The 272670-nt window shown below is 42.5% G+C and overlaps 3 protein-coding genes across 6 annotated transcripts; 1 reads left to right on the forward strand and 2 right to left on the reverse strand.

Annotated features, from left to right (window-relative positions):
- The first annotated feature begins 11105 nt into the window (after positions 1-11105).
- Positions 11106-41760, forward strand: CFAP91 (cilia and flagella associated protein 91). The gene is made up of 16 exons (XM_013958063.2): positions 11106-11239; positions 14039-14122; positions 15844-15900; positions 16818-16999; positions 17714-17891; positions 18239-18396; positions 18648-18830; positions 18931-19073; positions 24866-24982; positions 27795-27866; positions 29537-29683; positions 32750-32971; positions 34232-34380; positions 35610-35701; positions 38916-39235; positions 41591-41760. The coding sequence occupies exons 1-15, from the start codon at positions 11106-11108 to the stop codon at positions 39215-39217; spliced, it is 2220 nt and encodes a 739-aa protein (XP_013813517.2). The 3' UTR covers positions 39218-39235; positions 41591-41760.
- An 8676-nt stretch (positions 41761-50436) lies between these two features.
- GSK3B (glycogen synthase kinase 3 beta) lies at positions 50437-207008 on the reverse strand. Of its 2 annotated transcripts, XM_067302233.1 has the most exons (12): positions 206767-207008; positions 150306-150499; positions 124339-124422; positions 112384-112494; positions 108840-108970; positions 106834-106940; positions 94573-94670; positions 82446-82541; positions 72241-72279; positions 69660-69846; positions 63392-63490; positions 50437-55576 (listed from the first exon to the last, which is right to left on the reverse strand). In XM_067302233.1, exons 1-12 carry the CDS (start codon positions 206852-206854, stop codon positions 55509-55511), a joined length of 1302 nt encoding a protein of 433 aa, XP_067158334.1. In that variant the 5' UTR covers positions 206855-207008; the 3' UTR covers positions 50437-55508. The 2 variants fall into 2 exon arrangements, with proteins under 2 accessions (XP_067158334.1, XP_067158335.1); XM_067302234.1 differs by lacking the exon at positions 72241-72279.
- A 19254-nt stretch (positions 207009-226262) lies between these two features.
- On the reverse strand, positions 226263-255150 carry GPR156 (G protein-coupled receptor 156). Of its 3 annotated transcripts, XM_067302235.1 has the most exons (11): positions 254952-255150; positions 251684-251781; positions 244287-244557; positions 240436-240572; positions 237167-237302; positions 236105-236215; positions 235032-235157; positions 234466-234561; positions 231280-231516; positions 228793-228951; positions 226263-228602 (listed from the first exon to the last, which is right to left on the reverse strand). In XM_067302235.1, the coding sequence occupies exons 3-11, from the start codon at positions 244389-244391 to the stop codon at positions 227226-227228; spliced, it is 2484 nt and encodes an 827-aa protein (XP_067158336.1). In that variant the 5' UTR covers positions 244392-244557; positions 251684-251781; positions 254952-255150; the 3' UTR covers positions 226263-227225. The 3 variants fall into 3 exon arrangements, with proteins under 3 accessions (XP_067158336.1, XP_067158337.1, XP_067158338.1); XM_067302236.1 differs by lacking the exon at positions 231280-231516; XM_067302237.1 differs by lacking the exons at positions 231280-231516; positions 234466-234561.
- Positions 255151-272670: the final 17520 nt, after the last annotated feature.

The following is a 272670-nucleotide window of genomic DNA, read 5'->3' on the forward strand; positions in this document are numbered from 1 at the left end:
CTCTCACCTGCTCCTCTCACCCCCTCTCGCCTGACCCCCTCTCTCCCCCCTAGCCTGTGCCTCTCTCTCTCTCTCTCGCCTGCGCCTCTCTCTCTCTGTCTCTCGCCTGCGCCTCTCTCTCTCTCTCGCCTGTGCCTCTCTCTCTCTCACCTTTGCCTCTCTCTCTCTCTCGCCTGTGCCTCTCTCTCTCTCTGTCTCTCGCCTGCGCCTCTCTCTCTCTCTCCCCTGCGCCTCTCTCTCTTCCCCTGCGCCTCTCTCTCCCTCACCTGTGCCTCTCTCTCTCACCTGCGCCTCTCTCTCTCTCACCTGCACCTCTCTCTCTCTCACCTGCACCTCTCTCTCTCTCTCGCCTGCACCTCTCTCTCTCGCCTGCGCCTCTGTCTCTCTCTCGCCTGCGCCTCTCTCTCTCTCTCCTGTGCCTCTCTCTCTCTCTCCCCTGCGCCTCTCTCTCTCTCGCCCATGCCTCTCTCTCTCTCGCCCACGCCTCTCTCTCTCTCGCCTGCCCCTCTCTCTCTCTCTCTCCCCTGCGCCTCTCTCTCCCTCACCTGTGCCTCTCTCTCTCTCTCGCCTGCGCCTCTCTCTCTCTCTCCCCTGCGCCTCTCTGTCTCGCCTGCATCTCTCTCTCTCTCCCCTGCGCCTCTCTCTCTCACCTGCTCCTCTCTCTCTCTCCTGCGCCTCTCTCTCTCTCTCCCCTGCGCCTCTCTCTGTCTCTCGCCTGCGCCTCTCTCTCTCCCCTGCGCCTCTCTCTCCCTCACCTGTGCCTCTCTCTCTCTCTCTCTCCCCTGCGCCTCTCTCTCTCGCCTGCACCTCTCTCTCTCTCTCGCCTGCGCCTCTGTCTCTCTCCCTCGCCTGCCCGTCTCTGTCTTTCTTTCCCCAGTGCCTCTCTCTCTCGCATGCGCCTCTCTCTCTCTCTCTCTCGTCTGCGCCTCTCTCTCTCTCTCTCGCCTGCACCTCTCTTTCTCTCTCTCGCCTGCGCCTCTCTCTCTCTCTCTCTCCCCTGCGCCTCTCTCTCTCGCCTGCACCTCTCTCTCTCTCTCGCCTGCGCCTCTGTCTCTCTCCCTCGCCTGCCCGTCTCTGTCTTTCTTTCCCCAGTGCCTCTCTCTCTCGCATGCGCCTCTCTCTCTCTCTCTCGTCTGCGCCTCTCTCTCTCTCTCTCGCCTGCACCTCTCTTTCTCTCTCTCGCCTGTGCCTCTCTCTCTCTCGCCTGTGCCTCTTTCTCTCTCTCACCTGTGCCTCTCCCTCTCGCCTGCGCCTCTCTCTCTCTCTCTCTCGCCTGTGCCTCTCTCTCTCTCTCTCCCCTGCGCCTCTCTCTCTCGCCTGCATCTCTCTCTCTCTCACCTGCATCTCTCTCTCTCTCGCCTCTGCCCCTCTCTCTCTCTCTCCCCTGTGCCTCTCTCTCTCGCCTGCACCTCTCTCTCTCTCTCGCCTGCGCCTCTGTCTCTCTCCCTCGCCTGCCCGTCTGTCTTTCTTTCCCCAGTGCCTCTCTCTCTCACCTGCGCCTCTCTCTCTCTCGTCTGCGCCTCTCTCTCTCTCTCTCGCCTGCACCTCTCTTTCTCTCTCTCGCCTGTGCCTCTCTCTCTCTCGCCTGTGCCTCTCTCTCTCTCTCGCCTGTGCCTCTCGCTCTCGCCTGCGCCTCTCTCTCTCTCTGTCTCTCGCCTGTGCCTCTCTCTCTCTCTCGCCTGCGCCTCTCTCTCTCTCACCTGTGCCTCTCTCTCTCCCCTGCACCTCTCTCTCTCCCCTGCACCTCTCTCTCTCTCTCTCCCCTGCGCCTCTCTCTCTCGCCTGCATCTCTCTCTCTCACCTGCATCTCTCTCTCTCTCGCCTGTGCCCCTCTCTCTCTCTCTCGCCTGTGCCTCTCTCTCTCTCTCTCCCCTGTGCCTCTCTCTCTCTCTCCCCTGCGCCTCTCTCTCTCTTGCCTGCGCCTCTCTCTCTCTCTCACCTGCTCCTCTCACCCCCTCTCGCCTGACCCCCTCTCTCCCCCCTAGCCTGTGCCTCTCTCTCTCTCTCTCGCCTGCGCCTCTCTCTCTCTGTCTCTCGCCTGCGCCTCTCTCTCTCTCTCGCCTGTGCCTCTCTCTCTCTCACCTTTGCCTCTCTCTCTCTCTCGCCTGTGCCTCTCTCTCTCTCTGTCTCTCGCCTGCGCCTCTCTCTCTCTCTCCCCTGCGCCTCTCTCTCTTCCCCTGCGCCTCTCTCTCCCTCACCTGTGCCTCTCTCTCTCTCACCTGCGCCTCTCTCTCTCACCTGCACCTCTCCCTCTCTCACCTGCCCCTCTCTCTCTCTCTCCCCTGTGCCTCTCTCTCTCGCCTGCACCTCTCTCTCTCTCTCGCCTGCGCCTCTCTCTCTCTCTCTCGCCTGCGCCTCTCTCTCTCGCCTGCACCTCTCTCTCTCTCTCGCCTGTGCCTCTCTCTCTCTCTCTCCCCTGCGCCTCTCTCTCTCGCCTGCATCTCTCTCTCTCTCACCTGCATCTCTCTCTCTCTCGCCTGTGCCCCTCTCTCTCTCTCTCCCCTGTGCCTCTCTCTCTCGCCTGCACCTCTCTCTCTCTCTCGCCTGCGCCTCTCTCTCTCTCTCGCCTGCGCCTCTCTCGCTCTCTCGCCTGCGCCTCGCTCTCGCCTGCGCCTTGCTCTCTCGCCTGCACCTCTCTCTCGCCTGCACCTCTCTCTCTCTCGCCTGCGCCTCTCTCTCTCTCTCTCTCGCCTGCGCCTCTCTCTCTCTCGCCTGCGCCTCTCTCTCTCTCTCGCCTGCGCCTCTCTCTCTCTCTCGCCTGCGCCTCTCTCTCTCTCGCCTGTGCCTCTCTCTCTCTCTCTCGCCTGCGCCTCTCTCGCCTGCGCCTCTCTCTCTCTCGCCTGTGCCTCTCTCTCTCTGCCTGCGCCTCTCTCTCTCTCTCCCCTGCGCCTCTCTCTCGCCTGCGCCTCTCTCTCTCTGTCTCTCGCCTGTTCCTCTCTCTCTCGCCTGCTCCTCTCTCTCTCTCTCTCTCCCCTGCGCCTCTCTCACACCTGCGCCTCTCTCTCTCTCTCGCCTGCGCCTCTCTCTCTCCTGCGCCTCTCTCTCGCTCTCTCGCCTGCGCCTCTCTCGCTCTCTCGCCTGCGCCTCTCTCGCTCTCTCGCCTGCGCCTCTCTCGCTCTCTCGCCTGCGCCTCGCTCTCTCTCTCGCCTGCGCCTCGCTCTCTCTCTCGCCTGCGCCTCTCTCTCTCTCTCGCCTGCGCCTCTCTCTCTCTCTCTCTCTCTTGCCTGCTCCTCTCTCTCTCTGTCTCTCTCGCCTTTTTTTTTTTTTAAGTGCTATAAGTGCTAATCAAAACCATTATTGGAATCTTTCAGCAGGCTTTGGAGTAAATCCTTTAACTGTGATCACGAAGTACTGCTGCTTTGTTTTCTTTGAGCTTTGACTTTTGAGGCTGTCTTCATTTGCACGCTGTTTTTAGCATAGGAAACCTGCCAACAGTCACGCTAAGAAAAGAAGAGCAAGAGAACAGAAGGTCTCCTATAAAGAGTTTCACCTCTCTCTTTTCCACTTCAGTAGTTCTGTCTTAAGATGCCTGCCTTAATAGAGTTCTTCGTAAAAACAGCACAAAGAAACCAAAGATCCCACCTGGCAAAGCTACATTTACCACAATTTGTACCCTAAGGCCATTTTTACAAAAGATGTCACAAGTGAAGGGTTCCACAATGCCTTACTATAGCCAAAAGCAAGCGCAGAGACAAGGCGTAGATCCACAAAACAACACATATTTCACAATATCTAGTTTATTTAAGTAGATGCCCATGTATTCACAGACTCACCTCCTGTGTATTTGGATGGGAAGCGCACATATAAACACATCACAGCACGTGTTACTACGCTTCCAGCAGAAGACAAAAGACAGATCAGATTACCAGTATCTACTTCTCACATCTTTCTGAGAACTACCTCCGTTGACCGCCTGGAACAGTGACCACGTCTTCCTCATCCTCTTTTCCTCATTCTCTTTCACCATCTCTTCTGACAGGTTGGGATGAAGGCCCGCTTCTCCTGGATAAAAACCTAGCAACCATACTGACTGCAACCCTGTGCTGCTGCTTTTCTGCTCTTTCTGAATCGCACATCTAGAAAGAGATGTTTTCTATATGCAGTTAGTATGCCATGTGGAGATCAGACTGGGAATGGAAATTAGTGTTTACATTGGAGGGGTCCAAGGGCCAAATTCACTTCATATAATTTCACATTTAACAGAAGGGCTGAACTGGTGCCACCCAGATTAAAGACTATGAGGGACCATGCATGGAGAAACTGTGACATCCTGTGGCAAGACTGGGAAACAGCAGTCCAGTATAACGGCTAATGATTTTAAATGGATGACTTGAATTCTGGGCATTTCCTGACATCAAAACTTCAATAGTGCTTTTAATGGCACAACTCTGTTGCTTGTAACTTACCTTTGTTTTTTTTTTAAATAGACTAGAAAAAAGCACCCCTAAGCATCACATGCACACAGCACCACACACCATGCTGTCATTTGGCAAGTGATAACAAACTCATAGCAGAAGAGGACAGTCTACATAATAAGCTTAAGACCAGATGGATGACATGTTGCCAGGCATTTCACAGATGCTTGTGGACTGCTGGGGAATAGTCACATTCAAGAAAGCTGGTTTCATCCCAAGCTTTGGAGGGAAGAAGGAACTCAGACTAAACAGACTCATCATCTGTTCAACTTGACTTCTTTGCCTCCTCTCCCCCATCCTGATTTTCCACAGCTTTCACCACTTTTTCAGCTCATCTCAGTCTCCCATTTTCTTGTCCAGTCAATTCCAGTTCCTCCATACTGGCTCTTCACTCTGCCTCTCCTTCCCTCTCCTGCACACTGGTTCCCTACCATCCCACTCTCCTCCTCACCTACTCATTTTTCATTATTCAGCCAGCCTATTCTCACCTCTAAAACCACAATTTCTTGTCCAATCCATTTTCTCTCTGTCCAGCTACTATTCTGCTCTCAGCTAATGCCTAATCCTACTCTCCTTGTCTAAATTTTCTGCTTCTCTGTCTGATTTTACAGTTCAAACATCAGCAAATTATCACAATGTAAGAAGTCCATCAACAGAGCAGCAGTAATTCATCTTGCAGCAAATTACACTGCCTTATCTCAAGGTTAACATTAGGTAAAATGAATTTAACCCAGCCCCTTTCATGGGCAGCAAAATCAGTGCACTTTCCCACACATTTGCAACATGCTAAGCACTGGTGCAGAGTTAGTCCCTGCAATCAGCCAGTACAGAGTAACTCACAAAGCTGTAGACACTCATTTATCTGAACTCCTCATGTTCCCTCACAGCCAAATGGCTCTAAGAAACTATCTGATTGATAGAGAAGATCCCAACTCAGCTACACAGTCTTGCTCTGGAAAAGGTATTACTAGAAGAAAAAAAAATTCATGCTTAGGCCACCAGCCCTAAGGAGGAAGAGGTGATCCTATCAGTGAGGTTGTCTGGAAATTTTAGCTAAGAAACAAAAGAATCTTCTTTGATTGCTTACAACTTGGTCACTTTCAACTCATTTTCACCAGAGGGACAGGATGTGTCCTTGACATAGACACAGACCTGCCATATAAGCTTTGAGCCCCTTTTCCAAAGAGCCGTTCACAGACAAGATTGCCAGAGTTTACTGTCTGGCATCAAACATCTTCTCCCAGCCTTTCATTGTTTTGGGATCTTTTGTCTGGAAATGGCTGATCTGCATTAAAAAAAAAAAAAAGAAAGAAAGAAAGAAAGAAAAAAGAAAGAAGGAAAGGGAGAGGGACTGATACAGACTAAACATCACTGCTTTGCCATTCCAGTGTATCCCATAGCACATGACAGCTTTCCAGGGACCTCAGCCAGATTTCACCCTAGTTGCAGGTCTGCAAGAAAAGGAAGACTTTAAGCAAAGATACTCAAGATATTCAAAAAGATACTAATAATCAGCACAGCTTTGAATACTCTCAGACTGTTCACTTTCCACATCTGTAATTCATAGATAATTCTCAGAAATGTTAGTTAAAAATAAACCAGTATTTTCCCCACCTCTCCTGTAATCTAATCTAAGCAAGTTCCATGAACCTGAACCTTGAGCTTTTTATCTCAGCCACATATAACTGCCACCTCCTTTGAGCTGCCACTAGTGTTCAGGCAGCTATGCATTGATCTCAAAACTAATCTTTTACTTTCTGACAGGTTAGTTTTCAGCCACATCAGTCTCCTGACCCAGATCGCCACGCAGTCTTCCAGCTGCCAGCACCAAAAGGACAGAGGCAGTGGGGCAAGGCAGCTCACGGAGAATGAAGAGGAAGGTGGAGCCATCTCTTTTGGCAGTATCTTGCACTTAGATCAATTGAAAGTGGTTAAAGGTAACAGAGGAACTGTACCTTTTTGATCTTCCACAGAACACTCATCTATTAGGCCATGTCCCGGGATTTTGCACTCCTTTATCAAGTACTCCTGTAACTGTTCTATCATTCTTCTTCTGCCTGGTTTCCATTCAGTCCTCCCCTCATTAGAAAAACAGAAGTCCAGGCCACCTGTATTGAGTCTTCCCTGAAAATCTCAAAGGGGAAAAAATGTGAGAAGGCAGAGCTGACAGAGAATCCTTTTTTGGGAGCCAACCAACATATAGTTTATACACCTCATCACATTGAGGCATGTGTCCAGCATGGAAAATTTCAGCCTGGAAATATAAAGTTATAATTGAATGAGATACAAAAACAGAATTTGATCATAGGGAATGTCAGGTAACTCTATGAAAAAGTGGAATTCCCAAACAATAACGGCAATAAGGTATCACTTGGTTAAGTTCTTTATTAAAATGAGCGCCACTACAGCCACCACAGCTCTAAAGCGTATCTTTAGAGCATAGAACTGTTGTGAAAAGTAGTATCCAATAGAGGTCAGCCAGCAACAGAGCTGTGATGGCATTTCTTGTTTAAGACTATCATATCTGAGACTTCAGTTGACACATTTTGATCAACTACCCTGAGAAATACCTACTTGCTCCAAACAAGTGTCAGGCCTTTAATAAGAAATGTAAACCAGTATTCAAAGTTGAATTAAATATCTACATGTAAATTCTCTGAGTCAAAGAATTTGGAACCATAGTCCTAATGTTTCTCTCCTGCGATGAAGCACTGAGGGCCCAAAATTTTACTTCAGACATACCAAGCTTTAAATAATTCTTCAGAATAAAGTTTCATACACCAACTAACAAATTCAAGGGACCTACTTTAAGATCACAGGCAAAGGAGACAGCCCATTTGCAACTCTACTGCTTTTTTTGTCCTAATACAGTAGTCTCAGCAACATTGCTGCCATGTCACCTTACACTGACAAGAGCAGCCCTTCCCATTACACAGCAAGGCGAATTTTTCCAGGTTTGCTCCTCAGAGAAGATGACAGCCTGCTTTTTTAAAAACAGTGACATACCTTAGTAACAGTGTTATGTTTGCAATCCTTTGTGCAGGTCTCTTCAGATACTTTATAAATGCAAAAATGCCTGTAGCCTCTCTGTGAGGCAGACACCAAACCTAGTTGCACCATTTTACGGCAGCGGAAGTCTAAGTAGGAACCAGCAGAACCAGAAATAAGAACATCCAGCCTTTAGTCCAGCATTTCCCCCACACACACGTACCCAAGCGTAATCACCAAACCACTGCTTCTTAAGCATTGGGCCAGGCTCCAGGGGAATGGGAGAGCATAGTTAACAACAACTTGAGCAAAATCTGTTGAAAATCAAAAAAAAAAAGGGTCTAGCCCCCCTCACCCCTCTTCTCAGATGAGCAGGCCCTATCCTTCTTAAAACACGTACAAATCACCTATATGCCTGTTCCGTTACACAGCCCACTGCATGGGTTTTTCTTGTTTTTTGAGCCTCAGCCTTCAGGCAAGGGAGAGAAGGGCGACGCGCACGACCGCCCCACCGCCTCACAAGATGACGGAAAGCCGCCGAGGCGACACCGCAGCCTGGGGGAGGGGCGCCCCAAAGGCCCTTCGTGGGGGCGTGGCCTTCAGAGTCCCCGCCCCTCTGTCCCTCCCCGCGGCGCGGGCCGGCCCGTCGCCATGGGAACGGTAAAGCGGCGCGGCGGCGCCGGGCGGTGCCATGAGCCGCGCGGTGCCCGGGGCGATGCAGGCTCCGCTCCTCGGGGGCGCCGGCAGCCGCGGCCAAATGGCTCCCGGCCGGATCTTCGACTGCCTCTACGGTACCAGGCCCGGACGGGAGGGGCTGAGTCCTCCGCACCCCCCTCCCCCATGGGCCCCCGGTGGGGGGAGGCCGCGTATTTCGGCGCGGCTGCGCTCGCCCGTTGAGGGGAGCTCGTTGCCGAGGGTGGGGCTGGGTGCTGTCGGAGGGGCCGCAGGAGGGGGCAGATCCGGAGGTAAAGCGTTAAGGTTGGCGGCAGTAACGAAGTGTCAGCGGTGAGGCGAGGCTTGGGGCGGTTAAACATCTGCAAGCGGGAGGAAAGCCAGCGCTAGCTCTTTATCCCTGAGGGTAGCATCCACTTCCACTGGTTACCGTTGCACTGTGCCTCCTTTTTCTCTCTTTCTTTTCTTCTCCGTTTTCTTTTTAATTTGGCACCGATTTCAAAGAAAGCAGGTTTTCTTCTCACATGTGCGTGTCTCCCAGAGCAGCATCATTTCAGCTCTGAGGCTCATTTGCGTGACAGTAGAGTTTCTTTAATATGGAGACATGTAATTCATTTTTTCCCCTTCCTGGTTTGGTTTATACTCTCTCATGGAAAGACTTTCAAAAGAGGGAAGTGAGGCCTGACTGATGTTCCATGCCAGTTTCTCCAATATGTAACTAATTACATTTCTTCACTTATATTTCAGACCCTCTGTACTCATTATCAAGTGAGAAGGACCATTCAAAAGCAAATGTCTGTGCTCAACTTGTCTGGGATAAAGTGGTAGGTGTCAGCCAAAGACAGCTCACACATGCTCCTTACATTTCTGTGTATGCATGCATGCATGCACTTGGCTTAGAAACTTTGTTACAATCTCATCTCTAAGCTGCTCTCTTAAAACAGCACAAATATAAAGCAAGGGAAGCAGTTATACGTAATACAAGACTTAACACAGTGAGCAGTAGTGATTACTGGCCTAGGATGACTCTGTAGCAGCAGCCTAGAAATGACCAGTTTCATGCCCATTTGCGGTTCCCTAAGTTGTCTATCACTGTCTTTAATAAAATATCTCTGGATACTGTTAAAAATAGCTGTTGTATGTTACTAAGATAAAATAGAAGACCTGGACGATTGTTGGGCTGTTGTTCAAGTAGAACTGTTAAAATGTATTTTATGCAGTGCCCCCTCACTTGCTTTACACTGCAGCTCAAGGTAGCATACTAAAACAGTTGGAATGAACAAAGTGCTAACAGCCAAGCAGCCTGTAGCAGATTGCAAACCCATCCTAACTCTTCAGACCAGGTTAGCACAGCTTAGCTTCCTAGCTAAGCCCTTAGCTGGTTGGCCCATACATAGCTTCCTACTGCTTTGACCCCACTGCTCAGTATCTGTCCTAGCTAGTTTTAAACTAGCTAGGACATGTCTGTGAGAGTTGCAGTCACACCTTTTGACTGCAGTGATTGATGTCTGGATGGGATGCATTTAGGTAAAATGCCAAAGAAAAGCAGACCTGGTACAACTGCACAGTGAACTGGATTTTAAACAAAGAGTCTTCCTGAAACTATGCACTTGATCGAGCCTGCAAGGCAGGTGTTCTGAACTCTGAAAATCCATTCCTGTACAGCAGGGAGAAATTTCTCAAGCAGCTTTCCAACAACAGAATCAAGAAACATTTCTTCAAAGGATGTTTCTGGATTTCTCTTACTCAGTTATCCCGGACTCTTTTGTATATAAGTATATATTATATATATGAAAGAAATGTGTGGTTGTCTGTCTGTACAGACACATACACACAGAGCTGGTAACTTGCCTGTCATCACAGAGATCCTTGCAACATGTCTGTGTAACAGTTCAGGCCAGAAAAAGTAGACCTACTGTCTCTAAGTTTGTGTATGTCATAGGTGTAATGTTGCAGGCAGGTATGATGACAGACTCTCACTTACATAAAAAATGTTTTAAATATGTGAATCAGCAAGTGTATAATGTACAATACAAAAGAGCCTGACATTGAATTCTTGGTCTATAGGATTATGAGGGTGGATAGGGGTTAGAATAACTTTTAGTTGACAAGTTTTTCCAAACTCTTGAAAGTTGAATCCCCTTTCCAGAGAAATAAAACAAGAATGTGGTCTCATCTACAGCAAGCAGTTACTCATGATAGGTTGTACAGATCTTCATAATATGACACTTTCTTACACTCTGATGAGATAGTGTGCTTGAAATGTCACTGTTACCCTATGTCCATCTGAGCTGATGAGTTCCACCGAAATGAAAGGAGCAATTCACAATTCAATTCTGATTTCAGACTTTTCAGGAACTCAAGCCAATCTAGCTACATCATTTACAGTTGAGTTACAGTTCTGAAGATTTATTGGCAACCATAAATTTAGAGGTTTAAGGCATATCTGCCGAGGGAAATTAGTGCTCAGATAGAAGGGTGTGGATTTTTAATGTGATAGCTTTGTATGCTAACTCCCATGGAAACACTTTTAGCACTTGCTAGAATTGCTGTAGCATAAAATAGCATATTTTACTCTGTAAGTGGAATATGTTACTTCACTTTTAGAGTGCACAAAATGAGAGGGAGTTTACATAGGATAGCATGCTGGAAATTCACATCTTAGATTACTGCGCACTAACTTCCTCCTGTAACAAAGTGTTAGGCCTTTCGATTTTAAGTAAAAGTTTAGACTCTGGAAAACAGCCAGAAGATATATCTGTGCATCTGCTGCTAGTCTGGTATGCTCCACATCTTGAGAAGTACCATCTAACTAGCTGATATCATTTGTGTATGCCGCCTTCTTTCCCTATCCTGAATGTGCAGTCCTATAATTCACAGTAAGCTGTTCTATATAGTGATCATATGCATACACTTGTTAGCACCAGCTGAAATTCTGATCTTTTTAACGCCATTTGAAATCACTAAATCAGTGCCTCTTTTCTTTTGTGTCCACATGAACATTAGGTAAAGGTACCAATTTTCAGAAGCATGTTTAGTAGTCTCATCCATTTCCCTGGCTACAATCTGTGCTTGGAAGGCAAAGATCCAGTGCCTCCATTTATTGACCGAAGATGGAGAGGGAGGGCTCAGCAGCGCCTGGAAGCTCTTCAGCTGCTTGCTGTGTAAGTGTTCTATGGTTGGATAATTTAAAACAAACATACAAACAAAACCAACAAAAACCCATACACACTGAAGTGGAGATGACTGCAATTTGCTCCTACTTATATTTCCCTTGAAATTAAGAGATTGCAGCTGTTGTGGAGTACAGTTGCCCATCTGTTTCTTAGAAGGTGGATGTTACACATTCCTTAATCCCTGTGCTATCTGCTCTGCATCAGTTGCCAGAAAAGTGGACAGAGTTATTTCAATCTCTCATAGATAAGTTTTAAAGACTTTAGTTGACCCATGTGTGTTACTTCAGTGGTAGCTGCTTCCTTTCAGTGCCCTGAAGCTGCAGCTGGTTAGATTGCTGTTGCTGTTCATTCAAGTGTGCGTGGGGCCTGAACTAGGGCACCACATTTTTAGTCCATGGACTTCTTAGTTAAACTTTCTCCTGGCACCACAATTAGTGTTTCTGATTCAGCAAGTATTTAAGCACCTATTTACATGTTTTGCTGCACCATGGGTTTTTGAAGTTCCCCTATAGCTGTATTGAAGACTGCAGGCATCGGCCTTACTAGTTGTTGTCAGAGTTTTTTTCTGCATTAACAAGCTAACTTTAGACCCTGGTCTTTTCTTATGATGTATTGCCCTGGGATTGGGATTGCTGGTAACTGAGTTGTACCATGTGCTTGACAGTAATCAAAGATGTTGAAGAGTGATACAGAGGATTTCTCACCTATTCTTGTTGAGTTTCTAAAGCATATTCTTATCATTTCTACAATCAAAAAGTTTTGGAAGGTTTTTTTCTTCTACTTTTCAGCACTTCAGATTGCCCCCACCACATGAAAACCTGAGTGGCTTGTTATATTGTGCCTATAGCTCTGTAACAGGAACTCATTTGACATCTGAGCTGCTTAAAAATACATTAACATTTCAACATGTATTTGCAAAATATCTTGCAATTAACAAAAAATGAGAAATACTTCTCCTCTATTTCAACCTGCGCTGTTTAACAATGTTGCCAATATAGAAGATAATATTCTGCAGCTGTCTTCTTAGTAGTTGTGTTGCTTCTGCAAGGTTACCAGGAATAAATGCTCATTTGTATCAGCAAAGTCAGCAGATATAACTCAAGGACGTGCAAGAGACAGGATCTGTGGAATAAAAAGGGGCTATTTCACTGGGTTCCCATTGTGCTTATACCTATACCATAACAGGATGATGCTAATAAAGTTAGATCATAAGAGTAAGTGCCCACCTGTGCTTAATGAAACACAAATCCATCTGGATGGAGCAATGCTCTGATATGCAAAGAGTCAGCTAGTGGAACTAGCCATCGGCTCGATTAACTCATCTGAATTACAAACACGACTTTACAATAATAGGTTGGTTAGAGCTGAGCAAGTATCTCAGGTTACAGTGGTGCATCTTGAACCCTTCTCCTCTCTTTTGTTACACGATATGAGTGAAAGTGCTGGGAAGAGATGACTTTAAACTTACCTTGGCAGGAAACTGTATGTCACAGGAGGTTAATGAAGCATCTTGCTGTACAGTATTTTCTGTAGTGGATAGTCATACTGTGGCTCCCTGAGGTCCACAGCACAGCTCACAGGGCCATGCAGTGAGGTCTTTGAAGACAACTGATCTCAGTGTGCTATTCTCTGTTTTGATCCCAGCTGTAAAGCAACATTATGCATTGTTAACTATATCTCTGTAAATATGCCTCTGTGTTTAAAATTAGGCAGCAGCAACCAACTTATTACACAGAATCCCATACATTTAAGGTCAGGATTCTTATAAGTTGCCAAAAGCAGTCTTGTGAAAAACATGATGTACAGGATTTGCCATATGTGCAGCTTAAGGGAATGACTTACCTTATGCCCTGACATGGGATTTTTTTTTCTTTTTTTAAGAACTTCTGTCTCTTGTCTTTAACTACCTTACAGACTGATAAGATTAAGACTGGAGTATAAAGTAGCTGTGAAAACAAATAGCAATCCTGATGCATAGCTTTCAATGAACTCAGTTCTACCCATTTTCTCACTGAATGCCTTAGTAGGCTTCATGGTCTTCCAAATCTTTAAAATAAAGAAAACCCTCCAGGATGTTGTAGTGAAAAAGCCTTTAAAATAAAGAAAACCCTCCTGGATGTTGTAGTGAAAAATTTAAATTACTTTAAATTCAAGGTGGGAAAAAATGAAGAAAAACTCTTGGAAAAGATGTGCTTGTTCCAGCATAATTTTTAAAGCATTCACATGGTCAGCCTAAATTTTTTTGCTCTACTGGAGAATTCAAATTGAAGTTGCTGGTTCTAAAATTTTCCACATTTGCTCAAAATCCCTTTAGCTATTTTTGAAAGGTAGCAAGTGGTAGTCTTCCCCGTGGTCACTACTCTCCTTCCCATGTATTTTCTGTTGTGGAAAGTTTTTCACACTCTTGTGAAAATGAACTTAATCCTCCCTACTCACAATAAAAGCAGTTGACTTTACAAGGTCCAGCATTTACAAGTGGTTCTTTTCATGACAAGCTCATAAAAAGTTTTATTAAAGACAGCAGATGACCAATTTTGCCCATGTACAGTGTGGAATATCCATAAAGTATAAAACTGTCTTGCTATATATAAAAGTATGAAAAAATGGAAAATACAGTTGTAGAGCTGCTTGTATACATATGGGAATTGTGGAATTTGTAATATGTATGTTTTGATTGTGCAAGTAGAGAGAGAAAAAACAAATAATAAAGCATAAGGAAAAAAAGTCAGAACTGCTCTGAACTTACTTCTTAAATAATAGTAAGGAATTCTGTGTTTTGGCTTTTAGAGCTCAAACTTCTCTTCAGATACCTCAAATTGTGTATGAAGATCCTGAAGTTCATGGAAGGAATCGCTACAAATACTTTGGACGGTAAGGAATGAACTGATTTGACACAGTTTAGAATCTTGCTTTTGCGCAGTTTAAAGAGCACCTAAATAAATGCCAACTCCCCCTTTTTTTTTTTTCCAGTTCCTCAATCGCTGGTATAGAAAATCTTAGTAGTAAGCAAATCTTATATCACAAGGTCTTTTTACATTTACAGTATCTCAGAATTTTCAGGTAATGATTTACTGAATAATAAAAAGTAGCGGAGTTGTAGATCCTCCTACGCAAAGGCAGATGCTCACCAAAGCCATTGTAGTTCTCCAGACTCCTGAAAATGTGCCTTCCTAAGATGTAACCTCTAACTCTTGGTTTCTGCCATGGACAGAATGCAAAGCGAATCCTAGATTAACCTTTCATCAATGTCCTCTACTGCAGAACTGCTCCTCCCAGAATTCACTGCAGTTCAGCACTGGACTCAAGACCCGAACCAACAGCTAAGATACAAACATTCTCAACTTAGTCACATGTAGTTTGAGTTACACTCACTAGTAGAGTCAGCAGACACAACTTTATTTAAGAGCAGGTGCATTATGCTGTTGTTCAACATGTCCACTTCTAAATCTAAAAAAAATAAATTTTGCAAATTTTAATAAAATTGAATTAGTGTTCTTTATGGCAATTTTAACAAAAGAATGACAAAGATTATTTTATCTTCTTCTGCAATTTGAAATTCATCTTTAAAGTCCCTCAGAAACTAAGGAAAATTGATAGTGAATTGCAATGTGCAGACTATAATAATTCCTAAGAAGGAATTATTAATATGAATACTTTGTCTTTGAGCCCATATCATTTTCAAGGTACTTCAGAAATTACTACAGAGAAGGAAAGAATCAAATTAGGTAAGTCCAAAATGGCTTACCTTATAAGCTGAATGTAAGAATTCATTTCAGGATTTCAAGAAGTTATAAAAAAAACTCTCCTAAATCTCAAGCCAAAAAAAAAAAAAAAAGTCAACTAATTAGTGAAACCCATGCATATATAAAATTCTGTGAGCATGCTCAAAACTAACCTCTTTTAATTATTGCCTTGTTTTTCAATTCCAATTTTAAGTAGAACAGGATTTTAGCAACTGCTTTGTTGTGAGTGTCAGGCACTCAAGACATTTCTCTGTCTCCTACAAGCAGCATGGAATTCCACTTCCAAACACATTAAATTATTGGTCTCTGACTGTAGCCTCTTCTGCAGCATTAGCTGTTAAACTCAGGCCAATAAACTCATCAAGCAGTAATTCTGAAAGAGTGAGACAATATAGTCTTGAGAAGTTTCCCATCTTTAATTTATGTAGTAATTTATTAAGTCTTTAAAATAAAGAGTACACATGCAGGACTGAATGCTGCACTAGAGCAGGCACAACTATATAACTCTAATAGGGTCCATCCCTTTTGATGGCAGCTTGCTGTTAGGTTGGCTTCATTGTAACATTGAATTGCACCCTTTGGAGGAGGACATGAGAAACACTGGACTAGGTCATTTGCAAAAGGTCTCATGCACACCTTTTGTGTGAAGTGACCCCTCCCCCCCCACTGCTCCTTAGCTATGAAAGAATTATTTCGTATACAGACACAATACTACACATGCAGGTACAGAACCTCAGTTGTGGTAAATCAGCATAACTCCACTGAAGTTAGTGGACTGCAGTTTTCCTGAACCATAACAGTATTTTATGCTCATGGCTGTTGTCTTACATCTGTGTTCTCTCTTTTCAGACCTCTCATCCCTTTTAATAAGCCATTTCCACTAAACGTTGCTTATGCAATGCCGAAGTAAGTAGTGAGTTCTGGAGCAACACTGTTGTAATGGGTCACATCTAGCCAAAAAATGATTGGTTAGCTGTTTAGTTAGTGAGCAATATTTTTCATAATGAACCAATGGGAAGAACTTTTTAAGAGATAAGGAGGACTTTGTTAACCATTGTGAATCCCTGAGGAAACGAGGGACTGCCTGGTTCAGAGTTTGCTTGCAGTAAAGTAGTGCCTTGTGGGTAAGGACGGATCAGTGTATGCCTCAAGAATGTTACAGTTATGAGGCTTGAAAGAGACTGCCAAGTGTCTCTCAATCCTAGAAGAGATACTGATACAAAGAAGATTCTCCAATACAGCAATACTGTTGGAAATTCTTCTGATATTTTATTACAATCTCTACAATAGTTGCAATACTGTTCAATGGTAGAGAGCATCCATGAAGTAGTCTAATGTGGTTTTCAGTGGGGATCAAGTTTTGAGGGGACATAAGCAGATTCAGTTTCCAGTAGAGTCAATGGAAACTGTATGTGCTTACACAAGAATGGAACTTTGTTCTGGAGATGTGGGAAAGAAAAACATGAAAGTTAAACTAAAGCAGTCCTACTTCATCTTACATTCAGTCATTAGTTGCTTTTCCTGCCTCAATATTAAAAGCAATGCTTTAGAATGTATACATAGGGAAGATTTGCATGTAACAATTTAAGAGAGTTGAGACCAGAAGAGTTCTGGATTGCTTACCTAGGGAGGGAGGGAGTCAAAGGGCTCGGTGTGGCCTCAGTCTGCTTTTACTAAAGATAATGGAGTTAACATCAATGGGAGCAATGTTAAAGTAAAAGAAAACACATTTGAATATCCTACCTTTGACTTAGTGTTTTTTTTGTTGTTTTTTTTTTTAACGAATGTGACAAATGTTCTTCCATCTTGCATCTGTTTTTTAGGACAGAGCCCAATGTTTATTCAGCTAACAGAAATGGCAGGGTCTTTGGTCCCCAGTTACAAACTCTGAGTACACAGACAGATTACAGGGATGGTGAAGCCCAGACTGACCCCTATTCCCCTGAATATGTAGTTCTCTCTGGCTCAGTCCCTGAACTTCTGACACTTGCTACTCTCACTTGGGGTGAGTTATGATATCAAGATACATTATTATAATAATGGTAATGCTACCTTCTTTAGCAGGAAGTTCTCTTTTTTTCAGTGTCAGGTTTCAAGTCTATTGCCAGCTTTGACAATCCTCTGTTTTCTTATTTTGGGGTACATTATTTTTCTATTCTTAAACTAGATATTTGCCCACTTAATAGCACTATTCTGGGGCCTTTCATAAGGAGTTTTGAGATCTTTCAATATAAAAAGGTCATATGTTTTACCAATACCAACTAGTAGAGGTTTTCCATTTACCTACTGTTCTTCAGCTATTCTGAGTCAGACATTAATAAGGAAATAGTAAGAATACTGCTGTCCCAGAACACACCTGTGATCCTCCTGTCCCAGTGTCCTGCCTTCAATAGTGATGGATACTGGACATGCCAAAGAAAGTGCTGATTCTCAGAATGTGTCTACTTGGAAAAGTTTTTTGTCCCTTCCATCCTGCAATAGAAGAATGAACAGCCAGTGTTAATGTCAACTAAACAATAGCAACTGCAGGTCCTACCATCACTCATATTTTAAAATTTTACTGGCCTTGGAAGTATTTACTTTTGTCTATTGTCAATTCTGCTTGTGTTTAACATATGGGCTTATGCCCATCCAACCCTCTAGTACCTTTTGCCCTGGTGGTAGATATTGGCTGGATTTATCATTCTTCTAAAGAGCTGCTGTTTCTTGTCCCTGTAAGGTCGGGGGCTACCAGCCAGACTAGCTGAGGTGGAGATGATTGAACGTGCCCGGGAAAAACGAGCCTGGGAAGCAACTCTTCCACCCCTGGACAATGCCTCACAAATCGCAAAGAGGAGGAAAATGATGGACGATATGGAGAAGAAGGAGTGGGCCTTTAGAGAACAGGAAATAGAAAAGTAGGAGTCCAGTTATACACCTTACTCCTTTTAATTATCAGCTGAATAGAGAAGAAACAAGAAGGTTTGGGGGCTGGCTGGAGGGTACAAGCCTTTTATTTTTATGAAAATTTTTTAAATGGAAATCCACTGATTTTGGGAAGGGATATTTTTGTTGAATTTATTATAAGAGACACAATACTTTTCACTAGTGATAAGCTCACTTCTAAAAATGAAAGATTAAATGTGATATGCAGCATGAACCATTTGTAAAGTATTCAGCTGGGATGTAGGATCTGATGATGACAGCATTGTACAGAACACTGGAGAGTACTGTAGTTCATGCCTGACCTTTCCTTCCCTTGAAGGTTGCAGGAGGTTCAACTGGAAGTCTTAAAGAAGCTGCTGTGGAGGAGAGAGGAGAAGCAGAATGAGCTGGATGTCAATCACTTGGATGCCCACTGGCAAAATCATCAGAAGGCTAAAGAAGAGAAAGTAAAAAAAATTCAGCACAACTGTGCACTGAGTAAGTTGGAGAACCAGGAAGGCAGAAGTATGAGTCTTAGGTTTCAGACAAGCCATTTCTGTTTCCACAAGGCTGCAACTTTGATTCAAGATGAAACAGCTAGCATCCACAGTATAGCTATGCATAACCAGCATTTGTTCTGATCAAACAGGTCAGGTTTTACAACAAAAGCCTTTGTGTATTTCCTAAGATGAGGCTTTTTTAGAATTACTTGTTTGAAGAACCTTCTCACATTTGTGTTTGCTTTTCAGTGATCAGAAAACTGATAGCTAAGAGGAAGAATGTGGGAGGGAAGCTGGAGAGGCGAGATATCATCAAAGACTATGCTGACTTTGCATCACAAACATATGCTCCTTTGTCTAGAATTGGTTGTTTCCCAGACAACCGTTCTGAACGCTACCTGGTAAAAAACTACTATCTTAACACCTTTGCAGGTAAAGCATTTTGAAAGACTTAATTTGTATGAGATAGTTATGTTAACAAAACTCTGAATTTCTCTCTCTACCACTCCATTACATACTCTGTGTTTCTTAGGATTGTGTCAACTGGAAGCATCTCTCCCAGATTCTGTCACCCAGGTCCAGATTAAAGCTCCAAAACCTAAATGCACTACCACTAAGACTGGATTTATTAAAAGATCAGCAAGGCTAGAGGCAGAGTTGGCACAAGTTCACCAGGTATGGAGCTGCAGCCAGCAGCACATCAGTTCCTCTTAGCTTTGAACTGCTCAGAAATGCTATTGAGAAAACATACATGTGAACTTTCTTCCAGTTTTCTATGCTAAATTCATATTTTCTATATGACAACTTCAAGCAGAGAATGTATCAGACATTCAAAGTGTTGTAGGCATGACTAGTACTGCTCTGGAGCTCAGTCTGTCAGTATTCTCTCTCCCTAACATCTGCGTTCTGCTCCAGCCCTATGGAAAACAAGGATAGCTGCTTGTCTCCCTATGAATCAGATGCTTGGATTGTAACATACTATATCAGTTAGAAATTCTCTCCTTCCCTTTGCTCACTGTCTCTTCTCCCTTCCTTATGTAATGCATGTGTGACAAGCTGAATGGCTACACTGTCAAATTACTAATAATTAAATAAACCAAATCTGGATCCATTCTAAAAATGAATGAATAAATTCTAAAAATTCTGTACATTTTTAAAATGTACATTCTAAGAACATATTGTAAAAATACTTACAGCAAAGCATGATTAAAATGACAACACTCATCAAAATGGATCAGAATAGTGGATGCACATCATTGTTGTTCTCTAACAGCAGCATCTGATTTGCAAACAGGATAATGATTTTTGTGTACCTTAATTTATCACAACTGTTCATACAGATGAAGTGTCCATACATGCAGTTAACCACTGAAAAAAGTAGTGCCATCTACAATCACAGTATTTGTAAATTACATGTACTTTTAAGCATGCTACTTGTGATGCTGTTGATGGTTGCCTTTTTTAAAATCAGGCCTATTGTTGCTGGCTGAAGTATCGCTAAAAATATTTCATTTGTAAAGCTTGGCAGCTTTCACTTATGCTTTCTTTAGTGAAGAAATATTTCATAATTGGAAATTATGTGTATAGCTTTCTTGTTTTAGTGTAATTTAATAATACTCTCTCTATTCACACACTAACTTTCTACTAATTAATTTTAAATTGAAATCTTGTCCTGAAAGAACAATCATATCATCTCAAATTTAAATTCCACTGGATTCTGTAAAAGGTGAAGTGTTGCATCTGATTGTTATTCAGAAGGAAAATTTTCAAAGAAAAAACTTCAGTGCTACAGGAAGTGTTCAAGAACTATTGACATTAGTTCACTACAGACTTGGAGAAGAAGACACAGCACTATTGAAGGGCTTTGAGTTTTGGTGTTTTTTGTATAAAATCAAAGTAGTGACCGTACATAATCATGATCAGAACACTTGTGGCAGTTCTCATATAGGCAGCAGAACGTTAGCCTGAGCTTTCAGGGCTGAATTACCATTACAACAATTGCATTCTGCCTGTTCAAAATACTTGCCATGGTTTGCAAGACTACAGTAGAGCGTCTAAACTGTAGCCACTGATAAGAAGTAGGCCCTAGTGCTGATTGCTCACATAATAATGTTTCCTCCAAGAGAAACTGATAGCCAAAGGGGAGATGGAATGCAGAACAAAAGCAGACAATACTGCGTATTTTCTTCTATAATAGATCACCAGAGCTACACTGATTTATACCGACAAAGGGCCTCATATAATTAAGCCTCCTTTACCCTCCACATAAAGTCAAAATGTGTATTCTTTTGAAATCACAAAACATTTCCTTTGCAGGGATTATTGATAAATCTGTTATGCCAAGTTTAATTGCTATTTTTAGATACGGAGATGTAGGATCATCAGTCCAGATAAGCTGAAAGTTGCGACACTTGTAAAGACCCAGATTGCCTCAGCTACAGTAAGGCTTTAATAAACCTTCTGTTCAGAGCAACAAGAGAAAAAAAATCAGTTTTATCCTAACAATAGAAGAGAATCCTAGAAATAAAGCAGAACCCTAGAAAATTCAGAGCGTACACTGATCTAGCTCTGGAATGAGTTTCTTTCATTTCCTGCTGTTAATCTGAGGTAGCTGGAGGTGGCAAAGAGAAGAGAAATGCTAGATTTGGGCTTCAGAAGTAATTACTTTTAATCAAGGAAATTTCCAAGGCTTGCTTTTCTGGCCAAACAAGTGGCAAGATGGATTGGTCCTCCTCATTATGTTCCTCTTGTTTTGCCATACCGCAGGTTTTCCTAAGGTTAGGACTGCAAAGAGAGACAAGAGAATGTGCAGGGAACTACAGAAAGCATCATTGTCCTATTAAGAATAAAATCATCTTCCTCTATACTTGAAACTAATCCCCAAAGAAGTGATTTTAGAAGCAGGCTTTTTGAGGAGTATCGTGAAACCTTTTGCAAGAATATTATGTATACCCAGTGTTCTTCAAATAATTCTCTAAAACAGGAGAACATGAGAGAAACAGGAGTGACCCAGGATTTACAGCAAAAACAATGAGCTATATCTTAAACCAGGTCTGTAAAAGGACAAGAAAAGCCAGTTCCTAGACAGAGGAGATGCTGGTGCTTTAGGGAATGTATAAGTGAGCCATTATATAAACAGCCTTGCATGAAACACCAAGGAATTCATTTAGTTCAAAAAGAGCTAGCACACTGATACAACTAATTACTATAGGAGACAAATGCAGCTAGATACCTGACTACACCAAGGAACAGAGGAGATACTAGAGGAAATCCCACTGTAAAACAACTCATGACTTCAGGCTGACCCTGTACACTCTGGTGACCCAAAAGGTGTTAAGTGTCAGGCAGTTTCAAAGTGCTGGATCAGGATAATGCCAGAACAATGAATCTTTCACCTCAGAATTAAGTGCAACTCTCCTCATGTCTGTTTTCCTTTGTCTTGTTGCTGAAAGGAGGTGGAGACGTAAGAGGGCCAAGAATATCTGTGGAGAAAATCTGTGCCGACTTCAAAGAGCAGGAAAAACCTGTTCAAGCAGTAATTTCATCAAGAACAGATCGCCAATGCACTGTTAGTTGGCTCATGCTCAGACAAGCTTTAAGACCTGTTATGTCACTCCTAATCAGCCAAGATACAGCAGCCCTGCTGCATTGCTAAGTAGGTATCAGGCTGTCCTTGAAGATCTCACCTTCTTTATTCATGGGCAAAAAGGAAGAAAGAGAAACATGACTGTATACTCAAGTGCTACACATGAAAATGTGCATGGTGTCTTGGGAAAAAGAGAAAACTAAAGAGTAGATAAGGAAGAAATGAAAGCATGATTTCTCTGCATGGAGAGTTGGTTCCCAAGCCACTATCCCATCAAGACTTCTGCTTCTATCAGAAGCCAGCAAAGAAGCTAAAGGGTATGGCCAAAAGCAAGAATGTCATTTGCTGTTCACAGCATTCGCCAGGAAAATGAAAAAGAGATGAAAGATCTAGATAGTCCTTCACTGTCCAGTCCAATCAGATTATGCCATGACTCAAAACCGACTACATGAAAAAAGTAAAATTATGTAGCCTATCCCAGAAAAATTAGTGTGCAATATGTAGGTGGTGCCATTTAGAGTATGTTCAGAAATTTAGTACATATTTATTTTTCTATCATCTCTTTATTTTTTTTAAGTTTTAAGAAAGTATTGCACAGAGATTCTTCAGTGCTGGTCTCTATTTGGAAAAATGGTAACTTACTAAGTTAGGCAGAACCAGTTAATGCAAGAACTGTACTTCCTTTAGTTGAGCTGTTACATTAAAGCCTTAAAATAACCTAAAACTTCAGACTGGACAAAGCAACAGTAACCACTCCTGACTTAGTAAAGATAGTAAAGCAGGCACTAGATTGTGCTGATGTGCAAACATAAAACCACTTTCAGGAACTGCAGTATTTCTCAGAGCTACATTAGTAAGAATTCCTTCTTGTCAGAAGTGCTCATGGATTCTTCTGTCTTTAAAAGTTGTCATTCTGGTTGCATTTTGTTATTTTGGTTATCAAGAAATATTTTTGGAGCCTAATGTTTTATCAGGGAAACTCTTATGAATGCAACATTGTACTAATAAACATAGGAATCATTGTTTTCAAAATAAACACAATTACAAGGGCTTTTTTCTTTCAAAGTTTTCCCCCATCATGCAGAACACCTTACAAATCATATCAAGCACTGTTATAATCTTCATGCCAGAGAACTCTAAGATGATCAAATACAAGAAGCAGTTGAGAAAATCTCTAACTTTGTTGAGCTATAAGCATTTCACGTGGTTTGTAAGCACTTTATAGGCTTTGATTTTTGTATTACTAACCCAGTCCATTTCAGAAGTTTTCAACAATAAAGTGTTTTCCCCCCCCTCCACCTAAAACTCTCTCTCTCCTTTTTCAGAACCATTAATTATCCTGGCCTGAAAGATCAGATCCAACATGCAAGAAGAGTTTTATACAATGGCCATAGGAGTTTCAAAACTTCATTAATTTTACAGTTAAATTTTGTGCAAGTCCTTTCCTTGGTACTGGAAAGAGAAATTCAACATGGGATTTTTTTTCTTAATTTCTCTCTTATTTCCCTCCCTGGTGACATACTCTTTTTGAACATCTCTTTCTAACAGTGCTGCACACCTTCCCTGTAAAAAAATAAAAATAAATAAGGTACACCTTACCTTCCTGAAATACATCTGTTCTTCCAGTACTAAAGACTACAGATCCAACCCATGCAGCAGCAGGATTATACTTTTGAAGGAGATTTAAACTGATATACTCTACTCCCTTTTCTTTGTAAGCTGTGTAGAGATGTCCTACAGTAGGCAGACATTGCTGTGCACTAGAAATTGATTATTTGAATATCTTTTTCTAACTAGCTTGCAATAGGAAGTTGGCAGGATGTTGGCTTTCTAAAAGCTGGCTGAAGCATTGGTGGCATTGTCACTCCTAGCCTGCTTTTATTGACAAATTTGGTGGCTGCCATCAAACAGTTGCAAGGAGGAAAAAAAAAAAACACTTTAATGGACTTGTAGATTTTCTTGATAGAAGGAAGTTCTCAGGCAAGTTAGTTTCCCCTTAATCCACATGTACAGTTGATGTCGGTGACATTGGTGTGTCAGGCAGTTGCAAATGAGAAGGGAAGAGTTTCAAAACGTTTTCTGCAATGAAGGGGTCCTGGACCATTCAGTTCAATCCTGCGCTGCAACAGTGTATCATACGAAGACGCTTCACTGAAAAAGGGCTACAGAACAGTGAGGATACACTCTCCAAGTGACCCCCCCCTTCTTAAAATCTCCTGACTGCAAAACATTTCCGAACCTCAATAACAAGTATGATACCTATAGTAAAAGGCAAAGATTATAACCATGCTGTAGTGATACGTAAACCATGATTAAATTGTGATATTCCTTCCTGTTTTTCCAGTTTTGAAAGAATCTTACCTCTATCTTATAGGAAAATGATTACTGTTTTTATCATTGCTTAAGCTGAGAAAGCAGCACACAGAACTACCTCTGCTTGCAGACAGCTCTCCGTTTAATTTGTTCAATCAGATTCCCATTTTAAAATGAAAAAAAAAATCATCTGAAATATGCTTTCATTTAAGAATATATTATATTAGAAATTAAGCTCATACCAATTCTGGATTAATTTTAAGTGACTTGGCCTACACAATTGCTTATGAGTTACTTATAAATACAGTAAAACAGCTCTCACTTCCTCCTCCATGTTATTTTGAAACTCCCATCAGTATCTTCTGACCAGTCAACAGCCTCGTCTGCTGACCATATCCAGTTTTTCAACTGAGGTGAGGTAAGAAATGAAAGCCACAAGCCTGAAAAGTGCAGAATACTTTCAACTCCCTATAGTCAGTGTGATCAGGAGCAGACAGTAGCCAGAGGACCGATCTTAATGTGGTGTTCTATCTAGCCCAGTTCTGATTAAATTTTTTGGCTATTCCAGGCACTACTGGACAAGAAGAATAAAGTCAAGGAGCCAAAGAAGCCCCTTCGTTTCCTTGAAAAAGTAGAAAAACCTGTTCCTCAGCCTCTGACTCCAACCCTGGAAAAACCATCAGTCGTAAGTGGGATTTTTTTAGTACTTTTTTTTTTTCTGTTGATCCTTGATTGTTCCCTATCTGGTTATTAAATAAATGTCCAGAGAAGTAAAGAAGTCTTCTATCCTGATCTGACAACACTATCGTAATCCAGTGAAGCGATTAAGTTCAGTCCCACCGAAGTCAGTGAGACTTCGGGTGCTTAGCACTGAGCATGCGCTTCATTAATTTGCTGGAGTGATGCTCCTGCCATCATGCAGGATTCAGTCTTTGGCGAGCATGCTCCATTTAATTGACAGTTCACAGAAAATGGTTCTTCTGTAGAGGTCAGAATAGCAGTAATGTGTCATGGGGTTGTGATATACTCTAGGGAAAAAAACAACTTGTTAGGGAAGCTGCAACTTCTTTTCCTTTCTTGAAGTAATGTATTTCAGAGGTGATGCACCAGTGGATTGCTTTGTCTGCTTATTAACACCACTTTCATGGTGCAGTAAGAATCAAACACAATTATCATTTAAACTTGTGAATTTAAGAAAGTCAAGCAACCATAAAAGTAAGGGAGAGAAAGGCTCATTAGATTATCCATACTATCTTCCTTTGTGCAGTATGATTTATTGTGGTCTACACAGTCCATTTTAAGATCACTGAAATAAGAATGTCTACTACTGCCCTTGGGAAGAGCTTTCCACAGTTTCACTGACTACTGTGTATTAGTTATTGTATTGCAGCGGTCCCAATTTAGCAGATTTTTAAGCATTTCCAGGTTACATGGTATTTTCTATATCAGAAAGATTTTTTCCCCACCAGCTGTAGTCATGCTTGAGTCTATTTACAGTTTATAGCTTTTTTAGAACAGTTCCAATACAACAGAACTTTAGCTAAATTAATTCTATCAGCATTTGGTTTCTCCTCAAGTGTTCTTACGTGCAGATGCATACGAGAGTGGAGCTCTCTAGTGAAACTCCATCTGTAGAATCAGGCCATTTCAGCCACTGAAGGGCTGCCCTAAAATGTTCTGTCTTGCAGAATCCGAACAAGGTTTCTCCTACTGTACATCCTTCCAGCTGGCTGCTAGGAGCACTGAAAGCAAGGCTCTTCTCTGTTAATGCTCTCCGTTTGCCCTATAGAGATACTAGAACCAACTGCTAACCAGCTTCTGGTGGAAATCATCATCTGGAGATGAGGATCTCAAAGGGAAAGTGTGCTGGAGTGGTGGGCTGCTGACATGGACCACAAGGGATATAAAAGAAAGTGGAGAGACTGGAGACACTACTGCAGGCTTCTTCAGCTCCTCCCCTTCTCCGCCAGTCATTTCTTATGCACTTATCAGCTCCAAGAAGCTTACAGAGCACCTCTCAATTCCTTCACCTTACTCTCTCCCAGCCTCCTCTTGTTCTTAGCCAGATCCTAGATCCTTCTAGACCCTAGATCCTCTTTTTTTCCTGTAGGACGTGATAGACTTTCTGTCTCCCCTCTCTCTTTCCTGCTGTTTTGCAGCAGGTGGATGGAGAAACTGGTGATTATCCTTGCTAAGGAACCATTTGCAACACTGAACAATACAACTACAAGTACCGAGAATTGCATCCCACAAGAATTTACACTAAACCTTGCGGCAGTTTGGCTTACCTGTCCAGTACATGTGCTGGCTGTCTCCATTTCCAAAAACTCTGTCCTGAAGGGGTTTGGGGCCTCACTTCCCTCTGCAGCCAGGTGATGTGGTACAGTTTAGCTCTCTAACTGGGCTGGAAATTCAACCCTTCTTTCTGGAGATAAAGAACAGGCCAAATCGTAAAACAGTCCTTTGCCTATTCTGCTTTGCTCCTCTTGGGTGGTGTTGTGGAAAGGAAGGAATGCTTCCTTTTGCTTTTGGAATACTTAATCTGCAACACCTAAGAAAAAGCAGACACTAAAATTCAAGCTCACACCCCTTCTCTCATCCCACGCTCTTCCCTCTTCTTCTAGCACTTCTAAAATACCACATTTCAATTCAGACCTCATCATTGTCTTGGCTTTATTAAAAAACTTCCTTCTTGCAATATTCAGATTCCCTTTAATCTTTTTTTGGGTACCTCATGGACTTTTTCCTCCTGCTAGTGTCTAAGACCCCCTCAGCAAGAAAAAATGCTGCCCATCATGCTTCCTATATTTAAAATAAGCCAACATTTTATCTCCTGTAGTCATATTCCCTTACCCACTAAACCTCATCCTTCTTCCAGGTTGGTATCACTCACACAATGCTAGGCCAGTAACCCTCTCAAAGAGACAAACTGCAATATGAGGTAATTCATTTTACTTACTTCCAAATAGTCACTCTCTGAGTCTTAAATTTACTGAGTTACTCCAGTAACAGTCACCATATCAGAAGGAAAATCTTATATGTTCCCTTTTAATTTAATCCCTTTATTTATGGTTAACAGCTCTTTTGCATCTCCTAAAACAATTCTTCTCCCTCCTTAGTGTCTTGACCTGTAAATTCATGTCACTGATGATCGTTCTGCCAGCTCAGTCAAGCTACAAATAGTACTTTTAATACATAAAGTAATTTTCTCTATCAACACCTCCTTATCATTAGGTACTCCTCTTTAAAGACCCTCTAAAAACTTCAGCAGAGTCTTTCTCCTCCATCTCTTGTAAAACAGGGAAGTATGTATTATTCTGACTCATCTCCCTTTCCCCAGGAATCAGAAGCGTGGTGTTCAGAAGCAACTGGGAAAAAAGCTGGATATGAATTAGATTTTTTTGATAGTTAGATGGATGATATATAGAAATCTTCACCTGTATTTTCACCAAAAGAAATGATTAATTATGGTGTGGATATTTGTTATGTTTTGGCAGGAGGAAGAGGAAACAGAAATGGCAGTGATTTGTTTGCAGAAGTTGCTCCGAGGAAGGGCTATTCAGAACATGGTATTCTGTGCCTGTTTGTTTATGTCTGTCTTCAGAATGATGGTGGGGATGACTGAAGGTGTGTTTGCAATCTTTCTTTGACAGAACTAATCAAGGGCAATGAATCTTCTGCAGCATATCCTCTTGTATGTTATCTCAAGTCCTTCAAGGCTTTGCTCTCCAGCCCAAACTTCTTACAGGAACTTCTAGGTTCCTACATATGTTTGTGGGTGTCTCCCTGTGCCAGCCATCCCCTGCAATGAGCTGTTTAATTAGATGCTCAATAGCAGAATTACTCAAATGGCAAATTCTAGATTAGATCTGGACCATGAGTACATTTTGCCTTGATTATTCCAAGATCCCAGACATATGAAACCTCCCACATACCCTCCAGTAGGGCAGCTTTTATTTCTTACCATCCTCACAGTTTCCTGGGATGGTGAGCTGAACCTTCCTAAATGTTGAAACACACTACCATGATTTCCAGCAATGAAAGCAGTGTGCAGGCCTCATCATTCTGCTTCCAGTGGAGTAGAAGTAGGCCTAGGTTTAAATTAATTGAGTAGCCCTGGTTTGGACTTTATATTAAGCAAGTCTCTCACTTTGATCAGACCAGTTCAGATGGTTGGTTTTCATGCCTGTTGCTTCTTTCTGTGTCATTGTGTGTGAAGTGTTCCCATGTGGGACACTGGCCTGAGCTTTAGTTAACAATGCAATTCTGGGAATGGCTTAAGGTGAAGCCTAGACTTCCCAAGTCTTCCCCGGTTCTGTGGTGATCTGTGAGAATGAGGTTTGACTCCGTTGCAGGGCTGTTGATTTTCACGAGATTTTTTGAGCGCCATGAAATGTCCCATCATTTTTAGGAACCTCCTTCCAGCTGCTACTGGCTCAGAAATACCTGACTCAGTTGTGAGAATGCTGTGAACAGGGTTGACTGATCCTTTTTTGCTCACCTTCTACCAGCAAGCCTTACCTCCCCATGCTGCATGCTTAAGTCCTGTTAGCAGCGAGGGAGAATGGAAAGAAGAGTGTGTCAGGCAAGTGCTAGGCTACAGAACCCCATAATAGGGACAGCAGCAGTTTCAATAATCTCCCCACCAACTTGTTGCTTTGCACTGTTGCTGGATTCCCTCAAAAGGAATATCCTTCAAAGAATAGTGAATGCTGAAACAGGAGACATTTAACTCAGAACTGAGAAAAAGGTGCAATGCTCATACTGGGAAACTTTGACAATTAGGCCAGTATAACAGGATATCAAGAAGGATATTGCCCTATTAGGTAAGGACAAACTTGACCCTGGCTTTGCTGTTTTCCATTCAGGTAGTTTGAATTCTGGGTGAGTCCTAGCAGAACCAAACAATAATTCTCTTGTAATAAAGTAGCAGTGGGTCATCTATACTCCATAGCAGAAGGTGTCAACTTACGTCTTCCATACAGGAAGTTTTAGGCAAGGTTTAGCTGACAGACGTAGTGTTTGCCTTGAATGTGGCCACACATTTGTTACAGAGTTTTTCATTTCTCATTGGGCATATGAGGGAAATTCCCCAAATCTTCAAATGCTAACAACAAAGAACTAGATCTTGGGAACAGCTGACCCTATAGCTTGAAAGAAAAGGGTGATCTTTGCTGGCAAAATACTTTGATCTATATCCTCTATTTAATTTGCCTCATTGTTTAATTTTATTTATAAGATGTTTGAAGGGAAGGAGAAGCGTCTGGAACTGATTCGAGAGCTGCGCACCACTCATGCACTTCAGGAGGACGTTCAGCTGCTTATGAAAGCAGAGAAGCAAGCGACACTGGCCTTACAGCAACAGCATGACTTGCAAATGCACAAGGTTTGCCTATAAACATGGAGCGGCTGATTTGTCACACTCCTGACTGCAGCACCACCAACACTTACATTTAATTTCTTTATGTTTTCTATTATCCAAAGTGCAGAAACCATCCCAACTTACTTAAGTGCCCTCCTAGCAGAGGCCAAGGATTGAATGCCTGAGGGGCTAAATTGCTCTCACTGCTGTGGGGCTCTAGGGATCTCAGAAACAGACCGAGGCACCCCAACCACAGCTGCTACCCAGGCTGTACTTGCTTTCTGCCCAAACAGAGCACTTATATTTCCAGATCTCTGAATAAACTACACTGTCAGATGAACCTGAGTTTACCCATATTTCAGTCCATTTGACTGGTGCTGAGACTTGACATCACAACGTCGCCCCTGGCAGCTGTTTTCCTGAATGTGGGTTACTGCTATGTCATTGCCCTGTCCTCTTTCTAGCTTGGCACCCTCTCAGGCTTCCACTCAGGCAGAAATCACAAAAGAAGCCAAAGTGGATTTATTTTGTAAATCTTGCTGGGCTTGAGACATCTAGCATCTCAGCAATGGAGTCACTTTGCTGTACTTGCCACTTTTCTGGAGAGCAGAGAAATACTGGGATCCATCCAGTACCAAGAATCTAGTGAGAGCTGAGGATAAAAAATCTGACCCTATTTCCTTGCAGGGCCACAACCTTCCAGAGCAAAGTGAATCAAATGGCAGATTCTGGTCTGAAATGGATCGTAAATAAATTTTGTCCAGACCATATCCCAAGATATATAGTGTCTCCCACATTCCTGCAGGTTATCCTGTAATTCTTACCACTCTCATGGTATTACAGAGACCAGCTGTGAGGCAATTCTGCAGGTTTCAGATTATGATAACAGCATATACTGGCTGGCTGGCCTGGCAGAGATGGAGCCAGCCCACTGCCTACTGCTTGGTGGGCAGCTATAAAATTTCATCTCAGAGCTCAGTAAAAATTGAACTGAGAGATTGCGTTTTAGTGTTTTTCATTTCTAGATGCTCCCTTATATACAGGGAGCTTAGGTGTGGAACTCAGGAATACAGAACACCAGAAGATTATAGAAAAACAATTTCTTCTACTGAATTAAGAAAAATAAAACATAAAAGCCTTAGGCATTAGGATCTTGAAATGGTTCTTCTTTTCTGGAAACCCAGGTAAGAGTGAAGGAGAGACCAGACATCATAATGACATTCAGAAAGGAGGAAAGAGCAAAGAATAAAGATGCTCACCTCTGATCTCAGAATCTCCTTTTAGGAGAGACACTATCCCCCTCTGCTGGTATCTACCCCTTCTACCTCTTGCTTTTGCTTTTCTGAGTCCCTAAAGGCACACAGTCCAAGGCTCAGGTCTTAACATTTTGAACTTTAAATCTCTCTGGAATGCAAGACCAGTAGTTTTCTATGTGTGTGGATATTTTAGAAAGTCACTGATGATTCACGGTTCTTTAGTTCTTGGTGGTCACAACTTTTTTTAGATTTTTGAACTTTCTGGTCTAAAAGAGACATCTTTCAAGAAATGCTTTCTGCAGAAGGAAGACTGAAATGCCAAGTAAAATGGTCAAAGGTGAGGGTTAGAAATCTCTAACCTGATGTAAAACAGAATTTTAAGAGTGTTCCTGGGTTGTTTTCCTGTGTTTCACACTGGTTTTAGACACAGCACCTCGAGCAATAAGGAGGAAAAAAGTACATTAGTCCCATGTTATCCCTCTCTCTAGGACAGTGCAGTTACTGCATTACCTTCCTCCATCACCCACAGGCCAAGCAGTGTCACTTCTAGATGTGTGTGACATCACTGACAATCCTGCTTTCCTTGAAACACTGCACAACAGTATGAGAAAGCTGATTTATTGCCACTTGTCTGGGATATTTCAGTTCCATTTAGTTTTGTGTGAGTTTTACATTCCAGCCTATTCTGTTATTGCCTGTTTATTGCAACAGAGATGCACATCCCAGCCAGCTACACACATTCCCTCCTGCCAAGGATCATGGCTTCATAGTCTGAACTGGAAATAACTAACTTACCAAAGATCTCGTCCCTTTCCAAAGTGGGATTGCAGAGACAGAACCCATAAAACATGATGTGCTTGGAGCAAGGAGGAAATGGCACAGCAGCACCAAACACCTTGGCTCTATTCTCAACTTTGTCACAGACTTTCTGACCTGATTTTCCATTACCTGGAATTTTGAGTTCTCATTTGCACTTCTGCAAACTCAGTATAATTACCGTTGATTTGAATTTGTTAGCAGCTACTGCTTAACTTGTATAGTTTTAGGTAACAACTTAATACCTAAAGCTGTAGAGACTCATGACTCCTGTTTGACCTCAGCAAGTTATATCACTTTGGCTGCATCACCAGTGTCCACCCAAAGATGTACCATTTCGCTGAGGTGGCTTTGAACTTTAACAAACATTTTTGAATCCTCAGGATAGGATAGAAATGTGGCTATATGCACAATTGCACAGATCCCTAAACCTCTAGTCAAGATCCCTGCCCATAAAGAGAGAGATTTTGTTTTCTGAATGCTAGATAGATGCTGCATTTGCAACTTTTGATCCTATTTTTCTATCCTAGTCCAGCTAAGCTTAGCACAGAAAGATGGAGGATATGCAGTTGAAGTCAGTTCATCGTCACTTTTATACCTCCCATTTCTTGATTTGGGAAGTAGAGCAGTTCCCAGTAACAGACAGGCTCAGTAACTGTTCTGATTATACTCTCAGCCACAACAGCAGTTCATAATAGCTGGAATACAATGCAGCTAGTATTTTATCTCCTCCCATCTACCCAAGCATAGGGGCTGCCTGTCCTAGTGCAACAGGATTGGGACTATTCCCAGATTGACTAGTTTTGTCATCCTTTAGCCTCTTTATGCCATCAGAGCCAGTATACAGGAGCCTTACATTATACAGAATCCAGGCCAGCGTATATAAAACAAAAGAATGCAAAACTCCTAGGTTTGCCCCATGGCTGGGTTGAGTGGATACTGCAGAGCTGTTTCACATGCCTGTGGTCAGAGGAACATTCCTGTGGTTTGTAACACAATTCTGCATTTTTTTTTAAAGCTATCACAAATGGAAAACCACTTGGCCTGGGCAGAAGGAAGGACATTGGCGAACATGTTTGATTTCCTCTCTAAAGAGCTGTTGAGGCTGCAAGAAGAGCGGAAGATCCACGCTTTTGTTATGCTAGCTGAGAGGCAGCGGCGAATGAGGGAAGCAGAGGAGAGTGGATGCCGCCAGGTGGAAGAGATGCAACGGCAGGAAGAGGATGAGATTTTCAGACAGGTAAGAGAGGGAGAGTGTTGGGACTGTGGGCAGCTTCAGGGAACTGCCTCCCTGCAGGAAGATCCAGCTGGAAGGGAAATGCTTCAAGCACTGACTTAGGTGATGGCTAGTTTTAAAATGGAGGGGGAAGTCTTAGTGAAGAGAGGGTGATTCCCTCCTCAGAGAGTCATCTCCATTAAATAAAGGATGATCTGAATGCCCCAACAGACAGTGCTGCTATTTATTCTGTCACGTCATGAATAGATGTAGGTTTCCAAACTTCCACAAAAAACACCTATGGAGAGCATATGTACATAAATAATCTTTAGGACTAATGTTTAGTCATAACTTGGTCTGTCCAGCAGAACTATTAGGTTTTCTCCTACAGAGAATGCCTTCAAGCAAATTTTGGAGAGAATTTGCCCCCCAAAAGTGGACTGCCTCTAACAAGGAGTGCCATAACAAGAGTTATTTTGAAGCGATGATAATGGATAACATAACCTTGAAATACAAAAACAGAGATCCTGAGATTACCCTATTCCATAACTACTCTATGGTTCTACTCCTATTCCCTCATTCCTGTCTGCATGAAGCGTATTTCTCCCAGTTGAAAGGAATGAGTGGGAGCCTAATTGACTAAACCAATAATTTTCAAACTTTGTGGGAGGAGGTTAATACAAAGAGAGTCTGAAATCACTTTTTTTTTTTTAATTTTATCTTGTTTTTTAAATCTCTTTTCTGCTTCTCTGAGTGGGAGGCAGGGAGGGTCAAAGTGCAAGAAGCTTATGCCCTTCAGACTAGCAGAAGAGACAGGCTCATTTCTAGAATCTCTGCCCTACAACCCTTATGAGGCAACCAATATGTTTCTCTTATTCATGTTACTTTGACTGTCTTGATGGAACCTTTTCCTTCAGGATTTGCATGAATGAAACCTGATTAATTTACTGAAGCCAATACTGAGGATGATTATTTGGCAGTTGTTCAGGGGACCATGAGAACTGAGGAAGCAACTGCCATTGCATTCACAGAACTAACCTGCTGCAGAGGAATTGGAGAGTAGATCTGCCAATAAAAGTTTTACTTCTAGTACTGGCTCTTTCCTGCACTTATTTGTATTCAGTTAGTTCTCAAAAAGAGTTATCAGAGAAGAAATTTTTACACAAGTTGTCCTCAGAAAGCGCTGCTGAAAACAATCCGTGGCCCTTGCTTCGCTGGAAATCTGATTCCAGCCACCTGTCATAGCAATAACCAGTAAAAACAATATCTTGGCGTTTTTTCCAGGTGGTCAAAGTGCACCAGAGCACTGTTGACTCCTACTTGGAAGACATTATCTTGAGCAGTATGGAGAATACAGCTGAAGAACATGCCAGGGAAGAGATTCAGAGAATGGCTGTAGAAATCAATGACATTGCTTACGAAATGGAAAATCGGTATGCTGTTAAAATGCACAGTAGAGGCTGTTTGCAGCAGTTAGAACGTGCCTAACCATCTGCATCTGTACTTACATCTCTAATCTAAGACATAGGAAGGGTAGAGCAATACCGTTCATGGCCACTTCATTAGTGTGAAGGTTGTATGGGAACCACACTGTTACTACCTGGTATACACATATAAATTCGTCAGAGCTTTATTTCCATACAGCATGTGCCAGATTCCCTTTGCAAATCACTTCTGGGATCTGTGAATCACCCTTTTTAGACTTCTCCATGCCAATGAGATGCTGTGACAGAGCTTTAAGTGAATCTGGGAACTGCCTAAAGCAATACCCATTCACATTGGTCTTTTCATTTATTTACAGTACTACGGAAAATTGGTTTGAAAGAGATGCTAAAGATACAGCTATACAGCAATCTTTCACTCTGGGGTGGCTGTTCTTTAGGAAACTGCCAATTTCCAGGGGCGGTCAGTCATACTGATGGCTGCCTGACAAGGCACTCTGAGTATAGTAAGTTGTTGGGAACACCACCAGCTTGTGTTTGGCTGGGGCATCAGCAGTGAATACTTTTTAGGACCTGCCAAACCTCCAGTTCAGTTTCTATGTGCTTTTTTGGAATTGAGCCATGAAAATGCCAATGACACAGTGACTCTCCTATGGTACAGCAGCTGTGTATTTTGTAACCAGATGAATATGAATGTTGAAATCCTTGGGGAGATTTAACCACAGATAATGCATGCAGACCCTGGGCCAATTGGGAACCCACCAAATATTGGCATGGAAAAGAGCTTGGGGACCAGCCAAATGCAAAGTCACAAAAGGGAAGAATTTAGCAAACTCAGCAACAGACCACAGACTAAATTGACAAAGACCCAAATCCTCAGAGGTAACTGTGTGTCTAGCTCAGTTTGACATCAGTGATAGCTGGATTCCTAAATACCTCTGAGGATCAGGAATCTGGGGGGGATCTTCTCTCCTGAAATATTGCTTTTCCAATACAATATTGAACACACTGGCAGCGCTGTGCAGAGGGGAATAATCAGTCACACTGTCAGTGCTGTACACTATTTTATGAGATAAACAGATACCCAGCTGACAATTACTGTCATGAGAATACATTCACTTGAAAATAGTGAGAATATTTATAAGGGAATTGTGTGTTTTCAGGGGTGATCTGGAAAGAAGAGTAAAACGCTAATATCACACCCTGTGTCTGTTCTATAGTCGAACTCGCCTACAGTCAGAAGAGATTGTAGCAGAGCTGGTTTATAGTTTCCTGATTCCAGAGGTTGAGAAAATCTCTGTCAAAGAGAAAGGTAAGGAGTCCAATAGCTTTATTCTCTTCTTGAATTGTTTCACCCTCCTCGTTTCAGCTCAGCGAAAGAAAGGCACGCTCCCAAAAGCTGTCTCAGTTCTCTGAGATTCCTCTTTTGCACTCTGCAGGTAGAAAGTTAGCCCTCTGACCCCTTTTCACAGATTTCTCATGAGCCTTAGTCTTTTAAAATGGTAGCCCAAATTCAGACCTAAAGTAATTTGGTGCAACTTTAACAGTAAAACTACAGGAGATGAAAAAGCCCATTGTGCCTTCAAAAATAAACTGGAAAAAGTCATTAAGTAGCATAGCTGTGAATAATCTATTATATGGCAATTTGTAAAAACTGTAGAAGTCTTTAACAGGCAGATTACTTAAATATATGTGAAAGGAAGATTACATGTTTCCCCTTGCCTTTCTTCCAATTGGTCAAGAAGTAAACGCAAAGATAAGGTTTTAGGGTTGACTATAGTGGCATCATGTTTTAAGTGGATAATTTTGCAGTTTTAAAGGATGTTTCTGTTTAGTCAAAATGGAATAGTATCCTTCAAAATACAGAGGCGAAGACCCTGGAAACCCATGTATTACACTGAGGATCCAAAATAAATGGCTGTTCTTAACTGGAAGGTTTCCACTAACCAGCACACTGTGACTAAACCAGTCATCCATATAAAGTGAATATAACCTATCAAAAGCAATTGTATCGAGATAGAGTCTGAGGTGGCCTTTGCTTTATTGTCTTTCGCTGACTTGAGAACAAAAACACTTAGTTTATTGCTTTTTTGCTTTGTTAATGAAAATACAAACCCTGCAAACACCTTTTGTGATCTGTAAATTGTGCAAAGTTCTTTCTTCCTGGTTTGTATTTATCACCAACAACAGTAACTATTCAGCAGCAGGCAATACTTTCTAAGCTTAATCAGCTCCCTTCTTCTTAGTCTTGCTGGATCTGCAAGCCTACCAAAGCAAGGCAAAGTAATTTTGGTCAGTGAAGTCTGTAGCTCAGGCACTAATGCACACAGGTTAGCTCATCTCAGAAAGAGAAGACGTAGAGGTGGCCTAGGATTCTGGACATAAGGAGGCACTGTCAAGCAGAGGAAGCAAGAAAATACTTATTGGGTTTAAATGCAACAATAGCTGATGAGCTAAGCACCTCAGAAGCGCTTCCAAGCAACAGAGGAAAAGATCTCCAAAATTTGGGCTAGCTACAAGGGATCTGTCTGGAAAGCAGAGCTAGACCTATGCAAAATTAAAGTGGAGGCTGGAAGAAGAGCTAGAGAAATAGGTGATAAAGTACAAGAGCTCCTTCAAACATGGTCAGGTGAAACTTGCCACAATAGTCTTGTGGCAGCAAGGGTCACATGTCCCAAAGAGACCTTGCTCATACTCTCTTCTGCTATTGCTGCCTTGAGTGGGATAGACCCCCTGCTTTTAAGAGCTAGCTGAGTTCTATCAAACATATGCTCTGGAGAACAGGCCCTGCCATGAGCCTCCTGCACAGTGATATCTTCAGAGAAGCAGAATCATTGTGTAAGTAACTTTTCCATGTAAATCCAAAGAAATAGTATCAAAAAAATGCCATTTGAACTCGTGAGCAGGTCAGTGTGTTGCATTTCTATTGCAGCTTTTAAAGCTTTCTCTAGAGCAAGCCAGATTAGTCGTTATGAAACTCTATTTGTTTTATCCATCTGGTGCATGCTTGAGCACATAACTTCCTTGAAATTAGCAGAAAGGGATCTGAGGTCAGCAACTGACTGGCCTGCCAGAGGAGCAAATCCATTTGTATAATAAAAAGCTGAGGACCTGCACATTCCACCTTTGCCTATGCTTTAGCTTCCCCTTATACAGATCTCTTTCTTTTGCCATTACTTAGCCTTCTTTTCCTTTGTTTTTTCTCTTGAGCATCTCTCCCATTCTTCTGCACAAAAGCAGGCATTATCCAATACTGGCCCATCCTGAGACACCCCTCACTTCTGAACTCTCTTTCGCTGGAGCTAGAAGGCAATGTGTTGATAAGAAAAAAAATTGCTTTTAAAAGGACAAAACTCACCCAGCAATTTAAGCCATCTTTCTTTTAGAATTCACTGTGGATGAAGGAAGGGACTGCAGCAATACCAGGAGAGGTAATAGTTGATGCAGTGGTACATGAACAGTTGAAGTCAAAATGCTTTGGATGGAGGATGTTATCCTGGGAATTGAGAGCTGGCTGGTGAAGGGCAGTTTATCAAATGCAAGTTAGATCCAGTTGTCTTCATTGTCAACTGAATGGACCTGGGAGATGGACAAAATATAAAAAGGATAGATTAGTAAAGTTCAGCGAGTGAGGTCTATCTGAACTGCTCCAGTGACAGTATGCAGGACCGTATGACACATGCAAGACACCAGTGATTCAGAGTTCACAGTTAAAATACAGCTCAGCCTTACAGTGTAAACAGACCAAAATCACAAGGAAGTCTTGGACTTTTGCAGGGAAGTGATGTGAGCAGAACCACAGTTTATTCCTGCAATGCTCCCCATCCCTTCCTTACATGCACACAGTATTTAAATCCTGATGTTTCTTTACCAACATCTTAAGCCTCATAAGGAAAAGAGGGAATGAAGAACAGTGAGGAGAAATGAAGAGAAGAGAACTGTAGGGTGAATGGTTTAGCTTGGATAATTAGCTCCCAAGAGGTGGGCTGGAAATATATACAAACTAGATTGGATGAAAACTGTAAAACACAGCAAAGAACAATCCTTTAGTAGCAACAGGGAGATGATAAAGTAGGTAATTTAATGAGTCTATACTGTCTCCAGGTCTGTCTATCAACTCCATAAGGGTTTCTCTGTGCAGGCAGAATTTTGACACAGGAGAGGGCAGATTTCAGCTTCAGTCTTCCAGAGACCTGCTGCAGTTAACAAATACTGAAGGAGAAGTTATTTTAAAGCCTGAATACATAGTGGGCAATTCTGCCCTAAGCTGGAAAGGAAAACACTTTGCCTGTGCTTCCCACTGTGGGAGGTTGTCTTCAAAGGGAAGTGCAAAGTTGGTTGCTGCTATTAGGTGTCAGTAGAACCCTATCGGCCAGAGTCAGAAGGATGTCTTTTTTTTTTTTTTTCCTCCTGAAATTGGCTTTTCCACAGCTGGAGAAAGCTAAAAGCTCTCCCTCCCTTCTCCCCTACAGAGAACACTTTGCTGTACCTTTCCAAGTAAAAGTCTTTCCTCTTTTTATGCACAGTGAGGCAGTCCCAAAGAAAACATATCAATGCTGCTCATCAGATCATCTACAGGGACACAGAGAGAGTAGTGGCCCATCTGACTTTGCATCAGGGGACATCTGCCAGCGAGATAAAGGGAGATTCTCCTGCTGTGACAGCTAGCACTACTTCAAGCAGGACAACTGCTGGACTGAGTGCAACAGATAGCACTTACTCCATTCCAGTCACACACGAACTATCTAAACTTCTGGGTGATGAAAGCACAGGAGAGACAGCAGAGACCCATTCGGATGTATCAGACATGGATGCCACAGCCTCCTAGAGACAGATGATGAGCAAGGTGAGTTTCCCTTCCCCTCTATGGTTTAAACTCAGATCATGGAGAAGGAGAGGGAAGCACATTATATGTACTTTTTCAGGGCATCCAGGATGGAAAAACATCTCTCTCCTTTGGGCTATCCCTCCTTCCAGCAATGTTGTCCTGGAGCCACTCTGTGTACATTTCAATATGGCCTCCTCCATCCAAAACGCCATATCTAGCTTTGGACTATCACCCAGAAAGAGTGCTTTACTGGCTGACACACAAAGGGGCATTTTAAACTTTGCTTTGCTAACTTACCTCTTCTAATTACTAAAAGAAGTTAGAGTGAGAGATTCAGTGTTAGCATCCCTTGTTTGTCCTCCTGGCACAGACCTGTAGAGTTCTGCACCTGGGCTTTTGATGGTGTTTCCTCGCATCAAGAGCGTTAAATGAAAAAATGTTCCAGCCGTGGGAAATTTTGAGTTGAGACCATACATAACATCTTTTCTCAAACATATCCCACTGACTTCCTTAGTTGAGTAAAGCGGATTCCTGCATTAGTTCTACCATTAATAAGCACTGAAGCTGAATAAAAACCATCTTAGACAGGCTGCTAGTAAGGGTCAGATCTTGCATCATCTTTTCACATAATTAGCCCTTGCTTAGCTCAGCAGAGTGGTTCCTGCCAGGCCGGCAGTGTCTGGCGCTAATAACTAAAGGTAGGTGATAGCAGAATGATGTGGGGCTGATGTAACTTGTGCAAAGAAACCATTAACCAGTGCTCATGGCTTTTCCAGAAATGTTACTCTTTGGGCTGACCTCTTCTAGCTCCTTCTCATCGCAAAGGAGAACATTTCTGGCAAGAATCCTATTTCTTAGAACAGGGAGCACACTGTTAGTCACTCTGGCTTTCTGGCTCCATGAGGCTATGCAAAAAGGATGCTGATTTTGCCTTGTTTGCAAGCATGGGGGTGCTCCAACTCAGAGTGTGAGAAGTTGGCAGGCTGCAGACAGGCGCAATGCATCTGATCAGAGAGCTGTCAGGGATTTGCACATCTCTTGAGCATTCACCTGTCAGAATTCTTGAGATCTGTGGGTTTTGCATCTCAAACCTACATTTACACCAGTACCAACATCAAATGCACCAGTTTTTGGAGGAAAAGGCACAGCCACACCTAAACACCCAAAATGCTTACTCATTGATGCTCTAGCTACTAGTTATGCAGCAAATAGCAGTATTAGCTCTCAATGATAATGTAATAATGGACTGATACCTGTGCACTTCCATCATTTATCTCTGTAACTGATAGCCCATTCTTTGTGCTATCCAGGTATCCAGGTTCCAGGCATTTTGTCTGTAGAGCCTATAGTCCAGCTAACTAATTCCAAACATAGCTGTGTCCCTTCAAAACACAAACCAGCAGCTCTTTAAGAATTCAGGCTTACTAGTGCATTCCTAGAAAAATTTTGCATCAGGTCTCCTTTCTGTGGATTTTTGGGGGGATGGGGAGAAAGAGAGAGAGAAAACAACAAAGAAAGAGACTGAATACCCCAGTATTCCACTGAGCTGTAAATAAGAATGAGAAAGAGAAAACTAAGAGAGCTGCACCAAGAAACATTTGCTGGGCTCTAGGTCACTGATTCAGGGGCACCAGGCAGCTGGTGGGGGCAGGCAGCCCATGTAAGTATTGCGGAAGCAGGCAGGAGTCCAAGATGGGTGATGAGATCCTGTTAGGATTCTGTGATGATCCTTTTAGGGATTAGGAAAAATTCTCATAGCGTGAGTAGCTAGTCAGTAAAAGTGAAAGTAGCAAATGCAAAACACACTGAAAGAAACACTCTTCACACTATGGGAAGAGAGGCTATATTGGGTATGGGCTCTGTTGCCTCAGGCCACCTTGGACAAATTTAGCCAGATTAAAAGAGAGGGGATAACATGAATCACAAGCTCCAATGTAATAAGAGAGACATGGAAAACTTGAGGCAGCAAAACAGTAAAGTAGGAAGACCAATGCAGAGAAGCATTTACTGTGTTTCTAAGATCATATGCTGAAATAAACATTCTCCATGTGGCTTATCATACAATATGATACAGGTTTAAAAAGGCAAGAAGTGCTAACGTGTGGGAATGAACGTAGGTGTTTCTGTGTTCTGGTCTTCTCCAGTGATACAGCCTTTTGCATGACAGCGAGGGGACAGGGGACTCTGGATGCTATGCACAGGCTGAGCTATAAATGCCTTGGCTTCTGTTATGATTTCAGGGACACTGTCAGGGTAAGGCAGTCTTTTCCACATGACGTTGCATAGTGTGTAAACTGAAGGCCATGGCAGGATTCCCGCAGGAATTCTGTTCTAGAAACTGCTTTCAAATGCCATGTGCAATTTTTTTTTCAGGCTTTGCCGAATGTACTTTGAGGAAGAAAACTAGCACAATGAGAGGGAATTGGGATTGTAAATCAACAACAGGAGAACGCACCATTCCCTCTCCTAGCAGGAACCAGAACTATGCTGGGGAAGAGCTCATATCTGAAACAAACACGGCAGATGCCTCCAGGGCTGCACCAATAAAATGGGAACACTGGGGATATTCTGCTTGTCCTGCTTTTCTTTCACCAGCTGCCCCTGGGAGGGAGCCTGGCTGTGCTGCAAAGCCTGCTTCTGTATCCTGACAGGTGTGGGAGACTGGCTGAACCCAAAGAGACTGGATAAAATGCAGTCAGTGCACAGGGGACTGTGGGAATGGTTAATAATTGGTCGCTAGGAGTAAATGAATGAATACAGATTGTCTTAGGTCTTCCTTGCTGATAAGGCACTTGCAGAGTGGAACCAGGAAATCCTTCTGCTATGACCACAGTTCAGACCAGCAAAAAGGACTTTTGACAGAGTAGCTTGAAGCTAACACATCTTTTTCCCTGGACACTTTATCTGAATTTTTGGCAGCATAAAAATGCAACAAACCCATGCTCTACCATCTTTCCTGCCTCCCTCAAAAGCAACATGACCATCACAAAGTTGCTGCTGTAGACCTGGCTTTAGTGCTGTTAAAAGACTTCCTGCCATTTTCTGAGCACTACTGTTTTCTCTGCTCTTCGTCTCACAAGTGCTCAGGGTCTGCTCGCTACTTTATTGGGCTAAAATCAGCCCACACACAGCTGGGAAGTGGAAGGATGCTGGGAGGAGGGAGAGGTGGAGGATAACCCTACAAGTATAGTCCTCACATGCCAAAGGCTTTCAGCAAGGCCTAATTGCACTGATATTAACTCTACCTCCTCCCAGTCTTGTCTTCCCCCATTCAGCCAAAAGCCTGTTCATACAGCTCTTGCTGCACTTCTCTGGATGGTGAGTCAGTATTTTCTCAGCATCCACCAGCTTCCTCAAGTTAATGCCCTCCAGAGTCGTGTCTGGGCTTGGAAGAGGCACTGTTTTTTCATACTGATGTACTGCACCCCACTAGGGATGCAGGAATTGTTTTGAACATTTGTCAGAAATGCTGATTTCCTGAGACATAAAATGTACATGTATATTACTAAACTAAATGTGCTGTGCAGTGAGACCAATGAGCACAGAACAGCCTTAACAGGGTGCTGTTCTCTTACCTTCCAAAACAGAGAGACTGCGCATGAAATGCCAGTTGGAAATGGTCCCTAGTCCATGGTAATTCCCAGACTGTGTCAAGTAATTAGTTGGGAGAGTGGTAGAAGACCCTGTCTGAAAACCATGTCAGGGACAATCTAACATAGACAGTCACATTCCAGTGCCCAGATATGCTCCCTGGCACCATTTCATTTACCGGATGAATGCTGTGAGGTCTCCAGGTGGACAAAGGGACTAGCACCATTTACATGACAGCACGGGGAGGCTGAGGGACTCGCAGTAGCCATGGGGGAATCTGACCCAGGCTTAGGAGAGCTACAAACCTGAGCACTGCTCTAACAGAGCACCTGGGACTGAGGGTCCTTGCCGAGCCCTGACCACAGAACAGACCTGCAGCAGGTACAGAACCCATCCCGCAGTCTTGCAGGCATCAGAGAGAGGCCCAAAGGCCAGTGGGACTGCTCCCATGCAGCAGTACCAGGGCTTTGATGAGGCTGGGGGAGTGCTCTGGACAGAAGCCCCCACCTCTCCTCACAGCCGCTGCTGGGAGAGAAAATGGGTAGGGAAAGCATCTGAACTAGCAAGCAGGCACTGTTTGAATGAGAAAAACCTCAGAATTTTGATGCAAAGGGTGTATGCTGAAACCTAGGCAGGAGAGACAGCTCTGGCTTTCTGCTCTGGTAGTATCATTCCATCTCATTCTTCCTTCTCTCCCACACCTTGTGTCAACCCCACACACCTCTTCCTCCAACTCACATGGCTGGAGTCCAAGCTACTTCTCTTGGCCTGTTCCCACATGCCAAAGCCCTATCCTTTATCTAACACTTGGAAGGGATGTCCCATTTTCTTCTTGGGCCGATCATCTGTGTTTACAGGGATGGTGCCCTCTCTGGCCAGCCTGGCTCAGCACACAGTCCCCACCAGACCTTACAGCTGTGACTGCCCCTGCAAACACTCACCATCGCAGCTGGCTGCTAGTCCACAGCTGGTTGGACCTGTTGCACAGGCCAGCCCATGCCCGACTACCTGAAATTTATCACAGTCTCATTCTTCCCCCAGCAAGAAGTTTTCATAGAAACCTGCCTAGAGCTCTCTGGTCAGTGCTGTGAGCAGGGATGTTAAGCCTCTTCTTCGAGGTGGAAGCTGGAAGCACATGGTGCTACCTGCAATGCAAATTGCACTGAGATAATTAATTACAGCTGTGCAGCAATGCCGTTGCTCATGGTGACAAAATCAGCACCAAGCATGCATGACACCTCTGCTCTGAATACAGATGCAGCAAGAAGCCTGAAATATTTAACAAGTGCTCTTGTGTAGCCTCTAAACTGGGCAAGTACTTAAGTTTCTGCTGTCCTAAATACCCCACTGGACCAGCATCTTCTCACTCACCATTTTACCTCTCTACCATTTAGAAAGCAGCAGCTTTCACTGGCCTTATGGAGACTGAAAAGCTGCATTTACTTCTCTCTCCTTAAGCTGCTGAAGGATTGATCCTAAGAATAAATCTCCCTCTTTTTATGAGTCAGTAATAGCCAGCCCTTATAATTACAGCATCTTACAAACACCATGAGTGCATGGCTTGGCAACCTGGTTCCTTACCTATTGAGTCCTTTCTCCACCTGGCTGCATAATTTCTAATTCCACAGTGCCTCCATCTCTAGCCAAATGCAAACCATATTTCATTGCTGTATGGGCCCCAAATTTGCCATCTCCAGCAGAATTAGCTTTCAGTGACCAACCTATTCCTAATCCTGGTGCCATAGTATAAAAAGCTTAAAAGAGGAATGAAGCGTAACTGAGATGGTCCAAATACTCCCCAGCTCCCTTCATTTCCCAGGACTGCTAACAACTGACAGCCACTCAAATAACGTTAATGATTTCCTGCTGGTCACTAGCAAAAATGCCCTCAAGCAATGTGGGTTTTTCCAACAACCACCATCTGTCTCCTAAGCACTTTTGTCTGGCAAAGAGTTTGGCTATGTGAATGAGCTGCTGAAGGGAGAAGGAAGATATGCCTGCACTTAGCCACAGGAAACATGAGGCAGCCAGCGTGCTGGTGAAAGGAGGATAAATGCTTGTTTCCTCTCAAGTTCACATGCCATTCCCACTGCATATCTGACCCTATCTCACTTCCTGCAGCCCCAACCTTCCTCTGATAAGACCTGTGATGCATTCATCTGTCAGCAGCCCAGACATCTGTACCCTGTGAATGCTGACCACATGGAGATGGCATAAAACACAGGGCATCGAAGCACCAAGCTAAGCTAGAGTCCTGCACTGACTGGTGGATTTCACTGGTTTTTGAAAACTTCACTTAGAAAACAAAACTCTCTATTTAGGAATCCAAAAGTACCCAGACCCTAGGGCCCTGCCACTGTGTGCAGGGCTCACGGCTCCCCCCATCAGGAAAAGGCTATCCTCTGCCAGGCAGCTCTGCCTGGAGACAAGGTTTGCCTTGTCCTCGGTTACATTTACTCACTCTCAGCAGTGGCAAGCAAGGGGGCTTTGCAGGATGCCCTGGGCATAGGCAGGCTTCCTCTGCAGTTCTCCTGCTGTGGCTCACCTGACAGAGCACCTCAAGTATGAATGCTTTACTGCAGCTGTTTGCAGGCTTCCACAAGGGAAGATGTTGTTTGTTCCCCATCCACTTCCTCCAGAGGATCCAGCTTTGCCTCTGAGGAACACAAGCAGAGATGGGTGCTGCAGAGAGCAGGGAATCCCTGAAAGAGGAGGGTTTAATTCCCCTGACTGTGTGGGAGACTGGCCAGGCTGCGTGTGGACCCCAGCAAGCACCTGGTCTGGCCAAAAAGGCAGCAAAGAGGCAGGCATCCTGCAAGGGCTGAACCTTGCAGGTTTAGATGCTGGGTAGCTACTGCCTCCACTTGATGACCCTGTGCCAAGTAAGGAGAGGGAAGTCTGCAGGCTCTCAGAGGGCAGTAGGACATACTAGGAAAAAAAATACTTGTGGAGAAAAAAAATACATCAGGAGTTAGCTGGGGCTGCAACAAGATCCAGGACTGCCCTCCTGCATTGACCAAAGGCAGGAGCTCGCTGTGAAAGGCCCATCTCTCCCTTATGTCTCTGACACATTTGCTGTCTCCTCTGATGGGCATGAGCAAGTCGCCCAGACACTGACAGCCAGTGGTGCCTCCCAGCAGGCTGCAAGCCCAACAGCAGTGCTATGGGCTGTAGAGCCTGCATGGCCCAAGAGACCCCCCCAAGCTCTTCTCAAAGTCAGGCAGTGCTGGGCCATTCCTGCCTGTGCTGGGCAGTCCTCCCTCACTCAAGCAGGTCCTCGGGCAGGAACCAAGGCCCAGGAGATGTCACACAGCACAGATTCCATTTGTCTGGGGGATTGCTTGCTGCTTAAATGCCTCAGCAGTTGTATGATGCTCATGCCAAGACATGAGCCTGGGTTTCCTGCTGTTCTCCGGTGTGGTGTTGCTACCCACACATCTTTATTTCTCATCAGAGCTTGGCTTAGGCAGCAGGACAGATCTGATTCTGCAGCCTTTAGGCATGACTGGTTCAGCAAAGTAAGCACAGCTGGAGCAGCTGTGTCTTTGCCAGCAACGTCACCTCCCCAAGACTAGCCAGAGAAGACAGGACAACGACCCAGCCAGACTCTTTCCAGAGCCAAGGGAGTGAAGTGAGGTTCAAGAATGGCTAATGAGGCTGTGTACCATCTGCTGGGCTTGCTGTCTCCCAGCAACTGGACTCCAAGGTTCAGACACCAAAACTGCAGCACTCTCACTCTCCCCTCCGGATTCTGCAGTTCTTTCTTTCCTCCTCCTTTGTGTCCCTTTTTCTTCTCCCACAAAAAGAGAAAGCAACTTGGACCTTACCAGAAGCAGCCTGAAAGCTGCCACCTTCCAGATAACAAATGGTGTCAGTAGCCTTGACACAGACTTTTAATTTCGACCCAGATGGTGAGAAGTTTGGTTGATAAAGACAAAGCACATCAATGAAACAGTCTTTTGTAACACATTCAGCCTGGTACGACTTTGCATTTAGATTAGCATTTAAAATGATTCAAAGGCATCATGACCAACAAGTAAGTGTATTTGAACCTGGTTAACAGAGAGGTCTCAAAAGGTATTTTCAAACAGGGAATTCTAACAGGATGACTGTTCCCTGGAAAGTTATGTGTGTGTGAGGGGGTGGTTCTTGATGCTAAGATGTTTCATTATTTCTCTTTAAATGGCAAGCTGGAAGAAAACATAAAAGTCCCACTGATAATGATTGCAGGGATTACAAAGGGAGTGATGGATAAACTGGACAGCTGCAGCCCTCCACACAAAAAGGTGACTGCAGTCCTCAGATAAGGATACACAGATGAACTAGATGCAAGATGTTCTCTAGTGTATGTACATGATGCTGGTGAGACTGTAGTAGGTAGTCTCTGGCCAGTATTGAAGGCCACTGCTCAAGAAGGATGTTAAAAACAATTGGAGAGGAGGTGCAATTGGAAAGACTGGAAAGATGCCATGAAGTGAAGGAGCTGAAAGCCCACTGGTAGTCAGCTCAGCAAAATGTTACAAGGTAATTGGGTCCTGGCCAAGGGGCACTAACATTCAGTACAGAAAACTGAGGCTGGAGCAAGAGGTTTGCATGCAAAGACAACACAAAACAAGAGCTAGCAGCCTGCAGTTGAGGTGAGAGGAATTCAGAAGAAACAGGAGGCACCAGTGGGGTGTTTTTGTTTTTGTTTTTTAAAAAGATCTCTGAGGATAATTAACCTCTCTCCCAAATTACTGAGGATTATAGTGAACTCTCCATAAAGGGTAAACTTTAAATAAATAAAAACCTAGTTTATGGAGGTGCTGTAGTTCAAACAGCAATGTATTTGCAGATGCCCTTGGCCACCTTTATGCCAGGGGCCAGACTGGTTGATCAGAGCAACCCACTGGTCTCAGCACATGAATTAAATGCAGACCGTACCTTGGTTAAGGTGAAGCGATGACATGAAGAGACAAGGAAGCCGCCTTTTGCCTGTCCTGCTTCTGAAAAGGATGGGCTTGTGGCAACTCCCTGACCCCGTCATCCTGATACTCAAGTGCCTTCCAGAGCAGCAGAGTTTGTACAAAAAAGACACCAACCCCTCTCAATGAGCTGGGGTGGAGGGGATCAGCTGCTTCAAGGGCTGCAGATTCAGAGGAAGAAGAGGAAGGTTTACACCAACAGGGTCCAGGAGTATTGGGGCTACCATAGCACTGTGTCTCTCAGGCCCAGAAGAGGGCTCAGCCTTGCCTCTCAGCTGCAGAAAAGGCACAGCTTTACAGGCAGCTGGGGCACAGAAGGGGACCCACAGACCCTTGCCGCAGTGATGCCTGTGCACATGAGCTCTGCTGGCTGCCTCCTGCTCTCCCTCCCAGCACCCTTTTTGCCTGTGCCCAGTGGGACATGCAAAGGGCTGCAACCCCCAAAGAACAGCCGCAGAGGCCCTGATGAGGCTGAGGGGTCCCTGCAGCAGGGTGGTTTTGTACTCAGATACGGCTCACCTCTTGCAAACAGCTGGCAAAACTCCTCAGCATCTTCTTTTGGCTGGCGCCACTCAGCATTTCCAGAGTGGCTGCTTCGCTTTCCACCATCTTTCTCCCAGCAATGTCACCCAGAAGGCAGGGGCTGTGTCATGGCCAGAAATCGCTGCTGTATCTTCTGCTTGGTCTGTACGGAAACCAGTTGCTGGTGCTTCCCTCCAACGCATGGGCACCTGGCTCAGAGGACAGAGCCACTATTGCAGCCCCTTCCTGCAGCGCCCTCCCTTCATGGGGTTGCCATCACCTCCACCCAGACCTGCTTCTCTAGCCCCACTCCCCACCATTGCTGCTGGTACCAATTCAGGCACCCATCAAAGTCACTAAAGCTTTGGACAAACCATGTCAAGTCAGCTGGGACCCACTGAGGAGAGGGAAGCCTGTGGTGTGCATGCAGTGGTGGGGATGGCTCACCAAGTGTCTTCCTTTTGAAGTCCCTAGCCTGTTAGTTAGCCCTGGCCCCTGAAGCTTCATCCTCCTCCTTGGGCTCCAGGTCCACAACTCTGACACTATGTTTGCTCCTGCAGCACATGTGATGGAGCTGCTTCCTCCATCTCCACCCGATGCCAGGAAACAGCCCCTGATCACACACTGTTGGCAGGATGTTGTGGCCACGAGCTTGGGATGGGAACAACCAGCACCAGCCAAAGCGATCCCCCTGTTCTTCCTCCCCCCATTAGTTGTGCTATGGTTCAGGTGCAGAGAAGCAGAGGAACTGCAGGAGAGGAGGTGGAGCCCACCTCCTTCCTCACAAGCCATTCTGTGCAACCATGTCCAAGCCAGAGGAAAACAAGCCATGGGAGAGCACGTGCAGAGCGAGATGGACTGATGCCAGGACACTGCAGCTGATGGACACATCATCAGGAGGCAGGTGGGCAGGGTCCAAAAAGCACTCAAGAAGGATGAGAACCAGCCCCAACAGCTTAACACTTGGGGAGAGGTGGGGATGAGCACATAGTAGCAAGCAAAGGAAGGAGAAGAGGGGAGCCTAAGACAATGCTTATGGCATTGACATGACAAGGATATCAAGGGTCCCATCCCAGTTGACTGCCCAGCTCAGCAAGCAAGGGATGCCTTATTCTGCAGGAACCACCAGGCATCATCACTGTCTTTTAATAGATCATCCAATTGGGTCCCAGCAACCTTTTCTTCGGAGTCCCGGCCAAATTCTGGCACACACAGTCTTTCTACTAAACCAGGTTCTCCTCGTTGAGGAGCTGTCTCAAGGTCCTGTGTGTCTCCCCCTCAAGCACGTGCCAGTACTGAGCACTGCTGAGCCACCTGCACTGTGTCACCCTCCCACCTCTCTTTTGAGATGTACCTGCATCCGAGCAGCTCCAGAGAAGAGGCTCCAGCCGGGACAGCCTGGAGTCAAACCAACAAGATTTCATTCAGACAACTCTAAGAGCAGCTTCTGTCACACGAATAAACCAAGAGGAGCCTCTTTGCAATATAAATTTGTTTTTATTGAAGCAGCAGTCACATGACCTTGCATCTAGCCTTTAGGATAGCGACAGAATGGATTTGGCCAGGTCAGCCAGCCCAAAAATGTTTTTTTTAATTTTTTTTTTTTTTTTTGCACTAATAGACATGTCATGTTTAATACATACATTATCCAGTACCGGAAACCCAACTCAGATAGCTACGTGCTGATTTGCTGGAGGAATGGTCCACTGGACGTGGTCTTGACAAACTTTACAGATCACCACCAAATAACATTACTAATGGGATCAAATAAAAAAAAATACTCAGTACTCAAAGCCAGCAGGTTACACAGGTTCTTAAGTTTGTATCTATAGGTGGACAGTAAAGGAAGATTGGCTGTTTTTGATTTGAAATATAATGTCCCAGGGTTCCTCTCTCCATCAAATCAAAGGATATCATAGACAAGCTGGCATCTCTTGGAAAAATATCATGGAATAACACAGCTCATTTAAGAAAACATGCTTATTTCTTGTGTTTTTTTCTTTTTATTATTATTATTACAAAGATTCATGTCCACCTATTCTTGTGGAGTGGAAAGAGGTGTGAGGGCAAGGAGCAAGGGGTGGAGAAGGAAGACAGGAGGAAGAGAGAAAGGGGCAAGTTTTTGAAATAAAGACCACACACTTTGTATTTTTAAATTTCATTTCCAGGCTAACCTACTTTTTATTTAATGCAAATTACAGTACCAGTTAACTATTTCCGAACCGAGTCACACAGAACAAAATATATTTACAAGGGGAATGGGGCGGGGGAAATAATAAAACATTAAGCATACTTTCCACAAAAAAAGTTTATATTTAAAATGAAAAAAAAAATCAGTCACAGAGGCATTCAAGTAGTAATAATGTTATACAGGTTTTGCTTTTCCTTTAAATCAAGACAGATTTGCACAAGTGTATGCAATAGTTTGTATACAACCCACAGTCCTTAATATATATATATATATATTTTAGATTTCTGTTTTTAGGATGGAAGTGGTCACGCTAATTGGTGTGTACAGGCCCAAGTGATCCATCAGCAACACATTAATGAACGCAAATTTTACAGGCAAGCAAATTATATATATATAAATATATTTTATATATATATATATATAAAAAATAAATTGAGAAAGACCAACACAAGGAAGCTACTTTTCTCAAGCTAACCCCTTAGGTACTGTTTTCCTTTCTTGTCGTTTTGCTGTTATTGCAGTGTTGCAAAACGAAACGAACTATGAACAAAACGGCTAAAAGCCCTGTGGAAATAAACTGGAACCCCAGGGATACCTTTTCATAGTCTCCAAAAAGGTAGGCCCTGGACTGAACACTCTACTGTGCTTTTCATTATTGGCTTTTTCTTTTTAACTGCAGTGGCTGAGATTCATAATACAGGAGAGGTTGACAGACTGCCTTATTTTTGAGTCAGTCCTGAAAACCTGCAAAAATTTTAAGTGATCACTATTTATAAGTTGCAGACACCTGCCAGTACTTCAGATGAAGCTTTGCTTAAAAATAACCGAAAAAGCAATCAGGGATCTTCTATTAGCCAATTTTCTTTTGTAGTTCTTTTTTTTTTTCCTAGTAAGGTAGATAAGTTTAATATTAAAAACACCAGTGTCTTGATTGGATGTCCAATAGGGGACACAGATTGCAATCGATTCCATCTCAGAGACCTATGCAATTGCAGAGTTGACAAAATGACAGATCAAGACCATACTTCATTAAAAACAAGCCCCAAAGAGAGTAAAATAAAAGAGTAACAGTTCTGAGTGGACTGTCAAAAACAGTTTGACATCACTGACCTTCGTGTCACCAGAAAGAAAGTGCAGCCTCTGCTTCACTGGAATGAACACGAGATGCTCCAAAATAAAACAGCAACCTTTGGTTTGGTAAAGAGTTAAGTGTTTTCCCATTCAAGACAATCTTATGTGGAATACTAACAAGGTAGTAAACACAAGCAAACTAGTTTTAGAAACAAGGCCTTCGTGCTGGGCACAAGAAATTAAGAGTAATGTTAAACTTATCGTCTTAAGAAAATAAAAATTACTTTGGGGAGGAGCGTGGGGGAAAAGGGTGAAGAGAAAGAGAAGTCCCCTTGTCGGGAAAAAATGCTCTGGTATTTTACAGTAATGCCCCACTTCCCCTCTTCGTGCCAGCCTACCACAGCCAAAGAGCTTTGAGCACAGCCATCACTGTACAATACGCAGGGTTTCCTCCTAAAAGGGGTCCTTTTTTTCCTTAGTTTTGCGAAGCCCCGTCGGCTCCCTCCAGCATGGCAGGAGGGAGCGGTGAAAAGCCGAGGCTGGTGGAAGCTGCTCTCCAGCAGCCGTCTGGGCGCAGGGACTGGGGACAGACGAGCAAAGTCAAACCTAGCCGCTAGCCACGGGGCTACTCGCTGCGACAGAGGGCAAGTGTAAAACGTGACCAGGCACTGCTAGTAGGGGGATGACAGGGCAGGACGGGCAACTTCGAGACATCCAGAGCAAAGCCACGGCTTGAATGAAATGAGTTATAAACGCGGTTTCCTTTCGTTCCAACTACTGATCATGGTATCACTGAAACCTTACAGCACTCAAAGAGTTAGAAAGCAGGGGAGCAAAGATGCGGTTTCGTGTGGGAGACGTTGTTAATAAAAGAGGAAAAAAAAAGGAAATAAAATCCAAGAAATAATGGAAGCGAAGGCACTCCAAACTATATAGATACACTATACATCGCTAGAGTTATTGTTACAATAATACAGGCCGGTACCTACTGTACAGAGTTAAAACTATATGGCTTTAAAAAGCTCGTCTACATTTTGTCTGATTATTAAACAGAATCACTGCCCTGAACGGTAACTTTTTGCTCATTAATAACAGTTCCTGGGTCCACATATTTACATACAAAACAATAAAACTCAAAATTTAAAAACAACCAAAAATAATAATGTACAAGCTTGAATTTGGTGAGGAGCTTTGTTTTTTTGTGTTTTTTTTTTTCTTATTTACAAAAAAAGGTTATTCAAAGACCTGGATCTAACTTGTATAAAAGAGTTTGTGATCCTGCCATGATCCTTGAAAAAAAAAATAAAATAAAACCACCGGGGCCCCCCCGACCCTCCCCCCCCGCCTAACACACACACAAGACACACAGGCGCCTGCACATCCACAAAATCAGAGAGAAAAAGCTCTTAACTCTCCTCCACCAGTCTTAAATTAAAAGGTAAAGAGAAAAAAGCCACATTTCCTAGAACAAGCAGCATTTTTTTTTCTTTATTGTTATTATCATTATTATTTTTAAAGACTTGGTAATTTACTGCCTCCAGATAAGAACATCTACGGTCAATGCTTCAGCAGTTTCGCCTGTAAAGCAGATCCATACCCCGCCACTGTCCTACTGTTTGAGCCTCCCGCATCTGTTTGGATCACCGGGTCAGTCGAGCCCCGTGACTTACCTGGCAGGACACTAGCTGGCTGAGCTCTCTCCTTAAGGGGCTTCTCAGCCCTTTTTACTGTGTTGAGTATCTGGATTTTGAAAGCCGTCAGTTTTTAAACGTAGGTGTGTGTTTTCCTTTATAATCGGCCAGAACCGAACTACAGTTGCTTTAAAACCTTTCCTTTTGTCCAACAGCAGGTTGGTGAGGGGTATAAGTAAGGGTTTAGGAGTTTCACGCTAGGGGTTCGCTCGCCTCTTGACACAGCTCTTCCCTCCCCAAAATGCACTGTTTATCTGGCAGGATGGAGAGGGCAAGGCTTTTATCCGCTCCAGGGCTGCTAAGAGGCAGTTTCAAAATCCCACACGAACGGGGTAAGCTGTACAAGAGGAAACATACTGAGCTCATGAACAAAACCCCTGCTGCCCTGCAGTGGCTGCGTTTGCTCAAGCTGCTACTGCTGGCTCCTCCTGGGCTGCGCAAAGGCCTGTACATGTCAAAAAAACAACTGATTGCCTTAAAGCTCCACAGGTCAAATAATAGCTCATAAGCACCAAGGCGACTAGAGTTTCTCTGAAAGAGTATAAGGCCCAAGTGGACACTGACCTCAAGTATACGACAAGATCAGGTCTCAAAAGGCTATTTCTCTATCGCAGTCGCATCCTATCCCTCACCTGACCCTTTCCCAAGGAATATTGCTTTAACTTCGGAAACACAGACTTTGATTCTTACACCACTCACCGCTACAGGGAAAAACCTCAAACCCTAAACAGATGGACTAGAACAAGCATTCATCTCATGCTTCAATCAGACTGTTTTGAGATTGTAGACAAAATAAAAATAAAAAAGCAATATTGTATCTATGTTTACAGGTATATATTTATATAATATATATACGCACACACTCATATATAGCCAGCTTTCCTACAAGTCAGCAGGTACAAATTACTGTTGATAGCACTCTGATGTGTATTTTATTAATATTCTACCAATGTAAAAACATAATGGCAACTGTGACACGCATCAATAAATAGAGATCAAAAAAGCAGGAGGTTAAAAAAGATGAAATTAAATACAGATTCTAGCTTTGGATTTAAAATCAGAACTATCATAGACTGTGGCATTCTGCAAGTTAAAACTGCAGTTAAAAAAAATTACAAAAGAAACCAGTAGACTGTTACAGTTCACATTATAAACCCTGGTGTCCTTTTCCTGTATGCATCTTGGGAAAGGGAAGCCTGTTCAAACTGGGAAACTGGAAAAATGCTTTCACAGTGGCCACTTTCCCAAAAGTCCCTCACTGTCCCCAGCTGGGCACCCGCCCCCTCGGAGGATTTTGTTCGTCCGCTCCTCACTGCCGAAGAACAGAGCCGACGGCCACCTCCTCCTGCCATTTTGGGCTCCTCCGCAGGCCCCTGACTTGAGGGGCAGGAGCTCGGGCAAAGCAAACGAGCTGCTCCTGTAACGCTACCACTCGCCTTCATGCATGCGTGTGTATTATATTATATAGAGCCCACTTGATAGACTTTTCCCATAATGAAGCTGCAAGTTTCTTCATTGCTAGCACTGATTTTTTGGAAAATGAAGTCTTCCACTAGCAGTTCAAGCCTTAGACACACAGTAAATCCTCCCTCCCACCCCAGGCAACCTATTTTCCTACCATGTCACCCTCTGCCCTTACTGAGCCAGGACAGTTCTTCAGACATCCTAGGATATGGATTCACTTACAAGGAACGCTGAGCTCTGTCGAATGACCCCTGCTAAGCTCCCGACCAAATTCAAGCTGTGCACTACATCAAAGTCTGAAACTTCACTTAAAAAGAAAATAAAAAAAGAGGTTAAAAAAAAAGAACTTCAGCAGAGAATGAGGTTTGGGGGTGGGGTTTTTTTTTGTTTTGCTTTTTTTTCTTCCTTCTTTCAGTTGTGGAGGGGGCATGAGGCAAGAGTCCTGGTTCTGAAGTACACGACAGCAAACTTCCAACATGAAGAGATTGTCGAGGGGAGAGACATTGGTATGTTGTATTGCTCCGCTTTCCCTCCTCCCCCCACCTAGTCCCCTGCCCCGGACACCCTGCAGAGTGAGAATACAATGAAACTGGTTTGTATTTATAGCTATTTTACAAGGTTAAATAAGAACAACAATAATAATAATAAAAAATTGAACACTAAAATGAACAGGTTGGTTGGTTTGTTGGTTTTTTTTTTCCCTCTTTTTAATTTTCTTTCCAAATGTGACCAGTGTTGCTGAGCAAGACTCAAATTACTGGTGATTTTTCCTGTGCAGCTGGCTGCTTGGTACCGGTTCAGGTGGAGTTGGAGGCTGATGCTGTAGCTACACTATTGGTCTGAACTCGTTCTCCTGCATTAACATCTGCAAATGACAGGCAAGAGGAAGGGAGAAAACCAGTATTACCTCCAAAATACAGACATTTGGAACAACAGCAATGACATTTTCCAGGCAAGGAAACCCACAACCCTCACCAACGTGCTTATTTGGTTACAGTGTTTTCCCGATTTCAAGGGGTGTAGACAGAACGAGTCAGTCTGGGGAGAGGGTGGGAAGATGATCTTTAAGCAGGACCAAGGTGCTGTGAAAAGCCAATTTCAAAGGCTGAGGGCTGCAGGCCAGCACGCTAACACCCAGCTGGAACTGAGCAGATTTTGAACCCAAAATGCGCACATAGCAGTGTGCCAGGGGGAGCCCATTATACATGCCAGTAACTCTAATTTCAGGACAAGGTACAAAAGCATCACTAAAGCTAATACATAAATATCCATGGCCACTACAAGGTTTCACATCGGTGCTGAAGTTTTATACTGTCAGGCCATCATGTAAGAGAGCCATCTGTTAGTTGTGCGAACGGGCAGAGACAAGGAGAGCAACAAGCCTGCTTCCCCAGCAGAAACAGCTTGTGTGTTAATGTGCAATTCATGCACTTGCCTCAGAAAATGTCTTTCAAGGCTACTACTTTATTCTGTGCTGCTCAACCAAAGTTGGATCTGCCACCCCCTGACCTGCTGAAGCAGATTACTGTCGAGGCCTGACGCCAGTAATGAGGTTTACAAAAGCGTACAACATCGCTAGAGGATCAGTTCTCTGTAGCAAATAATCTCAAACACCTTCTCTTTTCCGAGAGAGACAGTGCTCTGCAGAGAAGGAATTCACAGGAGCAAGGGCATGTGTCAAAGCACAGTCCAAGAAAACACACACAGATTTCGCAAAGAGATACCGACAGGAAATTCACTGCCGTGTGTTCTCATATGCCACACAAGGGAAAAGCAGACTTGCTTCAGTTTGTGACAAAGAGTTAATTAACCCAGGAGAGTCTTCATACTAACATGCAAAGGCCCTTCAGAGAGTCTCAGATGTTTAGTTACTAAGTATTCAAGAACACTCCAGCAAAATGAGGCAGGCTTGCAATAAGGCTGGGAGTAAAGTAAGAGCCAAGCTGTTAATGAACATATTAACATACTGAGAAAAATAGAACAATACGATGGCCAATTAACCCTATGCATTTGTTATTTTCCCTAAAAATCTTTCTTTCTTAACATTAGAAGAATTGGTGGGGAAAAAAGGCACTGATTTTATCAGGAACCATCCTATACAGTATCCCATTAACACAATCACAAAAAGGAAAGCGGATGAAAGGTTAAAGATATGAAATACTCAACATAACAAATGCTGGAGTGGGAAAAGACACTATGTGAGGTTTTCTACAAGAGATCATCACACATTTTTCCTGCTCAAGTAAGGTTAACTGCAAAGCTATCAACACTGCAACAGTAAAAGAAAAAAGAAAGAAAAAAGAAAAAAAAAAAGACTATCTCAATAAAAAGAGGGTGGACTGGGCAAACTGCGCTCTAAAGATACAGGAAAAAGGACTCACAGAAAGAAGGAGATTTCCTGACATCAAGCTGAAGGACAGTATGACTAACATAAATAATAGCCTGGACAAATTAAAACTGCATGGTGGTGGGGGTGCAGTAAGACTTCTCCAGCACAGAAGAGCTTGCTAAGCAACGCAGCTGGGCAATGCTCTACATTCACCTGTTAAGGAAACCCCTTTCCTCTCCAGCCATGTTGAACTGACCAACTTTGGAAGCACAGCCAGGAGCAAGAGGCAATGAAATAAATGGAGAAGCTAGAAATAGGCAGCACTGGATGAGCAATAAATTAAGTAACATACACAGAGAACAAAAAAAGCAAACAAACAGAAAAAAGGAAATCAAACAAACAGCAGCATCCAGGACTAAAAGGGACAAGTGGGAAGAGAGGATGATGCCTACTTGAAAAGGAAATGCCACGAGTAGCGTGTGGGAGGAAAGGGAAATTCTCCTGTGCGCAGAGGATGCCAGATGACTATTCTGGGAAAGAGTTTCCCAATCCCTTCCCCCCACCCCCATCCCCAAATAATTTCAACTCTCCCCCCCAACAAATACCACAACAAAAACAGCTCATGCAGTTAAGGCACTAGCAGTACCAATGTGATCTGGAAAGCCAGCCTTGCACAGGAGAGACAGACTCTCCTACATGGGAAGTTGCTCTGAAGGAGCTACTCCCAAATCACACATGCATGCAGACCAAAGATCACAGAAACCCCAAGTGGCACGGCCAGACAGCTAATAGTTTCCACACTTGAAACTCTCACTCTGCCTGTTTCAGATCAATTTTCAGGTAAGGATAAACACTAACTAGTGAATGCAACATCTGCATGCCTGATGCAGATGGTCCAGTCAGAGCCTGTACAGTTGGCAGAGAATTTCTTTGTGCATGTAAGAAAGTGCTTGTATTCCATTTGCTGAAATGAAATGTGCCTTTTCATGATCTATTCTTGAAGACAGCAGAGGCTGAAATCATTATCATCACATTGCTATTACGCAGAGAAAAAACAAAAAAAAAAGGGGGGGGGAGGGAGAAACTACCTCATGTAACCTATGCTCCTTTTCTATTATTGCTCTAATAGGAGAGCTCCTGAGAAATATATACTCCATATGATAAGAAAGGAATTAAACAAGGTGACACAGCCCAAACCCATTTACATGGGGCTTTCACAACAATATATGGAAGTCCACTCAAGCTGGGACAGAGCATGGAGTTTGCTCAAGGCTGTACTGGCTCAGAACCTGCAAGAAAATGCAATTTTTCCCATTCCAGCTTTTTCTCTGCCTCCCCATCTATGGGGCATTTGGGGGAAAAAAAAGCTTGTTCCAATGTTTCTTTGCCTACGTGCTGGAAAAAGAGTGCAACTGGAATACCACAGTCTCTGGACATTCGGTTACTCCTTCCCACCATGAGAAACTGGCACTTGGGCACAAAAGAAGAAAATCTAGGCCTTCAGCAGATGTTGCTAAAACATCTGCTTTGCTAAGCAATTGCCTGTGCTCCTGTGGAAGTGGCGTTTGGGAGTGAAGCCTCCCAGCTGACACGGAGCTGCCTGCTATGGGATAGATGCCTGCAACAGACTGCAGCCCACAGCCTGCGGCTTGAGCTTAATCTGATTCATTGCTGTGAACTGCCCACCTGACACCTCTGCACGCATGGGGAGAGAAACCACATCGGGGTTTAAGCATCAGTCATTGCTAAAACACTTTCAAAGGGAGAGGTAAATCAATGGGAAGTCGTCTCTCCTCGCTGTAGGATCTCCCTCTTTCAGTTCAGCTTCTCCCCTCAAGGAACACCTCTGCCTTCCTGCAGGGTACCTGGCACTCCTTCGAAACCCCCTGGAAATGAAAGAGGCTTTTGTTTGGAGAAAGACAGATGTCAACTCGGCCTAAGAAAGCCTGTTACTGCTAACGAGGGCAACAGTTTCTATTGCCGACGGACTGCACTGCTCATCTTCAAAGAAACATGGAGAACCAAACTACCGGTCTGAGGGTCCTCACAGGACAACTGAGGACACAAGTGGAAGGGGAAAAGCCCACTCTTCCTATCATGTCTCTGGCTGTAGAAATCCAGGCCTCAAGTGCAAAACTGGTAAGCCAGAAATGCCCAAGTTTTATTCCTATGACTGCCACTGACTCATCTCTGTGCTGAGCTTGCAGAAGCACAAGCAAAGTGCTTGCCCCTCTCTCCTGGATAAGGAATTAAAGTCTTTCAAAATTCTTTCAATGGGAATACCATATATACACTAAGCCTTATTTTACAGAGTACTGGTGTCTTTTTATCTGCCACATGTTGGCAGGTAACACTAGCTCTAATCTGAGCTGTTTTGTTGCTGAAAGTTCAGGCACACAACCTCATTTGAGATTTGCAGGGATCAACACAGCAGGACGTGTAAGAAAATGACCCCAGTGTCCCTGCCAGCATGACTCCCCTGCAGATGGCAACTACACTTTTCCCATCCTAACACTGACCAGCAGACAGGTAACTACTGCTGCTGGCTGATCTAGGAAGAAAAACATGTAGTCATACACACAGACAGGCATTCAACACTGTGTGCATGCTCCCACCTCACATGCTGTGGCTGCATGGCGATGAAACCCTTCTCCTCCAGCTAGATCAAGTCAGCATCTGCGTGAATAAAGCTGCACTGGCATTTTTATCAATGGCCAGGATAATTCACAGAATGCTATCACACCATTGCAAGCATGAGCTCATAATTCCCCTCTTGCTTTTCTTTCACTTTGTTTTAAACATGCCACTATGTCACAGAGAATTTCTTGGTTTTGGTCGAATTTACTAACTCTAGTGCAGCAAGGCTTCACACTCCCACTGCAAAGCCAGCTTCCTTTAGTGCAGCGAGTTCCATCTTTATGCCTCAAGAGGCAATTTACAACAAACATTTTTTAACACTCAAAAATTAAATGCAGTAATTCCCCTGCACATAACATCAGGATCCCAGGATGAACATTGCACTGAGCTATTGAAATCACCACTGTACATCTATCAGTTAATAACTATAATCTGTTTTGGATAACTTTTAAACACTGTAATTTTGGCTTGAACGGAGGTATTTCTGTGAGTTTTAAAAGGGAGCCATGTAACCTTGTGCTATTAAAATAACTCCTTGGAAGGAGTGATCAACAGGCAAAGTGCAGGTGAAGCAGTCATACGAAAAATGCAATTTGCAAAGATATCACCATTTAAGTAATGCATGAAACACATTCACAAAAACAAAGAGAATAATCTCCTCTAGTGTAGACTGCGCCAATCCAGAAACTAAGCTGGGTTAAATCAGGATAAAAATTAGATGCTGACTATGATTACAATTATATCCATAATACCATCTCTATATTGGATATATTCATGGACTCAATAAAAGCTGGAAAAACTGGAAAAGAAAAGCTGATTGTGAATCCACAGAACTAAGTTGAACCTGGCACCGATACGCAACCTTTCTGTTTTTTAATGCATTATGCACAGAAGGGGCCAGTATTATTATAGAGGCCTTTTTATAAAGGGAAAGAAAACGAAAAGAAACTCTCTCTTAAAAGGTACAAAGAAAAAAAGCTGTGCAGATCTGCACCATGTTATATGTTCATTAGCATATGGGCTGGTATTGCTGGCTTGATGAAACCTGGTCTGTTTAAGTAGCATGTTGAAAAGCCAGTCTCTCCATCTCAACACTGCTGCTAACTCTCTCAACAAACACTTTTGCTAGACTTAGGACAAACAGATATTATTTTTCTGGTTATTCTCTACTCCTGACCCAGCTTTGTATATAGAAAAAGGTACATGATAAGTAGCAGTGTTTTATACCTTCTCACAAAGCTGAAATCCTGATATTGCTGCGCAGCAATATGACAGCTATGAAAACTGAGTAAATGACCATAGGCAGGTAAAAAAGGCCTAGCTGGACCATCTGCAGTGATGGAGCAGCACGCTTCAGTTCAAGTGCCTGTGCCTCGAGCTTACGGAGCAGGTCGACTGTTTTGAACACAGCAGCAGACACATGAACTTCGGTATCACTTCTATTTGCTAGGGGGAGACAAAAGTAACACGCTACTGAAGTGGATTATAGTTTTGCCCTTTTAATTGCCTTGAGGTCTATATTTTGCTGTGTCATCACCACCAGAAAAGCAATTTCTGAACTTGTACTGCTTATTCACAAGAGCAAACATTTTGCAGAAAAGCATCCTGTCTATCAGCATGCCCTGGGTTAGGTGGCAGTGTTACTCCCATGCTCCTTTAAGAGTTATTTAAGATGTAGGATTTTATTGGGATGGGCAGGGGGTAGGGGAAGACGGGATCCACTCTAAGAAATTCTGTTGCCAAGTGTAGCATCAGCATGCAAAGCAAAACAGATTAACATAATCTCATACAGGATATAATCCTAAAATCGTAACTCTGATGAAATTCCCACTGCCTGCCGTGAGAACCCCAAGCGCCTAAGAAACTACAAAGGAACAGCTCTAAAGTCAGCAAAACAGCTGTGCTGCAGAAACCCAAAGTTGCAAGCTGTCCAACACTGAGCTTAATTTCACAATTGCTTTCCAAGTTGCAAGGATTTTTTTTGTTTTTGAACTAGGAATAAGAGGTCCTATCCCAACTCAGCAATACAGTGGCTGCTAACAGACAGATTAAAAATGTTGACATCAATAAGGCTTTTTTTTAATATTGTTTATATGAAGGATTTAGCCTAATGTGTTTTTCCTTCACGAACTCTTGGAAGGTGCTGGGTGAAAAGAGACTTTCTCTCTTAACCCAATTCATTCCTCAAGACTGTTGCACCTGGGAAAAGAAAACTCCTCAGAAAGACACAAAAAGGACATTAACTGAAACAGTATTTTTCAGAGGACTTAAAAAAATTTCCATGCTTTTATTTTGTAGTTCTTCAATCATTTTTACTACTTTTATCTGTTTTTTCCTCCTCACTCCTGTTGTTGAGCAACAGATGTACATAAAAGGGAAACAGAGAACATGACTATTTGCAAAATGCTGCCAAGCGTTCGAAACAAACACACTAAGTTTTAAAATACCAAATTTGCTTTTCTCCTAAATTCAAAGCACATAAATTGCACAGGCTACATCTTTTATCTGTTGGTACTACTTTTTCAGACAGAAGCTGTTTGTGTCCGTCTGACCCGGACTACCAAAATGTTTCTGCAAACCCAGTGTATAGCAGTGGTTAGAGGCTAGAACGAGCACATCAAAATCCAGGTTACTGTTTGACAGATCAACCTGTAAATGCTTTCCTGCCTGTTTCAAGAATGCCTTTACAACAGGGTTTCTCCTCAGTCAGCTGTCTTACACTGACTAAGCACCCTGCGCCTCCAAAGGGGGTCACAGCCCTTTGCAAACAGGATTGATGTGCGTACAAGATATGGATGCAACCCCACCCATTTTAGTTTGCCTTTGGTTGCCCGAGCCCCGAGACAGCCTGCTGGCGTGCTGACTCAGGGCTGACTCAGAGCAAGAGTGCCACGTACTACCGACCCACCTCTGCCACATCCTGCAGCACCTGGGATTTTCTTTGGGAGTCTCCCAGCTGATATTGCTCAGTTTTTAAGCTCTCATTAGAAACCTAACACAGCCTGGTGTGGCTATTGGCCAACAGTGAGCTTTTAAAAGGTTTCTGACAGAAATGCCAGAGAGAGACAGAAGAAAGTCGCTCAGTGCTGGACAAAAACCAAAAGCATCTACCTCGTGCTCAAAGGTGACACGAGAAAGGCAGTAGGAAGCAACTGCAACTACACAGATGAGGTAGTGAGCACACTAACAGTGAACTCCCTGACAACACTTTTGTAAGTGCTAATGCCTTGCACGCTGGGAAAAAAAAAATCCCTCTGTCCACACTCCACAGAGGCTATGCTTACTGATACAGCTATTTCTTTTCTTCCGAGGCATCACAAACTCACTCAGGCTTAATAAAGTCAGTATTTACCTCAGACTGTCTGAGAGCTTAGAAATTACATGCAAACCAATTCACAAGGATCGCTAAAAAAGAGGCAAGGTTTTTTTTTTTATAGTGGAAGTCTGAGTGAGACAGACTGACAAACGCAACATCAGAACATGTATTCTAAATGACCTGGGCTAGGATTTGCGTTAGTGCAGCGCAAGTGGCCGCAGCTAATCTAACAAGTGTATGAGAAGGCTGGGATGAACCCTTCCTTTCTTGCTTCCCCTTCACCCCAAGGGTCTCCGTGACTCAGAGGCTGGTAAGAGAGGGGACGTGACTGGAAAGGGAGCGAGGGAGAAGAGGGAGGGAGGAGGCAGGCAGGCAGGCAGGCGGGGGCACATTCTCACCTGAGGCTGCTGTAGCGTTTGTAGGGGTGGAAGCGGCTGCTTGATTCCGGGCATGAGCAGGGATGAGGATCGAAGCCAGAGATGGGTTACTTGACAGTTCTGGAGGGGAGGGGGAACAAACAGAGTTAGCTCATCGTTCATCAAGAACCCTGCATGCAGGTTTAACTCCTCGGGTTTCCTCAGTAACTGTAACCTTGGACGAAACACATGCCCGCGGAGCCAAAGGTCACATTACGTTTTCTTTGCCTATAAGCAAGAGGACACCACAGTGATATTTGGCAAGGAAGTCTCCAGAGCAAAACTGTCAAAACTACAAGTAATGATTCATGGGAATTATTTCCTAGGGAAAGAAAGTGGCTTGGGAGCTAGCAAAGAACCGATCGAGCCTGTTCCTTGGAAACAGCCTGAAAAAAAAATGCTATTTCCTTCTGAGAATCAGGATTCCCTTTGCAAACCCATTTGCAATCAGCCTAAAGGAGAAAGCTGATAACGGTGGTGCAACTTCAGATACTGGTTCAGCAAGCAGGCAGCTGCCACAGTTGCTCCAAGAGCTTCAGGGATTCAGTTCTTTGGCCCACTCAAGCTCCACTTTTCAAGGACCCAGGAGCCCAAGCCCAATCTCAGGGTGGTCTTCTTGAGGCCAAGGAGAGATGATATCTCCTTTAAAAGCACAAGGAAAGGCAAAGAGAGCTGGTTTGCTGGGTAATTTAAACAGACAACAAAATAACACAGCCATTCTTTCTGAAGACATTAGCTGAAGAAAAAAAAGTAATGTCTTTTAGGCTCCAAATATAGCTTCAGCATGTATCAGAATGAGAAACAGGCATCTTTACCACAAGCGCGGGAGGATTAAGAACTTGATACATAATGGGGCAAAGCTGGCTAGGCCAACAAATGACAATCTTTTGGCACTTTTTCAAGAGTGCCTAGTGCCTCCCAGCAGGTGGGACAGAGCCATGACAAGCCAGGTCCTGCTCATTGCAGGAACAGGAGCAACTGTCTCTTGAGAAAGCAACATCCAGTGAAAAGGATGTAAATGGCCAACTTGGGGAAGGAGGAGACTGACAACTTTTGGAGCTCCAGAGGTCATCTGGAGGAGACATGAAAACAGACACGTTTTAATATAAGACCTCCAGATAGAAAGGGCTGTGCAGAAACCAATCCAAACCATGTCATGGGTGCAGTAAGGTGGTTTTGTACGTAGTCCTCACTAATTACTTGGATTCATTTTTAAAAGCCTATTGCCTTTCTTTAACACAAGCTTTAAATTTAGGGCCTAAAAGCATCAGTTGTCTATTTGGTGATTTTTTTCTCCTTAAAGTTAACTTTAGAAGTATCAAGAAGAACTGCTGAGAAGGCAAGATGGGGAAGGCTCTCACCTGCTTACAAGTCCCTTATTAATACATATTTTGAGACTGTATTTCAGCACTTATGAATACAAGTTCCACTCTAGAACCAAACAGAAGTTACTACAATACCAGCAACCTATTGAACCGGTCCTGTAACAACACTACATTCACATCTAACCACATTTAGTCCTTCCAGAAAACTTCAATACTCAGCATTTGTACAAATGCTAGTCCTCAAATTTGTAACACAAACAAACACAGACTCCATTTTACAGAAAAATAAACTGAAGTAGTATGTCCCCTCCAGAGTCAAAGCTGAGTACCAGTGATAAACCTGTATTTTAATGCCGGTTCTATCTTGGCTATTAGCTGCTCTGTACCAGAAAATGTTGCTCCTTTAGTATTATCTCCAAAGCTATTTCTCAAATCTGTTACAGGGAATCTGCTGCTTACCTCATTCTTTCCTACAGTTTATTATCCACACACAATCTTTTCTGCTCATCCCTGGCAGTAATATGAGACCGCTGCCCAAAGAAGAGCAGAGCTAGAATGTCGAGGAAAGAAAATAACATTTGCTACCTTTTGGTGCTAAGCTATATACTGACTGCATCACTGTAGCCAGATTCCCAGGGTCAGAGAAGCACCTGCTCTGACAGAACAGTGTTGTTGCAATGATACTTTGATCCCGTTATGAATCTTCCCATACTTTCATACAATATTGTCAGAGTATCTCCTTTCACAGTACCAGTCTGGCATATATACAGGGTTTTTTGTTGTTTTTAAGGCAAGCGCAAGTGTTTCTCTGAAGCTACCATAAAGAACGTGCATAGAGACTAGAAGGCTGACATTGTTCACTTCTTCAGAAAGGTCACACTGTCTTTCTTGGTACGAAGTTCCTTAAATTCAGTAAGCTCTGAATGTCTTGATGCTTCCTTTAGAGGAGCAGATCAATTTGGACAAGAAATAACCAAAACAAATTGAGCTCTTTTGGCTGAAGTTAATAAGAGCTTTGCTTTAAAACTTGTTTCAATTTTTCGTTCTTCGATATCTTTGTGGCTATCACATCTGGGAGGATCACACGCTTCAATACTGAGGAAAAGGCCTGATCTCTGGTATCTGCAGACTGCTTGAAGTATTGGGCACCACTGTTCTCTATGATTTTCAACCCAATATTTGAACAAACTGCTGAGCTGTAGCCTGCTTATCTAAATCAAACTTAAAATTCAGGGTTGTGCTAATACAACCAATATTGCCTTTACCGCAGTATCTTCTTGCAGCATTTCAGACAATGTTTTTAATACTATGATGAGAACACAGCAGTCATCCCAAGTCATTTATTAGAGTCCACTCCCATTCACGTCAGCTGGGAGAACAACTTTGGCTTTCTCCTGACCCAGTCATGACATTTGCAGCCAGTTTACATCTCCAGTAAGGAACAGGAATCAAACACTGCAGTTTTACCAGGACACCAGGTTATCTTCACTTCATTCCCCCAAAGCAATACAATATTTTCTGTTGAGAAAGAGTTCAGTGCTCATTTTCAGTACCATTATGTTAGATATTTCAATAATCCCAGAATCCACTGGAAAAATTAGTTTTGTATCATGTTTGCTTTGGCAAAATAATCAGCTTTCCATGAAACTGAAGTTATTCCAGCAGTTTCTCCTCAAACTAGAAGAGTGCTGGAATCAGCACAAACTTCATACTTTTCATTTCTTGCCCCCCTCCACTTGCTCTAAGCAGAAATATTCTGTTAAAAAGAGCTGGATGGCACTCAAATGGTCACACTAAGGATTTCTGTCAGACTGAAAAAGGTTAGAAATGAAAGTTTTATAATTAAAAAAAAAAACATATATACAAGTCACCCTTATGCTTTACTGATTAAAAAAACACACTAGCTAAAAGGTGTTTGCCACCAAACAGCACAGTATCCAATTCTAAATGCTGAATCACAGAAGAATTTTACAGTCACTAATGGCTAATGTAGTACAACAGTGACATTTTGGGGTCCAGCACAATCACTGACCTGTTATAAGAGGTTTAGTAAATGGCAGTCATTTCACAGATTGTTTGAAAATTTAGCTTCTAAGGGAAAATTGCTTTCTGTTCAGCTGTGCTGCAGCTAAAAGTCACTAAAATGCAGCATTCTGGCTACTAGAGATACCTACTTGGGGGAAAAAAATTTTTTTTTTCAAACCCCAGTCAGCACATAAAGTTGGTTTAAATATTAAGAGAAACTTACAGGCAAGAATAAGAATGACCAGATATAGCTATCTTCAACAAATCTCATCTCTACAATAAAGCAAGCATCTATATGCCCCAGGACTACTACTGGCAGTCAGTCAAAAAAGCATGATCTTTATCTTGTGTATATTCTTGTTGCTTTTTTCTAGGATCTGTCTGAACGGCACCACTGCCCACATCAGCAGGTTTGGCATGACACTTAGGTTATTTTCGAAAACTAGTCCAATACATTAATGACCAGATTTCTGTTGTTGTTTCTAACAGTTTTGCCTTCAAGCCTTCTGCAGCTACCTTGTACTTCATGGGTTTCAGAAAACTGGATATAGCCAAATAAAATACTTCAAATTTTCATATTGCCTGATAAAAACAAATGCCATTCAAAACAGAAGGGCACCTTTCATTACTTCCCAAATTACCACAGATGATGTTATTGCCACATCTGATTTCCAGTGACCTGATCTATTTCCCAGTTGTGATTTCTGCTCTGGACTGGCAAGTTCAACAGGGATCTGTGAAATCAGGCTAAAATGCTAGGGCTTCCCAATAGTCACAGAAGGACAGGAAGGTCCTTGTATATCTTGAGGGCATAATCAGGACTGCTGCCCACACGAGACTTACCACTACACATTTACTGATCACAAAGGTGTTAAAATCATTGAGCTGAGCACTTAATTCTTTTTTTATTTGTTTGTTTTTAAAAACTCTGGTTAGTTTTTTGAGTTTGGCTGCTGACCTGCAACAGAGCTTATTTCAAAATGCGTTAATGACCAGCCTCTGTCCTGCTTTCCCTTTTTAGGTACTAAAACTGACCCCTGCCAATAACAGAAACCTCCTTGAATTTTAAGGAACTTCCTCCACCGGAACCAATTGCTCTTGCCATCCCCATAAATCATTGTGCAAGGGGAGAGCACATCAGCCCTCTAGGTGGATGTGTGAAGACAACACTTCACTGAGGGTTGAAGGATGACAAATTAGGAGCCACAAATTTGCCTGAGGATTAGGGTAGCTTACCCAGCAGCTACCACACTGCCTTGAGAAATCGGAGACGCATTCCTGATAAATACATATCTATTTTCCTCAATAAAGTTTTAAAAGAACTCACTGTAGAGCTTTCAAGCCTTTTTTAAAAAAAACTTGCTTTCATGTAGTAGATGGGCCTCATGCTAACAGAATTAAAAAATAATTAATAATAAATACGTTTAAAAAGAACAGGGAATGAAGCTATATTAACATATTGGGATCAAAACTATCTTTGCTACTGGAGGTGGCCTTAGAATGGGGAAAAAAAGGCAATTCCTGAATATTATAATATGATAGGATCCTTAATCTAACTGCTAAATTCATACCACCAGATGTAGGAACCAGCACAGGGGACAGTAACCTGAAAGCACAGGCTGTTTTCACAATGCTATCAACACCTGTGCAACACTGGGAGACACTGTTGACACTGTTTTGCTGGTCTGTTAAAAACACTAACTGCTCCAATGCTTTCTCCCCTCAAGTGGGAGAAGGCCCCATGTGCGCCTTACTAAAACTACTTGCAACCCCCCCCCCAAAACAAAACAAACAAAAAAGACTTTTCAAGGTGTGTATTCCCTGGAAATGTTAAAACATATATTAATGTATATTTGCTTCCACCAAGACAGTGATTCAAAACAAGTTAAAAAATTCATGCTTGGGCAGTTTAAATACTACTTTGTATAGAAACATCTTAGCTACAGTTACTTCTGCAGTTACTATTATTAAAGAAAAGGGCTCCATACGTTCAAGGACAGTGTTCTGTTTCACGTCTTGGCAGATGGGCAATGCATGTACTAAAGAGTCTGAAAAATTAAACTGAAGCTAACTGAACCAAAAGGTGTTTTAGACTTCCAACAGCAAATGCACATATATCTATCCTCACACAAAAGGTGAGGACTGGGAGCCAATCACTTAAAGTGCTGTAAAACTAATTACTAGCAAATTTGTACACCATACTTCTCGCATCCTCTATCGTGGCAGGCAAAATTGTTCTACGGGGATATCAGCTTTATATTTCTGACTTCTGTGAAAGAATACACGAATGGTTTTAAAATTTGGTACTGGTTTGGCTTCAAATAAAGAAGTTGTTTATTATTTTTACAGTTTCTAAATTACTGAGTCAATATAATGCCAGATGAACTGTGCAGCACATAAAATCTGGACACTGAGGTCTCTGTAATTTATCATACTTTCAGAACGAAAATGGACAGCAACACTACAAACTTCTCTGCCAAAGCCGGTATGCATTTCTCCTTGCTATGGTGTTTCAGCTATGAAGGTGCAGGATCATCTTTAAAATGGTAATCGAATCCCCACGATCCACTGACTGTGGTATTTCACACAAAACCATCAACTGTCTTGCAAACACTAAACTGCAAACATAAACTCTTTGTGCAATCAGACAGTAACAACCTTCAGTAACCTAGACTAAAATCAAATCAAAGGCACTACGTATCTGAAAATCCCATAGCTCATTTCTCCAAGTTGCCCTTCCTGTCTCTTTTTGAACCGGATGGCTGATATCACAACTGTTTAATATCCTTAGTCCTGCTTGGAGATTTTTACTTTTGAGGGAGTGACACCTGCATTACAAGGAACATTCATTATCACAGTGCTTCTTCCCAAAGAAGGGATCCTCAACGCTCACAGACTACCTTGAGTGGTGAAATTGAAGAGTGGAGGTTTGTCTCGCCCATTTGGTAACTTGACGTTTGGGTCCCGTAGTTCATCGAAGAAAGAGTGTGCACACGCCTCCAGGGGAGTCAGGCGGGCAGTGGGGGTGTACTCCAACAGACGGCTACATAGCGCAATTGCTTCTGGTGGAGTGCGGGGCCGGAAGACCTAAAAAACAAGCAAGGAGAAACAGGTTGTCTGGGTACATTTCTATTCTTTGCCGATCAGAAGCAAGTCAGAGCAATTAAACCTCTCACTGCCCAACAAGTTGGAACAACCTGATGTTTGTAATCAAAGGTCTCCAGTGAGGATGGGAAAATCCAGCTCCTGGGGTTGAGAAAGGGTTAATTGCAAAGTCTTGCACTCAAGTGAAAGTGCAATGCCAGCAAAAAGACTTCATGAGAGTGCACTCAGAAAAACAACTTGAAGAACGAAGGGGGAAACTCATTCAAAAATCATAACAAACACACAGGTGCTATCAGCCATGCATATGGGATGGAGTGAGGTAGGGGGAGAAAGGTTCAAATGAGCAGGATTCATCGGATGTAAAAATTGAATAGGGCCCCGCTATATATTTTTTTTGCTAGTGGATGAAGCCTTACTAACACCGACTTTTGCAGGCAGGCAGGTCAGATTGTTGCTATGGAGGCTGCTGCTCAACTTTGGAGAACAACAAGGAAAGCAAGGGTGGGGTGCAGGAAATGTTTGGCTCTAATTCGCAAGTTACTCCTTCCTTGACCTTATTCTGGCAAGTCATTCCCATAAATTTATTGGGATAACTCCTGCACATTTGGTATTTGTAAGGACAGCTGAAAGTTGTGTCAAGAGAACCAACTGTTTCCCTCTCACAGATTTTTTTTCCTTTTTTTACCTTAAGTGATTACAAAATGGAGTTCACAGCAGTTCTTCGCTGAAGCTGTATTTCAAACCTTCAAGAATAGCTTTACACACCCCAAATCACACCCCCAACCTTCCTCTCTCAATAAGTCAAAAGCAAAATGCAAGTTAATCACATACATGACCTAGGTGGCCTCTTCAAGCACTGCACTCTCACTATGTTACAGGTGAAATACAGGCTGGGGAAAAGGGAGCGGGGTGGGTGAGAGTGTTAAATGTCAGCATTTTTGATAAAAATTGAGCTAATCCAAAATGCTTTTGCACCAATGCAGGTGAGCCCAAACCACACAGCACCAAGGAGCAAAATTAGTGCACGACATGCTAACTAATTGCAGACTAGGAACTTGCACAGGCACTGTGTAAGTAGGTTTTAAACCAAAGGACACATATGCTCTCATGAATGAGGATTAAACAGCAAGGCTACTTTTTCTAGAAACTGAAGTTTTCTCCCCTTGGTGTCCAGCTGGCTCAGGAGCCCCTGAGTTAGGTCTAAGGCATTCTGTACTAACTCGTGTGGCAGCGAATCCCGACTCATGGAGTCAACGAATGAAGTACCGAAGGAGCAGCACTTATTTCTCACACTGGCTTGTTGCAAAACAAAACAAAGAAAAGCGTTTTGCCCAAGAGCCATAATCATGAAAGCAAAGGCTTTCGCCTAACGCTGCAGCCACACTGCTGTAAGCACTGCCAGCAGAGAACTCGGGCTGCCATCCATGCCCTGTGCGTGCTTTCACACGGAGGGGCGGCAAAAGCCGCTCTTCTCTTCGGTGTTGAGACCCATCGCCTCCAGAGTCCAGATTACTGACCACAACGCAAGGGGGACCCAAGCATCCAACTCGCAAGTCACAGCCTGACCATAACAAAATGAAAGACTATCTCCCATTCTAAACAAAACAAAACAAAACACCTTGAAATTTTTACCTCTTGGTAACTAGCATAACTGAACGGGTCTTGGGGTAAAAACACAGAAGCGTAGTCGCTTGATTTTTACCCTGAGGTAAAACTATCGAGGTCTTTCCCTTATACCTTTTTCACTGGTGTTTGACCAGGCTTGATTTACCACAGTATGAAATGAAAATGCTTTATTCTTAGCTGTGTTTTTTTCCCCTCAGGACAGCTCACATTTCAGTTACTATGCAGATTAAAAAAAAAAAAAAAGCCTTTTTTTTCCTTCTGAGACGAAGACAACAACTGCTTATCTTAAAGCAGATTATTAGGCAGAGTCACAGATCTGCCACCTGTAAAAGGAGGACCCTTGTTTGTCCCCTCTGTAAAAATCTTCATTTTCAACTCAGTGAAACCCTAACATCTGCTTCTTAAATTCTGCTTGAAAACTGCTCAGCCTGCATTTGGACTCAGAAATTTGTCACCTGAAGTAGGCAATTACTATAGGCTACCCTAACTGTTTCAAAACCAGGGAAGGAAAATAAAAAAAAACCAAAACAAACAAAAGAAACTCTCACACATCCTCCCTCCGCATAAATGGTGATTAAAACATGGAGTTACAGATCTCTGCCTGGCTAATCTTTATCACCTTGTGTTAAAGCAGTCACCTGGCCACTGCCTCAAGGATGCTATCTGAACTCCAACTTTCCACTTCTAGCATTTCTCTCTCCTTTTTTCAAGACTAGGCCTAATAGTTTGAAAAAATGTTTAAGTACATACCCGTACTCCTGAGGTGAAATGTCCTGTTCCTGACGAGTCCTAAAGATGATAATGCAGTGAAATAATCCAAACAGGGGGAGTCAATCCAAAAGAGAATAGTCCAGCAAGGAAAAATATATCCAATATTATAAGAAATCCATGGTGTGGGGGACATAGAAAATGTTTATACAATTAGAAACTTTAAACATCAGTCTCCATAGCAGCAAGTCCAACTTCACCACAGTGTATGCCAAAAAATTGAGTGTGCAATGGTGAGGCATAGTATAGAAACATTTCTATATTAAATTTATGTTCCAATGCCAGTGCATTTACTAAAAAAATAAAAAAAAATTGAAATCAAAACTCTAACTCAAACTAAAAGGGTAATTGAAATCCCCATCATAAAGAATTTTCAGTCCTTGGTCCTGGATATAAATGTCCACAGACATTGGGGCCAAATCAGTTTGTCTCCATAGGTGCATCCCACTTGTCAACCTTTCCCAGAGACACAATGTAAACTTTTTTTTCCAGAAAAAACCAACCCCCTAACAATTTATAATTTGTGCTGAAGAGAAAATAAAAATCTGTATTTTGAATTTGGCTGTTTTTAATTTGTGTGAGCTACAAGTGCATCAGGCCGCCGCGGATTATTCTCCATTCTGGATTGACTTCCCCACCAATGGATTTTGTTGGCTGACATGATCTCTTTAGGATGCTTCAGGAACTGGACAGACCACCTCAGGAGTGCGGGTATGGCCTTAATTTCTCTCTAGCATTTTTCCCCCTCATACCGTCGCACCCTTGACATTTTTTTTTTTAAATTTTTCTCTCAATTTGCCTCCCGCCCCACTTTTGAATAATGCACTTAAAAAAAGAAATCAAAGCAAAAATCCTGTGTCTTTTAGCTCTCCTAATTCAACACAGTTCCACCAGAAATCCTGCCCAATTCGCCCACTGAGAACTACACAAGAGGCTGCAGCACTTAAACATCAAGAGCAAGGGACAGTCACAGCCGCAGGTGAAGGGCACAATAGCTCGCACGCCACCACTGCAGCCCGAGGCGGTGGCACCGCGAAGGCAACCTGCTGTCGGTGCTCGCTTAGGCCCAAGCTGCAGGAGGACAGACGGTAGGACTCACCCTTCGCTGTGAACCCCCCTTGATTTTCTGTTTCAGTGAGAGTTTCATCTGCAGTGTAGTTCTCAGTGAGGGAATCGCTTTTAGTCAATAATCCGCGGATTCTTTTTAGTCTGCGGACTAAAATTTAGTGCACGGACTAAAATCCGGCCCACTGGAGCAAAGTATATCTCAGTCTAAAATACATCTGGGTGAAAGCAAAAGAAAAAAAAAAGAAAAGAAAAAAAGGAGAAAGAAAAAAAAAGGAAAAAAGCTAAGTGCACAAAGTAAAGTATTTGGGCAGACTAACATTTAGTATGCAGACTAAATACGGCTGGGCAAAATGCACAGCAAGTCCACAAACAAAAACAAAAATAAAACACTGACAGGAACTTTTAAAGCAATCAAATACTACCCCACCTGCGCAGCAATTCATTTTTCTAAAATGAAATAAGACCTTTTGTAAGGCTATTTGTCCACACGAGGGACTGAAGGCTCAAGTTTTCATTTTAAAAAATGAACCTGTTTTGGAGATAAACAAATGCAAAATAAAGTCTTTACATCCAATATTCTTCAAGGAAAATTTGCGCTTGCATAACTCAAAAACTCTTGTTTCTGCAAAGCAAATGAATTTCAGGCTGAGACCCAGGTTGCTGTTTTTTGGATGAGTGTCAAAAATCTCTGAATGATCATGTAAAATGGAAATGCTGACTCATCCAAAACCACAACTTCTTCTTCTTCTTTTTTTTTTTAATTATTCTTCCCCCCCCCCCCCCCCCCCGCTCCCAATTAATCTATACCTCACCACAAAGCTGAGGGACAGTGCAAGTCCCTTCTGTGTTCAGGCATGCCGGTGATGCTCGAATGCTAACAGACCGTAGCAGTTAGAGGGCAAAGCCAAACACACAGCCTCTCTCATTTCTAAGCTATGCTGCTATCAGTGTGACTTTTTTTATGCAAGTCCCTCCTTACTTTTCAGGAACCACCACAGTTTTCAACATTTTTTGAAAATAATTGCCAGGTTTAAATGCCTCTGGTATGCCACTCTCTTCCCATCCCCAAATGACCTGAATTTAGATGAAGTCTTGGTACACAAGCAGGGCATTTGCATTTTAACTTCCTAATTTAAAATAGTTTCTATTGGTCTTTCTGAATTTGAAAATTTTTCTGCATCAAAAGATGAAAGAAAAACGATGGAAAGCCCAGGATACTCTTCTTTTGCAATGCTCACATCAGCATTCAGTTCTCAAATAAAAACCACACGGGGTAAGGGCTAAGTATTGTTTTAGCAGAATGGTCGGTCTGACTTTCATTCATTGCCATTCTCAAACCAGACTTTTCATGCACAACACGGAGATCTGTCTTCTTGGTCTAATTAAGCACCAAAGCTTCACAGTGTTGCACCAAGGTGCTCTTCTACCCGGTGTGTATTAAAAGACATTACTTCATGCTATCCACCGCCGTGCGTTTCACATGCAGATTGTGAATGCTGTTAGCATGCTGCACTCCCTAAGAGAGCAGAGGCTTATTAAAATGACATCTGTTGCTAACACATCAAGTTTATGACACCGCAGTTAAAAATTTCCTCACCAGCTTCAGAGACTTGTATTTTGCCAAGAACCACCCACACCACCGATTCAGGCTGACAGTCTGGGCACATTTCCTTTCAGTTTGTAAGCACATTTTTGACGGCACTTGCCCCAGACTGGGAAGGAGGGTGATCAGGTCTCTTAGGAAATACTTCAATATTAGGTAACAGAGAAAGCTCCTGCCTTCAACCAAAAGCTCACACTGTTTACCGGTGATCAAAGTTGTCAGACGTAGGACACGACCCTTAAATCAATTCTTTTTAAATACAATTACACAATACAATTATCACAACTTTAGGACATGAAGCAATATTTCAATCACGTAAGTTTAATATAATAAGCCTTATGGTAAACAAGACACATTCATAAACAAAAAAGGAAAATGAAGAGACACATGCAAGACAGTAATGTTAGTACTGAGCTTCACCTGACACAAGGCAACACGAAGCTAAGGCTGAAGCTCTGCCCTTGGAATAAATCTTGTTTCAAGAGTTTGAGAACTTCAAAACAGGTTTTCTGAAGTACTTTATTTTGCTATTTTGAAGTACATAAAACTCACGTGATACAAATGAAGACTAAAACCAGAGAGACACTGTTACTGGGAATAATTTTAAGACGTATATAAAATCCCCATTTCCTTCTCCGATTAACACCCCCCTCCCCCATTTTTCTAAAAAGCATCACAGAAATAGCAAATGCTTTGCCATTCATAAAAAGCCTTGGCAGGCAGCATTTACTCAGATAGGGAAAATGAAATAAAGACAGAAGGGTTAAGTGGCTCACAAATGAGCCAACACAGAACTGGGAACAGAACCAGAAACCTGTCTCCAAAGCTACGTCTTGTTGAGACCACACACTTGTTACTGGGCTACTTCCATTGAGGACTTGGTGAAAACAGAATGAACTAAAATTTGTTACCCCGTGCATGCTCTGCATCTATGAAGCTCTAAAGGAAGGCAACAAAGCTAAGCAGAACAAAACAACTCTCATTCTTCTCAGAGAGAACCCCCAAAAATCTACCTCTGTAAATGATCTAAGCCTCAACAGGACAGCCACTCTCAACATCTTGGACAGATGTGTTGCAATGTGATGACAAAACAGATGGTATATTACAGAAGACATGTCAAAGTTATCGTTTGATTTCTGTATATGCATTGATGCAAGTCACATCTTAATATTACAGGAATGCTCACTTATTTATTGCAAAGCACTATTTTCTTTACTGCATTCAAATTGGGCAGAGGCAGGCAATTTATCACTTAAAAAACCTGGCTTCTGTTCTCATGCAGTAGGTGGAGATAAGAGATTTACTCTGTCAAAAATCATTGCTCCTAGAGAAGGGGCTGGGAAACTTGAACTTGCCAGATTTTTTTTTTTTTTTTTAAGTTAGTCTCCAGCAGAGCTGTTTTCATTCTTTGCTTGAAAAGTCATTACACACCAAGTGAAAAACAGGACGGCCACACTCTTCAGAAAGAAGTAAGGGTACAGTTTCACAGTCTGCATAAATCACCTGCACCCCATGCTGGGACAGATGGCTCTGCCTTCCTCCTGGCCATGCAGATCTGCTCTGTTCTCTTGCCCAAAGACTTGCAGTTGGGGCCGAATGGTCAGCCAGATAAGAAAGTTGATCCAGATTCTGAATATTAGTGTTTTTCAGGAGACTTTTGCAACAATACAAACGTTAATGCACAAAGGAGACAACATAAACATGCATCTGGGAGTAGGAGGGCAGACCCCACTTCATGATGAAGTTAAGCCAATTATGAAACTGCACCCAAATAAATATCCAGTCTCCATTGTACCTTTGTATCCTTACAAAAGGTCAGGACTCAATCTCAGAAAGAATAGAAGAGTTTGCATTTTTAACTTTAATTCTAATGTAAGTATACTTATTAGATTTCTGATGAAGGAATTTTCATTTTCTTTTGTCATCAGCTATAATTAGAAGTGACAAAATGAGTTTTCTATTTATCCATTTTACTGTTTGGTATTCTTCCTCAAATCTACAGTATGAGCAGTCACTTGGAAGCATTACAAGCCAAACAATCTGCTTAAAACCCAGACAAGAACCTGGAGAGCAGGAGTAGGATGGGATGAAAACACGAAAGTGGTTCTGGAGGGGGCAAAAAAATGCTCATGAGAGAAACCAGACCCTATGTCTCAGTCCCAAAGTGAGGGGAAGAAGGCAAGATTACCTGCCACTAATAGAAAAAATACAACACTTGAGGACCAGCAATCAGTATGATAAAACGTATACAAAGTCTACACACACACACACAAGATACTTAGACTAAAGTATTTGCCAAATATTTTATAATAATTCTCCACTGTATTTCCTGAAAAAATGAATCTCAAAGACAAAATCCAAAGCTACTCTGTAATACATGACTGTATTATCCCCACAACCCTCGACCTGTAACCAGGAGTGGCCAATTGCTTTGGAGAAGTGCCAGAAGGGATATGAGCAAGAGCCTGAAATTTCATCTTCAGCACTGTTTCCCTCTGCTACAATAACTGGGCTTGAAGACACGGACAGAAGAGCACTTACGACTGCACAAATTATGAAAGACAGTAAGCACTTCAGGAAGTCGGAAGGGACCCTGCCCTGTTCTGCTGTGACATTATTGAGATGTAAAAGCTCCATGGAGAGAGGAAGTGTGAACAACCTTGCCAGTATCATCCAGGACACAAGAAGTATGAAGGCCACTAAGCGGTGGTGCACTAAAAGACATACACTGCTCGGTTTTGAGAGCTCTGTGTGGTAGAAATTGCTTCCACACCTACACAACAGACAAGGCAGAGAAGTTAATGATTTGACTAACGGAAACAGCTTTGGCTGACACCACCTGTTGAGCTGTTCTGACATCATGAACCATGGGCATGCCTGTGGCTCAGTAGATAAGCCAGTTTATTACAGTGCCCATTTGTGACAAACAAGTGGAAGGGTAGGGGGGGAAAAAAAAATCCAGGGTCCAAACTAGTCATCTCTGCCATGCAGAAGGGGCCTAAACTACATTACATTTACTGCAATGTTACTCAGATGAGATCCTTTACTAGCCAGGGTGGGGAGGAAGTGGCATGCCATGGACAGGCAGACATCTTTCTGTGCAGACTATCCTGGAAATAATTGTGGCAGGGGCTTTGTTTTTACAGCCCAAAGGATTTGAAATTTGAAGGCAGCATCTGAGTAATGCCAGGATATAGGCCTGCTGTAAAGGGACCATGATAAGCAATGCCAATCTAACACAACCTTATGAAGCATGCTTTTATACCTTCCTTCCCCACTGCCCCAACCCCCTCCAAAAGGGCCAAAAGTTTAAGAGAAAGCTAACCCCCAAAGCTGAACTTCAACAACCCTATGAAGTACAATCTTGCATTTGATCTCAGATTTTCTTTGGCTTTCTATTCTCACGATTATAAAATATAGATGAAGCTTAGTCAGAAGAAGAGAAACAAGTTTAGAGATTAGTAGCAGAGATCAGACTGTGTACTTTCAACAAATAAGAAGGCTCAAGGAGCTGAACTGTCTGAAATGCATAAAAGCAAAGTTATAATCTTGTAAGAACAGCAGCAAACCCTCTAGAAAGGGTAGTAACTTATTTGACCAGCTGATACAGATGGAAAAATTGGGCAGGCTTTCAGACACAAGCTAAGCCTGAAGACAAGATTGTGTGTCCAAAAGCCTGTCCATTTTTTCCAACTGTATCAGTTGGGCCCATAAAAGATACTACCATCCCTTCAAAACCCTGCTACCCTTATAACTTAGTGCTACTCGCAGAACAAGGCAGACAAGCAGCAGGATGCACCTCCATGAGTACAAACTGGCCTATATTCAGTGAAAACAAAATGAAATCTGATCAGAAAGACCAACTAAATTACTGGATTAAACACTCTTGTACTATGAAGAGAGATGCTCAAAAAGAACCCCCCAAAAATCTCCTAATGGGGGTGGGGTGGGGTGTGTCCTGTTTGGAAGAAATATTCCCAGAACGTTTAGGTTTTCTTTTCTTTTGCTAGTGAGGGATGCACTGAATTGCAGTCATCATCTCTATCATGCACATGACTGGTAGGAACACATGCACATGCTTCAACAACACAGGACTATGCTGGAGAGTGAGCCTTCTGTATGTTTTATGCTGACGGATTCAGGCTCTTGAGTTACAATAGTACTTTACTCTCAAACTGCCAATGGATTGAAAAAGCAGACTGAGAATAAAATCAGTCCACAGTGTAATCTCACATTACTGCTGCAGCACAAAAATATTTTTAGTGTTATCTTGAATGCTCTTCCAATCTAAGAAGACAGACCCTTGTTAATTTGAGATATCTTTCATCACGCTACTTCATTGTATTAAATATCAATACTGTATACAGATGACATCAATGAATTTCTTTTGAAAACTCTAAGCTACATCTACGAAGGTAGACCACAACTTTTAACAAACTTTGTACTCAGAATCCCAATTTAAGCCTGAAACTGAAGGAATCTAAGAAATAATATACCTGGATGGACTCATCCTTGTTCATTCTCAAGCAATTTCTCCAAAGCTTTGAAAAAACAAAGGCCTACAGCACTAGCAACCATTCCTCTTCATATAGCAGACAATGGCAAACAGTTCACAATATTACAGGGATATTCAGAAAGAAACAACCTATCCATGCCTCTGAGAAACGCCCAGAGAGCAGAGCAGAACCAGGTATGTCCAACAAAAGTCCACATCCAGAATTTCAGGTGCAACCCACAGGGACTACAGCTTCCAAAGAAAATTCTTGATTGCAATTTACACATACCTTTGCAGATCAAGAAAGTTCCCTGAACACAACAGCTAACCATGGGCCTTACTTCTGTATAGAAAATTACTGGATGCAATTTCTTCCAGATTGCATAAAGCAGGCTAAGCTCCTAGCTAGAAGCTGAACATGCACCTTCACTAGGTATCTTCGCTGTATGAAATTGTTAATTCCAAGCAGCACCTATAAACTTCAATGCTGGAAGACACCCACGCTGCCTTAAACAGCTCAGAAGAGAACAAGGAGAATGTCCTCATGTCAAAGAGCTGACAGCAGGGAGTGACTAATATTTGCAACAATCCCCTTTCAAACATGTTGAGAGCTGGCTGCCTGCAAATTTTTCATGCAAAAACCTACCTTCTCATTGTCTGCTGGGTCCTCTGGTCATAACTAGTCCACCAAAAAAACCCCAGCCTTCTAACTACTGTAATATTCAGTAATTTATTAGCTTACGTGACAAAAAATTGTGCTTTTGAGACTGAAACTTCTAGAGTTCGAGTCCTGCTGGCAACTACCTGTGGCACTCTAGCTGCATGCATTGTTACAACAAAAAACATTTGTACTTTCAACCTTTCAGCCATTCCTTTTCTGCTCATTAGACTGGACCTCTACAACCACAGTTTAAAAGCACTTTGTCTCCCAAGCTTCTAGTCATTCTTTCCAATTCTAAGATACAGAAACTCCAAGATGATGCACATTCCCACCTCTATGCCATCAGACATTATATCAATACAGCTGGGTAAGGAAGACCAGTTCTATATATTACTGTCATTTACTTAAATGTTTCATGGCTTAACACCAAAATGTTGAAAGAAAAGAATTTTAAAAAGAAATATATTGAGAGAATGAGCAACATGACCGAGACCATACTGGATAATCCAATTTGCTAATTTAGCATTTGAACAGTAAGAAAAGTACAAATCTCATAAGTGAAGTATAACATACCCCAAATGGAATAAACTTGACCAGATGCTATTCTACACACAGTTGATATGAGGAAGAATTGGCTGTAGAATAAATTGAGAATGAGAAGCTATGCTGCAACACAGCTCTCAAAAGTCATTATGTGCTAACTGGATCTTCTGGCAAGTTCCTTTCAATTCTTTATGATTGACTTGGTTTCACTTTTGATCTTATGGAATAACCAGGAAAAGCACTCCCTTAGGTATAAAGGGCACAAATAGAAGGAACACACTGTTTCTCCATGAAGCCACATTTGCCAGAAGGGTCTGTTAGGCCACAACAGAGACATTAAGTGCATATAGATGATTCTTAAGACTATTCATGTGGAAGATGAATTGCAGAGCCAGCTTAGATGTTTAACTCTGTATATTACAGAACATCTTGGCACCTCTATACCATCTCATACTGATTTAAACCTACCCAAATCCAGAACACCTTCACTGAAGGAATCCAGACACAATGCTAGAATTCACTGCTGTAATGCTTTGGGCTTATTCTTGTGGCTTCTACCATGATACAATTTGAAACAGAAGAGACCAACTGCCAGGGATTGGCCCTAATTTCCCCCTCCTCCCCCTCTCCTGTTAATGTAAGATATTAAACAGTTTTACTGGATTTACTGACCTCTCAGACTATTACAGATCACTTAATCAACCCATAGTTAGACACTCAGATACAGAAACCAGGGATTATCGGAGCAAAGGAAAATAAAGGGGTACATAGCTCATTGGAGAATCTATCACAAAAGTAGTGACTCCCAGTACCTGGCCTGGCAGCTACCTAGCACATACTTAGGCTGCTATCTCAAAGACCCTGAATTAGCTCTACGCCATGTATCCAGAATTTCTACCACCATAGAGTATTTGGTCCCAAAATGTCTGAACTGGACATGTGCTGGACTAGAAATGCAACACTGCCGTGCATAAACTCTACATTCTTGGCAGAAGAAAACCTGAGCCGTTAAGATACGATAAGAATATACTGTGACTATATCAGACGTTTCTCAAGAAGCAAAACGAAAATATCCACTACCCATGCTTCAATTACTTAAGACTCAATATTTAACTTACTGCACTCCCAGGAGGCTAATTAAACGATCAATTGTTACCCTTTCCCACGTCAAATATCCTTCATTCCTCCACGTGTGGAGGATAGCTTAATTGTGTGGCAATATATTTATTTTAATGCTGACAGTTTCCTCTTCGATCATATTACCATATAGCCAGTATTTGCTGCAATAATGTCTCCTTTTGAAAGGTGGATGACAAGAACAATCTTAAAAGTAACTCCAAGAAAAATGACCCCCCTCAACAGCGCACATATTAGACTGCAAGTAAAATTATATTTATGAGAGAACTAGTTAGCAAAGTGACTGTCAACCATCATTGTCACATTAAGTAACAGTGTTATAGAAGTGTCACGCATATCAATGGAATGCTTTCTAACTTGTAGATGATTTTTGTGCACACCGAGAGTTGTGTCATGACAGGATTTAGGTATATTGCAATTTACTACAAAACAGCATTTGTTTAATAAAAAAACTAAACAAAGCAAAAAGAACTCTAGAAAACATCAAAAAAGTAGACCAACAGTGCACTGCTTCAATACCTTCTTTCTCCTTACCTACATCAAGAGTTATTGGGTCCACAGTTTAGCTAAAGGCACCCAGCTTAGACCGAAAGCCACCAAGAGACTAAACAATCAAACTTAACCTGTGAATTTTTACTTTCAGCCGACATGTCTTTATTATCCAATTCATAAAGACTCACCTTAGTCCATGGATGTGCCTTAATCTGAGGGAATTTGAATTCAGTATAGTTTGGATTCATTTCTCTAATTTGCTCCCTTGTAGGCGTTCCCAGAACCTAGAAAGGAAAAAAAAGAAAAAGAAAAGAAAAAAAAAGGGAAAAAAAGGAAAAAAAGGAAAAAGGGAAAAAAAGGGGAAAAAGGGAAAAAAAGGGAAAAAGGGAAAAAAGGGAAAAAGGGAAAAAAGGGAAAAAGGGAAAAAAGGGAAAAAGGAAAAAAAGGAAAAAAGGAAAAAAGGAAAAAAGAAAAAAAGAAAAAAGAAAAAAAGGAAAAATTGTTTACATATACTTCAAATTTTCAGATTCACATGATAAGCACAGTATAACCTATTACACATTGAGACAACTTAACTGAAGTCAATCTGCACAGCTAATAAATTAATAGAGGGTTGAGAACAGAACATTTAACAAAACTTTACTAGACTCTTGGTGGCAATTCAGTTCATGCTCCAAGCCAAGTGTCAAAAATTTAATTCTCTTAGACTTTTTCAGGAAATTCATGACTCTTTCAAATTTAGCAATGCTTCAATGGGAATGAGATTTTACTCTAATTAGAATGTTATAAAACAGTACTGCTGAACATCTTCATAGATGGTAGCTCACTGCATATGGCTGATTAAAGATCAGACCAATAACACAGACTGCATTTTAATAGCCATTAACAACAGCCCTCTGAAGAGCTTATTATTAGAAATGGATTCTTTTCATACCTCAACATTCAGAAGAGAAAAGTAGTTTAAAGCTAACCTGGAAGCATCTACAACATATACCCGCCTTTTACTGTTATAAATTTGTACTTCTCATTCCCAGAATCTGCATGATGTTATTTGCACATATAAATTAGTGGTCATATAAGAAATAAAACACAGTTACACATCGTTTTGGTGAAGAAGGTTTTGAGAGGATTCTGGAAATCCTTTCATGGAATAAGCAGGACAATATGGCATAAGGGCTTACTGTTCAGTTAGCATTAGTCTCAAGAGCACCATTCAATTCTACCTACATATAAAAACTCCAAAGAAAGTTCAAAAAAATCTCATTGTTATCTGTTTCCATTCAGTTGCTTGGTATTCTTTTGTTCTACGGAGAGTACTGAAAAGGCCAGAGTACAGAGAAGGGGTTCCTCTAATCCAAGCTCAGCTTCATCTTACATATAGGAACCCCGTAGTCATGTTAGTCTCGCACTGCAACAGATCTCTTGCCATATAGATCAGCATGTTGTTAACTCATAATCAAGACTGTGCTGTCACAATTAGAAAGCAATGTAAAACATTATGTTAGCACTCTATCTTACCGCTCAATAAAGAAGTATTTTGTCATATATTCTGGTGTTGGTGAACATTTTCATTCTGTTACATGAAAGCTGCATGAACACTCTAAGGAGTCAGGCAAAGTGCCACTATTCAGTGAATCCATGCAACTAACTATCACGATATTATGAAAGAAACTTGATATCTCTTTCTATGATTTAAAACATGAGCTGCACAACACAAATAAAAAACCAGGCAACCAAGCAACCTTTTAAATAAATGGCAGAGGAAAAAAGAGAAAAAGAGGAAATAACCTCCCAATTTTTCAGACAATTGTTTCTTGGATAACAGACTTGACTGACAAGTTATGTGATCATTCATTTTGTATAACTCCTACCTTCTGATCACTGCCTAGGATTTAAATCCCACCCACTCTAAAAGCTACGGGTTAAAACTCACAGATTTGTTTCCTGTGTCTGAAAACACCAGTTTTGCTCAGCTGGTAGAAAATGGGATGTTTCATAGGATATCATACATTTTGCTAAATTTTTTAGGGGGGAGGGGGGAGGAAGTTGACTGAAAATGTGCCTTCTCCATGCTAGTTCTCCGTCTGGCTGCTCCAGCTGCCATGCTCTGCAGCAGCCTGGCGGGTGGCTGCAGAGGAGCGCAGCCCCAAGCCACCTGGCTGGTTAGCAGTCATTTACAGCGTACTGGCCACCAAGCAGTGAGCCTGCCAGCATGGCAGTGTTTTCAGAGCTTCCCACTTCTAAAATATGATGAACTTCACACCTGCAAATATTATTTCCATCCCACTTCAGGACTAAAGCCATTGTCAAAACCTCAGAAGTTTCTTGGATTAGTTAAATTAACTTCTTGAAAAATTACAAGTAACTTACATTGCTATCCCACCATTTCACATTATATTTTAAGATTTCCTTAGTATAAATAGAACTTGTTTAAAAGGAAGCACATCTTCTTTCCCCTTCTCCCCTTCAAAGTTTTGGAAGTTTGGAAGGAAAGTTTTCTTTAGTAACTTTACTAAGAAGAGACAAGGATTACATTTTTCATAGAGACAAAATTCAGGAAGTTGGCTCAGTTCCTGCAGCTGCTCAGAACAAGAGCATCTACACAGAGAAAATAGCTTTATTTAAAGACTGCTTATAGAATCGGAGAGAATCCAGCTTAGACAGGCAAGGAGGATTTCATGGGAGGACCCACAGACAACCCCTAGCCATATGTTCCACAAAACACACAGCTGTAGCTCCAAATGATGGGAGGGAGCAACTCCTCAGCTGAAGCACAGGAGATGAGGATACTGAGGCATTCAGGCAAAACTAAATTCATTCACCTGAAAAGGTCTTTGCTTGTCTGATGCTGTGCACTGGGTGACAAGAAAGGCAAAAATGTGCATGCCAGTAGCAGCAAGACCAACGAATGGGAACATTTTATGCTCAAATATAAACTCTTCTAGGAAATAAGGATCATATTTCCTAGTGCAATGCTTTTTTGGGTCTTTTTCTTTCCAACATAAATGAAACCAAAAAGGTGTATCTTGATAAGATGCACACATTTCAACACAGTCTCCCAGCTACCAAATGTATACCTCATCTCCCCTTTTCTCAGGAAGCCCCAAACAGGATACTTCAATACAGATCTATCCCTCTAGAGAATATAAACACACACGCTCTTGGTATTTACTATAATAGTGGAGGGTGTGGAAATATTATAGCATAAGACTATCTATCCAGAATCCTACATTTCTTTGTAACCCTGAATTAGTGTTTTCCTTGATTTTTACAGTGCTCTCGAGTTATGTGACGTTCCAAGATACACCAACCTAAACTTGAAAGACTTTTTGGATGAGGCAGACCTTTGAGTGGAACCCACTAATATTTCTCACAATTATCAACAGTCATTTCAAAGAGCAAAACTTCAGATGTGAAAAATGACCTTGCATGTAGCCAGGGCCAATTTGGGGGGCAAAGTCTCACAGATGTGAAGATAGAGGCTTCCCAAACTTTCCGTACAGGGCGATTTTGTTAACATCACAAAGATGTAAGGCTTGCCTGAAGAGTCTGTATAATTAGAATTTAAAAAGACACCTTGCAGCTTTCCTAAAAGGTGACACCACACATGCAAAAGAAGTTAAACTCTATAAACAATTCCAATCTGACATCATAAATATTGCTTAAAAAAAAAATTCACTTACTTGCCTTCTAAGAAGCTGAGTTGCCAGAAGCAGGCAACAGTGCTTAAGCTCTCATGAATGCATAGAAAACAAGGTACGGAAGAGGGATCACGTTAGCTGAAAGAAAGGAAAGCCTGACCCTTAAGTTATATATGCTTTGACACGCATAATAACTGTACAAATGGAAAATTGACCTACATTAGCGACTCAATGTATTTACTTTGTTCTCTCTAGCATGAAAAGCTATGTCATTGCTGTCTAGGTGCTTTCAAATCATACTGAAAGGAAGCAGATTAGGACAAAAATGAGGAGGAAAGGAAAGGACATAGGAAGAAGGAACTTTAAAGAATCTAGGAATTGTGGGATATTTAAAATAGGATAGGAATTTTAGAGAATCTGACAAATTCAAATCACAATCCAGAAAAAAGTGTGGGAGGAGTAAAGTGAAAAGGTATAAAATTGTACAAGTATTCCACACAGCTGGAAGAGGTCCTGTAGTAACCAGTGGAAAAAAAATCCTGAAATGCTGTTTGCTGCATGATTTTTGTTGTACTTCACTGATTTACATTGAGTTTTGTGTATATTAGGAATAAATTCATTTGAGTAACTGTGGTGATTAACGGCTATCATACTATCACAAAAAATCATCTCTTAAGAAAAATCACGTATTTGACTGCTACTTCTGTTTGAAAATCCAAAGAAGCAGTATAAATTACTTTGCACATTTTTGGCAAATTTACTCTATTAAACAACTGCTCCTGTTACACCAAGTCAGAAAAATACTATGGAGCAGATGTTCCTTGGAGAAAGGTTTCTTTTTATCTTGGAAAGGTCAGAGAGCTTTGAAGAAATACAGAATCCAATACTGAATTATTCAGGTCTATGCAGATTAGCACATACTATTTACTTCTTGAGGTGAGCCTTTGAAAAGGTGGTATCTTCAAGGAAAAAAGGTTTTTTTTAATTTTTAAATTTTATTTTTTTTAAATATGAACCAAAACAGAATAAATACTAGAGAAAACGTAGCTGTCTGATGGAATCAATTGTAGCTGGAATGAAGACTCAACCCCTGGATTAACGAAGTGGGACTATATGTGACTCTTGTAAGAAAGGGAACTTCTTGCACTGGAAGACAACAGGCTAGAGGTCTACTAGTCTTGATCTTCCATCTTTGCAGAATCTCAATCATCTCTTAAATAAAAAGCAGCATTATCCAGTAAGATTGAGGAATACACTTGCTGAGAAGACGGATGCTGCTTTGATTCTCTCAGGACAAAAACCTCAATGGAGCAGGTTTCACAAGTCTTTTCAGGAAAGTTTTTCCTTGATCTTAGTCTGTAACAGATGAAGCTCCCCAGATCATTTGTGTTCCAGGGACAAGGTTCATGAAGGTAATGTAACGGTATGTATCTTAAGCAATTAAAGAAAGGCTATAGGCTCCTGGTAATCACTTCTCTAACAAACAGTAAGAGGACATTTCTGAGCCTGGCATAAGCCTTGAATTTGACTACAAACAGCCTGAAGATCTTCATTTTGTGTTCTTGCAACTGAGTTTTCATGGAGGAAAGGAAGAATAATATCCAATTCCAAAAGATTACCTCTCTACACCCCAGGACTGAAGGCAGCTGGCTGCACTGCACAGCCCTGCACAGAAAATTTGAGACCCAAACAACACCGTTTGCAACGAAAGAGGCAGAGGAAACTGCAGGGTTCACACAAATCCTAGTGGAATAAAGCCATCTCTGATAACCATTTTTATTTCTAAAACTTTGTCAAAACATAAAAATTAGTTGTAAGCATAAGGAGACTGAAGATTCAGAAACTCCTGCTGGCGATGACTAAAGTGAACTACAGAGGGAACAGACAGTTATTTAATTCAGAATATTCCAGAAAGCTGTGGCTACATTGGTACGTTGTTTTTTTGTTTTTTTTTCATGGAGAATGCAAAAAAACATACAAGTTTATGAGGAAGTATGCTCCTGAAAAAGTCTTGTGTGCATGGTTTACCAAATGGCAAAACTAACACTTTTGCAAACATGTCTGCATCTCTTCAGAAAGTTGTCAGAGACGTTCCAAATAGTTATTTAAAAATTCCATGGTGCTGGCATCTCAAGCTGTAAACACAGGCCAACTTTGAGGTAATACTTCAAGAGGGCTGTGGTAAAAAAAAATATAGTGAAAATTTACACTCTTTATATACACTTTCTTTCAAAAATACACTCTTGTCAAACAAAATGAAAGCCAACTAAATAAAGAGATGTCTTCTATTCACAAATGCGAAGAGCGCTATATACTAGCAACGTGAAGAAACCCATTGTCACTGCTGACATGAATATAATTGTTCATCAACTTTTTGTACTGCCTGCCAGCAAGCCCTGGAAATGGCAAACTACATTAGGCAGAGGAACAGCCAAGTTGTGACATGCGGTGGGGGGACACAGGAAAAAAATGCCAGAACACTCCTTTTATGAGCAAAGGGAGAGGATCTCCATTAAAGTCCATGTCAGGCATGGGCAGGTGTTCTGCAGCACTCGCAGCCAGTCCCAAAGACACACATCCACTCAGCGCAGGACCACGTCCAATAAAGAGAAACATTCCCTCCTCTTGCTTCTTCTCCAGAAGAGACAGCTCCTCTCTCCCCATTAACTACTCTTACTGAATTTATTTTATTTCAGAAACTGAGCACAAAATAGTACCTTGACATTTGAGTGTGAGCCATATATTATAATTGCAGTCTATACTTAGCATTCAGCTCAGTAAAAATGTCAGAGACCAAAAAGTTACATATGGATAGGACTCCTGATACTACAGAGCTCATGTTTTAACACCTTCCCCCCTGCCTCATTCCTAACCCAGAGAACTATAGGAAGAAGTTTTTTGTACAAAGAATAATCATAAAGTTCAATAAGAACAAACAAAAACCCCCTCCATTTCCTAGTTTTGCAAGGTAGCACATCTCCTACTCTAGATTGTAACATATGGAAAAAATATTTCTGGTAAAGACAATGGAAGGCAGGCTGGCATATGAAGTCCTCCCAATGTCCCAGCGTTGCTCAAATAATTATCTCTGTTTCATTCTTATGATAAACTTTTTCCCCCTGTTTTCAAGGGAAGTAGGGGAAAGATATTAAACAGAACCTTTCAGAAGACAAATATTAGCTTAGAAAGAAAACCATTGTGTTTCAGAGATTCTCTTTTTGCAACAGGGAAAAAGAATAATTACTCTCTACAGGAACCGTGGTTGAAGATGTATTAGTTCGGGGGGATATCATGACGAGTTTTCCATTGATGGTTTCAACGCCCTGCAGAGCTGGGAGGCAGCGCGGGCAGGGTGAGGAGTTCCCCACCTTCAGAGCTTTCCCACAGGGCCTGCAGCCCAGCAGACACCACCACTGTGTTCCAGGTTGGACACATCAGATTGGGGGAATTACACAGGCATCCACGTCAATTATATCTCAAAGAATCATTCCTGTAGGTTAGAGTTCTTCTTTCTAACAGCATTCAGTTATAGTCCACTTGTACAGTGGACTCTAAGCAGGCAACCACAACCCTCCTGGGCTGGTGGAAGGAAAGTTTCCATTGGTGAAGAGCCTGTACTACACTACACTGTAGACATGCCATTTGCTCATATATGTACAATTTATTTATACGACTATTGATGAAGTTTGCACTGCCACTGTGCCTACTTCAGAAACTAGCACACATTTCGGAAGATGTCACTTGAAAGCTAGTAAGTAGTGAATTATAACAAACCAGGAACGCAGCAAGATGTACTGAGTTACCCACTTGAGATATCCCCAGTGATGGGAATATCTAATCTTTGAAGTAGCTAGCAAGAGCTAGAAATAAGCAGGAAGAGTCACAACTCAAGATGAGATTTTGAAAAAGCACAGCATATAATTCTCTTCTGTGATGGTGTAAGTATTCAAGAAGAATGCACTTAAATTATTCCGTCAGACGGAGCTCCAAGTCAGTGTTTCCCCACATCAAATATCATTTTTGAAACGTCAACAGAAAGCAGTCAGAAATCTCTCTCTCCCAGCCAGATTGAGAGGATCTGGAAAGACTGCATTTAAGGAAACACGAACAGGAGATTCTTCAAGAGAAGCTAAAAAGAAGGGGGCCATCTTCTGATTCCCATGAACATGATACTGTGGTCCTAGACGAAGATATGTTTTTCTGACAAGTTGGCAAACATGCAACAGGCCCTGAGAAACTCCAGGTACAATTAGTTGAAGACAACCTAATAAGACAGCGTGAAATGGAAGTGTACCAACACTGTTGAAAGTGAATCGAAGTCTGACAAAAGCCCAACATGTTTTTGATGCAACAAGGGACTGAGGGTGTTCAGCACATAGCTTGCAGAAAGCACAAGCCACACTGGACTGACATATCATGAAAAATCCGGGGGGGGGGGGGTTGTTTGTTTTGTTTGTTTGTTTTTTGGGGGGGGGGGTTGTTTTTACAAACATGGCTTCCTAGTGGTTGTCCTCATGTTCTACATGACAAGGGAGGACTAAGTTTAATATGGTGGCATCTTAAAGAGTCCTCCTCCAGTCTAAGGCAAAAACTTCATATCCAGATATAGATCCAGCTGTTGCGTTGTGAAATGAACTCTGAATAAGCAAAGCTGAATAAGCAACTGAATGGATAGCTGAAAATATATCTTGGCTACAAGACTTTTAATCATCCTGAATTGATAGGAACTAGCAGAAAAGTTTCTAACTTGACCCTTCCTGCAGCAAAATCAAGTACGTTTAAAGGTATGAGAGGTCAGATTCATTTCCAAACTATTAGCTAAATATGTTTGAATATATCCCTTTTGGGTAGTTTAAAATACTCAGTTTCCTCTATTCCTAAATTTCAGACATTATAGTTCTGAGAAAGCTATCTAAAAAGCATGACTCCAAGACAGTCACTGTATAACAGCAGGTCACAGGTCACAATCTGCAATTCCTACAAATTTTGCTGTTATTTGGCCGATCACATACCTCTATTTCTCCTACTGCCAGCTAACATTAACATACATTTGTGCTACAATAAAAGCTTTAAATAGTAATATTCTACAGCAGCAAATGGAAGAGGTGGAGACCATCTGTCAACAAATTTTAAATGAACCCCATTTTAAATGAAATTCTAAATAACCTACTGTTTTATAACATGTTGTACCCAAGACTTATGTTTCTGGTAATTTTTATGCTGCAGAACTGGCTGCGTCTTCAACTGTATTGAGGCTGCAGAATCCAAGCTTCCTCAAGAGAGTTTGCAATTTTTATACTAACCTTTCAAATATGAATGAAATTTAAACACCATGCTGGGGGTAGGGAGAGAATGTTTCATGACTTCTGTACACATTTGAAAAAACAAATATGCTCAATTATTCCTTGATTATAGGTCACTTTTAAAGGATATATAATAGAAGGGACAGGTCCCTGCCAACAGCTGGCATAATGGAAAACTTAGGATCTCAGTTTCTACTTTTCCTCATCCTCAAAGGTGAGAAGAAAAATGACTAGACTTTTGGGGTAAACATGTACTATTTTCCATCTACTCCCAGTTTGGCAATTAGCTGCAGGTGTGACATTAAAAGGGAAGCAACTCATCACCCAGGTCATGCACTTTCTTAAGACGTTTTCTCATGGCCTTTGTTAATCTTGAATGCGCTATCCTCACACAATTACAATTCTCTCTGTATTCTCACTGCCAGTGCTTTTATGTATAGTCAATTCAAAATTTCACAAGATTTGTAGACAGTTGTATTGAAAAACAATCCACTTCTGCAGTTTACCTTCCAGTTTTCCTTCCAGCTGCGGCCCAAGAATCTACGCTGTCTCAGTAACAAGCACATGGGCAGAAAAATATTCATGGCACCTGCCCATTCAAGTTCACATTTTCCATCATACTTCCTTTAAGGATTCAGCAAACATCCTTTCTAGTGATTATTACTTTAAGGTTTGCAACATTTGTTCTCTCAGACTTTCCTAAAACATACTATCTCATTACTGTAACTTTTCAATTGAAGAGACCTGGCTTACTATAAATGGGAGTTATATCTACATTTAAGCTGCCTGTTTCACTTCATTTCTATATATGGAGGGCTACATACCTAACAGAAGATGAAAACCCAGGAACAACACAGGTTTTGATGATCATTCAGAATCCCCCTTTCTACAGTTAAAGAAATGATTCAGAAACCCATTTCTGGTGAGGTGAAAACCATTACCTCAGCTATAATTCACGGAAGTTCAAGCCTTTATACTGGACACTCCTTCGGCTGTCGTGAGACAAAGCATTAGTTTTGCAACAGCACGTATTTGGTGATGAGTCAGTCTGAAGTTATCACACATTCATGATAGTGGCATTTAAAGAAACCGTAGATGGCATACAAGCTATCAACAGCTTTAATAAAGTATTCCTCTGCTTCCTTTATGCTTGCATTAGGTTGTATTGAAACAGAATCATCAGAATTGGAGCACACAGATGCTATATAAAATTAACAGTTCACAGTTGTTTACTTCTACTACTGTAGAGCTGAAAACGTCCAACTAATGAAAACAGCTTCTAGCAAGCTGAGCAAGACCACAATTGCTGCTTGGCAAACACCTCAACAATTAGAGTACATCTATTTTCTAATTTTTATAATTCCACACTGTCAAAGTCAAGTCAACAGTAAGGCAAAATGCTATGAATTTGCTGATAAGGCCTCTATAGCCTCAGATTTCTAACTGAACTATGAAAGGGCTTACAGGACTATCATTGTGATATAAATAATCATATTTATCCAAACTCTTTAAATATAGTTTCTCTGCAGACACTAATCACTTCTCCTTTCATCAGCAAAACATGGCAGCTGCTCGTAACAGCTCCAGACAAAATGAGAAGATGACATCTGTGAAATCCTGTCTTGTTTCAAGAGGTAGAACAGGAGTTTTTGAGAACTTCCAAGGGCAAACACCACAGTTAATTGCATGAATGCTTGGGGAAGTTGAGCAATCAAAATTGTTTCCAGGGACCATTTTACATCTCACAAAAAGGGCACAATGGAAAGCACTGTGCCATTCCAAGATGCTTTTCAAAAGGAAAAAATTATCGCCTGAGTAATCATCAACCTTGCTCCTGACAGTTACAACACTACTGGTTTTCCACTGGTGTTTCCTATGCAAACTGACCCCACCTGAACCTGCTGAGCTTGAAAGATACCAGGCCAAAAGACAATAGAAGAACCCAAGGAAGGCAAAGGAAAGGTAGGTGTAAGACATGGAGCCCCCAGAGGAAAGGAGCTGACTGGAGGACTTCCAGTGAGGCAGACAGCCATCACAGTACTACAAGCTAGGGTTACACAGCTAAAGGCTGCAGGAGACCTGGCAAGAGCCTAGAAAGGTCTGGGCATAGCTCTCATCTTGAGCACGCCCCATCAAGAACATAGAGCAGGCCACACAACTGCCGAGTCCCACCAGCTGGGGAGCTCCACACAAGAGGATGGCAAATTACTACCAGTTGGTGTCAGATGCTGCATTAGTACAGTGACAAAGACACCAGCAACACAAGTTTTACAGCTCTTCTAGGGAATGACAGACATCACTGGGAATTTCTGTTCTTCTACCCATACACTTTTGCTTTTGAGGGAGCTTTTTTCCACACATGGGCAACTCAAACACATGTGCACCACAGTAGCACTTAAGCCACAAGTTCAAGGAATAAATTCTGTTAATACAGGCCCCTTGTGGTGATGAAGTAAATAAAGGCAAACTGTGTGCGCATACATCTTATCCTCCATAATACTCCCATCTTACTTAATGTACAATATAGGCAAATTCAGAGGAAGCACACACAGTTCTCTTTAGACACCTCCTTCATTGCAGAAGTTGAACAAGGAGGGGGAGACTAGGGAAAAGAGAATTTCAATGGTACAGCAGCTGAACCGGAGAGATGCTGGGAAGCCAGAACCCATTTTTTTAAGCTATGAATTACTCTTCCATGTCTCTAATTTGAGAGTCATTGAATATTCACAGCTTACCAAATGAAATCAATCAAGATGTGTTTGAACATAAGTGCTATATAAATGTTATGTATTCTGAAATATTAGGTCTTTCTCACTTTAACAACAAGACTTTTCAGGTGGAAGATATTTTTGCCCAACATTTTTAGGTCTTGATTCTCCATCTGCAAAATAGGGCTGCCATGTTCCACCTTTCACCTCACATAGCTAGCGGGAGGGAAGAAAAAAAGGCTACGTGTGATGTATCTGGCACAAAGAAATTTAATAACTGCTTTCGACGCCAAGTACTAACTGCATGCAACAAAGGAAAAAGAGCCAGATTCTTAAAGAATGAGAATCACGCACATTAATAAATATTGGCTCAATATGTAAGCATTACTTCCAAGTATACTGAAATTGCAACCCTTTAAGAGAATGAAACGCTATACAATTAAAACATAGTATATCATTCATTATGCTTAATTGTAAGAGGGGCAAATGAAGACCACCAGGTTCTCAAAAATGCATGAGAATTGCTTTCAATCACAGTTTACATGCAACACACTCTACAAGGGTGACTGAATATCTGCTTTGCTAAGCTTATAACAATGCACATTTTCATACCGATTCCCAAGGAGTAATTCAGGGATCAAAGAAGCATTTAGAATTCTATACCTTGATTATTTCCACCAACTGATCCACACCACTGTCACCTGGAAAGATTGGTTGTCCTAGTAACAGTTCAGCCAATACACAGCCTGCTGACCACACATCTAAAAAGGGGAAAAAAGTGAGGAACAAGGGATGGTATCAGTAAAATGTATACATTAGTTATTTTCTATAAATAGCATCAATTTTAAACTACTTATTTTATTCCTTGATATACTGCGTACTGTGCATAACAAATAAAAATCAAGACCACTCCCTCTTCCCCCCCAAGATATTACAATCTAGAAAACACAGATTCCTGGCATAAAGCAGTGGTGGGCAGATGTTTTAGAAGTCAAACCATGAGATAATGAGAACTGGAGAAAATGTTGAACATCACCATATGTTGACATTAAAACACAAACTTATGGAAAAGGACTGAAAATATTTGCCACCTGAAAATGAAGAACTTCCCCAAACCAAAAAAGTACATCTAAAGCATCCAAAAAGTGTATTAAAAAACAAAACAACCCCCCCACACACACTGATTACAGACTATGCACAGGCATCACCTACCGAGAACAGGTGGTGTTTTTGCTCTTTTATTTTAAGTTGAATAGACTTATTTTTTTCATCCATTTATTGAAAACATCCATTTGCTAGCAGATGAATCAGTACTGCAAATATTAGTAGTACTCTGAAGCTCAAAATTAAGGGATCTAGGAGACAGCCTACCTCAGTTATATCAAGGCCTAATTTTTATCCCAATTCCATTTGCAAACGTGGCTGGATCATAGCTCTGCTAGGCATAGACCAGAGAACAACTCAACAGCATCCATACTAGAAGTTACCAGCTAACTTTTACATGTATACCAAAAGCCACAACTAGTCATTAGCAGCTACTTTTCTACATGAATAAAAATTTCATCATCTATTACTGATACTTTCCTGCACAGTTACACACCATTTGATCTTTGTACATATAAATAATTCAACACTATGGCAGTAACAATTTAAGAAAACATCTGAGTGTGCTATAGCATACAGCATTTTATTTTCAAAACATACTTAATCCAAGGGAGAATATACCTAAGCAGATGCAGTAAGTATTACACAGAAGTTTGTGAGAATTCGCTGTAATTGTGCACCAAATACTGAAGTTTAAGTTGTTCACCACACTAAAGGCATCGCATCTAGCTGCAGAGAGAACTTTTTCTCCAAAAAAATAGGTTGACTATAAAGTTTTCTAGAAAAGTCATCATTTATTCAATGCAAATCTGAAACCTTACACAAAATCACTCTCAAACACCCAATCAATAACAGGAGATCCAGAAAACCTACAATACTGTAATGTCCTAAAAGAGAAAAAGAACAAAAACAGCCCCCCTCCTCCCAATTTACTTCAAACTCTTGCCTACTCCTATAAGCTAAGTTACCACCAGGAAACAAACAGAAAACTCAAAACCCAGAGAATTTACCTGTTGAGGTCCCTTCCAACCTGAGTTATTCCATGTTATGATAAAAAACATTATTTCCCTAGTGCATTTAAACAATGTCATTGGGAAGCAGGACACACACAACGTGTGTGAAGAGGAAATATGTGACTGTTCTCTAAACAGTCTATTATCACTTTGTCACACCGGCTAGAGACTGACACAAAAATAAAAACAACCTTCAGGAACTCAAGATTGATAATAAAATAATCTGCAAGTTGGAACAGACTTTTTTCCCATTTCTAAATTAAAGAGAGGGGGGTAATGCAAAGAAAATCACGCATCTAAGTCAAATGGATGCATTTTTACTTCATGTCTCAGTACAAATGTCATATTAGGGTTTACCCTGAAAGGTGACCGTTTACAACACAAACGGCAACTAGAACTAGTCCAAAGTTTAAGTCTTGAATTTCAACAAGCAAACAAACCAGATTAAGATTTTGGAAATTTTAGTCATGTTTAATAGAAACTGATACAACCACCAAGGTGCTGAGATCCCAGCAACAAATAAAGAAGTCATCAAGTAAAGAACAATCACACTTTTTTTGTCCAAGTCTGACAGCTATTGCCATCATACATACAACAGAAAGATGATGTAAAGAATCACCTTTTTATGTCATCCCATACATACCAAGAGCCTGTCAAATAAGTAACTGGGTTTACAGGAAATTACAGAACAGCTTGAGAGATGGCATGGATGTCTTCAGAAATATTGAAGAAATGGATTAAATGTATTAAAGTGTCAGAGTATTGTAACTTAACAGCCTACATAAAGGTGCCTTAAAAGATTTTGAAAAAGCTGAGTCCTTTACACCAATTATCAAAAACAAGTGATGTCCAAGAGCTATAATCGTTATTGACAATTTAGATACTTATTTAGGATTGAAAGAGAAACAGTACCTGGGAAGAAAAAAGTATTTGACAGAACATGCACAAAACCAAAGTTGATATTAGAGTGAGCTGGCATTTAGGTGTCTGTTCCTTTAAAAATTCTGTAATTATGCTAGCACTATCTTCTCATCTTAGACTGTGGCTTCGTAAACCCTCTAGTCTGGTTTACCCCATGAAATCAGCTTTGTGCTGTTTTCTCCTTCCCTGGTCTCCCTAAATGCTTTTGCCCTCCACTAGCAAATCTCAAGACAGGTCTGAAAGGCAGAGGTCTAGAAAAGACATTTCAGAGATTTGCAAAAACAGAGGGAGAGCCTGCAGCAGCCTCTCAGCTAAGGAAAGGAAAGCTCAGCCCTGCACAATATGCCTGGTTCATCCAGCACAAACTGCAACTGCAAACCAGCTGCGATACGTGAAGTATCTTGTTCAGGCAAGAAGGACAAAAAAAAAAAAAAAAAAAAAAAGGCAGAGGACATGGGAGAAAGCTGAGGGCACTCTGGTGGGAGAGAGGCTAAGCAGAAAGAATGAGAGTCATGAGGGCCCAGCTGGAGAAGCCTAAGTAACGCTTGCCAAATTACCCCAGCAGGGATACCACAAACACACAATGGACCCACCTGAAACCCAGCTACTTGTTCCCCGTGCAATGAAGTCTTACAGATCAGGTGATTTAATGCCTTATGAAAAGTCAGTTCAACTTGCTTTCATTTTATTTACTAACACTTTAAATTAATCAACACACACACACTGAAATAAGCTAAAGATTTTGGAAATCCACATTTTCTTCCAGGAATGTAATTTCACTGACTTCTAAGTTAGGACTTAGGCAATATTCCCTGCTCAAGGAAATGAACACACCTTCGAAGCATTCTCACTCAATGCCAGAGATCTCCTACCAACTTCAGCAGCTCGAAGCAGGGATAGCAACGGACTATAGATTATATAGGGCACATACATATCGCTAGTGAGTAAAGCACAATAATGAAGACAGCGGGAAACCTCAACTCCGCTCAAACGTAATGGTTTCTTCGAGACTGACTTTTAACAGGACTAAAATTTGACTCCACAATGGTTTGATTTTTTTTCTTTGAATGTATCATTTTGAAATTTATATTCTGAATTCTGGTGGTAATATTTTTCTAAATCCTAAAGTAAACACTGTATTAAATTCTGTATTTAAAGATATGTTACTTCAGAGAAATGACAAGGTAGTTAATACCAGTTTTTGATAGCTCCTTATCAGACCATTTCTCTGCCTTAGTACATCATCACAGCTCACGACTATAGTTTAAATAACCTTCCAGAGCAAATTTGCAGCATATCTACCTACTCCCATGGGAGAAGAAACATTTTCAGTACTGTTCCTTTCTAACATGTGCAATTTAATTAAGGCAAAATATGACTTTTCACTCAAATGCTTTAAACTGGTTAATAAACAAGACAAGACAGGACCTTAACAGAAAACAAGAATCAAATTAACACGTTATCCTTATGCTGAAATAGTTGGGACAATGAGAAATTTAAAGAGAAAATAGTGAGGGCTACTAATTTTATGTAGAAAAAAGTGAGTAAGGTTCATTTCTTCGCAGAATGTAACAATATGGACAGGAAATGCAACTGCCTGCCAAAAACAAACTTCTTACAAAATTATTTAAGAGAGCCTTCACAAATAATAATAGCTGCTAAAGCTGTACCTTTTACAGACTAAAGAAAAAGGAAACATTTAGAGAAATACCTCTATCATGCGAGCTACCTGCACTTATTTAAGCATACAAAAAAATCACAGAGCCTCTCATACTCCAAAAACCAAAAGTTACATTTCTTAATTAATACAAGCTTCTATTACTTTATTGTTCTTCACAGTTGTCAGGTAGGCATTAACTTATCTAACAATCTGATCTGAATAATTCCCTGGCTTTTGAATGCAACTGCAGCATTACAAAAAGAAAAGGAAAGTTTTTTAGTTCAATAACAAGCATCCAGCACGACAACCTACAAAATATACTTCCTAGCTTTAATATATGTGGACAACTGAGGTCTCTGACAAGGGCTGGCTGTGACAGGGTACCCTGTCCACAAGCCTCATTGTTCTGATCTCCAGCTCTTCCTTCTCAAACGTAGAGGCTAGCCCCCTTGCCTCACCTCAGGATCAACATTCATCATTTTATGTCCCAGCTCCCCTAACTCGCTATTTGGAAGACAGGAAAAAAAAATTTTGAGCCTGCTCTCATTCATTTAGGACTACTTAAAAAACTTTCCTTCATTTGACACTTTATGGAGCATATCGACCTTTGTGCATTTTGTTCCTCATCTAGTCATCTCTACCCCACTATGCCTTCATCCCAGGCTGATGGACTTTCTCCATCTTGCGTGTGATTGAAAGTTGCTGTTCTGGAAACAGATTGACTGTATAAACAAGTAGGGAAGAAACAAAGAACAGAGTCAGAAGAGTAGCCTTGGGATGTCATAAAGCCAGCAGCTTTGAGCTGCCAAATGCCACAGCATAAAATGCTTTTCTGTTGCTATTTATTTGGAATGGGTCTTGGGATGTCAAAATGAGATCAAAACCCCAGATCACTGGCACATGTGCTATGTCAATGAGAGTTTTGCACATCAATCTGCCACAGGTTATATGAGACAGAATAAGGCTGAAAACTAAAATGCTTGGAAAGTCATCAGGAACACAAGTTAAACACAGATATCCCTATTTTTCTGCAATGAAGAGATGAAACTACAATGACCGGTGATAGAATTGTTGAATAAATTAACACCTATGCTTATTTTCAGCACCGGACTTCGCCGCTTGAGATATAGAGGCAACTATTACTTCTTGTTTGGCAACAGGTTTGAGGCACACCTGGCAATAGTTTCCCCCCCCCCACCCCAAAATTCTGAGATAGCCTGACTACACATGCGTCCAAACAAAATGCTGTTTTGGACTGCTCAGACAAAATCCTCTCCCTCTCAGTCCGAGCGTTCACTAGGAAAGTGAATGAATAACTTTGTGATACTTATTTTTGGCCAGCCCAGCAGAAGCCTGTGACACTGCCATTCAGATCAATCTTTCCCTGCCCGTGGCTATAAATGTTCCTTCTGGAACGCCCTTGATTCCTGCCAACACAGAGACTGAGAAAATGCGCTGGGCGCCAGAAGACCCTTGTCACCCGGCAGCACCATCATGCTCTGGGGTAAGCAGTCATTGCCCCACCACCTACCCTAGTAAAAACGCATGTTTAGTGGATAAAGCTTAACTGCACAGCTGCTTTTTCCACAACCCAATCACGTGATAACAGAAATGTCTGCATCCACCCCTACCACACTGCCTGTCTATGTTTGTCCTGGTACATCTTGGGGGAATCCGGGCAGCAATCCCATAGTTTTCCAGCAGGCAACAGCAACAAGCGCTAGAGCACAGCCAGCAGCATGCAGGGCAACACGCTCCCCAAGAGCACAACGCACACGGACCTGCAAGGAATCAGCTTCAGCCCAGCCACCGTCAAAGGAAAGCTGGAGGGCTTCATTCGCAAAACTCCTACAAATTAGCTGCAGGAACAAAACTGTGCGCCATCCTTAGCCACACACATGCGCTTTCAGCATTCACAGGCAAAGATACATCCAGGCCCAGGTTCTTCAAGCTATGCAGGCACCCAACTGCTTGTGCCTTACCATTGCAAAAGCCCTTCAAGCTGTACTGCAGGCAGGCAAAAGAGCTATTGCACTGGCCTGGTTTTTTATCTATTTGGCAACAGTGATTATTTAAAAACTCAAAGAGGTTATTTCCCAGGTAATTATTTTAATAGTCCCAGGTCTGTTGGATGACACGCAGAAGCAGTAAATGTGCTTTGAGGCTATTCTTACTATCATATGTATTTATATACACCACCAATACAGTGGTGTACATAAATACTTACAGTCACAAAACTGCAAGAAACACAATGCCAGGCTGTGGCTTATTTTTAAATTACAATCCAGAAGGCTCCTCAAAGTCATGAGCTTTGATAAAATAATGAAAGCAAGCAAGAACCCAGAAATTAAGAGCTGGAGTATAGTTCTGTTGAAACAACCTGAATGAAAAGACTCATCCTGGAACCAATTTTAATTTCTACTACATCTAAGACCACGCCATGTGACAATGAGAAATTCATGTGTTAAAGTACAACCTAGACAAAGCCAGACAGACTAGCACCATTCTTGGTTACAATGCTAAATACATGACTAACCACTGAAGTGGCCATGATGCATCTTGACTGTACTGCTAGTCTCGGGCCACCACAGTGTCACTGTGCATTTGTGTCTGTGTAGTTTTACATGCAAAACCACATAATGGGTTTAAAAGTACTTCTTGCTCAAAAATACTTCTAATGATTACTATAATGTACTGTATTACAATCATAATCCCTGCAGTAATGCTATCAAACAACAAAAATCTCATGAAAATAGCTGGATGCCTTGCAGATAAGCTAAAAAAAGTTCTACTTAAGACACTTTTTGGCTCCATATTCTTCATCTATTTTATTTTTAATGTAGCTTTAAGATAGCACATTTAAACAGAAGAGCTAAGATCCTTACAACATGTTTAAGCTTAGCTTTTGTTACTACCCTCACACACAAGTGGATTTTTATATACAGAACAGAAAAAGACTATATAGCCAGAAAAGACTGTTGTACTACATTTCATCAGAAAGATGGAATTAGAAAAGGCAGGTGTGTCTACATTAAAAAAGGGTAAATAAAATGTGGTATTAGCGTACTGAAGCATTTCCTAGTTTCCTACACCTTGAGTTATGGGTAAATTAATGATAATTAAATTTTCTTTTCTCCCTCCGTCTCTCTCTTTCTCTCTTTTTTTTTTTAAGGAAATCTATTCGTGCTTGTTGGTTGGTATACAAATAATGTCAGTGGTATACAAATAACATTGGTCCAGTTTGGATGATTAAGCTTTTTACGTCAGTGAAATAGGGTAGAGTTCCTACGTGCTGTTGCCACCTATCTAGCAAGAAGTAGGGAATGACGTAACTCTTATTTCCGCCAAGAACAGCACCAAAACAAAACCAACCCCCTAGAATTTGCAACATATTACACAATACTGGTAAACTGCAGAGCAAGTTTGTAAAAGTATTTTATTACTTTTCAACTCCCACATGCACAGTTTCTGTTAGGAAGGGAGAGGAGAGAGGAAAGGGTACCAAGTAATAAACTTAGGGAAGGGGTTTGAGCAGATGGGGGTTTTTTTGTGCATGAAAAAGTTTGAACCCCAGCTGTTTAAAAATCTTGATGTGTTTGGCAAGCAGAAAATGGATTCCTCACTTCATAATGATATTTTTATTATAACTGTTTTAGGGAAAGATAAATAAGAAAACAAAATGGAAAGAGCGACTTATCAAAGTTTCTGCAAAAAGCATGAGCTTAAAGTCATTACACACTTGGAGGAAGAGACATTTCACAGACTCATCTATAAAGCAGTCTCTTCTGGTGACACCAAAAATACTTTTTTCATGGAGCTATCCTCTGAGGCAAGTTGTCTAAGTGCACTCAGATAACACCACTGAGTCAATCTATTGGCTCTCAGCTGGCAAAAAGATGTCAGCTGGGATCAGCCTCCTTCCTCCTGCTACTTTGGTTTTACCTGGGCTCTGGTGCTCATCGGACTGCACAGTACCATCGATTCAACTCCTTAACCTCACAGAAAGTGAACCCAACCAAGATAAAGTCTCTTGGCAACTGAAGCTGCATCAGCATATTGAACAGTAAACTGTCAGAGCTAGTGCAAGGGAGAGAACAGGACCATGAGTACAGGGCAAGAAAGAACAGGGTTGGGACTGACATTTTTGGCAATGGCCAACCATTAAATAAGCCCTGCTTTTTATCTTTATTGTACCATTACTTTCTCCAGACTTCCTATGGTCCTGCCCCTTCTTTCATACCAGGGGAGATATGAGAGTGTTGCCTGTACACCAATGCATGCAGCATGGGGAACAAACAGGAAGAACTAGAGATCTGTGTGCGGTCGCAGGGCCATGATCTCATTGCCATTGCAGAGACATGGTGGGATAGCTCGCATGACTGGAGTGCTGTCATGGATGGCTACGTGCATTTTAGGAAAGACAGGCCAGGAAAGCGAGGTGGTGGAGTTGCTCTTTATGTGAGAGAGCAACTGGAATGTATTGAGCTGTGCCTAGGGGTGGATGAAGAGCGAGTCGAGAGCTTATGGGTAAGGATTAAAGGGCAGGCTAGCATGGGGGACACTGTTGTGGGTGTTTACTACAGGCCACCTGATCAGGAAGAGGAAGTCGATGAGGCCTTCTACAGACAGCTGGAAGTAGCCTCACGATCACAGGCCCTGGCTCTCATGGGGGACTTCAACTACCCTGATATCTGCTGGAAAGACAACACAGCTAGGCACAAACAGTCCTGGAGGTTCCTGCAGAGCATTGGTGACAACTTCTTGACACAGGTGGTGGAGGAGCCAACAAGGAGAGGTGTGCTGCTGGACCTTGTACTAACAAACAAAGAAGGACTGGTGGAAGATGTGAAGGTCGGGGGCAGCCTTGGCTGCAGTGACCATGAGATGGTGGAGTTCAGGATCCTGCGAGGAGGCAGCAGGGCACTAAGTAGGATCGCAACCCTAGACTTCAGGAGAGCAAACTTTGGCCTCTTCAGGGATCTACTTGGAGGAATCCCATGGGTTAGGGCCCTAGAAGAAAGGGGCGTTCAAGAGAGCTGGTTAATATTCAAACACCACCTCCTCCAGGCTCAAGAGCGGTGCATCCCTATGAGTAGGAAGTCAAGCAAAGGAGGCAGGAGACCTGCATGGATGAGCAAGGAGCTCCTGGCAAAACTCAACCAGAAGAAGGAAGTATACAGAAAGTGGAAAGGGGGACAGGCCACTTGGGAGGAATATAGAAACATTGTCAGAGTATGCAGGAATGTGACGAGGAAGGCTAAGGCCCATTTGGAATTAAATCTGGTGAGAGATGTCAAGGACAACAAGAAGGGCTTCTTCAAATATATCAGCAGCAAGAGGAAGACTAGGGAAAATGCGGGGCCTTTGCTGAATGGGGTGGGTGCCCTGGTGACGAAGGATGCAGAGAAGGCAGAGTTACCGAATGCCTTCTTTACTTCAGTCTTTACTGCTCAGGCCAGCCCTCAGGAACCCCAGACCCTGGAGGCAAGAGAGAAAGTCTGCAGAAAGGAAGCCTTCCCCTTGCTTGAGGAGGATGGGGTTAGAGATCATTTAAGCAAACTTGACACCCACAAATCCATGGGACCTGATGGGATGCACCCACGAGTGCTGAGGGAGCTGGCGGACATTATTGCTAAGCCACTCTCCATCATCTTTGAAAGGTCATGGAGAACAGGAGAGGTGCCTGAGGACCGGAAGAAAGCCAGTGTCACCCCAGTCTTCAAAAAGGGCAAAAAGGAGGACCCAGGGAACTACAGGCCAGTCAGCCTCACCTCCATCCCTGGAAAGGTGATGGAGCAGCTCATCCTGGAAACCATCTCCAAGCATGTGGAGGACAAGAAGGTACTCAGAAGTAGTCAGCATGGCTTCACCAAGGGGAAATCATGCCTAACCAATCTGATAGCCTTCTGTGATGGAATGACTGGCTGGGTAGATGAGGGGAGAGCAGTGGATGTTGTCCACCTAGACTTCAGCAAGGCTTTCCACACTGTCTGCCATAACATCCTCATAGGCAAGCTCAGGAAGTGTGGGCTAGATGAGTGGACAGTGAGGTGGATTGAGAACTGGCTGAATGGCAGAGCTCAGAGGGTTGTGCTCCACTGATGTGGAGAGTCTAGTTGGAGGCCTGTAGCTAGCGGTGTCTCCCAGGGGTCAGTACTGGGTCCAGTCTTGTTCAGTGTCTTCCTCAGTGACCTGGCTGAAGGGACAGAGTGCACCCTCAGCAAGTTTGCTGGTGATACAAAACTGGGAGGAGTGGCCGATACCCCAGAAGGCTGTGCTGCCCTTCAGAGAGACCTGGACAGGCTGGAGAGGTGGGCAGAGAGGAACCTCATGAAGTTCAACAGAAGCAAGTGCAGGGTCCTGCACCTAGGGAGGAATAACCCCATGCACCAGTACAGGTTGGGGGTTGACCTGCTGGAAAGCAGCTCTGCTGAGAAGGACCTGGGAGTGCTGGTGGACACCAAGTTAAGAATGAGGCAGCAATGTGCCCTTGTGGCCAAGAAGGCCAATGGTATCCTGGGGTGCATCAGGAAGAGTGTTGCCAGCAGGTCCAGGGAGGTGATTCTCCCCCTCTACTCAGCCCTGCTGAGGCCACATCTGGAGTACTGTGTCCAGTTCTGGGCTCCCCAGTACAAGAGGGATGTGGCACTACTGGAGCAAGTCCAGCAAAGGGCTACAAAGATGATTAGGGGATTGGAGCATGTCTCTTATGAGGAAAGGCTGAGAGAGCTGGGCCTGTTTAGCTGAGAGGAGATCTTATCAATGTGTACAAGTATCTGAAGGGAGGGTGTCAAGAGGATGGGACCAGACTCTTTTCAGTGGTGCCCAGTGACAGGACGCGAGGCAACAGGCACAAACTGAAACACAGACAATTCCATCTGAACATGAGGAAATACTTTTTCACTGTGAGGGTGACAGAGCACTGGAACAGGTTTCCCAGAGAGGTTGTGGAGTCTCCTTCTCTGGAGATATTCAAAACCCACCTGGATGCAATCCTGTGCAATAAGCTCTAGGCGACCCTGCTTGAGCAGGGGTGTTGGACTAGATGATCTCCAGAGGTCCCTTCCAACCTCAGCGATTCTGTGATTCTGTGGTATACTATTTATTGGAAAGAATTATTGTAATAGAATAATTATTGGAAAAGAATAATTATTGGAAAATAACTATTGGAAAAGAATCAACAAGAACAGTTATGTCTTCAGAAACTTCTGTTTTCAAAGAACTGAAGAATCAAAGCAAGTTAGCCAACCAACAAGCTTAATGCTAGTCAGAACACTAATATGCTTAAAGGTATTTAAGCATACTTCAACAGGTTACAAACACACTTGCATTCTTCCAAGACTTGATCATGACCTCCAAATCCTTTTGAACATTTTAAAGCTCGCCTAAGCTACTCCAGTCCATGAGCAACATAAAAGCTTAGTGCTACAGTGGGGCACCTGAGAACCAAATCCCAGTCTCTCTAGCACCGGCCTTCAAAAAGAGCCCTTGGAAACTGCACAAGTTACAACAAACCAACTCACTGCTGTTCATTTGGAGAAAACTTCTACAGCTCCACAGTATCAAAACCCTGCTATTACCTGCCCTCTGCCCAAACCTCCGGCTTTCCTAACAACTCCACGATGCAGCTATGTGCACGTATTAAAAAGAAGTCTTCATCATGTTGAAAACTAATGACAAAAGTTAACAGAATAAGTAAACATCAGAGGACTACTGTAGAGATTATATTAAATTTTTCAAGAGAGTTTAAAGCCAAAAATCAGGCCACATTTTCTCTCCCACTAAAAACACTTACTAAAAGCTGAGTAAACAAGTGACAAAATTACTCAAGTCTAAATGACGGCATATCAAACACAGTGTCAGACTTGATACTTCCACAGTCCTACTTTAGAGTTATTTTAAGTCAACAAAATACTTGGTAGTTTGAGTTCTCATGTCTGCTCTTATGCTAAATAGTAAAATTACCTAGAGAGCTGGAAAAATTATTTGAAACCAGATTTTCCCCCAAACAAACAAAAAAAAGTCTTTCCTAATCTAATTGACACTAAAATCTCATAAGGTACAGAAATCACAGCAGCCGCCTACAAAATGTGTGTATTTTCTGACCATCTGCAGTAAACTTCTGCTCCCAGGGATCATATCCAAGATCTCTGGAAGTATTTACACTTAACTATAGCATAAACATACATATAGCCAGTATACAGTTCAACAAATACACACACATACCTATACTGGAGGTATAATCGGTGGCTCCAAAGATCAACTCTGGTGCCCTGTAGTACCGAGAGCAGATGTACGAGACATTAGGTTCTCCGCGAACCAGCTGTTTTGCACTAAAGAGGAAACAAAGTAATTAACTTTCAGTAAGGGAAAGTTTTATAGTATTTCAGTGCAGGCCAATATTAAGCTTTAGTGCTCTTCACCCACCCCCAGTTCCTAAATGCTTAAAGTATTGTGCTCTTCTAAGCTGATGCAAGCCACAGACTCAATGATTTACAGTGAAACTGGTCCAATCCATCTAGTAGCTTCCTCATATTGGACACAGCAGAGGAAATTTTGACTACAATCTAGGGGATAAACAGGGTCAGGTTTCTGGCTGGCAGTTTCCTATATAAAGTTTTGATAGGTACAAAGATCTGTTTACACAGAAGAGGACAGAATACAGTTCAGTCAAATACAGTTACCTTTTAAGGTTCAAAAGCCCTGGGCAGTCACCAGAACTTCAGAGTACTAACTTCCCCCCGCCCCCCTTCATCAGAAGGTTTTGGCTCTTCACTATTTACGGGAACGTGGCATGAAGCAAGAGGGGTATGAGGAGACAAAGGGAAAAAACAGTTTGCTAGTGCAGGCACACATGAATAATCCAAGATTAACATGAAGGTTTATTTACAGTGCATAAGACCTGCCACAAAGTGCATAATTTAGAGTATTGGCCTAACCACAAGTGCATGCACCTTTTGAAACATCCTTCATCTAAGAAAATAAAAGAACACAAGAGCACATTATTGTTGGAAAATGAGGTTAGGAACGTGTTATATTCTTTTTTTCTATTTACCAAGTGTTTGATGGAAAGGAGCTGCAGGATCAAACTGCCCTTTTGGCATTATGACACACACATCTAAAAAAGCAGCAACAAAGCCAGCGAGTGGCAAGCAAATCAAATCCAATATCCAGCCTTCGAGACGCACCTCTCCACCTGCAGCAAAGAGGGGCTCCCACCACCCATTTAACCTGTTCTAAAATGTCTCAGTTTTCCCTACAGCTTTTCTGTATGGGAACTACAGTCAACATTTCTACATTTTTAACAAGGAAAAAAAAATCACCTATTTATGCATTGTTATTTCAAGTTTTAGCGCAATACTTATTCTGTTGCAACACTTGTAAGGTACAGCGGAGGAGGAGATTCCCGAGGCACTACGCATGACTGTGCACTGCTGGAATAACCCATCTCACATTCCAGCTCACTGCGGACGAGCTAATTTAGCAACAGCCGCTCCGGTGACCTCACGCACAGATGCCCTCCTACCTATTTTAGTCTGCAAAATTATAGTACAATCTGAAGACTGAAATTTACCCCAAAGAAAAAAATGTTTCCTGCTTCAGCACGGATTTCCAGAACCTTTCTATCAGTTATTTTTCTTATATGGAGGGGTGGACTCTATATATGTCTCACTTGAGCAGATACTGGAAAAAATGTACTGCTGGAAGCTGGCATGCAGAAGTCCACTATCTGAGAGCTTCCATTAGAAGCATTGCTTCTGATCCTGAGCCTCTACAGTATTTGAAATATTAGATGAATTGGTGTACATACAAGTAGACTAAAGGATAACATTAGCCTTTTGAGGTTGTTACGCCACTCTGCCTGTCCTCTCTTCCTCATATGTATTTCACTCTATGCAACCACAGGGTGAAACCCATATGTATTTCATCATATTTGACTGCATTTTTTCCATGGCACAGTGTTTTTCCTATGCAATGGCATATTTATTTTTCTGAATATGTGAATAAATTGCAGGCTTAAATTTTCAATTCCCTTCCTTGTGATATCCTTTTTCAGCTATTTATATGAACTAATTTTAAAAGGAAAATAGAAAGAGTATCCGTAATTTCCCTTTCAAAATTATAAATGATTAACTTCTGAGGAACTCAGAGGGCTTCTTTGCAAAATTCCACCATGGCTCACTTTAAAGGAAGTAATTTCACCAGGCTGCAGCCCATAGAGACAAGCTTACCTTCCAAAGTCACAGAGTTTTAGAACAGCTGTATCAGGGTCCAGCAAGAGGTTCTGTGGTTTTATATCCCGGTGGCAGATTCCAAAGGAATGGATATAGGCTAAACTCCGGAACAGCTGATACATGTACAACTGGAACACAAAAATATTGCATAATGTATGCTTTCCCAGGCAAAATACGAGAAAAAAATTAATTTAGCACAAAGCTGTATTAGAAGAAAAAAAAAAAAGACTTATTTCGCAGAAAAAAAGACAACTCTACTCAATTTAAAATAGTACAGTGAAGATGTGAAAGGCCTAGGAATTGACCTCCCTTCCCCCCGCTCCATCTTTGCCACATAACCATATATGCACGTCAAATCAGTTTTCTTGTCCTTTCAAAAATGAACTTTATTCAAAAAAAAAAAGTGTGAGAGCTGTCCAACATTTATAAACAGCCACAGAACAAAATGATAGTAGTTGCAAAAATGCACACAAACTAGAGAAAGGTGTTTCAGTTTGCTTTGTAAATCACTATTAAACTAAAAAAACAATAACAGTGCTACAACTTGATGAATGCAATGTGCAAGGTCCACTGGTAAAAGAGAGTTTGTTCACAGGGAAACAAATAATATCCTATCACCGTAAGAGGATGTAAACAGAAGATGGATCCCAGCCACCAACAAAATATCTCCTTCATCCTTCCAACGAAAGGGAAATGGACCTGGAGCCACAGGAGGCATATGCACATCTTTCTCCCTGTTCACCCAACCAAACGAGGCATCACCCCAAACAGAAAGTCAGAGGATGCAAGGGGCACTCCCCTTGCCCCTTTTCCACATGCATAGAGCACAGCTGCTGTCTTACCTCCTTCCAGCTCCCTAAATTTAGCACCCTTAGAGTACCCAAGCAGCACTACGATACATTGAGAGCTTTTCAGACAAATGATGGAAGAACAAGACACGCTTTCTTCCTTCCCAAATAAATCCTAGCAATCAGCTGCAGCATAAAAATGAAGTACTCCAGGCAACCTTCATCAGCTCAAGTGTTTTATTTCATCTTTTATTAACATCATATTAAAAGTTGCCCACAGAATACAGTAGTCTCTCAGCCAGTCACTTGAGTGAATCTCCCCATTGTTCAGGATAAAGGGACAGATTCAATTTACTTAACTCTGGGCAAAGGGAGAGCAGATAACGACAGCAGCTCAGAATAACTTTATACAAGGCACAGCAAACAAGTATGCTAAGGGAGGGTCTGCTCTGTCCCCCTTTCCACAGCTAGTCAATCCTTTAGTAACTTGGATTACAGGAAGGGGAGATGTTGTGAAGCCAAGAACTTTGCACAGCAAAATTACAGGGCAAGCAAGCATGCTCAGATATTGGAGCTACATGCTTTCGCCTATGGAGAATAAAGAGCTGTTGGGAATAAACAGGGCTGTATAGCATCCAAAGTCATGAAGGCATGGGAAATCCCTATTTCAAGGTTGACACCAGGCAACCAGGTTATTTTTATCCTGTGTCCCATGGTTCCATTCAAAACCAAGCTATAGACGGGACATTGTACTGGAGCTGCACCTTCACATTTCCCTTGTCTAAGTGCATTCGCCACAGTTCACCTTTAATGGTCTGTAAAACTGGGTGCAATTGCTAGATACTGGTATCAGGTCACGTTCGCCTTACTTGCACCACTGTCTTTGCCTTTCCGCTCTCTCTCTCCTCCCCCGCCTTTTTTTGGGGGGTGGGGAAGGTGTGAGGGGGAGGAAACCTGTCTGAACGCTGCCTTGAAGTTTTTAGTTTTTATATTTGTTTCTCAAAACAAAAACTCTGAACAAGGAAGAGCAAACAAATATATATAGGTGTTTTCTGAACTGCCTGTTATAGACACGTTAAAAGTCTAGTGTGTGCACGCGCGTGTCTGTGTGCTGCAAAATAATCCAAAAGATTGCTCTAACTTAAGGAGTCAAGTCAATATGTGGAATTTATAAAATTTGTCTTTCATCTCAATGCAGCAACCTAAAAATTTCTAACAGAATGTTAGAAGTTACAAACTAGTATTAACAAAAAGATGACTAGAAAAGCTTCCTTGCCATTCCACAACAGCTTTTGTTATCCAGGAAGAGGTATGATGACCTTTATGTAGCCATGAGGTCGGGAAAATTGCAAAAGCTTTAATAACATCAAGGTTATGGGATCTCTTTTTAAATAGAAGATAAGGAAAAAGGCTTGCCTTGTCAGAAAAACAATATAAAAACAGCCTTTCAGGCTACCTGGAATGGGAAGTTACAAGTATCCAACAAGATGAAAGAATTGAAGCAGAATTTTCTTGCAAAGGATGGACAATTTTTCCAAAGCCCCAAAATGGACAGCAATTAGACCAACAGTACTGAGAAGAGATTTATAAATAATTTATCAAATGCTAAGCTAACAAGCAAATTGTGGGGAGAATATAATCTGAAGACGTGCTGTTCCACTGACAGGCCAAATAGAGCAATCTTGCAGTAGAAATTCTTATTGCTAGATGAGAAGACCCTATGCTTTCTTAAAAACAAGCAATAGTTCTAGGCATTGCTGAGACATGCAATTTACAATTTATGCAGATATAGTTATGGTACAATGCTTTGTTATTGGAACAGTCGCTTTTTGTAACTTTCTTCTTCTTTAAATCAGATAAAAGCTTTCTCTTAAACCTACCCTAATGTTAAGCATTGCATATTTAAAGATGAGTCTGGGGAAATCAATACAAATCAGAAATGTTTGTTGCGAATGTCCATTTAACGTTATTTGGCTACAGAGACAAAATGTCTGCAGATCAGCTTTTTATTGCTATCAAGTTAATGCCACGTTAAGAACATGATCACTCACTAGTATGTGGACTGTGTTCACCACAATATGCAAAATGAAACTACAAGACACAGCTGAGATGAATGCTTGACAACCAAAATTTTGCAAGTTTTAACCACTTTGTAAAAGAAGATAAAAGCTGACGACAGCTGTAAAGTGAGGTCTTGAGACTACATGTGCAAACTTCTTACCCCATGTAGCTCTTCAAGAAAAGAGTGGTAAAGCCAATGAGCTCCAAGTGCAGGGAAGGAGACACTGATATGGCTTTCACGCCCTCACAGAAGCACATGAACTCTTATTCATATGCCAGGAAAGGGGGAAGATAACATAGAAGAGAACAGTATTCTTTCCGACATCCTCTTCCAATTCTTGACCTCCGCGCTACTGTGTCTTCATCAACTCAGGAGGCTGAAGCTGCTGATGGGGCTGGTGGCAGTTTCTATCTCAACTGCTTAAAAACAACCCCTCTCCACCACCACCACCCTCCCCCCACCTTCTGGAGATTTTTGTAAAGGGAGAAATCAGGAGTGCTGAAATTTAAGTCTCTCACCTCCATTCTTCCTCCAGCCTAACAAACAACCATTCCAACCTTTATTCTTGCCTCAAGGCACAGGAGCTCCTAAGAATTTCAGAAAACTAATTATGTGCCTCAGAAAAGAGGTATCCAGAAAGTCCATTCCTATAATTTCCTTCTTCATCCAACCACATCTATCAGTTACTTACCTTGACATAAATCATAGGGAGTGTCTGTTTGGCCCGACTATAATGTCTGGCAACTCTGTATACTGTTTCAGGAACATAGTCCAGCACCAAGTTGAGGTACACCTCATCTTTCTGAAAGAGAATAAAGGAGAAGAAAAAAATATTAACAGAAAGATTTGAAGCATGAAGCACAACAAAAGCATCCAGAGAACCTGATAGCTTGAGACAGCTGTGGACTTGGCACTGTTAGGATTTTTTTTTTTAATTTGTTTAAAGTATACATCTTTAGTGGGACTGCGAACTATTACCAACCTTTTTTTCCTTTAAGCTTAGCACTTGTGGACAAATATCTAAGTCAAACTTGTGTATAAGGTCACTTTAATTAACATACTCTCTAACTTGAGATATTTTCTCATTATAAATACAGACAAGGATACAGCTGCTCTGCTCATTTGATATTCTCATTAGGACACACTTCACAGTGATATCTTCATCATTAAGCTATCTATTAACCTGTTACCTCCTTCCCCACCAAAACTCAAGAAGTGCAAACTTAAAATTCCCAGATTCACTCACACAACTGCACAACAAAAGAATGTTTAAACACCCTGCATCTTTTAGAAAGGTTACTTTGATCTTACTGAATTCCTAACTCTCTTAAGAGACTAATAATATGTATTAATCATTCACAGATAGAAACTCAGTGTTAATATTTGTAACCATTCTGCTTACAAGCATTTTGACATCCAGGTTCGCTCAACTTAAACATATGAGCTTATTCAAGGCAAAAAAGTACAAGATAAAATCAAAAATTCGAGTATGATTTTTAATATTTGGAATCAGGTTAGAGGTCTGTGAGACAGAAACAACATGAGTAGCTTTCTAATAAGGTACTTTGTTCCCCCTTTCCCTTTGCTAAAATATTCTGTAACAAAAAGGAATTAAGTGACATGGTACTATAATCACATAGTGCCTAATTATGGAACTGATAATTTTCAGCAGTAAAACAGGTCTTGAAAAAGACTTCTGATATTTTAATGCATTCTTTAGTGCTAAGTGTCAGAATTGCAAATACATTTAATTATACCCCCCCCAATATTAATTATACTAACCTGAAAGTTCATTTTTGAAAGCAAGGAGAATTAAACAGAAGTAATCTCTTCTGTGCTTGCTGTATTAAAACCTACATCTTTCTACACAGAAAGATGATACACAGAGACTTTATATAGGTGGAAGCCGTACGGAACTCCCAAGTCTTCAATGAAGTCTCTTGTTAGCAAGTCTGTTGACTACATATCTTAATACCTCTCAACTTGAACACAAACCTCATTTAGCTACAGTGATTTAATGATAACATACTGTGACCTAATTAGCCAGCTAGAACAGAGTCTGGTGCGTTGCTCTCTCGGCTTTCTGTATTACTTAAACTGTCCCTGCATTGTCTGAGCAAACAGCAGCAACTTCCAATGCATAAAGAAGTGATTAACACACACACACCTCAAATATGCAACATGCGAAGAACCTCTGTTTTTTATGTTGTTGTCTCAGAAGTTCAAGATTTATATTCATCATTATTGTACTTCCTGGACATTTTAATAGCTCTTACCAATACCTCCTGGTAGGCCAAGTCACCTTACAATGCACTGTCTACATCAAGTGCCAATGGTCCATTAGCTGCTATCTGCTCTGATTGCAATTTTGCCACATAGACATAAAGACTAACAGCCTCAGACAGTCCCACCGGTATCCCAAAAACTGGGCTAGTGGTAACAAAATCGAGAAATCCAGGGACAAGGATGCAGAAGAGGCTTCCAGAAATGCGTGAGGAAAGACAAATACCAGAAGCACAGAAAGCATATCAAAAGGCTTCAGAATGTCATGTATGTGCAAATGTATAGAAGACAGTTGTATACATGTATTTTACCACCCTCCCTTCTGCAACAACATAAGTTCTTGTCTCTCTAACTCTCATGGCAAGACAAATAAAAATCCACCACCACCTCTACTTAGGTCAGTTATTTTATATATTTTTTTATAATTAATACCATGAAAATTATGTCCCAAAAATTCAAAGTTAACTTATGCCTGATAAGGCAACCTGTACACCAAGACAGAAAACATTCCCATGAATAGGAATTCCACTCAATTTGGTATAGATACAGCCTGAGGAATATGCTGCTGTATTGAATGCTGGCCTCTTGGAGAATAAAAAAAGTCATATTGGTAGCAAGTCACAGTACAAAGTACACTATTACTGAGATTGATTACTTTCACTCAGAGGATTCATGTTCCAAGTGACAAAGGAGATTTACATGGGAGATTACAGAAACAGCGAAAAATGAGTGAAAATGGGATTATATTGCCTTCATTATCCTCTCATAGTACAAGTAAAAGGAGACATGTAAAACAGTTATACATACAATCATTAAGCCCTTTCTACACTACTCCACAACATTGACATTCAAGAATTCAAGAACTCTATTTAGTTCATACCACATTTGATTTACTTTCCCCTCCTCCACTTTGATTTTTATTTTCTGCTCTGTTGGAATTAGGACTGATTCAATGGCATAAAATGACACAGACATAAGAAAATCAAGGCATCTGAATCCTGAGATGGAGCTCTGCACCCACCAATCCTTAGGAGTTTCAGTGCTGTCCGCACTGCCCCAACCGTGTGGTGTTGCTCCTACATAAGTGTGTATCACCCATTATCACCTAGGACCAGGGAAGGCACATGAGCACCTCTCCCCAGCCAGCTCTTGCTGTCACCTGACGCAAACCTGATAAACACTCAGACTATTGTTTTAAAGAGACCTCACCCTTCCCTGTGAGCATGATCTGGTTACAGAATAACCTCTGTAAATTACCTGGATTCCCCTCACAGAGATTCAGCGCAAGCTAGAAAGCAGTCCCGTCTGACAAGCTCTAAGGATGATGTGACCCAGTTTATCCACCTCGTGCAGTCTTCCTGAACACATACTTTTCCAGTGACCCAAATGTATTACACCAAGGAACAGGGCTGGCTCAAAGAGCTTGCCAAATGAGGACAACTGCTTGAGGATCAGGAGAGAAGATCAAAGCTCATCTTTCCATTACAGGAAGCCTTTTTCAACCCTCACCACATATTCCACATGTGACTTATTTCCACACTACTATTTCAAAATTTCTGGGCTGGGAACCAACCAAGGTAACCTATCAGTCAGGACAGAGTCTGAAACAGTTTTATAGAGATCCAGCAAGGTCCACAGGAAACTGTATCATAAAAATGGAAGAAAGCAAACACAAAATGGCATTAAATAATGCACTCTTCCTTACAGGCATTGGGACTGAATAAGTTATTAGTCATTCTCCTCAGGTCAAATGTTTAAGTGCATCCATGTTTTCCTGTACTTGCCACTCTGGCTATGACCATCTACTCTTTAAGAATAAAAAGGCAGAGGGCAGTAAGTCAGAACTGAAATACCAAATCAATGTACTTCATTAGGGCTCTGATTTTAGCAATGCAACTCATTTACCTGCAATTGCCTCAGATGTTAGAAGTTGCATTTTGTCAGTTGGTGGATAAATCCTCAGTTGACACAAACTGCTTCTGAACATCTAAATGAGCCATAGCAAAATAACCATGGCCTTGTTACTGAACCAGTTGGTAGCACTCAGGAACTCTCAGGAACCACCAATTCAGGCACCATCGCAGTTTGTTGGTAGCTTATGGGTTTTTTTTTTTTTTTTGCTTTGTATCAGAAATCAGAGATTAAACAGGCTGCAAAATTAATGCACAGTGGTTTCTATATAATCTTGTTTTATGCACAGGCTTTTTTTTTTTTCATATATCTCACATACACACACTACACATAATGTGCATATAGAAAAGTGCAATCAACATTAGCCAGTCACAGCACAACTCTTTCCCTTATCTATTTGTCACAAACACAACAACAGAAGCCAGTGAGTTCATAAATGTCAACTAACAGATTCAATGCAAAGGGAAAGAGGATCTGAAGAATATGTCAGCATCTAATAAGATGTTAAAAGTTCTCATGAACTGTCAATTCTATCCCGATTCTAAGACTAGTGACTGAATATAGTGGTCAGCATTCTGGAAAGAGTGATGAACACGCTTATTGTGGTTTTCTTTTTCCTGGCAGGTCAGTAATAGTGTGGTGGTAGCAGTGGGTTTTGCAGTTTTTTGTTTGTTTTTTTTTAACCTTTAAACCCAGATCATTCCACTGAATCAGTTTGAGATAGACTCCACGTGAGCAGCTGCATGAGCACAACTAAGAGATTAACTACACAAGAGTTTCTTAAAATAACTTTGCATTCAAAGAATTCATGAGTGTAGAACTGCACCCTGAAGTTACTCATTTCATCAGCTTATTCAAGCTAAGAGCACTCAGATCAGAGATAAATCTAGAATTAAGGAATATTCCTAAAGAATGCACTTCCCCTTATAGAAATTATCCAACAGCATCAGTATTAGGGCTATACGAGGTAAATAAACCAGTCAGTTTATTCAAGTGGATTACATTTTCTTTACTGTATAAAAAGATTCCTTGGATTTTTCAAAGCTATGTGTACCCATGGACACATTATTGACAGACTACTAGTATGTCAGGCTTGTTTCAAAAAGTGCTAAAGGATTTAACTTGGATTTGGAAAGCCAGACAACGCCAGAATACCAATTTTAGTATTTCACGTGGATTATGCCTTCTTTCAAATGGTGATACTTAAATACCATAGTGCTGGCTTTTAGGAAGATGTGCTTCTCACACTGCTTAGCCATCTAGATTTAGACAACATATAAGGTTCAAACTCATAGTTTTTGCTCTAGAATCAAGAAGAAGGTTGTTTCACTTTCTCTGCTTCAAGCGACTACCAGCATGTATTTCATACCTTCTTATCAAGCACAGTAAGAGACCCACCTTCCTTCTTTTATCTTGAAGGCTGACATAGTACTTTAAAGATACAAAGACTTTGGAACTGCTTTCAACACAAAGCAAGAATTTGCAGTCTTCCTACTCAAACTACTTAGCAGTCATGATATACTAGAAATTTTTGAAAATGCAAAAAAAGGCTGTAGCTGACCTTATTTGCATGAAGGAATGGTGACATCCAGTGGCCACACATGCATGTTTTTACTTGCATTTTACAGCCATAGCTGTTTCAAAACAGAAGTGGGGCTACCACCAAAAGAAAGGCTGGGTAAGGGATGTACAGCTAAAATTTTGCACAGAGCTTACGGGTGTAAGAGAAGTTGAAGAATCAACTTTAGTAACATTTAAATGTTCAGGAAAGATAGAAATATATTCTATCAGTACTGCAAATATTGGGTAGAAGTCGTTTCCCTCAGTGCCCCAAGGCTGAATTCCAGAAATTCCAGCTGTCCCAAGTCTTCTATTCTTCTGCTTACCAGTCAAAAGTTTCCAAACTGTTGTGTAATACCCATTGCTCTTCAACATGATACAGTCTGATGTATGAACTGCCTACTGGTTCAGCTGTGAGGGCACCATAAGGATGGGAGTCAAGCCTACCAATATAACTCAGATTGAAGATCTTTCCTGTGTCTTAGTCTAAAATGGTTGTTCACATTGCATATCTTTGTTCATGTCTGTGAAAGAGCCTGCATTATTAGGCGATGCATTAAGCCATGTGTTCTAATGCAACCCTTTTTCTTAATCTTAAAAAAAAATTCATTAATGTTTACCTCCCCTCCTCCACTTTCCATAAGACTACAGTGAAGAAAATGGCCATGCACCAAGAGAAGCTGGGAAGTCCTGCCTATCTTGTCTATTTTATGCCCTTAAAGTTCCTAAGCTTTTAGCTGTATTTCCAAGTTGAAGGATTTTGTTACAGAAAGTCAGACATAGCCTCCCAACATCTAAAAGGTTCGATTGATTTGTGATCTTTGAGACAGGTGACCTGTGGATTGTTGAACCACAGCTCTCAAGCGAAGACAACATCATAAGATGGCAATAAATCTGTAGGAAAATGAAAACTAATAATGGATATTGAGATCACTGAGTTGTCCTACATGCCCAGTTGTATAAACAAGAAACAGTCTTTTTGAAATCCATTATTTTCTTGCCCGTGCACTACTTCCACACTCCGTGGAAATCTCTGTATCAGGATATATCCACGACAGCAAACTAGGCAAGGTTATATACACTAATTGTCCAAATTCTACCTGTCTCAGGACAAACAATACAAGCTACTTTTCTAAGGACTACTCAACATGGAAGAAATGGCGAGAGCTGGTGGAAGAATGACTTGAGAAGATAAAAGCAACTAATCTGACATACTGGACAGTTCATAGACCTGGACAGAAATCACAGAGCTTCCCGTTTCCACTGCATGTATCTACCACACTGAGGATCTCTCCCACTTCTAGTCATTGCTGCCCACTACGTTCTTGCAAAGCCCTACTGCAAGCAGACAAAACTGCCATTTCTATTAACGCAACCTATTCAAAACCAGAGACTGCTCACACCTACAACTGAGGAAATTCCCAGCATGTTGCTAGCCGTAACAACAGTCACTGATAATCACTACCTGATGACTGGTGTCCTTTTTGACATGAGCTTGGCAGGCCTCAGGCAAGGTCTAAAGAGATACCGACATCACAAACCTCATCATAATTGGCATTAATTGCTCCTTTGTTGACAGTACAGCAGATCTGGCAAGGATGAAATGAATTGTAGTGACTAAATTCATCTGCAGTGGTGGCCCTTCCTTCAGCATATTTCTAGGCTGGTGCAAAACATTCACATGGGCTCTATCCTTTCAGAATTGAGCTCAAGGCTCTGTCAACTGTGCACTTTGTATGAGCTTTTTTTTTTTTTTTTAAACAAGTTCATTAAAGAAACCAAATAGTTCTACCGTAAGTATTCCATTTACCAAGGAACAGAACTGATTATCCTTACATGAGGACTCATCTGGCCGCCCTTGCAAAAAGGATGGTAACGTTCATGCCTCTTTGAAGATGGAGGACATGTGTCTTCCTAACAGGGATAAGGAACCTGGAGAAACACCAACTATTCAGCAAGGCCCAAACTTGCAAACAAACCAGTCATTCCCTTCTTTCATCTCTCTTCACTGCAGTTTAATACACCACTGCCAAAGCGCAAATGAGCTACACAGAGCTGCATCTATAACCCGCTGTGCACTATCACCTGCATATTTATTTTAAACTTCAGCCTAAGTATATGGGAGTAAATTTCCATCCCGAGTCTGCATGGAATTTGGCTGCCTGCCCTTATGGACAAGGCTAAATAGGATTAAAAATCAATTACAACATGCAGAAGGGCCAGCTCTGCCTCCATAAAAGTCAGCATGTTGCCTCTTTGTGATCTGTTTGTGCTTCCATATATGCTTTCTTTGACTACTCTGGATACCAAACCACCTTAAAGAGAGAAAAACGTTATATAAGCAGAGACACGATTACTCAACAAAAACAGTGTTTACTTTACTTTTATATGATTTGATGCAGGAACAAATCTCTCCAGTGACCTCTCTTACTCCTTCAGGCATGGATATGGATCGATCAGACTATTAAACACAAAAACATCCACACAAGAAGATCCAACAGTTACGAAATACCACGAAGAAATATATATACTTGAAATAGAAAAAAATGGGGATTATGAACTCTTATGTCAGGTTTTGCACAGCTGAATAATTTTATTCAGCAGCCACTGACTAAAAAAAGTTAACCAGTTCTATAAAATATCAGAATATTCTCAGCAGAGGAATCAAAGAAAATATTCAGTTTATGCACATCTACTCTCACTTGGAGTATAGTTCAAACGGTTCTCAAAACAGTTAGACTAAAAAGGACAGGTAATAAGACCATCCCCTCCATGCACACATGCTTAAAAAAATAAATAAATAAACAAAAATCAACATTTACATCTATATTTCCTGTTCAATGCAAGGTAGTTTCTGAAATCAGAAAAAGTAACAAAAAAGTGAAATCAGAAAAATATGCTTTCCTCACATGGTCTGATCTTCCAGAGGCAAGCTGACAGGCAAACAAGGCATCTTGTTCAAGACCTTAACACAAAGCAGAACACCAAAACTATCACTGAACACAGAAAAGTTGGCTAGCCCCACGAACCTGCCCATTTTCTCAAGGATTACTTAGAAAACCACAGACCACAGAAATATGACTTGTCACTACTTCCATCAAGAGAATTTTCCATAAGCTAATCAATCTATTATTTAGTTGTTCTTTCCTTTCCATTTCGTTCCACTAGTCATAATTAGGTTTTGAACTACTGAAAAGCACATTAGAGCTATAAAAATCGGTGCCCTGCTATCAGATATCTCATAAAACCTCAGAAAAAAAGAAACTGGAATCTACCTTGGCAAATTCATTAAGGAAGAGTCTTTTGAAAGACTTGAGTTATCCAACAGGTCTGACAAATGTCTGTAAACTTGCAAAAAGAATGAACTGACAAGGAAATGATTCATAGAAGCAATCTGAATGCCAAATCTGTCAACTGTCATGTTAATCTATATTACATGCTCCCTGTGAACTCTCTTAAACTGGACACAGTTTGTGTATCAAGACACAATTTATAAAATATATTTTGGGGATTGTCAGCAAGCAGCAAGATAGCTATTTAAGTGAGAAGGACTGAATTAAGAAATACAAAGGAATCTAAATTCAGAGATGCTCAGGAAAGGGGGAGTCACCCAATCACAGAAAACAATGGAGAAGAAATCAGTCGAGCCATGTTTGATTCAAGACTTCCGTGTTACTAAAATCGGACCGTTTTTCCCTAAAGCAGGAAGGAAGTTTAAGAGAAGAGGAGAGATAAAGAGGAGAAGGAGTTCATGGCAAGAAGAAAAAACAGGGAGCTCAAACCCTTGAAGCAATTCCAGGGAGAGCCCCCAGAAAGGGGACCAGAGCAGCTCCAACCTCTACAAACTAGCTATGGCTTTGAAGCAACTAAGGAATACTCTCACTACAAAGTGTTAGCATTACTTAGAATCGTTTTTCTCAATGTTATGCTCTTCTCTGCTATTTCCAGTCTTGTAATCAAGAATTTAACCCCTGGTTTGCTAGAATAAAGGCAGTTTTAAGGTTGCCTAGTACCCAAAATTGCCTACTGATTAAAAATGAACTAAGTGATTTTCAGGCACATAGTTTTCAAACAGAGGCAATTTAAATAAATTGGATTTGGAGAAACCCTTTGGGGAACGTGGAAATCAAGACAAATTTAAGCTTCTCAGGTATTAGCCAAAAAAAAAAAAAATCTCTGGGCTTAGAGACACTGGTATCAAGTACCAGGTAAGGGGGGAGAAGTCCACGGAACTCTCTAGCTGGGACAAACACAATAGCGGCTTCATGAAAACCTTCATGCAGGCGAATTTTTAACATCTAAATATCAAAATTAAACTCAAAGACAGAAAACAAAGGCAAGCTCCACTCATTGCTATGCTGCTAGCATCCTCTACTTTTTCTTCCTAGAATCTTTATACTGTTTTTCTCACTGGACTTGGCTTCAGGAATCACTTTACACAAAACTTTTGATAGCTAGTATCTGAATTTGAAACTGCTTCCTGCATGTCCTTTCTGGTTATCAGAAGGGACCCAAACGAGACTACTGTATACTCTTCTTCTTCTCCCCCGTTCCCCATAGAGTCAGCTGGATTATGAGGGTAACAGAGACAAAACAATGTTATTGCTTTCCAAACTGACCAAAAAGTTAGAAGAGAGCTCATTCTTCTTTTCCAGAAGATGAGCTTCAGAGCTTCAACTTGCTGCTACTTAGGGCTTTCCCCAAACAGCAGCAGACAAACTAATATGCAGTTATCTTCACACATGGCCAGCTACATGGAAATACTGGCAAGCCAAATCAATATCATTTTGTACAGACTTGCAAAGAGACCTTTCAACCTGAACAGTTACGCTGCTAAAGTTGTGCTGGGTGCACTTTTGCCCTAGGGACTAGTTCGCATTTTTCCCATTTTGCAACAAGGTACAAATGGAAATCTTAAAGGCAGAGAGCAGAGGCTGCAGTATGTGAACAGAGAAGAGCAGATATTTTATTATTTACCCTGAAAATTAAGATGAAGTATCACAAGTTAAAATCAAACTACTTCCTGAAGCATCAAGATCCACCTGTCTTGGATAAAGACTGCATTTTTCAACAGAAGTAGCATTGACAAGAATTAGCCATGTGGAAAATCCTGTCTCTAGCTCAACCCCAAGTTAAAGATTTCAGAAATAATTTTACTTAAGCTATTGTTATTGAAGATTCCTGCAACAGTGTTCTGAGAAGCTTTAAGACAGCCATTGTTTGCAGAAATTTCTGAAACTATTGAAAAGCCCTAAGACGTTTATCTTCTGCCTTGGCGTTGCATGAAATTCTACTTCACTCTGGCCAAGTTATAAACTAGCTTTTTTAAAAAAAAAAAAGTTTGCTTGATCCCTGAAACCTGGTTTTGTAAAATTTCCATCTGGGGCAAGGCATAGGGCCAAGGCCTCCTAAGGGCCTCTCGGAGAGGTACCAGCTGGGCTCCAAACACCTGCTGTGACCTGCTCCCTGATGCTCCATCTCAAAGATGTCAGCTTCTTACCTACCTCCTGGAGACACAGGGCAGAGACCATGAATTGGACTGCTTTTCCCATTCTGTGGATCTACTACCTGGCAACAGCAGTTAATATCCTCCCCATTGCTGTCAGCTCATATACTTAGTCCTTAGAGTACTGTGCACACAGGTACACCCACATGTGAAGGCAATTCAAGATTCTATCTGTTTATAAAAATTGTAAAGTTTATATAAAAGTTCTAATAATTAATTTACATAAATATCTATAATTATAAATTTAAAATACCAGAAGGAATTTCAGAAGGTCACCTAGCTCATTTCCCCACCCCACAGCATAAACTAACTCCCATAGGCCAGAAATATCTTCTCTGATTTCATGGATGACCCTGCTTTGAGCACGAGTTTGCACTAGATGACACCTTGAGGACTCTTCCATCCTGAATTCACCTGCGACTCCTAAAATGCTGATGCATAAATCGACAAGGCAGCTGTTATAGCTTCACATTAACACACAAGTTTGTAATGCTCTTAAAAAAAATATATATATATATACAAATAAATTTAGAGTCCTTAACTCTGAATCATAGGAAATATATTTGCACTCAGAAATTTCACTCCCTCTCTCTCTCTCTCTCTATATATATATGTATTTTTTTTTAATAAAACAATATGCATTCACATTTTTAATTCATATTCCCAGCATCACCATCTTTGTTCCCAGTTAGCGGTCCTAGCTGCTTATTACGAGTGGAGGGAAGAAATATCAATACTTTTCATTTTAGCAACAGTCTTCATGAAGAAAAATGAGCTAGCTAGAGCCTGACTTTTATATAATGAATTATTCCAAGTCTGATAGCAGCTAGGGATAATACTGACCTGAGAATGGGATGCAGAGAGCATAACAGCAGAGGATCATACAAGCTGCACTTTATATATGTTTGAGTAACACCTACGGACTAGAACTTCAGCACTGAATAGTTAGAGATATTTACAAGAAAAGTTCCTTTTTCTGTAATTATGGGGAATTTTGAGATGCAATCTGCAAGTCCTACTTGAGCCCCAGTTAATATATTCCTGACCAGATTCTACAGCAAGTAGCTGGCGGCTGTCTTAACCTTACTCAGTAAAGGTAGCGCTAGGATGTGCAAATGAAGATCTGCATGCGTCACTAAATTTAAAAAGAGGCTGTGTGTACCCAAACCTGTTGTAGACTTGTTACATTATACTAGTAACCGCACACTTCCACACTGAAAAAGATCTGCTCCAACATGATCTGTTGGGCACCATTACATCATTTTCCCAATATTATGATGTCTATTGTTTTCACACTTTGTTGTCTCTGAAAGTTCAAACAGGTTCAGTATACCCCAGATGGTTACTGAGAGGCATTTTCCTGTTTTTCATTTATTTCTAACTTACCTTCTCTCCACTGGAGTAGAAGAAGTAACGCAATCGGACAATGTTACAATGATCCAACTTTCTCATGATCTGGAGCTCTCGGTTCTGAAACAAAGAGAAAAGCAAACAATTAGGAAAACTCTTTTCTCAAGAAGAGGGCTGTAATGGACACTTTAATATACAGATACCGGATTTGGCAAAACTAGGGAATCAAAGAACAATTGGAAGCTGAAGAGGAAGGGGCAACAGCTTTCTTACTGAAAGAATCACTTGTGTATTAGCCTCTCTTCCAATTTCTTCACCATTGAGAGCATCTACACCTTTGAGTGCATTTCTCCCCAGAATAAAGGACCACAAATCCATTGCAGAAAATCCAAAAATTACCTAATTATATTACCAAGTTTCAGAAACAAGAGGCAAGACGTTAGCTTTCCATTTTTACTTTCTGATCTTGCAATAATACAAGACATCTGTCAAAAGAGCTAGCATTCTTTCCATCTGAATAATGTAAAAATAATGTAAATAATGTAAAAGCAAACCTATGGAGAGTTTAATTCTCATAGGTGTTTTAAACCTTTATTTTAAAAATGTGTCTGAAATCACAAAAGCAATATAGACCATCATGTTTGGATTTTTCGGGTTGATTTGGTGCAAGCTGAACAAGAGGATACAAAAGTAGTTTTTAAAAAGTGTTTTCTTTCATCTTTTTTGACAAAAATCTCTAAAAGCTCCAAAAATATCTGTTTTCTGCTTTAAATTGCTGTAAATACTTCAAAGTGACACCATTTCCGCCTACACACCTTGCCCCCCACCTCGCAAAGCAGGCTTGTGATGGAAGGTTGTTTCCTGTATCGTTCTCATTGCAATGCCAACAAAGAACTCCCAAAATGGAGAAGAAGGGATCTTGATTCTTATTTCTGTTCAACCAAAGCTTAACTAGATTTAGACAGGCAGAATAACAGTGCTGCTTTCCTGTTTTGCATCAATCTGAAAAAGCTGTTAAAACCAAGCGACTTTATTAAATGCATAATGAAGTGGGGGCTTTCCTGGGATCCCCACTGTAACTAAGCCCTAAACAAATTAGGGAGCTTATGGCCTAACAGATAAAAAAAATGAGTGAAGCACTGAATTGCAGCTATGAATAAAAACAAGTAAAATCAGCACTGCTGTTTGTTATACTTTATTCCACAACCGCCACTAGGAAACTCCCCTTCTCCTACAGTTACATTTACACCTCGCTATCCTTCATTGCTCAATCACTATACAATCTGCAGCTTTAAAAATGAAAGGTATTCCAACTTTTACTTGGCTCACAGGGTTGCTAGCTATACGTCCCAACCAGCTAGGACCAGCAATACACCAGTTCCGCTAGCATCATTAACTCTGACTAACTTCAAGAAAGTTTGGAAAAGTGTTTAGCTACCACACATTTTCATACTTAAACACACCAAGATAGCACCTCCTGTGTGAGGTGCTGCTGTTGAAATGTGGATTTCATATTCTGTGTATCAGGGTTCATATACAGTGCCTATCACTACTATTAAAGCTTAAGGAACTCTGCAAGAACCGCACCGAGCTTCTAATGCAGACATGATCACAAACTCTGCTTTTGATTCTTCTAAGCCATGTAGCCTTAAATAAGAGGTGCTAGATAGGATGCTGTATCATTAATCCTATCATCCTTGCCACCAGCTGACCAAAAAAAACCAAACTTTAGCATTATCCAGCTCTTTACAAACATGAGTGACATCTCACACAATTATCAGTTGGCAGTTATCCAGCCTGTAGCTAAAGAGAGTAAAACTCCTTCCTGGAGGCTGCCTGGCTCCCAAGCTGATCAAAGCCCACGTCTGTTGGGTGCACACCGAGAGAAGCCCATTCTGTCCTTGCGGTTTGAGTCTATTTTTTTAATGTATATTTGGAGAGGGGGGGTAAAACACTGCTAATTGCCTGAAGGATGAAGAGAGAAAGTAAAGGAAATCATGGAGAGATCTTTTAGGCTTTCATTCATCTCCCAAAATACAGTGGGGTGAATTTGTGAAAGAGGACTACAGGCTTCATCACAATCTCATCAACACATCTGATTTCCAATGAGGAAAAGTGATCAGATCAAAAAGGGAGTTTACATATTCTTCACTTATCCATTCTTTATTAAACACCATCAAAAAGGAGTCTGTTTTGAGAGCTGTGGTTGGGCTTCTTGTGATGCATGGCACAATTTGTGGTACAATACAGATTTTTACTAGTGAGCTGCATTATGGATGCCTATCAGCCACTGAATTGCTTATCATGACAGGAGACTAATTTCTGCAATTGCCTTTTATAGTACTTAACACTATTACTACAAGACCAAAAGTAATACAGGAAGTTCCACTACCTAAATCCAAATCTACCAGCAATTCATTGTACCACCAAGGGCAAATAATTTCTTCCTCCCTTCTTCCCGCTAGCTGTAAAATGGGAATAATACCTTTTATCTCAGGTAATTACTGAAAGAAACGTGAACGTACTGAGCATGAATGTGTAAATATTATTTTAGCAATATCTCTACTAGCTCTTTAAAATACACATATACGCTGTAACTCAAGTTATCACTTCATGTTCTTAAGATAGTATGTATACCCTGATTGGATATGCTGGAAAAAAAAGTCAGCAGAAGTTATTCTAACGCCAGGCTGAAGTTATATTTATACTCTGGTATCTCATTCTAGCATAAGCACAATCTGTGCCCACTTTGATGCTTTCCACTCTGATCCATCTCCTTAGGCTCTTACCCTGACCATCTGCTGCAGCTTCAGAAACACTGCTTCAATGGGAGGTAATATCAGGGGGAGCTCATCAACTAGTTACACAGTAACCTACATGTTACATCCTAGAACGATACAGAATGAAATAAATTAAAATTGTCATCTTAGTCAAGTTAAAACCAGGCTGATATTTAATCACCGCTTCCTGGGGGAGTTCCTATTGGAAATACCCAAACAGTAGCAGAGCTAGAGTTGAATGTTGTGGCAGGAAGAACAGCTACTGAAGTTAAATATAACAGGCTGATGGTTTTAAAAACTCACTTTTCTCAAATTAATACTTCCAACTATCCTCACTTTACTACATATTTCCCTGAGCACAGCTTAAATAGATAACAGCCATTTCATGTTATAATGTGGGCTATTACTTACTAGTGCACAAATGCATTGCGGGGGGGGGAATCAGAATATAAACTGGGAGCCCAACTAACGAGAACAGTGACAGATGTCCTACATTGAGTACAACAGATAAAATGCATGTCTAAATATAATGCAAACTAAAACCATTTCAAAACATGCTGATTAGAAAGGCTGACAGTGCATGATCAAAATACAGGGTGGATGAAAACACAAAGCTTTTGCTTATCCTTAACTCATCATTTCTGTCTTCCCAGAGCAGAGTGACATGGGTGAAAAGTCAGATTCAAAGGGGAAATTACTCTTCTCCTTCCCCCATCCATTCACAGGAAGGGAAAGGTTTAGTTTTCATACCAAAGGAGAATTTTGGGGCCAGTAAGCACTGAAGAAAGCATTACCCGTCGCCACCAGTCTTGCCACAAGAGTCAATCCAGCAGACTTCAGTTTATATTGAAAGAGCTCCTAAAGCACACGTTCTTTAGGGATGAGCAAAGCCAAAAGGACTACGAACAGATAGGTTACCCCAACTCTTCACAACTGTGCTCAAGCTGCAGTTGAAACAAGCAAGCAGTATCTGTCTTACCATCATAACCTGCCATTGCAGACTAGGAGAACCACCTTACAGATGGACAGCAGCAGCGCAAGTGCAGCCAAATTTCTCTGCATACACAGTCATCCTCCTCTTGTACATGGCATGTTCACAGTTACTTCTTCTCTTCTGCTTCTATCATCATTTTCTCCATTCTACCATGTTTCATCTTCCTCAGTACAGCTCTCCCTCAGGGACAAGCTGGGACAGGGGGGAAGGAACTGGTTTCCACCAGAAAGCAGGGGGGCAAAGATGAAGCAAGCAGTTTGTTCTGTTTTTTTTTCCTACTTCCATTAGAAAAGCCTGAATGACTACTCACTTCCACTCACCCACATTCACCCTCTGCAATGCCGAGCCAAGGGAACCAGTTCAGACTGAGACCTTGAGAGATTTAAAGCAGTTCCTGACCATTTCCCAGCACAAGGAAAAGGCCGGACTCCAAGCACAAGGCAGCAGTCCTGTGCTGACAGAGGACTTTCAGGACGATCTCCGGCAGCCATGCTTAAGCCTGGCAGAGGTGGTTCATTACACAACACTTAAGGCACATCTCCTAGGCTCAACTTTGAGAGATACACTAAGACAAAATGCTCCGGACCACAGTAGAAGCTGTCATACTCCACATAAACTGCCTGTGGTACAGAAATAGCACCAGACAGGTTACCAAGACATAGTCGAATCATCAAGATCAGCCTATTTTCCACTAATATCATTAGTAAAGCTCCAATCCTAATGTCTGGTTTATCATAAGCTTAGCAGGACAGACTATAAAAAGAAAAGCTGCACCATATCTTCTCTAAAAATCCCTGAAGTTGCCTGAACTATACCTCCAAATATGTATTTCAAACACAGCTAATCACAAGGCTAATTTTAACATTGCCTTGTTCTCTGACACCAAAAGAATTATAGCAACTATTCTCTGGCTCACAAACCCAGCCTCCTTCCACAGATACAAGATAATTCAGTAATTTTACAGAGTAAAGCCTAATTCCTACGTTTTTATGTATTTGCCCCAAGCTATCACTGAAATAAACCAGTGTTTGGGGGAAAAAGAAATGCAAAAGTAGGTCTTAACTACAGAGGCCTGATCTGGGAACCTGCCCATACCAGTCATCAATGGCTAGCCACCCATGAAAAGCCCATTTTGTAGGCAAGCAATTTCAAGCAGACATAAATGTCAACACTGATCACAGTTCTCCTCTTTTACATTTGAGGCTTGGATCTAGTCAAATTACTAATTCCCCTCTTCCCCCCAGTCATGGCATATTTCCAACACCAGCCGATTGCTAAGCTAGAAAAGTTTCCGTTTTCAGCAGAGACTCGTAAATCCCACTAAGTGAGAAGACCTCAAAAATCAAACACGTTAGCGAGCCCAAACCAGTTAGTCTCAAACTCATACAATCATAATCTTCAATCCAGAAATACAGGACAATACCAACAAAAGAACACTATTTATTAAATATCAGTATTTATGATACACTAAGAGCTATAATGCCACAATGGCCGTCATCCAAGTTAGTGCCAGTCCATTTATGACTGTTAAATACTGGCAGCCCAGCAGGCCTAAAACACAGGTCAGAGTCCAGACACTTGTGTCCTGCTCCAACTTCTGCAATGAATGTACACAGAAGCAGCTTTGGGGATTAGTGTTTGTAAAAGCATGATGACATTCATCATCAAAAAGGTTCAAGACACAGATATGATACTAATTAGTACAGTGTTTATGTTCAGGGCTTCCCTAAGGGAAAAAAAAGAGAAAACAATGACAGTTATCAGCAGTTTACAGCATAAACTTGCTGCTTTAAATACCCCCACGCCCCCAAAACACATGCACACACATTACTTCCACCTCTTCCAGGAAGCCCAAATCTTCATAAAAGGGAAAACCCAAACGTTAAGTACTTGCATGAAATTAAAATGATGAATTCACATGTGTCATGCAAGCGTGACCAGCAGAGAAAGCGGAGCAGAGATCCAGCAGAAAGGACGGTACTGAATGTTTATGCATGCGTCTCCATGAAACTCAGTGACGCGCAGGTTTACATCACACTCCATACTACTACATAACTAAAAGCAATGCAAAGGCTCCAAAAGCCACTTCTTTTCACTACCGAATTCCACAACAAGGCCAAACTTTCCAGTATTTGTTCTCATGAAAAAGATCTGTTAATTAAGACCCTAGAAGCAACAAAAGATTGAGAGATATGGCAGGGCTGCAGAGGAAAACGTTATTCGAAACGTTGGCCTGAAAACTGTTAATGCCAAACGCCCCAAAAGAGTTAGATGCACAAACTATGTGTGTCAGCTATATTCCAGTCAAAAATTTATTACTGCGCACAGCGACCTTCAGCCCTGGCATGGGCACAGATCAGAGAAATAAGCCTCGGCTCAGACTGAGGCGGCAGCGATGGTCTGCCTTTCGAGGTCAGTGGGCGCAGCACAGTTGGCCAGATCCCTGGCCAGGCCAAGGCACAGGCTTCAGGCAAGCGTAGGTGGAGGCAGCAGTGAGCTGCCAACACACAAAACAGTGATTTATGATGGCTCAGCTGAAATTAAAGAGAGGAAAGGGGCAGTGAGAGGAAGCACATGCTCAAAACTAAATTCTAGAAGAGTGAGCGAAGCAAAAAGTTAAAGGGTTACCTTAAATATGGCTAGTTTTTATTAACCCCTTAAGAGTTAGATTTAAACCCCAACCACACAGTGACATGAGAGCTGTCAGAAAGGCATGCTGGATGAAAAACTGCCGCATGAACACACACCTTTTTGTCACTCTGTAAATTCATTTTTTGTATTACCGCCCTCCAGTAACCTCAGACATTACATTTTTTTTCACAAGGGGGACCACCTGCTGGGAACTTACTACTATTCCCCAATATACCTCCTCCCACTGCCAACAGTCAGAGATAGAAAGCACCGTGTTATGTCACCTCCAGTCTGCTCTTGCCAATGCACGACACAGTCCCTAGTGAGAAAACTTCAGCTTAATATGGAACTTACACACAATCTTTCCTATAACCGGAAAAAGAAGCGGCTTATTTTTGTTCCTAAAAGGACACAGAGTAAGCCCCAATCCTTCAGGGGAACAGAGGAAAAACTCTGACTCTGCTTTCATTTCCTCCCTATATCTCAAGAGTTAATTGAAGGGTCGAAGCCAAATTCTTAGTTTGCTCATTGCAGCCTCTTTGAATGGAAATGGAGTTTGAGAGCCTCTCAGAGACTTAATACCATGTCTAAATTCCTGCCAGCTCAGGAAGCAGGAGACTAAACTTGGAACACAAATTGATTTACAGCATCATGTCACTTTTAGACCACAACCTGAAATTCAATTAATCATTTTCAAGTGGTTGTTTCAAATACTGTGACTTGACAAACAGCTCAGTTCTAAATTCCAGTTCTGTAGCTTCTATTGTGCTGTGCCAAAGGTGATTCCAGATGCAGCAGGAATTACAGTGTACCCAAGACAAAAACTAGAGAAACAGAACTACATCTGAAACCCAGAAGGATGATTCAAGTCCAACATAACACTGGAAAAAGAAAGTGTAGAAAGGAGAATAATTGAAAGAAAAAGTCTTCTCTAAAAGGCAATCCTATGCTTTCAGAGATAACAGCCATTCTTCTTCAGAGGCAGCACAGAGGATCTCTGGCAAAAAATCCTTACAGTAAAAATCAGTTTTCTTTTGCAGAAGCAGCATATGGATTTTTCTCATATTTTGATTTTTAACTCTTCAACTGGCAGGAAGGAAGAAAGTATAAGTATGCCTATAATATCAGTCCTCAGGGAGTCTGCAACATCCACAGAAACTTACACCTGCAATCACAACAGGAACAGGTTGCAATTAATCTATTAATCAAATAAGTTCCAATCTCCCACGGGCATAAGTCATTTGCCGAGTTGCTAATCACTATGTTATTAAACATTAATGAAATGCTTTATTACTCTTGGCCTTCTCTTCTTACATACGATGCAGCAGATATTTCATGCAGAAAGATTTCAAAGGAGTTGCAAACAAGAATTCTCCTTGCACTCAAAAAAATTTGTTTTTAGAGAGCAGATAAGTGTTTCCTCCTATGTTTATTCATTCATCAGTCTCAGGAATATTTCTGCATGACACAAAGATGTCAGATACTAGAAGTCATTAGGGGTTTTAATTTCAATCCAGATGAAAACTTCTACCTCCCTAAGAGCTCTGAGGAAGCATTCAAGTATAAAGACACAAGAAGGGAAGCAGTGGGTGAAGTCTCTGACCAGGGCACAATGAGGAAGTGTAACTGGCAAGTGGAATTACGATACACTGCCTGCACATGATTATTTGCCAAGCAAAATTAAATCTTTCATAAGAAGGAGTCTTTATAATGAGCTCCCAAATGACCTAGCTTTTAAAAGGTTAAACATTTCCTGCTGAATTCAAAGGGACACTGGCTACACTGCTCCTCTGAGGATTCAGAGCTGGGGTGGGGGAAATCAGGTCACAACTCCAGCAGGGAAGTTTAAATATGGACTTAGATTCCTTACCTTAGGCCCATATACAAAAAGCTCTTCTCCCCAAATTCCTGGAGGGTTCCCCACCCCCAGTTTATGTAAGTTGGTCATAAGCAGGTATCACTATGTTTTAAAACCACCATGTGTGAATCCCAGGCCTGAGATAAGCCTGTATGAGACGGTAAATACCCTGCCAAATTTTAGATAGTAGCGACATGTGTTTATAAAAACATGTCAAAATTAAGTCTTCATGGTTTTATATATAAAAGCAATCTAAGCTTCCCCAAAGAGGTATTTTCATATTAAAAGGCAGCAGCACATTCCTCCTGTAACTGTAAAATAATTTCACCAGTTGACCTTTTGCTAGATGCAAGAAATTTATCACAAGACTTAAAAGGAAAAGCCAGCTATGTCAAAGTACAAATCCACTATAAGCTACTAGAAGAATCAGTGTTCACTTTTAGTAAAACGGGTTATCAGACTTGCTGCTCTGAAGTTTTTTTCCTCGGTCAGCATTGGCACCTTTTGAACACTGTCACATTTTCAAGAACTGTTTTCCTCAGGCTAAAGGCTGTCGCAGCACTGAAATAAAAAGATTAGGAAATCTTCACATTCACTTCTAGCCTAAATTCCCCCCAAAGAAACAGTAAGGACAAGCAGAGTAAGTTTTAGTAACTATTTGCACAGTAAAGTCTGGCTTTTATGACAAGAATTTCACAAGAGCCAGCTCCACAAGCTAGAACAGCACAGACCAGTGACTATCTAATCCCAGTGAAGCTCAGCCCTTCTGCCTCTAATATCTGCAAACATCTAAGAATGTTATTGACTCCATTGCTCCCTTTTCTAACTATGACAGGACAAATTTAAGCCTACCCCAGGGTAAATGTCACAACCAGCATCTTAGGAACGTGTTGCAACGAGAGTCAGCCTACAGGCCCCGATTCCTGACCATCAGCAGCTCGAATTCACAGGGTAACAGCCGTTCTCCACACCTAGCTGCCCACCCTTCCATTCCAGCTTATGCCCCTGCAGCTAGGACATCTGAGCGGCTCATGAGACACCACCTGATTTTCCAGCTTACAGCCCAAAGCACAGGGTTGAGTTCACCGCATACCCGGGGCTGCACCCTGTGACAGTTCAAGAGCTGCACCAGCTGTGCAGGAGTTTCCATGGCAGGGACAGTGTGACAGCTGCTCCACCTGCCACTGCCTTCATTCTCAGGAGAAAGACATCACTTGTGCTAGGGTTGTGCCTTTCCCATCTCTATGAGAGTTATTTTTACCCAATTTATTAGAAGGCTCCAAACAAACTCTTGAGAAAGAGTTTAATATAATGGCTACTTTTCCAAAGGCTGCAACTGCCAAAACCGTGTTGTTGCTCCCTCCCGATAACCCAGCTATCCACCAAGGCCTCTCCAGAGTCGCTCAGCTTCCCAAAGATACACTGGGGCTCTTCCTTCAACACCTTGTTGTTGTTTGCTGCTGCACCAAGGACAAAGAACTGAAAGACGGGGCCTTTCCTCTTCAGTCTTGCCAAAACTCCCACTCCTTATTCTACAACAGAAGTTGAGAGGAACAAAGTAGTCAGAGAGGATGGGGGAGATTAAGAGCACCAGCTGGGACTGCAGGGACTGGAAGCCAAGCAAGAACATGGAAAAAATGCCATGAGGCAAGAGAAAAACCTGTGCAGGGACTGTTGACAAAGAGAGGCTATAGAAGAAAAAAAAAATCACAGAAATAAAAATCTGAGGAGAGAGGCAAGACAGGAAAGTCGGTAACACTATTCCCAGCTTTTGATACTGCATTTCCTGTGCAACCTCAACCCAACCTTTGCACACATACACATGATGTAGTCCTGACTAGAGGACGACCTGCAGGACTCCCAGTGCATACAACACGCAACAGATGCCATGGGGATCAGCTGGAGCTGTGTAGTGGCAGGACGCTTGTCTTGGGACCGTTGCCTTATTTGTTACATAGGGGAAATAAGGTGAGGAACAGTAAACAAGGTGAGGAACTGCAGAAACAGACTGAATGGTCTTCTCTCACAGTCAGAGCACTTTATAATGCTGTCCTGTTGAAAGGCAGTTGCATCTACTTCTGTCACACAGAACAAGCCACATAAACCACTGTTTTTCTAGGAAGTTATTACATTTGTTCTCCTCTGCCCAATTCAGTATTCTGAAATACTGAGTAATCATAAATATACATGAGAGAGATCAATGGGACCATAAATGTTCACACATACCAAAAACAAAACTGAGCTCTTCTGTCCTGCATCCTTTATATAAACAGATGTAAAACCCCCATTGTCTGTATTTTAGAAATCACACCAGGAAATGGAATGTGAGATAACCGAGGCAGACAGAACACCTGCCCCAGCCCAAGGTATCGCACAAACCTGACAGGTAAGCACATTAGACAGTCTTGCCTAGACAAGCCAAGAATCCCCTGCGTGCTAGCAAATTTCTCACCACCGGGCCTGCTTGATCTCCCAAAGCATGAAATGTATTTGCGCCAAATTCACAGTATGCACAATTAGGCAGAACACATATAGCTCTGGCTAGATGGAAGAAATGGTAAAGTATTTCTGCTCTGGGTTCAAAAAGCTACATATATTCAGAAGTATTAGAAACACAGGAAACTGGTGACATCCCAGCAGCAAAACAAGCTAGAACCATTTTAACCCACAAATTAAGTTTCTGAAGAAGGACCCTGACTAATCTCCCTGAAAAAGCTAGAAAGCATCTCCTGAACACTTGATAGCTTCCAGTGACATCAGAAGCCTTTCAAGGACTGCTAAACCAGTGCTCCACAAGGAAGGAACTTGCCTTTCACTCTACAGGTAAATCCTACCCGTTTTAGCAACGCCAAGATATGCCTTTGAAAGACAAAAATCTATTCAGAAAGAGGAAGACTTGAAAGACTAAAAGAGATTTTAAACCACCAGTCTGCTATTAGCTAAAGCAATCAAGATGATCACAAATAACAGTTTCCAGATCCGAATGCAACAGTGTATCTCTATGCTTTTTTCCTCGAGCCTTTAACACTCTGCTGGATACATTAACCTTCAATATCAGAGCAGGAGAGAGACGAAAAAACTGTAGAGCAACCTCCTTCTCTTCCCACCATTTTCTTGGTTTTTGAGAAATAATACATAAGAACAAGCAAGGTGGTAATATTTAGATTAGTAACAACAAAATTTAGTTTATGGCCTCTTGAAACTGATAAAATCTACCTCTCATCTTTATCAAATGCAACACCCCTTGTTGGCCTAGATGTTAGGGGCTACCTTGTTCTGCAGCACCTCTGAAAAGATGGCTTAGGCATTATTTAACAAATCCATGAGACACCACAAAGGCACTGAATTCAGTCTGGATTGGCACCTCCCACAGGTTTTTTCTCTATGGCAAGTCTTTACCAGATACAGAAAACATTGTATGATCTTCCTAAGAGGTACAGCAGCAAAGAGGATGCACCCACATTTGAACATTTTTCTAAAAATCAACTGCCTTCAAAAGCAGCATGAAATGACTATCTAGGTCAAGTAACAGAGTCTGCATTAGGGAACCATGTTACCTACACAGCCTTTGCATCTGCTTAAGCCCAGTTTCTCCTCTGCAACACAAGCAGGATCACCACAATTATTACAGGAACTAATGAAAATGATATCTGATCTCAGGGAAGTATTGCCCTTGTTCAAAAATTCTGTCAATAAATGGACATTCTTTCATGTCTCTCCCTTCCTTCCTCTAGACGATATCTAGGACTATTTTCACTGAGTGCACACCAGCCTAACTGAGGTTGAAACAGGGATTTGTCATTATTCCCCTTCAGTCCTGCGGCCACAGTCCACTTCTCATTACCTTCTGGTTGGGCTCAGGGCCATTACAGCTTTATTCTACGGTCAGAGCTGTTGCACATGAGGGCAAATACATTGAGACAAAGCATACATGTGTCAAGATGGATTCTGGCTGTTACTGAGAGGCAAAAAAATTTCTTTCATTAGTTTCAGTACACAAGAAAACAGCTATTTTATACTGACACAAGTTAAATACAAGAATGGACCCCCCCCCCCCCCAACAACTACAAGCCAATGTAAATGTAACCAGTCTCAAAGTCCCTTAAGGTTTTATTTTATTTCAGGGATAACTTAAAATTGTGTATTTTAGAAGTGGGGAAGCAGGATATGAAACCTGTTTACCCAGTTGGCAATAATTTAATACAATTCTAAGCAACAGAAGCTCTATTTTACGGTAGCTTATGACATAAGAGCTATGGCTGCTAAAGACTAGTGCTTGAGAATGAGCATGCTATATAGGAGTCCAATACCAGAGGTGAAGAGACCACAGATTGAATGTTAGCAGCTTCATTTCTTTATCTAACCAGAGTTGGTCTTTTCAGATTAGAATCAGTCACTGGAACGTGAACAGGTTTGCAGCGTTGCTCTTTACAGCCAGAAAAGACAGAGCTTCTAGCAGAGAAGCTCTCAGGATAGCTCCCACCGACAGCAGCACTGAGCACCAACATGTTCACTAAAACCCCACAGAAGTACAATCTGCTGCATCATATTCCAACAGGACTATGTCTTCAGAGTTGAATTCATTTTTTCCGCCAGACCAGTGAATGATGGTTTTACACATTTTGTTAAAATTGAGTTCCATGCATCAAAGTCTTAAGACTCTTCATCATTCAAAATTCAGTCAGCACAAAATATTGAAAAATGACTTCCTGCTGAGGACACGATGCTCTCTGCTTAAGTAGGAAAGATGGTATTGCTCCCCACACTGCTTAGTGTTTACAGCACACAAGCTTAGATTAAGTCAGAGCCACAATATCTTAAGCTATATTTACATCCAGAAAAATTTAATTCAAATAAATTTTGAAGATGAATCAGTTAAACTTCCAATGGAGTTTGGGTGGACAACTGAATTCAGAAGGACCTCAATTTAACACAGTTCCCTTTGAAAGCACTTAACGTACTCAAGAAGTCACCTACAGATTCATTATCCATACGTAGATCCATGTAGACAAGCCAGTAGGACTGGATGCCACAGCTCAGGGCTCCAACAGGAAGGGACTTTTTCCTACCACCTGCACATGGAGCTGTGCAGTCGCACTGGGTACAGGATGTTCCCACTAGCAAGGCTGACCCTTTCCAAGAGATACACATCAGGTGGGCTCAAAACAAGTGTCCTTGCACTATTTATCCTTCCAGTTAATTGATGGCCTTCATGCTGCCACTGAAATTGCTCAATGAGTACACAGACTCTGTTATGCCTCCAACCCTCCACGCAATCCTCAACTTGCCCTAGTTTTCCTCTGTCTCATGCTACTTATTGGTCCTACTCGATTTGTTAGCCCTATCCAAGCACTATGAATGTGGATAACCTTTATGTCTGATGCGCACAGTTACAGAAGCAAAGTCATTGCCTACCAGGAAATCAATTGCATTATCTGCAAAGTATATGCTTTTCTGCCCTTTCCCAAGTTATGCTGACTTTTTTTTTTTTTTTTTTTTGGGGGGGGGGTATGCCTTATATCTAGTTCTTGACTATTTGCTCTGGCTCTTCAAATGCTGACTCCAAACACTTACTGTGGTTTTCAGCACACTGGAGAAAGAATTTCAATTTCACATTCTCTTATGCTTCTGCTTTTTGCAGACATCTCATGACAACTGAATGGTGCTAATAACTCTAGTGTAATCAAGGAAGCTCCAGGTCTCTCTCACACACAATTCTAGTCCAGCTTACCATGATGTTGCACTTGCAGAAGAGCCCAGCCTAGAAAGAAAACATTTTTTTTCCCACTCTCCCGTCTATGGAATTTTTAGTGTCATTGTCTCAAAGAGGAATCATCAACTCTTACCATCTTCCAATTTTATAACTCAAAATTGCCTACTACTTATAAAGCATGTCCAGCACAATACCAGAAAGAAAAAGATTAAATATTCACCCTTATCTGGGGGAATTCTTGAAAAATCAGATTTCCTGCCCTCCTTCCTGTTGCTCACTGTCCGACTTAATTTGAAATGTGTGAGCACATTGGCCACGAACAGAAAGCAGATGGAAGTCCATCCACATAAGACACTGCCTCTAGCCCATGCACCATGTTGGAAACAGCAAGCTCCAGAGTGCCAACTTCCACACTTGCACATTAACTGTTCACTCCCATTCTAAAAAGAGTCATCAACACATCTTTTTTAAGTTTCCTCCATTATTAACCAGTAAAGCCAAACTTTTCCACCAAGGTGCCTTGCTGGGTTCAAACAGGCAACAAGAATATCCACTATGAAATTCTACATTCAAAATGTAAAGAAAAAAAAAAAATCTCCTCTGTACACTTACCCTGAGAGCAACAGAACTGGTAACCAGCAAAGCTTAAGAGCTCAGGAAGCATTCCTGTGTCACCAAAACACCCTGAAAAGTTACACTGCCCCATTTCAGGGACCAGTCCACAACAGATGATTTCATTCACATTCAGCCAACATCTTTGCACTGTTACAGTCAGCTGGTATAAATGGGATGTCTGTTTTCAAGTCCCCAAAACTTGGTACAATATTTATGACTCATTTGTCCGGTGACATTAAACCAAGATGAATGCACAAGAGCCTGCAAACTCAGTCCGATAAACAGCACTAAGAAATCTTCAAATGAATAACAGAAGTAGATGGATCTCTAAAAGGCATCAAGTTAGATATTCTGTCTTCATTCTCATTTGATAAACTCTAGAGGGAAAAAAGAAGGGAAGTAGACTCTAGCTATCTATGGCATCAGAGAGCCACTTGAATAAAAATCAAAATTAGACCCAGCTGTTCTTTTACATATGTATTATTATGCTTCAATGACTCAGACTGGATGTTTGTATTTTGACTAGTTAGTTCAGGGCTAAGCACTCTAATCATAATGGCTAGGCTTTCAAAGGAGCAGCACTAATAGAGGTGAAATGAACACCTTTGTTGGGTCTGTAACAATTAGACTGGGCTTCAAATTTTAGAAGAACTATGGAATATGGATATATATTGTTCAGTTATTTGCATCATGACACACACAGGAGCCTTGATTACTCATCCCAGTTCACTATACCAGGCACTACATAAACAAAAACCCACTCTGAAAAAAGACAACTGCATTCTATTGAGTTAAAAGTCCATAACGTATTTAAAAACACAATAAACAACACGCCTCATATCTCAGTCCAGAGAAGCAGAACTGGATTTTAAGTGGATCCCTTCCTTACTCCTCTCCAAAAAACAGTAAGAATGCATAACCACCTCATTATTGAAATTGCTCCCTATATTTTTAGGCAAGTATCAACATAGTACCAAAGCATCAACCACAAGCAGAATTTTCATCAGCAGAAGGAAGTTTCTCAGCACCTTTCCTCAAAATTTCTTTTTTTTGGGTCATTACACGAGACAATTCTTACAAAGCCACTTAAAATTGAGATCCAGTTTTACTTCTGGTAGTAGATTGTGCAGGAGTCAAGGTCATCCAACAAAACAGCATCATCTCCATCAGCCTTAAATTTAGTCTTGGACACCGTATGTCAAATTTCACTGCACAATGCAGTCAGACAATGTGAGGGAATGACCTCTGGAGAACAAAAAACACAAGAAGCATCTCTCAAAGAAGTGCAATGTAAGCTGGAAAAAAAGTAATTCATTTTCTTGTGCAGCCTTCAAAAGAGTTGTTTGTTACTCGGGTCTCACTTTCCCAGCTGTTGCAAGGAGAGGAAGTAGCCAAGGCACAGGGAAGATAGAAGTGTTGCTAATTCTGGAATATACCCTGCAGACACTGAAGGGCCTCTGTCTCTGCACGATAGATGCTTGGCAAAACACTTAAAATAGCTTTCTTCCAGTATTTTGTCATCTCTCGCCACTGCTTTTCAGAGCAGAACTGGGTAGTGCATATTATTTTTCGTACCAAAGAAAACAACCAGCAATTATATGGTTGTTTTCTTACAGCTTTGAAAACCCACGAGGAGCATGGCAGTTGGGTCTAAAATGCCAGGGGCACCTCAGACAACAAAGTGACAATCAAAATTGTTCCAATTTTCACATTTCCTTAAACTCTCCTCATTTTGTTTGCTGAACATCTTATCCCTCTTCAAGGAAGGATCCAGGAATAAAGGACAGCATGTACAAGGGGTTTTTTTTTGTTTTTTTTTGTTTTTTTTTTTAAAGCCAAGAGCTGAACTACAAGTAGTTATACAAGATAGTGAAGTGAAGGAGGAGACCTTTCCCCTCTCTCTACTTAAGGAAGTTTCCATTTAGCAGCCGGTGGAATCTCTTCTGTCCTCCTTGTGCCTCACGTTTCATCAGTTACTCCCTTTTTTCCCTTAAAGGGCATAGCTACCACAGTAAAATATTTGAATAAATAACAAATATTGACTTTGAAAGGGACACAAGATTTGCTACAGCCCAATTTAGCAGCTGAGTATTTTGAAGATAAAAATCTGTGTTCACAGACAAAAATTGAAGGCAAATTGTTAAACACCATGTTCCATACTCTAAGAAAAGCGAGTTGAACCAAAGGTAATTTAACCAAGTAAGAATGAAAGAAAGCAAGTGAGAGCCACAGGTAAATAACATCACTAGATGTAAAAAGTGTTCATGCTACATCTTCTGTAGCCAGATAATCTCATCCTGCGGGACTTCTAAAAGAGAATACACAATGGTAACAAAAAGCCTTGAAGTGATTGGATGTGCCAAACATCTAAGCAGTCTCAAAAGCATCATTTTTTATCTAAACAAGGATCAGCTAGTTTTCTATTTACATACTGCTAAATAGTTTTGTCCCCAATTGGGAGACAGGTAAAAGCTGCCCATTGGGATGTCATTTCCACCCAACAGCCACTTTCATACCCCAGTTCTACACAACAGCAACATTATCCAGCTCTGAAGAGCATCAGACATAGCTTTCTGCCACTTTGTGTTAGCTGGAACTACGAGATGGAAAAAAAAAATAAAATCCAGCTTCAAATTTGTATATGAACTCATGCAGCCATATGTCACTTAATCACTAAGCTTCAAAATTACTTCAGGAATTTTAGTGTGACATGAAGCTTTTTTTCCTCTTTTTTTCTAAATAACGATGCTCAGACAGCGCTCAGAACGCAAGGAGCAGCTCCCAGTTCTCCACTGCTGCCAGGCAGTGCACATCCAAAAACTACTTCATTTCCATGCTAAGAGGATACAGTGGTAGCCATTAAACACTTTATTCTTAAATCAAAGAGACGGAAGCAAATCCCCCTCCAGCAGCCTGTAATGAACCAATATCAGAGATATATATCCAATGTGAGGATATATTCTCAGGAAAGCAAAGATACATACTATTTGCAATAACATTCCTGAAAGGCTATCACAGATCTTTCTATAAAAATAGAAAACAAAACACATGCTTTTCACAAAAGCTTTTGGGCACCAGCACTCCAAAAAAACTAAGAATTTTAAAGTCACCTCTCATGTTGGTAACACAGGATCAAGAACGTGTGCCATGGATATCGCTGCTTCTACACAGAAGGTGCAATCAGAAAGCAAAACTTTGGGATTTACAAATGCGAGAAATAAAGAGGAGGTTTGCCCTATTTCTTGCAGAACTTTCATTTTTCTTATACATTCTTAAATAGGAAACTCAGAAAGGGTGAAGGAAAGGAAAGTGTCTTTTTAAAACTAAACTTCATGTAACCAAGGATCAGAAATTCTGAAAAATCTCCAACTATGCTCACATAGCTATAGTATGCTGTCAGTATGGGGCAGAGTTGCAGCTATTTATGTGCTTTAAACTATACATTTTCCACACCTTAACATATCTGGAATCCTTTTAAACTGTAACCTTCACTCTGAATGTCACAATTTAAGAATAGCATCCCTACCGTGTTATTCTTGCTTAACCTCTGTGTCCCAGAGAAGTCTCAAGCTTAATTCTAGGAATAGGTGTATTAATATATTTCATGAACAACCACCATACGAACTCATTTCCTTTGGTACATGTGAGATACAACAGGAAAAAAAAACAATCATTACTACAACAGTTATATAAACGATCCAGACTGGTGGGGCAAAAGGCTTTTTATAAAAAGCCAATTTTTCTTAAGGTTTTTTTTTTCAGTTGTCAGACACACATAGGACCAACAGGTTTACTTTCAGTCTCAAGTCACGCACCAAAAGCAGAGGAGGGGAGAGAAAGCTGACCACAAATGGCTATCTTGTTTTAAAATCATCTCTTTAATCATAGTCTAGGGAGCGGTACCACACAAAAACTTGTGAAAATAGAAAAGCTCAAAATCCAAAATAACTGCGGTGCTTGAATGGCAGCATGATACGGAAACCTCATTCGAGCATCCACAGAGTGGAGAGGAAAATCCTCAAGGGTTCTTTTGACTCCTCCCTTTTCAGGCAACACATTCTTACAGCAGATATTTCCCTATTAACATGTGGCTTTCCACACAGAAACATGTGGAAACTCACCTCAGCATGCATGCACAGACACATGTGCAGGTGAAGAGTACTTCCACCGCTTCCCCCAGGACGATCGCAGCTGGATAATGCTGCATTTGCAGTGCAACGGTTTCCAGCCAAACTCCCCAGATTTCAGAAAACTGAACTCAATGCCATTAATACAAACTCCATCTCTACTTGCCAAACTGAAGACCTGTTTCATGTTAACATCCATTATGCATCCATTTCACTTGGCAGATTTGAAAATATCTGCAGAAACAGTCACAATATAACTGCAAATAATTTTATTATATAAACTTGAACATAGCACAAACTGAAGAAGATGCTATTTTTAGACCTCTTGGATCTCTTCTAGGCTACACCTGTAGGGTCAAGGAGGTTTCAGCTGATACAACGAGCAGTATGCTGACCGCTCCAAAATCTGCCAAAAGCAAAGGTACAAACAGATTTTTAGTTTTGCCAGTAATACTTAGTGTTTGCAAGAAGTAGAAAATAGAGCGAAACATAAGGTTGTAAATGAGAATTCAGATACCTCTCTGACCTCATTGGTATGTCAGGGACAGGCACCTGAAACCACAGTTACAGCCAAATGACAGAATCGGCTCAGATCAGCTAGCCTTCAAGAAACGCACAGATCAAGTACTGCTACAAGAAACACTATTATCTTGGTAAATCTCTCCGGTAATCTGGCTAAGCCAAGCTCAATTCAAGCTACAGATTTGGCCTACATACAAGAGTTAAAGCCTATACTTTAAGAAACCATCTGGAACTGAAAACAAGCCTTCCAGCTCTTGAAAATATGGAAAAATATCCCAAACACTTGCTGAGATCTCTCTGATTCTGCAAGTCAGACCTGATAGGCCCAGTCTATAAGAGGGGCTGCAACCCTTCAGTTGGGGATAGGAAGGGTTAGAGGGATAGTTTTGAAAAGTCTTTGAGACAAGCTAGTTCCTTCTGCTAGTTTTACAGTCTGTAATATTAGTTTATGTTAAGGAAAATATTTTCAGCCATCCTTCCCCACTTGTGATACAAGCACAAGCCATCAAATTAAAGTAGTTAGAAGACAGAACTGGAGCTCAGGATGCTCTTTCTTGCTGTTTAACAATAACATTAACGCATCCTTTTAAAAGTGCCACTTCCATAGTGGTCTTACAAACAGTGATTCGTTATTTCTCAGACCTCAAAAGTAGCTGAGATGTGCAAATCCTCAAAGACTGGGAAGAAAGGTGCTTTAATGTTAGTCCCATGGGTGCTTCCAACTCAGTCGTAAAGTCCTTGAAAATCAGATATGGTTGGCCTTGAGAATATTCAACAATTCTCAGATGGATATATGAGAAATCTCAGCTAGCTCACACACAAATACTAAATAAATGCAGAAGCACAGTCCTTAATTCAGTGGAAACCTGTGTAGATGATGAGAGGTCACCATAAAAGATGATCTAGAATACAGCAGAGTAGGTACAACCTTCACATTGCATTTCAATCTAATTTAAGACTTAAAGCACTGGCTTAAGATGATAACAGTGTTCATTCTAAATCTTTGTGATAATGTCCAACTCCCTCTCTAGAAACAGGTGAAGTACTTCACTTGGGCACTGTATATTTGAAAGGGTCTACAGCTCAGATACATACAGGCAAAATAAGTCTTTTAAGTGGGACCTGAAGATTCAACAATAAGGATGGCTTCTCTTCAGTTATACGTTTAATCATCTCAGGGTAAAGCTACAAAGTGTAGGAATAGGGGTCTGGAAGATGTTTCCTAAAATATTAAAGAGGTGAAATGCTTCTTGCAGCCTGTCTGAAGCTGGGAGACCCAACCCGCACTGAAGAGACAAAGATCCCTTTTCCCTTATGGCTTTCCAGCTGGGTTCCCAACAAGTGTCAGGAGGCCAGGTGCCAAACTCTTGCATACCATCTGTAGGCAGGACTATCTACAGTCCAGGTTCAACGGCTGTAGAAGAGACTTGGTTTAATTCTCCTATTTTTATCAGATTACAAGGTATATCCCTTGCCAAAACAGATGAACTACCTAATGGTGACTTCAGCACAGACTGAAACCCTCTGGAAATGCAGCATTTTTTCCAATATAATGCTGCTATTTGCCATATCTTGAGCAGTCCAGAATAATGGACAAACAAAATAAGCCAGGGAGGGTCTGCCAGGAGTGAAACCAATTAAACCTGCTTTGAAGTCAGACTATAATGGTGTCTGTTAACCACTGAGATTCTGACAGCAAAAGACACAAATCGCATTAGTCAGCAGGTCCCTGTTTTGCATGTGCACGTGCACAGAATGACACCTACAACCACAAGCAGAGACACAGAACATATTAAAAAAAGAAACTGGGTCAACTTTTCTAATTGTTTAAAACATTTAAAAATATGAAGTCTCTTGAAGAGCTAACAGAGCTTATAATCCTAAACACCCAGTCTTTTCTTAACGGAGAATTTTTCCCTATGGTTTTACATTTTTCATGTGAGCTGCTATGATCAAAATTGCTGTAATTAAGTTAACACAAACAGCGGATACATAGTACTTTGAAAAATGATCTTTTTATACTTAGCAGCTTGATATATTTGAAGCAAGAACTGAAGTAAAGCTGTTTTTCTTTCAGAAGCATTTCAAAAGGCTCGCAAAAGCACACCCAGCAGAGAAAGAGAAACCAAAACCTCAACACAAATTTGTTTTCTATCCTGCTGCTTTATTGGGTTGTAAGGTTCAGATTAACACTGAAATTTTATTTAGTTAAAAAAAACACATGCAAATGCAGACCACATTTATTCCTAGTGAAAAATAGGAAACAGCACTGCCTACTCTTCAATGGCCTCAGCTGTATCAATGTCTGGCTTCATGTTTATGGTGTGTCAGGGACATAGTTTGCCATTCGCTCAGACTCTAGAAGACCTGCCTATTTGAATAATTCTGCAGTTTCTTTCAATTAAGCCATGGGTACACACAATTTTAGTGATGAACCTAAGCAGTCACTGAATGATGTGAGAGACTGTATAGTATGAGTGGTTCACATTATGGAAGTTGGCTTTCTTTTGCTGCGCACTTGCAGGCCGTATGAGCTATTAACAAGACCAGTAATGTCCAATCTAGATTGTCTGAAAAGGTGCAGAATTATTAAGAACTCTCTTCATCATTCAGATGGTGACAACCTAGCAAAAAAGGGGAAACATTAAGTATTGTAATCCAGATATGAACTGTTCATAAGTATTTACACTCTCTCAACTAGGAAGTACTTCTAGCAGTTCATGTATTCATTCCAACAGGATTTCTTAAGAATGGGCCAAGAATCACAGAAGTAATACAAAAATTAGACTAAGAATGTTCCTATTTGTGCTAATTTACCTGCTTACTTATTATTACATTTTGCAGATTAGAGAGCAACAAGACTGATTTTTTATCTAAAGAATATTCCAAGGAATATGCCAACAAAAGTAATGCAAGAAAAAAATTATGCTACGTGTGTTTTTTTTTTCCTCCAAAACTTTACAAGTAGACCGTGTCAGTTAAGGGTCTGCATAGAAGCATGGATGAAAATACCCAAAGAGATAAATAATTTAAGGGCAACAATATGCATCAAGAATGTTTTGCAGGAGGACCTATTCTTATGCATCTGTGGTACAGAAGCAGAAATACAGTATTGATCTATGACAGCCATGACAGTACCTAGGAAATTTTGCCATTTGAATAGTTTTGGCCCCAAAAGGTTGTAACTCCCTGTTGTATGCCATTTGTCGAACAGAAGTGTCTATCACTCATCCTCAAACTTGTAACTGAAGAGACTGAAGAAAATCTGATTCCCCATACTGATTATAGACAATTTCAATGGTCTCACAGATGAGCAATGACCAGCACGTGATGTGTGAACCACTTGCATAAGTAACATGTAGATTGTCCAAAACAACATTACTTAAGTTCTCATGCTTAATATGGAGACCAGTTCCAACATTTAGCTTAATGAGGTCAGAAGAACTGCAAACCAAAATTAAGCTTAAAACTCTATTCAAGCTATTCTCCCCAGCCATTTGTCCCTATGCCTAGGGTAACAATACCATTGCTCTAGCAGGTTACACTGAACTACACACATACGAATTTTAAAATCATCTTTAAAAGATGTAAAAATTGTCACCTGGGGTGCATTTTCCTGTCTTCACAATAAACTCCCTCCCCATCCATGACATGCAGAAGGAGCGCCAAGAGATTATATTCTCTTGGGACTTGCTAGAGCTTCTGAATCACGTCCCTTAAGTTTCAGGGACTTCCTGCTGGCTTCTCGAAACTTTTTTTTTTTTTTAAATAAGAGTTAGAACACAAAGGAATTATGCAGCATGTACCAAGATAAACCTGTCGGGTATAAAAGGTAAGCAGGCACCAGCTTGAAGCACACAGCTGAAAATTTCACTGATGGTCCACACTTCCATACATTACTCTCTCTCTGATGCATTTCCACTACTGGGACTAGCGCAGACATGTTTCTAAAGTGTTATTCCCTCTATTCCCTCAGAAGTTGACAACATTGATCAAAAAAAACAAAAAAACAACAACAAAACCCACAACCCACACCCACACATTACTGTCACTTCCCACTGTCTGTGATAGGGTTTTCCTCATTATTTTCATGGGCAGGAAGCAAGTGGCCGATTCCTGCAGGAACTCTAGTCACTCAGGCTGCCACGCTGGGGTGGCAACAGCCCAACCCAGTGACACATTCCAACAGAGCTCTTTGAACAGGAGAGATGGTCCATTTCTAAGCTACAGTCTAATTGTATGGCCAACACACATTCAGAAGTCCCTGTTTAATGGATAAAACATTTGATCCTCCACTTACAACCTTTATCAGATGTTCCCAAAGAGTAGCATACTCTGAAATAATTGTAAGCTACTCTAGATAGCAAGATACGGGTCTCCAGTTTCCAAATCTGCCCAAGCAGAGGCTTTCATCTAACCTCAAGGGTAACTAGCTCCATACAGGAATTTACACCTTCAGCCAGGAGAACATGCACTTCCAGATCAGAATATGAAAAAGAAAGGCTGAGAAAGGGAGCACTACACTGATGAAGGCTGGGAAAAACCAGGGAGCTGAGGACAAAGGTGGATGAGATCATACAGCTGGGATACAAGTTTGGCATAAGAACATGAGAAAATGCATAACTTGGCTGCTACTGCAGATATGACCCAAGCAAATTAAGATTTTTTTTTTAAATATATATTTTTAATTAATCCTATTTACCTGTAAATCTACACATGCATCTATTATTACTTCCATCTAGATGTATTAAAGCCTCCGCATCGGCGACATTCTGAGTTTATATCCATCATGCATGAGTAATTAGTTCAGAGTCCACGGAGGAAACACCCTGTGTTTAGATTTTATGACTTTTTTTTAAATAGTGGAAAGAGGACTACTGTTCAAAGATACCATGTTTTTTCTAATCGCTTAAAGAAATGCTCCAAATTAAAATGATATTTAGTCAAAGTATCACTGAATCAATTACTGAAAGAAAGATAATCAAAGCGAGTCATTTTATGCTAGGTGTCCATTATTGATTCACGAATAACTTTTAAGACACCACAGACTATTAGTGTTGATAGTATGCAATGAGCAGAAACTAAGATGCTGGGCCAAATTTTCATTTCCACATCGTGCGCAACCTCAAAGTCATGAGACTACAGAAGCTGTAAAATCAAAGATTTTGGTCTAAAGCACTAACTGACATCAAAGCAGCAGGACACTGGTAAGAGAAATGAACTGGTCTTCCACCTAAAACTATACAATGAGAAGAGATCAAATAGCTCCTTTAAGCATGAGCAGTTTAGAGCTTCAACCATTTCTCTATCTCTTCCATTCTTATAATATAATCTGTTCTTGAACTATACTGCATGCTTCTCCAATACCAATTACTACCTTTAACATGTACACAATCCAGGAATTAATAGATGTAATAACAATACAAAAAGTTAACATGCCTTTCTGAAGTACAAGTTAAAAAAAGCTGCACGTGTTAGGTTAACTTAAAAATACCTTCCCACTTCCATTCTTTATTTAATGTCTCTGATATGCTGATGCCTATGGTGATGGCAGCAACAATTTCAAGGCCTAAGGAAAAGGTATACGCAAGTTTCTTCAAAACACTTTAAAAGAATGATCTTGGTACCAGAACAGGATACAAATTACAACTATCATCAGTGAAGTTAACTGTGCATGAAGTATTACTGAAAAAATATGAGAAAACTGAGAAGATGGTAAAAATGTCATCCACTAGCCTTCAGATGTATTTCTGCAACTAACGATAGGTAACAAATTGCAAATGAGAGTTTCAAATTGCCAACTTTCTTTAAATATGTTTAGATTTTCTATTTTTAAGCTCTGAAGTTTCCGTGTCAGGACCGTGCCAACAAAATTACTGGTGGCACCTTCTCTACCTACTGTCTTTACACTTCTGTGCAGAAGCTCTGACCTCCAGATGCTAAAACCCATGCTTTTGATTTCAGATGCTAAAACCAAAAGTTTTTTTGCCATTCACAGCTTGCACAAGTTTATCTGCAGGCCACTTGACTACAAAGGAAAGCAATAAAACATTTTATGTTCACCTAGCACAAGAGGTAACGGCAGTGATTAGTTTGCTGATGGTCCTTAACTTTTATTTGTTTTGAATATCACCCAGATATAAGTGTAATTTTTTTTTTTGAAAGGCTACTTGTTATTTAGAAGAAAAGATTCACTAGTCTAGTAAAACTGCCAGAATAGATCACATTTATAAATCAAGTCACCAAGGGAAGCAACTCTCCTTCAGTCCAAACTGCCCTGGGCTCAGTATTTGTTACCTTCTTGCTTTGCCTGGAGCCTTTCTGATTTACTCAAAACCAGCCTTCTACTTTGTAGGTACAACAACCAAGAAAAAAGCCCAAAGGCTCTGTACCTTCCAGTGGCTTAATTAATAATGACTGGGGAAGAATCTATGGAAGAAGAAAGGAAGTTTAAGGAAAGCTTTTCCTTTGTTTTCCCATTTCATTGTCTCAGGAATCTAGTCTGGGACCAGGACCAGCACCACAACATCAAACCAAGACTTTTAGCTTCCTCTTTTGCAGTAACCCAAATAAACATAACAGCAGTGACTCACTGATTTTCAAGTTAAACTAACTCCATTTATCACAAACCATCTGTTTAATCTTTGGTCTTGAAAGTTTTGCTTGCATTTATGTGCTCCAATAAGAAAAAAGTCTGCCATCAAAGAAATTGAAAATGAGAAAACATTCATGAAGAATATTCTGAAGTTATGCACAGTCTCACCTTAAATCTTTTATCCTGCAGGACTTTCTTAATGGCCACAAGCTCTCCTGAATCACAGAGTTTGGCTTGATACACAACACCAAAAGATCCATTTCCAATCACCTTGGTGTCTGTGTAGCTAACTTCTTGTGGTCGGTCTGGACCTTGTCCAGGAGTTGCCACTACTGTAGTCACTTTGCTGCCATCTTTGTCTCCTGGGAACCAAAAGATATGGAGATAATCAAAATACATCCATAAGCAAGACCACCAACCAACAAGACTAAAACAGGAGAGAGTAAAGCAAAAATTTAAATCAGCATGTACATTTCAATATAATAGAGGAAGAAAAAAAGCCTCAAAACACAAATAAAACACTGAGCCTATTTTTTACTGAAATATATTTAGTAGAGACAATTTTTCATTTAGATCATTGTAACAAAAATATTCCCTTTTCCAGATGCAACAGCTCAGCATACAAAATGCAATGCATGGCCAAGACGAGTACTAATTTTTACATCTGATTAACATAAGCAGCATTAAATACAGTGTTGCTTATATTACCAAAAGCAAGCATCAAACCATTTCCCCATATTCTCCTCTAACTGAAGCAATCAAACTGCCAGCAGAGCCTGCAGAGCAGCACTCTTTCCTTTACAGGCATATGTCCGGCAATACAAAACAGCAGCACTGACAAAGCTTGCTACAAACCCACCCACACGTAAAGCTTCAACGTGCACGTGGGAGGAAGTGAAAGCTTTGTCGAGGCTGGCTGCGGGGACCTGCTGGGAAACACAGGCTTGGTGTCACACAGCACCATCCTGCTCCCAGCTGATTCAGTTGCAGAGCCTGCTGGAGTACAGTCCGTTTCTGCTCTTCTTCCACACCTGAGCTTCCTTGCAAAGGGAGGCGCTGGCAGCGAGAGGGGAGCATGAGGACGACGGCACACACTTAGCTCACATCTTGACGTGAATGAGAGCAGATAGGAGCATGCACTTGGGATCCAGGACACTGACGGACGCCACACAGTGCACATACTTTGGTGCAGACACAGCGACTGTGGACCGACTTCAACTGCCAGTAGCCAGCCACACATTCGCTTGTACTGATGCAACCACCTCCCCGTAGAAAGACAAAGCCACCATTGCCTACTGTAAGCACCACTGTTATCACCAGTGGTGCTTCTGCTTGTTCGAAGTCTGACTGTTCATAAGACGACAATTCAAGGTTTTAGACATTTTGCAAGCACATGCTGGGCATTTACAGTCCTTCAGTTCTGATGGTTCAGGTTAGAGAATCAAAAAGGGCTGCAAAAAAAACTAGAAGTAACTCACTGTTCCACAGCAACCACTCTCCAACTGCACATAACCTGCACTCAAGAAATGTCTGTCACCTCTGTTTATTAAGAAAGCTTCCTTCCGCATTTTCCCCTGGGAGTCCCTTCCGGCACGCCACTACTCATGCACTCACAAAGATTTTTCTAATACATAACTCAAATCACCTTCACTGCGGTTCAGGCAAATCACTCCTTGTTTTACTTCCAGAAGGCATAGAAAATAGTTTAGTCTCTTCTCCCCCACCCCTTGAATACACAAAGGGCTGTTGCAAAGGAAGCTACCACACTGGAGATGCTATTTCTCTTTGGGGACCTGTCCCCTCACAGCTAAGATCTCTCAGGTATGGTACCCAAAAATGAGACACTGCAGATGAAGCTTACTTCTGCTCTGCCCAGAGACCTGGTGACTTCTTTTGTCTAACTTACACCATACTTGTTTGCACATCCCAGCACAATGTTTGCTAGTTTTGCAACACTATAATCTGGCTGACATGTTCAGTTTGTGAACCCATAAGCTTTTCTGCAAAACTGCTGCCTGGCCAATCATTTTCCACTTTCTACTTACACACCTGATTATTCTCATCAAAACCTATTATTCTACATTTGCCCCAACTGAACTGCAGCCAACATTACTTAACACTATTTTGCCAGCTTGTCATATCCTTCAAAACACTTGGAGTCACCACAAAAGGAAATGCATTTCATGCTGGAATACAGAGTATTCCTAAGAAATTAGTGAAAAATAGTGAAGCCTGTGAGACTGCTGAAAGACTTTGCATAACCCCATTAAATATACCATCCTAACTTTATCTTGAACCACTCAGTTATGCTTAAACAAAATCACCAGTGAACCGTGCATCCTCTTCCAGGGCTTTTAAATAGTCCATCACTTTTCTCGGCTACTCATGAGAACATTAGTTTGAACACTGTAAAGTCAAGATACACACATCTACTACTACTCCTGGACCCATAAGGTCAGAAGAAAAGTAGGTTGGTTTGACATGATTTGCTCTTGAAAAATCCACATTAACTATTACTCATCTCTTAAGTTAGCTTTTTGGTCCTTAAAACTGTTTGCTTTCATGCATCCAACTACTCCATGAAACAAACAATTTTAAAAATAAAGCACATTACTGCAAATGGTGCCAGTTACTTGGCAAGCAATACACAGCAGATATATCCCTTCCCCAAAACATTCACAAGAAGGAGAGAAGCAGATTTACAGATTTTAAGAGAAAAAAGGAAAAACAAAAGAAAGAAAGGAAAAGATTAATTCCTGCTCAGAGAGAGGGGGGGGGGAATAAAGGGAAGCAGAATAAAACTGCATGGAAGAGTTACCTCCCGGTTATGATAAGTAGTAAGTGGAAGGAAGCAAGGAAGAGAAAAAACATTAAAATCCTTTTTTGGTAAACAAGTTGAAAGCATAATTGTGATGGCACTCTCTACTTTGTTTGCCTGGCTATTCTATGATTAGCTTTCCAACTCACTATATATAAATAGGTGACAACTGTTTTACTGCAACAATCCTTGTCTTTTAAAAGGTAACCCCCCTACGTGTACATGTACATGTACGTGTCTTCACTACAAGGCCAGAGTATTGAGATTACTGTAAATCAGGTACTCCCCTCACTCCCCCAGTATAACTACTGAAGTCTTAGAGGTAGAAGAAAACTCATTTCTGGCAATGCTGGCTGAGATTTGAAGCACTTGGTATCAAGAAACCTGCTCAAAGAACACTGTTCAGAGCTGGAAGCCACTGAAGGACCTCTCCTACCACAAAAGCAAACCCTGAATTTCTGGCCACCGCAGGCAGCTCCTTCCAGTAGGGCACTGCAGCAAGCTCTGTGGCCAATTTCTCCACAGCTCGGAGAGGCCCAGATGGGAGCCCAGTCAGCTTTTCGCTGTTTCCTTGAATCCTTGGAAAAACAGCTCTTAAACTTGTTAAAATCTATAGTGCTTAAAAATGGAGGCACTGACACTTCAAAGTTAGCTAAATCAAGAATTCCTTTGTTTCTCTACCAGAATGAAACAGATCACAAGTGTCCTACATGTTTCTCCCTTCTCCTGCTTTCAGCAAACAACACTTCTGTAAAGCCATCAGCAAAAGTCACCATAAGGACTCCAAAACTCCAAACTACAAGCCTGTATTCCACTACAGAACAGCTGAAACTGAGGGATTGTAGGGGTAAAAATTCACCTTGCACCTTTCATAGCTTTGATTTTGAACAATAAAACATCCCACTACCTTTCAAAGTATACAAATAATACATATTTGTATCACAGCAGCACCCAGCGGCTGGCTATTCAGCCCTGTTCAGCCACTCACTGCACCACATACATGCATGTACTGTTCAGAAGTCCATAAATACTTTAATAGAGCTATCTCAGTTTTTATTGTTTGGACAGCAAGAGTTGACTTGCCAGCTGAACAACATAGAAATGAGCGCACTTAAATAGTTCTGAGAAATACTGGTTTTAGTGTCAGCACGATGAGAGCTAGTGAAAAGGAAACACCCTTTTCCAGCAATTTGCAGTATCTTCAAGTCAAGACTCCGATAGCAAATACCAAGAAGGGTTACACCACAAGCAGGCCTTAATGACCAGCCAAAACAGTTTTCATCTCATCTGCTTTACTCCTTACTTTGTTTCAAAGCACCAGACTTACCGGCCCCACTGGATAGGTGGGCATTGTCAAGCTCACAATGCTTTTAACACCTTTGATTGTAAAATGTCTACAATAGAACTAAAACATTAAATTGAAGAACTAAGGAAGGAAGGGAGGACCAAACACCAAAATATTAAACAGCTTTTAAAGTACAGCTCACATCAGAACAGTCACTCCTATTTGCCCAGAAGAAGCTGACTTCTGGTGCTGACTGCAATATGACCTAGCTTTACTATAACAAAAAAGCAAACTCATGTGACTGCACAGCCATCATCTAGGCAAAAAGCCTTGTTAACATCCACGACAGAAGCACGGAAAATAAATAGCTATCACATTATAATGCACTTGTATTTGCACTTGGTACATTTCATCCAACTCCCTCAAAGCATTTCCCCATGTCGGTTTGATGTTTAACATCAGTGAAGAGGTATTTGCGGGTGCTTCTAAAGAAGAGGTTATTCCAGAAGTCAGATGTGCACCTGAAACAAAATCCAGACATCCTAATTCCCAAATGCTCAGATCTTCCCAGCTCACTTCCCATCTTGCAGCACATGATTATTATAAGGGACAAATCACTAGCATGAGGTAAAGTTAGTGGTTTGAAAGTGGAGAATACTAATCACTTTCTGGGAAGAAAGAACATACGCCATTTACAAGATTATAGTTCATTAAAACACCAGTGCAAGCTCTAACTCCATTTTTCAGTATGTTTGTAAAATTTTAGCATGGCTCATGTTAGCATTTTATCTAACGCCTATGATCACCTACCATTTCAAGCTGAGTATTAATTCCATTTCATGCACTCAAAAAAAGCTGGATATATTCAATTGTGCGTTCTGCTGTACAATTCACCAAATGATTAAACAAAAATTAATTGGATCAATGTTATTCTTAATGAAAGATTCCTACAGTTGTGAAGAGATGCTTCCGAAAAAAAGATTCTGGTAGATGTTTACCCAGGTGAGGCAGTAGATTCTACTGCTGGACAAGTATTTCCTCACAGAAATGTCACACCAGCTGCACATTCCTACTGCTAGCTCCAAGTGAGCCTTTTTGCAAGTATACTGCACGTATACATTTTGTTAGTGCCTAAATGTAGCTGTCGGTCAATAAAATTCACTTCAGCCTGAAGACACGATGAAAGACTTCCTTCACAATTGATCCAAACTCCCCTCATACATGCTAATGAATGGTCTTGGAGAAAGTCCAAAATTATGTCTGTCCTACATCCCTCCCAGCTGTTTAGTTCCTGACTAAGCAGTATAAATGCACACTAATGCACACATAGTCAGACGTCTATGATTCTTCACTGCTTTCAACTACATATAAACCCTCTTCCTCCTTCCTCTTCTCATGTATGTTTTGAAGAGGAGAAACAAAGAATTAGTAGGATGTTTACAGCTGCTTTCCTCCTACTTCAAATGCAACCTCATAAGCCTTTGTACTGTCTACAAACTCCTCCATTTGTTCTTTCTTTTGAATTTACCTAAGTCCTCTTGCATCCCTCCTCCAGTTGCTATACTCCTCCTTTGCTAGCGCGCACACACACACAGCTCCTTCCACTAAATATTAATTACGTTGCTTTAAGTCTTAAAAGAAAATCTCACAGGACTACAATGTGCTTTCTACAGTGTCTGAAGTCATGTAGGTGTCTGTCTCCACTTAATTCAAATGTCCTCTTTGATGCATTTTAATTCTCTGTGCCACCTCCCTATTAAGGTGTGGCATCATATAAGTCAATACTGACCACTTCTCCCCTTGCCAACTCTAAAGCTTCTCTGCACTTTCATCTTAATTTGCTGGATATTCAACACAGTCAACAAGTCACTTCCCTTGAAACCTTACACTGCTGGCTCTAGCCTCTGCCAATTTAAATAGGTTACAACCAGCAGCTGTCATAACTATCTATAGAAAAATGAGTGACCAAAAGGGGATGGAAGTCTATCAAAACTGCATTTTTTTCAGTCATTGATAATTTAGGTCAAAAGATCTGAATACCTTGTGAAACAAATATCTTAATAGCACACAAAAAGTTATCTGCTAGCGTTTGATGAAGACCATCAGACAACACTATGGAACACACCACCTGGCTTCTTAGGCATCTGGTTTTGGCAAGGAAAAGAAGGAGGAGGTTTGATGTCATCACCTGCTAGAATAATCTTCAATGTGAGCAACGCATGCAAAGAAACATGCTGTCAGCAGCAGAAATAACAATTCTAAATTACAGTTTTCTAACCACCTTCCTGCACGCAATAAGGGCGATTTTGTGGCACTTCATTGATAAAAAGCAGCCGATAGTCTCAGTGGCAGTGTAAGTGCAAGCAATGACATCATGATTATATTGTGCATATAGTTCATTTATTGTTCATACTGCTTATGTATATAAATCGGTAAGTTTGAAATGGTAACGTGCATACCTCGTACATTTTTTAAAAGGCTAATTTCACAAAAGGCCAGTAATTACAAGCCAATACTGGGGAGAATGTACAAAAATGGTATTTATGGACTGTTTTACTAGACATCTTCCTTTCTTCATCAGCAAACTGCATGAATGTTACCTAATGGGAGACAGAGTAAAAGATAGAAATAAATGTACAAGGATAGAAACAGGAACTCTGGGAATCAAAGCCAGAAATCTAACAAAATAAAATGAAAATTTTTTAAATTTACACCAAACAAAAGGAATCCTTGGAATTTCAAAAATAACTCAGGTCAAAGCTTGAACAAAAATCAGAAGTGTGTCAATCATCACTCATGGAAGACAGAAGTATTCAATATATATGCTGTTTTTGGCACAGGAAATGTCATCTGACTTCTCGACTGTAACTGAATGCCATAATAAAGAGCAGCCATCAGACATTACTTAAGATCAGAAGAATCTCACAATTTGTATCCAAGGATTTTAGACGAGCTAGCTAAGAAGTCCGAGTAGGGAGGATGTTTTTTAATAAGTATCAGAACCCAGAGATTTTCAAAGGTGAATGGGATGACCCAGGTAATTATGATCCTACAAGTTAAGGATAGCCCCAGGTTAAATACCATGCTAGCTACTTTGATAATTAACACAAACAACAATGTGGTTTATAGTGTCTATATGGTCAGGCTCCACATTTTTGAAGAGATTAGAGGCTCATTTGGAAAAAAGAAAAAAAATAGCATCGATGCAAAAGCACTACGACTTCTGCAAGGCTTCTGACTTATCACATCCTGAATTAATGAAGAAACAAGTATACAGAATAAAAGATGATTATTAATCAAATTAGAATACACTAGCCTATAAATTTCAATATAACTATGATTTAAGAACAATAGGAGGCCCCACTGACATTAATTCTTGGTCCTAAACTATTTACTATTTCTATCAACAGAACCCGAAAGAAAAGCAATGAAGTTGTGAGACACAAGATTGGGATAGCTACATACAGTGGAGAGATCAATGAAAAAACAAGTGGCCTCCCTCAGGGACCTGGGCACAAAGCAAAAGGAGGGATGTAGGAACTAAGATCATAGGCCATACTCTCAAATCAAGTAATTCCACCCAAAGAAGCATCAACTCTGACTTGAAATGCATCCTGACAGATGGTCAGGGGAACGGACAGGAGTGCCAAAACAATACTGCTGCTAAGAGCTAAAGCAACCCACGGACATATAAGCAGGGGAACAATAGCTAGGAAACAAAAGGAAAAGTCTTCCCCCCCACTTGGCATCCATGCAACAGCTACTGGAATAGCATGCTCACTTCTGGTATCTAAAATTCAGAAGTGACAATTCAAAACACTAGAGAGATTCATAAAGAAACCACAAACATTACAAAAAAGGTCAGAAAATGCATTACTTTGAGACTTTAAGAGCTCAATCCATTTAAGTCTAAGAGAAAAAGCTGGATGATGGCTTGATTATATCTAAAAGCTATCTATTTAGGGAACAGAATTTCAGAGAGGACTCTGATCTTTAGGTAAAGATACTGCACATAATGACTAGAAATAGAAATTGCCCGAGTTTGGGACAGAATTGGGTGGGAGGAGTCTAGCAATGAGGAAAATGTTTTTGAAAAATTCTGAAAGTTGTGGTGATTTCTGCAAAATGGATTTTCATTTTAGACTGGAATCTTTTCTAAAGCATACAATACAGCTTAACCACAACTGTTAGACTTGAAATAAGAAAGCCTGCACTAGCTGAACACAATGATCTCTTTGGGTCTTAAGGTCAGAAAGGTTCAATATTTACATAAATCAGCTCTCTTTCCACACAGCAGTAATGCAATGGTATCATAGCACAATACTGAACTTGCTGCTTTCCACAACAGCCAAAATCTTCATTCAGTTTAAACAAAAACAGAATAAGGTGATAAGTGATGCAAAAGTGAAACAGTTTTTCACTGGCTTTATTGGTAATGATCAAGTTACAGTTGTGACTAATTATAATGTGGCAATTCACTTCTGTTCAATACAGAGACAAACAATCAGGATGAATTTCAGCAGCAATGCCATGCCATTCAACCACCACTAAGCAAAAGGCTTTTAAAATACTCTGTCCTGAATTCAAAGGTTCCTTTGCCTCTGTCTGGAAACACAGGAAGGGAGGGAAAAAAAGCAAATATTCATTCCACTTGCACCAAATGTTGGTAATGCTTTTAGATATCAATCAATTTCAAAACATTCCAGGTAGCAAAAGCTGTAACCCAGAAGAACTGTTGCTTCCTCTGTGTTTTCTTCAACAGCTTCTAAAATAATAATACAAATTCAAAGAACTAAGTGTTAAGAACGTGTAGGAGACGCTTGGAAACTGCAGAACTAAGAAGTAAAGTTGCCAGTATCATAAAACAAACTGTACCACCACTGTAAAATAAGCAGTAATAGCTCAGAAAGCAAACATAACTTTATTATAAAAATGAACGAGCATGTAATTCAACTGACCTTTGTGCTCATGCTTTTTTGATGTCAGCATGTCACAGGAAACAGAAAGAGAAACTGAACAGACTTTCCAGAAACTGTGATAGGTAATGACTTGCCTCATATCCCTATATTAGATGTAACATGAGTATAAAATAACATCAAGATGCAGGGACAGCTTTGCCGTATTATTGATCTGTTGATAAAAACCTAACATTCACTTAAAGGGACAGCACCTAGATATACTGCATCTCAGTTCAGTCGCTCCAAATGTCACTGAAGTTTAAGTCTCTCATTAGAGAAGGTAATACAATATTTGGAGGGGCCATACAGTTTACTTAAAGCTTAGTATTGAGATCGTAATAAAAAATGAACAAGATATTACTCAGGTCTAAGAACGTTCGCATGATAGGCTTGTTAAACAGTCACTCAGGGGTCACGTTAAGCTCCAAGGCATTTACTTTCTACAGGCTTTTAGATCTTCACTGAAGGAGCAAAGGCAAAAACAGCAGAACATTCACAACGCAGGTGGGCTAGTCTTCCCCAGCATCAACTTTACTTGGAACAATTTCTCAAAAAACAAATACTACAAGAGGGAAAAGGAAGGAAAGGACTCTGTCAAGCTTGCTCAGACATCTATCACTTTGGCCGTCATGTGACCTCTTCTGGATCCAACTGCGGCAGAAGAGATTATAACAGCTGGCTGCTTAAATTGGCCACCACCAAACCCCAACAGGTTATCAGCCCATTGACTTATGAAACAAGCAGCTGAAGCCAAAAAGGATGTTCACTTGCAATGTTTGAAGAAAATATTCATTTTGCTAAAGCCTTCCTTCCTACCGCTGTCTAAGCTGGTGCCCAAACCTTTCTGAGGCACGTCTAAGGCTTGCGTTAACCTCTCTCAGTAACCAGTTTACTTTGAGTACTCGCCTGGGGCAGGGAGGGGACTCCTAAAATTAAAGACATCCTGATACTTCTGTCATGGCAGACACAGAACACCACAGTAAGTTTCTAAGCAGAGAGAGAGAAAAACAAACAAACAAACAAACAAAAAAAACTTTGCCAAGCTGCAGTTAACACTGGGGTTGGGAGGAAAAAGAAATATCCTATTACTTTAGGGAGCAGCATTAAAGGAAACCTTTTCCTACTTACACAAAACATCCACCTGAATGCTTATATTTAAATTTCTGCTTTGGAAAAAAAAAATACAGATACATACAGTTAAGTTAATCTAAACACTGGCTGCTGCTGACATTTCATAAGCAGTCTCATACTTGCTAACAAGTTATTTTTAGTAGGTGCTCTTGCTGTTCTCTTCTCTCCACATACACACCCCACCCCACACTCCACAAAAGTTATCCAGCTTTATAGATCAACTTCAAGTTTAGATAAGGTGATTCCACAGATTATAAAGTGAGTATTGATGTGATCGTAACAGCATTCCTTTTTAGAATCACAGATCAGTCATTCCTGCCCTAAACAGCTTACAGATTACAGGCAGAACGACGGTCACAAGGAGAGCGGGAGTAAGCGGAACAGCATGACAACACTGTTTTAGTATGAGTCGGTGGCTATACAGCCCCTTTGCTACACAGCTTTCTTGAGCTAATTGCTAGCTGAGAAATTCAGACTCAGCCCAAGAAGCATACAGCACTAGGATTTCTTATTGGAAGTTTCCTTTAGCTGTTCCTCCCCCTTACATTATCAGGGAACGTGATTTAGCAAACATTTGCCAAAGACAACTATAGCAGCTCAGCTGACGCACAATTACTTATAAAACCCCTGTAACTGAGCCCTGACAGGGGACCAGAGAACCCCAAGTTACAAATATATCCTATTTACCCACTTGTTCATGCCATTCAACAACTGGCCCTTGACAAGACTATAAGTGCCTTCTAGCAATGTTAATACAGAAAATCCATCACTGGACACCTACTAATGCACTCGCTTTCAGAGGACTGTCAGGGACTCCAAAACCTTTTTCTCCACAAACAACTGATAAATAGCACACATCTGGGAATTCCTACAGCACCTACAATCATGCCATCTAAATACTTGGTATGAACTATAAACTTTTTCACAAAAGTAGTTTCTAATAAACCACTTAGGTAGAAGACCCTTTACTTGCTGTAGGCTGCCCTGGCCCAGTTTGACTGCATTTATTACAGCTTTTGAACCCAACTAAAACACATGTAAGTCACCTAGTCAAATACTTCTCTGATCCCCGAGAGCAGCAATCATCAATGTTTCTTCATTTTTATTATCTCTCTGCATTCATTAAGAGGTTTCTATTGTACAAGTCTGTACAGTTAAGCCAAACCCACAGAACAGCAGTCTGCAATAGCTGTGAGTTACCATGACTCTCCCTACTACACACTTGCATAAATTAAGATCATCTTAATACATCTTAGGGGGAGTCTCCATTCTTCCTTGGGATTTAAATAATAAAGCTTTCAATCACGCTTGTTACAGCAATGCTTAAGTATGAACCGTCAATAGGACCCCACTGTGCTAGGCACAGTGCAGGGAGTAAGAGACAGCTCCTGCCCTGAAGTGCCCCAGTCTAGCCTGAAGAGCAGACAGACAGACGCAGGCTGAGACAGTAGATCCCACAGAGGAAAGGACATAATGGGCAGTTGTTCCAGGCAAGTGCCACAGTTATTTGAGAAGGAAGGAAAGGAGAAGGAAAAAGACCTTAAAGGAAATGGGCTAAAAAAAAAAAAAAAAAAGAAGAAGAAGAAAAAAGTGAAGGTAAGGAACAGCAAAGAGGAAAAAAACAAAACAAAACAAGAACAGGAACAACGTCAGAACCATACTAAAAAGAGCAAAAGTAGAGAAGCAGGAACAGAGATTCAAAGAGAGAGAAGATCCTGGAGCAAGACTGCTTCGTCAGCATAGGGCAGCAAGCCCTCAAACCAAAGGAGCTCTCCAAGTGTGTGAAGCACTTGCTTTTACCATTACCACAGGCAGCCCAGCCAGAGCCTGTGGGAACTTCTCCCTAGTCTCTGCAACCGCTGCCAGACGTTGGAATTGTGGGGGAAGGAGCAGGGCAAAGCATGTCCTTCCACAGCTGTGGGAGTCTCCTCAGCAGAGTCCCATTTCTTACACAGCTGTGGTATCTGACAGAGCATCCAATCCTCGTTACAAACACTGCAAGCCAGGACCTTCAGCTTTTGTGTTAAAAAGCAATTTATATATATATAGATAAAGTAGGTGGCCTTGAAAAACCAGCCACAAGGAGAAGCAGCATCTGCTTGAACCTGCAGACGGTGGAAGACCAAAGCTATTTCCTCTATCCCAGCAAGAGGCCAGGGGTTTGCATATATTTTTCTTCTCCTCAAGCTGTCAGAGTTCTTTTTGCTTTGTGATTTCTCTATTTTGCTACTGTCAAGTACCCCACAATTTGTTTTCTGCCCTGCTAGGACCTCATATGTTTTCTTGCTCTCCAACTTTACTGAAACAGGACAGCATTACAGTACATACTTGTCATGCTATTCCTCAGAATTAGAGAACCAGAGTCCAACTTAGAGAGAGAATTAGAGTCTGCATGAAAGCACAGCAAGAAACAGAGATTGCTCAGAATTTGATATAGCAGCCAAGATCCAGAGAGACAGACAGATGAAACTAGTTATGAAAGGCTTCCATTTGATACTGGAGAAGGAGGAGGAGGAGGAGTAATAAAATGACCAACAGCTCAGAATCACCATCTGCCTCCTTTGGGAAGTACAGTGGAAAAAAAAAGTCAAGAAGTGAAGGGAGCAGAAGGTGAACAAGTAGCTAATTTGAAATCCCCATGTTGAACTGTGACTTGTAGTTGTATGCTATTCTATGAGTCAAACGGGCACTCCAGCAATTTCTGTAGAAACCAAATTCAAATTGTCCAGCTTTGTCCAGCTCATGCTGCAGAATGCAGTTCAGCTGTAAGAGACTATGCAACCTTAGAGGCAAACAGTCACCAGTCCTGCTTTAGATTACACTGTAGAACAGCACAAAAATGAAACAAGTCAGTTTAGGCTAAGGATGGATTTGAATTCAAGGAGAACATTTTCCTCAATTAACACTGAGAAACTGTAGGCATGCAAATCAACATAATGCAGATCTTCTGCATAGCAGGAATAGCTATCTTAATGAAGGAGCTCTTACTGCAGATGAGGTAGCATTTTAGAAACTAGATACATAAGCTTTTCATCACTGGTAAGTCTTTATTTATTTTTTCTTCTTAAGTAATAAAAATAGTAGGACAAGAAGAGCAGGAGAACCAAATGCTGGACAAGGTTTCCAAAATCATCTGTGGTAATTAGGGAAACTACAGCTCATTTTAACATTATACATAGTCTGATCAAAGTAGGGGCTACTGCCAGAAGTGATGGTCATTTTTCCCCACCTTCATGCTCCTTCCATAGTAGATCTGGCAATCTTGTAGCCTCAGGATGAGTCAGTTTAGCTTACTGATCTGACAAATGAATGCATCTCCAAAATAAACAAGTCTCAAATCAGCAAGTTGAGCCAATTCATCTTGAGGACATGCAGTGGTTCAATCTGACATGGGGAAGAAGGGAGAGCAAGACTGTTCTTTCTTGCCTATACTCCCAGATAAATCATATCAAGCATAACATGAAACTACATCCTTGACTCAAGCCATCATGGTGCTGCAACCAGCAAAAGGCTGCCTTTTTGAAGGCATTCTTGGCCCTCCCATTCCTCTTGTACCCCAGATACTACTTTGTGCTGGTACTAGATCTCAAAATCAGATTTTGGACACAAAATTCCCTGCTCTGATGGCCCTCACAGCAATATGAGGGCTAGGGCTGGCACAGGAAGGGGATGAAAGTAGACAGTAAGGACTGAACCATCCTTCTTCATGATGGCCTGCATTAAGGGTGAGGTTGAAGTAACCATGAAACTGCAGACTTGGGCTAACTCAGTTACAGCAGCTGGGCACCTACATTGCTTCCTTGAAGTGAAACGCAAGCTCAGACTCTGTCAAACACCTGATTAATTCAACTATGGCATAAAGGAGTTGCATTATACCAGTACAGACATTTATTCTGGACAGTAACTACGTTGCTTTAAAATGCGTACCTCAGCTAATAAAAAGGATTATTTTCTCCTAAGGCTTCTTAAATCTATTAATGAATTCATTTATTTTTCTCCTCTTCAACAGTGCATCTACTTGAGCATGACTTCTTTCCCAGTTTAAGGACAGTAATGTAATTCAAACTACACAACATGCTTCCAAATATTTTATTACAATATACAGATTTTACTAAACCAAAATCCTATACAGTGGGAATCAGTTTTCTCTACAAAGAAAAATATGTAGAAAAAGAATATGTATCGCATCATGAGGATGGGCCCACACTTCTCAAGATTCAATTCCCTTCTACCAGCACATGAGGCAGCATATTAAGGCTTTTAATGACAATGTCTGCACATATGGTTGAAGTTTCCAAAACTGTTCATGTAACTGTTTATTGAGGAAGACTGCTGGAGTTTGAAATCCTAAAACAGAGACCGGTATTTGGAAGCAGGGAGAAGAGAGTAGCACTGTTTTACCAAAATCTCCTCTTAATTATCAAAGGCACCAAGAAAAATTAGCAGAAACAGACCTTTCGCCCATTCTCTGAGTTTCCATGACAGAAAAAAAACAGCATCACTTCTGAAGACCTTACAAAATAGAAGACAAGTGATATCAGGCAGAAAATAAGCCTAGAAATTCGTAAGACCAAATTTTGAGAAATTATACATAGGCCTGTCTGCAATAGTTACATACTTATCCAGAAGTGACATACATTAAGAGTTTTTAAAGTGTTGCTGTGCCAAATCTATATGAAAGTACCTGAGGCTTTCTTGCCAGCAGCACAAGTTTTCTTGATTAGAAGCTTGATTCTCTTTCAGGGAAGAGAAAATAGACTTTGAGGTCTCAGCACTGCTTCTTCTTCCTTTTCTTCTTACATACATGCCTCATATTCTGGGAATCTTAAGCAAGATAAAACAGGCCAAGATTCCAGGTACATGCAAAAGATATCCGTTCTAGGAGATAATGGAGCCTATTATTTCTTCACTGCTGTTCGCACGGGAGAATGACAATGCTTTATCTTGGTCCAGGTAAGGAGGTTACTTTCAACAAAAAGTGCAAGCACTATCTCATTTAAGAGGAGAGCAAAGCAGAGAAGCTGTCTAATGTTCTTCTGCAGACCACAGTTTATCCACCTAGCTCAGCAGACAGCAAACAACAAATGAGTAAAGCACTTTGAAGGATACAGTTCCTTTATTAGAAAGATTCAGATAAAGGAAAGATACTCACATATCATACCAATTAAGATGTAGGAAGCACAAGAAGAGCCAAAGCATAGCTTCATCTATTCCATTTTCCCAGTCTCTTACAGCAGCCAATGGTGAGCGCTTAAGGAAGAATATAAAACAGGACAAGCTTGTAGTACCAGTTAAACTCTGAATATTCTTCCAGCCCCCAGCTATGTGTGTTTTGGGAACTTCCCAAGCCAGAGGCAGTATCTCCAGATTTTTCTTTGCAACTCTGCACACCCAGCCCAAGATCTGAAGATGTGATGTGCAATAAACCTATCAGCCATTTCAGGCCTAAATAGTGACATCTCTAAAGCATGTCAGCGTCAGGAGAGGTGGAAAGATGAAACTTTATCTAAACATCTTCAGTAGCAAATAGTGACAAATCTGTTCAGAAGGTTCAGGAAAGCAAAGGCATGAGCATGCTAGGAGACTAGCAGGCATCCAGACATCCTTCATTACATAGAATTAGTCTTCACCGTATTCAGAAAGTCAGCTTTCACTTTGGGGTTGGACAGGAACAACAGCATTTAAAACTGGCAGACACCTTCAAAAAAAGGCTAAATGAAGTAAGGTCAGAAACCTTACATGAGTTTGGGAACAGGAGAAGACCACAGTGATGTAAATAAAGTCAAGTAGTGTTCCTCTTAAGAAGTTGAGAAGAAAGTAATTCTCACTAAAAGAAGATTGGAAAGAAGTATACAGAATACGCTCAGATGTTTGCGTTTTGGCTGAGGAAGGAAGCAAAGTCTTGAATAGAAGTTATTCTATTCAAGTAGCAGTCACTTGCACATAAGCCCACAGTGAGTTTATATTGAGCAAGACACTACAGCCTGGCACTGTAGCTAAGACAATGAATTGCAAACTCCTAGGTTTATCATAGAAGGATTTCAGTGAAGCCAAGCTGAGACCAATAATCTCTAAAAAGCTATGGAAAAAAAAAAAAAAGTGTACTCTTGTGTTTCAGTTCAGAAACAAAGTTATTCCAAAATAGACTTCTTCCTTAGTAAGAACATTCTTCTGAATAGACAGCTTTTTCTAAAAATCAAATGACTAATTGTCCTTTATCTACTAAGTACTGAATCCAGGATTCTGTTTTCTTTACACTCACATATAAGGAGACATCTAATATTTCACTTTAGATACTTGATAAATCAAACAGAACTGCAATTCAGCACGCAAATAAGGAGAAATAACTATTTTTCAAGTATTTTCTTTTAAACAGTGAAATGCAACTGAATTGGAACACACTTCCGGAATTAGTGATAATTTTTTCAAAAGTTTTGTTTCCTCTGTAAGGTCACATGAAAATGCAATATACTTTTTAATCCAATTAGATATGACAAACTGAAAGAGCTATAAAGAGTCTGAAAGTTGATGTTGCAGATACATACTACTGAAAGTAATATATGGTGCCTGAAGAAGATGCCTGCATCACAAATGAAGGAACAGAGAAAAAGCTTTGGACATTTTTACACATATTACTCATCACCAGAGGGGGTAAAGCGTGGGTTCATCAAAATTAGATGGTTGGGAAACATTCACATCTTAAGTCAAACTCATCTTCTTTCCAATGCCAAAGATTATGGCAATACTAAAATTACACAAAGGCAGGTCTTTTAATTTAATGACTGATCCTCATCTATCCCAATGATGTATCATCACCTCTCTTTACCCCTAGTTCATTTGCCACTGCAGCAAAATTATTCCCCAGAAAGTTAGATTTAAATGATCACATAGACAGAATCATAGTTATATAGTATGAATATAGATTGGTTAATTCCATAATTCCTAGTACTTTAGAATGCCCCTTCATCACTAAAGAATCTAGGCATGAAATTATGCCTCGAGAGTGGAAACCCAAGGCATTTTATTACAGCATCAGAAATAGTAGCCTGAGGAGAAAGAACTGCCTGTCATTTCAGGGGCCTGGGGCCTTAGAAACAGCAAGTCGCTTGTGCAACAATCAAAAGAGCACCCTCAAATTAACTGTATGGCCATTTCTTAAAACCTCAAAGTTAATTATTTCCTTGATATATCAAGATAGCATACCTATGGCTGAGATAAGAATACACTCTCCAATTACAGCATTTGCAAACTGATTATAAACAAAGCGTCTAGCTCTTCACACTAATCTAAGAAACATTACTAGTAGAACATCTGTTACCAGAATTAGTTTGACATTAGGAGGTTTTCACACAATTAAAAAAAAAAGCATCCTGCGAATACCACTTTGTTGGTTTTAAACATAAGAAATAAATTAAGTATATACTGGCTTTCAATAGGTGTAAATTACTCCTTTCAATTTCACAACTCATCCTCCTACCATTTGCCCTTTCAGATACAGAAGTCACCAGAGAAACAACACATTTGGGACAGATCAATGCAACATCATCTGCAAAATATACTCAGTTTAAGAGAAGAATCCATAGCCACATTCAATACAAAATACTAACCCAGACAATCAAACTTCCAAAAAGCACCTTGCAGTATCATGTCACATCCTAAACCAGTCCGATTATGAGAAATAAAGCAGTTAACAAGATTTCTCCCCTTACAACAAGAATTGTTTAGTATACAGATGCTTATTGCCGGTAAGCTTCCAACTGCCAAGCTAAGCTCCAAGGTTTCGTAAGCATCACCACCATTGCCCATATGATGGATCTGCTTCCGCACTAGATCATCCCTTGCAAGCATGGAGTCACAAGCTGGTTGAATGTGTGCTTGTGAAGTAAAATACATTCTCTGCTGCCCGTTATATCAGTTTTAGCATCCACAGGGACAACCTGAATGTAACATAAGTCATTTCAAGCATATACGCAATCTTCTATCTTCTATACTTCCTATCACAGCAGGATAGTGACTCACTGTCACAAACAAGTCTTTCCAGAAGAACAAAATAATGCTACAGGAGCTCGATATTCTATTACTATACTCTTATCGCAACAAGTCAGCATATACTGTTTATTCCATATTTGCACCATAAACAATGATAAGGTACCAAAAAAAGGCAGTAGTGAGCTTCATGAATGCAGCATAACCATCTCCTGCTGCTGTCACAGCAACCACAGTTGCAAATCATTTTGTATGAAAAATGCTACATGGCTAGGGTTCCTAACTTACGCATTCTACATACAGTTGATTGTGCAGTTGCATGTTGCTTTTCTCTGGTAGCAAAGTCAGATTAAGAAGTCTCCCACACACCCCAGCAGCTTGTTCCTGTCCCTACTACCATAATTCATCACTTACTAAATCATGCTGATGAAACTGTTTGTGTGGCTATGCTATAAACATGAATGAAGTAATCTGGGAAAGAAACCCAGCTATGTTTTTTATTAAAAAACAACCACACACTTTCAAGTCTGGATCATCTCACTGATTTGGTTCACCGCACAGCTGCTGAAGAAACCAGTGCAGAGGACTGAAAAGATCAGGGTCAAGCAGGAAAATGGACCTGGCTTTGCCATGAGGTAAACTAATGTAAAACTCCACTTAAAAGACAAACAAAAAACCCACAGAAAGGAATGAGAGGTTTGTCACCCAAAAGGTAGGGAACTGCCATTATTCAGAACAAAGGTACCTTTAAGCCAGGTCCTAGGAACAGATCAGGTTCCTCCCCCCCCCCAGCCCCACCCCCCCAAAAAAAAGGTTTATGTAATATTAACTTGGTAGAACTTTAAATCATACATGCAACTACATGAAGCCATGTGCCTAATTTGGGTCTAATATGCTATATAAAGTAGCATAGTGTATAGAAATCAAGTTGCCTTGGGAATGTAGGAAAGGTCCATTTATGGACTGAAAGTTAGCTAGAGACTAGGAAGCAAAGGGCAAGACTTAATAGTCAGCTTTTCAGTAAGCAGGAGAGTCAGTAACAGAGTTGCCCAGGGAGTGTTGCTGGGACTCATTTTATTCAACATCTCCAGTGACCTGGAGAGAAGAGCAGAGTGAAACTACCCAAGTCTGCAGATAAAATTAAGCTCTTTCAGGTAAGCCAAATGCAATGCCAATGACTACGAAGGACCTCAAAAAAACGAATGAATAGGCAAAATTGGCAGATAAGCTTCAGTGTAGACAGATAAAAGGCAACACACACAGGGAAAAATAATCTAAACTGTGCTTACATGATGCTGAATTTGTAACTGGCAGTGACAATTCAAAAAAGCAATCTTGGAGTAATTGTTGACAGTCCTCTGAAATTACTGGCTCAATGCGCAACATTTGCCAAAAATGATATCTAGATGTTGGACATCAACAGGAAGGAATTGAGAAAAAGGCAGAAAGTCATTTTGCTGCTAAAGACTCAGTGCACCAAGATCGTAAGTCCTGGGATGGGGAGATCAGGACTGCATCACACAGAGGACACAGCAGAATGCAGAAAGGTACAGAACAGGACAACTAAAGGATCAAAGAGATGAAGCAGTGGTCTTCTGAGGAAACACTGAAGAGGCTAGGACTCTTCAATTTGGATGCAAGATGATGGGGGTGGGGAGGAATATGATCAAGGCTTACAAAACATGAAGGCAGTGGATAAGATGAAGACAAACTTTTTCACCAAATCCCAAACTACTAGAAGCGGGAAGCAGTAGAAACTAACAATCCATTGGTTTAAAATAGAGTACTTTTTCCCTTTTCCTTATTTTTAAAATACAGCAGGCAAAGAACTTTTGGAATCTGTTACCTCAGGATCATGAACAGATACAAAAGGGAACAGACAGTCTAACACTGCTAGTCTGATGACTAGATACTAGAAAAGTATGAGGAGAGTGGACCACAAAGTGGCCATGCTCACATGTTCTCCCCAAAAAGCCATCTCCCATTGCCACTGTGGGAAACTGAGTATTTGGCTACATGAGCTACTGACCTGACTCAGTACAGTATTTCTTAACTTCTTAATTAAAACTGGGAAGGGAAATGTTAACATGAAATATCTGAAATGGACTTAACACTAGGAAAGCTACTGAAAATATAAATAAGAGGTCTAATTTTCATTAAACTCTTACAGAAGCCCACTTCAGAAGAGAAGAGAACAGGTGCTAAGCTAGACATAGTGAGGAGCTTGACTTTTGGGATGTAGGAGAGTGAGCAGGAAGAAGAGAAGTTTACCTATCTCAATTATACATTACTCCAGGCACTTACAGGCAGGAAAGGCTTGCTTCCAACACAGCTACACACCTCTGAGCCAAAGGCTTCATCTCTGAGAGCTGCTATGTCAGTAAAGGCAGCCCAGGTTAGAAGTGGGCTGACATCCCCAGCTGCATTACCAACCTTCCTTGAAGTCACCTCAAGGGCATTTCAGAGAGTAAAACAAGCCTTTAAAAGGCAACACCTAGTTCTCTACAAAGGCCCATCCTCTCCAGGCAAACCTTGAAGGAGGAGGGATAGAAAACCGAGCCTAAAACTACTGAGTCACTGCCCAGTATCTCAGCCACAGACATTTCTTCAAAAGAGACAAGTCACAGTTAAGCAACTGCACACTACTACTTTCAAAAGCTGGCAAGTACAGGAATCTCACTGGCGCTTCTTCTCTCCACCTGGAAGCCCCATGAAAGCAGGGCAGTAGAGAGGCTCTCATAACTTCTGCTGCTGAATGGCTCTACAGCTGCTTTCTGACGCAGCCCTCCTGAGTACTCAAGACTCAGGTGGCTTATTTCCTTCAAATGTTTTCCCCAAGGCAACTACTTGCTCTGCTACACTGCTCTCTGCTCCTACTGTATGGGATGGCAGCAGAGAAGCAGACAGAGACAGGCTCTGCAAGCACTGGGGCTCACGATCCCAGGCAAACTATCAGAGGCAATGAGAAATGTGCTCTATTACTGTGTCCTCCCTAGCTGGGAGGGCACAGTGGCCTCCGGAGCTGTCTCCTCCTGGGCTGGACTTTTACAGGGCCAATACTCCTGGGGAACACACCTTACCATTGCTTTGTTCTCTTGTTCCTTACCATGTGGTCCAGAAGCAGCCTTCAACACTACATGAGACAGTGGTAGAAGACCTTGCAAGACAGGTCCAAATCAGCAACAACTTCTTACCTTGAGACAGAGGCTGCACAGAAGAAGTCTCTTATCCCGTACTCAGTTCTAATCACATCCTCAGAAGATGCAAAATGGTTCAGGAATGCCAGGCTGAGCCAAGACCTGGCAATGCACACACACCCTGAACTGATATCTGACATGCCTACTCCAATTAGCCATGTTGGATGTTAAAAGAGCAGCCCACGTAGGACCATGGGACTAGTGTAGCGTGTGCCTCAGGTCAGTGCCCCAAGTTCCCCTGCACTTGATGACGCCTTCCAGGGCCTGAAGGGCCGTGGGGGGAACCAAACCAGCCATCGCCAAAATCTGTGGCAAGACTGCACCCTTTCCCCCTCCATCTGCTGGCTGTCAAGAAAGGGCATCAAAGGCAACAATTAAGAGGAGCGCTAAGAAACGATTTGGGCTTTTCTGTATCTTTCAGATTTTGATGAAAGAAGCTAACCCATTTAAAGAGCATCAAAAAGAAGAACCCAGACTGAAATTTAAAACATTACATATATCCTGAGAAAGTACTATGATCACGAAGAATGGGCTCAGTGTGCTTATATACAGTGGCACTGGATCAATCAGGTAAATACTGTAAATCTCTTCAGCACTACAAAAGCATTAAAAAGACACCAACAGCTTCATTCCCACTTAAATACTTCAGTTACCATTTTAAACATTCAAGAACACATCCACACAGCTTACAACAAGCAGGTAAAAGCAGCAAGGTTTGCTTTATTACCAAATTAAAAGTGAATTTAAGCAGCATGATTTTGTAAGTGTTAGTCAGCGTTTCTGTGCATATAATTACACTACAGTATCTTAAAAGTCAACACTTCTCAATTATTTCACTTCATATAAATAAGACATACTTTTTTTTTTCATTTCTAGGGTCAGCTTGACTTTTTCTTATTTGTGTTTTTTTTCAACTCGAGTAAAGGCTAAGCAAAGACATTTTAAAGTATAGGACATCTTAAAATTAAGATACACTAATTGGTATCACTTCCATGTTCTCATATCCCAACACTCTGCTACAAAATTTAGATTGAAAGTTTTTTGAAAAAGTATTTCAAATCCAAACCTAGGAATTCAAACAGTATTAAGAATCTTATAGAGCATGATAGCCTTCCTAACTCTTTAACAGGATGCTTATGGAATTACATTGTGGAAGAAAATATTTATAAATATATATATATAAAAATTATATATATAAAAGAGTACACTGTTGCACTGAAGCCAAATTTGTATGCATTTAATGACTAAAATTTGAATCTATACCACTGATCATAATAAAAGCCTCATGAAAAATTATGCATTTTTATTTGCTCTACAAGTTCTGTGGTTCCTTCAGATTCACAGGCTGTTAAAAAATGTTTGTGAATGAGCATCAACGATAATGTTAAAACCACGCTTTCTGCAGCTTCTGCTTATCAATTTTTTTTTTTTTTTAATGTACATAGCCTAGTATTACATTGGCACAGGATTGTCTACATTTAGGGTTAGTTTATGGATGTGTTGCCACTTCACTACACTTTCTGCAAGTTTACTCTTAAAATGTAAGCTGTTTTCTGAAAATAACCTTTACAATATTGATTGTAAACACACTGATACTAAACACACTGAATGCTTTCCCAGAGACCACCCTACATCTTACACTTGCTGATCACACAGACTTATGCTCGTTTTATTTAGGTCTAACCACATATCCTTGAACAGTTTAATAGCATAACTCTTCTGATTAATCTCCAACACTTAAGTCAAGTATTTTTTCTACAGTAAATTGAGATGGAGTAACAAAAATATTACAGGTCTAAATGAAATAGTAGTTTGCCCTATTATATAAGACCTCAACCTTGTTTTTCCAGTTATTTGACAGTCAACACAAAGAAATAAAATAATCTATTCTTGTAGTATCTTCCAGCTTCATCTACTCAACCTCAGGAACTGGGGAAGATAGGAAGAAGCGGTTTTGTTGTTGTTTTAGTTGTGTGGCAGTCTATGGGACCCTTCTTTCAGGGAAATTTGCCATAGTGTTTGGGAAATTTGGGGAACAGGAGATTTGGGGGCCTTTCCAAAGGGAAATCAAGGTAGCAGAAATAGAAAGGAAAACACAGAGCTATTTAATCATTGTGTTGGGCAGAGACAACAGAACAGCAGAGAAGCCAAGAAGTAACACAAGCCGCGAGCTTTTGTCACTTAACTAACATGGCTAAGGAAAAACAGAAGTGATAAAAGCCATCAAATTTAGTAAGGCTGAGACTACGAGCCATGTGTTTATCATTATCATTGTTACCTTCAATATTCTTTTTAAACAGTCTGCTTTTGGAGTCACTTGATCATACAACAAACTTGGTTCTCCTTAAGCAAGACACATTTCTCATTTTATGGCTAAATGAGAGCTAATGGCTAATGGCTAATATGGCTAATAAGAGCTGCCTTGCTTACACCCCACCCTGATTGGAGCTCAGCCTGGAGCACACACAAGCCATTTCATAAAGCTAATTATTATCCCTCCATTACATTCAAATGGGAGTCAACTCACTTAAAAGAACTGGACTCAATTTTAGCTTCTGGCCACCAGAAAAGGTGCCTCCGACCCCTGAAGGCAAACAGCTAGAGCCTGCCAGCCCACAACCCATTTGTACCAGGGAGACTGGTGTCTTCTCAGAAAAGGAGGCGTCTCCACGTACCTGTCACTCTATCACTTTGCTATTCACATGTGTTTACTGCTCAAGACGACACCTTTTTTAGAAAAGTATTCTTCTTTCAGAGATTGTGCAAGTGCTTGTCAAGTTTCCAGAACCTATAGGATACTTAAAACTCCTAACCCAAGTTTATGGATGCAGCAATTAGAGCAGTTTTCAAACAGCTGTTTTGATTGCCTTCAGCATATATACTTCTTGAGAGGAAGCAATAAAAAGCAGTAAGTAAAGTGTGTTTCTCTCCACATGACAGACAGACTGAAAGCAACCCTAAACATTTCTGTTATTTATTCCTCTGTGGCTAAATACATTACCTATCTTCTCCCAAAACTGATCCTAAATTCTAGAACTAATTACCTAAACTACTGTTACACTCGGGTATTTGTTCTGTTATACACATGGCTGTCTAAAGCATTTCTATAGTACAGATGAATTCTTAGAAAAAGAGAGGCTCAAACATCACCTTGTCATTTCACAACAGGAGATCTCCTTCCTACTAATCATAGCATTCAACATTAGGTAAAGTGCACATATACATGCACTTTATACACCTAAGAACATAGGAGACTATACTAAGAGGGTTTTTTTAAATGACTTAGGAGAAAGCAGAAACTAGCACAGTGTGAGGGGATAGTTATAACCTGAGACCAACTGGTCCAAGGATCTTGGTCAAATTCAACTGATTTCATCCAGCAAGTTTTATGTAGGCAGTATTAAGAAACAGTATAACCCCACATTGATGTACTCTCTACTTTCTACCCACTCAAGAAAAAAACACTAGTACTTAAAAAAAAAAAAAAACACAATGCACTGAATTTCTATGCTTGCCTCTAAACTAAGACAGCTTTGCACTTTAATTGGATTCCTACATCTCCAAATGCAAATTTGGAACAGATAAATTGTTTATTTTGATGATGAGAAACAGCAGAATTGATTCTGTGTAATTTTTGGAGCTGTTTAATTTCAGAAATCAGTTTCTTTTGACTGATTTTTTCCAAAGCTGACTATTTATAGGAAATACTAGAACACTATTAACACACAAGCCGAAGAATAAAAATTTAAGAAAGTACACCTTAAGCTTCCCAATTCCTCCCTGAAGAGATTAATTTCCGCTGTTGATGTGAACCCTTCATGTGCATATAATAATTAAGTGCCAGTTTACAAATGATCTCCACTATGCTAGATGTCCATCTTGCAAAGGAAAAAGCTGAAAATCTCAAATGCCTATAACCTCCAGAAACACTTCCTCCATAAAAATCACACCCAAGAATTATTTGCACTGTTACATTAAAAAAAAAGTCCTGTGCCAAAAAAGTCTATCAAGCTTGAAAATACTGCTAATTTCGTCTGTAAACTGGTCAGCACACATAAGATTAATATGAACCATGCCATATAGACAGACGGTAACACCTGACTAGATGACATTATGTCTGTATTTAAGACAATCCCTAAATACAAAACCCGAGGAGAGGACATTTCTACACTCAAAGTCAACTGGTATATCAGAACAGCTCTTCCAAGTATACGTCAGTACAGCTCCCCACATACTAGGGCTTGCCTGAAGTTTGTTCACCTAATCCAATTTCCTGAAAAGCTAGGTAGGGCCAGCAAAGATATTTAGGTACAACGGTTACCAGTATCCTTTAGCAAGTACCTCCATCTCCCACTCCTCTCTCTCTTTTTTTTTTTAAAGTATTTGGCACAATTCGCAATCCAAGTGAAGGTTTCATAGGTACCTGGAAAAGCACCTCACCCTTCACCTTTTCTCTGTCTGAGGAGAAGGGAGGGAAGGTAAAAGCACCAGGAAAAAAAAAGTGTTATTAATTGAACTAAGCCAAAGCCCTGCTGTTTAAAATCATAGCTATACACTTTCACTTGCAAAAAGCAATTTTTGCTGTCTTAGGTTTTTTTTCAGTTAGCTACCAGGAAAGACACAATAGTGATAACTGAAAAAATGAAAAATAGTGTTTCCAACTGCTGTCATGGCAAACCTTAGTTCTAAGCAAACAAAATCACAATCTACTCTCTGCCTTATGAGGCCAATCTTCATCTGTGTACAGCCCTGCATCTGAAAAATCTGACTGCAGGTTTTCATCTAAGGAAGGAAACCGCTAGTCAAGAAAGGACATCTGCCAGCCAACCAGGACAAACATGCAAGTGCCTCTGGTCTTTAACTATGCTGTTAAAGGTGTGGTTAGATGAGGCTGCTAAAGTGACCTAACACTTCGCTGTCATCAAAAGGTACACTCCTTTTTGCTCTCCCTCTCTCCCCCAGCCACACAGTCTACTCCATCCTTTGTCATCATAACCACAAAATAAACCCATTCAGCTCACTAACCTGGCAGAAAACTGCTCGCTCTCATGCTGGGCTAGGTTTTTGATGAATAAGAAAGTTTAACTGGCTTGCTGTGTCATCATGCAAGCTCCAAAGAGACCATCTATAGCAAGTAGTAGAACTATATAGCCAGTAACGGAACCACCCCATTTTGACATCAACAAGACAATTTTGCCGAATTGATGCTGAACTAATGGCTAAATGCACCCCAAGGTTATGTTAAATGAAGTGATGTACAAGAGGAGCAAACTGGAGTAGCACCTAAGAAATTCAGGCAAAGAATCAAGGCCTTGCCATGGGTGTGTGCGTATAATATATACATATGCGCATATATATTTTTATACACACAAGCTATACAAGGGTACAGATATAAATTATACAGCTTTTACTTCAAAGAGTTAAAAAAGCATTTGAGGTCAATTCTTTGCCTTGTATACAAGTTACCGCTACTGGTTTTTGTTATTTATGAAAAACAACTTTACAAAAACTTCTATTAAGAAGAAAATGGGGAAGTTGGTTCAGTAGCTTGCAGAATTTCATTGACGTAGAAGACTTACTTTTGGGGGCAAATTCAAATAACCCCTGACTTGGATGCTTCTGTTAGAAAACTAATTTCTAGGCCCAAAACAGGCTGGAGGTATGAACTTTGAGTAAAAAAGCATTAAGGAAACTGTCTCCTAACCCCAATGCACTCTTGAAGGCATTCACTTATTTGGTCAACACTTCCTAAAACAAAACAAAAAACCCCCCCCACACACACACCACTGAAAAGAACAACCTGCTGACTCTTCTCTGTCTTGTGAGCTGCTGACAGAGAGAAGTAACTAATTATTTTGCTATCATAATTAATTATTTTGTTATAATTCACTGACTTCTGCGGGATCCAGGTCCAAAACTGACTTCATTAGAAGTTTCATACTAGGTATGTTGTTACAGATATTAGCTCAAGTCTTTACGTTAGGTGTGAATATGACTCATCCTCAAATAAGTCAAGATAGACACTATTTCTCATAACCTCTCCTTGCAATGGTAAACAGGCAACGACAAAAACAGAAGTTACAGCCAATGTATAAAAACAGACTGCCCTGAAAGAATGGCATCCCACACACCTTATGAATAGAGAACAAGAAAGGAAATGTCAGATTATCAACATAACAGGATGCACAAGATGACAAGTCAATAGGGGAAAGCAGAGTAACAACAGAAGCAGACAATACCTGAAGAGTGGTACCAAATAAAAAGAATGTTATCCACCATGAAAGGGAAAGAGGAATGGGGCTTTTTTTGTGGAAGGCAGGCAGAGAACAATGAAGAAAAATGCAGAGAGAGTAAGTGTACAGGGCAGGAATATGAAAGGATGCTTACAGAAAGAAATGGAGAAAAATAAAATGCCACATCCTCACTGCAGATTTTAAATACATAAATTAAATTATTTCCAATCAGGTTGTAAGGAAGGCCTGCATTTATACAAAGAAGTATGTCTCAAATTTGAAAATAATAAGAAAAAAGTAGTTCTGTGATCTCATCTTTTGGGGGAGTTTTATTGTTTTTGCATGCTTCAGTTCATAGCACTGGTAATTCTAGAAAGTACCTTCCCATCTTGAAACTAGCCATGTTTGGTAAGAGTGAAAACATGAATAGGTGAAAGACTGAGTAGTTAGGCTTTGTGTTCAGATGCTTTATATTCATAAGTCTGAGTAAGACCTTTGACTTTAGAGGAAGTCACTCCAACTTCTCAGAAGCACATTCAAAAGATTTCTTCTCTTCCATAAAGAGATTACAACAAACGTGGGGAGAGGAGAGGAGGAGACCACAGACAGAGTGTGAAGTAATTGTACTCAGCAGGGATTCAGCCAGGGGAAGAGGATGTTTAGTCAGTACCTTCCAGAAATACTGAAATGTAGCTGTCCTACCCCTTCCTATCTAAATTATTTCAAATTTATATAAAAAAATGCACATTATGGTACAGATTCTCAGTACTTAATTACAAAGCCAAACTCAAAAGACTTAGTTACCAGGTTCACTGTATTTATATACTATTTGCCAGCTAAATGAAGATCTTCCAGAAAAGCAGATGTGCGCGTATGTTAAACATGCCTTCACGGCATCCCTTATGCATTTCAGAAAAGTCCCATGGAGCTAAGCATGTTGCAACCAAGTCCCCTGTTTTGAATAAAGTGACAGGGGCTGTGAGGTATTAGCAGTGCTGCAGTATCCTATCTAGGTACATGAGAACCCCTCCAGTTTTGCTACTGAAGCTTGTTCCTTATGTTTAAAATACTTGTACTCTACTGCTAAGCTTCCCTTCCCAAAGCGTTACAAAGGAAAAAACTCAGGTGGATTGTGGCTATATTCCTCACAACATGGGTATGTGAACAAGCTACCACATGGAAAACAAGGGATTGAATTTACTATAGAATAATTAACATGCTACAGCTTCCCATCCGCGCACAGACACTCTGGGGTAAACGCATGGGAATTTATTTCCCGTTTACAGGCTGTAAATGAACACACATGAGGCTACCAGAAAGTACAGTTTCACTCAGTTTACCTGCAGCAGTTTGTTCACGTGTTCATACCTTTGGGTCCCTATTACTGTAATACACAAAGGCTTCATAACCTCTAACTGCCCTCCGAATATCCGATAAGATCAAATTTTCGAGCTGAAGCACTGCACAATGCACTGAACAGTGTTTTCCTGCATCAGACAACAATACTGACTGAACAGTAAAAATGCACAATCATATGGTTACAGAGGCACTTTACATTGGTATAGCTATTTCCACATGGACTGCAAACTGCCCTGAATGATATGAAGCTTTTTTATACTGGCACAAGCCAGCCACAACAGAGTTTTCAACAGAATAAACACTGCTACTTGAAAACCTCACAAAGCAAATAGTATGGGAGCCAGGCTTACATGACTTGCTCTGGGTCTCATGAGGTCAGTAGCAGAAGAAGTCAACTCAATCCACATCTCCCAAGGCCCACTGCACTGCCTCCAGCATTCAGCTATCACTTCCTCAGTAAGATATTGCTAATACTCTTTATTATGTATTTTTCCCCGTACTCAAAGAACTGAAGCTTGGAGGAGCTCCACATTAAAGTACTTGTTTAGGATTCATTTAATACAAGATACCATAATGAAATACTGTGACAAGGCAACTTTTGTCTCTGGCGCTAATGAAAAAAGAGCCTTGTAACTGAAGTAGAACAAGACTCAAAAGACTGCGATAGTACTGGAGACTTAGCAGAAAGCCTCACATAGTGGACTATGTGAGAGATAATAGAAAGTTTCTTCAGGAGGTAATGCTCCATGATATCCTCATTAGGGAATGCTTGCAAGGCACTCAGTTTAATGATGGGGATTAAAATATGACTTGCAAATTGATATGTTGGGGAAAAATGAAACCTTTGCCTGAAGGGACAAGTTATAAGCAAGTTTTCTCTCTACTTCAGTCTAGTTTGTATTCTACTCTATGTCTACCGTAGAGCCTCTGCCTTGGCTACCACTGTTTTTAAACTGGTTTCCTAAGGTAAGTAGGCTTATGTGGTCACTCGTTTGCCCATCTGTCTTTCCTCCTCACCACCAAAAGACCTGGAACTCAGGGGCCATTATCAGCCTAATTTGAAAGGGCAGAAGCCTCAGAGACATTTTGGACCTTCTGTCAAACCAGCAAACAGGGCAGCACTCCCACAGAGCAAGGCAGTCAGGACCAGCCCTTACATACTGGTTGATACCAGGAAACCAATTGATCAACATATACCTACTAGGCACCAAAAACGTGCACTGCTCCAGATGAGCCAAAACACATGCCTTCTCTGCCCAAGAGAGGAGGAAACTAAGGTCAATGAGTTACAGCACATACATAAATAAATGGACAAATCCTTTGGGAAGCAGGCTTCATTAGCTCTGCTACTCAGAAGCCTGTGCCATATGTGTCCACAAACTTCTCAGTCTTTGCTTTAAAGCATTCCAGAGCTCTGCTTCCACCTACATTCAACCTCATTTCTTTACCCACCCTGTTTCACCCAACCTGCTTTAAAATCTTGACAACACACCCTTAGGAGGCTTGTAATAGCAACAGAATGACCTTACTCCAAAGGATCTAGCTATGTTTACATTTATATATTTGTGCCTGAAGCAGACAATTTATTTATACTATGGATATTTAGACCGCAAATCAAGTTATAACCACAAACTACGTGTGCTTTTATTTTTATCAGTAAGCATCCTTGCTACCAGTTATTACCTATATAGAATCTATTCATGGCAGGGCATAACAAAAGTGGCAATAGAAAAAAATATTCCAAAACCTTCTAAAGCTGTTAACAAGGCCTGAAAGTCTTAATAGGCAGAATACTGGTTCCAGAGGCCACAGGTATAAGGTAAATGTAATGTAACATGAGAATTTATTTTTAAGCCATATCCTCTAATGTGGTATAACAATCCCTTTGCCTTTTAAAAATTTTTTGTGAGCAAGTTGACAACAGTTGAAAGCAGACACATCTACATAACCCGATACATGATGAATATACCTCAACTCCATATCTTACCAAAAATTCAAAAACTACCCTCAGCTGCTGAGGGTTGGCTACCTTCATTGTCTTCATTCTACTGGTGTTGAAGCCCATCAGATGGCAAAGTCACTAACCCATCATTCCTTATGCTTTTCTGGGAGGACTACTTCAGATAGAGGCAGGGACCAACCTACTCGAACTTGGACACACGCTAACTAGCAGAACATCAGCAGACAAGCAATGGCTCTAAACGAGACATGGAAATTGTTAGCAACAACCCCCTAAAAAACAATTCAGTTCCTCTTAGTCAAGAGGACAGTAAACAGAACAAAGTAACTTTCTCACCTTTACATTCAGTCTGGAAGAGAATGCTGCTTTAAGCATGCAAAAGCTTACTTAAGAGTGCTTAAAATCTCTAGAATCAACAATCTGTTTTTCTGTTTCGGTCCTCTTACCCTGCAGCTCCTGTCTGTAAGTGTTTTGTAGGAGGATGTGCAATTTGACAGAGAGGACAGTGGTACATTCTCAGAAGCATATAGTGGTGTCTATGAGCTCACACACACTAACATCACTGCTCACGGTCAGCTCAAGGCAGTCACAGCAACACTTGGTTTCACATTAATGAACTGACATTCAGCTGTAAATGCCCTTTTCCCAGGCTCTAGGGGTGGTTTGAAGATGGAAAGAAAAAAAGCTGTCAATGTTTTAGGGAATTTAGGTTATTAGGATACCTGATTCTTTGCTAGTCTCCAACTGGTAGTAAAAAATGTGCGCTGAACTTGGAGTTATCTCATTAGGCTTAATCATTGCATTTACCATACTCTTTCTGTCCAACTTGATGACTTGAAAACCTGCATGCAGGCTGTACAGTTTACTCTGAATGCTTTCATTCTGGGTTCCTCACTTATGATGCTGCTAAGCAGCAGGTACAACAACCTGTCCTATTTACTTTCTGGCCTGCATTAAGACCGTAACCAGCTGCCTGAGGTAGTAAAATATAATATAAAAGCCACCCTAAAGCCTTATCTACAGAGGGCTAAGAAAAGAGAAAATTAGATAAGATTAAAGTGAGACATGTCATACACAGGTATTCTTAATTCAAATTAGGTATGCACAACTCACCTTTAATACACCTGATCAGCCAAGGTCAATGCAACTGCTGTACATCAACAAGGAAAAGGTTGAGTTTATGATCACACTTAAAAGACAACTTGACCTAAATCCCTAAAGCAAAAGCCAAAACACTTAGTTGTGAGTATGACTCCATCTAAACATATCAGAACAACACATTTTATAAACACATCGTTCAAGAACTTCACAGGACTAAAAAGGACTAAGTAAGCAAGTTATTGACAGCTATCAAACTACAGAAAGGAAGGTTTCTGCAGCAGCTTTCTATTATGCCTATCCCAGTCAATCGCTACTTGAAACTTGGCTTTTCAGTTAATATTGGCAGCTAACATGCCAGGTATATCTTCTTCACTTAAACACACATTTTTAAAAGAATCGGCCAAAAAAAGTTTTTTTCTGGCCAAAAGAGACACAGCCTTCTCACTAACACTGAGCAACAGCATTTCAGTACCAATACCTCTTTTCCCCCCTCCACTCCAAAACAAACAGAAGACATCAGTGACAATACCTAAATGACTGACTGGGGCTAAATGGTCCGTGAGCCAGAGCTGTCCTGTTCAATTTCTGAATCAAAGGTATTTAAAGGATACCTAGTCTCCAGCATTAACAACATTCTTTTAACTGGTTAAATTTAATGATCATCTAGAACATCAAGTTATGAGTATATTTTAATCTATTAAAAGAATGCTCTTTAAATTAAAAAAAAAAAAGAAATCTTAGTTGATTCAGCCATTCAGTTATATCCCATCCAAGACTTACTAGAAGAACCTACTATACGTGATATGCCACATCATTAAGTGTCCGAGAAAGAGCATAGATGCAGGTTCCTCCACCTAGAGAGCACACACAGGCCTCTCTCAGAACAGACTTTAAAGGTCCGAGTTTCTCATTATTAAACATCCCTAGAGATGGTAAAATTGCATCTTCTGCTTTTGGAACAGATAGAGAAATAGAGTATAAACCACAAAAGGATCCAACATCTGCTTTTAAATAAAGATGTTGTTTTACCTAACATGCTAAGTTTTATTTAAGTCAGATAAGCTTTTTTAAGAGCTTTTAAGAGCAACTTTATCACAAACAGGTAAAACACTGGATGGTCGCCCCTCTCCCCCCAGCAAAAAATGATTAACCATGTAGAGGTTAACAGGAGCTAGAGCCTCCTCAGTATACAGCTCTCTGCGAACCACAAATCAATCAATCTAGAAACCAGAGTTCAGGAACAGCTAGTTTAGACTAAACATCTCCAAGTCTCCACTTTTCCCCTGCACATAACAGGGCTTGACTGAAATGAAATACTGTCATTGCTAAAGTAAAGTCTGCCTATAAGAAAAAAAATCTGAGAGACTAGAACTTCAAAAGATGATATTTTCCTCTACTAATGCATAAGGTGCTTGTTATCTACACAGCTTCCAACTTTTATAAATTCTGTTTTCAGTCTCAAAATATGTACTACTGCAGTGAAGCAACACTAACTTCTGCCAAAAGAGAGCCCATTCCAGCTGGCTCCACGGCAGCCAGCAAGACATTCTGCTCTCCAATGTCACCCTTACGCCTGGCATGGACTCTACAGCTCTCCTGCAGAAAAAAATAAATTTTGCATTAAGGAGTCACCATACCGTAGGACAACTCTCAAGAAAAAAAAAACAAACAAAAAAAATGAAGGTACATGTTTTACCTTCTTTTGACCTCAGTCTTCAACACACACAGAACTGAATCAACAGACAGCTAGTCAACGCAGTAAACATCTGAATGGAGGTCAAGATTTTATCACCCATTACATTTGGTATGTAGGTTGTCATACAGAGACTCAAAATTGTGCAATCCTCTGGCAACTCCAAACAAAACATCTTTAGAACAGTTACCACAAGGCAAGAAACAACTCTTAAAAAGCAATACATATTTTCAAAACTTTTTCCACATGAGAAAATTAAGTGCTTCATTATTTCAATATTCCAAATTTAACAGGAAGCTTCATTCCCGTAATAAACATGGTGAGTTTCTAAGGATGAGCTAAATATACTAAAGATATTTTTGCAGTTTAGAAAAGCAATATTTGTTATTCCACATGTTTAAGTTAAGTATATAGCCAAATTTTTACCCTTAAAGCAAGGATTCAACCACTTTGCTGTGTAAATAAACTAGTGCTTCCTCACCAAATTAACAGTGGCTTTCCCTAAGCACACTGCATGTTCTGAGAATTTAAGTGGCTATATTATACATTCAAGAGAGCCCTCTAACAGCCAAATACCCCACATCAGACAGAGATCTCAATTATCTTAACTATTTAAAATACACAGTCTATAAAGTTCAAACATACCCATGTCCTTTGTTAGTTATATTAAAAGAACTGAAGACCTTGACATCCTCAGAGCAGTAATTATGGCCATCATTTTAAACAGCAACATTTCAGACAAAAAAGCACATTATAGGGACCTCCACAGATAATTATTCACTTTCAAAATGGCAGCCTATTCTTCCCAGTAAATTAAAACCTATGAAAAAGTGGCATATCAGGAACCACCAAGTAGCATCTGAGGGCAATGTAACTGTACTTCCTTTAGGAACAGAGGAAGACAGGACATTTTGAAAGCAAGCATCTTTACTGAAGTACAGCATTAGCCTCGCATGCACAACAATGGATCGCAGCCACATTATATTTCAAGGAATTCTTTGTAGAAAAATGTTATTTTTCTGCAAAACAATAAATTCAGAGCTCTGGATTACAGCCAGAAATAACAACTGTAGCCAGGGTGTGTACTAGGGAAGCAAAACAGAAAGAGTTTATGTACACACTAAGAAATATGAAAGCCAAAATCTGGAGGTAGAGGGACATACACTCCATGTGCTTTGTGCTGTTTCCAACTGAGATAAAGCAGCTAGCTCATACTGCAAATCACACACAAAAAAACCTAAAGTTTGTCTAATACTTTATATTTCAAAATATCAACTAATATCATTGAGTTTATATTTCTTAAACTATGACTTTTCTAGATTAAAAATAAGATTGAGAGTCCAGTTAATCATCAAGCAAAGGGTAAAGCATTTTTACGAAAGTTACGTCAAAATAAGTATTTCAAATCATAGCATGTAAATAAATATTTAAATTTTATACAAATTTGAATTCATGTGTTCGAGACAAACACAGACAGAACAACCCAAATTCCTCTTTCTGGACCCACCAGCAGGAAAGTTACAGAGGAAGAGGTCAGAGGAATCCAGGGAGAGCCATGGTGGACCACACACAAACTTCACACCCATCTTGGTCATAACTGGTTGTTTTATGGCATTACTACAAAGTGGACCATCACCCTCATATACACAGTCATTTACACATCTCAGCCCTTATGATTCCACTTGCAGGTTTGGTAAACTAGCTCATATCAAGTTTGAAACCAGATGGTTCTGTATTAAAAGGCTAGGTGTTTTGGTGTTACCAAAAAAACCCAAAGCCTCAAATGAAGAAGTGATGAAACCAGGATTAAGAAATTTAATCCTGTTCATATCCAGTTATGAACTCCATGTGACAACACTGGAAGATGCTGACACCTTGTAGCCAGAAGACATGACTTGCCAGGCTTTCAAGGAGAAGTTGTGGGGTGCTGCCAAAACTTAAGCATTCTCCTTCTAAACACTGAAGTGATCAAGCTACCAAATACTGAGGAAGCTACTCCAAATTACAGTAGTTACTTTGTAAATACAATTAATTTCCCTGCCCACTGCATTAAAGAATTTCAAAAATAACCACAAGTGGCAGATACACTCTCAAACAGTGTATTCAAAGCCTTTCTGGTACTTCATTATCACAATTTCTTTTTATCTGCTATTAAAAAAGTGCACACAAGCTCTAGCTCTAGACTACTTAAAAGGAGCAAGAAAGCATGTCATTTTCACAGAACACATACATTTTCAGAAAGAGTTCAATGTACTGACTGTAGGTCTTCCTGAAGCTGAGGATCTAGTGTGCATGCCTCCGTTCCAGCAACAAGCAGCATGGTCCTGAGACCAGTTAAAGCATAAAGCTCAGCTGTCCAAGGACAATGTACTCCATGTTATTGAAGAAATATAATAGTAATGAAAAAAAGCCCCTATAATGATTTCTTTAAAGCTTTTTTGGCTAAGAAAAAAAATGCAGTTTTAGTCATAAAAAAAATAGTTTAGCAAAAACATTCAAAGCAGAAGAACAAAGGTGGGAGAACCAACAGGAGAGAGGAAAGAAAAAAAAAAAGAAAAACAATTGGCACACCTCAACATCCACAGTATGTTAAAATAAATAAATGAAGATAGGCAGACACCTGCATGCCTTTTATCAAGGTCTCCAACAGGACTTGAAATGAAGAAGAGACTAGAGAAAACAAAAAGTCATGATGCAACTAAAAGCTGATCAAGGCCACCTAAGCCTGAAAACATAGCAAACTGTACTGATCATGTTTTACTACTTTAATTATATTTAATTCCCTGGCAAAATAAAGTTTTTGTTCTGGTTTGGGCACACGGTGCTGAAACTCCTCACTTGCAGAGGCATTAGAAAACCAGTTTTGAGAACCAAACCACATTCAGCACTAACAGTCTTAACTTGTCTAGAATTGACCTATTCTTGCCTAACACCCTGAAGTAAAAAGCTCTAAAGAAAAGCTTTTGCTGCTAGTAGGTCAGGGACTTGAGAACACTAAGTGGAAATAGGTGTGGCATTCTGACCACAGTTTTATTTTAGTTAAATTTTTTTCTAAAGACTTTTGAAAGAGGAGATTAAGAGGATCAGAGGAAGAGCGAGGAAGAGCTTTTCTCTCTACACACATAAAATAAAATGGTTTTGCTAAACACAAGAAGATTCACTTAAACAGACTTTTTATTATATTCAAAAACAAAAGAAGAAAACTGGATGGAGGGATAAAAAAATATTCCAGTAGTATTTTAAGTACAAGTTTATCTAGTTACCGTCATGATACAGCTCACGATTTTGTTAGGATTTTTTGTGCAAAACCTGACATATGTACTTACTCCCACACAAAAAAAGTTCACGACTTTCAAAGTTATCCTACTTTCTTCTCTAACATATTGACTTTAAACATAAATACTGTAAAAGACTGAATTTATATCTCCTAGCTGCCACACTGATGGTTTGTGAAAGACTGTTCTAACATTATAACCCCGTTCCTCCCATGAACTCCACAAATTTAACTGTGCTTTAAGTTTCAGAAGTTATGTCTACAGTATTTTCAAGTCAACTTGGTTTCAGCAAAACCCTGAGAGAATATACGAGCTAATACATTCTCTCATCCCTGATCCAATGCTCTCTCCACTAAATTTCAAATACTCCTGTACCCAACTTCAAACCAAGTTGTAAAAATCATCACAGCTAAGAGCAATTTAAAGCTTAAGTGAGACATAATTCATTGCCTAATACTCATCCAGTCCCTGAACTTGAAGAACAACCAGAACACAGGTAGTGATGGGTTTTAGAATGACAAGAGAATTCTCCTTTGAGCATTTGAGTCTTTGAGCATTCCCTGTATCCTAAAGGCAAAAAAATATTAGTGTCTCTTAAAGAAGCCAAAGAATTGCTCAACTATATGAAGCGGGATGGTAGAAAGATGGCCAAATTTTAGACAGTCAAACTCAATACAAGGTAGAGTTTCTTTAGCTTCTTCTTTCCTCACTGAAAATATTGGGGAAAAGTCATGATTATCATCTGGACAAAATACTTTTTGGTGCCAGTCTCAAATCTTAAACAGGAGAGACACTGGAAAACAAGTCTGCTAGTATAGAAAGTTTCTGTACCCAATGCAAGTCAAGACAGCTCAACATCTGATAAAGCTACATAGCTGTTCTAGTTACTACTAACCACAAAGAAATGTTCCATACCAGTTCATGAACAACCGAATTAGTATGTTTCTATTTACTCATCTTAGCTTTATTCCAGCCACTTTAGTGGTCTGGAGAAAGGCACACGACTGTTCTTTAACAAGCACAAGCAAGGCCTCCTCTTCGAGCCACAACAAAGGAAGCCTCCAGCTCAATATATGCCAGAACATCCCCCTCAGCATGGCTGAAGTTGTTTTGAGGGTTTTGTTGCTCTTGCTGTTTTAAAATCATGAAAGCATTTCTGTTTTAATTTCTCATATACATTTTATAACAAGCAGAAGAATTAAAAGGATCTCATAGTTTTCCAAGTCCAATTTCTTCCTACTGAAGACAACCATATTGTATAGTCCTAAGTCTGCACTTAATCAAGGTAAGTCCTTAAGGTATTTACCTTCTCATGAGTAAAGCTATTCTATATATATATATATTTTTTTTGGGGGGGGGTGGCAGGGGGGGAGATTTTCTAGGCAGAAGAGAAATACTTTTATAACTAAATTGTCTTTGTTTTCACATGAGCATTGTACTTGAGGGAAGTGAAAACAATAACTAAACTAGAGTTTGTTCACTCCACCCTCAAAGCACTTACACATGCGGGGGGGTGGGGGGGAACCCTATCACATCCTCTCAGACCATTTTGCTAAAGAACAACCCATCAGTTTCACTCTCAGGTTCTCTTTTCCCCCATAATCCTGGCTTGTGCTTCAGAGTGAATTCACCTCTCATGGAAATCCAAATAAGCAGAAGTGCACACAGTATTCCAGATGTGGTCTTGGCAGGAATGCCGATTCCACCAATTTCCCTGTCTCTGCCAGAAACACATTGCCCAGAACCATGTATCACATCTCCAGCTGTATTGTTCAGAGGTCCCAGTCATGCTGTTATCCTTGTACAAAACCTTCTCCTTGCAAATTTCCAAGTGATGGGCTTTCAACTTTGAGCTCTCGACATCAGGTCATGCAGGTAATTTCTACAACCATCACCTTCATGGCCACTGAATTATTTCTGTACGTTATTCTACTCTTGCATTAGTGAAAACAGGAATTTATCCTATGTTTAAGAGTATTTAAAGTAGAAGAAAAGGTAAGATGCACTAAAATGTGAAGAGTATAAATTCTAGTGCTGTTACTGAGATTTTCTTGAATGACTTTAGCCTTTTCATTCTCTTCCCATTGGCATGAGTTTGAAAGGTGGTACAGTAAAGTATTTCTCCACTGCTTACAGCCAAGGCAATGGTTCTTTTCCACTAAAGCCAAACAATGGTTTTGGGTACACTGCATGCCTTAATTAGCATGCTTAATTAAAACTTCCCAATTGGATCCACTGATCTGCACATCATTTTTGGTCAAAATCTGCTTCTACCTCCATCTCTAACAGATTTAAAGAGCTCTGAAAGCAAAATCAAAAATATTCTGAAACATTTTTTTAAAAATATATATTCAAGGCACTAGTAAGATCTGGAACATCAAGTTATCACTGCTTTCTTTTGTATCCAAAGGTGCATCACTACATTCCTTAAATCAGATCTGTTTTCAAGTCTGCGATTCCACTTCTTTAACTTCAAAAAAATATGTATCTATTTGCATTAAACTGAAACCCACAAAAATATAGAGTAACATCAGCTAAACACTGGCATTACAAACAATAACCACAACATTTTCCAGAGATACCTTCTTGCAAGATAGCTGTGGATCCATCTGCTTTTAAGCACAATTACGGACTACAGTAAAGCAGCAAGCAAGTGATACATGACCATTTAAACCAAAGTAGTCTTTGAACAAAGATAACTCCCTAATATTTTGAGCAATATGGAAAGAGGACTGCTCCTCTCCAAAATGAGTGTTTCTCTCCAATTTTTCTCCTCCATGAGGAGAAAATTACTCCAACAAGAACAACTGCATTAATTTACAGTTTCAGCCAGACAGTCTACCAACTGTCTCATACTTATCTCCTTTACTTCTGAGCTCAAAAAAAAGATCAGAGAAGAGAGTGTATGTAGGGGGGAAACACTTTTTCTTACCTTAGCAATTTTCAGAAAATTCAGTTCATATGAATGATTCCAATAAAGAAAGAAAAAAAAAAACAGTTAAGCTCTACCATACTTCTTTCATAAAGGCTGTTACTAATGCCAGGTTACTCTCTTGACTTCTTGTCACATCAAAAATTGAAGCTTAAGAACATCAACAGAACTGCCCTCACAGCTATCAAAGGAAAGAGGAACAAATTTTCCTTGATACTGAAGTTGGAAACTATTCCATTATTCAGCTGATGACAGCTGCAGACAAAGAAAAACTGTACATCCGTGACAGTTTAAGTCATCTAAGAAACGGACAATTTTGTGTGTCAAAGTCGGAGCAAACACTAAATACACCCTTTAGCAAAGCACTATCTAGAAACGAAGTACGATGGTCTCCAACAAGAGTCTCTTATACCTAAAAGTCTCATCTTTACATTAGCCAAAGTCAGGGTGGAGGGAGAAAGCATTCTGGACTATTACTGCATCCTAGAAGGACTCTCATCTAAGGCTTACTTTCCAGTGTTATTTCCCCACTCTCATCTGAACAGATTACAAGGAAAAAAAAAAAGGAATTTAAGATCTACTTTTGCATATACTACTCCAAAACCACTTGGAATAAGAAAGTAAGATATCAACAGAATTTTACAACATTGAATTGTAATTTTAGAAGTTACATCAATAGCAGTTGAAGCTCTCTGCCTTCTACAGTAACCTCGTATGTACACTGAGTATGACTGAAGCCTTGTGAGCTGCTGAAAGAGAGGCATTTGCTTAGTACAACTCAGTTTCAGCACCACCTGGGAAACCATGCATCAGCACAGTTGACCATTTTTCTTCTGAAGTATCTTTTTAGTTTCTCAAGTGAGGACTACAGACTTAAGAGTTTCACACATTCCTCTTATTTGTATGTTAAGAAGAGAGGTAGAAGAGGAGGTAGAAATCCCTCCAAATTTTAGGAATCAAGAAATTAAAGTGGCACAAGAAGTTATATAATGAAAAAGACAACACTTTAAACCAGAATACTCAAGTAAAATGAATGAAAATAAATAAAACACACATCTATGCTCCACAGCTGTTGAAGACTAAGAGTTCCTTTTCTTTCTTGGTCTATATTCTATGCAACATCTGGTTTCTACACACAGTCTTCAGATACTTGCCCATTAAATAAAACCTGAAGTGACTACCATCAATAACCACCATACAGCAAACAAACTGAAGTGACAAGAATAGGAAAAAGGCAGAGCCAGGTGACAAACCAGATCCACAAGGTCTGAGGAAAAGCTATATCTTAAGGGATCTATATTTTTCATGCATTAGCAAACTAATCTACCTCTACTGGAAGCTCTTTGGGGCAAATACCCCCTATTACAAGTGTGGTACCTATATAGCTATTGCAATACTGTAACATAAAGTTGAAGGTCTGAGCAGTTCTTGACTTGTGCTAAATTCTTTTGTGTTAAAGTAACAACTACAGGATCCAAAAATTGAAGAAAGGAATTGTTTTTCTCAGGGTCCATATTAACCAAGCTGCAGAGACATGTACCTCCCCCCGACACACACACACACAGAAATTTTGTGGCTCTCAGCTACAGTACAAGACTCCCAAGTTAGAGCAAGCTTTCATATGAACAGCACTTATGTCAAAAAACAAAATTCAGAGCTGATTCAAACCTCTACTTAAAAATATAACCTTCCCAAAAGATTAAGCCCTTCCAAGTAGAGTACCTTTACCGGAACACAAGCTTAAAGGAATTCCTTCAAAATTAGAGCTACAAAGGCTGGGACAAATCATTGCATACACTAAGTTCCCAAACTGAAACAAACCTCTAAGATGACCTTACCTGAAAGCCTTAAAGCTGTGGTAGGTTTCACAGATCCTCATCTTCACATCCACTGCCTTCCAGCAAGCTGCTGACAGCACTAGGCTCCTTCATCCCAAGGGGAGAGCAAGCAGGAATAGTGCACTATAAATGAAATTCTTGCCTAGACCATGCAAAACCAACCAGAAGGATAGAAAATAAGGCAGTGAGGGACCACAGACTATCATAATTCAAACCTCTGCAAACCTCTATACGTGAACTACCTGACAAAATTTTCTGTTCATTTTTAAAACGGTCACTGCTGGGAATCTGAGAGCCTACCTAATCTGAGTGCTCCAGTTCTTCTTAAGAGTTGACTCAACTAACTTAGGCCATGTTTCCTGCAGCTTAAGCCCACAACTTCTTGTTTCATCCTCAGTGGGCAAGGGAAGAGTTTAGTCTTTTCTTTCCAGCTATCTTCAACATAGAGAATGTTATCAAATAAATCTCCTTTCAGTTTCCTCTAAAAGAAATCAACCTAAATGCTCTCAGCTTTTCCTCAGAGCACATTTTCTAAAACTCTGATCACTCCCCTTTGCCTGCAGACTATTCTCTGAGTACAGTAGCAAACTAGGCACGGCACTTCAACTTAAGACTTATTAGCACTCTGAGAAGTGAGAAGGGTAGCTTCATGTATTTTATATGACATTCCTGTTAATAAATCAACTGGTGCTGTAGAAACAGCAAACATTTTGCTGGGTTTACGACCAGTGCAAAAGCCTCAAACTCCAGATTCTCCTCTGCAGAGCTCCTGCCCTCCCCCTTACCCCCCACCCTGTTACCTGAGCAGCTGAGTCTCACTGAGATCTAACGGACTGCATCTGCCCCTGTTGAACTGCATCCTACTCGCATACCACCACTATGTCCATTTGTCAAGATCATTTTGAACATACGCTCTGAAGTCCTTGCAGCTCCTCTCAAGGGAATACAGTCTTCAAGTCTAGAAAGTTTACTCAGATCAGCTGCAAAAGATAGTCCCACCACACCTAAGGAAACTCTGCAGAACCTCACTTGACCCATCCTCCCAGTTTGACCAGAAGTCCTCACTAATGTCAAAGTACTGTTTTATAACAGTTGCAGACCCTTCTTAGACAAACCAAAGCCTGAGTTTCTACTGTGATATATCAAATAGTTAATTGGACAGAAGTGAGCACAACCAAGCAAAAGACTACATTTCATTTATAAGAACAGATATACTGGGTCAAATCAAAGCTTCACCTAACCTGGTTTCCTGTGTTAAAGACCAGCCATAAGCAAACACCCAAGAAAGAGCAACGATATGGCAATTTATAAGAGATTTTTAAAGCATATTCTGTAGTTTTATCTAACAGTAAATTACACAAAGATGATACTCAAAAGTGTCGATATGAAAGCAGGAAGAAACAGGACTATATCCTGTTCCCTAGACCTTCTCTCATTTCAGTTTTGATTTTACGCCGCCATTTTCCTGCACTGCATTTTGTTTACCTTGTCCAACATGAGCTTATATGAAAAAGGCTCTCAGCTGTATGAAGCCAAAAAATGAAAGTGACACTATACTGGATGACTAGAGAAAAATTAGCAGGATTCCATAAAAGTACATAATATAAAAGTTTTTAGCTGATGATGTCCTTTTAAACAAGCACTTTCATTCTGCAAAGTTGATTCCATTTACCAGCAAGTCCCATGGCTGATGTCCTTTTAAGAGGTTTTAGTAATGTGGTCTACATAACCTTTTCTTCAAAGCAGAGCTTTGTGTATATATATGTATATAACGTGTACATATACATATACACGTGCGCAGAGAATAATGTTGACCTCAGGAAGATCTTACTTGTAGACCATTCCACTTCCAGTCTTGCAATCTTCCGAGGGTTGGAAGTGCTAGCTTGGGAGCCATGGATATATATGTGTGTAATGCAAAGTAGTGGTTGCAAGTTAATGCTGTGCTTCTTTGTGTTTCTCTCAAAGAATAGAGTAGAAAAATCCTCCTAAAGTCAATTTTGGCTTTGGAGACTTTGAAACACGTTTTTAAAAAAAGTTGTTAATTTTGGATCAAGTGTATTAATACCCACAATGAAAGACTGCAGGCATGACTTCTGGGTCTTGGGAAATGCTTTAAAGCCCCATAGAAAGTTAGGCATGTGTCTTTGTCCGTTCTTGTATTCTAATGGATCAACTAGTGAATGTGTAACTGAACAAAAAGTGTTCCTGCATCAAGTTTGTGCAGGGTGGAAATTTTGGACCTGAGCTTTAGGACAGCTGATGATATTCCTCAGCAGGGGGTGAGGAGTGCTTTGATTGCAACTCCAAAAAGGAAAGAACTGGCATTTTTAGATTAAGCTTAGCTTTGAGATTGCTGTTCTTTGATCTGTATAGCAGGCATAAATTAATTGGGAGGTGTGTATAGATTCTCATTGTGCAGGTGACATGGGGATGACAGTTCTGTATGTTTGCTGGGCTCTTCACATGTCTGAGCAATACAGATCAGAAACAAATTCTTAGAGTGTCATGTAATTAGAGGAGGTTGTAGAAATCTAATTGGGTTAATGTAAGGTCGCTTTAGGGTAATGAGCACTACCAAATCTGTATATCTGTTATATTTCATGATAGACTTCAACTTTGGTGAAGTGAAACTTCTTTTCAACTGGAGTTACTGTCTTTGAGTGTCTGTCGAAGCTGAAAAGGGTGCTGCTGGGATCTGTGTCAGCAGCAGAATTGTGGCTATTATTCTCCTAGCTGGGACATTTGAAAGGCTTCTGGGACTTTTGGAGACAGGTATAGAAACCTCACTTACATATGCAGGAAGTAGCCCTCATATTTACACATGCCAGATATTCATGAGGCTACAAATAACACTTTTTGTTTGGTTTCAGTACTTTGGTTTCATGCAATAGCCTGTGGATTTTTTTATAATCCACTAGATTATTTTTTCACTGGTAGCTTTTGGGCACTTGGCGGCTGACTGAATTTAGATTGTACCAGGCTAACTCTAAAAGGGAGGAGTGCAGATGCATAGACACAGTGTATCTAACTTATGATAAGTATGATAGTTCAGAAATACTTGTACTGGCAGCATGTCATCACCTGCTTTTCAAAATACATGGTGAAAGCATAATTTTTGTTCTTATCTGATACCATAATTTGAAAATGTGAATTTATTTGACAGTTACTTTGGCACATATAGTAGCTGCATATGCCTTTTTTTTTTTATTCTGACATTGTGGGGAGAGGGGTGCCCCCCTCTCCCCCCACAAAGTGAAGGTTTCCCTGGCAGACTAGATCAGATTCAGTAAATTCCAGTTAAGAATAAGTCATGATAAATGGTCTTCTGGCAACCACTTTATATTTTTTATGCATACATATATATGTGAGTATGTGTGTATGGAGAGACATGCATGCACACATATGCAAACACGCACAGTCAGATGTATGATATGAAGGGGAGGAGAAGATCTAGGTTTCTGGGATCTGGAATTTAAACCTAGACCATGTGTGAAGGCTGTGCTTTAGAACTACTCTTCAAAGACTGTTTTAAACCTTCTTGCCGAATCTGGGTTGACTAATTACATTTCAGTGAACTAAACTTGGGAGTAGTGTTTTAATACTTGAACAATACTTCTTTTGTCAGTAATAGTGAACCTGCTTCTTGTCTGACTTCACATGATACATTTTATGACTTTAATGTCCTATCCCACTGGCATTAACATTTGATTTTGATGCTGCTAAGGTAGTTCTGAAAGAAGCTGGCTGCAACATAATGTGCTGTTTTCTGTTCTTCCAAAGGTTTTTTTTTTTCTTTCTTTTTTTTTTTTACTCCTTCCTTCCTCCTCCCCTTCTTCCCCTTAAATGTTGTGACTGCGGGAGACCTCTCCTGGCTGCAAATTTTTAGGCTGTCAGCAAGCAACATTTTAAAGAAAGTACTGGTAAGGTAGGAAATGAAATTTCCAAATTCAATAAATTGGGGGGGGGTGTATATATGTGTGTGTATAAATATATATAAATATAAAATAATCTTTTTAAAACTTGCAAACTGACCTTTTATAAGTTTTAAGTAAGAACATAGTGACTCTATGTGACTTTAAAGTGGAACTTTATTTCTATCTAATGTGTTTAAATGAGTTTTTAAATAGAGGGAGGGGCTTGAAACACATCAAAATTTTGTAAGTATTAGCAGTGCTATTTAGCAAACCTGTAACAGTATGTATTATGGACTGGGTTTCAATACCTGTGGATTTCTCAGGATATAATCTCACTCACCCACACCAAACCAAACATAACACTACGACTATAGTTGACGTACATCTCTTTTTAGGAAATTACAGGCCCTCTATATCAGTCTCTTTTGACTGGGTGATTCAAGCATTGTGTTGAAGCATTCCTATTTTAATGTTGCTATGACTAATATGGAAAAAGTATGGGGAATAATGATCAGACAATACTGTTGGTATTATGTTTGAGTTAGGATTTTGCTAATATAATTTATGTATATGCACTGTCACAGAAGTGTTGCAAAGCTGTGGCCTCTTGTTCTAAATTTTGGGTTGATTGGTTTTGCACCTTATTTTTTGTACCATTATTTTATATTTACTTTCAAAGCTGCTCATGATATTCTTGCCCAATTATTTGGGAAGGCTGGTAGCACGTAGGTTTTGACTTGCTTATTTCGGATATTCAGAATTACTGTGCTGCCTGGTGTGTTCTGTATTGTGGAGATTTTACCTCTCCCAGAGTTGTGTGCTACTGTACTTCCAATGAAGTTCCACAGTTGTGGTACATAGGGCTTTGCTGGTGTATCGATCCATCTGTAGGGCTCTACCAATTAGTAGCCTTCTCCTAGCACTTTGCAGATATGCCTTGAATCTCTGTGTAAATGGCGTAAGCAACTCTGCTGGGGCAAAAAAAAGGCCAGTAGAAGTGGCGTCTCCATTGTGTGTGCTAGTATGCCAAGTGAGTAAGAAGCATATGAAAAAACATATCAGTAGTCCATTAAATTGTAGAAGCAATGGGGATTTTTGTGTGATAAGAAAAACAGTTGTCATCCCTCAGGACTAGTTTTTCTAGAGCATTGCAAAATTGTAATACCCTATGCATAGTATTGAGACTATGGGTTTTTTGACTGCAGTATATTTGAGACCTATTATTTCAAAGCGTAGCAGAGAACAAAATAATATTTCTAAAAATTCAGATAATGTCCAGGATTTTGTCACAAAAATTGCTCAATAAAAGGGTGGGGTGTTTGCCTGTGCGTGAAGAGGAATAATGAGCTTTCATCTGACACTGAAGAGAACACATGTAGCTGAACTACTGGAGATTTGTTTGAAATCCCTTGAATTCTGGTAAGTAGTCTGGGCATTATCTATTGTACTGTCTTTGATTTCTCACTCTGTCTGTAGTGATATGAAATCCATTCATACTTAAACATGCAGTGAGTCAGTCAATAATTCCACTGTATGGAATTATTCAGTGTGTGTAATCAGCTCTGCCATATTTATCACTAGCTGTTGTGCTTGCATAGGAAAAAAAATCATTAAACACATACCTACCACATAGTACCCTTCCCTCAGTTTTTAAGTGAAAATACAAAGAGCTAATGTAATAATAATGGCATCCCGCCACATTTCTAAATTACATATTAGATATTCTCCTTTGTAGGACAGGCAAAGGGGTACAGTCTGCAATAGATCATATAATGTGTAAGTCCTCAGATGATGTGAAAAATGGAGCTGAGCTAAAATAACATATTGGAAGTTGGACGATTTGACTTGAGTCTCAGTGCTGCTCCTGAAAGTTCAAGAGTGTCTTTTCTTTTGTGCAGTGCAGTCAGGTAGACTGGTGCAGTTATGAATCCCTTATGCTTCATCTTGGCTTAGGATTAAGAAAAATATTCCTTTTGGTTACTAGAAGAAAGTTGAAATCCTTTAGAAATTATTCAAAACTGCTCTAAAAAAAAAAAAAAAAGCGGTATTGCTCCGGTTTTTACAAAGTGACGTGTGTGTGTGTGTGTGTGTGTGTGTGTACACACGAAATTCCAGAAGCCTCACATGTGTTCACCTCGCCAGAAAGGTTTTTTTTTAATCCTCTCAGCAAGGCACAAAACATTTTCTGATGCTGATATTCAACTTCCCACAAATGTGGGGAAATTCACTTATAGCTATGGGCTTCATTCACAGGGATACAGATCCATGCCAGATGATTCATATTTATTTGACCAACAATCAAATATTCTGTTTATTTAGGCTGATGAATTTGTATCCCCTTCCTCCCTCTAGAAAACCCACTCAGAGGACAATCCAACATGTTCCAGATCTTTTTTCCCCGATTTCACCTGAATTAGACTAAATGAAGCATGTGAAAGATGGGATATGAATAACAACATAGGTTCTAGATGATTGTGTTTGCAGCAGGGCATGAATCAGGAAAACCAAACAGAATGGCCCTATCAACTGCAACTAAAACAGTCTTCCTCTTTCTGCACTGCAAAAGAGTCAAATCCTGCTTTGCAGCAACAGTCAAATTTTAGTTGATCTTTCTACAAAACATATTCTTGGCCTGTATGGAAATTAAACAATTGCCTGCATTCCTGGCAAAAAATAGTTCTTTGAACTATAGTGCTTGTAGCCAACAAGAATCATACTCCTACTAAAAAAGTCAAAACATACCATATTCTACAGTTGTGGCTCTAAGAATTCTGTCTCAGAAAAACTCGACTGCTGCTTCCCTTCTGGTTACCGTTTCAAAGCCAACACACAACTTCTTTCCTTCTAGAGTGCTCTGATCCAAAAGCCTGTGCAATTTTTGCAGCTACACTCAAACACTTGTCTTCATGCATGCACAGCAGCACATTTTTCCTAAGTCCCATACACCTTCTGTGGCATTACTTGTCCAGTTGTATCAACCAGGACTATCCCCCGGTCACCTTCTGATCAGCAAGTCAATACTTCACTACCTGATTTCATTCGCTACATCCTAGCTGCCTCTGTTGGACAAGAAACAGGAATGAAGCATCACTTCTATTTCAATGTAGTACTTCTATTGGCAGACACTGTAGACTACTAACAGGTTTCTTCAAAGATGTCCACTTGCTTGAAGAGACAAGTTGAGCAGCTATATACCACTTCACATTCCGATGATGTATCATGTCTGAGAGTTGTTTTCCAGAATCTACCCAAGATCAACTGAAGTTACCTAATCAAAGGAAAAATACTAACAGCTATCTCTAAACAATTCACCCCAAGCTTACTGTAATACTAGCATAATAGTTCACTACTTTCAACATGACTACATTGGTCACTACAGCCTATAAAGGAAGACACTCAACCCTATTCAGGCGTATTACGAAGTTCAGAAACTATATTTAGTGAAACTAATTAAGTGAGCAGATCACCATTTTTCTTAGCCATAAGTTCTTACTTATTAGCAAGCTAAAGTTAATTTTCCATGGTGGACACCAAGGAGATCTAGAACTCCACAGTGGTATTCCTTCAGCAAAATTAACTCCACATTACTGGTGCAGAAGCCTAAGAAAACATCAAGAAGTTAATCAAGTGGAAGATACTTGGCAGCCAGCCTTGGTTGAATTAATATCAACACACTAGTCAAGCACAGGACCACAGTGCCCATGTAAGAACAGGAATTACTGGTAGTGATACTAAGCTTACAGTCCTTCAACTGAGGAGGGGCAGTCAGAAAATACTGGGTCCACTGCTATGGAGAAGTGGCAATGCTCCTAAGGACAGGAGCCATCCTTTCAGAATGTGCTGCTGCTGTACAGTTTCTGTTCATAATAATAATAAAAAAACAAAACACAGTGCTTGACATTGACAAGTTATGTTACCGCTTTCCTTTCTTCCATTGTAAGAAAGACCAGGGCGAGAACACAAATTGCCTTAAATGCTCAGATCAACTTCCCGTCTGCAAAAGATAACAACATAGAATGAACTGCTTTGCTTTATTTCCTTTTCTGAACAACAGACAAGTCATCTGTGGTGAGAGCACCTAATGAAAAGATTCTTTGATAGCACTGATGGTACAAAAAAATCCCTGCCCACTTCTCTTAAAGGCACATCAATATGACTTCTGGATACTCACATTTTTGATAACGCTCAGGGGCCAACATAGAAATGCTTTCTGTAATGGCTCTGACCCATGGATTTCTACTGAAATTATCTCATCTTCCCTACTGCACAGTCAAAACATTACAACTACATTCAGCTTGATCACACATGCTCCAGCAGTACTACTGTTTAACTGGTATGCTGTCTCATGGAGACTAAACCTAGCTGATTGACTCTCTAAAACATAAGCTGATACCAATGGGGGACAGGGAAGGAATCAAAAGATTTAGAGAAAACAGTTCCTCTACCTATACTTGTTATTCAAATCTTCTTTGCAAAAGCTTGAAGTAGAGCTTAATTCTAGGCTGCTGCTTAATGAGATACAGCAGCATTGACCAGGAATACTACTCATTTGAGCATGACTGGGATGTAGTAGCCATCTCAAAGAGGTGTATCTTGCAACTATGACTCATGCTTTTCTCACCTTAAGACTAGACTGCTGCAATGCACTCCATAAAGGGCTACACCTAAAATTAATTCAAAAATATAAATGTGCATAGACCATCACTTCTCCAAAATTACACCTTCCCCAACAACAAAATGCAGCACTTAAGCCACAATCTCCATCAGATGAGAAGTGCTAAGAGGTTTCCAGTTTTGTATCTGAAGAAATGGGTTTTGACCTGTACAGCACTATATGGGTTTCAGCATTTACGTCTGAGGGAGCATCTTTTCTTGCCACATAGTGAAAGCTGTAATTAGCAAAGGTATTTATTTTCAGTGTACACACAGGAGCATCTATGTGTTCACGTTACCAAAGGAAGATCTTAGTGTTAACAGAGCTATATAAAATTTCGGATTCCATATGGACTTGGGTCCACGAAAAATGAGGAGAGCTCTTTCGAGAGGCACTTAAAACTTTCAATAAACTCCTTTTCATAGCAGTTTGGGTTAAAAGTTTTATTTATCTTTCAAGGCTACACTGGATTGACACTCATTAAATTCAAAGAGCAGCCAAGTAACTCCACTAACTCTAGAGCTGCTGAAGAAGATAACCACTCTAACACCTCCCACACTATCTAGCTGTGGCTGACTACAAGTCCTCAGAGTAGAGTCAAAAATTTTAAACGAAACAAAGGGGAAAGAAGTCCATAAAGCTGTTCAAGTGGTAAGTCTGCAGAATTTCTGGAAACTCAAAGATGACAAGCCTTCCATTTTAAAATGGGACTGAACAAATCATTCAAAATAGAAAGCTTCCAACAGCTTGAACAAAGAGACCGCAAGTGTTCTCTAACCACGATGAATATGTGTATCAGCTGATGTGCTCAAGTAACTAAGGGGTTTAGCATTTAACTCATTTCTAGAAATGCTAGAACAGTTCACAGCACAAAGCTCTGACTGCAGACATAGATACCTTGTATGTTTTTATAGTCTTTATGTAATTCATCCATTCAATTCAAAAAAGAATGGGGGGGGGGGCGGCACAGGGAAGAGCAATAGCCCGTAATTTTGTATTATTGTGAAGACCTACTCTGAGTAAACCGGATGACAACATTGGAAAAGCATTTATGTTCTGTCTAAAACAGCACTTATAGACAAACTACATCAGAATTAGAAGCACAGGAACTTTGGGGGCAGTAGATGGAAACCTTTCATCCAGTGAGGTGGTCTTTAGCAATACATGCCAAAGAACTACTTTTCTTCCCAACCCCCTGCCCAAGAAAAAGATCAAAATACATAAGCCACTGCTGTGTGATACCAACAAGGCAGGAATGCTGCAGGCCATCTGAGTCCCTATCAAATTCAGAGATGAAGCAACAGCATGACTTCTAGAACCAAGATGCATGCAGACAAGGAACGTATTCCATAAATGGTATGGGTTTCTATAGTTGTGTAAATAGGTGACCAAAATGTTTTAAATATTACTAAGAAACAGAAAAGGTTAATCAAGTGATAATAGGAGAGGGAATCACCTCCAAGAAACACTGGAGGGAAGAAGAGGCAACCTGCAAAACAGTGAGAGAACAAGGAGGAAAGAGTCAGGAAGAAATGAACACCAGTATGTCTTCCAGGAAAAAAACAGGAATATGACACACGGGGGACACAGCAGGAAGAATTAACCAAATTGTCATTTGACAGGTTCCATTGGCAGGCCTCACTTTTTTTTATTAGTTATTTTTCTGCTTAACTAAAACTACTGACATGAATAAAGAGAAAACAGATTGGCAGTGTTAGAATGAAGTACAGCAGACAGCTTTTTATTCCTTTTCAGATTGCAAGGCATGACTTTGGGGCACTATAGTATGAGACATTTTTCACCATAGTGTACACTGTCATTAGCTGACCCCTGTTAGGCCATATTTTTCAAGTTCAGGCATGAGCAAAGCTGTTCACTCAGCAGCAGTCAAAAAGCTGGACAGGGCTAGGATTGGCAAAGGCCAGACACAACCCTCAGCAGGCTTTTGGAAGGGAGTGAGCTTCCTTTCTCCAGCAAGGCAAGCAGGATGGGCAGCTTCCAGTTTTGGAAACCAATTAGGCAGAAACTGCTATCAAAGCAACAGAGAGGGCCCTACCCTAACTGAGTTGAGAAATAGAAGGCAGCGTTATCTCAGTCATTTTGCCAGTCTCAGTCCCACTCACTCCCTCTCACTGAAATTGCCTGTGATCCTCTCTTCCAACCTACCCAAAGCTCTTCCTACAGATCTACCTAGACATCACATAGTACTGAATTAAACCTAGACACTGTGTCCTACCTGAAAAGCAGTCACATTTAGCGTACTGGCTTATTGTATGGGTATGTAATAGAGCAACACCTCCCAAACTTGATTACTTCATGTGCCACTTTTTAAAGAGCCATTACATTAATGACAGATACAACAAATTCACGTGCCAGCAGGAGTACCATGTGTATAAAGTAAATAGCAATGCAGATTTACCAACCTATTATGCTTTTGGAAAATTACACAGTGTGGAAAAAACACCAAATCGGGGAGGGGGGGGAGGGGGGGAAGCTTCAACAAAACGCAAGTTTGGCACCAGTATAACATTCTTCTAGAGAGTCCAGAATGAATTATTACAAGATTGTCCTTTAGATTTTGCAATCAAGATTGTGCGCACAGCACTAGAATTAGCTAAAGCAAATAAAATTGTCTTCCTCAACCTTGAAGTTAACAACTTCTGCATATCTATTACAAATCCATGACACTCGCACATGAAGCGAAAAGCTTTTCATGGCAAGTACTAGCCCTGATATTATTTACTGCAGACCAACAGAATAACAACTTGCTACAGTTACAATAAGTACTGCTGTCTGCAAGGACTTGGTGCTACTTTAAGCACTTTTCCAGAAGCCCAGAGAGAAGAAAAAAACAAAAAAAAACACACCACAATTCCACAGTCATTAGATTAAAATTCTCAAACTGCAAACTTGAAGACTTCTATTTTTATAGAGATATTTTTGGTCATGTGTTGCATGACTACCCTTTATTTTTGTCCCATTCGGGAAACAATGTACATCTGGAAGCAATGTAAGAACTACTAGGTGAAGAACAAAAGACAGCTTTAAGCTCATACAAATTATGTCGGCAAGTGGAAAACTGGAAGCTCTTGATTTAGATATTCATCACCTAATTTTAAAGTTACAATTCCAGATGATTTCTTGAACTGTTCAACATTAAGGTTACAGCTAAACTCTCACAACTGAGATCTCTGTTATACTATGCATTTCCTAGCAGTTTAGGGACAAGCTAAACATAAGGTGCATGCACTTTTTTTGCGCGGGGAAGCCAACAAACCCATCAGCAGACCTGCACACAAAACAAGCTACTTGAGAATTACTTCCATGTAGAAATCCATATAGAGGGGTGGAAAGAATGGTGTAATGATTTCAAAATCAAATATATAAAGAAAAAAAAAACCTCAGAAGATATTCCTGATGCAGGTACAGCTTGAAAGATGTATGAAAAGGCTACAGGGCTCCCATTCTTATAGAGATGTTAAAATCCTTATAAATCCTATTTCAGAGGAACAAGAGGAACATGCATTAGAAGTCATCTTGCCCAAGAGCCAGAAAAGGAGAAGCTGCTGGGAATCTTCTGTCCTTTCCCTTCAAGGTTCAGGCTTTCTTACCATCTTTGAGAACAGAGTCTAATAAATTACCCAGGGAAAAGAAAAAAACTGCTTGCTCTCTCTCTCACATATACCCTGAACCAAAGAACGTATCACTGTTCTTTTCCAATACCTCTCATCCTAGATAACGCATGAATCAGTGAACCCTGCACTACTTCATCAGTCCCTCCTCACCACCATTTGAATCCTTCCTTCCTAGATAACCATTACTGTGCCTAGCTAGGAGCAGCAATAGCTGTGGAAATACCAGAGCAAGACTGACCATTTAATTCCACTGCTCCTCCAGGCTTACAAATACAAGCAATGAAGCTGATATCAAGCAAGTCAGCTTTCACTCCCTGGCAACTTGGAGAAGACCTGCACCAAGACAGAGAAACTAAAGCCGCCTGCAGGACTCAGAAAACACTGAACCATCAATTTTCATCTGCTTCACAAGGATTCTTTCGCCCCAGCTTTCACTCAAAAGGGCTCAGAATGTCATTAAAGCATCTATCTATATATAAAGACCAAAAAGCAAGAGCCAAGAAACTCCCTGCTCACCACACGTGATTTCTTCCAAGCACTCAACACCGCTAATAAACAACTTGCTATATCATACCATAAGATGCTACCAGAACTCATGGGAACAAGAGAAAAAAATAACCCTTTTGGCACCTAGCAGCAGCCCTGCTCTTACAGAACATTAAAAAAAATTCTTAACTTTCCGGACTGTCTTACTTGGATAGATTAACTGAAAATATGAACTGTATTTCCCAAAGAGCCTTTGTATGTGGTTCTCTTGCTTTGTTCTGACATTTTTTTCCAGACAGCAGAAGGACCGGGGCACATGACTAGAGCGATTGTGGGGGTTATCACAAGTGCGTGTGCTTTATGTTACAGCCTTTGTTTCTCCCTCAGTGTTATACACTTGGGATTGAATCATATTTGCAAACTTGTTAGTCTGCATCAGTTAGCACCCTCTTCATAGGCAAGCATCTGTCTAGTCTTTGACCTCAAATAAATGGAAAAGAGTATCAATGACCTTTCAAGAATCAAGCTTTAAAGCTTGAATAAGACAAATATAGTTTCTGAGCATGACAGCTCTAGGTCTGGCTCAGTTTAGACAGAGCCACCTGCAGAAATATTGATCAGCAAGATCCGCTTCCTATTCCACACTCACATAAAGTGAATCAATAAATTAAAATGGAGTCATACACAGTTTTTCCCCATATAAATTAGGAGTCTTAATACATGCTAATCCTGGATCTGATCAAACATGCACTCTTATGCTGCTAATATGGATTAACTGCACTCCATGTTTTTCTAAGTACTGCAGGCACTCTGATCATGCAGATACAAGGTAGACTACAAGACCCTAAGCCCAATGCTCTCTTCAAGGCTTCAACTGCAGTGGAAGACATGTCGGTGCAGGGAAACACCAGAATTTCTGATATATCAAAAAGCTCACAATCACATACAGCTTTGGCATGAGATGCCCAAAACAATATGATATACATACACACGCACACACACAGTGCTGTCAGGTGTGGCTATATGCAAGTATCAAATAGATCGATTGAACAGTAATGCATATCAGGCATTCCAGGTCCTGTAATGATGCTACCCTCCACTTCCATAAGAAAAAAAGAAAATACTTTTGAGAACTAAGCTATTAACATTAACCTGTGAGAACAATTTAGTTGTTAATATGAACATATTCAATCAGGAGTCAACAAATTCTGTATTATAGGCACGTAGCTGATCTTTAGTGAATCAGAATAGGGCCTTTTTCCATTCACACTGTACATTTATTAAGGTTTTATATTATTTCCAATTCACACAAAATAGCCAATCCCACTGGCTAGAATATGAAGGATGGGCACATATTAAACACTTACTCAATATACAACATGCCTGTGCAGAATAAAGCCTAGGCCTCATTCTTAAGAAAAATTCCTCTGATCAGAAAACTGGAAAAGGCATACTGAGCTTGAAATAACTACTCCATTGACTCACATGTCATATTAATGATTTCCTTATCCCCTCTATTGAGCATTTTACCAGAGCCTGATTCATATTACAGAGACACCTTTTAGTGCAGCCCCTAAGAAAAAACAAAAAAAGGCTTACAAAAGGTGCTCACACCCAGTCTATGGGTGCCTGGAAAAATCTTCTAAGCTTTCTCCAGAAGAACCAACAGTTTTAAAAACATATAATGAACATGAATGTCACGACCATACCTATGGGCCCATAATTCATTTCCTCCTTTCACAGGAGGAAAAAAAAAAAAATACAGCCTCTGGAGCTTCCAATCCATTTTCCGAAGAAATATTCTTTTCAATTAGCCAAATGGGCAGCTCACAATATTGGTGGAGATATGAGGCTGCAGAAATAGACAAAACAAGCGATATTTTTTGCTAAATATATATATTTTTTGTTAAACAGGCCCCAAACGAAACCATGATGTGTGTCTATTCAAGGTTAATGAGGGGGAAGGAAGGGGAGAGAAAGGGAGCTGCCTCATCCAGGGCTAGAGGCAGCCCAGGACTCTGCCACTGACCAGGCTCCGATCCATTACATTACTGTATTTACCGACCCTCCAAAAATAAAAAAACTAACCCCCCCCCCCACACACACACACACACAGTGAAAGACCCTTTAAAAGCCCAGCATGTGCCCCGCAGAGGCGAATCGATACTCACGGCTAACTTTCATGCTGCCAAAGGCTGAGGGCTGCTGCACCGGCTTGCAGCTCTCCGCAAAGGAGGTGGTTCTGGGCCGCCCTGACATGGTTTCTTTCGCTTTCTCTGCCCCTGATCACCTCTCTTTCTCCTCCCGTCTTCACTGCGGCCGCTCCTCTCGCCGGCGGGTCCGCCTGCCGCCTCCTCCTCCTCCTCCTCCTCCTCTCGCGCTCAGCCGGAGGAGACGGGTCAAACCTGCCACATCCAACTCCCGGCCCCCCTCCCCCCCCCGGGGAAGCCCCCTCCCCGCTCGCTCTCCGGGTCGCGCTTCTCGGGGCTCGGCCTCACGCCTCCTCCTATAAAACCATCCTTCCCGGCAGCGCCAGCGGGTCCGAGAGCTGCCTCCACCCAGTCTGCAGTGTCCCCGCCGCGCCTTCTCCCGGCTGGGAAGCGATGGGGGTTTGCTAGGCCTCGCTGCCCCCACCCTGAGCGCCAGTCACATGGGGCAGAGGCTTATGGCCGGGCTCCTCTGATCCTGTCGCTGGGTTTTTCTTTTCTTTTCTTTTTTCCTCCTCTTCCCCCTCCCCTCTCCTTTTCTTCCCCCTCGCCTCTTCGGGAGGCAGCAGGGAACGGGACTATTTTCCCCCCGGCGGAAGGATCTCGGAGCTCCTGGATCCGCCGACAGAAGGTGATGCGCCCCGCTTGCAAGGGGATCCGGCAGGGGCGGTGGGATCCGCGGCGGGCGGAGTAGGGGTGAAGCGGCCCGGGCGGCCTCGCTCGCTCGCTAAGGCTTCTCAGTGCGGCGCTGCGGCGGTGGCTCCGGCGTGGCTCCTCATTGCGCCCGCAGGGGCAGCTGGCGGCGGCTCAGGCTGGGGAGGCTGCAGTGCGGGCGGCGGCCGGAGGCGGCGGTGCAGGCCATGACAGCGGCGGCGGCTCCCCAGCTCCTCGTCAGCCGGCTTCAGAGCGCTGGCGGCGGCGGCTGTTGCTGCTGCTTTCCCGGGCGTCCAAGGCACATGGGACTCGCCCGCCCGGCTAAAGGCTCCTGCCGCTTCCTCCCGGCGCCGGCTGCCTCCTGCCGGGCCCCCCTCCCCGTTTCTGCCGATCAGTCCCTTTGTCCCCGCTGCTGCCTCCGCTGCGTGCCCGGCTCCTGCTGCTGCGCTCTGTGTGTGTGCCAAAGCCGCGCAGCCGCCTATGCCCGTTGCCGCCCTACGCTGCGGAACGGCCCTAAGCACCTTCTGTGAATACCCAGCCGAAGAGCCCGACGCACTCGCCAGCCCGAGGCCCTTACGGAAACATCCGAGCCTCCTCGGGACCAATCCTGAGGCCGCTACAGAAATGCCTGTAACGGCTCGTAACCAATCACGAAGTCGTTACGGGCGCAGCCGAATCTCCCCGAAGAAGAGCACAGACCCAATCGGAAATCGCTGCCGCCGCCCTAGCAGCGCGATCGGGGAGCCAATAGGAAGAAGTCCTCTCTTTCGACCATTACCGGGCCCACCCGAAGATAGCCGAAGAGGGAGAGCCAATGGAGGGACGCGCTCTCTTACACAGTTCTGGGACGGCTTCAAGCCGCAGCTTGAGGCGGAGAACGGATCCGAGCTCCGATTGGCTTCCCCGGTGGAGACCTCTGATTGGCTGGCGGGGATGAGGCGGTCCGAAGACGCCATCCAGCTGCCTGCGCGGGACCAATCCGCAGCCCGGGGCTGTTGGGAGCGTCCGCTCCCATTGGGGCTCGGCAGCGCCGAGCGGCGCCGCCAAGCCATGCAGCGCCGCGCTCCGCCTCGCTCACCTTTATGACCTCACTGGGGGCGCAGGGCGGGGCCGGGGGGAGGGGAGCGCGCATGCACAGTGTTGCTGCCGCCGCGCAGGCGTAGGGAGGGGTGTGTGGCGGCCTGGACTGGCCTGTGCCTGCACCCCATCTCCTTAGCTCGTCTGAATGTCCTAAAGTAATTTTATCTGCATAAAAGGATCAGGTGTTGAGTTGCAGTTAGAACCTCTGACCCTCCCCAGCATAGAAGCATGAATGTTTTTCATTCCTAACTGCGTTAAGCCATAAAATACGAACCTTTAAACTTGCCATTGCCACTACATTAAATACTGCTTGTTATGGGCCATTGGGATGTTTGGTGGAAAAACTCCCTGGCCATGGAAAACAAACAGTGATGTGATAACCTGGCTTTTAAAAAACAAAACTGTGTTGGCAATGCTGGAAGTCACGTTGTGGTTAGGAGCAGAGGGATGTGAGGAGTGATATATGTATTTTGCAGAAACTGGACTAAGTGAAGGGGAAAAAAAAAACAAACAGGACCTCCTATAAAGGTCTCAATGAGGCTGTTACCAGCAAAACACTGTTACAGGAAATAGGGGTTAGTTTAGAGCCACCAAAATGGCCCTCATAGCCCAGTCCTGGTGCCACCATGAGCAGGTTTGGCTTGGCTCAGCCCAGAGTCCTGGGCGTTTATCGCAACGGTCTTCAGGAAGGGCTCACGCTTCTTCAGGGCTCTTACGCATCCACAGGGCAACAGCTGCCAGCCCTGGCAAAGCCGGAGCTGGGGCGCTGCTCCCTGCTGTGACCCCAGGAAAATTGCTCAGCAGACCTCAGCAAAAATTGAGTACCTCTTGCTTATGCCACTGGGGGGGGGGGGGGGGGGGAGTGTTCTTGCCAGAATAGTTTATATCACCAAGAAAATAACTTAGACTAGCAGAAGCATTTTTTTGCTGGTGTTAAGAGTCTAAATAACAGTTGCTTCTTTTTTTTCAAGACATCAAAGCGTTGCCAGTCTTTTACTTTTTTCGGTTCCATTCTAAACGGCATTGCTGTGAGCAAACAAAGATCAAGCCAAAGGCATCTAACGTTTATCCTTTGCAAGAGCTTTGTTCCAAAGCAAAAAACAAACTCACTCTCTCAAAATGGTCCTGTTCAGCACTTTGCTTGGTTTGCCAGAAACCTTTTCACTGTCTGATAAATTATGTGTGATTTTTACCTATTACAAAGGACCTAGGACTGTTTAAGGTTTGGTTCTTCATGAGCTACCTGTGCAGCTCTGTACAGCTGGAAAATTAAAAGTTGAAGCTGGCGTGCCTTATCAAGGGCTAAAAGAGACAGTCTGAAGTCACGGTGTTCAAACGGTACTGCAGCCAGCCCCAAACCACCCTACCTCACTCATCACTCTAGACCCCTTGGATACACCACTGTATCGAGCATTGCTAAGACACAGTCTCAGTTAAGTCACCAACCACAAAAATGACATGTTCTCTCCTATTTTGGTATAATTCTTCACCCCAGCCAAGACGACTGGGGATGGAAGGGGAAGAAAGCAGGGGCCAGTAATTTGGGCTACAGATTGGTTTAGTTCTCTAATATGGAGTGATCTTAACTAAAAAGACAAAGGACAACTTGGCAGTGTCCAACTTTCTTCTGCCTGAAATGCACCATCAGACGTTCCAGTCATGTTTTAAAGCAGAGCTTGAAATCGTTTTTTGGCCTTGAGCACCAACACCAACGCAAATCACATTTTCTTACATTCTGATTAAGTTACTTCAGAAGACCACACAAGCAGTGGAATTGACCTAAGAGAGACCCCGAGCATTGTTGTTTGACAAAACAGTCAGTCTGAAAAATGGCAGCGGGGGTAGGACGAGTGGGACCATGATGTCTTTACATTAGCGTTCATCATTATCCATAAGACTATTAAATAAAAATCACATCAATGCATAATTTACGCTGACATTATCCCTTTGCAACATGTCTTTTAAAACTCTATGACAAGTCTGCAACCTCATAAATGAAACATCAACTTCATTCACTTATGGAGAACAAGGTTAACTCGGGAAAAAAACAAGCCTCATACTTGTACTCCTGAACATGGTATATCCATTCCCTAAAATCACCCAGTTTCCACTTCAGTACCAAAACAATCCATATCAAAACCAAAACTGTCAGTTACTGCTAATCTCGCTCTTCCAAATCCCAGCACTATCCACCCACTTGGGGAATGTACACTACAAAAATCCCAGCTGCTCTGTTTCCCTTTAGCCAACCCTGCCCACATTTCCAAGTAATTATTAACCAATGAACTCTCCAAAACCTGTCCACTTAAGTCACAGAGTTTTCTGCTCATCTACCTTGAAACCACACACACATATTTAAAGGAGAATTGTTATGCATTTGAAGACCAGATAAATACCATCCATCTCCAGTTTCTGTTATTTTCTTAATAGATTATTTCCTTAGTTAAGACTGTCTAGTTTGCTATCACAGAACCCATAAACACATAATAAGGGCATCTGTTAAGCCTTCATTCTTGATTTCAAAAATGTACTGATGGTTAAAATCATTTGGGAAAATCATGAGTGAGCTAATTGCTCTTTTAGATTGAAAGATTCTCTTTTGACAACATTGCAAAGTTCATATTTATTTTTGGCCCCTTGGCTGATGAAATGACCTCCCTTTAGAATCTGTAAATATAAATAGAATTGACGTTTTAATGATCGGTTTTCACAAGCAAGAATAATCCAGTGTCTCAGACATTAGACGTTTTAATGATCAGTTTTCACAGGCAAGAATAATCCAGTGTCTCAGACATTAATATTGTTCCAAATCTGGATGTGAAAGACAGCTTTACAGCTGCTACAATACAAAATTAAAGCATTTTTGTAACATCCAAGTTCTCAGGGAGGGTGCCTGAAAGTACTGAGCATCTGATAGAAATTACTGAAGTGTTATCTCTCTAAAATGCCATAAGGTGGCAGTGAATTAGAAAACTGGTACTATTTTTGGATAGAACGAATCTTTAAAAAGCTCAATAGCAGGGGGACTTTTTTGGTTGCTTGGTTGGTTGTTTACATTTCACATATCATGCAGGCACATGCAAGACTCCAGCCTGAACAGGGGCCAAAGTCAGAAGTGTGACAGAGTCTGCTGGCATAAACATCGAATCCAGTCATGTTATAGATACTGCGAATAGTTCTGCTCCAACATGCGCTAGTAGTAAGCAGACATGTTCCTGTACAGGGAACTCCTGCTTTTTCTTTCTTCTTTGTTTCCTCTGTGGGTACTCAGCAGAAAGACTTTCTGTTGCCTTTTTGTTTGCTTACCTTGCAGCTATTACTGGGTCATTCCAACATACGCCATGGTAAGAGGGCAAGAGGGTAGTGTTTTATACCTCAGTTAGGCTGATAAGGATGCAATCATTTAAGGTTGTTTTGAACTTTGATACACTAGTGAATTAAAACAATATTAATGGATCTACTGATTTTGTATCTAATTCCCTAATATTGCCAAGGGAATTATCCAAGAAACAATTTAGCAAGATACTGTAATGACTTTTTTCTGATTTAATTGGCATGGGTAAACCCAATGGTTATGGCTGAACTTTAACTTTTCTTTTTTTTTTTCCAGTGGAAAATCAGAGATTGTAACAGTAACAAATTTACTGACTGCCCAGGCGTTAATGATTAGACAATAAATCCTGAAAAGTGGTTTTGATTTTTGTCCCAGAACAAAATCCGAGTGAATCTAGTACTAGTTGTCTTTATTCTTCTGAGCAAGACAGAAGTTTTTAATCTTGAGAACCCTGCATTTTGCAATGATTTCCTGTCACAAAATATGTCATCATTGACAATTGCTTCAGAGAACAGCTGATGTTTTGCTGATCTGGATGTGCGTGGGTGCACTTAGGCCTTGTAGGACTTCAGGTATATCTGCTAAGACCAATAGAGCCAAGTGGTCTGAACAGTTTAATGTGACAAGAGCTGCGGACAACTTCATTTCCCAATTTTGCAGCACAGTAGAACAAGCACGGCCACAGAATACAGGTTCATGGGAACATTATGGCACGTGAAAAACACTAATGACTCACTCAGGAGGCAAATGCATCCTCCTATGGAAGTCCCCACCACAGATGTTCTGGACATATTTAAGTTGTTCGTAACCACTGGCTCTTGAAAAAGACATCAGATTTCACCCTGTGCCCAGATAGCCTGTTATTCAGTTTGAGTTTCTTGTGCGCTATCATTTGACCACATCTTGTTCATAAATAACCCTGAAAAAATTGCAATGTCCAGAGTCAAGAGAAGCTTTGTCAATCTAAAAAGTCTTTGTCAGTCTAATGATGCCTGTGTCCCCAGTAGCTCAAAAGAGGTCAAATCTAGAATATTATTGGGCTCTTCTATGTGTATCATCGCCTTCACATTTGATTCAGTCAAGCAGCCAAGACAGACATCCATTTGCTTTCCATTTGTATTTTCCAATGCAGTAAGCAGATCTGTTTGTTTTAGCAGTGGGGATACCAAAGAGCAGATGGCTCATTCTTATAGCAAAAAATTAAAAATGACTCCCATTCCTCAGAGTTTACCCGTGTTTTCCACACTACAGTAGGGGTGGAAGGGCCCATAAATGTTCTACACTCATTGCTTATACTATTTCCCTACCTCCCCAATCAACTTCCAAAGTGGCTGTTGAGGAGACTTTATAAATACAAAGAGTTAAAGCCAGCCTGATACCTGAGGCCTTCCATCCATTCAAGAAAATCTTGTAGATCTAGGAAGCCTTGGCTTGAGACATGGGTTCAGGACAACTCTTGGCTCTTAGTAGACACGTGAAGGAGGTTACACTACTGCTCCGTGAGTAGAAACTCATTAGGACCTTGGTACAGTGACTTGGACAAGTGGGAGAAAACATAATGGCACCATCTCAGAACCACCTTGGGCGGGTTGGCATGGGCAGAGGAGACAGCTCAGGCTGGGTTTCCAGGTCAGCATAGCAATGTAGAAGTTATACAAGGAGCCAGGCACAACAGCCAACAAAGGCAATTTTTCTTCACTTCCTCCTCCAAACAGCTGGGGGATGTTACGCCAGGGTAATGAGATTTACTGTGCCTTCTCAGAAATACAGGAAGAGGATCCGCTAATTCCTACTGAAATAGTTTTCAGAAAGAAAATGTTACATACAATGCAAGGTGCCAGCATACTGAGAAAGGGCTGCTGGGAATAGATGCCTGCATTGCAAGAGAAGCAAAGGAAGCAATGAGGAGCCTGGTGAAGCCTGCCTGGGATTCTGGCCTCGCTGCAAGGGCTCCCTGCAGAATGAGATTACATTCGCTAGCAGCAATGAAACATGCATCCAGCTCTTGCTGTCACAGATGCTTTTACCCTAACTGAAAATAACTGCAGGGGAATGGGTCCCCCCAGGACTGTCAGCTCCTTGTGGGAGAAAGGGAAGGCAATGCTTGATCAGGTAGAGCCATACTTGATACGAGTGAGATGAAACTCGTATCATTTCATATGCTGGAAGTACAATTCACTTGTGTCTGCAGAGAAGAACAATATAGACCTGAGTAGTAGCAAAAAAAGCCAGTGGTTGAACAGAGCTATGACAGCTTGGTCATTCTACATATATCAGCCACAGGAGTGAACTTGCAGTGTTGTATGTGGTATCTATGAACAGGGGTCTTTAGTTTCTAGCCAAGAATTAGAGTTGGTGATTCCCCTCAGTTTCATCCTATGTAAAAAGGTGTCAGAATGGGGAGTAAATGGAACCTATTAGAAAATGCATAGATAATTATGAAGAAGCCAAAGTACAATGGTATTTTCATTTTTCCCGCTGAGTTTTTGTCAGGCATAATTAATTTAATGATCCCTGTCTCTGGCTCCTCACTAACCACCATTGTGCACTACTTCCTTCATCTTTAGCTTGCAAATGGTTACTAATTGTTGCTGCATCTTGCATTGTACATCTGGTGCTGACAGCTGTTGTTGTCCTGAGATGGAGAGAGCTGTTTTTTAAAGGAGAGTTATCTCCCAGATCTCTAAAACATCTGGAAAAATGTGTCATTGAAACTAAGTTATCAAATATGAAAAACTATCAGATATGTGCACAGGCTAAAGGGAAAGGGTCTGGAGACACCAAGCTTAAAATTAGGCACAGAAAACAGAACAAAAGAGACTCACTGTTGTCTCCTTAAAGCATGAGTTCTGGGTGTTCCCCATAAAAAATACCTACTTCCCCCGATTCCTTGTTGACTGCTTGACATGGCAGAATCTTTTAGACTGCACCTCCTAATTTGATCAGACCAACAGCCCATGTTGCTTTTTGCTTCAGCCTGTTAAGAATAATTCAAAAGCTTTTCTACAAAGAAGGAGTCAGGATCAGGCAGCAAGATTTAACTGGCTGCTAACAAGAAACCAGTAGCATGGAAGCACTAAAAAGCCTTAGAAATCAGTGGAAACAACTGCATTCTTACAAGAAAAAAGTCATTCCAAAATCTCATTTCCTCCTTAATATTTTGTAACCATGATTGTTACAAGCAACCTAATTTTTTCCCTCTGTGTTTGTTTTGTGCATTTAACAGCACTGAGCATCCAGTCCATTGTTTTGCTAATGGTCAGCAAGGCTTATCTCCCCATCTCACCCAGCGCTATCGCTCACATGCTGTTCTGCAGGACTTGGATGAGCACTCTTCTTAGTCCCTGCAAGAGGCTGAAAACCAGCAGCGCCAGCAAAACTGAACTCAACAGGCAGCAGTGAGTAGGCATGTAAGGACACAGAAAGGAAATGGCTGAGCTTAAACAAGTCTGGTGTGGTCACAGCGACAATCATTCCAAATGACCCTTATTAAAAGAGCCTACGATCAGAAAAACCCTGGGAGCATTAACAACGCCTTTTTATAAAGGAGTCATTTCAGGACATCCGACTTAAGGGAGGTGCTACAATTATTTATTTTTAATTGAGCTGGATTCAAGCCATATCAAGCTGATGATGCCATTCTGAGTTCAAAGGGACAGTCTCTTTGCCTCATAGCACAGGAGCAAGGGGACACACAATTAACAGGAAAGGTGGCGCTTTCAAAAGGAGTAGAAGGACATACTTTTAAATTAAGGCAGTTATTGTGTATGCTAGGTAATGAAAGTAGGGATTTTCTCTAGTTGGGGGAAGGTGAGAGACTTCTCCAAGGGGAGATTTGCAGATTTGCAGATCCTACTAAGGCTCAGAGGACCTGCCTATTACAGGGTCCTGGGGTGAGAAGGCTCCCATTAGGTGGCAGGAGTATGACTGTATTTCTAACTGGACTCTGAAAGTCACAGGTGCAGGATGTCAGTGACACAGAAGTGCTGGTGAAATCTGGACAAGTGCCTGGATAATACTAACTTCTGAAACAGGTAATGCCAAAAAGGCCTTTTTTTAATAAGTGGTATGAAACATGCTGGTTGAATTCAAACCACTCTCTAACTCTACAGAGGTGGATTTATTAGTCACCTTCCAAATATGGAAGGATTTATAAAACACTCTGAAACATCTTGCCCTGACCACAATCAGGAACAAGATATTGGACTAGGAACCAGGGCCTGATCCAGTACAGCAGTTCCTGGGGTCCTATATGCTGTCAGTTCTTATGCATTTTATTAAACTTCTTTTTTGCTTGTGGTAAGTATAGCCATTACCAGTATAATGAATTATAGAGAATGCATCCATCTCTGAGGATGAGGTGATTATGGGAAACCTGAACTTAATAAAATAGTCAGACAAATTGTCCGCAAACACAATACAAAAATTAAGTTATCATTCATGACTTGGGGATTTTGTACATTGCTTTTGGGGGAAGAAGCATGATGCAGGGAGATGGAAGCTGACAAGAGTACACAGGGCAAGGTCTGATGAGAAGCAGGAGATGAGTGATTTATGACAGCCAGTACTGAGCACTGTGCATGAAAATTCAGTTGCAACCTATTTCACAGTCTATGACAACCAATGCAACAGGGACTGGCGTTTGTGTTGTGGTGGTAAAATTAAAGTAGTATCACTCTATCAAAACAGGGCACCAACCAGGGGCAATTAAATAAGAGGCAGCATTTTCAAACTGAGCACCCAGAAAATAGAGAAGACACAATTAGTGACTGCCTGGGAGAAGTCTGGTTTAAATGACCACCCAGGAACTCTGATGCAGAGCAGTTTTCCAGGACAGCTGTCATGAGCTGAACCATGAGTCTGTCCTTCCTCCAGCTATGTCCCCAGTCTCCTCCACAACACTGTCCTGGTTTATTTTATGCACTGGGACAGGACTCCATTAAGAAAAAAAAAGTGTGATCACATCTTTGAAGTTTGTCTTACAAGAGATTAGCCAAACATTTGTCAAGAATGGTCTAGGAATAACTGGTCCTGCCTTGGGGCAAGGAGATGGACTGGAATACTCAGATAGCTCCTTAAGGTCCCTGCCAGGCCTTTTTTCCACAAAATCATACATGTTGTAGAGAGCCAAATTAAGTTTGCGTGGATTATTTTAATTATAGCCTTCCCTAACTTCTGAGTGTTTCATTTCAGAGACTTTTTAGCACAGATTACAGCTTGCTGTTTCTTAGGATCTTGGTTGGTTTGTTTTAAAGCAAACTTAAACTAGCAAGGATGCCATGATATGCACACCTACAGAGTTCATTGACAAGCTTGTAACAGCTGGATCCACCACAGAAACCTTTTTGGGGGACTGGCAGAGGCAACCCATGTCTCTGTGTCCTCTCCAGCTAGTCAGGATAAGGGTGGAAGTAGGAGGTGGTCGCTGTGCTGCTGGCCACACCAGAGGCTTGCATTTCACATCCTTGTGCTGGCAGTAGACCTGTGGGGAGACTCAGGACTCCTGGGTTTCCTCCCAAACTCCAAGTTGTTGTGGAGAGCAACATCTTCCACACTAGAATTTTTTTGCAGTTTTTTTTTTCTCCTTTCCATTCTCACCAATTATCAAAATCTGTTAATTGTCCCATGCTCTGGGCCTCTAACATTTAACTTTTCATTGGAGATCTTTTTGCTGCAGGACAAATTCCGTGTTCTCTCAATTAACTGATTACACGGGTTACTGCAGATTCATAAAAACAGTGGGATTAAACCGGGGACATAAGTCATAGCCAGTGTTAAAGGAGCGACATGCTTCAGCAGCTGAGTTAGTCTGAGCAACATCCATCCAAACACAGTGTCATGGACTTCTCTTACACTGATCACTGTGTTCTGCAAAGATGACTTTCAGGTTCATTAAATTAATTGTGGCGTCTTGGGCTTGGACATGCTTGCTGAGCAGGTGAGAAATGCCACAGGGTTCTTGTTATGGATGGAAGTCACGGTGCTCTATCCAACAGACATAGCCATCACAAGGACTATTGCTGTCAGAAACAGAATGTGCAAGTCAATGTCTTATATCTGTTTTGGTCAGCCCAGAATTTCCTTTATACTCTACAGGTAGGTTGCAAACTTGCAAAAACCAATGAGGCAGTGGAAATTTTGCTATAATGAAAGAATGTCTCTCAACAATTCCAGACGTTGCAGCAGAACAAAGCTGTGACCTATTCTTTCATCTGCCACCTGACAGGTAGGAAGATCTTAAAAAGTCAGTGTCTCATTTCTGACTATGCATTAGAACAGCCTAAACTGGTCACAGAGGGAAATTATTTTATAATAATCCTGTAAAAGGAGAGGCAAAATCTCAGTCGCTCAGCTTTTAGCTGCACAGAGCTTGGCATCCACTCTTGAAACCCTATGAATAATTTTTGAAACAATATTGTTTCTAGTTTTTGAGCTGCACCAGAAGGTAGGTGGTCAGTGCAAAACCTACCTTATCTCCTGCTGCTGCAAGATTTATGGCTTTCTGGATCAGGAGGAGAATAGCCCAATTCTGCAAAACAAATAGGTCCCTGCTGTGTCCAGCATAGAAGTGTCTTCTCTCCTTGTAGTACTGTGCCACCCTGCAGCTCAGCTTATGATTGCACAGCAGGACACTCATCTTTCTCAGGGGAAAGCTGCAAGAGGATTTTTTTAAGCACTTTACCAGACTTATCTCGCTTGTGGGATTGTTTCTAGTGCTGACATTGTCTGCAGAAATCTCCACTTAGTGGTAGAAATCTCATACTTCCTTCAGCAGATCCTTGAATTTCTGATGGGGAGAAGAATTCTTGGCTCATTTTAGTTTATGATTGTCAAATTCTAATTAAATCTGGAATACAATTCTAGTTAAATGCTGTGAAATTTATATGTTTCTTTTCTGTGTAAGGACACAAATATATATAAGAACATGGGCAGAAATATGATCAGATTCACTAAAACCAGCTGTTATAGGCAAATCATCCATATACAGCAAATGCTGATTACTCAACAGCAAAAACATCAGTATTCATAGCTGATACCTCAGTTTGTTGACCGAAGTCTCTCACCTTCCATGGCCTCTTACTCATGCTGTTTTGAATGCTTATTCATTTTTTCCAAAGGATGATCCAAAATTTGCTAGCTAAGAAAAGAACTAACTAAGAAATTTACCACGGCCTGGTTGGGAGCATCACCTCATATTTGCCAGCTCTTTCATGGGTCAATGTATTTGAGGCCTTCCATGTGAAGCTCTCAAAGCCCTTTTTGCAAATATATATTAAGGAAGTCTTGATGTATCGCAGGGAGGTGGCTTTGTTCACTTGAATGACAGATGAAGAACGTTCAAAGAGACCGTGATTTTTCTCCCTGATATTAACAGACAAGACTCTTAAGTCCTGAGTTTTGTCCTTCAGCAACTCTAATTTTATCCTCATTTCATCCTCAGATATTCTATTGTTGTTGGTTTTGCCCACTTTGAAGGCTAAATTCAGCACTCCCAAGCAGCTACTACTGAAGGTAGTTGGGGCTGAGAGCTTTTGCATCATAGGGTATTATCATCATAGGGAATTTAGCCCAAAGGTTTCATACTAGGGCACAGCAGTTCCTAGTAATGCTGTGCTTCCAGGAAGAGAAGAGCCCACCTAGCTGATTTACTGGAGCATGCTGATATCAGATATTAGAAGAAGTAGGAAAAAGGCCTCTCCATCAGGGAGTCATGAAGAATGGATTAAAAAATCAGAAGAGTGCTTAACCTATTTTTATTATTGCTATGAAGAATGCTGTGATAGGGAGAAAATGAGTTGATACTTACAAAAGAATAATCCACCACCAAATGAAAGATTCACCTGTCAGAGGAGAAGTCTCTTTCTAGCACCTTTATTTGGGAGACTGTTAAAAAAAAAAAAAAGTTACTTTCAAACAAGGACTTGAATTTGATGCAATCATGTACAGTGTATCCCACTCTTCATGGATCTGCCTAGCACTGCTGTAAATTCAAGGTGCGATTGCATCAGCTACTGCTATTCCTGCAGTTCTCTTTAGTTTGAAATATCACCCTGTTCATTTGGGTTAGATATGAGATGTAATTTCCTGGAAACCAGCACACACCTCCAGTAGGTTGCCCTGCTGTTTAAATTCATCTTGTCCAAGAAACATATGCCATTCCTATGTTGGATCATGTCATCAAGACACTGCACAGGATGTGCCTTCCTCTCCCCTTCCTGCAGGCACCCTGGAAGGTGCCAGGGGCTTCCTGAGGAACTGCAGGTCTTATGGATTTCCTTAGCCATGGGAAGCTCCAGGAAGCAGAGGCTTTGCAGGGTTTCTGCACCTGTCAGGCACAGATGCACATCCCGGCAACTTGAGCAGGTGTGTTGGACAGAAACATCAGAACATGAGAGGTGACTAAGTCTTCTGCTGTGAGTATACTGAAATCCTGTTGATAAACCTAGCACCTGATGGGTACTGGGAACCTCTTGTCCATTGCAGACTTCCAGAAAAAATGTAAAGTTTCTGCTGACCCACAGAAAATTTGCCCACTTCTGGCATGCCTTTCCAGTATCCTGATTACCAATGAGTAGTTCTTGTCTGCTCACACAGGTGAGTGTGATCCTGTTCCTGGCATCTTGCCAAACTCTAAAACAGACCTTTGCTACAGCTGGAGACAGGGAGCAATCAATACAGACATCTTTAAATTCTTACAATGGGAAGAGTATGACCTGGTAAGGATGAAACCTGGGATCTCCCTTAATGTTTCCCTTTAGACTGAAACAGTGGCAGGTATGGGCTGCTAGAGGGAACTAAAAATAGAAGGTCTCCTGCCTGAGTAGACCAGAAATCTTGGGAAGAAAAGGCCATGTTCTTCATCAACATATCAGAGAGTAGGTTAAAAAACAAGGGAGAACAGCTATTAACTAGAAGACAGCATTGAAATGAGAACAAGTAGATAAAAATAGGCTATGAGAAACTGTGGGCTGGAAATCAGAAACAAGTTTCCTTACTGTCAGAGTGAGATTCTGGAATAACCTGCTAAAAAAATTCCTAACTACTTTTAAGATGGTCTGTGATAAATTAACAAGATGGACTTTATGATTCAGTACTTGTCATAGTTAGGGAATATGACGATGACTAGGAGATCCCTTCTAGCCCTGCATTCCTGTTGATATAACAGAGCCATCCATGTACAGCACAGTAAGTGCTGAATCACTGAGTGCTTTATATAGCTGCCTGGCAGGACATAGGTCCTCGCACCCATCCTGTCTGGAAGAACTTCCAGGACCAAAAAAACCACCCTTATTTAAATGATTGTGCTCTAGCAACACAAAGCATAAAGGTAAGAATGCCTGTGGTGGAATAAAACCTGTTTGATTACAGACTCCTTTACACAGGGGGAAGGAGATGGGATAACGCACTGTAAACATGGAGAGGTACATGCTCTGAGATGCACACCCTCCAGCAGCTCTGATACACTATTTTCATTCAGGAAAGAAACAATGTGCTTAGCACTACATGTAGGTATCTACCCATGCACATGCTCTACCATGTGCATGGAACGATCATTTCCACACTGTATGTCAGGTAACATGACAGAAAATTCCTGGGTTTAACATCAGCTGCTAAACTTTCCACAGTTCTTCTCCCACCATCCCAGGATCCACAACTCTTTTTATGGCGTTTATCTCCTCAGAGACTCCCCAAGGATGAGATCACTTTCTGTAGCACAGTGCCAGTGATGAGGAATAAGCCACAGCTTACATTGATGCATTTGATGCCCCACAACTTGGCAGTTACAACTTCGCTGCACTGGCTTTAAGAGCAGCCTTTTGGGGCAACAACAGCAGCTGCAGTTTCAGTAGTACTATCTCGAGGTAGAGGCCAAGGAGAAGGCAGGCATAAAAAAGTGGAGAAGATGAGAGACAGGCTGCTTCAGGATGGGTTTTTCTCCCCCTTGCTCATTACAGGCCTGGTTTCTGGGCTCTGGAGAGTAACATTGCTCAGGAGGAGAGAGCTGCACTGCAGCTCTGATGGCTGGTGGATGTCATGAAGACTTTCCTGGAGCTTCTTCCAGACCCGTGGAGGCCATGTGCTGATATGGGTGCTCCTTTACGCCTGCAAAAGCTGCAGCCAGGCTACTGGAGGCCTAAGGCCCCTGTCTGCTGCTCACCACTTTGCCACAGGAATGTCCCAAGGCAGGTGCAGCACCACTATACAGCCACTGTCTGTACAAGTCACATGCTTGGCCAAGCCTCAGCAGGTTACTGTGGGCACAGCACCTACCTAGGGTTTCCCTCTTGCGGTATTTTCTAATACCCAGTATGTCTAATAACTGTCCCTGGTATCAAAGCTCAGAGGGAAGTTCTACTCTGAGTCCAGCTGCTGGTATTAACTAACACAAGGCAAAGGCAACACTTCCACACTGACAGTGCTCTTCTCCCAGAAAGCCTGGCTTATTCCCCTCTACTGTGGCTAACACAGCTTTTTTTTTTTTTTTTTTAAACCAGGCAGCTGAATCATAATCAAGAACAATTTTGTAATTTCCTAAATAATTGCAAGCTGATAGAGGAACAGAGGCAGCAGAGAGTGAATGATGGCAGGCAAGTGCTGCGGAAGAGCCTCAAGGCAGGAAGGCGCTGCCCGCCCAGGGATACCACCCAACCCCATGCTGCACACTGCAGACTGCTGGGACAGTGCAGAAAAGCTGTGCCAAGGACCAGCAAGCAGATCTACAGAGACATGTCATGCAGGCTGTGACATGACCCTTCCTGAACAGCTGTCTGCAAGGAAAGGGCATAGAGGTCTAGGTACACTGCTGGGGGTGGCGGGAAGCTGGTGCAGGCTGCAGAGCTTTAAACAGAGCAGCAATGTTGGTGAACAGGGCCTGTGGGTGGGGAAAGGCTCTCCTTAACCCCCCTGTGGAGCATCTTCTACCTTGCTATACATGGCCAGGTTCAAGCCTGCTGGCTGAGTGGATTCATCTCTTCCTACGAGCTTTGTATGGTTTGCAGACAGCAGCCAAAGTTGCAGAGCTAGGAGGTGCACAGCTAGCAGAGAAAAACCAACTTGGAAACATAGTCCCAGCAGCTAAAAACATTCAAAGGACCTCATCAGCATTAACATTTGACATAAGCAACTGCCCTGTGTGCCATAGGAACCTCTCTGCTGGCAGATACTGCTTGGAAAGCTTGGAAAGGGAGTGAGTGCTGGTATGAGGAGTTACAGGATTGCCATGGCTAGAGTTTCTCAGATGCCCTGAAGGACAGCAAGCACAGCAGACCCTTAGCAGAAACTGCAAGTCTCGCACTCACCTGGGAGCAGGCAGGGAACCTTCTTCCAATCACTTACCTTTCATTTTGATTTCTGTAAGAAGAAAGCTTCTGCCTTGAACAATGAAGAGACACACCTGTTCTTAAGAGGAACAGATTTAGACAGCACATCCTTTGGAGCAGGAATTGCCCACATGGGATATTGATACTGCAGGTCTCCTAGGTAAGAGACAGATCTGTCTAGGCTACCTCCCTAGTCAATGACAAGAAAAAGGTTCCTCCAGAGCCTTCAGTCATAACTCAGAGCACTCCCTGTCCTGCTGCCACCCTTCCACTTGGCTCCTCTTGCTATCTACCTTTCAGTCTTTGCAGTGTGCGCACCATTGTCCCCTATGCCTATTCAGAAACCTCAGATTCAGGGTAAAGCCCTCATTAAGGTGCTTTGAGTTCCTTAATGGTGAGAGTCAGGGTCTTCCAAAAACTGTACGAAGAGCCTTGGGGGAACCAAATGCCTAACTTTGTGCCCAAGTCAGATGCCTAAAGTAAAGCAGCACAAAGACTCTTCTGTGGGCCTGCGCAATGCCTGGTGCAAAGATCCTATAATAATAATGGTAACTGAAGGCACCCCACCATCTTGCTCTGTTCTTCTCACACACCAGCAGCCTGATGCGTTACACAGTGCTTTGACTCTTCCCACCTGAATCAAACGTGTATTCCTTGATACAGGAGGAGGCTAGATTTGGGAGTTGTCAAAAACACCAACGAGTTTTTATGTGTGCACACATGCGTACACCTACACACTGCATGAGCCTCCTGTGTATATGTGGAAAGTCTGTGTCTCCACATGTGCAGTTTTCAGGTCATAGCTGCTACTGACTAGAGAGAAAAAAACAATTGCCCCAAATTCCAGTGATGAGTTTCCAAACAAACCAAAGGTTCAAAGTCCTCCCGAGGATTTTTATGCATTCACTAGTGGATTTTAAGTTAATTTTTATATCAGCTGCTTCCACGTGGCTTAATGTTTGATCCTTTCCTACAACCATGCTGCCATGCCCTAGCCTCAGACCAAATTGTTGTTCTAAACATGCTCAAGAGTGGCAGAACTGAGTGGTGGGAGGAATCAACACTAATTTGCAGAAGCAGTTTTCCAGTGTTTATTCAAATTTAGCAAGGTCCTTAGAGCATCCCAGCCACTCATCTGTCCCACCCATTGGTTCAATTTGGAGATGCTGTGAGATGCACTATATGGGGCATTTGAGTACCTTGAATACCTACCTGCACTTCTAGTGCAGCCCTATCCATCTCGCTCACTGCTCTCCCTCTGCACACACACGCAGGGCTCCGGCCTTGTTCTTGCATCTTGGAAAGGGCTTCTTTCCTTCCTAGCACTGTTTCTCCTTCTCCACATCTACTCCCTCCCCTGCGAGGGTCCTGGCTGCATGTCAGCAGAGACCAGCTCCTGATACAACCCAATGACCTGCTCAGCAGGCAAGAGGAACCAACAGACCAAACCTTAGCCTTGTTGCCCACCATTTGTGAGTCCCGCACCTGGCGGTGGGGGGACAGGCCAGCAGCCCCAGCCAGCCTCTGCCACCCCTCCCTCCCACAGCCAGAGGCTCCCAGCAAGACTCTGGGCAGCTCAACACCAGCAGCAGCTGCAGCAGCAGCAGCAGCAGCCTCTACTGCAAGCACTGCAAAACTACAGGCAGACTTTCCCAATCCCGAACTGCCCCGGGCCAGGGAAGCAATTGCACACATTGGGAAAGCACCATCTGTTCCTCACCTAAATAAAATTTCCTGCTGCCTGGCATGAAAGCAGCAGCTCAAGGACTTGACAGCACCTCTGAGATGCTCAGGCTTTCCAACACAAGAGGTCTGGCCAGGGAACTGCCCAAAGCTGGCAGGGTTCCCTCCAAATTTGCACTGGCTTTTGCATCCCTTACTGGGGTTCAGCCTATCCCCTCCACTTCACCCACTGAAAGCTTTGCTAGGACTTGCATTGCCCTTGATTGAGGCATAGAAATTGCTTGTTCATGTTCTCCAGCTGCATGTGCTGCCCACGCCTGCCAGGAAAGGGCAGCCAGAGGCCACTGCTGAGGACTCTGCAGGCTGCATTTGCCCTGAGGACTTCCCAGCTCCACAAGTTGCAGAGCTGAAGCCACTTCTGGCTGGGCTGAGATGAAGCTCCAGCCTGTCAAAGAAATGATGGCTATAAATAAAACATCGGCTGCTGTGAACTCGCTCTGTTCTCTGCATGCTGCTCATTCACACAGTTGTTCTGCTCTCTCAAGGCCAAGATGTTTAGCTGTTTATGGCTTTCCCCCCAACCCCACATGAGCTCTGCACTGCTTTGGTGGAGCACAGAAGGCCCTGTGGACCCAGAAGATAAAACAGCTTCTGGAGTGTCCAAGCTAGTGGTGGAGGGGCATGCTCTAGCATACCTTTATAAATCACCACCCTTCCCCTCCTACTTCTCCAGCATCCCTTCTGCATCAGGAAAGCCAGCAAGGACAGTAAGTGCAGCCTTTCCCTGTGCTGCGATTGCCAGAGACACTCCACATTTCCACACCTGTCTGCTCTGGCCCGTGCTGTGTATTTGCCTTGCAGCAATAGAAGACACCCAATCAATGCATCTCACTCGGGCCAGAGCCAACCATGCAGCCTCCAAGCTGTAAATACCCAGACATGTGTGAAAGAAGAACCAAAGGAAATTGGTTTCTGTTAGTTGAAGGTGACAAATGAAATTGGGATCACCCTCTGGAGTGTTTCCATACTAGGAACAAAGAGGGGCTGTGGGAATACTGTCCCCATAAGACTATAGATTTTGGAGATTTGTCTTAGAAATACAGATTTCAGCAAGCCTGGAAAACTGTGAAGGTGATGGGGAAAAGAAGGAGACACTGGTGAGCGGATACAGAAATTAGGTATTTCACCATCATAAGAGAAAATTGAGAGGGAATTATTAATTTCCATCAAAACTGGGTTTAGGGTTTTTCTGTTACCACCTCTTTTTACAAAAGCATCCTTTCGAAGCAGTTTTTAGGCACTGAACTTCAAGTCTCAGCACCCCTCACTTCTGTAAAGGCAAATGCACGCTGAAATGCTTTCACAAACATCCAACAAAAGCAGGCACACCAGATTTACTACTCTTGATATTTCTGAGATAAAAATAGAACAGACCATATTAAACAAACCGAAATCATTCCAGACTACTTCATCCACCTCAAAGACATACAGAAGGGCACAAGACCCAGAAAAACAAAGCAAAACAAACAAACAAAAAAAACATTTGCAGATCCTCTTTTCAGATTGTTAGCTTTTCTTTCCCTTCAGCTCTGCCCTGAGTCTAACCTACCACTGTGTGACTGAACTACACAAAATGCAAAGTCACCTCCAAAGAAGTCACCTTTGGACTCTATTTTCTCACTCAGACACTACAAAAAAAAACAACCAAAAAACCACCAGAACATAAAGTCATGCATGTGCTCCCCGCTCAGAGATCCTTCCTTCGCTGAGAGAGCAGCACATCCCAGGTGAGTGGCAGACTGCAAGCTCTCCTGGAGTCTGCTTGTTTCCAACCTCCAGCTGGATGCTCCTGGGAGGCTCTACAGCAACAGAAGTCCTCTGTCTGTCTGTCTGCTGAGTGCAGCAAGGAAACAAGTTTCCAAGCTGCAGTGCTGCTCCTTGTGGGCACGAATCAGCCAGCGCCCACGGGGGATCCCTCTGAGATGCAGAGGAAGTCCAGCTCTACAGTCTGTCCAGTCCCCCGCCTTTCTGCTGGGGTGGCTGACACCAGGACTGGAAACGGCTGGGTGTCTGTGGGACGCAGGCAGCTGTTCAGAGTGACCAGGACAAAACCACCAGCCACGTTCTAAGAGTGCTGCTAACCCGTTACCAGACAAACACAATCCGCAGTCACTGCTGACCAAGGCTGGGTCTCAAATAGCAGCCTAGAGAGGCGCAAGATTGGTTTCCTGTGCCTAGATCCCAGCGCAACACACTTCCCTCAAAGGGATGTATTTCTTTTGTATCGTTTCAAACACAGTGTGTTTTGGGAGGAGAGGGTGGCACTTGCCTTTGGGGTAGGGTGGTTACAGTCACACAAAAGTGGGTTCCAGATCTTCTTTGAAATTCACTATGGGCTGAGGCCTGCCGTGATGCTCTGCCCAGCGGCCCGCAGACCCACCTGGCTCTGTGTCTGTGTCTGTGCTACTGTTGTCAAGGGAGTCGAGCGGGCCCTGGAAACAGAGTTCACAGTAGGGCCGGTGGCAGCAGTGAAACATCTCCTCAGAGCTGCTGCTGGAGTCAGAGTCCGGGTAATAGCACGGCGAGTGCAGGAAGGGCTGTGTTGGCTCCCTCGGAGCATCCCACTGTGGTGGAAGGAGATGCAGGAAGGCATCGCGGGTCCACTCTTGCCCAGCGCCTGGACATACTGCTGAAACTGCACTGCCTGCCTCCCGGATTTGGGGCTCAGGCCAGCCCTGCCATTCTTCCGGCTGGAGGCAAAGCTCAGTGCTGATGGCTGAAGCGGACGGCACCAGCTGGTAAAGGAGCCTTCTGCCACCGGTATCACCTCCTTCCTCCAGAGACACGTGTGTTGACTCCTCACGGCTCCAAGCGCTTATTCCACCACGCATCCTGCTGACCGCCTTGTTCATGACACACCAAGCACGGGGTGACACAGACCCAGGGAAGCAGGCAGAAGGGGGAGGCAGAGGGATCCTCCTTTGCCACCTCATCAGGTCAAGGCTGAGGGGAGTGCAGGTGTCTGAGTAGCTTCCCTGGGCTCTCCATGCCCCACTCCTCTCACATGGAGGGCCCTGGCTGCCTTGCAGGGGCCCCTGAGGTGAGGCTGGGCTGTTGATTTTGCCATCCAGGCTCAGCTCTTGCAAGATTTCCTGCAGCTTTTCATTGCTCACATAGTTGACCCTGGCAGGCTGTGCCCTGGTCACCCCACTGCTTCCCTGGGGCTCTGCTCCCCTGCCAGCACCTGAGAGCTCCTGGCCCAGCAGCTGCTGCAAAGGGTGCCCGGTCCTTGGGGACATCCTTTGCTCCTGAGCACCTTTGGGGCTGTACTCAAGGATGTCCTCCCCCACGTCAAAAAGCAGTATCTGAGAACAAGCAGGTTCCTCAGGCGGCACATGCTCGTGGCTCACATGTTTCTGGAGGTCCTCAATGTCACCACTGTACTCGAGTTTGCTACAAGGCACCAGATTGTGTTGTGCATTCAGTAAACTGGGAGACTGCCACCCATTCCACTCAGTGGGGCAGTGCTCCAGAGGCACCCCATTGCCTGCCGCAGCACCACCACACTGCTTGCCGTGCTCCCCTGAGCTCTGGGACCAGGAGGGGAAGGTGGCGCATGGAGCTGCCCTGGGTGCAGGACTGCAGCCACACTCCACAGCCATCAGCCTCATCAGCTTTTCTTTGGTGGTGTTCACCTGCTCCTGGAGGCTTTCGATCACGGCGTTTTTCTGCATCAAACAAATAAATATGTCAAGCCCGGCACAGGCAGAGGGTATAGACATGCTGAAGATTAAAAAGCAAACAGGTCAGAAAATCAAATCAGTCTTCTCTACATAGAGAAGAAGGAGTTGGGCGGTGGGGCAGCCGCAGCAGGGGACATGGCTGGGGCAGGGGGCCATGGCTGGCAGAGTCCCATACCTCCGAGAGCAGCCGCTGCATGGAGCTCTTCTCCCCCATCAGCTGGCAGAGCTGCTCTGCACTGCACGCCGAGTGGCAGCTCCGGCTCGGGCTGCTGAAATACTTGGCCATGTGGCTCACAGGTTGGTTTTCCTCTTCAAAGGCTTTCCACTGCTGGAGCTGTTGAGTACAAGAAGCCATTATAGGCATGGTAGGCGCAGGCTGCACGTGCATGGAGGGAGGCAAATGCAGCTAGAGACAGAGAGAGACAAAGGGGTAGACGGAGAGAGAGACAAAGACCATGTGTGACAGAGGAGCCTGGGGAGACAGAGAGAGACCACTGAACCACACGGTGAAGAGTCACTTGGAGCCTCCTGCAAATCTGAACTAAAGCCCTACCCCGTCTTTGCTTTTAGCTTTTAATACAGAGTTAGTTCCTGCCTATGCATGCTGCAAAAGCCCCCCTCCTCCTTCCCCCCGACTCAGTAATACACAAAGAGAGCAGCATACACACCTTCTGATCCCTGAATCGTTGGTGACAAGTTGAAAACTAGCAATGCTTAATATCTGCTTTTCTGTTTGGTATCTGCACGAAAGCCTTGTGCAGCCTAGATCCAGCTGCTCATCGATTTCAAATGAGCAATAGAAGAGCAAGCCCATTAGGAAAAACAAGTTGATGAATTAAAAGATCTAAGTTAAATAAAACGTTCAAGGCCCCAAGGCTACAGCAGAAAAATGGGGTAGGCAGAATGCACAGTCAACCTGTGCAGTGCAGTTCATCAGCTCCTCTGTCCTCACTCTGACAGGTCTTACGGTCTGCAGAGCATCACCAGTAGTTTTGGTGCCTGGCACAGGAGGTTTGGTCCCTAACCCAGGAGCTGGTAATCTAGTGGGTCAGGTTTCTGTGGTTTTACCTTATCAACTGATCACAGGAGAATCGTTGGGCAGACTCAGGGACAGTAACATTTACTAACAGTAACATTTAGCAATTTGGGCATGGGGGAGGAGGATCCATCAAGGGCTGTGGGAAGAGAAACTCAGCCCTTATAGGCGTGGGGGACATGCTCTTAGGGAAGCAGGGCCACTCGGGGTGTTGGGGACGAGTTGCACAGGTTAAGCTGAACATTTGGGGAAAGAAGCAGGAAGAATCATTGAGGTTGGTATGGGCTTCTGGAGATCGTCTAGTCCAATGCCCCTGCTCAAGCAGGCTCAGCTACAGCAGTTTGCCCAGGACTGTGTCCAGTTGGTTTTTAAATATCTCCAATGATGGAGACACCGCAACCTGTTCCAGTGTTTGACCACCCTCATGGCAAAAAAAATTTTTTTCTAATGTTTAAATGGAGTTTCCTGTATTTCAATTTGTCCTGTCACCAGATACCTGGTGTCTGGCTCCATCTCCCCTGCTCCCCCCATCAGATGTTTATATACATTGATAAGATCCCCCCGAGCCTTCTCTTGCACTGAACTGCTCTTTCTTGTGTTTCACTTCTTCCTCCCTTCCTCACCTCGTTTCCTTGAGCCTGAATGTTCCTCCAAATATAACACTGAGTAAACAACTGTTTCCTCTCATTGTAACAATGAGAGTATTTTTCCCACTAGCATTACGGTCAAACATGCCAGACTCCTCCTAGAGGACATGGGAAACAGAAGAGCAGAGTGTTGCCACAAAAAGCTTCCTTAAAACATCTCTGCATCCTTCCCCTCGATCACTGCAAAGCTGCATTCCTCTCCCTGAGAACACCGAGAAGGACAGCTTCCCCTGGGGACAACAATATTTGTTGTCAGCAGCTCACAACACCTCTGAGCTTGGCGAGGCAGTCTGAATTGCTGGACCTGGCTTCATCACCGCTGTGAGCGAAAACCCTTGATGGCTCACAGGAAGCGCATACACAGGGTACAGATTGAGGACAGCAGTATGAAGGACAGATCCCACTGCCCCTGTGGAGGAGGGCAGCAGCCCATATTGCCTGCACATGTGCCCTCTGCATAGGTGCCACTTGGGTCACGCTCTTGCGCAAGAGCTTCTGAGTGGCAGCTCTGAAACCGGTCTGCACTCAGAGTTCTCATGTAATGTTGCCATAAAGCAAAGGACACATGTCAAGGGATGCGCTAGGTACGTCAGGCTCCATGATTGGCCCCGGGAGCAGGAGGGCTGCGGGGTGGAGTGGTAGGCAGGAGAAGGTGCACTATGCTGCTAAGGCCAAGGAAGGGAGTGGAGGCATGGTCCAAAATCTGGGCACAGGGGAGGAAGATCCATCATGGGCTGTGGGGAGAGAAACTCAAACCTTAGAGAGCTGGGGGACTTGTCAGGGAAGCAGAGCCACTTGGGTGTTGGGGACACCCAACTGGGGAGCAGAGCAGAGCAACTGGGGAGTTGTGCAGGTTTGCCTGAACACTTCGGAAAAAAAAGCAGGAAGAATTATAGCCTGGGCCCCTACAGCTGTTACTGTTATACTCCCGAAATGTGCCCATTTCCAACCAGGTCTCAGGACAGAGCTGGCAGCATACCTGTGGGACAAAAATGAAACAATTGATTGTCGTTGTACACACAAAGATGCCTCCAGAGGTGAAACCAAACAGCAAGTTGTGCCAAGCATGGAAGAAACGATGAACTAAAAAGACAGTCCCAGCAGCCAGGAAAATGAGGTTGACCCCAATGATGAGCGTCAAGGACTGGTTGACTGGTGGAGAGCTGATATTGTTGGTCAGACCAGCCAAGTACGTTCCATACAGCAACAGGATACTCTGGAATCAGAAAATAGAGCCTGAGTTCAGAAAAGATTTCCAGAGTGTGAAAAATTAGAGCCTGACACAGTCAACCCCCATTTCATACTGAGCCAAGAGAGCTTGGATACATTCAGTACAATTCTAATTAATGCTCTTCGATCTATAATGCAGACTTTCAGCTTGTGATGGTAACTCCACAGCAGATACCCAGCATGCTGCTGCAGGTCCAAAGCAGGATGCTTCATCAGCAGAGGCCAGGGGAGAGGGCAGGACTGAAGTTGCCAGCAGGCCCCACGGGTCCCAGCTGAGGGGTACCAGCAGCACTTGAGTGGGGAGCTGAGGATGAGGTCAGCAGGCAATGCCACCCAGCAAGGCACAGCCAGGACACGCAAGGAACACACGATGAAAATATTCACTCCAGAGTGCTGGAACAGGAACACCAAAGACAGACAGACAAGAGACAGAAATCCCTTCAGGGAAGTGGGGTGGGGGAACCACTCTGCCATCAAAGAGCAACAGCATAACTCTGACGGAGCAGAAAGGAGATAGCTGTACAAGGAAAAAGCAAGACAGAAGAAGCAGAATTTTAGACCAGAGGGAAGAGAATGTAGTTGGTGCCTCCTTAAACAGAAATCCAGGAAACTACTGGGTACTGTTCTTTTCCCTGCTCTTTACAGTTTCCTGTCTGAATCTAGTCATGGTGAAAGGTGTTAAAAAATGCTCTGTGCACAGAGATCCTCCCTCCTCAGAAGCAGGTTGGCTGTTTCAAGACAGACTTACTACACTGCTTCTCAAGTGTCTCACTGGTACATATTCCCAGTGTAATCAGGAGTAAGCTAATCACCTTTGCAGATCAGGAAGGAATTCCCTCCTTCACCAGGTCAGACTGGTAGGAAACACTGAGTATTTTTTTTGCCCTCCTCTGTAGCATAAGGTATGGTCTGTTTTTAGGATAATCTGGAAGTACCGCCTAACAAATTCCCTGTTCATGCAAGGACTGAGAATACCAGAAACATGTCTCCTACATTATTCCTGTGGCACATAATATAGGTAAATAAAGGTAAATAGGTAAATAAAGATAAAAGGCCTGTTGGCCTTTTACCAATAGGTATTAAAAGGCATCAAGAAATGCTTTGTGACCTGTGCAGCAGATGCTTTTTAGCCTGTTCTAGACCCCTCTATCCTGTGGCTGCAAGGCCCAAGACTTGATGACCTTGATGGTCACTTCCAGGGTTATGTTCTTCATCCTGCACTCTTATGGGCAAGAGAGGCTCATATCCACAGCCCTCATGCTCTCTGCTGAGACCCCCAACGTAAGAGCACCAGGAATTCCCAAGGAGGAATTGTGATAGCGACACCTGCCTCGCTGGGAATGAGAGTGACACCCAAATCTACTTTGCGGGATCAGCACTGGATCATAACCACATTCACCACAGGGCACCTCCAAATACACGGCCCAAAGGCAATCCAATTTGTAATCTCTGAGCAAGAAAAAAAAAAACAGTACCCAAGTCCCAACTAAAACTCATACAGTCTGTCTAGGACACAGACAAAAGCACTGCCATCTGCTAAACTAGGACTTTGACATAGGAGAATAAGCACAGGACTACACTTTTGTTTGTTTGTTTTAATAAATCTTGAACAAAGGACTTTGCTCATAATTCAAGGTGTGACATTGGCAAGTAATTTCTGTTCATTGCTCTGTGCTTGTAAAACCAGGATAATATACTGAGCAGCTTCACGAAGGGCTGAGCACATTAATGCCTTGGAAGATAAGAAGTGCTATATACATGCATAGATAAACCTACTCACACATTAGCATCAATCCAGATTAACTCCAGAGAAACCACTAAATACCGCTATGACACCCAGTAGATAGGATCAGAGTCAGGTTCAGTGCAACTCTGTGAAGAGCACATGTGACTGGGAATGTTTTATTCTGAATGAGAGGAATGGAAACAGTTCGTAGCAGTTGTAGGCACAAGCATTATTCATCTAAAGCCTGAAGAAACCTAACATAAACTGGAGGCAAAGTCAGGGAAGGAGATGTAGCACTGAAACAGGCAGCCCAAGGAAGGTCTGCAATCCCTAGGACCAAAAGCCTTGGAAGAATGGGTTAGACAAATGTCTCTAAAATGAACCGGAGCAGGAGAAGGACTTGACAGTGTCCTGAGGTCTCTTCCTGCTATTTTCCCTATGATTCTTGGTAGACAGTCAATGTGTATTATACTATAGTGAGTCAGAAAGGAACTGCTTGTATTGCATACAGATTGAGTCATTCACAAAGAAGCTGTGATCTCATAAGGTTCATCAAAATCAGCTTTCTGAAATGCTTCCAATCTCTGCCAACCCAGAGACACATGAGACCACAGATAATTACTGCTATAATTATACCTACATAGTTATATCAGTATAACTAACTCTTCTGGAATAAGAATGGCCACATACAAACTAAGTCAGTGAAAGCGTATTTCAGTGGCATAGTTAAGCTGATATACATCCTGTAAAGGTAGGCACCAAGCACTTATCACCTGCACCTCTTTGACTTGTGGTCAGAGGGCTCAGGGTCTGAGCTGCATGGTACATCACTACAGTAGATAGTCATCTGAGGCTTTATGGAAGAAGTGAGCTTTAGAGAATATAAAGACACAAGTTTTAAGATGGGGTATACATGAGGTGTGGGAGTTTACAGGGAGAGAACTAGAGAGACAGTATGTTCAAATTCATGTAGAAGAGATGGTGAGGCAGAGAAGAAGAGGCTGATGGATTTTATAGAGAATGCAAGGAAACATCAAGATGGGAAGGAATGGAGATGGGAGGACTTTCAAGATTAGCAGGAGCAGCTGGTATCTGCAATATGCACAAAGCCTGGGAGGGCCATTAAACTGCAAATGCTGCTGAACAGTTAGACTGGGAGACTGGGAGGAGGTGAGATACAACGCAAGAATCAAAAAAGAGGTTACGCACCTTAAACCCTAAAATGAGAATGAGCCAAAGATCAGAGTAAAGAGAGGCGCAGGACTGCATCCAGCTCACTGAACAGGTCATGCCCTTCTCTGTCACCTAGGAAGCAATGGGAACGCAGAAGTGAAGGTCGCTACCCCTGTCCAGGAGCAGGGACAGATGGACAGGCAGACAGGTCTACAAATTAGAGCAGGTCTCCTCTGTAAGTACCAAAAAGGAAGTGCAAAAACTGGTGCTGCCAGAGGCAGAGAGTTAAAGGAAGAAAGATTTTGATATTCAGCTGCCAGCACGGTTGGTTAACATCTAGGTTTTCTAACCATGGTTAACCATCTGCAGATGTCATGGATCTCTACTCTGCCACCCAGGTGACCAGCACAGTTTGGTCAAGGTCATCCACTAGACCCTATTGCTTGGCAAAGCAAAGCTCTGAATTCATCTTCTTTCCTTCTTTATCTCTCTCTCTTTCTCTCTCTCTCCCACCTCCAAGTGCCTGACCATGCACCCACCTTTTCCACAGAGATCAGACAGGACACACCATGATGCTCCCCCACCTCTCCTTATCCCTTTACCCGCAGTGAGATGCTGAGGCTTCGGAAACACTGGATTGGATCAGAGAATACCCACGTCAAGAGCAACACCGCATCCACCAGCACCAGCGCTGCCACCATCGCCAGCAACTGGAGGTCTTTGATAATCTGCAAACATGCAGAAAGTGTTACAGTCAGGAGCAAACAGACATCAATAATCTCCTTCCCTCTGGGCCTCTTTCTAGTTGTTTCTTCCAAGGGACATGTTTACCCTGATACTTCCCCCAGAGAGGAGTCCTACAGGTCACCTATATCCAAGTGGGCCACAAGATCACTGTCTCCAGCTCCAAAACTCTTGGAGACCTAATCAGGCTTGGGCCATGAATAAACTCTCACTGACTGTGGGGATAGCTGGTAAATGCCCTGACAGAAAACAGCACTTCCAAAACAAAAGTATCATCCATTTACCTACATCACAAGCAGGAAGAAAAAGAGTGAAAATAAAAGCTTATAGGATTATCATATTGCAAGTTTAACATGGACCCCTGATCCCTCAGTAATGGGAGTCCTTGCCCATACTCTGTTCCTCTGCAAACCCTCGTTTCACCTTTCCTCTGAGGCCCACTTGTTTCACCATTGGAAAGTGGCCCTTGTAAGCTGTAAGGTTGCTGTTACGTGAATAAACATATTCAGGTGGCTCCCATTTTCCTCCCACCTGTTGTATCCCCTCTCTCTCCTGCAGGGGAGTATCCAGCACTCCCTCCCTTCACCCAAAATATCAGATGCATCTGGGGGTTGCCCCACATCTGAGATACTTGAAGATACCTGGTTTATCTTCATCCCACAAAAGAAATCAATCCAAACCCAGACACAACACTGGTGTGTTGTGTAATGAAGGCAAACTGTGGTATCCAGTTGTTTGCAGCCCTGTAACCCACCTCCGCTGTTACTTGCTAGTCTTATCAGGTATTCCAAAATGGTTTGGGACTTCCTAGAGTTTGTCTCACTTTTGTAGAGTGTTTTGCTTTGCTTCTTGCCGCCTCCCACATCCAGGTGCCTCGCAGAGGGAGGTTACCTGTACTGGGCTGCTCAGCGCCCTGGCACCAGATACTCACCACCCGCTTGTCTGGCACCCGCTGGGTGAACACTTTGTAGAGCCGCCAGCTTTTGCCCAGGACAGGCCCAAACACCAGGGAGCTCCCGATGCACAGCAAGCAGAGCCGCACCTGTGAGCAGAAGGCAGAGACAGGGGTGAAGCAGCAGCAGCAGCAACCAAGCTCTTGTGCTTTTCCTGGCACATGGCTGGCCAGGAGGCTCTGCCCATGCAGGGTCTGACACACCAGAGATGGGATAAAGAGATACAGTGGGGATTGGATCTATGCTGCTCTGGCTTCTGGAGGGCCATGCCAGGTATTAGAGAGTCGACTACAGGGCAAAATAAATTAAAATACACCTATTCCTATGCATCCCACCCACGTGGTCAGCAACAAGATATCCAGGGTGCAGAGCAGAGGTGGCAGGAGCAAACAGGAAGGCAGGAAGAAGCTGCTTGGCAGAAATCCCTGCCTCTTTCTCTCTGCCTTGAAAGGCTCTTGTCAGAGGAGCAGTGAGAGCCAGGCAGCTTGAGAGTGACAGCTGCACAGAGGGTCGAAGCGCCAATAAATCACTAGCTGGCATCTCTGTTAATTATTTCCACCCAGGTGGCTGAGCAGGACCTCCCTGCTTCTCAGCCTCTCCACACCATGTCCCGTTCCCCTTGCTGGGTCAGTGCTGAGTCCCTGGTCTGGAAGCGGGGTGCCCCAGGTCAGGAGTTGGGGATCCATCATGCCAGTCGGCATTTCTGCAAAGATCGACTCTGCACCCAAGAAGCTCGGCTGCTTGCCTCCATATTGTACTTTTAAAAGCCAAATGGTCTGCCTGGCTGTCTGCAGGGCAGCTGCTGCGGGCACTGCTCCCTTCCCTGGAGACCTGACTTGGATTCCTCCTTGCGCTGTTTGCTTTTCATAATCAAATAGAGAAGGCTGTGCAGATGTAAAGCATCTGGCTGCGTTTTGTGTATGTGGAAACAATACAGTCAAATGTGCCCAGAAGCAGGATGGCGACAGGCTGTAGGTAAGGAAGATCGTGGACAAGTGTGTGTGCATGTGGACACCCATTCCAACAAAACCCTCACCCACCTGAATAAACATTTCCATCGAGTCTCCAGACAGCAGGCTCTGCTCCTGAATCCCAAAGAGGTAAGCGCTAGAGTAAGCCAAGCCACTGCCCAGCAGGGTCACAATGTTCAGATTGGGGCTGGACATCTTCACAATCCTCCAGGAAACAAAGCAGGGAAGGCAGTGACAGTTACTGAGCACCATGACCTGGCAGCAAAGGTGCAAGGTCCCCTTACCCGGATGATGATGGCCATAAGGGACACCTCCCTGACTCACTGTCCCGTCCCCCCCAACCCCTGCTGCTCACAGCTCCCTGGAAAGCTCAGCCACTGCCCCATGGTGCGTACCCCATCTCCTCCCTGGTACTGCTGGAGTGCTTCACTATCTTTATTCATTTTGCCCTGGCCCAATACTCCTGTGAGATAGCAAGACCCCTTCTCCCCAAAATGGATGGGTAATGAACTTGTCCCATGGCACCTCTTCCCCCTGCATGTGCCTGTGGCACAGAAACGCATACCCGTGGCAGCTTCAGTCAGCTTCCTTATGGACAAAACTATGGCAAGCAATGGGCTTTAGCTACCAAGTACACAAGGTCACAGGAGGGTCTGTGCCACCCCAGCTCCTCTGCTACCTGTGCTCATGCCAGGCAAAATAAAGCTGCACCAGCTGTGCCACCTCCCTGTGTCCCTGCTGCAGTGCAGAGCCAGCCGACGCAATGCCCCACCATCGCGCAGGAAGCCCACGGCACAGCGTGCAGCTCGACTTCCCAGGTTCATGGCCAGCATCTTCCTGCACTGCCCTCTGTCACAAAGCAGCAGAAATGAGAGGTGGAAAACCCCACTAATGCAGCCCAGGGTGACTGTCCCCAGCAGTAAGATTTCCAGTGCTTTGGATACAGCAGTTTCTGATGTCTCCAGGAACAGGTCCTTCCCCCTTCTCCTTTCTTTGAGGATATTCTTCCACATTCAGTATAGTCTCAGACACAGAGAGCTGTCAGCACTATTCAGGCTACAGTTTTCCTTCTTTAATTTCACGCCATTACTCATAATCTTGCAACTGCATTGAAGGAGAGGAGAGCCAAACCACTGATCTCCACAGACCTGTCACCCTTCCCCAGCACTCCCATCAAGCAAAAGCCTTAGCTCCTGTCTTCTCTCTGTGTAGATACATCCCTTCAATCCACTGCTAGTAATTTCATTTCTCTACCCTTGAACTTCTTGCCGATTCTTGCTACCTCTGAAGCAACAAAGAGCCTAGGATTCAATCCAGCTACCTCCCTGCCTGCCTTCCTCATCATGCCTCTCTCCCTGGTGAAAGACATTAATCAGATCACACTCTAAGCTGCAGACTGACAAAGGTCATCTTTGCGCTCCCAGGTTCAGTAGGCAGACCAGCATTTGTTTGCTGCAGTGGAAATAAATAACATACATTCATTACAGTTTCACTCTGAGAACCTCTTTGGGGGTCTAAATAATTTTGCAATCAATTAAGATGGCCACAGAGCTCGACACCACTTTGCTTCGATAAATTAAATGCTTGAGACCTGGAGACAGAGTGTGCAGCTACTGCACCATATCAGGCATAGGGCTCAAGATAAAAACATTATGAACAGGACTTTTCTGAGTTTAAGACAGTTATAAGAAGCATTAATTTCCTTAACAGAACCAGATCACTGAAACAAGAGCAGCCTGGACTACACACACATGCATGTCTCTGTACAAAGCAAGGCGCACAGAGCACAAAGGCTTTAAGTAAAGCTTGAGAGATGCATGTATCGATGGGGGTGTGGCGGAACGCAACTACCCCCCACCACCACACACACACATCTCAGGCTCAAAGCGTGGCAGAACACAACTACCCCCCCATCTCAGGCCCAAAGTGTGGTGAAGCACAACTATCCCCCCCAACACAAACACCTTATCTCAGGCCCCAGCTGACCACAAATAACTGACTGCACCCAGGGCTGACCAGGAGGAACTAGGTGATACTGGTTGCAACTGGTGAGGCCAGAAATGGGCATGAGATCAGCAAAAAGGTATATTTTCCCCAAGACAACATGAGATCATCAAAAAGGGTATATCTCCACACCAAATATTGTATGACCATGAGTCAAACTCTGTGCCCATAAATAGCACTGCAACCTAGAGCCCCTTGAGCTCTCCTGCACAGCAACAGGCTGCATGGCGGTGAATCTCCCCTTGAGCTGGGATGCCTCTCAAGGTTACTCTCCTGGAGTTAAGAGAACCTCTGACAAGAAACCGTTGGAGTGGTAAGAAACTGAGACTCGGGCAATAACAAATGTGCAGTAAGATTTGCTTGCTATGACTGCACTGTATGGCCATCTTCAATAAATCTGTTAACTAATAACCAATAACCTTCTCTCCCCCTCTTCACCCCCACGACAGGGGGAGGGGAGAAAGAAGACATGAGACCAATGAAACTGAGGAGAAGGTGGCAAGGAGGCAGCCAACACACCCAAAATTGCTGGGGAAGACTGGGAAAGCAAGCTTTCAGGCTAAGTGCTGGCTGAGAGAGTGTTTAAGCTATGAAGAATCACTGAGCTGTTTGATTTATGTGGCATTCAGGGAACCAGGACTTTTTACATCCTCTGTACAGCCTGAATGACACCACAGAAAGCCTTCATTTCACCACCAGGTTCTCTTAGCAATGGAGACCACATTCCCCACCAGTCTGGATGACAGTCTGGATAACCACTGAGATCCAAAAAGGTTGGCAATATTTTCAAACTATGAGTGGCCCAACACCAGGAAGCAAACCTGAATGTTGTTGAGAGCGTGATGGCTTTGCTCATGTAGCTATGTTGCTCAAAGTGATGCTTATAGCCTGTGGGGTGGAGAGGCAGACCAGCTCTCTCTCTGCTCACTCCTGCTGATGCTTTGCTCAGTACCACCCTTGAGATGAGACCACGCACTGCTGCCCCAGCCGTGAGGGGCCAGGGAACGGCAGCCTGTTCACTCACATCACCCTTCCCACAGCGGCAGCCTATGTCATGCTGGAGGACCTCCACGCTCTGTCTTGTCTGCAGCTCCCTACCTCAGGGAGGATGACTCATGGTCCAAGCAGGACCATCTCCAACAGAGGTCAACACTGGATATGACGGAGAAAGCTACAACATCCCCAGGATTGCCCTTGCTTGCCCAGAACTGTTTCTTCAGGGTTGTACCCTCCTGACCTTATCTGACCATCAGCTCATAGCCTGGGACTGTGGGAACCTGACCCTGCTGCCCCAGCTCATGAGAAGTTTCACAGAGGAAGAGGGAAGCTCTTACCTGTTTTTCCTGAAGCGAATTGTGAAGATGAGAAAGAAGAGGGCTAGCAGGACTCCTCCTGTCAGGAATGTCCACACAACTCCCAAGAGAGCAGCAGAGAAGGATGGGGAGCTCTTTCCACTGAGGTCAGAAGATGTCTGAGGAAAGGCAAAAGGGGTGAGGAGGAAGGGGGCATCACTGGGGCTCCCAGCGAAGAAGGTCTCCTCACTGACATAATCTCTTGCATGTGTACTCCTGCTCAACTGGAAGTGGCTAGAAATCACATCTCCCAAACCCCTCTTCACGAGCAGACATTCCTACACTAGACCAAGACACACTGGCAGGGCTAATGAGATGTGCACAGACAGGACATGTACTCTGCTGCTATACCCAACCAACCACTTGCAGTATACACAGGAGGAGAGGGCAGTCCCACCACGTTCAAAACACACTTCCCTTTGAAACAGCTCTGGGAGCCCACCCTTCTTACAGCTGAGTATCTGAACCCGTCATGAAGCCACGCACATAACTCATAAACCTCAGGCAGCCCTGGCCACAAAAGAAGGGGAACTGGGAGACTGTTCTTGACCATCACTGGGAGAAAGCCAACGACTCTTGGGAAAGGACCCTCTGGAGAAAGACCCTGTAGGACTCTAATTTCTAGCATGCCTCTTTAGAAAGAAAGGCAGGGTGTCCTCTGCTAGTCACTACCACTAGAAATAGAAATCTGTGTCTAGGAGAAATCATCCTCTACCCCTACCTCCCAGCAGATAATCAGCTGGTTGATTTTACCAGGAGTCAGCAATAGAGCTGTCAGCTGGCACAGAAAACATGGAGAGGAAACTGCAATATTTTTCAAATGTGTTATGTAGCAACACACAGAGCTGGGCTCCATTTGCACCCCAGCCCTTCAGAAACTAACCTGGCCCTAGCTGCATGACAGCTGAAAACTGGCTTTGAGGGACACCCCCAAAGGGGGCATGAAGATGGCCTCTCCCTGAAGACAGAGAGCCCCACTCTGGCCCTGTAAACACATGTAGGATTGCCAGGGCTCCATGCTCCCTACCTAAGTGCCTTGCCAGGCCGCACAGGAAGCAGAGGGAAGTGACCTGGCTCTCACATCAGGAGGAAAGGCTGGGAAGCCAGAGCTGGCATGAGGACCCATGGGTCATGGGTTGCCTTGAGGCATTTTACAAGATAGGTCTGTTACCAAATGCTGTCCTATGAAAAATCATTCCAAAATGCTGCTTCTCCTCCCTACCACCAGACAGCTGACACTGCTGATTGCCATACCAGGGAGAGGGTGGGAACAAATGGACTTTCTTTACTGGGGCTTTGTGTTCCCTTTCTATTTTGGACAGAGATGCTTACTTCAAATTTGTTCCTCTTTCAGGTTCTCCTTATTACTACACACAGGAGACCTTATCATTTTAAATCACCATTTAACAATACTCACTGCTCTCCCTCTGTTAAAAAGGGGATGGATAAAATGATCCTACCTGAAACAAGAAACTTATTTCCACTGTGGATCTAAAATACTCCAGCAATTTTAACAGGACGTGCATGTGTGGGTTTGTCCACACATACTGTGTGAGCATGTTACTTACAGATCTTCTATTTAAAAGTCAGTGCATCCTCTTCAAAAGAAAGAATGAGGACAGCACAGGGCTGGTATCACACATCTGCTCACTAAATTCTGTTGTGCTACCCTAATGCCAGCTCATGGAAAGCCACGCGACTGTGCAGAGACTAAACATCTCACACCAAGAAATAATATATGGGAAGGAAAGAGCCCATCTCGGCTTCCAGAGCTCAGTGACCTGGTGTGTAGGCAGTCACAACAATCATATTTATCAGAGTGGGTGTCATCAAAAGACAAACACACAGCATTGGGATACCCTATGTGGGGATCTACCCTTTGAAAAACATCCTTGGAGATGCTGTCTAAATCCTTTCTCAAATATTCCAGGTAATGTGCACTCAATTTATATAGCAGAAGATTATTTTTCTAACAGCTACCACTGCCACACACCCTCAGTTCTTCCTTCAGGATCTTTTTCTACTTCTTCCAGCATCACTAGAAATAAATCTGCAGGAGGAAGTAAGGCAGTGTTTTCAGAGTGAGATGAGGCATCAGCTCCCTCTTCCACAGCAAGATCCATCTCATGGGCTACCAAGAATAAAGCACAGCCTGGATCAATAAAGCCAGCACATAATTGTTAAAACAAAAATGTGCAAAGAGCAGTTCTGGTGGCTGAGAAGGAACTACCTTAACAGTCATTTCAGGGATGTTGCTGTAATTTGGCCCCGCTGCCTGCATCCAGCAGAAGCACTCACAATGCAGCTTGGAAAGCTCAAAGCTGGTCCATGTCACCATCACACAGGCATGGCCAGTCTGCAGGCCCTGGACTCCAGACAGCTCGCAAGGCATTGGAGTATAGCTTATGTGCTGGTGCCACACTGGTACCACAGCTGCTCTGGTATCATGGCTCCCTGGGCCAGAGACTGCTGGGTAATACAAATCCCAGGCTGAGCAAGAAAGACATCCAAGAGCAGATGCTGACACTGCCGCATTATTCTGGGATACAGCCGCACACGCGGCTCACTTACCTCACAGCAGAGTGGTGGGATCCCTGGGGAGATATTCATCTCCCACCGCCAAACTGTTCCCTACCTCCTCTCCACCCGTGTCCCCCAAACTGGGTGGAACAGGGCTTTTGGCTCTCTGAGAGACGAAAACCACAGCGGACAGTGAGGCAAGCCAGCCTCACTCACCTTATTCCAGGACTCACTGTGCAAAAAAACCATCATTCTGCACAAATCATGGCTGCCATCTCATTTACCAGGAGCTCAGAGAGGCTGATATGGCTGCCTAGGGTCAGTGAGAGGCTGTAACACCATCCAGTTTCTCCATCCTGCCTGGTCTAGTCCAAGGGTAATACCTGGCTTTTATCAGTGAGGTGAGGATGGCAGACTTCTACTCAAGGCACTGCACTTCCAAAAAAAAGAAAAAAAAAAAATCACACCTCATTCCTAGGTGCATTCACAGCCATATCTTTTTACCTCTGGCTGCTGCCTAAAGCATTACTGCAAGTTCTTCTAAGGAGTCACCCAGGGAACAGAAATTCACCTGTGGTTCCACCTTTCCTTTCCAAATGCTCACACACACACAAACACAAAATGATTACTGTTTCCCTGGATGTCAGTGGTCTCTGAATACTTGAAGTTGATGGAGCACTTCATTTGCAGCTGAGCAGAGCATAAATCCTGGCCCTAGCAGGGGGAATATTAATTGTAACAAAGCTGCCAGAGCCAGAGGAGCCAAGCAGCTTATGTTCTTCTAATTAAAGGTTCACGTAGAATTCAGTAGAAAGCCAAGCAATCCAAGCCTAGCTGCTCCATCCAGCAGGCTCATGCAGAGTCAACCGCAAAGTGCATCCCTGTGTCATTGCTACTGGCTTAGTGGTGGGGGGAGGTACCATTTATTATAGATGTTGACTTTTAATTAAATGCTTCTCTATTAATATTTGAAAAGCACTTTGAGTTTGAGGGAACACAAAAGGTCAAGGGCACAGAAGGACACCCCAGGTCCGTTCCTAGATGGCTTTCACACTTGCTCACATGGACAGACTCCTTGACACAACTTAGCTGTTCTGCTGCAGCTGGTTCCTCACCTTCTGGCTAACCGCTAGGGTGTTATCTAGGCAAACACTTTTCTTGGGAAGCCATCCCCAGAGGCAACAGCACTCACCTGCTGGCTAGAGGGAGTGTTTTGCTGTTATGTCCCTGTTCCCCCCTCTTCATCCCTCAACCCAAACTCATTCCTGTGGAGCAAACCTCATTTTCCAGAGCTCCCCCATCTCTGTACGTACAACTGCTACGGTGCAGAGCTCCCGCAGGGTCCTTTGCTGCTGCTCCTGGCTGCCGAAACTGGAGTTGCCGTCGCATAGGTCAGAGCAGTTTAATCCCGGCTCCATAGCACATCCTTAGCCTTCATTCAGCTGTATCCTCTCAGCGGGCAGGAGGACAAGGGTCAAGTGATGGAGCATTGGCCGACTGCACGGGTCGCCCTGAGGCACTACCAAGGGCCAGCCCAAGCCTGGCTACGCCGTCGCGCCCCAGCAGGCAGTGGGGGGTCCCAGCCTGCAAACCAATGCACACAGGGTCAGGGTAGGTTCAGTGGCCCCCGCGGGGAGGAGGGCAACACCCTCCACACACCAGATTTGCAGAGCCAAACACCGTGCCAGTCCGAGCTGCGATTTGCATGGCCAGGTAGGTGTGCAGGCAGTGAACCCGAGGAGGTCTCAGCCTAAAAGCGGGGTCCACTATCCTCACAGAGCCAACCTGCATGGCTAGGATGCACTGGCTGAGAAGGCGTGCTGGCCCCAGCACATGTCTCTAACTCCATCCACGGAGGAAATGTGGAGGAAGGAGTCACTCACGCACCCATATATGCACCCGGTGTCCCCGCGAGCTGCTGCAGTTGTCCTCTGCTAGCGAGTTATCCCACAGCAGTGCAATTTCAGGGCATATCTTTGCAGCTTCCCCACAACCATACCATGCTGGCAGCTGCTGCTGATTTCCTGGCAAGTTCATTTCTTCCCAGCAAATAACAAGCAAGCAAATGAAGGCAACAAACAGCAACAAGTGTTGCCCTCACTTAATGTAGCCTAAACCTAGGCCTGGGTGAACAGGGAAGTAATGTGCTTGAATTAAACACATACTGAAGTGTTTTGGCTGATTTGGCGTGAGCAGCAGCCTAGCCAGCTCAGGAGCAGCCTGTTTATTAAGCAGATTTAAAAGCCTGACATCTCTGGGTTTCCCATCTCTCCTAGCGTTCTTGCTGTCAGGTATTGTGTCTGTCTGCAACAGCTCCTCTTACACCACCTTTGCCTCTGTTCCCTCTTTCATGTCTTTTTTTGGTGCGGGTTTTAATAGGCCTCATTATCATTTTAGACATGAGGTCATACTTATCCTCAAGCATCCTTACTCAGTTACCATTGCCACCAGTTTTAGTTAGCTTCCAATACATGACTGTAAGCAAGTCTCCCATAGTTAGCAGCTGGAAAGGCCATGCGATAGATCCCTCCATATTTGCTCATGACAACAGGTGGGATGGAAATATTATTCAGACTTTGCTCCTAGGCATTGCTCCCCAGCTGAGTAACTCTTGTGCTGAGACCCTGCACCCACCACCAGGCACTGCACCAAACCAGTGACCCTTCATCCCGTGATGCTCCATCCTTCACTACTGCTGCTTTACCTGACAAAAAAATTGATTCCCTCTGCTCAGAAGTACCATGCAAGCCAGAAATCCTTTCTTAATAAAAACTCTTGTCATTATGTGAGCAAAGAAGGACTAAATTAAAATCAAGGACCAGCATCAGGATTTGGCCTATAACTTGGTGTTCTTTACATGGGATAATCAAGATTCAATCTCCAGAAAAGCCACAGGCTTGATTTTCAGCTCACATAAATTTGTTTTCAGCTTTGGAGAACTCACTTTGAAGTTGCTTACAAGCCTCAGCCCAAGATCATCGGGTCAGTGAGCCAGTCATCCAAAATTAGAAAAGCCCCCTCTGAAGTCAAAACCACTACTCCTTATTGGCAGAACTGCAGAGGTACTGTTGTGCTAGATGCCTTCCTGTCTGAAACACGACTATCACCAACACTAGATCAAGTCAGCCATGGCTATGTCCTACAAACACAGTATCATACACTAGTTAGACTCATGCTCAGATTTTGCACACGTGATACAGATTTTTTTCCAAGAGTGCTGATGGAAGCCAGCTCCATCAAGCCTCCATCTCTCTCTACTTTATAGCAAGCCATGGCAGCATTTTCTCCACAGCAGGACCACCCTTCAGAGGTTTCTACGTCATTCACTGCACAGGTGAAACATCAGACCACAGGTACTGCTGCAAGAGAAATCCAGCTGCTGCAGGAATGCCAGGTATTGCAACAACAGTATCAGGACAAAGAAGGGCAGTGGCAAGAAGGAGACATGCTCAAGGTGAGCAATTTAGAGATAATACCAATAAATGAGGTAGTATGTACATGGATTTTTCCCTGTCCCCAGGGACAGCGATGGGAGAGGGTCACTGAAGCTTTGCTGCCAAGAGGACAGGCAGCCCAACAGCAGGTGAACACTGCCTTTCACCTTCCTCCAGTAGCCTCCCTAGCCCCCAGATGGTCCCCCCCCCTCTTTGAGGGTCTGTGCCTAGATGCCAAAAAGCTCCTCTTCTGTTCCCAAGGAGGCAAATGCCTTTCTGCAATAAGACAGTTCATAGGGGCTGCTGTCAGAAGGGACCGCAGGGCATCCACACCAAGCACCAGCACCTCCCTAGCGCAGCTGGCTGCAGTGGCGAGGCCAGCTCTGCAGGTGCGAAAGGCCCAGAGAGGAGATCAGCAGGCTCTCAACACCCCTGCAAAGGTCTCAGCCTGCCAGTCACACACAAAGTCAGCCAGCTGTCAAGCACTGTCAGCCCACATAGTACGGCAGTCCTGTGGGAACGCCACCACACTGCTCTAGCACCAGCAGCCAGGTGGGTCACTACCAACAGCAGCATAAGGTCAGCAAGCAAAACCTCCCACCACTCACAAAAGGACACTTTTCTACAGGGCCAGAGGCCAGGGGTATCAATTCAGCCATCTGTCATTTGGCACTTACAGGTAAAAGCAGGAAGGTCTGAGCAACAGGGAGGGCACTGCTTCCGGAGTGACTTTGCAAGCCCTGAAGGAACGTCACGAAGCAGCAAGCTCAGCTGGGGAAGCAGAGCCACGTCCGACTCCTCAGGAACTGCCCCTTCGGCAGGGGTGGGAACGCTCAGGAGTTTCCACGGTCCCCGTCCGCTCAGAAACACTTCCATGCTATTATGCAAATGGCTCCCGTGCAATTTCGATAAAAGCTGGTCACCCGGGACAATTAGCACTCATTAGTATGCAATAAAGCAAGTGCGAACATGAATATTGCCAAAAGGCAACCGATGTTTCCATTCTGGCTCCTTTCCTCTAATTAGAGTGAGCAGAAATCACGCAGCTCCCTTCCTCATACAGGGCACGGGAATGCAGAGCATCAGTCTAGCTTCAGCAAACAGCCCAGCAAAGCCTGGACTGTGGTTTCCTTAATGTCCCAAAGACAAGCCCAATAGGGCACCTCTCCCCTCCCACCAGCACAACCCCCGCAGCGCCCAACACCTAGCTCGGTGGCAGCAACCAGCATGGGCCATGCTGGCATCGGGAGCCCTTTCCTTCCCGGCTCCTCACCAACCTCAGGCTGGGGTTGTGTCCATGCTCAGACTGGAAAGCCCAGTGGGGTTGGGAAGCAGTGGCAGTAAAGCACCATGAGTCAAGGTGGATGGAGCAAGTGCCAACACATCAGCAGGCAAACAGCCACAGCACCCACAGGCATGTGCCGGCAGACTCCTCGCTTATATTTTGGGGGAGCACGTTGTCCCCAACTCTCCCAAGGAACACCCCTCCAGTAGGACAGAGCAAACAGAGTGGATGGCAGCACACATAAGAAAACAGTCCTTGAAGTTTAGAGGGTCTTGTGAGGGCAGAGACTTGGTTTCTCAAGGACAAAAAAAAAAAAGAACCAACAATGCCAGTGGGTTATTTCAGGAGAAGTTAACACTGATTTTCTGTGCTTGCCGCTCTGAAAACACCAGGCTCCCATTTAAGTAATTTCAGAAGAAAATTCACATCTAGAAAGTGAAAGGCTGAGGACATTAACACCTTGTTGTGTTCATGTTCATCCTGAACATTGGAGGGAATGAGTGATGAGGGACGCTAGGGCCAGCTAGAGTGAATGGCGCAGGTTTTAAATGGAATTGGCTATCGTCTGATTTTAAACAAAGGAAGAAACGGAATTAGGGAACATTAGGAGAGAGCAGTTTCCAACAGCCCACATGCCTCATGGAAGTGGTCACAGTGTCTGGCAAAATAAGGCCCATGTTCCACTAACTGCCTCTGCTTGCCTTGAGCTTCCCTCCCCCCTTGCTGCCCTCGGTCTTTGCAGTATTGAATTTGCAAGGCTGCTGGGTTGCAATGAGTAGCATTTAGCCATGGCTAAGCATCAGCGGATGCCTGGACACGGCCCAACAAGCCTGAAGTTGGTAGGAAACAAGTGACTGGACAACACTAAAAAAAAAAAAAAAAAACCCACTACCACCATCTAATACAAAAAGGAAAAACTGGTTGCTAAAAACAATCTTTGGATAAAGCAATTTGCATTCATCCCAGTGGATGATCTTCAGATCTGGAAAATCTGTTTCTTAGATTCTCCAAGACCCAAGATTTCTTACCTACCAACACAGAGAAACTGTACATTTAGGCATATCCCTTATCCTGCAAAACATCCTGCAAAAAAGATATATTTGATGATGTCTAAATGCACTTCTTGACCCTCTTGAAGTTTCTTCTTGCCTTCAGGCCCTTTTCCAAAAAGTTGCTACACAGAGGGTGGGAAAAAATTAAAGGAGCTGAAAATTTGATGCAAAATCCATGAGCCCAAAACAGGAAGACTGAATGTTTTACCCCAACTATTCTTTTTGCTCTAGTGCTGAAAGAGGCTTCTTCTCTAAGAACAAGGTACTGTCGCAGTTCAGTGAATCAAAAGGCGAGAAACTGAAGAAGTCAAATTGCAGACAACAGAACAATTAAATTCAGAAATGTGCCAGTTTATAAAGCCTCTGCAATCCTGCCCAGTCATATCAGCCTCAATAAAGACAGCTTTTTAGCACTTCCAGTTTGACGGAGGTGCAGCTTTGCAACAGGAAGGATGATGAAAAGCATTACCTGTTGGGAAGAACTGCTCATGTCTTGGGGAGCTGCTGAAGCACAGCACGCCTAGGTAGGCCATCGCACAATTACTGTTTTCTTGGGCTTCTTTGCAACACAACTCAGGTGGCAGCAGGGGCTCAATCCCACCTGCAGGACACTGCCACCCAGCCTGCCCTGCCTTTTTCCTGGCGGAAATGGAGAAGAACTGCTTGAGCAGCAAATCTCTGTGTAGCCAGCTGAGACCTGTGACTTTTGCTGCACACCAGAGAGAAAGAGAAGAGGAACCCAGGGAAAAAAGAGACATGTTCAGAAAACAGAGCCACTCCTGTAACCTCACTTAAGCGATGGAGAAGGAAGGCCTCAGCTTATCCATGGCCTTACCCATGGGAGACAGAGGACTGGCAGTCAGGATCAGCCCTTGCAGCTGCCAGGACTAGCCCACCTAGACAGGCCGCCAGGCCTCAGACTTAAAACAGCATGGAGCTTGAGTAACTGTTCCAACAAGAATAATGATAGGAGATGGAGTTTTGCAATGCAGAAAACTGGTGTTTCTCAGAAAGGTTTGTGCTTTTCACTTCTGCTGTTCTTGTCCAACAGGATCCCTTCTCGTTTGACCTGAGAAACCTGTAGTATTGCCAAGCCCAAGGCGATCAAAAAAATCACGAGCTAGACTTACCACAACAACCCCCCAAAAGAGCTATTTAAAAATCATGAGTTAAAACACGCAGCATATCTGAAGCTTACTTTTAATTTATATTTAAAACTTCAGCATCTAAGTTTTCACTTTCCTCTGCAAACACTTAAAGAAAATGAAAACCAAGAAACTTAGATCATCACGTAATCCTAAGAGCTGGGTTACAAGGCCTCATTCCCTGGGAATGGCACGAAGCTGCAAAGCCGTCACCCAACCTCTTGGGGGCCGAGCTGTGTTCTCGCTCCGTCCACTCCCACCCCTGGGACTTCCAGGACCACCTCCAGGCCTCCCAGATACCTTTGTCTCTGGCAGACGGACAGCCAGCTCACTGTGCAGTCACGCAACAGGTTGTGTCACAGGGCCCAAATTATGTCATCCTCCCGCCCGCACACAGGACAGGTGGTGGCCAGTGTCCCAAGCTCCCCCTGCTCCGAGACACACTCCCAGGCCGGGGCAGGGGGTGAAAACCAGCCAGAAGCTGCAGTACCCTCCTGCACTGCAGAGGCAGGAGATGCAGGCCAAACCGCTTCTGTCTCCCGATACACCAGGAGCTGATGGTGTGACTCAGAAACCTGAAATTTTGTGTTTACTGAAGCTAGTTTCAATTTTGAAGAGTCCTTCCCGTTTTTGATAACATCTCCCAACATTATGACGGCAATCGAGCTGATCTTGCTGCTCACCCCAGCGCTGCATGTCTGTTCATTGTCCTTCCCTCAGCTTGGGAACAAGGCACCAGGCGGGTGTGTTTAACTCCAGGTCTAGTCTTTTTCTTGCCCTGCCTTTCCCATGGACCCATTATCATGCTGCTATTGTAAAGCAGATGTGCTTTTATCCACATCCACATTTCAGATGTGAAAGCATTATTTAGAGTTTATGACATATGAAACTTTTTTTGACATGGGTCAACTAGCAGTCCAGCTCCTTTCAGTTCTGTGGTTCATATTGTGAATTTAAAGAAGCCTCTATGCAAAAAAAAATCATGACTTTTTTGAACCATCACATGGTCCTGCAAGGAGCTAACTCACAAATCTCCCACTTGGAAGCTGATAGTGCTTTTAGCTCTCTAACCTTAATTGCCATACAATGAGAGGCACATGAGAAAGAGGGAGAGAGACACACAGACAGACCTTTAGATTGGAACTGCTCAAAGGAAGGAAAATCGGGAGAGACTACTGAGAGCACAGGGAGAGATTGCTGACAATGTGAACGACAGGACCAGAATTTGTATGGAGGAGCACTGGAGCCCTGGAGCTCCTGCTAAGCAATTCTGTGCCCCCGAAGATCCAAGCCCTCCCATGTGTCCTGCTGTAGTAACAGCCGAACAGCACGTGTAATTCTAGCACATGGACCAAACAAGTACAAATCTGCACATTTCTGCCTCTCTAAAGCAATAGGGAATCCAAGGGGTTGGTCCTCCTCACCCATCCTGCTGATCTAATCCCCAGCTTGCAGGCCAGTCTCCAGCAGGCTTAGCCAAGCTCCCCGTGCTCAGCCTTGGGGTCACGCACACACAGCACAGCCACAAAGGAAACAACCAGAAACGCCACAGCAAACTCCTTCCCACTAAATTTAAATGGCACTTTTGCTGTTCCCAGGTGGCAGCTTGTCTTTTTGCTTGTGAAGAAAACAGGGGGTAGGGTCCCTGCTGCAGCACAGCAGCCCTACTGCTGAAGGCTAAGACAGGGGGGCAGATGACGGAAGAGTTGCCGGTCGGTGGCTGCCTCTCCAGAAAGACACAGTTGTTTCCCAGCAGAACTGTGAAGGGGCGGAAACAGTGCCTGTGACACCTACCTCAGAGCGGGGGGCCACAGTCCACCCATGAGAGGGTACCACATCCAGCAAAGAGCAGGAAGGTTCCCCCTCACCGCCACATCCATGAGGAGCGAGCTCTGGAGAGGGAAAACAAAACCCACAGAGACATTGTTGGGGAAGCAACATGGGAAAATGCACATTTTACAGCTGGAAATGCCACTGGAAGCCTCCATTCAGAAACTTTGGAGCTGAAGGTGAGAAACTTCGGAGACTTGCAGAAATCCCCAAGCACCTGCCTCACATTTTGCCATCCCTGCATTGCGAGCAGCCGCAGCAAGTCAGACAGTGAGCCCTTCCGACAGGTCTCTCTGGAAGGAGCCGTTTGTGGGACTCATCCCTCCTGCCATGGCCTCTCCTCCACCCGGCAGAGCGGACGGCCTGGCTCTCATCATGCTGCCCCTCACTGCACACAAAGCCACCAGTGTGGGTGCCGGGCAGTATTTCAGCAGACACCCAGCCAGGCGCCTTTCTCCTCCGCGCTCACCAGTACTTGCATCTCCCTGATCCTGCAGAGTCCCTCTGCGTGAGGGGTCCTGCCACCCAGAGCCCCGCACGGGTGCTCTGGTTTCTCAGGACGTCTGGGGACACTGCTGTGGCTGTATGATGCTGTCACCTGCCCATTGTGAGGCAGAAGCGAGGCACTGTGACAGCGTCACCCCATCGGCACGACGGCCTGGCCCAGCGGCACCACGTCTTGGTTCTCTGAGAGCCCAGGCCACACGTTTTGCCTGCAGCCCCCTTTGCCTATACAGTGCTCTCCTGTTTCCATCAGGCTGGGACAGGACCTTCGCTGGCACTGAAAAGCTGCCTTTTCCCAGGCCATCGGGCCCACCTCTCGAATACTGCCGCTTCCCTCTTTGCCCCAGGACCCCCCGACAAGTCGCTGTGAAGCACTGCTGCCGGCAGCTCTCGCATCCTTCGCACCTAGCATCCCCCTCGGCCTCCAAGGCGTTTGCACCAGCCTAACTACCTGAACACGGTGAGCAGCTCTACAGGAGGGCGTAGCCAGCAACTTTTTCCTCTCTTAACTATATCATCTTTATGGAGCTACCACAAACAAGAGGTAAGAAAGCCTGATTATTTAGTATGTTGATTTACAAGAGCGATCTAACTTGTGGTTGAGGTATGTATGACAATTAAAAATAGAGGTTCACTCCTCACTGAGGTTTGCTGCTGCTCTATCAAACCCAGAGGGAGAAGGGGCTGCAGAGGGGATATTTTCATAAAGTTACATTTTAGATTGAGACTGTGCCCTAACAACTCTCTATTTCAGAAGCTGGCATAAAGGTACAGCTGCTTTTTCATGCAGTCAGACAAAAGCCCATTACAGCATTCAAAGCCCAAACACACCTCCTGTTTTTTTCACAAGCTGGGCTAGGACGGCAGTGTTGCAAAGCCAGACAGCACAAACCCAGGGACAGTTGCTAACCCTAAGAAGGGCAATATATATATATATTTTTTTTAAATCAGGTAGGACAATTTGGGATATCAGGTGACAGATTGCTTCCCCCAAAGAATAGGCAGGATGGAGCACCACAGCTCTTTCACCTTGTATCCGATGACCTAGCACAGGGAATATTTTCCCCTAGGAGTGAGATTTGATTCAAGGCTCAAAAGCCAGAAGAGAGATTTATGGCTCACCTAGCTCAAACTTCACCCAGCCGTCCCTCACACAGACTCCTCCTCCCTCTCAGCACTCCAGGCAAAGGGACAAGGCCACATCAAAGTTTCCCGGGCTCCCTGCAGACCCCTCTGGAGCTGGGGGATGGAGGCAGCCGGAGCCTGTGCAGGGTGATGAGGCAACAGCAAGGAGATGGAGAGGGAATGCCACGGAAAGAGCAGTGCAAGCCTTGGGGGTGAACAGGCAGCCATGGGACAACTGTGAAAGCACAGTGAGAGGACAGTAGCAAGAGCCCTTGGGGCAGAGCAGACCAGAGCCAAAGGGACGAGTGGGGTGGCACCTCAGCAGCAAGGTTCGCTCGGACGGTGAGAGCTGCAGCTCCAGAATATGATATGTGATTTAACTGGGGCAGCAAGCACTGTGTCCAAACTGTGCAGGCACAAGGGCCTGCAACAGCGGAAGCATACACTGTGTCCTGGCACCAAATGGGTGAGGCAATGGAGCAGATATACCAAGGATGCATAAGAAATGCCAGCTGCAACTCAACACTTTGTGCTTCCAAGAGACAGCTCCTGGTTACTAGGGATCCAGTTTCCTGGGTCTCTTCTGTGCCCCTCAGGCTGCAGAGCACCTGTAGGGCAATGGAAAATGCAGGTCTGGGCTAGAGCTCTGCCAGCCTCCCTCCCAGGGACGTGCCCAACTCCTGCGGTGCTGCGTGATGCTGAACTCCTGCAGTCCCCAGAGAAGCCAACCAGAAACAATTCTGCTGGGTCCTGGAGTACTTCCCTGGAGGCTCTCACCCCGAACAAACAAGGGCAGGAATGTGGATCCAGCACTGAAGGGGCACACTGGTCCTTCTCTCTCCCTCTCCCCCAAGTAGACAGATTGCTCTGCAGGGTTGTTTGCAACCTTTCTTTCCCTCCTCCTGCCACCCAAATTAAAATCCACAAAGCATGCAGCTCGCTAAGGCAGCAGCAGTTTCTCTGGAGCAAGCTAAGCAGAGCTGCAACTTCACATCTTTGCATCCTGCGAGAAAGCCCTTTTTTATTACAAAGTGCCAGCAGGCTCCCACTAAAAAATGTCTCCTTCTACAGGCCTGCTTTGAATGTTTGAGAAGGTATTGTCCAGAGAGGCACAAAACACCATCATAAGGCTGCCACCATTTCGAGATCGGAGGTGTACTCCAGGTGCTGCCAAGACGGGAAATAGAAAACAAGGAGCGCTTTGACCCAAAATGGGATCCCGAACCCACCAGCCAGGCCTGGCCCACCTGCCAGGTGGGTACAGCCAGTACACGTGGGCCTTCCGCCAACTTTTCCCCAGGGTGGCTACAACCCCCAGCCCCATGGCACCGCTGCTGCGGAGGGCCTGAAGGACTGCGTTTAAAGCGGGGAAAGGCAAGTGGGGCAAAGCACTCGAAGCGAAAATGAAGCGCATCAGGACGAGAAGGAACTCAGATGCTAAATCACACCCCTCGTTTCAATGAGCTGCACTACCACTTTCGCTGCCCGTCCTACACACACCGGCAGAGGACCAGGTGGAGGAGGAGGGCAGCCCCCTTTAACTTTGTCAGCCTCCAACTCCCCACTACCACTCCAAAAGTAACTCCCTCACACCCCGACCCACCTGCAGGGCAAGGCAGCGTCCCACGGCTCCGCAAAGCCCCCAGAGCCCTCCTCGCACCGCGCCGGCGGCAGCGCCCGATCCCGGCTGGAAGTATCGCCGGGGCAGCCCGGGGAGCCGCGCCGGCGCTGGGACCGCGACCGGCACGCAACCCCCACTAGCGCAGGCAGGCCCGGCTCGGCTCGGCTCGGCTCGGCTCGGCTCGGCGCGGCTGGGTTCGGTTCAGTTCGGCTCGGCTCGGCTCGGCGCGGCGCGGCGCAGCAAGAGCAGCCCCGCACCGACTGCCGCCCCGCAGCGCCCCGGCCCCGCCTGGTCCGGCGCGGTGGGGGCGGGCGGCGGGGAGGGGCCGGCGCGGCCCCGCTCCTCCTGCCCCGCCCGGCCCGGCCCGGCCCGACCCGGGGGTTGGGAGCGCGCCCCTTGGGAAGCTTTCACCTGGTTTCCTCCTGGTCTGAGGCAAAACTTTGGAGTTTCCAGCAGTGGGAGAAAACCCGGGGGGCTGGGGTGGTTCTGGCTGATCAAACCCCACTTCGCTCCAGCCCTGTGCTGTTTTGCCCCGGGTTGTCATCACACCTCTTTGATAAAAAAGCAGTGCCCCTTCCCTGCTGCTGTGTCAAAACAGGGACAACGGGACCTGGCTGGACCATTTCTCCGATCTTGGGGTTTTGCCAGGTGCTGTGAGGCAACAGGCCGGTGGCTGGGGGGGGGGGGCGGCAGCCTCCCTACCCTGTCTGACCTGCCCTCGTCACTCGTCCTGTTATCCCTGCAGCCTGTCCCACTGCCCCTTCGCACTGTCCACATCCAGTCTCCACGCTGCTGTTGCAGGTGTGGACACAGCCCAGCTGGTAACAAACCGGTTTGTTCGGGCACTGCCCACAGTCGGGCAGCTGAGGCAGCCCAAAAACCCTGTGTGTGCGGCAAAACCAGCCTGAGAAGCTTATTAAACACGAGGGCAGCCAGCCTGAGCTCTGCTGCCTGCTCACACAGCCTCATGGCTAGTGGTAGCCAACATGACTACTGGGTTAGGTATGTCTGTGTGAGCAATGTCAGTGTCATGCGGACAGACCTACTACCTCTTTGAGCATCCCTGCGCCTCCAGTTTTCCTCATTAACAGCCTTGTCACACAGTCACAGCCTTGACACTCATTAACTTCTTGCTCTCTCCCCACAAGACATCCACTGAATTTTACTGGATTTTCTTCCCCAACTTCAAAAGCCAAAAGCACTTCTCTCCTGCCAGCAACAAAGTTCCTGTCCCAGCCCAAAGTGCCAAGCACTACTGGAAAGAGTTGTTTGCAGGTTCTCTTTTTATATGCTTTTGTTTATCCAGCTCTGCCTGGCATGGCACGAGCAGTTGTCATCCTGCTGATTTCCAAACACACAATGTTGTGGACCAGACCCTGCCTCAGTCTGAATGAAAGTGGAAAGCTTTGCCAGCCCTGTTACACCCTCTGCGCCACACAGTGCTGTTGTAAACACATGGACCCATCAGTCCCGTACAAGTTGTGTCTGATCTCCAACATCTTGTCTGTAGCCACCAGTTCTAGCAGTGCCCCTCTCCTTGTGTAAGGTTTGACTGACTTCTCAAATGGGATAGTGGGGAAGCTGCAGTAAGACTACTCTTCCACCTTCTCCCATCCTCTTTCAGGAGACAATGGAGAAGAGTGTCCTTCCTCAGGGAGTCTAATCCTGCCCTCCAGAAAGCGCTTTCCAGCCTGGGAGCACATGGGTGACAAAGGCAGGTTTGAAACGCAATGTGATGGGGATGAGTACTGGCCCTGGAGCTCCAGGTGATGGGGTGGAAGGTCATGTCCTGAGCAGGCAAAGGAGTGAGGATCCTTCTTACTGCCACTTTCACTGGAGAGCGGAAAAGCCACTGAGAAGTCGTTGCAAGATTAAGGTGTTCTGCCTAGACCTCAGTCCAACTCTGATGGCTAGCAAATATCCTAAAGTCTGTTATTTCCCTACTTTGGCACTGAAGTGTGGCACCTTGATTTGCAGAGATGCAGAGCATTTGCAGCTCACAGTGACTGTAACAAAGGTCCCAAGTATCTTAATGTCTCTGGAAATCAGGGCACTTTTTAAAATAGGCAGGCTCTTAGACCAGACTTAGCAATCTGGTCTCCACCTCTGTAAAACTGGGATTATAAAATGAAATATGTCATGGAGGAGAGGGAGGATAGAGGAGTGTGAACCTAAGCATTCACAAGGAAACAGAAGATACGTGCATTATTCCTAGTTCCTCTTATTTATAACAGAAAGTACTCATTTTGTCTCAGTGACTCATAGTTATTATTAAGCTCCTTGTAAATAGTGATGATAAGAAATCACCACTTTGTGCGCATTCTAGTTTTGCTCCTGGGGTTAGCGCTCAAAATCAAAGCTCTGGAGTATTGACATTTCCGCAGCAACCGCTATCTACGCTTATACATACGTCATCTCTTATTCCTTATTCAGCAAAAGCAAGGCAGCCATTTCATCTCAGTGAGCCCTGAAGCTCTCCTGGGGCTGGGATGCTGTCATGATGGAGGTCCATGCTTGGCTGGCAGCCAGCGGTGGTGGCTCCAGCACCAGAGGCCACCTGAGTCACCAGCTGGGAGAGGTGTGAGAGGTTCCCCTGGGCCAGCCAGGCAGTGCCACGACTCCAGGGTGGCTCGCACTCATGTAGCCCTGTCTCTCTGCAACAGCAGAAGCCCATAGCGAAGGTGAGTTATGTTATTACCTCTGCAGGGACAAGGTCCCTTTCATCCCGGAGGAGATCCCCCTATACTTAAAGAGCGGTGAGTAACCCTGCGTGGGGAACGCATCACCCCATGCTGGGGTATAACTGGAGCACGGCAGCTGTTTACCTCTGCCACGAGGCCGGTTCTTAGGAAGGGAAGGCAAAAGCTGAACTTGGCTGAAGTTGCTGGTGGAGGCAGGATACTACATGCCAGCTTCAAGTGAAATACCTGCATGGGGTGACCAAGGCAGGACCCAGCCTTCTCAGTGAGGAGATAAACCATGGCAGCTCACCCAGCCTTTCCAGGAAGGGCATTTGTCTCCAGGTATTTTCCATGGCTTGGCTCTGCTCAATTTCCATTCTTTTTAAATATCCTATTGAGAACATAGAGTGCAGAGCTGCCCATGGGGTTTAGTGTCCATCACGACACTGCCTGATATGTAGGATAAATCACCTCCTTACACTTCTTCACTAGTCCTCTGTTTGGTCATGCCCAGCACCTCATTTATCCTTCCTCCCCTTCTCTTCACAGTGTGGCAGGTACCTGTGCTGAGCTATCTGCCCGTTATGCCTGCTGGATCCTTCTTGCAGTCATGGCCACCCTCCTTCTGTAGCTATGACCCGTGTTGTTTGCTCCTAGATGCAAATGATTTTATGTTTGCTTCAAGATTACTGATCAAAAAAGGGAGCCTAGAATTGATTTTTGCGGAATAATGCCAATGAACAGCCAGTTAACACCTCTTCTCTGGGGTCTGGCAAGGAGCCTCCTGGCAATTGAATGTTTCCAGCTAAGTTGAATGCCTGCTGTCTCTCTTTTCCCTTTAGAACATGTATTTTAAGTCCTCTTTCTTAGTTTCTATTCTCTTCCACCTGTTTTTTGTTGATCTCTCTACTCATTGCCTATTCAACCATAATCCTGGCATCTGGCTGATACATTCCCATCTGCCCAGGTGCCAGGCAATGCACTTATGTTCATTTCTAGACTATAGAAATCTTTTCTCCCAAGACTGATGTGTAATTCTATTTCAAGTAAAACTTGAAGAGGTTAAAAAAAAAAGATACATCTTCAGAGTAGCTATTTCATCATTAGCTGTGTCTACTACAGCTGTACATCAACTGCCTCTATACATCATGCCAAAACTCCCTTCATAACTTTGTTCTGAAGCTGCCTTACATAAAGAGACTTCCCAGATCGGTATTACCACCCTTGCCAACAGGGTTCATTTCGAGCTGTCCAGCACTTTCACCATGAGGAGAGCTCATGCTGGCTCAATTCCAGCAGTCTCTTTCATTCTCATTCTTTGGGAGAATGAAGGTTTCTCCTCTCACCTTGCTCTTTCTCAGATCCTCATGGGATTAAATGAAAGGTTGGATTTTATGATGCTGCTGCTCAGGCCTGAAAAGCATAAGATATACTTTCATAATGATGCTCTTTGCAGTTTCAGGTCCCTGACCCATTGTGGAGAAGTTCTCCTTTTTAGACAGAAAATTATTTCTATTCCCTTTCAAACCTATTTCCTGTGCTTCTGTGAACAACCTTAGGATGCCTTTCTAACTCACTCCTACCATAGCAAAATATTAGTCTGGTTGGTGCTCTCCCATCCAGAGCAAGGAAAAAAACCCACATTTTTTGTAACACAGCCCTGCATCTTCCTAGGGGATTTGAAATAATCTCTGTCGCGAAAGGAGTGATGCACTTCACTCGTAAGAGGGAAGCAGCACTACATTTATTGCAGTAAGACAGCAACTTAAAAAAGTCTACTATTGAATAAGAACAATTTAATGAGGTTCAGTTGGCAAGGTTCACTCAGTTATTTACTGCATGAAGGACAGGGTCAGATGCATGTGCAACAGAGACCCTCCCGTTGAGTCATGAGGTTCAGACTGGACCCCCTTGCTTTCTAAACTCCTTCAGAGAGGAGGCTAGGTGCGGCTGGATCCAGTCCTAGTCCCAGACTTGGTCAACGGTTTATGTCTAAAGGAGTGTGTGCAAAGGGGACCCTCCCGTTGAGTCACAAGGTTCAGACTGGACCTCCTTGCTTTCCAAACTCCTTTGGAGAGGAGCCTAGATGCAGCTGGATCCAGTCCTAGTCTCAGACTTGGTCAACAGTTTATGCCTAAGGGATTATGTGTGCAATTAGTCAGAGATATAACCCAGCAAAGTTTCACGAAGTTCGCAAAAGTTCAGCATGCTATTAATCACTTACCAAGGATCTGACGCGGGTAAGGAATCTCTCAACCTCGAGGAGCAACCTTGAGAGGTGTCCCTGCTCAAGAGGAGGTTCTGCAGTGCAGCCCGCTGCCGTGCAGGAGAGCTCAATGGGCTCTGGGCTGCCCCCTATTTATGGGGGGGGAGATGATTGACTCATAGTCATATTTGCATACTAGACGGGCCTTAGTTGGTGCATGCTCAACTAGCCCCTACATAGTGCTGTTCACAGGGAGGTCAGGTTGAGGGGAGAGAGCACATCAGTGTGGGGGGAAAGGAGCACACCGTCACAATCTCTCAGATGATCTTACAATCTTTGTGTGGTTGGGGTGGATCTCACTGTTGTTAGGTGGACAAGCCAAGGTCCTAGGAGTTATCCAGCTGAGGACTGGAATAGATAAAAGTGGGGAGAATCAGAGGAATCCAAGGAAAGACTTCAAGAATATGGTGGAAGAATAGCAGTTACTAATGACATGAGAACTATGTCCCCCTTGTGAGCAAAAACTGTGGCACTTAAAAAAAAATCTACTCAAGAGTCCTTAAAAGCAGGAATAGCAGCTCTAGTGTGTTTTCCACCATGCTCTTGTGAGTAGTAAAGAACTGTTTGCAAAGGGGAGCGATGGTTGAGTGATAACGGGCAACATATCTTCAGCACCATGCCTGGGGTGTCAGGGATGCACAAGTCTGTGCTGATTTACAGGACATGATTGTCAACAGATTGTAGTAGGGAATTTGATGCAGAGGCCTCATGGCATGGGGACTCTGGCAATGTTATGGTGACTGTAAGAGTTGGCCAGGACAGCATACATGCTCTACATGAGATTGCAAAAGCTTGATATGTAAGAAAGACCATTGAGTTGCCACTTCCCTTTTGAAAGTGCAGCCTTTTACTGTCTTTGGTGTCTTTCCACGCCCATTTTTGGGCGTGGGATTTGAAGATCCAAAGCATGGTGGCATAGACCCACAGCATCAGGGTTGTTAACTGGAAATGGGCTTCCTTTCAAACATCCCGGAACTCAAGCCCACTCCCACCAGTGAAAACTGGTTTGCTAGTAATGCCCTACTCACCTTGCATGTCTCTTACCCAAAAATAAGGCTGATCAAAGACTCACCTGACAGAAGGTCAAACAGTTGTAGAAGGCTTGGCCCTGCAACGTTCCCTCTTTTCAGCCGTTGTTTGGCTGTTTCCTTGTAAGAGATGAGCTGGGGCTCAGTGTCATTGAAAAGGCTGCTATACTCTAACGCTCTGTGAGCCTTTCTGCTTCTCCCATTAAGTAGAGCAATGGGGTGTTAAAAACTCTCTGTGAAGACTTTCTGCACTGTTGAGTGTTCACTTGCTGGCAGGAGTCAGAACTGGGCAATAGGGAAAGCCATCTCAGGCCATGGTACCAAGCAAAGGAGTAAGCCCGAGAGTGAACTTTGCTCTGTCCCGAGGATGGGAGTGTGCCCAGCTCTGGTTGCCCTTTCCCCATTCTGGTTTCAGTTGTCACTACTGGGAGCAAAGAGCCTGCACAGACTGCCCAAACAGGTATGGAATAAACTATGCATCCCTGGGCTTACTGGGGCTGGAAAAGACAGATATGCACTGAGACAACCAACTTCTGACAGCCACTGCCAATGGCAACCTTTGATGGGGATCAACCCATCTCCAGTTGGGGCAGAGGGACTAGATCTGACACAAAAGCAGGGCAGCTGGCTGGGGCAAATCCTCCATCAGATGTGGGGCAGAGGTTGCCAACAGGTTTGTGTGTTGGTTTCTCACACCCTTTTCTAATTATTATTTTTTGAGGATGATATCAAGAGGAAAACATGAGATTATGAATTAGGTACTATGTCAAGCAAGAAAAAGCCAGGATGGGGTTTCCAAGGAAGTAGCAGACTGACTATACATTGAGCATAAGGGAGTTGAGGGAAGGCTGTCACCAGGCTTTGTGGTGAGGCACCAAACACATATCTGGCTCTGGCAAACAAGAATGTTCATACAGATTTGGTCCCAGGTATCTGAGAAAAATGCTTGCCTCCTCTTTGATGAGATCCACACCAACTGCTGCTCAAGCTAGAAATTTCCCTTTTTTAGACTGAAATACTAAGAGAATGAGGCTTATATAGTCATGCTGTGTATGCATTTGTCTGTCCATTGTCCCCTCTTTGTCAATGATTTTAAAATCTACTCGCAAATTGCAACCAAATTTATCAGTGGGTTGGGAGTCTTAGAGCTATTAAGTTTCTACAAATTTCAGTGGCTGGAGAGAGGAGAGAGAAACTTGGTGAATCATTCCCTCTCCCACTCCAGCGTGGGGAGGGAGCATGTACACAGCTTTTATTAGACACCAGCAAATCCCGCTCACAGGGATGGGATCAGACAGAATCACACCTTATGGCAAACAAGAGGGCCTGCTGGTGGGAAGACAATGCATCCTCAGTCAAGCTGCTCATAGAATTACATGTTTTCTTTACCATAATATGAAAAATATGAAAAACAAAGACTATATGGTTTTCTGCTTGTTGCGTTTTCTATTTGTATTCTCCGTTAGAGACTCATTTTTTATCACTCCCAGGTTTTGGTGAAGGAATGACTGGTGCCCTCCAAAGTTAGATGGTGCTTCAGTGAAAGACCATGTCTGGCTGGATCCCACACCAACACTTGGAGAGACTTCAGAGGACAGAGCTCCTGAGGAATCCAGCCAGGGTTTGCACACTGTGTGCATGCTGACACAGGATACCAGGAGTTTAGCTAATTTTAGGTAAGTGACTGGTCATGCCAAATGCATCCAATAAACTTGCCTGCTTTTTCCTTTAATACTGAGTCTCACTGTATTATTTTTATTAAAGGCTTAGCTTGACCTGGAACCCAGGGTAAGAATCCAGCCTCTTTGATGCTAATCTGAACCACCAAACCTTTTAAGGTTCACTTAGTGCTGCCAGCAACACCCAACCCCAGCAGTGATTAGTGGTCTCCTGGGAAGTATCTTAGCTTCTTAGGATTTGACTGTGAAACAATAAAGTCTCCAGTGGAGCTGAGTTTCAGCTGTGCCTGTCTGCTAAATACAGGTGGTAAATGATAGTTTCCTTCAATTGCAGCTGTTTGTGACTGCTCATGAAGTCATATAATGATCTCACCTCAGTTATTCACCACGTTCATTCTTCTACTTGGCATTGTGAAGATGTAACAATAGAGGATAAAAACAAAACCCTTTCTATTAATGCACATCTTAACATCCAAAGCACAACAGAAGCATCCTTTGTTTCTGTCTCTATCTGCCACATTTGAAGCATCTTCCTTATACCAGCTGGAAAGCCTAGCCACCACCTTCCTTTTAAGGTGGTCCCTTGACACAGGAGAGGCCTGTGAGTTGTCTCCCTAGAGATGTGGCTCACTGCTAAGCCCTCTGTTATCAGGCAAGGGCTACCTGCTCTTTTTTCCGGGTCATCACAGTCAAGGAAAGCCATGCTCATGGCAGTCCTTAGAGACAAAGACCAAGACTTGAGTCTTTCTGCTACAAGCCAAGAGCTTGTCAGCTGAAGGTAAGAGAAAAGAGGAGCAGGAACATGACAAGGACAGATAATTGAGCCACAAAAAGGCAAATGCAATCCTGGAATGCTATAAGCCAGTTATAGAGACAGAAAAACTTGGGTGTCATTGCCTAAGGTACCTGTGGATCCATTGCATTTGGTCATCCTCATTCAGGTAGGGGAACTCAAACAAGAACAGACCTAGAAAAGGCCTCCTAAAATGTGAGAGAAGGCTAGAAGAGCTGGCTTGTTCACTCCTGCAAAATTAAGACAATTGAAGATCAACCCCTGTGAAGGGGAGTGCTGTGTAGTGCAGTGGAAAGCACTGACAGAGAAAAAACAAATAGGCATGAATGAGGTGGGGATAAATTTAGGCTGGAAATGAATAGAATAGTCCTCCAGGGAATAGTTTTCCTCAAGAGGAAGACTCTTCTGAATAGTCCTCCAAGCGGTGTAAAAGAGCCAAGAAACCTAGCTGTTTTCAGGGCAATTGTAAAGCTCCTCAGCCTGTCAAAGAGATGCCATGGTTTGGCATGTGACTGTGGAGGCCTGGGCATGGAAACCCCACTCTTTGTGCAAGCTGGCATGAATGAATTTTTAAAAAAGCAAAATTATTATTTCAGAGCAGCTTACTCTGGAAACACAACACCAAATTAACAATTGCTTAAGTGCATCTTATCAGTGATGGGCATTGATCTAAATAGACCCACATTTTACACCTAAAATACACAATGGATTTTCCACAGCCTTCAAAGTTATTTTGACTCAAGGATGTGTACCTCAAAAATCACAGATCACTAGGAGTACATAATTTTTAACTCGACTTTTAAGCACTTACATAAATAAATTCACCATTTTGTTGCTATTAAGAAACTTGAAGCATCAACTGTAAATTGCTTTACCAGAACTTTAGAAATCAAGATGGGAAAATATTTTACAATCCACAACAGTTTTTGCTACATGAAAGGTTACTATCATTGAAGAGCATTATAATCACAGACTTCATAAAACTACATGCACCAGCCCTGATGTTGTGAGCTCCTCAGTCTCTCTGAAGCTTTTGAAAACCATTCATCATGGACTGCTTTAAAAATAAAAGAAACACACCCTTCTCTTTTCTTTTTTTTTTTTAAAGGAACCTTTGAAAAGGTTTATGAATAGATGTTTGGCAATGAAATTTGCATAGAGAAGAAAGTTATTACTGGATAAAAGACTATATAGACAAGACATTTGTCAGCTGTTTTCACCCTGGAGAATTACAAAAAACGTTAATGAGAAAAGCAACAGGACTTTTGGGATTGAAAATATTGCTGCTGTAAAAGGAAAGGGGAGAAGAGAAAGTTATTGCTGAAATGGCTGGGCTACCTGTGATGTTCAGACACATTGCTACAAGGAGAAAACATGAGCAATGGAGGAGTCTTTATTGTTCTAACCAAGAGTGCCAGTGTTGGGCTTTTCGCATAAAACACCAACTCAGCTTCTGCACTGGTTAGTTAAAACCAGGTATGTTCCAGGTGTCTGGGAAGTAGGGTGGGTGAAAATACATTTCCCAGACACCTGTACAGTAGCAAAAGATGACTAGAATAGACTTCTGATCAAATGCCAGTTGGGACTTTTTGTAGGAAGGCTATTATTCTGCAGGAATTAGTGTCCTGCATGAACAGTCACCACAAACTGCTACCCACCTCCTGTGGTGGCCTTGATCAGGCATACAACTATTACAGTTGTCTGGAGAGCCTCTGGAAGTGTGAAAAGGTTTTCCATGAGTGGCAAACCAGCCAATATCTTAAGGATTTGCGGGATCATGATACTCATGAATCCCCACCCTCGACCACGGATGTTCCTGGAGGATTCAACTCTTGGTGCATCAACATGGACAATGTGGGCTACCTCTCTGTGAGGCAGGTTTCCCTATTCCTATCATGCTACATCCGCATCCACAGAAAACACAACATTTGTCACCTTTACACATCATAAAGTATGTTACATCTCTATCTATAAGCCTTGTACCAACACCTTTGCTATTTAAATAATGCCAGACCAGAACAGATATGCTTCATTTTGTCCTGGCAAACTATCATCAAGCTTCACCTTCGTCCTCAGGAAGCTGGGAATATCACTATGATGGTTTTAAAAAAGCATCAGGTGCAACATATACTTAAAAGCCTCCATGGGGTCCTCTTGTGATGTATGGGAAGGTATAAAAGGTATATTCCATACCACGTGTCAAAAAGCTACAGCTTTTCTGAAAAGGGACTGGAGTTCAGCAAAATCACTTGTTAAGGATGGCATCCAAAACATTGCCAAATAGATGCAGTGGGCACATCTCCCCAGCCTTTTAGGGTAAAAGGAATACCATATGAGGGGGAAAAAGCTTTGCCCTACAGGGTAAAGGGAATCCACATGTAGGTGAGTTCAGTTCTGGTGGAAGAGAAGTCCTAAAGGAAACAGAAACATGTCCTGCCCATGCTGCACAAACCCCATAAAGAACCTGAGAAGAAAAGCAAGCTGTGATTTAGTGGGCAAAAGCTATATAAAGATTTTAACTTGACTTTAGGCTCTGAGGTTCCAGGGAGCGTGCTGAGTCTGAAACGAAGACCTGTTTCCAAGGGCACCCCCACAGACCAGGATCCTCTTTTCTTCAAGAGAAACTACCTTTTGGATGCAAAAACTCAACTGCATAGTGGTAAAGACACCTGCCCTTTACTAAGCCTTGCAGCCACTTTGCATAAACCACAGGCAGTTTAGGCCTCTCTTGTTTTTGTGAAGAAAACACTGGTAGCTCATGGTGGTTTTGTGGGACACAGGGCAGGACTGCCCACAGTCTGTTGCTGTGCCTCCCCTGGACTACATGGGGATGCATGCTTTAGGCATCCTTGCTGACAGACAGAGAAGCTTGCAGGAGAGCTTGTTTTTGGGACAGCCTGACGCAGTCAGCAGTAACTGTAATAACTCCCCTTCCTCTTACACATCACACCTGCATTTTCCCACCCGCTCTGTTGATGGGAGACAAGCCCTGCTAATCCACTACCATGCAAATGGCATTACAGAGGGGCATTTACATGCAGCCGGTGCTGGTGAACAGGTGGGAGCTTGGCCTCCATCTTGCCGCGGGAATGCGCTGGCTGTGAGAGACACCCTGCCTGCCTTCAGCCTCCATCCTGGTGGGGAATTCATCAGCCACAATTCACTGCTTGCAAGGGGGAGCCCAGGAGCGGTAGTGCACATCGTCAGGGCTTTGCCAGCCTCTGTTAACATTGGCCAAATTTATAGCAATAAACTAGGAGAAACATACTCTTCAACTCCACACGAACAGAATGAAATGCCCACAAGCGTTTTATCAAGAGATGAAGAAGCGAACAAGACATTCCTGGATGTGCTCCACAGCAATTTTCTTCCTTGTGGCCTACTGTCTTACAGACCTCAGAGTCCAGGGATGAAAATACCCACCATCATAACAAGCCTCGAGTATGCCAGTTGGCAGCATTGGATCAAGGAAAGTTTTTGCCTCCTAAGGCCATACTTCTCACCCTGCCATACACACCAAATAAAATTTACTTTCCTAGAAGCATTATGAAATGCTTTTATGCGGGATGCTTGGAGCGCCATGTTTGGGACCAGGCAGCAATACAAGCTGTGGCCAGTTGTCTGGGACTTTCAGGAGGCATTTTCCCTACACCACTATAGTAAATCTTTTGAACAGGTTTTCAAAGCAGCCAGATGGGGCTGCAAGTTGTGAAAAGGAAATGTAAAGTTTCAGACATTCCTGGACTGTTTCAAAACATGTTTCAATGAGCCCAGTCACATGTTTTTTTTTGTTGTTTTGGGGTTGGTTTTTTTTTTTTTTTTTACAAGGCCTTTCATGATTGTATGTCTCAGTAGACAACTCACTGCTGCTTTAAAGAAAGAAAGAAAGAAAGAAACAAACAAACAAACAAAAAGGCACAATTTAATCCCAAATACCTAAAGAAATTAAGTACAGACCTTTAGAAAACACACTGCTGTGTTTATTTGAAGATTAAAAACACTGTTGCAAACCACTTGGTTCCTTCAGACAGTCTCATTGCCTAGATGTTCTAATTTTGATTATAAATGTGTTTGATTATATAAATGCAATGAACGTTTTAAAATCTTTCAGTAAGTCCCTTTTAGTGGTATTACACATAACAGAAAACAAGGTACTTTGTTCAGACAGTGCTTTCATCGAATCGTCCAAGCCTTTGGGTAGGTTTTACAAGCTCAGGGTTGAGTTCAGAGAGCCTCACAGGAGCTTTGACAAAGAGCAAGGGAACATATGGAGAAGCAAATCTGGTACTGCACTGAGCTGCTCAGACGGATCCTCCTCCAACAGAAAGATACACGAAAGTTGCAGTGACCTATTTGCTTGATACAAAGGACAGTCTCTGAAGGCCAGACTTAACCAAGCATGATCAAGCTAAACTTTATACCTCCCACCTCTGAAAAATACGTGGCATATCTGAAGCAGAGCACTATAGTTAAGGGAAATGTAAGGCCCTTTACTTTTTAGGTCCAGCTCTGAGTCCACACTCCTCCTACCCCTGTGATCTGCCAGCTTGGTAAAGACTTGTTCAATGTCATCTCTCTCACGAGCAGAGTCCATTAAATCATCTACACCAACCATATGGATTTCATTCCTGAGGAACAATGGGGCAGTCCTCCCCAGTTAATAAAAGAGCATTTATAAAGCATGTCTTTGGACAGCAACTACACAGTGTTGTCTGGCACAAGGGACAAAATTTGCTCAACATTATGCACGTTCGTTATAAAGTCACTTTTACTGCGGATGCCAGGACCCCCAGGAATTATGGAAAAACACATGCTAAAAAATAGCATTTTCCTCTCCTATCCATTTTCAGAGCTCTAGGGCTGAGATTTACTCTTAGGGACAACCCAGGCACAGAACAATCCTGAGCTTTTCATACGGGTCCTTCTACCAGCAGTGTGCACTGCCATTTGTGGCCCTGCTGCTTTAAAGGGCAACGCGTTGACCTGCTGGGCTCTAGCTTGTGACTCCCACCAAGCCATCGTCCAGAGGAAGGGTCCATTCTCTCTCCTAACTTATCCTTTCTCCAGTGTCTGTATCACAGCACAGGCAGGACATTGTAACATGCCGGCTCTGTAACATTCCCTTATGCAAACGATACGGCTTGGTAAAATCATTTCTGTGGCCAACATACTAGCAGTGGTCTTCCAAGACATGCAAGTGCCTTCAATCAAAGGGCATGGCAGATCCATAACTTGAGGAAAACAGTTGGTGAAAGTTTCTTAGGATCCCTCCCAGTCCTGGGGCTGACAGACTGTTCTTCGATTTCTCCTTTCTGGTCTATAGGAAGTCACTCCTCAGCAGAGACGAACTCCCTGCATTCTCCACACAGGATTTCAACAGCCTCCTCGTGGTCCCAGCTCAAGACAAGAATAACCCAAGCCCTTTTCTCTGCACTGGCTGAACCAGTGCTGCCAGGTTCTCAGGGGTTATGAGTGATTTTGAGGAGATTTCAAAGGAGAAACATCAGTAAGTCATGGGTTTTGTCACTCCTGCCTCTGGGTTAACGTTAGCATCAGTTTGCTTGTAATCTGTCAGGATGGTTTCCAGTCACAGCGAGGGGTGGCCTTCCCATCCAGTGACCTGGCTTGGGTCAAAGTTATGCCCCATACTATGACCATACCCCAGATCAACCAAGAAATAGCTTTTCTGTGCTTGCCAAAGGAAAAGACTCAGCACTAGGGCTCATCACCATGTCACTATCTGACTAGAAGACCTTCCCATGTGGATAGAGAAGAAACTGTCAGCTGTAGCTGGAGGAGGCCGCATCTGCAAGGGCTCTGGGAAAGGGTGGCACTGGCCACTGTAACCTACCTGGATCTGGCCAGAGAAAGAGCAACCAGTTAACAGCACCCACAGAAGAGCTCTACTCTGCCTTGAAAGGCCACTAGTAGATTTACTGGAGGCATGAAATGTGAAGTTAGATGCAAGCAGCAATAACCAGCACATATCCATAGTGACTGTCAGTTGAGAAAGGGGAAGTAACATTAAGAGCAGTTTATGCCTTTCAAAGAACTGTTGTCCCAGGCTCTTTTGGCCCAGTACCAGCCACTTTCTCCTGACAGCATTCTGCCAGCACAGAAAATCTCCTGCATTTACCCTTGCTCAGCCAACAGCCTGCTCTGTCTTTGCCAAGCAGGAAGTTCTGAACCTTTGGAAATCTCTGTGCTCTGTTTGTCCTCACTTCTCTGAAGTACCCCAGCATTCTTCCTGAAGCAGGGCGTCGGTAGAAAACTGCTCCCAGGCACTGCTTCCTGGGGGGAGAGGAGAAACCCAGTGCCATATGCTTTGCAAAAACATAACATAGAGGAATCACTGAAGGAGCAGTGGGGATCACACCCATAGGCCAAGCCGTGTTTTCAGTATAGAGATGTTTCTCCTCAGAGACTTAAAGGAAAAGCAAGAGCATTTTACTGCTTATTTAAGTGCTTTTCAGTCTTGCTGAGTTCATTTTACTTCCTTTACAGTTCTTGATTTCTCTTCATGTTTTTCAAGCTCCTTTGAGATGGAGAGCAGCAGTCAAATGTGCTGGCAAGGTAGGCATCAGCTTTACCTTGCATTTGCAATAGGCTAAGGTCATGCATGCAAGACAGTTACTGCAGCCCAGCTGAGCCATGGTAGTTCTTTTGCTTGTGATGACTCCAGCAAGTGCTTGAGCCACAGGAATCAAAGCAGAACAAGCCATCTCACACTACCAGCCACCAGCACATAAAAATTTGAACACATTTAACCCCCCACAGAGAGAAAGGCTCCTTCCTAGCACTGATTGCCAAGCTGTCTAGTTCCTTCTACCTCTCCCCACGCTTTGACAATAAGGGCCTCATTATACTTGGTAATGCACTGTAGGAACCCAAAAGAATACTAGCATAAGAAAGCATACTCATGGGTTAGCTGTTCTCCAGCACTCAGAAGAAACTGTTAACCAGTGCTTTGCACATTCAGGAGCAGCTAGTTAGCAGAGGGCTGCTCTCAGCCAGTCACCCTTGCTGGAAAGCAATGCGGAATGGAGCCATCACCGAGATCCAAAGTAGATGTGAAACCCTATCAGAGAAATGACCAGGAACTGGCTTCTTACTCAAGGTGTCATTCAACAGCAGCACTGCTTTGTGGCCTACCCAGATGGATTTTCGGAGACTTGTCCTGGTCATTTCTACAGCACATCCCTAAGAGCCCTGTGCAAGGGACGGTGGCCAGCACACCCTCTTCCCCAAATGCAGGGAGGTGCACTTGCTCCTCACCAAACATGACCACAACAGTAGCAAACTAAGGTCTCCTACCCATGGGACTCTGTAATCTCAAAGTATGCATGCAGGGGGCCACATGCCAAACAAACACTGGCAACAGGCAGCCCAAGGCCGTGAATCCCAATAGCATTTCAGAAGCTGTGCTTTACAGATCTCCATCCATTTCTGATGCCAGTTTCTCTCCATTGCAGTCAGCCTGGTGGGGCTCTGACACTTTGACCAAAGTACAATATTTAGGATAAACTTAAACTGCTGGTCAGTACTGTCTTAAGCTGCTTTTTGCACAGACTCAAAGCAGGTGTTACAGACATGGCATTTGAACAGCATTCTGAAGATAATGTCAGTCTTTTGCTAGCGTGATAGCAAGCTTCAGGGTGCCAACAGTGAAATCTTAGGCCAAGACAAAGATCCATACACAACCTCCCCATTGTGACCAGCACCAGTCATTGAAGCGAAACCAGAAGAGTTGAACCTTTACTCCTGCCATAAAAACAAATCTGGAAGCAGGACCCAGGGATTCTGCCCTGGATTACTTTCCCCTCTGTCCTAAAAGGACCTTGGCTGCTGTTAGACCCTGCTAAACCCCATTGACAAAACTCTCCATTTCGCTTCCTGGTGAGAGAGGAGACCACAGCAGGCTGTTGTACAAGAACATACTTAGACAAATCTCCTCTGAAGAATCACTCTCAAACAAGGGCTGTTGGAAAGGGAGGAGACACTCAGACATAGCACACCATCCCTGGACTGCAGCTAAGGGTTACAGATGACCCTGGCCTTCTTCAGTGCAGCCTTGTGGCAGCATTAGGACCAACTTCCTTCTAATAAAATTTTTAAATGGTTAACACTGCAAGCCACTAGCTCAGTGCAGAGGAAAAGGTACATACGTGCAAGTCTCTAGCTACCTTGGACACCTAAGACAGTCTATGGCATCTGAGTAGCAAATGCATGGCTCTACTTTATGAAGAGCATTTCCAGAGCAGCAACATATTGCCCTCTTTCAGATCTGTGCAATTCTGTGTGAGCCTAAAAATGTCAATTTGCCATTCTGAGCATCTGTTTCAGGCATCTACATAACTCATATTTTGTTTATACACTTCATTGCATTAGTGCTAAAAACAGAGATGAAAGTTTGAGAGCTGAGGTTCATTCCTTTAAATTAGAAGACAGGCAAGTAGTGACAGGAAGATGCTGGACATTTGGAAAGACTTCTGCACTAGAAAGGGATTTCAGCACCAGAGCAGGTGCCCAGAAAGACTGTGGACTTTCCATCCTTGGAGGTTTTCAAGACACAGCTAGAAAAACCCACAGTCACCTGGACTAGTGCTGGAAACAGTCCTGCTTAAAGAGGGAGGTTGGACTAGAGACCTCCAGAGGTTCCTTCTGGCCAACACTTTGATTCTGTGTTTCCTAAAATAGGAAAGGTATTAAGAAGGTTCTGAAAAGGGATATCTTTATCTTATATACAAAAGAGGCAAGAATATTCCCAGCCTGGTTGTTACAGTCAAGGTCACTGGACTGTACAGCATTTAATGCTACTTGAAACGGAGCTGCTGAACAATTTGAGAGGTTTATCATTACATATGAAGTTGAACCATCTCTGTGAAGAAGTTCCTGCTGAAGTTAATATCAAGTAATTCTTGTTTTACACTATCCCATTTTCCAATATGCCACACTTCTGCACTGACAACTGGTAATTGCACTGCAGGAACGCAAACATTTTGGCAACAAAAATTACAGAAACTCTAGGATGTAGGAGGAAACATGGGATTACACATGAAAATGGGAACACATTAGCCAGTTAAGGCAATCAGAACATTAACATTTAAAAAGTCATTTACAGATTTCAAAGTTAGCCCCTTAAAATGAGTGAAACAATTCAAGAACTTCAGAACTGTTGTTTCAGATTGCTAGAAATTTCTATAAGGTGACACTGCCTTCATTTTTCTTGTTTTTATCTTACCCATTAATTACAT

This window comes from Apteryx mantelli, chromosome 1 (assembly GCF_036417845.1).
Source record: "Apteryx mantelli isolate bAptMan1 chromosome 1, bAptMan1.hap1, whole genome shotgun sequence".
In the NCBI taxonomy this organism is placed as follows: domain Eukaryota; kingdom Metazoa; phylum Chordata; class Aves; order Apterygiformes; family Apterygidae; genus Apteryx; species Apteryx mantelli.

What these genes read in the sequence shown, in the direction of transcription:
- CFAP91 (XM_013958063.2), top strand. Translation starts at nt 11,106, where the DNA reads ATGTTTAGTAGTCTCATCCATTTCCCTGGCTACAATCTGTGCTTGGAA. An exon ending in AGAGAACAGGAAATAGAAAA is followed by an intron (nt 17,892 to 18,238) that starts GTAGGAGTCCAG and finishes CTTCCCTTGAAG; the next exon opens with GTTGCAGGAGGTTCAACTGG. An exon ending in AATCTCTGTCAAAGAGAAAG is followed by an intron (nt 35,702 to 38,915) that starts GTAAGGAGTCCA and finishes TTTTATGCACAG; the next exon opens with TGAGGCAGTCCCAAAGAAAA.
- GSK3B (XM_067302233.1), bottom strand. Translation starts at nt 206,854, where the DNA reads ATGTCAGGGCGGCCCAGAACCACCTCCTTTGCGGAGAGCTGCAAGCCG. An exon ending in TCTACTCCAGTGGAGAGAAG is followed by an intron (nt 112,495 to 124,338) that starts GTAAGTTAGAAA and finishes ATTCTCTTTCAG; the next exon opens with AAAGATGAGGTGTACCTCAA. An exon ending in ATTTCACCTCAGGAGTACGG is followed by an intron (nt 69,847 to 72,240) that starts GTATGTACTTAA and finishes CTTGTTTTTTAG; the next exon opens with GTCTTCCGGCCCCGCACTCC.
- GPR156 (XM_067302235.1), bottom strand. Translation starts at nt 244,391, where the DNA reads ATGGAGCCGGGATTAAACTGCTCTGACCTATGCGACGGCAACTCCAGT. An exon ending in GCCTCAGCATCTCACTGCGG is followed by an intron (nt 234,562 to 235,031) that starts GTAAAGGGATAA and finishes ATTGCTTCCTAG; the next exon opens with GTGACAGAGAAGGGCATGAC. An exon ending in GTTTCATTTTTGTCCCACAG is followed by an intron (nt 228,952 to 231,279) that starts GTATGCTGCCAG and finishes TGTACTCAACAG; the next exon opens with CTCCAGCAGTGGAAAGCCTT.